Here is a 262,601-nt window from a genome sequence, read left to right on the forward strand (position 1 = left end):
CTAGAAATGCCAACCGGGTGTCCTTCAGCTAACGTTATCACATCTGAAGCATGCACATCTGAGGTGTATATACTATTTAAATCTACCATATATGTCATCATCTAGGCAGATACCACAGTTGTGAAGCAGTCAGTTATTTCTTGACAAAGGCCTGCCCAGCTTTATCTCGACGCTTAGTGATGCTTAATTTAATGTGACTAAAATGTCATCGTCAAGGAGGACAAAGCTGTACTAGTGTGGCTGGGTTGACACTGTTTGTCCATGTTCCCTATTAACCTTGTGTCACGGGCATGCTTCAAAGCTGGGACTATTTGCTGTGGTTACTCCAGTCTCTTGGTCTTGACATCACTCAATTTTAACCTGTTCAGGAACGTGAGTGCAACATTGGTGAGTACTGCATTTTATATAAGGACTGGTAAACACGAAACTTTCTATTAACTTTTTCAACTACATAGAAAAAATACAATTTTTTTTCCTTTTCTAAAAAATAGAATCTTCCAGAGAACACCCCAGAATTCCAGAAAAGGCTGTTTTAGAGATTCATGAGAGCACATTCTCTATTTTCAAAACCTGGGTGACTGAAGTTTGGAGTATTATGCAGCATTTCTTAGTTGCTGGCACATTTTGACTGATCACTCAGATGTTGACAGTGGACCTGGTGATTAAAGCAATTGAACTGGCCTCCAGAGGCTGCAGTCTGTTGACCTGGAAGAATGCTCCATTCCTTTCCTCAAATTATTTAGATTAATTCTTATACAGGTGAATGGAAGGATGTTGTTTTTTTTTTTTTTAATTCAGCTTTTTATTATTCTATGTTATTTTCAACTAAGCTGAAAGAGTAGAGGTTAAAAAGGTTTGGACAAAGGGTAAGGATGGGCCAGCCTTGTATTTGTCTCTGGTTGGATCTCTCGGATGTGGTTGGGCCCAGGAAGGGTTTTTAAGTACTTGCCATGTGCAACATCCAAGATTGGTTCCTTAATGGCCAATTTTTTGGACTTGACAGGAAGAAAATAATTTAAAAGGGTGTTAGTAATCTAAGGCAAATGTACTCATCTTGTTTTATTGAGGAAGAGGTTGGTTACAGCCCAGCAGTGATTGAGCTGGAATAGTGTAACCCAGGTTGCAGGACTAGGTGCAGATTAACTGGAAATGGCCTTAGAGTCCATAGTCCCAGTCCTTTAAGAGATGAGAAGGTGGATTTGCCCGAGGTCACGCTGGGACAAGGACTGCTCCAACAGCTAATCCAGTGGTAGTTCCAGGGAGCAGTATAAGGTTAAGGTCTTAAGGCTTTGAGGTCGCTAGCCAGGGTTTGAATCCTGGCTTCCTTGCTTATAACTCAGTAACTTTGGACCAGCTGCAAAATCTCTGGTGCTTCATTTTTCTCATCTATAGAATGGGTAACAATAGGGAACAACTACCTCCTATTATGTTGAGAATGTAGTGATGTGATGCACATATGGCACTCAACACAGAATGACACTGCCTAGGAAGCGATAGCTAACACTATGACTAGTGTGCAGTAAGCAGTCGAGGAATGGCTTGTAAGCAAAACTGACCCATTTTGGTGCTGGGCAAGCAGGAGTGCCCCCAGTACATACTAGGAATGTTTCCACTGACCCTGATCCTTACCCACTTTTGACTTGTCCACTTTGAGGGGACATTAATTTGAGGGGTCCAAGGTCAAGAGGGACACATTTGTGGTTAAAAAGATATGGGCAGATTTCAAGAAAGGGGCTTCTCCAGTCACAGTGATAGGCAGGTGGGAAAGATAAGATGAAGGATTAAAAGTGTTAGGTGTCTCTTTAAAAATGGGTTTTCCAATTAGGCCAGCCTGTATTCAAATTTCCATCTTTTGGCTGTGTGCCTGGGGCAAGTCACTTTTATCTTAATTTCTTATTTGTAAAGTTGGGGATAACAAAAACATACCTCAGAGGGTATAACTGCTGAATCTGTGGTTTCTTCCCCCACCCTTTGCTGCATGTTGGAATCACCGGGGAGGGGGGGGAGTTTCAAGAACTAACATTTGAGCTCGGCCCTTGGAGGTTCTGATTTAGTTTGTCTGAACTGGGAACTTGGTGTCTGCATGCTTTAAAAGTTCCCCAGGTGATTATGAAGAGCAGTCAGGATTATGTCTGTCTCTTCTCTATCCCAGTTCTCCCAGGCCTCCCTGTATATGGAACAAGGCACATCTGTGCCCTTAGCCTGGGACTCTGCCCACCAGCTGTACCATCTGCCCACTCTTGTTCTTGCCTCTTAAGCTTGCTAAGAGGCAGTCCTGGTTCGGTTCTGTATAGAGGCTGTGGAGCTGGACTGAAAACTCCCAGAATTCCTTGGGTACCTGCCTTGGTGTCACCTAGCAGCTAGATGAGATTGCTTTCACCAGAAAGTGCTGCTTTGCTCCTTCAAGTTCACAGTGCTGGATGTTGGGGGGAAAAGGCAGACAGCTAGACATGAAGGGAGGTAAAATTGAATTACCATGTGCTGAGCACATGTATGGTGCTTCTCATCAACTCGGTGATGTTGGGGTTATCCCCCTTTTACCCGAAAAGCTCACACAGGGAGACTGGTCTTAACCCTCTCAGACTTTGGGCCCCCTTGTAAAAAAAAAATAATAATGTAAATGTAAAATGATTCTTGACTGTTCTAAAGTGAAATGTTTTCTAGTTCACTATTTACCCCCAAAATCAAGATGAAGCCTTAACTATAATATAACAATAAAAGGAAGGCAGTTCATAAAGTAGTATGTATTTATGTTAGGTATGACTGCTAGAAGACAAGAATTCAGATGCTTGAACCCACCTGAAGCCATTCCATACCTGCCCTACAAGAAAATTAAGAGTGAAGGCACATGTAGACACCAGAATAAAAACTAGAGCCAAGAAGTAATGATACACCAGACTTAACTTGAATTTGACAGGAGAGAAGGGCAAATTAGCTTAACTGAAGAAGGGATAACATGCCAAGACAAATAACAGACTGCTGAATTGGAGAAAGGAGGAAGTACAATATTCTCAAATGAGCTGGGCCTTAAAACTATAATGTCAAAAATATTATAATTATAATGTGGGGCAGGGGGAAAGGAGTAAATAAGGTACCTACCCCATGGGGTTGTTACAAGGTTTTAAGTGAATTAATACATGAAATGTGCTCAAAACAGTTCCTGGTACTTAAACACTCTTTAATTACTAAATAGTATATATCCTTTGATAGAAGGGGAAAAGCTGAGGAATCCAAATACACAAGGTAAATTACCCAATTACTTCTAGACAATGTCTTTATTCCACTTAATAATTCGTTTAATGGCTTTATCCAGGCACTTATTTTCACCTGTAGTTGGTTCATTCCCGTGGGCATGGGCAGTTCTTTGTGTGCCAGATACTGAGTATCTCCATTCCCTTCCCCTGAAGTTAGTTAATGTGCTCCTTGGCCAGTGAGACCACCATTTAAAAAAAGAAAAGAAAATTTTTTTTCTCAGGCAGCCACTAGGAGGCAGTACTGCCCTGTTGAGAATACTGTGCCTGAGGTCACACACCTGTTCAGTAGAATTGAGTCTCCACTGACTCAAGTCTTTTTCACTATGATAATAACAATAAAGACAATAGTGGTAGTAATTAGCATTCTTTGAACTAATGTGCCAGTATTTTGCTAAGTGTTTTTACATACACATACCACCAGCTCACTTGAACCTTCACCATTTGAGGGCAGTTTCTCATTTTGCAGATGAAGAAACCAAGGCTTAGGTCTAAGACTCATGTTAAGTGTTTTGTGTAGAAGAGGTTGTACTTGAGCTAAGTTTTGAAGACTGGAATAGAAACTTGGATATATAAAGAAAAAAGCCATATGCCTAAAAGTAAAGGCAGGAAACTTCAACGTTTTATGTGGACTGACAAGTTTAAGACCCCATGAATCTGTTCACGGTTTGGAATTGGAGATCAGTAGAAAGTCAGAGCTAGAGGAGATGGGGATTGGCAATTTTCAAACTTGAAAACTAGCCAAACCTTTTTTTGGAATGAAATCTTATATGATAAGTATAAAGTACATAAAATTTAAATTATTCCTATAAAAAGTATAAGTTCTAGTAGATAATACTGGCTTATAAAGACAGAAAATAATGTTTTGATGAATGCAGTCTTAGATTGACCTCAGAACCCACTTTTTCCTGTGTTTTGGTTATACAGAGAAGTGAATGCAAATGTTAAAAAATTTTAACACCTTATTTTACAATCCCAGAAGTGATAGGCTAGGAAAGACTACTCCAAAACAACTAGAAAGTAAAGATTCACTTCAGCATGTTAATATGCATATGGTCAAATAGATTTTATGGTTTAAAAAATACTTAAAAAAATCATTAGACATACATGTGTATTTTTTAAATACAATCAAATGTCTGTGAGATTCCTGTAGCACCATGTGAGAATTCCTTATGCCACCCGGCCACCCATACCCTTACTCCACAGAGCCTGAGGTGAAGGGACAGGGGAGTGAATTGTTCAGACTCATGAAAGCCCAGGTAGGGCTGTCTTCCAGGCACTTGGCCTACTGAGTCCCAGCTCAGTGTTCCTCAGAGACCAGTCATGACATCTGACGTGGCAGGGTGCCACAGCCTGGCTGTTAAACCCCTCACCTGAGAGGGCCCTGGCTGCTTGCCCATCTCCCTGGCAGATAAAGACTCAGACAGAGGGCAAACAGTACGTGGCTCCAGGACTCAGTGCAGGTCTGATTCACCCAGTGGTTTGTGTCAGTGCCAGCCCCAAGGGCTGTCTCCTGATCCTCTGCTCATTTTCATCACTTCCCTTGCTGTGGACAGATTGTGGAGTTCTTGAGCAACAGGCATACACCTGTGCGTTTGAGGATGGTGCTGGTGCTTTTATGAAAGGTTTTCCAGGCTGCAGAGGGACTTGCCTGCCCTATTCCTCTGGGCAGCTCAGAGCACTGATTGTCCCATTGGCCTCGGTTTCAGTATCAGGGTGGGGCAGTGTTGAGGGGTGGAGTGCTGTATTATTAGGGCACAGCCATGATGACAGATGGTGGTTCTAGAGCATGGGAGAACAGGTGGGCTACCTACTCCCAGGATTTCAAAAATACCATTTATCAGCCTTTTGAAAGAAGCAATCTGCTTACCAACGGCAGGGCATTTAGAAATTTATCCTGTCCTTTTTTTCTTTTTCATAAAAGCATAGTAAATCATTATTAGGAGGTATTTCTTATCACAGTATAATTAGCATTTTTGTTTAGAGAATGCATTCTGTTGTTACTGAAGAGAAGAATACCATGAGCAAGCAATGTTTTTATATACAAATAATTTAAAAATAAGTTCATATGCTGAAACCTTTGGTTGGACACAGGCTGTTATTTAATAATAAATTAACCTGACCTTGACCTAGAGTAGGTCCCACAAAAGCAGGTTCCTACAGTATCGCTCTGCTGGGAAAGGCTTTGCTCTGAGGTTCTGTGGTCACACTGCAAGACAAGGGGAAGTTTCCACTTTCTCCAGAGTTGGAGGGCTGACCCTTGATCATACTGCTGTGTATCTGTATACCCACTCCTGGGACATCACCATGGCCTCTCATGATAGTGAGGCCTTTGACCTCTCTGAGAACTCAGTCTCCACAGCCAAGAAGTGGGAGCCACACTGCTTCCCTTCCAGGCTTATTGGGACACAACCTGAGGTAATGTGTGTAAAGCTTCAGTAACTGCCTGCCACAGAGAGTGCCCCAAAAGTTGCCAAGCTCAGCGTTTTTCACATCAGTTCTACTCCATCCCCTTTAATTACTCATTTTTAATTCAAAGGTAATCCACAGTAGAGAAATTAGAGAACACATAAACAAAAAAGGAAGAAAGAGACTCAGTAGCTTCTGGTTTTCATAAGTTTTTTTTCTATATTCTGTGTGCTTGGAGTGGGAAGTGTCTTCATTTGTGTTTAGGGGGTGTTAGAGAGGTGCTATCATAGCCCCACTTTGTAAATGAGGAAATTGAATTCCAGAAAGAGGGAGTACATTTTCCAAGGTCATGCAGATAGTAGGAAGGTTAAGCCGGCTTTGAAACCCACAGCCTGTGAGTCCAGGCCCAGCTCTCATGTCAGGATAAGGAGGGGCCTCAGAGATGCCCTGCACTGAAGTGCCCTCAGGCACCTGCCCCTGAACCCCTCACTTGCGCAGGGAGCCTCATGATGACTAGTGGCACATAACCATTCCCCGCTGAAGATAAACTCCTATTTTGTAGCCTGCCCACTCCTAGAGTCCTGGGAGTGGGCAGATTGTGAATAAACAACCCACTTATGTAGGGTTTTCAGGCAAGTCAGTTTTGCTTTCCCAAGGGATACTGTGTTGACACTGTCCTTAGGTCTGAAAGCACATAAGTTCTTTCCTTCTGGGCTTTTCCTTCACTTTAAAGGGTGCTTTTTACTCTGCTTTCTTCTGGTCTTTCCTGTTTGCTAGCTGGCTGTCTTGGGGTTCCCAGCAAATATTTCCATTGTTTTCTAAGAGAAACAAACATGCACTGTTTTAATGCCTAAACTAACAAATGTGCACCATTTGTTTCAATGGTTAAAATTATGTTTTGAGGTGGAAGTCAAGTGGATTGAGGGCAAATTGTTTCCTAAAATCTATTAGTATAATTTTAAAGAATTTCAAAAAGATAGAGGCACGAACGCTAATTGTGTGATGACTGTAAGTAATCATGTGTGATACAGGCCCTGCCCTATGGTGGGCCAGGTGGCACACAAACTATCTCCTGTGCCAACACGGCAATCAGATCTAGTAGCCTTGAGGTGAAGGAGGAGATGAAATGTTCACTTACCTGCTTTGCCCATCTGTAGGAGAGGGGGCAGTGGGCTGGAAGTGGCATGTACCTCACATGGTGGCCTATACCTTCTTGCTGTATCCGGAGCATGTGGACCAGTATCCTGCCAGCTGAGCTCTGACTCAGCCTCATCCACTGCTTCAGGCAGAGGCAGCCGTTGATTGGAGACAAGGTTGCTACAGTGGGACCAGATGGCCTGCAGGGTCCTTTCTAGCACTGACATTCTAGGGTTTGGCAAGTTCAAAAAAAGAATAAGGTTTTTTTTTCTTTTTTTTTTTAAGGATATCAGGTCCAGACAGTTGTCTTCCTGGAGGGGAAAGGAAAAATGTTAAATGCACACAGTGGGTGACAATTCATCCAAGGCAGCATCAGGCTATAAAACAGGTTTTTTTCCTACAGAGGCCAGACAATTTGATTAAGTTGGGATAGTCTCTTAAAACTTAATTCTCACACAACTCTGTTAACAGTTATTATCCCCATTGAACAGATGCGGAAACTGAAGCTTAGAGAAAGAAAATATCTTACCCCAGAGTAAGGAAATGCCGCAGCCAGGACTGGAACTCAGGCCCAAGCTCTTCTAGCACATTTTAGCTGTGTGTATATGCTATTAACAGGCCTGGCATTGGGATTCATATTGATTCACAGGCTGCATAAATACCCAGGAAACCCCTAGAAGAATTGGGTTCTTTCTTAGAGAGGGCAGTGGGTATAAAGGTCACGGTATGGGAGAAGGATGCCAAGGAGGAATGAAGAGTGCCAGGGCCAGGAGTTGTCTCTGCAATAGTAACCAGTCACTTTCTGTCACTCAGATTAGCATCAAGATTTTGCACATCATCTCCAGATTGCACATTGGGAATAGAGGTCCTATGGCTGTCCTTGGTGGGAAGAGTATAGCATTCAGAGTCTGGAGACCTAGTTTTGGCTCCTGGCAATACTGTTATACAAGCCTAGGTATATTACTTGGCTTCTTGGGCCTTGGTCTTGTCATCTGTAAAATGGAACTAATTATACTACATCATAGGGCTATTATAGGGTTTAAATGGAAAAAAAATCAATAATCTTTAATGAACACTTGATAGGTACCTGGCACTGTTCACCTGTATTAACTGATTTAATCTTCACAGCAACCCTCAGAGAGTAGGTGCTATTACTGTCTCCATGTTGGGAAACAGAGGCACAGGAAAATTAAGTAACTTGCCCAATATGACATTAGCAGCAAGTGAGGAAGCTGAGATTGAAACCTAGACAGTGTGGTTTCAGAGTAGGTATTCAGTAAGAACCCATTAAATGAATAAATGAATTCTAGGGCTGGTGAATTCCAGACAACAGCATTCTGAGTGTCAAAGACTATTCAAAGTAGATGGGCCCTTAGAGGGGCATTAGTTTAACAGGCTGTTTAATGGATGAGGACTCCAGGGGTCAGAGGGTGAAAGACCTGCGGGAGGTCTTGGTAAGTCTGTAGCAGAACTGTGAGGACCCAGGCCTCTGGGCAGCCTTGCCCAGTTGGGGTGCCCATGGTCCACAATTCTGAGGTTATATTCTAGGAAACACAACTCAGTGGAAAAAGTGCAGTCATTTCCATAATCACTAATGCAGAGTCTCTGAACACTTAAGGCACTTCTACTCTCCGACACAGTGTATCTATTAACCCTTTCCCCAAACACATTAAATAACACTGTTAGGAAGCACTGTTAGGAAAATGGTAAAGGAAGAATAAGGCACTAGGCAATGCTGTATGGCAACTCATGCCTACAAAACCCCTGCATTTTGGAACACATACAAATAAAGGATAAATTAGAATGGCTGCCTATGGGGCAGGGGGGTGGGAGTGACCCACAGGGTAAAGGGAAATACATAATACAAGAGAGGACTAGCCAGGACCAGTGGTGACTGAGCCATCATCTGGGGAGTAGGACTGACTCATTTCACTGCACCAGAGAGCCAAAAATAAAACTGAGTAAAAATAAAAGACAGGATGAAATCACTCTGCCTGAAACACACTGGCTGTGGACTCAAGGAGGAAAGGGGAGCACACATCCTGGACTGCCTCACCAAAGGCAGAGGCCTGGAAGTGTCCCTGAGCGGGGTAAGCGAGATCAAGGACAGAGCCAGTCACATCAATGTGAGCTCAAGCGCCAGGCTAGAGGTCACAGGCAGACCCTCCAAGGCCCTAAGGAAGGAGCAAAGGTTAATATCAGAGGTCACACAGTCACCTGCTGCTGCATCTTCCTCATTTAGGTTTAGCTGAATCCACTATTAGGATGACTCTAAGGATGTCAAGAAGACACACATGTAGGCCAGTAATCCCATAATTGTATGACTGTTGGCTTGGTCCTCATAAGAGTCCTGCCATAAGCTGGTCCAAGTGGCACATCCACCCATCTCTCAGCCAATGGACTATGCCTGTCAGGATCGGGTGAAGGAAAAGGGCATCCTCATTTAGTCAGTTTGCCTATCTGTAGACAGGTAACAGTTGGATGTAGACCTCCCATAACTGCCCACCTGGCTACCCTGGGAAGTGGGTATCCCCTGGGCAGAGAGCCTGCAGTTATGAGCTCAAATCACAAGGTGGCAGCATGGGGAAGAAAGCTGGTTCTCAACTCCATGCAGAGGACATTCAGGTTTGCTTGGGGGCACAGGAAAGGGGGGACCATGGTCCTTAGAGAGCCAGAATGGCTCATTTATTAAACATGATATAAGGCAGAACCCTGTAACTCCAATGGCTGGGGGAAGGGCATTAAGGAGAGGCAGGCATGATTTTCTAGAAAGTGGTCCTCAATCAATAATCCACCACAGAGGTGGGTAACTCTACATGTATGTGAATATATGAGTGCTTATGTGTATCTATATGTGAACGTGTGATTGTGTATGTCCAGTGTGTGTCACTAGTGTGAAGTGTGCCTGTACATTAGTGTGAGAGTGTGACTATGAGTGTGGGGATTGGGGAAGGGGGAAGCAGCAGGCTCAGGTGTCGCCAGGGAGGCTAAGAGGAAACTATAAAGCTGGGCGATGTCCTCTTTATCAGAGAGCACTTCTCCTGGGTCAATAGGGGCAGAGCGCAAATACAGATAGTAGTGACTGGGAGGTGCCAAGCATGGCTGTGGTACTGGAGAGGAAGTGGCACTCTCATGGGAAAGGAAAGGCCCACACTAAATTCCACTTAGTTCTAAACTCAGAAAATGAACTCTGGGCCCACGTTCCAACCAGCCTGGCCATTTGCAAGTGGTGCAAGTGGGACAGATAATCTTCCTGGGCTTCAGTTTCTCCATCTGTAAAATGGCAGAAATAATTGGGCCTGCTTTCCCAGCAGTATGTGAGGATTAAGAGAGAGAGCTATGTATGTAATGCACTTAGAAGAAGGCCTAATGTGTGATAAGTCTGTTGGTTATGGCAAAAACATGAAATCATGCTATTCAAGGAGGCCCATGGACAGCCTGGTCCACACCTGCCACTGCTAAGTTCAATCTCCTGTCCTTCCCCTGTCCCCAGTCTTCTAGAGAGGACCTTGTTGATGGTGCAGTGGGCCTTCTCAGGAAGTGGTGAGTACCCCATCTCTGGGGAAGGGGGAGTTTATAGGGGACAAGCCTGCCTGGAGGGGGCTGTTAGGCCTGTGACCTTCTAGATCCAACTCTAGCTCTGACACCACTCACTCCAGGCAGTTAAGAATATTGACTCACAAAAACTGCTAAAGTTTTGCCCTTGTTTTCTCTTTTCGTTTTATTAAGGACTGGGTGGAGAGCATTTGGTGTCATCAGGGATTACTTTGAAACTACCGCTTCACATTTGGAGCTGGCTTGAGTCAACTGGTCACCATGGAATTTCTTTTTTTAGTGCATAAATAGCCAAGTTACAGGCAGCTGTTGCCTTGTCCAGGGCAGAAAGCAGCCCGTTGATGTAGAGCTGCCTGGCTCGTATTTCTTGGGCAAACAGATGCCATGTCTTTCAACTCACCAATTAGGAAGCCCAGAAACTGTGGTTTGGAGACCACATGTCTAGTTATGTCTAGTTATTCAGGTGGCTTTTACCTGGGAAGCCCTCTCTGAATGTCAGAACCACAAGATAAAGGACATATATAGTAGCTGGGGGCTCTGCTTCTTAGGGCCATCTCAGGATGCGGTGAACATTCAGTGCCAAGTCAGTGAGGAAACTGTTTTGGAGCCAAAGCATTAAAAAACAAACAAACAAACAAAAAAACCCAAACCAGCCACAAACCACTGAGCCTTTACTGAGTGCTTATTTTATGCAGGTTCCGAGCCCAGGGAGGGCCTCTAAGGGGAGGGGAGGCCGAAGCTGGAAATAAGAAGTAGTAGGAGTGATTACACTGGATGGGGTTAAGGCTCTTCAAGAGGTGGGAATGACACGAGCAAAGGCATGGAGGTAGGAATGTATAAAGTATGTTACAGGGAAGAGTTCAGTTAGAACAGAGAGTTCAAACTAATAAATAAATTTAATACACATCCATTCAGTGTCTACTATGTGCTAGACACTAAGTCACCCAGATGAAGTGGAACAACAACAAAGAAATCCTTCTTCTGTGGACACTGTACTGAACAGCAACATAATAATAGCTCACATTTATTATTATTGTAGCAGCAGCAGCAGCAGCAGCAGCAGCAGCAGCAGCAGCAGCAGCAGCAGCAGCAGCAGCAGCAGCAGTAGTAGCGGTAGTATATACCTGGCACTGTTTTAAGTACTTTGTATTTATTTACTCATTTAATCCTCAGTACACCCACATAAAGTAGGTATGGTTATCTCTAGTCTACAGATGAGGAAGCACTGGCACTGAGGCAGAATTCAAACCCAGAACCCATGCTCTGACTGCGACACTCCACAACTCCACTATCCTCAGTGAGAAAGGGCGAGAGGTCAGGTTGACAGGTAATTGGTCTGGACAGTGGCAAATGCTGGGCAGAGGGAGTGGTGATCCAGTGCTTTTGGAAGATTAGTCCATGGGCATGTGACTGGAGGGACTTGGGGGTTCAGGGGGCAATTGCATTCCCTTGTCCTCACTGAGGAGGGGCAGAGGCGTGAAGACAAAGAAGGATCAGTAGTTAGGGCTTAGAACATTCCTCAGGGCATACCTTGCCTAGAATAAATGAATTTAGCAGAACTTGTTCCCTCCCCATCAAAGAGGACTGACTACCAGTTTTCTGTGGATTATTCTTTGTATTATCATTAATTGCAGTTCACTGGGGGTGGGAGGGTCTTTCTGTTGGGTCAAACTCTTATCCCAAAACAAGGGGCTCGAAGAGTCTCCAGACTTGGCTAGAAGACATGATGATTTGCACAATGTCCAGCCTCAAACCTTCTCCCCAAATTCCATCAACCAATCCTCAAACCCAGTGTTCTGGTGAGTCACAAACCCACTCCCAGTCTCCCTCATCCCCTGTCCCTTCCCCATAGCTCTACCCTGCAGGTCCCTTCACATTTCTTCATCAGAAATCCCAATGCCAGCCCCTCTTGAAGGCCAGTCTGCAGGTGCCTGTGCATGACTGGAGCCATGCTTTTGTTTGGGTGGTACCACTGCTTTTGCCTCCCTGCTTGCCAACCACTACCATGCCTGCTCTAGATTTACAGAAGCACAAGCCAGATCCCTGTTCCAGCCTCTTCCAGGTCTCAGTCATGTTTCCTGAACGGATGTAAAATTTCACTCTGACTTAGGTGAGAGCAGCCAACTTTATTTTGGCTGCCACCATCCGGCTGCTGCCAGTGCAGCCTCTTAGAGTGCCCCTCCCTGCACCTGCACTCATGGCCCTCTTGGTTGCACAGCTTTGCCAAGCCTTCTCCTTGCTGGGTTCTGCCTCAGGGAAAGGCCCTGTCCCCTGGAATCCCAGAAGAGCCTGGATCCTCAGGCACCATGCCCCCTCTGTGTGCCTGTTGGCCATCCTCTCCTCCTTCCTCTCTAGCTCTGCTCTGACCCTCAAAACAAAACTAACCTTGTGCAGATACCCACTCTGGGGCAGGGTGGGGTCCAGGGGTCACATACTCCCGTGAGTTGGCAACAACGCTAAGAACGCATTTCAAGATTGCCCTTAAAGAACATCCTCAGCCAGGCATAGCCCTTGAAGGCTGGGGATTCCTGCCCAGGAATTTTTCCAATAATCTACCAGCTGTTTCTTCTCTTTCTGTGGTTTTATATTTCTTTCTGTTCCAACTCCTCCTTTTGCTTTCAGTATGGCAGCTCAGGCCAAATGGTGGTGGAGGGTGGGGAACTAGCATTTGCTAAGGCAGGAGCTGTGGCCATGGTCAGCTGTGCCAAGGGAGGGGATGGGATAAAGGAGGAAACGGGAGTGCAACAGAGGAAGTGAGACCAGCAGCAGCGTGGCCCTCCTGTTTTTCTGGTGATCTTCATGTCATTCAGCTCTGGGCATATAGCCCTGTCTCCTCCTGGCCCCTGTCAAAAGTGTACATTTCCTACTTGGGAGGGTGACACATTAACCCAGTAACGCCAGTTCACTTTTCAGATGTGCTAGCTGTTACCTAACAGAGCAGAGACCAAGGAGAAGGGCACAGTGAACAGGTAAGTTGTGAAGAAGAGTGTAGGAAGGGTTGGGTGCATGGAGCACATATTTGAGGAGGTACCATGGCACCTCTGAGCAGGAAGGAGGTACCAGACACCCCAGAGACTTGGGTAAAAGGATGAACCCCTACCTAGGAGGACCTTTTTCACTGCATAATTAGGCTCCAAGAGGATGGGTAAGGTGAGTAGGGTCTCTTGGTGAGATCATTTCCCTGATGTGATGTTGGGCATCACAGCATTTGCCTGTGTCACTGGGTCTCCACAGTGGATCCCCTGGACAACTTTCTGATGGGACAGCTACTGGCCTCAGCTTCAGAAAAGGATTAAACTCAGCTGTATGTAACAGAAAAGCAAAATAAGGGGCTTAAACCAGAGAAAGCTTTATTCTTCTCTCATGTACAAGAACTGAGGAGACAGACAGTCCTGAGCATTTTAAAAGCAAGACTTAAATGAATAGAGGCATCCAGGTACCATTCACCTTCTTGACTCTACCTTAGGGATTTTTCCAAGTGGGCAGCTCATTCTGTGTAGAGCTTGATAAATGTGCTCTGCGTGGCCTTCCTTCTTGTCTCATGGCCTCACGGCTCCACATGCTTCTTGGGCTCATTTCCCAAATCCTTATCTGGGGGTCTGCCTCTGGAGGACCCCTAACCAAGATACTAATATGGGTGAGCACTTAATACATTCAAGGTATTGTCTCATTTCCTCCTCAGCCTTATCTGGTGAGATGCCATTATTAAGCCCCATTTTAGGGATGAGGCTATAACTTGCTCAAGGTCACCCACTATTGGAGCCAAGACTCAAAAAAGCTGATCATTTTGTGATACTTCCTGGGATTGATCCTAGACCTGAACCCCCAAATCAGATAATGCACATTTTTAGGCTTTTGACCTGTTCTGCCAAGTGGCCCCTGAGTAAAGTCTAGCCGACTGCCCCATCCTACCAGCAGTGTGGGAGACGACTCATTTATCACATCCTCACTGTCAAGGGCTCCTAGCTCTTTCTAGCTAAGCACCTGTGAGCCCATTCCTCCAAATTATGTCTTTTTTTAAGCGCAGAAAGCATTAATATTAACTAGCCTGTCAGCCTTATACTAGCAAACATGCAATATCTATCTGTGAGTTGAACTAAAGAGATGAAACCAAGTGTACAAGTTCCTACCCTGAGCAGAAGAGTCTTCCTGGGAGTGAAGCTTTTGCCCAACTCCCCTCCCTGGAGCCAGGTGGGTGGAGATGGGTGGGTAGGCAGATGGGAAAGGGAGAGGAAGGATCAAGGAGGAAGGGCACCTGATGGTCACTGTGTTGTGAGGCCTGGGGAGGGAATCTCTGCACAAATTTGCCCTCTTCTGCCACATTCCTTTTCTTTGCAGAAATACTGGTGAGGTGGGAGTGGCTGAGCCTACAGCCCCGTATCTCTTCCCCTTAGATGTTTGAATAGCCTACCAGCTACTCCCCACCCAGGTGTGCCATATGCCTGAGGGTGACAGGAAAAACATGCAGGCAGCTAGAGGGACTCACCGGAATTCCTCTCTCACCTGCATGTGAAGCTGCTGTTTCAGGTATCTTTGGTGAGAAGGGAACCCTACCTATGGCCCCAGGATGGGGCTGTGCCTACCTGACTCCTTTCTAATAAAACTCTCCTACTGCCCTTTATAGTATCCAAAATGCTTTCGCATCAGGGAACTCCTTTGATCCTTCTTCAATCTGTAAAGTGGGCTGAGTCAGGGTATCATTATCCCCATTTTACAGATGGGGGAGTTTGAGGCTCTGATTAAAATGATGGTTCAATGTCACATGGTATAACTCAAGAATTCTGTAGCCCTGCCTACTAATTATCATAATTATAGTGATAACAGTGTTCATTGAACATTATTACATGCAGGTCCTGTGTGAGGCTCTTTGTTCAAATTATGTCTTTCAGTCCTCACAAAACCCTCTCAGATGGATAGTCAACTGCATCTGGCAGAGTTGAGATCTGAACCTGGGGTGTCCAACTCCATAGCTGGGGGTTCTCAAAGTGTGGTTCCCAGGCCAGGAGGATCAGCCAAGAACCTAGAAGACATGCACATTCTTGGGAACTGCCCCAGAACTACTGAATTAGAAAATTGGGGTGAGGCTTGGCAGTCTTTGGTTTGACATGCCCTCCAGGTAATTCTGATGCACTCTCAAATTTGAGAGTTGCTGTCCTAATACATTCTTTTAACTCAGTGGATTTTAATCCGAATACACAGTGGAATCACTTGGGAGCTTTAATAAATAACAATGCTGGGCCAGACCAGAATCTCTGCAATGGGGCTCAGGCATCAGTTTTTTCAGAAGCTCCTTATGTGTACTTCACTGCCTTTGACATGCACAGGGAGGTAAGCCCTGGAATGCTCCACAGTTTACCAGAAAGTTCTAGAGTAGAAGAGGAGGGCAGTCTGTTTCAGAGAATCCTAGAGGGAATGAGCAAAGACTTGGAGTCCAGAAAGGAGAGACTCCGGGGGCTTAGCCCCTCCTTCTTGAGATGCCTCCACATGGGCCTAGGAAGCCTGCAGCCCTGGTGGCTGGGGCCCAGAGTGCAGAGTGCCCTGACTGTTTGTCTTGGTGTTTGCCCAAGCAGGCAGTTCTGTGTAGAGCTGCAGCTCTTTTGTTTGTGTGGTTTAACTGTTGGCCCAGTTTTTCCAGGGCTAATTAGATATCCCTGTAAGGAGCACATCCCTCTCTAGTCTATAGTATTCCCAAAAAGGGACTGAAGGCACTGTTTCCCCTTAGAGTTCAGGCAGGGCAAGGGTATGGGGTTCTGGCTCCTGCTTCTAACTGTATCATTCTGGGCCTCAGGTTCGAGGATCTGATGAGTGTATCAGTCAGGGTCCAGTCAGAAGACAGAAACCACAATGGTCATTTCAACAGACAGAATCTACATAAAGAATAATTAAGTACTGAAGAATTGCAAAGACAGAGAGAATGTCGAAGTATCAGTGGGTCACAGCCACAGAAAAACACAGGGTTTCCCTAGAGCTGGAGGTACAAAGGGAAAAGGCTGCAGTTGTTAAAACTTAGAATCACTTTGCTGTACACCTAAAACGAATACAACATTGTAAATCAGCTATACTTCAAGTAAAAAAAAAAAAGGTCAATAAATAGGTTCCTTTTGCTATGAAAACTGTAGTCACAAAGATTTATCATAAACATGGAAATGAGAGAAGGCTGCTTCCTGGAGGAAGTTAAGGTTGGGCTGGGGCAGAAAAGATGAATGGGAGTTAATCATATGAAGAAAACAGAGTTCCAGGTAGGAAGAACAGTATGTGCAAAGACTCTGAGTAGGACATGGGGAGCATGAGAACTGCAAGTCCTGCCCCTGACCTCTGGCCAGCTGACCTTGGCCAGCCCTCCCAGGCATGCAGTCCACCTGCTGGGACCCACCATCACCCCAGTTTGGAGCCCTATGGCTAACTCTTCCTGGATCATGCTGGAGGCTGGCCATCCTCAGCTAGTGTAGATCTCAGCCTCCCTCAGCTCCAAGTGACAGGCTGGCCTCAGAGGCCTCCTGAGGGAGGCCTGAAAAAGTCCCAAAGCTGGAAGCTGGTCTAGGGACTGATAGGGACAGTCCTGTCAGATAGGGAGCTGGGCAAGTCCCTGGTGAATCTTTGAAGAGTTAGTGAATCAGCATACCATATAAATGACCTTTGTAAAAAGAAGCCCCAGGACAGCTGGGGGCACAAATGAGCAATGCTCACCCCCTTCCCCCAACCACCAGAGCCTCAACTGGGAGTCTTGGAGCACTCATCTCACACCAATTAACTCCTACTCCTTGACCCGGTGAACGGGCAATGATTAAGCCTATTTTGCAGGCAGAGAAACGGAAAGGCAAGGCTGGAGAGGAAAGCTGCTGTTTGGGGAGATTCCAGGTCTGATCCTTTTGGGAGGCAGTTGGGCCTTTGGAGAATAAGATTCTGAGGAACCACATGGAGGTTTTGCGAGGACCCAGAGAGCCTCTGGGATGAGCAGGCAAGATTCTAGTTTTCTAATGGGACAGGAAAGGGGGAGAGACAGACTAGAGGAAAGAAAGGGAACCACTCTTCCTAGATTTCCCAGTGCCTCCTCTCTGCCCTGTTTACAGAAAACAAAGTGCCTCTGGCTGACCCTGGACCGGTTCCCTTGGAATAATTAGAGCAATCACTGTTAATGCTCCCAGGAGGGCACAGTCCTTCCCCATCCTGCCACTGACTTGGCAAGGCTGAAGGCCCAGCTGGGGCCCCATGCTGGCATCTGTTGGGATCTGCATACTTGAGGTCCCCAATCCACCTCCCCCAACCTAGACAGCACTGAAAGGTGCCCAAGGCCATCCAAGTTTCCAAGGGCCCAACTAATCAAGCATTGAGAGCTGTGTCATCCTCATCACTGGGAACATTTGATGAGGAGGAACCATCACTGAATGGGCTCCTCCAATCCCCAATGGGAAAATGAGCCTCTCCCTTCCTGACATCCCCCACATCTGCCTGAGGTAGGTCTTTCAGAAGAACCCACCCAACCAGAGGCACTGAACAAAGACTGTTTGAATTCTCTGAAGCTCCCTTGGAGGGCAAGGGTGAAGGTGTATGCACAAATCCCTGTTGGGTTGGGGGGCCCTGCAAGATGCCACCACCCATCTGCCTGAGCACCGGGGCTACTGGAGGACAGGGGAACCACCTGATGGGATGACATGAGCCAGGACATAAGATTTTGGGTAGAGACCTGGGACTGACAGAGGGGCAGCCCCCATTGATTTATGCAGGTCCAGAGACCCTCTGCCTTAACACCCCTTGCATGCCATCTTTCCTAATAGCCTGATGTACCACAGGCAGGGGGTTTCTTTCTCCCTCCTCTACTTTGTTCCCACCCGCCTCACCCCAGGTCTGGGGGTGTGCTGGAGCCAGCTCATACAGGCTTGCAAGAGCCAACTGTTAAATATTCAGGAATGAGCTGGTTGTTAAACACAGCCATCATTAAAAATTAAATTATATGAATCAGTGTTTCTCAAACTTTCATTCATTATTGCCTCCTAAGAAGCCTTTTTATACATTTTTTCCCCTAGTCTCCTACCACCCTCCCCATGAAATCTTAATATCACAGATAAGCTGTATGTCCATTTATGTACTGGTTTATGTATTTGTACTCTATACCTACAAAAGAGTAAGACTTTTTTGCCTCCTGCCAAGAACCAATTTTCAGCCCTGTTGACGATGCATGATATAAACTCATAATTAAATAAATTATATTAAAGACAAAAGTAATATATACTCAAAATTCATCACTTTCTAGTTATTTTACTATCATTTTATTATTATGGACATTTTTGAAGTTATTGATATATCTTTTTCCCCCTGGAGAGCTGGGCATTTACCAGCCCAACACTGGACAAATCTTTTAGTAAAATAACAGACATTTTGAGAAGTGATTAAAGAAACAGAGGTTTGGGGGGAGTGGGGGAGGGCATAGCTCAAGTGGTAGCATGCATGCTTAGCATGGAGAGATCCTGGGTTCAACCCCCAGTACCTCCTCTAAAAATAAATAAATCTAATTATCCCCCCACCAAAATAAAAAAATTAAATAATACAATAATTAATTTTAAAAAATTTTTTTAAAAGAAAGAGGTTTGTCCAGTAAAAATCTCACTTGAAGGTATGTAGGAGAATGTGGAAAATTCTAGGGGACGCAGGAAGAAGAGGGAAGAGGAGCTCAGAGAGAGAAAAGACCTTCTGATGCTGATTCCATATTGGCTGTTGGGTGTCTCTCTTACGAAAAGTTTGAAAAAGGGGGAAAAATGGTGGGGGTATATATGTGTGTGTATATATAATCCACATCCTCGTGCTCTAAGTGTTTGTGATTAGCAATTGCTTGCTTTTTCCTAATGTGTAATGCAGACCTTTATACACCACTGTTAAGGGTCAGGGGCATAAAGCTGAGACCCTCTTCTCTCCACACCCACTGTCCCTTTTCCTCCCAGTGTCTTATGTCTAGAGTCTCCTGTAAATACCTGAATCTCTACTCGAAATGGCATGCTGGGCTCTATGAGGAACACAGAGAAACTGACAACGTGCCTGGCCTTGAAGACAAGGAGAAGACAAGACTTTCACCCACAGACACACAATGTGGAAGCACTGCATCACTTCTTTCTCTCCGGGACCCAGTTACCTCACCATTGAAATGGAAGGGGTGGACTGAGTTTTCAGGAGGACCTTCCAGCTCTCACTATCCTTGCCTGGAAAGCTATCTGCTCTTCCTTCCATCTGGACAAAGCTACAAGGTTCTGCCCAGGCACTGCATCCTCCCTCTCCTCTGGCCTCAATCATCACCCATTTGCCTGTAGAATGGCCTTTTAAAACTCAGCCCAGTGCCATCTGCTTCTTCGACAAAAGTCCCAAAGTCTACAATATGTGAGAGGGTAGAGCATGAATTCAAATGCTGTGCCATTACTTGTCAGCTGGAGGACTGTGAGCATTATCAATCTCTCCCAACACCAGCTTCTTTGTCTTCAAAACAGGAATAAGGCCCACAGTGCCGAGCCTTGTGTGAAGACACAGGAACTAGTGTGTTATGCATGAAGCTCCTTGTTAAGGATTGAATTGTTTCCCTTCCACAAACTCATATGTTGAAGCCCTATTCCCCAGTACCTTAGAATCCAATCTAACTGGTGTCCTTATAAGAAGAGATTAGGACAGACAGACACCAAGGGTGCGTGTCCAGAGGGACAACTGTGTGAAGAGGCAGCAAGAAGGCAGCCATTTGTAAGCCAAGGATGGAGGCCTTCGGAGAAATCAAACCTTCTGGCACCATGATCTTGGACTTTCAACCCCTTGAACTGTGATAAATTTGTTCAAATCACCTAGTCTGTGGTATGGCAGTCCTAGCAGACTAATGCAGTCCTTAAGAGGCATTGATTCTTTCTGCCTTTAATTCATGTCAGTCTTGTTTTATGTGTGGGAAGTCTTGTTCCTCTGCTTATAAATGTCTGAAGAGTGAGATCCAGCCCCGTGTATCTTTTCGTGTGTCCCCAGAGCACACAGTTCAATGTCAGGCATAAAGGGCACAAAGTCAGATTTCTCTCCTTACTATCTGCTTCACCCATCTGTGGACAATGGTGTGGGGACCCAGCTGCCATCCATCTAGATGCTTTTCAAACTGCAGGTCATGGACTTAATTTAGTGAGTACATGAGCACTTTTCAAAAATAATGACACAGAACAGTAGAGAATAAAAAATGCCAGTATGCATCTTGGGCAGTAAGGGGAAGCATTATTTCACGAAACTTGTACTTGGTTTTACATATTTGTAACTAAACATTAAAAAATAATTATAAACTATTCTAAGTGCTATGAATTGTGTTTGTGTGTCTGGTTACTGCATTGTGGTGTTAAATCCATTTCTTATTGTGAGTTATAATCCTCAAAGTCTGAAGAAACACTGCCCCCTACCAGTGTTTTTAAATTTCTCTTTGATTGAGTTTATGATTGAAAAGCCAATCAGCAAGTGGTTCAGGGTTGCCCTTGGGTGGTTTAGGGGCAAGGACCAAAATGGGAGGAGTCACCCTGACCAGGCCCAATAGCCTTGGAGCCCTGGCCTTGGGTGCTTTCCTCTGTGTGTCCTAGAATAAGTGACATGACTTCCCTGGGCCTCAGTTTCCCCATCTGTATAAGGGGACTTACAAAAACTACTAACAGGGGTTCTGTGAGGATTATCAGGAGCCAAGGAACCCGAAGGTACCCACTCGCTGATGTAAGAGGCAGTTTTATTTAATTATTTTGTTATTTAATCATTTCATTCATGTCTGCCTGCTCTAGTAGGTTAATTGTTTCTTTCTTTTTCTACCTCAGGAGAAAGGAATGTACTTGCCCTTCACCCCTCAGGAATCCCTGGCTAGGTGTTGAAGGGGTATCCAGAAAGGTATTTCAGAGGTTAAATCCCAAAGTGAGACTCTCCTAAGGATTTTATGCAGATAAAATCAAGTTCTGGTATATTCTCAAAGTAGCTTCCAAAGAGGAGTCGATGTCCCAAGAGGCCAGGAGGAGTAGCGTCTCACTCTTTGTCCAGGAATCACAGGGATCTAGGCCTGCTGCCACCCCTCTGCACTATGGCTGGGCTCCCAGGAATAGTGCCTGCAAGACCTGAATCACTGCTAGAAGCCATCTTGGGCCCCTGGGAGTGTAGGGTTGGGGCAGCTTTCCCAAGATGGTTCCCTGAACCTGGTGGTCCAACAAACCCCTCCCTTAGCCAGGCTGCTTCTCTCCATGACAGGCCTATCATCTCTGGTCCGAGGCCTCTCCAAAACCCATGTTGGCAAGCCTGCTTCCAAGCAGGGAAGTTAGATATGAGTGGAATATCTGGAATTCCTGGAGGATTTATGACTCAGCAACTGGAACAGGTATAGGTATAAGTAACTGACCCCTACCCCTACTCTGATTCTGACCCTGCCTCCAGCTCCTGTTCTAGGCTCCCCTCTCTGACCCCAGAACCATATCTAGGTCACCATCCTGACCTCAACCCCCTGGTTCAGAGCAGAGAGCACTGGATACAGAGTCAGGAGCTTTGTGAATATTGTACTATGTAAATGTGCTTACCTATTAAAAATTTAAACAAAACAAAGTTAATTATAAAGACTATGAGGCAACAGGGGGAAATGCTAATAAGACAGGTAGGAAAAAAGATAAAACACTATATTCAGTAGGATTATAACTATGTAAAAAAAAATGCACGCTAAAATTTCCATCTGTGGAAGGAACATTTTAGTTCTTTTTTACTTCCTTCTTTTTTTGTAATTTTTCCAGAAATTTCTGTAATAAACATATACTTCTTCTACTAGAAAAAAAAATAGTAACAGAGAATACATAGATACTAACAGAATGAAATATTCTGTATAATCTCAATTGCGAAAAAACAGTATTGAAAAAGACTGGAAGGAAATATGCAAAATGTTCACAGTGGTTGTCCCCTGAGTATGAGATACAAGGTAATGTTTAAAATATTACTGTATTTTGTGTTACTTTCATGATGGATAGACGGAAGGAAGGAAGAAAGGAAGGAAGAAAGGAAGGAAATCCAGTGGAAGGGAATTCTTCAAAATAACAGCTGTATTAGGGTAGTAAGATTATAGGTCATTTCTGTTGCTTTGTTCAGTTTTCTAAATTTTCCATTATGTGGTTTTGGTGTTATTTTAGCAGGAATGAAACCCTTACTGCTGCAGAGTGGGGATCTACTCCCCAAAGTCCTGCTCAACTGTGCTAAAGAGCTAGAGCTCCTAGTTGCTTGTTATTCGTTGCAAGTGACAAGGCCCAAGGGGTTGCTCTGGATAATGGGAGATTGCTATTGGTGACATGTTGCTGGGGAGAAAGAGCAAAACATTAGAGAACCCTTAGGCCCTTAAAATGTCTTAGTCGGCAAACATGGAGCCCTGACTGCTGGGGCTTGGTGTCGGAGAGTATAGGGGAGCAAGACCAATCCTGCCCTCCCTGGGCTCCAGCCTCCTACAGCACTCTAGGCAAGTATGTTTCATGCAGAGATGGACGAGGAGTCCTTAAGGAGGTTTAAGCAGAGACCCAGCAAGATTAGGCCTTGTAGAAAATGACTAACTTTGCCAATGGACAAAATTAGGCCTGTCCAAGGGTTGAATCCTCACTGGTTCTCACTTGCCTTGCCACAGGGAACACATGTCCACTCAGAATCTTCTTGATGGAAGGACACTGTTAGTGATTACAAAGCAAACTGCCCAACAAAGATTTTGGTCATCCAAATTCAGAGACCTGGGTTCTGATTCTGGGTCTACCAGATATGGGACCTTGTACAAGCAATTCCACCCTCATGAGGCTCAATCTCGTAATCTGTAAAATGGGGAGCATCATGGTAATAAAGAATAATACCTGCCTTGACGACCTCCCAGAGTTTCTGTGAGGATCAGATGACACAGTATATATAAAAAGCACTTTAAAGGTATAAAGAACATCAGCTGATGAATGGATAAACAATACGTGGTATATCAATACAATAGAATTCTGTTTAATCTTAAAAAGGAATGAGGTACTGATACATGACAACATCAACCTTGAAAACATTATGCAAAGTAAAAGAAATCAGAGGCCACATATTGTATGATTCCATTTATATGAAACAATGTTTATGTTTATATAAAACATAAATATAAACACATATACATTCTTTTCAGATTCTTTTCCATTATAGATTATTTTAAGATATTGAATATAATTTCCTGTGCTATACAGTAGGCCTTGTTTATCTTCTGCTGCATTTCTATATACTAACGAAGTATCAGAAAGAGAAATTAAGGAAATTTACCACTGTATCAAAGAGAATAAAATACCTAGGAATAAACATGCCTAAGGAGGCAAAACCTGTACTCCAAAAACTAAGACGCTGTTGAAAGAAACTGAAGACAACACAAACAGATGGAAAGATATACCATGTTCTTGGATTGGAAGAATCAATATTGTTAACATAACCATATTACTTGAGGCAATCTACAGATTCAATACAGTGCTTATCAAATTACCAGTGGCATTTTTCACAGAACTAGAGCAAATAATTATAAAAATTTGTAGGGAAACACAAAAGACCCTGAATAGCCAAAACAATCTTGAAAAAGAAGAATGGAGCTGGAGGAATCATGCTCCCTGACTTCAGACTATACTGCAAAGCTACAGTAATCAAAACAATATGGTACTGGCACAAAAACAGACATAGATCAATGGAACAGGACAGAAAGCCCAGAAATAAATCCACGCACTTATGGTCAATCTACGACAAAGGAGACAAATGTATACAATGAGAATAGGCAGTCTCTTCAATAAGCAATGCTGGGAAAAGTGGATAGCTACACGCAAAAGAATGAAATTAGAACATTCTCTACCACCATATAAAAAAATAAACTCAAAATGGATTAAAGACCTAAAGGTAAGACCGGATACTGTAAGACTCCTAGAGGAAAACATAAGCAGAACACTCTTTGACATAAATCACAATAATATTTTTTTGGATCTGTCTCCTAGAGTAATGGAAATAAAAGCAAAAATAATCTAGTTGGACCTAATTAAACTTAAAAGCTTTTGCACAGCAAAGGAAACTATAAACAAAACGAAAAGACAACCTATGGAATGAGAGAAGATATTTGCAAATGATGTGACTAACAAGGGATTAATTTCCAAAATATATAAACAGCTCATATGGGTCAACATAAAAAAAAACAAAACAACAACCCAATCAACTACATCTAACAGACAAATATTCAGTCACCTCATTAAAAAGACAATTTTCCCCATCCCTTCCCCATGTACTTTGGGGAAGGGTCAGTTCTCAGTCTTGCAACCTATTACTCCCCCTGTCCTCTCCTCCTCCTCACAACACAGCAGGGCTTTGTGAGGGGTGAACATACCCTCTCTGCCAGGGTTTCCTTAGCTTCCTAGACAAGAGTAACCAGACACTGGCTTAAAATGTCTTCTACCTTGGAGAATCTGATGGAGCAAATTGGGGTAGGACCAAGGAATCCAAGTTTAATTCTCTCCCAAGGAAGTTAGAGAAATACTGCTCTGTGACATATACTGAGTTCTCTCTAGCCTGGCTTATAGTAACCTTAATGATCAAGTTCTGCAGACTGACTTGTTAAGGAAGTGGAAGCTTAAAATATTTATAAAATCATTTCTTTCTCCCCATAGGCTGTCTTTCAAGATTACTGTCTTGCAAGGAGGCCCCTACTACCACCACAAAAAGGAAGGAGAACAATGACTTTGTTGTACAAATTTCTATCTGCCCCTCTTCTGACGCTCCAAAAACCTGTTGATTCTGGCCTGGGGAGCCCCGGGGGTCAACCTGATTAATGGAGCTATGCTTTCAAAAGTATATTTTAAAATCTCCATTCACTAACAATAACATCTTAACATTAATTGAGAACTTACTATCTACAAGGTGTTGTGTGCATTATCTTCTTCAATCTCCAGAGCAACCTTACACTATAACTACCCCCAGTTTACAGATAAGGAAACTGAGGTGTATAGAGGTTAAACAACTTGCCCAGGGTCACACCACTTACAGTGGAAGAGGCAGGATTTGAACTGATGTCTGGGTAATTCTAAAGTTTCTTTTAATCACTAAGATATCCCTTCCCTACTTGAGCTCGAGGCCTCTTGGAAACTGTCTGGTCTGATCTTTCTATTTTATAGGTGTGGAGATATAGGCAGAGAGAGGGAAAGTGACTTGTCCAAGGACACACATCTAGTCAGCAGCAAGGCTGGGAATGGACCCCAGGCCTGGGACTCAATCCAGTGCTCCTTTCCTCAGCCTTTGTGCCTTGGTGCTGGCATTCAACGTGCAACATACGTCATTCAGTAACTGCCGTGTACAGAGCTGCTGAACTGCCTGAAGACAGTGAGATCTGCCTGATGGTTTCATAATTTCACTAGTTCTTAAAATGAGAAGGGCCTAACCAAGAGCACTACTTCAATGCTGTCGTACTGTAAATTTCTATTCACTGATTTCAAATGTGTACATTTTTGCTTATATCTCCAAACCATCTGCAATCTTTCTGTTACGCAAGTTTTTAGGAATCTGGTGATTTTTTTAGAAAAAGGGTGCGGCTGGTAGCCTCATCAGGGCAGCTCTGGACCCATAAAGGCTTGTTTCATCTTTGCAAGGTGCAAAGTCCTGAGGCAGGGAACTCCTTTGAGGCTGTAATTGGGGTGAGAAGCCTTTTGACCTCCAGCCACAGGATCTTTATCCCAGACTATTTCAGAACCTGGAAGGGGAGCTTCCAAGTAGAGGAAGAAAGGGAGTTCATTTTTGGTGAATGGCTACAATGAGCCAGATCCTGTGTTAAATACTTAATTCCCACCCTCACCCTGTGAAGTTGGTACCATTATCCTCCTTTTACAGATGAAGAAATCAAGGCTCAGAGAGCGTAATTTGCCTTACGTCTCACAGCTTTTAGATTAGTTGACCTGGAGTTTGAACTCAGAGTCTGTTGGACTCTAGAGACTCTATGCAGGACACCATGGTGCCATCAAGGGTGAAATGCCACCTGCAAACTTTACTAAGGCCTGCAGGTCCCACCATCTGCTGCCAGACATGGTTTCTCTTCATCCTCCCTCATTCTTGATCCTCCCCTGAGCTGCCCATTCCTGATTATGTGCTGCTCTCATCTGGTCATGCTTGTGCCCATCTCAGCTTTCATTTTCTGGCTGGAAGGAGATGTTCTAGAGAGGGTGATCGCTGCACGCCCACCCATGCCCTTTCTGGGGGACTCCTTATCTCAAAACTGCAGCTGTTGGCCCTGGGATGGACACCTGACCAAGGTCAGTTCAGGTGTCATTAGCCCAGTTGCTTGTGCTTTGGCCTCACTTAGCAAAGAGGACCTGTTTCAATCAGATGTCTTTTCAAGAAATGGAAACCAGACATTGAATCAGTAGCAGCACTTGAATTATAAAGATTGATACTAGAAAGGAGACTAGGAAATGGGGAAAGGTGTGATGATCTACTTCTGAATTGACGAATAAGTAAGACTATGTAATGAGAAAAAAATATATGTGCAGAGAGTGGTAGAAATGTTACAAATACATATATATTATATATATGTAAAAACAGCTGCAGTTTCTGTGAGGCCATGCTGTGTAGCAGTTCCTGTTCTTGGACTCCCATAATTCTCTGTGTCTTTTCATAAACCTCCTTTTCCTGGAGTAAATTGAATGGATTTCTTCCCTTCCTTGAAACCAGAGCAGCTTTGTTTAGAGCAGGAGGAAACCTGAAATAATTTATAAGGTTTGAACTCCCTTATAATTGGCAAAGGACACCTTTGGGTTAAGAGCTCTCAAAGGGCTCCAACTGACAAATCTCAAGGAACAAATTTCAAGCAGTAAGTAAAAAGTGGTCACATAGTTTTCCAGTTATCTATTGCTGTGAACGATACCACTCCAAACTGAGGGACTTAAACAACCATCATTCTTTTGCTTATAAATCCATAATTTGGGCAGGCTAGGCAGAGACAGCTTGTTTCTTCTCCATGTGGCCTCAGTTGGGGTGGCTGAAAGACTGGGATTGGACTCACCTGAAGGCTGACTCATTCACTCACTCATGCACTCACTCATTCACAAGTTTGGAGGGAGACTGGTGCTAGCTGTTGAATGGGACCTCAGCTGGGGATCTGTCAGACACCTACATGGGGCCTCTCCATGTGGTTTCTCCCCTTTTTTGCAGAACAGTAATTAGGTTCCAAGAACAAGCATTCTCAGAGGTGGAAGTTGTATCTTTTACGACCTTGGAAGTCACATAGCATCATGGACACACTCAGATTCAAGGGGGGAGAACATACATTATGTCAACATTACATTGTAAGAGACCATGTTGGATGGGATATATTGTGGTGCCCATTTTCAGAAAATATAATCTGCCACATAGAACTAATAAGCTATAGACATCAGGGAGATGGAGAAAGCCCCTGACCAATGCATATTAAATCAGCAACAGATTAAAACAAATGTACATTAAATCAGCAACAGATTAAGAGCTTCAATAAAACTGCTGCTGCAGTAAGACAGAATTATAAAAAGCAGAGAGAAGTATGAAACACATCATGTGGGAACATTTAATTCAGGTGCAAACAGCCTAGCAGACCCCAGTAACCCCTGGGATTTTCACTGTCTAAGAGACACTAATGCTGAACCTGAACCATCTGTTAAGAAGGGAGGGATGGGGTGATATAATTTGGAATGATTTACATCAGAAATCATCAAAATAATGTTTTGGGTTTTAAATGAATACCTTCAATAACATGTTAAATTTCGTTTGTGATGACAGATAAATATCACTGCAGTATCCTATAATTAATTTATGTTTTACCTTTCAATAAGAAAGAACAACCTACCTTATAGTTCTCTTGGAGATATTCCATTATCTCCTAGCCTCCACTGCTGTGGAAGATAAGTCTGCTGTTACTCTTAGTTCCTTTGTAGGTACTCTGTCTTACTTCCCTGTTTGCATTTAAGACTTTTTTTTTTTTTTTTTTTTGATTCTGGTGTACTATACTTGTTCTTACATATATGTCTACCTGTAGAATTAGAAAAAAAAATTCTGCTCAGAGTTCAATATAATTCTTCATTCCAATGACACATGTTGTCTAATAAAGAATATGTCTAGTCTGTCCTGAGTTCTGAGGACAGAACTTCTAAACCCTTCCTGATTTTCCTAAGTGATAGGGATGTCTTTGTTAACCATAGTGGGGTCCTCAGAATACACCTGAGTTTATGTTAATGAGTGATTCAGGATGGGGGCTGATCATACCAGAAAGACCAATCATGTGACTAGAGGGTTGGGGATTTGAGCCATGTGATACCAGCTCAACTTCCTCAGGAAGAGGAAGAGGGGCTGAAGATTGAGTTCAATCAGTCATGCATATATAATGAAATCCTAATGAAAACTCTGGACACCTGAAGCCTGGGTGAGCCTCCTGGTTGATGAATCTATCAGTATGCTAGGAAGGTGATGATCAGATTCCATAGGGAGGGGGCGTGGAAGTTTCATGTTTGGGACCCTCCCAGACCTCATACTATATATCTCTTCATTTGGCTGATTCTGATTTGTAACCTTTATAATAAAACTGTAATCATAAAGTATAGCACTTTACTGAGTTCTGTAAATTGCCCTAGCAAATTATGGAAGCTAAAAGGGTCATGGAAACCCCTGAATTTGTAGCCAACTGGTCAGAAGTGAGCATGGCCTGGGGCCTTTCAAACTAGGTGGAGTAGGGCATTCTTACTGGGGACTGTGCCTGTAACCTGTGGAGGCTGCACTAACTCTGGGTTACTGCCAGAACTGCACTGCAGTACTGCAAACATCTTTCTACACTCTGGAAGGATTTCAGTGTTAGACACATGTGCTCAGCAAATACTACACTGGGTTACTGAAAAACCAGTAATGACTTCCCACTGCTTTTTGTTCCAATGGGAGCAATAGTGGTTCCTTTGCCTGACATCAAAGATATGCCATTACCTATAGGAGAAATAATGTCCTACCTTTAATAGTGAAATTAAGCAGTATAAAAGAGGTAGTGTGGGAGATGGCATTAACATTCCTTTAGTATACATGATTTGTGTTCTGTCCAGATTTTCTCAGATCCCTTTTCAGGTTCTATTTCCTCTCTTGATTTCTGTGTGATTTTGTTTCCAAGAACCATGCACCTGTGACTATTTTTAAAGTCCTGGTCCAGGGCTACTGGAACTGCTTCACCTGTATTCAGAAAGCCAAAAGTGCCCAGTTGCTTATGTCCCCTTAGAGCAGTCCTTAACCAATAACTGACAGCTGTGGAAATACGAAAGCCCAGCTTCCTTGCCTTGAGTTGGGAGAAACTCTGAGGTATAATTTATACCCCTAGAACCCCCCTGGATAAGGCTCAGCTCAGGACTTTGCCTGAAATTATACTCTTAGTTTTGTCTCCTTCCCTGTCCTGCTCCCCAACTCCCTTTCTGAATTCTTCTGGGAACACTTCCTTAATGGATCACCTAACCCACAAATTCCTGACTCAGGATCTGGGTCAGGGGAAACTAATCCAAAACAGTTCCCAATTATTCACTCCCAGCAGGTTGCCATATGACTTACAGTGCCTGGGGAGAGGGGGAAATCTTCTCAGCCCTCCTTGAGTCAAGCTTGGCCATGTGATATGCTGTGACCAATGGAATATGATGAAAAGTATGCCACACATTACTTGAATCTTAAGAATCATCACATGGTACAAGAATTGTACAATTGTTCTTTTCTCTGGGGAAAGGCCAATATAGGAGGTGCTCTTTCAGCCTGGGTTCCAGAATAAGATGTGTGAAGCAGAACCACATCTGATACACAGCCAACATGTAATGTGAGCAAGAATAAACCTTTAATACTGTAAGACCCTGGGCTTTAGGGGCTATAACTGCAGCATAACCTAACGTATATAACACAGGCAGTGCAGCATAGTAGTTAAGAGCATGTGTCCTGGAGTTAACGTAGCCTGGGGTCAAAGTCAAACTCTACCACCTACTACATGTATAACCTTGTCCAAGTTACTCAGCCTCTCCAAGCCTCACTTTCCTGATTTGTAAAATGGAGATAGTAATGATATTCAGAACCTCATAAGGTTGTTTTGGGGATCAAATGAGTTAACACATAAAGTACTTCAAACAGGGCCTGGCACATGGTAAATGCTTGATAAATATTAACTAAGGTGAACTATAATAATGAAGTTCAATAGTGCATCCTCAAGTTTGCAATGTTTTCTCCCACAACCACTGAGCTTGTTGGTTGTCTCTCCAGCATCCATTCCATTCTTCCCTCAGTCCTGATTTCTGTTTGGAGATCTATGTGGTTCTGAACTGATTTCACTGTGACTTCACTTGGCTGAAGATGTGCCAAACAACCAACAGTGTGCTGCTAAACTGGATCTCAGGAGGGCAAGGAGAGAAGCCAGTTTCCATGATGCAAATACTCCCTCCATGGCCAATTTCAAGCTACCAATGGTTTAACAACTGGCTTGCAAAATTCTTTTTTTTTTTTTTTTAACTTTTTTTTATTGAGTGATAGTCATTTTACAATGTTGTGTCAAATTCCAGTGTAGAGCACAATTTTTCAGTAATACATGAACATACATATATTCATTGTCACATTTTTTTTCACTGTGAGCTACCACAAGATCTTGTATGTATTCAAAATTCTTGAATATTTAACAATCACCTAGTGAGCCAGTACAAGCCAGCTCCAGCACACCATATGCCACCTCTCTAACCATAATATATAAATGCAAGCTGCTCCAATCAGTGAGAACCTCAGGACTTCTGCAACTCCAATCAAACATAAACAATTCCCCTGAATTTTGCAAAATATAAAGGAGCTTTCCAAAATGTATTAGGTTGAACATATGCAACTGTCAATATTTAACTAGTTTTGATCTACATAAAAGGCAATTTCATATGATTCAGCCTAATAGATCAAATACGCTGGAAAATACGGCATTAGAAAGAAAGAGGAAGGAATGAAGAAAGATGGAAGGGAAAAAGGAAGGAGGAAGAGAAGGAGGAGGTAGATGCTACCAGAAGCAAATCTGGAGAATGACCATGTGGAGTTTAAAAACAGAGTTAATCCTTTACAATGGGAATTAAATATAACTTTGGAGAATTAGCTTCTTCAATATTCAATTACATACCCTCTTGGAAGTATCATATTAAACCATACAAGCTTATCTAGCGACTTCATTCTTCCAAACTTGTTTTTAAGGCACCATGATTCCCCTTCTATCAAGGGCGAGACATTCAGAAAAGTCTGAGAAGAGATTTTTGGTAAGCACCCTCCGACACGTTTTTGGGGAAACTCTGGGTCACGCCATCCAGGGAGTTCCATTTTCCCGGGGCCATTTTTCTCGTCACTCACTGGCAGCAAGTTGGGGAGTTAGGGACTCGAACGGGGTGGGGTTCCTTCACCTCTCGGGGCCTCAGGTAACTCACCTGTGCGGTGGGGATAAGAAGGCCCCTCAGAGGCCGGCCGTGAGGATTAAACAGGGAAATACATGCGCTGGGAACGACGCTCGACAGGACTCAGTAGGACAACTTAAACACCGAGCGGCGTTTACGCACCCCAGCCCCACGCAGGTGAAGAGACTAGCGCCTCCATTCCCAGCGCCGCCGCCTCAGCTGCTTCCCGGCGGCCCCCGCGGTGGGCGTGGCCCTGCTTCCCAGAATGCTCCGCAGGTTGCTGCCGGGATGGGGGGTCGGTCCCTGCCCCACCTTGGAGAAGTCCACCGTGGCCATGCCCTCTTGCCACGTCCTGCCGCGCACCTCACACGAGCAGCATCTGCACGTCGACATCCCACAGCCGGCACGTATACCCTAGCCCACACCTCTGCACATAAGACCCTCTTTTCCACGCGTTTACCCACACGGAATAGAGCCACGGAGCTCGGAGCATGCGCAGAGCACAACACGGTTCATCTGCTGACGAACGGCGGGTCTCAGTCCTCACAGCCAGTACAGTGCCCCCAGCGTACACTCAGCCTTCCCTCTGCTTCCCAAAGACATAGATGCATATATTCCATGGTACATCAAACATAGAACATGTAATATACAGTGCACCACTTATACATGTGCACACTACAAACATGGCATATTTTGCCAGAAAACTACGAGTCATTCACACCCCCAGACGGAGTTAGATTTCACACACACACACACAACAAGGTATTGTCCCCCCTCACCCAAATGACATGCATACATTCCACACTACACCAGACACCAAATATACCCCCATTAAACCCCCATTGAAAAGGACATACATTCATTGCACACAATCGGCCTACATGTTACCCATAACACATCATAATACGACATACTACACAAGTCCTGTGCATAATGAATGCCCCTTACAAACACATGCCCACATCACATCATCACCACTCAGCAACATACACCCAATGCACAAAACCCCAATGTACCAAAATATCCACACTCCACTCCACTGTGCACAAACATGAATAATGACATGTAGCCACACCTCAGCAGGCTGGACATGTATATACACTACATCAGACAAAAAATCACACCCACACTTGATCCACCCAACCCCTAGATACATCTGTATCCATGTGCCAGGGCCTTGTCTGATTTTATCATTGAAAGTCCTAAGTCCTAGAAATACCTCAATCCGGGGAATCCAGGACGATAGTCACCCTACACGTTGCTCAAATGAATCAGTCCTGGACCCTCAATTAATACCAGTGCTAAAATCTGAGCTGCTCTGGGGACAAAGAGAGAGGGATCCACAGGGGCCCTGAGCTAAGGTGACTCAGGCATGGCTCCCATCCACCCCCACCCCTTGTCTATAGAAGGAATGCAGCTAAGGAGGAAATGCCCTAAAAACAAAGTTGCTATCAGCACCTTCCAAAAAATGGAAAGAAGGAGAGAGGCCTAACCACACCTAACTTAGGGGTTTTACCCTTGGCAAAGCACTTTTACTGAACATATTTCCTTTGATCATTACAAAAACCAGTGAGGTATGTAGTGTAGGTGCTATTATGACAATGATGCCAAAAAGCACAGGCACTTGCTTGAGGTCACACAGCACAAGTCAGGCAGAGCAAGTTTGGAAGAAATCCCATCTTCCTGTTCACCCCACCCAGACCTTCCTAGTCCTGCCAGCTGTCTGCACAGCACCACGCCTTCCCCATCCTGGCTGAGACACAGTGGCTAGAATCAGGAACCACCTGTCTTGAGACACCACCTTCAAAAGCCTTTCATTCTGTCCTGTTAGGGCAAGGCGCCCAGGCTGCCCTGCCCTCAGGGCAGATTAGGCCTCTGCCTCCCTGATGGGGTTTAAGGTACATCAAAAGGGATCCTTGCACCAAAATAGCTCTCACATGCCCTGTCTGGTAGCTTGAAATCACACTAGGAGGGTCCCCTTTTAGGTAAAGGCATTGTACCTTGATGGCCTCTGCTCAAAATACATATGTATTCCTGGGAGAGACTCCCACGCTGCAGCCTCCAGCACCTGTCACTCAGTGCATTGCAAGAGATGTTGCCTAATGCCAGTTTGCTGATGGGATTTGATTGTCTCTAGCAAGACCTGTGGGAATGGGACACACGATGGCGAAGTCTGACTGTGTCTGAGGGAGAGTGTGTGAAGGATACAGAGTGACTTGGAGAGGGGAAAACAGGATAACAGAGGTATGAGATGTTGAAAAGGATGGGGACACACCCTTGGCAGGGGTGGAGGAGACCCTGCATCTAAGAAAGAAGGCAAAGGGAATGCCATGGGATGCCAGGAAGTAGAAAAGGGTCTAGTGTCTAGGGTGGGCATATGGGAGGTGGAGATGTTGATGGGAGAGGGCTATTTATGAGGAGCCCCCTAGGGAGGGAGATGTTTGTGGGAGACGTTGGTTCATTGATGGCGGCACCCTGAGCAGGCCACTTGAACATTGACAAATTATTTCTCTGTGGAAATTGCAGAAGAAAATGTAAAGACATGGGAAAATGTTTGTGATGTATTGATAAGTGAGAAAAAAAGGAGGTTACAAAACAGGGCATAGAGTGTGATCCTTATTTTGCAACACTGACTGGAAAGACACCAAAATGTTAGCTGTGGTTATCCCTGCTGTAGGGAGGATGACTTGCATTTCTCCTTGCAGCCTTTCTGTATTTTCCAGATTTTCTACAATGAACTTGAAATATGACTTTTGTACGTATCAGGAGGGGTTATTTTAGAGAAAGATTCATTGGCTGTTTATTGAGTGCTTCTTAAATTCTACAATGTTGGCACCACACGTGATGGAGAGAAATGTAAACTATGGTCACTGTTCTCAGATTATCCTTAAACCCAGTCATGGCACAGGGGCACAGTTCAGTACACAAGAATGTGGTTGCTGGAACCAGACTCCTGGGTTCAAGTCCCTCTTTTGCAGCTTCCAAGCTCTGTGACCCGGGAAAGTGGCTTGACCTTTCTGTGTTTTGGTTGCCTCATCTGTAAAATGGGGATATTAATAGTACCTGTAAGGATTAGTTGAGCTGATACATGTGCACATTTAGAAGAGCAGCTGGCACAGAGTAATCAGGACCTAACTATTAGCTGTTATTGTTATTAGTGGTTAAGAGCTTTACCTCTGGAGCCATCCTGTCTGGGTTCAAATCCTTGTTCTGTCCCTGCCTGGCTTGGGCAAATGATTTAATCTCTGTCTCTACTTCAGTTTCCTAATCTTTAAAATGGGGATGAAAGTAATGGTGTCTCATTCATAGAGTTGTTATGAAAACTCACCAAGTGACTATGGACAAAGTACTTAGTGCCTGGCACATGGGAAGTACACAGTGAGTGTGAGCTGCTGTAATACTAATGCTCACTATTCCTATTATTATCATCATCATTACTGTTATATTGGGAGAGGCATGGATTAGGGCACCATCCATCAGAGCATCCTGTGCAGAGCCAGCAGAGAGGTCCAGGATACATGAGATGGTCTGATCTGGGTATTACAGGATGGCCCCATCCACTCTCTCTTGCCTCTCCTGTGTTGTCCTCCCACCCAAGTTATTCTGGTCCTTGAAAATTTAAAACTATGGCCCCAGGAACCACTCCGCGCATACACCCTGATCCTTGTTTAGCCATACACATGGTGGATTTATGATGAGCTAATGAAGGCAGGCTTCCAGGACTCTTATTTGCATGGGAAGTTCCCTGGCAATATTATATTTATAATTGTATCTTCTTTTTCTTATAGAGGACTTCCATCATTACATAAACTTAATCCCTACCTAGACCCTCCCTTAGTTTTAGAAAGGGTATTCCTAATTCAGACTTCCAAGGCCTCTGCTGAAATCCCACCTGTTTCTTTAACTGGGCCTGGTCATGGAGACCTATCTGGGTAGCATTTTTGCCTATCTAAGCCTGTTTTCCTTTGTTATTGGTGCATAGTATTTCATATCTCCTCTTGCAGCCATAGCCTCAACCTGTCACCATTTGGGCTGGTAATATCATTCATAATGAATGAATGAATGAATGAATGAATGAATGAATGAATGAATATACTCTGGATCTGTTTTGTTCTCAAGGAAAACCAGCAGGAAAATGGCTTAGTCTTTGGGTGGATCAAGCCCTTGGCAGACAGGAGAAGCTGGAAGGCCTTTTGAAACTATATGAAACAAGAAGCCTCTGAAATCCCAGGGTGGGTGGCAGCTTAGAAACATGACTACAAGTCCAACTGGGAAAATGTTTTACAACTGGAGATTTAACCAGAAACTGAAAAGGATGAACGGTCACAGATCAGGGAGAAACGAGCCCTGTTATACCTGTGTTCTTTACTGAGAGCTTGTGTTCTTCTTACATTTAGGCTTTATTAATGCTGCTCTGCTGGTCCACTTTGTTAAGGATTTAAGTTTTTATTAAAAAATGAGTGAAATTGACAAGAGAGGAAGCCTGTTTTTCTCAAAGTTAGGCATCAACTCCCAGTGTCTCCCTGGCTTTCTGGACTATATTTGAGGGGACTTTTCCAGGCTGTTCTCAGAAACTTCCAATTTATCTCATACAAGACACTTCTTCATACTCTTTGTGATGTTTTATGTACCTCAGCTATATCTTTTCTGCAACTTTTGGCTCTGGGAGGGTGAAGACTTTCATATCCCATCCGTGACAAACACTCAAAGCTAAAGAGTTGGGATGTTAAATAGGTGTGATGTTTAATTTTGTGTCAACTTGGTACCCAGTTATTTGGTCAAGCACCAGTCTAGATATTGCTGTGAAGGTATTTTTCAGATGTTATTAACATTTAAGTGAGTAGACTTTGAGTAAAGCTGATTACCCAACATAATGTGGTTGGGCTGCATCCAATCAGCTGAAGGCCTAAGACAAAAGACTGAGGTCCAACTTCTCCCCACCCCAAGAAGAAGGATTCTGCCTCTAGATTGCCTTCAGACTCAAGACTGCAACACCAATTCCTGCTGAAATGCCATTCTGTCAACCTGTCCTATGGATTATGGGCTTGCCTCCATAATCACATGAGCTAATTCCTTATAGTAAATTTGTCTCTCAGTCTCTCTCTCTGTTTCTCTATATCTATCCATCTATGTCTCTCTCTCTCTCTCTCTCTCTATATATATATATATTTATATATACACATATATAATATATATACATGTATATAAATATGTATTTCCTATTGGTTCTGTTTCTCTGGAAGAACTTAATATGATAGGTCTGAATGTAAGTTGTTTCTGGCTTGAAAAAACCATTCTCAATGTGAATGACTTTTCATGATTTAAGTGGTTGGACAGGTGCAAGGCATCCAGGAGACCTCAGCAAGTCTTCTTGTATTTCCCTCAACTTCTGAGTCAGCTTGGACTTAAACCTGCAATCACAAATAAACATTAGGAAGGAAAATATGACTCCTCCTCTGGGACTGCCACCCCCACCCCCATGTAGTTAGCTACATCTAAACTTATGTGTGTTTGTAATAGCAAAAGCCTGGATGGGGACAGCCTAAAGTGGTCCACCTATGTGATGGAGTTAACTGTAGCAGTACAAAGGAACAGGAGGCTTTCTCTATACTGATGTGGGACAGCTCTAAGATAAGTTGAGTGAATAAAAGCAAGGATCCCAATACTGTGTTTTAGATAGGTGAAAAGAATATATGCATATTTACTTACAGATCCAGTCTCTCACCCACAATTCCAAAATCCAAAAAACTCTAAAAACTGAAAGATTTTTCTTTGGTTTGTGACAAATTTATTTGGTAATAAAACCAGAGCTGAAAGGATGTGAAGCCATTTGTAGCTGTTATTTACCCCTGTTAGTGTGAATACCTGAGAGTACCTTATACCTGAGACCTAGAGTGACCCATGGAACTCTTTGCCTGTGACTGAGGGGTTCCTTAGACTTGGAATTGACAACGTTAAAATCCTGGATGGGGGAGGGAAGGTGTTACAAAATGCATGGTATATGTACTTCATTACTTGTCTAAAATCTGTAAAGGTCTGTATTCTGAAACCCATTTGTCCCCAAATGTTCTGGATGAAGGACTGTGGACCTGGGTATTCATAGACCAACTCAATCAGGAGACACAAGCAACCAGCCACAGCCTCTGGGAAGGAAATGGGTGGCTGGAGGGCAGGGATAGGAGGGAGTTTTTGCTGCATATCATTTTGCATCTTTTGACTGTATTATCTCCTCAAAAAATAAATACAGGAAATTATGGAAAAACAAAACTCTCTTGAGATTTACAAATGTTAGCCACTATATATAAAAACAGATTTGAAAAAAGTTTCTTCTGTATTGCTCAGGGTAACATGTTCAATATTTCATAATAACCTTTAATGAAAAAGAATATGAAAAGGAATATATGTATATATATGCATGACTGGGACATTATGCTGTACACCAGAAACTACAAATAGTTGACTAAACTACAAATAGAATTTTTTTAATTTTTGAAAAAATAAATTACTGTGCTGTTGCTACTGATGCTGTCAAAGCCATGTTTGTCTTTCTGATTCTGCTGATTCCTGTCCTCAGAGCTACTTTTCCATCGAGCCCTGATTTGGGAGTCAAGAGACTTGTTTTTCATTTTCTGAGCTGAGTGCTGGGTCAGTCTCTTCCTGGAGCAGCAGGTGGACCCTGGCTCTTGTTTCAGCTGCTTGCTCCACAGCCCCAGGCAATTTTTTTTCCTGGTTGGTAGTTATTATTATTTTGAAAAACCAAGAACAATCATGCAAAGCAAGTAGAAACAGGCTGGGTCAGCTGAAAATGCCTACATGCTCCTGCCTTGGGTCTCCTGGTGATATAATTAGCTGGTTTTATCCAGTGGTGAGTGGGCGGCTTGCTCCCCTGGCACCCGGCAAGGCCAGAGGATGATGCAACAAAAGGCAAGCCCGGGCAAGGCCGAGCCTGAGCTTTGCCGGCCAAAGATGCTGATGCGATACACTGGGGCCGGGAAGGGGAGGGGAGTGGGAGGAGTGGTTCAGAGCTGCAGGGGTGTGAGGGACCCGGCTGCCCAGGAGAGATGACTGCCCAGGAGAGACGCTGGCCTTCTGCTCACTTAGCCTTGAGCTCCCACCCCACCTGCCCCAAATCCCTGCTCCGTCCTCTCTTTCCCCATCTCCTCTTGGTGACAGAATATATTCCTAGCTCTCTCATTCTCACCAGAATAGGAGGGTCTGCTGAGAACATCTAGAGGTGAGAAAGGGGGCCCTGCACATGGGTAGACTTAATCAGGGTTCCTTCCCAAAGCTGTGAGGCTGGAGGAGGGGGAGATTTCAGTCACTGGGGAGATTTTTCAAAACACCTGCATATTTGTGTAGCTAGCTGACCCTCACACAATTTTAATTCAGTCTAGATAGGGCCAGAAATTGTAACATGTTTTTAATTGTGTTAATTATCTTAAATGGATTAACTATTAAAAATACATTCAGGAATAAGCCTACCTTTCATCCCAAGTGCTACATAACACAACTCCAGGGGGTGCTGTCCCCACACACCTGGATGGTGCTAATGGTGGCCGTGAAGGAGGCGACTCTCCCCAGAGGTAACCACTATCATTATTTTTTGTGTCTTCTTCCAGAGAGAGTCCGTGTGCTTGTAGGACCTGAATGTTTTTCAAAATGTTTCTTTCCTCCCACTCCCTATGCTGAGAATCCTTGAGCTGGAAGGAGGAAGGTCTAGTGGAAGAGCTCAGGCATCTGCAAAGGGATAAAGAGGATTGGGCCTTCCCTGAAGTCTCACCCCCACCAGTCCCCTCCCCCAACCAGGTCCAGGTTGGGTCCCACACAGCCCCATCAAGAACCTGTCAGGGTCTCTATAGCTGCATTTCAGACAATAAAAGGACTTTTCTTAGTAATCTCCTAGGCCCCCAGGAGGTTTTCAGATGAGTTTGCTGAGTAGGGAATTTTCCTGCATTTCAGTCCAGGGACTTCTCAGCAGACTTTGATGTTGACTAGTCAAAACAAAACAAAACAAAACAAAACAAAACAAACCTGTGTACCAGAAGGGGGAAATTGGGTCCTGCTGTGTGACTTTAGACAAGTCACACTGTCTCTTTGTGTCCTAGTTTCCTCCTCTGGGAACTGGGGAGCTTCATGTCTACTTTGTTTTTTTTTCAACTTCTCAGGGAGGTTGTAAGATCATGGATATGAAAGTCTTTGTCTTATAGATGAAGATATTGAGGTCCAAGGTCATGCAGTGCAGAGGTGGCCCTGTTCTCGTGGCCAGGTCCAGAAACTCAGCAGGAAAAAAACCTTCTTGTGGGAGCCGGGAAAGGAAGGGGTTCTTAGCTGCCTAGCTCTTCTGCTGTAGCAGAGGTGGCCAGCACATCATCACAAATCTGTGTCCTATCCAGGGATTACACAGACCCTTGCATCTAAGTGGGACCATATGACAAGTTCTCACTAATGGAATATGGGTGGGAAATGATGTGTGTCACTTCTGAACCAGGCATGAAGAAATACATATACCTTCTTCATATTCTTTCTCCTTCCTTCAGCTGAAAGCAGAGATCCTGATGCCCTAGGGGATGTTGGAGCCAGAGGATGGAAAGAGCCTGAGTCCCTGAATCATCACATGGAGGTCAACCATGTTCTTGCCAACAAGAACACCTCAATTGTATTCATATGTGAGAAATAAACTTCTTTTGGGTTGTCATCAGAATTTGAGAGTTTATTTATTACAATGGTTAGTGTCATCCTAACACACACCCCCACTTTTCTTCCTAAATCCAGCACTGAGCTGCTTGCCGGTACCCAAGAGGAGACATCGGCAATCATTCCTCACAGCAGGTGCAGGATTATTAGAAACCACTGAGGGTGGGGGAGAGGGAGGCATCATCTCCCTCAGCTCTGAACTTAGGGCCACCAGTATTTGGGGATTGGGGTTGCAGCTGTTGCATTCCACAGTGGCTCTGGTGGCATTTTGACCATGTGTGACACAGCATCATCCTAGGGAAGCAAAGATGAGGACAAACAGCTGATAGGAGGGGGAGCAGAGAAGGTGAGGCCACAGCCAGAGCCCTGGGTCTGCCCTGATTCTTTGCCTGTGTCATCTCAGCCAAAGCCAGTACCTCCTGGGGCCTCCGTTTCCCCATTTATAATATGGATCTAAAACACCTGTCCTAGATGGAGAGGCAGAATGGGAGGTGGGGATGGTGAGGAGTGAGATAATAGACACGAGATCCTGAAATTACTTTGTAAGACTCCACACTGCTATGTGGTCAGAGCATCCAAACTCGAGACCCTGAGAACTTTGATGTATGCTAGGGCTTTATGTTGGGAGGGGCTTAAAAATAATTTGTTAGGAAGGAAAAAATGAAAGAATGCATAATTTCTACTTTTGGGGATCATTCAGAAGGCTGTTCTGAGCTAAAGGACCTGTGGAGAGGGATGTCTTGGGGATTTTAAGGCCAGCTCAGAGGACTGTGTCTGTGGGCAGTTCCCCTTGCCACCAAATACCTGTTCTTAGGTGTCCAGTGTCTGAAATTCCACCATTAGTGCTTCATTCCTTTGGATCCATTTTAATTCCTCCACAAAAAATGAAAGCAATCATAATCCTAAACATGTGCAGACTTGTTTTAATAATCCAGAAAGATACAGACAGGCCCAAACACCAGGTGCAAGTGCTTCATCAGTCACTTTTCTCCTGACAGGAAGACTGGGGGCAATTCTACTCCAAAGTGTATATTCAAGAGAAACCACTGCACATGTGCCCAAAAGACATGGATAAAAATAATCATAACAGCCCCATGCATAATAACACAGACTGGAAATAACTCAAGTGCCCATTGACAGGAGAAGGGAATCACTGGATGTTAAATAATGCTAATGATTGAGCCCTGTTTTAACTATGCATTGCTGCATAACAAACCATGTTAAAACATAGTGGCAAACACGATCATTTATGTACTCACAATTCTATAGTTTTGGCAGGGGCTCGTTAGGGATGGCTTGTCTCTGCTTCATGTGGCTTTAACTCAGGAGGCTGAAATTAGGATGAAAGATCAGCTTTTAAGATGGTCCCATTCATGTGGCTGGCATGTTGATGCTGACTGTCTGCCAGATCTGCTGGAGCTATTGTTGGGGGGGGCGGGTAGCCTCCATTATCTTGCATGTGGCCTCTCCATATGACTTCTCAATCACGGTTGTCTCAGAGTAATCAAACTTCTTTTTCTTCTTCTTTTTTTTCTCCTTGACTTTTCAGTTTGGTTTATTTATCTTTTCTCAAGAGATTGTTACCCACACCCTTCCTCCCAATTATAATAGTTTTATTAAAATAAAGGCTTACCTTTGTAGCAAATCTTTACTTTATGGATTGGTGCAAATGAACTCAGATAGCAGGGGAGGGTACAGCTCAGTTGTAGAGTGTGTGCTTCGCATGCATGAGGTCCTGGGTTCAATACCCAGTACCTCCATTAAAAATAAATAAATGAGTGAATGAATGAATGAATAAGCTTGATTCCCTCCCCCCCAAAATAAAAAAAAGTAAACAAAAACATTTTTTCAATTAAAAAAAAAAAAGAACTTAAATAAGTTACCCAGTATAGCAACATCCTGGTTTATACTAATTAGTGGAAAATCGACCAAATTTGTTAGGATTCTGGAAGCAGAAGACACACATAGCAGGATCTGGAGGCTTTGCTGTTAGAAAAAATAATGCTCTGGATAGAAAGATAGAGCCCTCAGAACAAAGAGAAAGAAGAAAAACACTTTGTAGCAATAATGATGAAATGAATAAAGACCAAAATGTGCTCCCAAAGCAGAGGGACCAAAGGCATTCTCTGGGTGGCATCTGTGTACAGAATGAGGCTATGCTGGTGGATAAAAGAGCCATGGTGAAGTTGGAAATGACTTTAGTTTAACTGTGCATAGTCCAGGCCACATGATTTTTGCACAAGGCCATTCTTTTATTAGCTCTCCTGCCCACCTGGGCAATGGACTTCACACATACTCTTATCACCTGGGCAAAGTTTAGACGGCCCAGGGTAGAAATGGCAAATAATTAAAATGAAAACACAATCTGTGGGTTCTCTGGAACGGCCCTCCCCCACCCCCTGGCTTTTCTATAGTCCCTCCCAAGTCCCTGCTGCCCCAGCACTGGGCTCTCCCTCCCACTGCCTCCTTCTAGACCCATTGCTTGCCCATCAAACTTCTTACATGGTTTCTCAAGATCCCCAAGAATGCAGAAGCAGAAGTTGTTAGACCTTCTTATGGCTTAAGGCTGGAACAGGCACAGGGTTACTTCTGTACCATTATATTGGCTAAAGGAGTCATAAGCCAGACAGATTCAAGGGGAGGCAACTATAAAAGAGTGTGAATACTCAGAGGTGGATTCATTGGGTGCTGCAGACTTCCACAAACCACAAGCACCCACAGCCATATGGGTAAATCTTAAGTAGGTTATACTGCAGGAATAAATAAGCTTCACATTTCAGTGACTTCACACAACAAAGGATTGTTTCTTTCTCACATACATATCTTATGCAAGTTAGTGGGGTGCTTGGCTCCACAGTCACTCAGGAACCCAGGCTGCTGGAGGCTCTGCCATATTGAGGTGGCACCGTTTGGGACATGAGACCTCACTATTGTCACACTCATGGAGGACAGAAAGGATGGGAAATTTCAATTGACCTCAACTCTAAAGAGACAAGTGTTACTTATGTTCACATTTCAGTGGCTAGAACTAGTCACATGACCCTGTCTAAACTGCAGGGAGAGGCTGAGAAATGTAAAAAAGCACACAGAAAAATGAAAGACTATTATTGTCTTGATCACATGTAATAAAACTATTGAAAACAAAGGAAAGTCCACCATAAAATTCAAGATGGTATTTACTTTGGGGTAGGGGGAGAAGGCACCAGCACAGGAGAGGAACTCACAGGAAGGTATCAGTGATTTGTTATGCCCTAGTTCTTGGTTGAACACTAAGTGTTAATTATATTACTTTTTAATGAATAAATGAGTAAACAGATGAATGAATAAGTAAAAGAGAAGGCTCAGAAGCAGCAGCACTGAAGTCTAATCTCAGAGTGCAGGCCAAAAATGGCCCTTCCATTAATATTTACTGAGCTTTGGCTGAGGCTGCTAGGCCTTGAAGGTACAAAGATGAATAAAATATGGGATTATCCCCTCTAGGTTTCCAGCTCAGGGGATGCAGTAGGAACATACACCAAACAAGCCAGCAAAGTAAAGTTGAGTAGATTGCTTACCAGGATCTCTGGGAGCCAGAGAGGGCCCTGAGAAAGCATTATCCTCAGGGGTCATATAGGTTGGGTTATGGAGGATCAGTAGGAGTTCAACAGGTGGAGACAAGAGTAGAGATGGGGCAGATTGGTCAGGAACACTCAGGAAGAGGGAATAATATGTGCAAAGACACAGAGAGTCCTTCACTCCTCAAGTGGCCTGTGATTACAGCAATTTTTCACCACTTTCTTGTCTCTAAATGATCTGATCAACTCATTCACACTGTGCTGTGTCACCCAGAACCCTCCGCAGAACTCAGGCACTCATTTGCCCCACCTGATTTCTATGTGCCAGGCAGTATGCTAAGCATTTTACCTGTATGATCTTATTTAATGAAGAACAGAACTTAATGCCAAAGGAATGAATTTCTAATGGTGAAATTTTAGGCTTTGGCAAGGTGAAATTTCTAACTTAGGGAGGCTGGAAGTGTTTGTGTGGCACATATAGGTCACAAATTTCTCTAGTTCACTGTATGGTCAGTCCTGAACTTTAAACTGGCTGGGTAAAGCTCCCAGAAGTTTAGGGGGGGTGTGTGCAGGAAGATCCCAATCTCATTCTTCCATTAAAAAAAAAAGGCAAGTGGGACTTCTGGTCAATAATACAATGTCTCTGTTCTGCCTCTTCTCTGGGGTCTCACTTCTTGGGAGCCTGTGTGGAGGTGAATTCTGAAAGCCGACTGAGCCTGTTAGGGACTCCCCAGACCTTTTCTGAGAAATGGTGACATTGTTCCCAGCACTTCCTCTCCCTTCCCAGGCAGCTCCTGTAGCCACCACTGAGAATTCTTCACATCCTCCTTTTTCAAGCTAGTGCTTTCCACCTTTCCTTTCCATCATCACCCTCCTACGTGGGGTCTGGTCTGGAATCCTCTGTCCCCTAGGCTGAGTCTCACTACCTCTCTAAGCCACCTGCTTCCTGGGGAGCATGCCTGGGCAGCCAGCTGTGGTCCTGACTAGTACTCAGACCCTCGGGAACATGTCCCAACATGTTGAGCCCTGGCATAGAAGAAGCTGGTGGCTGTTTTGTCTTTGGGGCTGCCTGTTTTCAGGGAAGAGGGGGTGGGAGGAGCAGAAGGTCCCCAGAAACCCCAAGGAGACCTTGGTCTGAGAATTTGCAGTTTGCAGCAGATCCCTTCAGATTGGCCTGGGATCTATTGTGTGCACGTGTGTGTATGTGTGTGTCAGATCTTGCTAGTGACTTCTAACAATCTGTTTCTTTGCCTCTTCAGGGCAGAAGCCCTCCTTTAAGATCATATCTTCACATTCAAGTGTATGGTTGGAAACTTTTTTTGAAACTTTTTTTTAAGTATTGAACAGTACTAGACACTTAATAAGTGCTTAACTGTATTTGTTGAATTCTGTTGTGATAGTGCTGAGGTAAAAGGCATAACGATACTTACTTCCCAAAAACAACAACAAACAGAATTATTTCATTGTGAAGTTCAGTGCCACAAAACTTTAAATAATTCAATAGAAGCCTTCATTAAAAATTTTTCCCCCAAAGTAAACACTCAGACAATGTCAAGTCTATTTGAAATGCCTGAGAGACAAGGGGTTTCGAATCAGTAGGAGGATATGCCCATTTTGTGCTGGACATTTGACAACTGAGCCTTTGGGTGGTGTGTGTGTGTGTGTGTGTGTGTGTGTGTGTGTGTGTGTGTGTGTGTGTGTTGGAGCTGGGGAGGAGGGGGCTGGTTCTGGGATCTTGGCCTTTTTGAGGCCCTTCTGAAGTCCAGCTACAATCCTGGCCTAACTCCAATATTAGGTAGGCAAGAGGGTCTGGTAATGGGCCCTCCCACCCCTACCCAGGCTCCCATCCCAGCAGGAGAGGAGAAGAAGGCCTGTCCTCCCTGAGGTCAGCTGCGTTAGAGGAAGAAGACTGGGCATGTCTGGGCAGAGATTTCCAGACATTGAACAGCCCTAGATGTCAGTAATTGTAGCTGCTCCAAGCCTGGATTCTACTTTTTAGTGGGATTTCTGTTCAGATTAACACTCTGTTCTCTGCAATTTTTTAAAAGTAGAAACTGCAGCTGTTTTAGGTGAAGGAAGGAAGCAAAGGTGGGGTGCAAGGGGAGCTAGGGGTGTGGAGGTGGGTGGGAGCAGAGGGGCACCTCACTCACTTTTTTGTTTCTATCAGAAGCGCTGGTGGACATTTCCAGAATTACCTTTTGTCAATGTCACCTCAGTATACTGCCTGGAAATGAGGGGTGCTGGGTGCTTCCCTCATTCTAGAGCCACTGAAACAGAGAGGGTAACAAGCTGAGAGCTCTGGGTGAGAGGCAAAAGGCCTGTTTCACCATTGCCACTTATTTGCTGTGTTACCTGAGTCAGACCACTGAACTGAGCCTCAGTTTCCCCAGCAGTATATGTGGGCTGTGTGGGGACTACCCAGTACATGACTCATCCACCAAATCCTTCTCCCCTTCCTAGCCATCAAATCTGCTGCTATCACAGAGCTTTCTCCTGCTGAGGTGAGAGGCAGGTGAGTATAGGGACTGAGGAGGAGGGGGTGGGGAGGTTAGTTCAGTGTCTAATTTCCCCTGGAGACCAGACTGGCCCTTTCTTAGCAGTGTCCCAAATTCCCTCCTTCCCTGGGGCATTTGACGAATAACTTTTCATCCCTTTAGTTCTGTGGGCTTCGGTTTCTTCATCTGTGAAATAAAGGGAATTGAACCCTGTCTGGCCTCCGGGAATGCTTTGTTGGGTGTCAGGGCGCCTCAGGTGATGAGTAGAGGTGGTGTAGGGAGAGATCCGTGGGACCGTGGGAACAGTGGTGGTATCGTGAGGCTTTTCTGGGAATTGCATAGTGAGATGTATCTTTTTTTTATTTAAGGATTTTAATTTATTAATGTCACTTTTCGTGGTCTATTCAGTTGCTTTGGGTAAATCTTTGCCCAGAATCAGTCGGTAGTGGGCAAGAGAGGGGGCTCATCTTAAGATCCTGTCCTCTCTGGGGAAGTGCCAACTCACTCCCCAACTAAAAAAAAAAAAAAAAAAACAACAAAAAAAAAACAAAAACAACTAGATTTGGGGCTCAATTCATGGGGAAATGTATCAAGCGCACAATCCCTGGTACAAGGGGTGTGGGGAGGACGGAAGCGCTCTCCTGCAGCACTGGGAGGTTAGCATTTGAGCTCGGAAGATCTATAGAGCTGCCAGGAGCAGAGGGGACGATGTCCCGCGGGAGGCGGTCCCGGGCGGGCGCGTTGTGGGCGGAGCGGCTGGGCCCGCCTCCTGAAACCGAGTCCTTTTATACCGGCAGCACCGGGCGGCGCCAGCTGAGGTGTGAGCAGCTGCCGAAGTACGTAGTTCAGACACTCCGAGCTGGGCGCGGATTCACGGAGACGCCGAGACCCTCAGAGGAGGTGAGGGAGCCATGGCAGGCAAGAGCGGATCCCAGGCTTTGGCTCTGAGCTGAGCCGAACGTGTCCGTGTGTGTCCGTGCACCTCCTTGGGTGTGTGTCGCGGATGCGTGTCGCCAGTGCGTGTGTGTGCTTTGTTCACAGGTGAATGACTTGCGTGGGTCTCGGTTTTGCGCACACCGGAGTCTGTAAGTGCGCTTGGGACGGGGATCGGGATGTGTTGCAGACTCCCGGCGGGGAGAGGGAGCATGAGTACCAGGGATCCCCGCCACGCTCCCTCTCCTTGAAACTCAGCTGCGAGGGAAGGCGTGGACCCAGCCGCGAGTGCGCCCAGGGCCCCAGGCTCTAACTGCTGCTGGTGTCGTGGGAATGAAACCCTGTACGCGGAGAGCGTGGGAGGGGCGAGGAACGCGGAGCCGAGCAGGTTCATCTGGGATCCAATCCCGGGCTGCTCTCGGATCCAATCGATGCCACCCAGGCCCAGACCCCTAAGGTCTGCGTTACCGACGCCGCCGTGTTCGCCAATAGACTGGGCGCTGAGGTCAGCGCCTGCTGTGTCCCCGGCCCTTGGGAACTTGTCGGGACACGTCCCTTAAGGGCAAGCGAGGTGGTGACTCACGGTGACAAGAAGACCCCAGGGAACGGGCTGGGTGAGGTCAGAACTCCGCCTGGGCTGGGCGACAGTGGCTCCCCCATAAGTTCCCTTCCCTGCCTCTCCTCGGCGTCTGTCTCCCCATCAGCACAGTGACCTATTTGGCTGGGAACAAAGTGTTCCCAGGGAAGCCAGACACCAGAAGATCCAGGAACTGGTGTCCGGTCCCCGCCCCGCGGTGAGCCCTCTGGGGCCTGGAGCCGCGGCCCCCGCGCTGGGTGGGCTTGTGCTAGCCTGTCACTAACGGAAGCTCAGGAGCTGGACCTACCTCTCTCCCACCACCGCCTGGAGAACCCCGGCCTAATTTGTTCTCGGGTCGGTCGGATGGACTCCAGGGTAGCGGAGCCCTGCTCTGCCGAGCGTCGGGGCACGCAGCCCCCGCTGGGGCGGGAGGCAGGGAGAGATCTCGTCTTTGAGGGATGGGGCTTCCAGGCGCGATGCTGCTCAGGGCTTCTGTCATCTGCATTCGGGGGCTCCAGGCGCCCCCAACCTAGTCCAGAATTCCCTGCCCGAGGGCGTCAGGGCTGAAAGGAACAGGAGGGAGAGTCTCCCTTCGGGCGCCACCGCCCAGCGCGGACTACAATGCGTCCTCCTTGTCCGCGGTGTCCCGGCGGCCCTCAGGGGAAACTTGCGAACCTTCTCGTGCTGAAAAGAATCTTGGAATTACATTTGGCACTTTGGGACGCCCAGGCAGTTCTCTGCTTCCTTCCCTTCCTCCACGTCGCGTTTTGGAGAGGACTTTGAGCGGTTTTGTTTTCGTTCCTCCCGTCTATTTTTATTTTCCAGGGATCTGACTCATCCCCTGCTTTAGGGCGTGGAGATAAGGTCGAGAGCCCGGATCCCTGCGCGCCTGTGCGTGCGGGGTGTGTGTATGTGTTTACACGTATGTGTGTCACAAGAGACGGCGCGAGAGAGGGCGGTTTCCCAACAGTGGCGGGGGTTTCGGAAGCCTGGCTCAGCGTGACGTGTTCGCGGTCCCCGGTCCCCCTCCCGCTTCCCCCTCCTCACCCGAGGGTGACGCGCAGCCGGAGTGGAAACGAAGTTTTGGCGGGCCGGGAGCATTTTGCAGGAAACTGACTCATCGCAACTCCCTGCTGCTGTCCCAGGCTCTGCCCACGCACCTCCCACCCGGCGCGTGATTTCCTGGAGACCAGCGCCCCCTTCCGGCCCCAGCGCTAATGGCAAACACGCCTTCCCGCGGAATGAGGCTTCACCAGCCATTGCTTCTCGCCGCTACTCCAGGGCTGACCTGAGGTCGCTCCCCTGCTCCTACAAAGGAGTACCCCATTGGTTCAGCAGTGTTTACTGAGTACTTACTGTTTATTTGGGAATGAAAATTATGGTTGTGGTTGAAGTCTAAGGCACGAAGGCCAGCAGAAGGAGCTAGTCTCAGTTACTTGTTTGTAAAACAAGAGTTTGAGTTTTCTCTGAGGTGGGAGTTACAGTAATGGTCATGAGAGCAGATTTTGATGGCGCGTCTATGAAAGCCATAAGGGGAGGGGTGCTAGAAGTAGAGAGGGTCCCTGCCTGGATTCTGGTTCCGTCTTCAGCTCCTAGAAGCCAGGAAATGTCCAGCTCCCTGGTAAAGCCCTAGGTGGGCTCCTCCTCCTTGTGCCAATGAAGCACTGAGACCCACAGTATCTATTTCAGCCATTCTTTGTGCCCCCTCTTGGCTGGCACCCCAAGCGTGCCCATCTGGAGAACTGACAAAGGCTTGCTTAAATCTCTTTCAGTTTGAATTAAATCGGTCTTTGGAAGGAGAGACTATTAATCCACATATTGAAAAAGCTCCCCAGGTGGTTCCAATGGGTCTCTCTGGTTAAGAAACCTCAAAATTATAGAGGAAGTAGGGTTCAACACTACAGCACAGAACCCAGGGCATTCAGGCCTGGAATCAAATTCTGGCTGTACCACTTGTGAGCTGTGTAACTTTGGAAAAGTTACTTAACTTCTCTGAACCTGGTTACCTCTTTGTAAAAAAGAGCTAATATACCCACTTTTTAGGAAAATTAATATTTGTAAACTTCTTGGAAAAGCCTCTGATACATAAAAATATCTACATAAATCTCAATCCTTGTGCTGAAGAGAGTGAGCAAAGGTTATTCATAGGCTTTGCTCACTGCACTGTGTACCCCCTCTCTATGGGGCAGTGGCCCTTGATCTTTTTAGCTGTGTGGTTTCGGGGCAAGTCTCATAACTCCTGCCCTTTAAACTTGGTCTGAGGTCACCTAGTGCCTCCCTTCCCCTATCAGCTGAGATGTGGAGTTGCAGGCTCCACTCCCTGTGAGAGGTGGCGTGGGGAGGCTTATGTGTGGCGTTGATCCAGGGCTTCTTGCCCCAGGATGTCACTCAGCAGAGCTTTCACCCTCAAAGCCTGCAAAGCAGGACTTGTCCCCAGGAAAACCCAGTCCCTGCCAAAGTTGTGCAGCCGCTCAGCCCTGGAGTCAGGCCAGAGCAGGGCAGGTGGGTGCCAGCATTCCTCACGGGCAAACTCACCCTAGGTTTTCCCTCTCCTGAAGTGGGAGGAGAGGAACCGGGTAGACCGGTACCTTTAATTTTCTTTGCCTGCAAAACGGGTTTCTTGGATGCAGGCAGAATGAGGCAGGGGCTTCGAGGTTGTCTAGACTTCAGATCACCTGATGTGCCTGGCAGGATGTGGCTCAGCCTGGGACAAATCATTGCCCTGCCCTGCCCTGCCCAGCTCCTCCTTACCCCCAGGCTGCCCATCTGATGACATCCTTGGGAAAGGCCCTCAGCCTACAGCACCTGTCAGCTGCTGTCTGAAGGGAGGTGGTGGCCCAGGTGGAGTGATGGGGAGGAGGTTCAGCCAGAACAGAGGCAGAGAGAAATAATAATAATAATGTTTTCCAAGCACTTCTATGTACCAAGTGCTGCTCTAAGCACGTTACCTACATTAACTCAATTTATCTTTACATCTGTTCTCTGAGATGTTCACTATTACTGTCTCCATTTTACAGATGAGGAAAATAGAGCCCAGAGAAGTTAAGCCACTTGTTCAGGGTCACCCAGCAGAGCCTGGATTCCAACCCAGGTGGCCTGGCTCCAGAGCCCTCACTTTTAACCACCAAGATTCAGCCTCTCACCTCTGTTTCATCTGCCTTGCCTGGAGGGACTCCTTGGTCAATTTCTTGAGCATGCTTCTATAGCCCTGCTCTTTAGACTTTTATGCAGTTCCTTTTTACAGATGAGGAAACTAAGGCCCAGAGACATTAAGTGACTTTTTTAAAGATTGGGTAGTAAGCAGCAGAGCTAGGACTAGAACCCAGCTGTTTTAAGTTGCAGAGCAGGGTTACCCAACATGGGCATCTAGGTGGGGGGATTCAGAAGGCTGGAGGAACTGTCCATTCATTTGGGAATTGACCTTCTGGCCAGGACTGGGGCTGGGAAACTGCTGGACTCTGGCAATTCACACATACTTGGGGCATTCACACCCATGAGGGACACCTCAGAGGGGAAAACAAATTGATTTTAGCTGATAATACATGGTGGTAAACAGGACCCTGATCCCTGCTATTGCAATAAACTTGCTTTTGTTGACATAAGCTTACCCTTCAGCTGCCCACTTCGCCAGTGACCTTGGGGTGCCAGGCTGGCTGAGCCCTACCCCTTCCCAGTGTCTGCTGGTGACATTTTGGGAGAGCCCATGGGAGAGAAGTAGGGGAAAGTCAGCTGGAAGGAACCAGAGAGACCCTTTCACCTCACGTTCTAGTGAGAAGACCTCACCTGAGATTACACAGCAAAGCATGGCCTGCTAAGGGAGGATCTGATACCCCAAGTGACCAGAGTCTTACTTGTGTCCCAGCTGCAGCCACCATGTCGGAGCCATCCAGGGATGCCCATCAGATCCCACGCAGCAGCAAGGCGTGCCGTCGCCTCTTCGGCCCAGTGGACAGTGAGCAACTGAGCCGGGACTGTGACGCACTGATGGCCAGCTGTGTGCAGGAGGCCCGGGATCGATGGAACTTCGACTTTGTCACCGAGACACCGCTGGAGGGTGACTTTGCCTGGGAGCGTGTGCGGGGCCTTGGCCTGCCCAAGCTCTACCTGCCTGCAGGGCCCCGGGGGGCCTGGGATGACCTGGGAGGGGGCAAGCGGCCCAGCACCTCGCCTGCCCTGCTGCAGGGGACATCTCAGGAGGACCACGTGGACCTGTCACTGTCTTGCACCCTTGTGCCTCGCTCCCCTGAGCGGCCTGAGGAGTCCCCAGGTGGGCCTGGCACCTCTCAGGGCCGAAAACGGCGGCAGACCAGCATGACAGGTGAGGACAAGTGCAGAGAAGGATACTGCAAGGGATCCAGACTCCCAGAATTCATGGTGCAAGGGCTGACCAGTCTGGCCAAGCTTGCTCATTACTCAGAGGGGGAAATAAGCCCAGAGAGGGGAGGTGACTTGCTTGAGGTCACACAGCAAGCCTGCCACCAAGACCAACTATCTAATCTTTATTGGGAACATTGATTATATGCCAGGCCCTTTGCTAAGTTTCTAGATTTCGTTTAGTCCTTATAGCAATCTTATACCATAAGACATTCTTGCCATCCTTTCATAGGCAAAGAAACAAGCCTCAGAGAGGTCGAGTGATTTGCCTAAGGCTCCACAATGAATTTGCAGTGGAGAGAAAACTAAATTATTTCCCAGCTGCCCTACCCAAACTTAACTCCCCTTCCCCATCATACATACACACTTCCAGCACCCCCTTCCCTGCCTGTTTTTACTCTTTGGCACCTTTTTTTTTTTTTTTTTTAACTATCAACAGCTACCTTCTTATCTTGATATTGTCCATCTTCCCAACTAGGATATTGTCTCATGAGAAAGGAATCTGTGTCTCTCTTGTTCGTCACAGAATCCCCAGCACCTAGGATAGCAGGTGCTAGAGAGAAAATGAATGAGTGATTCTGACATTTGAGCACTAACTATGCCAGGTGCTTGACCAAGACCTTTATAGAGAGCATTTCATTTAATCCTTAGAGCACCCAACCAGTCTTATCTTCATTTTAAGGGTGAGGAAACAGGCTTTGAGAGGTGCCACCAGGAATCCCACAGCAAGTCTGCAGCTGGGTCAGAACTAACAACATAATGATAATAATAATGATAATGATAATGACAGCTAACGTTTATATGGCCCAGGCATTGTGCCCAACACTGTTCATGGATTATCTAATGGAATCCCCAGAGCAGTGCTATCTGATAGAACTCTGCAAAGATGTAACTGTCCAGTGCCACTGGCCACATATAGCTGCTGAGTACTTGACATGAGGATAGTATGACCGAGGAACTGAATTTTTCACTTCATTTAATGTTATTTAATGTAAATAACCACATAGGGCTAGTGTCTACTGTATTAGGCAGCTTGGTTTAAAGCAGGCCCATGGATGTTGGTCCTGTTATCAATCACATCTATGAAGGGTGACAGGGACGCCCCCCCTGGGAGATGCAGTGGAAGTTGCCAGAGTTCTTCCCTGTACTTGGCAATGTGTCCCGCTGGCCCTTCTGCAGGTTACCTTGAATGGATGGCTCTGCTGCACCCTCTTCGCCCTGGCCTGGCTGACTCTGTTCTCTCTCCTCAGATTTCTATCACTCCAAACGCCGGCTGATCTTCTCCAAGAGGAAGCCCTAACCTGGCCACTGGAAGCTTTGTCATCCTGGAAGCGAGAGGCCCACCACAGGCCTCTTCTGCATCTTTTGCTTTAGTTCTTTAGTTTGTTTGTCTTAATTATTATTTGTGTTTTAATTTAAACTCCTCCTCATGTATATACCTACCTGCCACCACCCTCCCCATGCCCCCAGCCTCTGACTTTAGAATTATTTAAAATAATTAGATAGCAGAAAAATAGGCTTATTAGAGTGCTAAGTGTTTTTATTATGCAGACTATTATTTAAGCCCCCGTCATCCTATGCTCTCCATTTCCGTTCTCCCTGAGATAAGGTGAGGCTGGCACGTCCACCCCTGATGGGTGGTACTCTCTGGAGGAGCCTGGCTCCTTCCACTCACCATCTTATGGGTGTTAAAAAATTCTGCCTCTTTCCTGTATTCTCAGATCTGAATTCCTTATAATTTGAGAAGTAAACAGCACTTTGAAGAGGGCTCAGCAGAGTCAGGCCATCATCAAAACTTTGGGATCCCCTGGCCTCCTCTAAGGCTGGGCAGGGTGACCTTGAAGCGGGCACAGCCTGGAACTGGGCTGGGGATTTGATACCCTCCTGACCCTTGATACTCCCTCTGTCCCATGAAGGTGTGGGGAAGGTAGGGTCCTGTAGCAAGCCACCCCACTTCCTCTTACCCCTCTTCCGCCCACAGGGGAGCCAGCCTCAATATTTGGCTTCCCCTGCACTTTTCTAGGAGCCCCAGACCCCTCTTTTCCAGCTGGGCTCTCAGTCCCTCTCTGCTCCTCTCCCCTCCCCCATGTCCTTTCCCTTTAGTACCTTCTCAGCCCTGGGTGGCAGCTCTGGGGTGCTTGTCCCCAAACTCAGTGGACTGGGAAGGGAAGGGGCATGCTAGAAGTAAGGTTTCCCACTTCTACCTCAGGCAGCTCAAGCAATGACCACCCCTCTTCTTAGATCTCGGGGTAAGTGGTCAGACCAGCCTCCTTGAAAGGAGATCTCCCTGTGTTGGGGGTTTGTGGGTGAGAAGCAGATTTTTCTAGGAGGGAGAGTGTGGCACCAGTCCCTGGAACTCATCCAAGGACCTTCCCCATCTGCCCCCCGCTCCCCTGTTTGATTGCACTTTGAATAGCAGCTGAACAAGGAGTCAGGTGTTTTAAGATGGCAGGAGTAAGGCTGTGGATAGGGCATGCTAAGTGGGCTGATATGGACCTGGGAGTTGTGAGTTGTCTCTCCTGGCACTGACCGTTGAGCCCCTGCAGGCACCGAAGTACTTGGTGGCTCTGACCCCAAACACCTTCCAGCTCCTGTAACATCCTGGCCTGGACTGTTTTCTCCTGGCTCCCATATGTCCTGGTTCTTCTGTCTCCACCTAGACTGTAAAGCTCTCAAGGGCAGGGAATAAGTCCTGTACTGCTCTGTGTCCTTCACAGCTCCTCCCACAGTGCTGGGTATACAGCAGGTGCTCAATAAATATTTCTGGTGACTTTACTTGTAATATTACTGTTGTGGTCAATATACGTTGTTGCTTATAAGAACAAGCAGGCAGAGTTTTTTTTTTGGTTGTCTTCATAATTTAAAAAGTTAAGCATTTAAATTTTTAAAATGCAGAAAGTTTAGTAAACTGAAAGACCACAAAGCAAAAAGCAGACACACGACAACAAAACAAAACAATAAATCATCATACCTCTGCAAAAATTGCAACTGTCAATATTCTGGTTTCTTGTGTGGTCTTTTTTAGTAAAGAATACATTGTTACTCATCAGGGAAATGCAAATCATTTCTCACTGGGGAATTGCAAATTAAAGCCACAATAAGATACTACTATACATCTACCAGAACGACTAAGATGAAAAAGACTGACAATGCCAAGTATTGGCAAGGATATGGAGCAACTGGAACTCTTATACCTTGCTGGTGGAAGTGTGAAATATTTCAACTACTTTGGAAAACTCTGGCAACATCTTTGAAATATGCCTCCCCTCATGCCTACCCCATGACCCAGGAATTCTATCCTTAGGTTTCTTCTCAAGAGAAATGAGTATACATTTCCACCAAAAGACATGTTCATAGCAGCATGATTCTTAATGTACCCAAACTGGAAGCAACCTAAATATCCATAACAGAAAAAAAGATATGTACTTTGTGGTATCTGTATAGTGAAATACTACTTGACATTAAAAAGAACAAAGTAGTCTTACAATCATGTTCTGATTATCTATTCATAATTAACCACCCCAAGACTTAGTAGCTTAAAATAACAATAATTTACTTGCTCTGGATTCTGCAATTTGGCCAGAACAACTTCTCAGATGCTGAATACTCTCTTTAGCCAGCGTTGTGTTCCTCATCTCCCCCAGCCCCAGCCCCACACCCTTGAGCTCTCCCATGTGTTTCCCTGTTCCTACCAATACATATCAGCCAGACATGTAGCTTTTTGGTTAGTTATTTCCTCCATGAGCAGGGACCATACTGTCCTTGGTGGGCAATGCTGAGGTCTGACCCAATTACTGGTCTAAGAGAAGCGGCCGGCAAACCCCAGCTCTGTGGACCAGCTGCCTGTTTCTGTATAAATTTTATTTCAACATAGATACACCGATTTGCTTATTGTCTATGGCTGGTTTTGTACTATATTTTAAGTAGTACAAAAGCAGAAATGAGTAGTTGCAACAGAGACCACGTGGCCCGTAAACCTAAAATATTTACTCTCTTGTCCTTAAAACGTTTGCTGACTCTTGTCTAGAGGCAGAGAGGGGAGCAGGGTGAATCTCAAGGAAGATCAAGCATCACCTTGCAAGGCATGCCCCTAGGCGAGTCTTTCATGTGGGCTTCCTGTAATGGGAGAGTGCTCTCCTCTAGCGAGGGAGGGGGTGCTTCTGCAGGCTTGGAGGGCTTAGGGAAAGCTAGGGGTACAAGATTCTCTAGTTCATCCATCCAAACTCTCCATTCCAGGCCTCAGCATCCCACCCTCTCCCTGCCTGCTGGGGCTGTGCAGTCAGTCTCTCTTGCAGCTCTGCCACTTTCATAGCAAATCCTGGGGCTGACTATCAGCACAGCCCGCCCTTGGCCTCAAGAGATGAGGGCCATTGAGAATGCTCTTGTGGGGGTCTCCCAGCTCCCACAACCTGCCCCGAGTTGAGCCTGTCATTCTCTTTCTTCAAGACTTCTGGGGTGGTTAACAAAAGCCAGCCAAACCCCACAGTCCTCATAATTATCATTGCCCCATATCTTTCGAGTGTCAGACCTATTGCATGTCAGTGTTGTCCTGGGAGTCTGCCTGTACCTCACCCCAGTCCACCTCCCACAGGACCCATGCTGGGTCCGGTCAGCATGAGGCTGCAGCCTACGGCGGGGGGTCATAGTTGTCACCACTCCACTCACTGGACATCGGGTCCACACTGCCATCTCACTGGTGAGGGATCTACTTTCAGAAGTCCACCTGCCATTTCTGGTACCAATTCTCTTAGATTTTATTTTTATCTCAAAGGCCACCTGAGATGTGTGTGCAGGTGGTTTACTTGGGAGGTGGTCCCTGGAAGCACAAGTAGGAGAGCGGAGAATGTGGGAAAGGAAAGGAAAAAGCCAGCAGAGGTGCTGGTGAGTGAGTTCTGCTGTGTGCACCTGGGAGGTCTGAGGAGACCATGTGGAACATGCTCTAGAAATGTCTTGGGTTACTTGCCTGGGTGTCTCTGGGGTTCTTAACTACTGATGCCAGTCACTGCTGATTGAGGGCTGCCTCCAGCAAATTCAGGTTGCTCCTCAGGTGGATCTAGTTCCCTTGATGCGAGAGCGAATCAGAGTTGTAAGCATTTGAGGTGAGAAGCTATAGCCCTGCCAGGAACTATCTACCAAAGCTTCCAGTGAACACAGACAGGGGCCGGGGGGTTCTGCTGGGGCCTCGGCAGTGGCTTCTGTAACTACCCTTCAGCCAGCCTGGTGCCCAGGGGAGTAGGTTGGCAAAAATTACTGCAGCTTTACCCGCTCCCACCCAGCCCAAAGAAACATGAGCTCCACGAGGGTAGGTCTTTGCCTCTTTTGTTCCCTGCCATATCCCAGCACCTAGAAAGTTTCCAGCAGGTCATAGGTGTGCAATACATGTTTGTGTGAATCGAATGATTCATTGTGGCTTGAATTTCCTTCCTGACCCAAACATTCGTCTCCCAAACTGCACCCCAGCCCCAGTCTTCAGCCCTACTGCATCCCATCCTCGCTCCCACATCACCACCGCTCATCACTGAACAATCAGTCTGGCAGAGGAATCAGGCTACCTGCATATTGATAGGATGGAGAAGCTGGAGATTCTCTAACTCAGTCTCCTTTTAACAATCACAAAAATAACAACAGCTAACATTGATTCTCATCTGCCCAACATGGTTCCTATATTTTATATAGTTTGTAGCATTGAATCCTTACAGCACACCTCCAAGGTGGGCACTATGATTGCTGCACAGATAAGAAACTGAGGCAACACATCCTTACTTCATTTGCCTGAGGTCACACCTGTCGGAAGGGTGGGGGGCTGGGATATTCACGAGGATGACCCAGGTCATATTGCCTGCTCAGTAACCCAGAAAGGGGAAGTGCCTTGCCAAGGGCCACTGCCACTGTGACAGCTCTTAAGCGGGGGCTTTCGGGCACCTGTCTCCTTCTGTGCCCCTCCTCCATCTTTGTAACTTAGCTTTTCTCAATATTACATAAAGCATGCTACATAAATGCAACTTCAAAACAAGTTTCCTGACCCTGCTTTTCCTCGAGATCAGCAGCCTGCCTGAGCTCCTAGAGACAGTTTGGAGCCCGCAGCTGGAGGCAGGGGGACCCGGGGCTCCCAGTTTGAGCCCCAGCTCTCACCGCTGCACCCCAGAACAGACAGTATCTGGCTTCAGGGTTTACACTAAACTGTGTCGTGAATTCAAGCATCTTTAGGGAATTGAAAAGTAGTGAGCTTGAAACTTTCCCATTCACAAAATGATCTCACTGCCTTGGATCCTTGTTCACTCATTCAGTTTTTGTAAAATTTAGTTTCTGAGCTCAGTATTTTTAAGCCTAGCAACAATATATTTTAAAATTAGCTCCACTGTTTCCAAAAAGGCCTGGATCTAAATTTTTTCCTAGCAGCTGGTTTTATCCTCCTGCCAACTGGCTCCAGGGTGGGTTTCTCCTCTGGGGCTGGTGCAGAGGGTGAGGCCAGGCTGAACTCTCACCATCTACAGACTCCACTCCATGACACTCAGGCTCCATCAGAGAGGGCTGTGACCTCCGCCTGCCTTCTCTGTGCCCATTTATTTCCATGATTGGGAGGTGGGCTGGTGGGGTTTGGGGGAAATGAACTGAGAATGTCTTGAGATTCTAGGGGCTGGGTCTTAAGAATCCAAACTCTGTTTTCAAAGAAGTGGAGAGAGTCTTGATGGAGAGAAAAAATCCTGGGTTTGTTACATTTGTCTAAATTCAGCAGCAAACACTGCTGGCCCTTCTTTCAGAATGTATCCAGAGTCCAGTCACCTCTGGTCACCACCTCCACGACTGCCCTCTTGGTCCAAGCCATCATTTGTCTGGATTATAGTAACTTCACTGGTTTCCTCTTCACTGGTCTCCCTGCTTCTGCCTTTGCCTAACACGGTCTATTCTCCACAGTGAAAGCTGCCACAAGGATCCTTTCAAAATCTGCATTGGATCATGTCATCCTCCAAGTGGCTTCCATCTCACTTATAATAAAAACCATGTCCTTCCATGGCCTACAGTTCATACTGTTACCTTTTGCATCATCTCCCTTTACCCTTGGCTACCTGCTCCAACCACAATGGTCTCTTCATATGTTCCTCATGTATGTAAAGCATGCTCCTGCCTCAGGACGTTTGCACTCACTGTTTCCTCTCCCTGAACACTCTTCTTTCAAAACTTCTTCCTCACATAGGCTATTCCAACATCACCTACTTAGACAAGCTTCTCCAGACCACCATCTCCAACTAAAATATGCCTCCCACTGTTCTATCCCTTCACTCTGCTTTACTTTTCTTCATGGCATTTATTGCTACCAAACATTATATTACATACAGTTTTTCCCTTTTTTTTTAAATTTTTGTATTCTCAGTGCCTAGCATAGTGTCAGGCACATATTAGATGCTAATAAATATTTGCTGAATAAGAAATGAGTATCTTATTTAGTGCAATAAAGCCATAGAAACTCTCTGAGTATCAATTTCTCAGCAGTAAGAAGTGGGTAAAAAGGGTTGATTGTGAGAATATATATTTATTTAGAAATTAAATTTGTTAATTTTGAAAACTTTTTGTTTTGAAATAATTTCAGACATACAACAAACTTGCAAAAATAGTAAAATACTTCCTATCTACCCTTCACCAACAGCCCCTAAATGTTGACAGCTCCTTCATCATTCTCCCTTTGAATATTTTCAAATTATCCTTAAATTTATTTTTGAATGGGTAATATCTCAAGATGGTACAAAATAAACAGTAAAACATAAATCTCCTTCCTTGTCCATCCCACTACTTCTCCTTTCCAGCCCAACTGCTACCAGGCTCTTGTCTATTCTGTCAGAAATATTCTATGCATTTACAAACACATACAGCTGCATATGCATTTATAGAGCATAAATTTCAACCACACACATACGCTTTGTTTCTTCATGCCAAGCATACTATACTCACTGTTCTGCATCTTAGTTTTTTCATTCATATCTTTTGAAGGTCATTCCATATCAGTATACCTGGATCTTTCTCATTTTCTTCACAGATGCATGATAAGCCATCACATGAATGTACCCGGCCTTATTTAACTAGTTTCCTGTTGGTGGAACTTTAGGTTGTTTCCAATCCTTTGCTACTACAGACAATGCTGTAATGGATATCCTTTTAAATCGTCATTTTGTGCATCACCTGTAGGACAAATGACTAGAATTGAAATTACTGACTAGAAAGCTTTTTGCATTTTATATGTTGATAGATATCATCGCATTTCTTTTCATGAAGAATGTACAGAGTATCTTCTTACCAACAAGTGAAAATATTTTCCTACATCCTTTACTACATGGTATGTTGTCCATTTTTGTTTGTTTGTTTTACCAACTGGATAACTTTAAATGAGATATCTCATTGTAATCTTATTTTTTATTTCTTTTATTATGAGTGAAGATAAACATTTTTTCACATGTCTAAAGCCATTGATATTTTTTTCCCATGAATCATATGGCTTCTAATGCTTTGTGATATGCCTGGAAAGGCCTTGAGTGCTCCAAGTTTATTTTTTTAAATTATCCCATAATTTCTTTTGGCATTTGTTCAAACATACACAGAAGTGGAGAGAATAGAAGGAGCCAGCAGTACCCTTATCAGCCTCAATGGTAATCAAAACAGGGCAGGGCCAGTCTTTATTTCATCTATGCCCCACCCATTCCCCCCATCATTATTTTGAAACAAATTGCAAACAACATATAATTGTTTGATTTTTTTTTTAATGCTTAAACTTTTGATCTGGAATTATTTTAGAGATAGAGCTCCAAGTTTGTTTTTTGCTGATACCTTGCCCATTCCTCCTACAGTTTATTGACTAAACCATCTTTTCTCCACTGATTTGAAATGCCACCGTTATCATACACTAAATTCCCATATATGGTGAGTCTGTTCCTTTCTACTCTTTATTTTGTTCCATCGACTCATCAGTTCATATTCAGGCTCCAGTACCATGCAGTTCTGATAGTCAGAGCTCTACAATATATGGTGGTGTTTGTTAGGTGAGACTAGTCTCTAAAAGATGCTCTGGTATTCCAGGGTGTGGTCTGAGAGTGGAGGATCTATGTTCCAGTCACCCAGCTTTAGCCATAACTGTGCCCTTCAACACTCTGGCTAGGATGAGGTGAGGCATCACTCTGGCAAACATAGACTTGGGTCCAAGTTCTGGCTTCATCACTGAGAGCTGGGTGACCTCACCCTTTGGAGCCTCTGCTTAGAGGGGTCTCCACCCAGCACCAGCTTTCTCTAGCTCCAAAACTGTAGGGCAAGCGTGCCTTGGGAGTACCAGGCAAGATTGTGAAAGGATAACCAGTGGTCACTTCAACAGGAAGTCCCAGAGGTTAACACAAGAGATTGGCTCGCCATGAAACGGAAAGAGTGGTTAAGAAAGAGGCAAGACTGTTAACAGTTCCAGAGCTCGTGGGCTCCTAGGGGCAGTAGTTGCCTCATTGCAGGGTCCAGGAGACACGGGACTGCGTGCACGAGAGGAGACGGGAGCCTCTGAGAGGTGGGAGACTCCCTGGAGTTGCAATGCTTCTTTTCTTTGGAGGGGTGAGGATGGGGGAGGGAGCGGCAGTCCCCACCCAGCTCCTCTGGGACAAGGTGCACAGGGCTGAGCCCTCTTTTCTCATGAATTTGGAGCTCTTTGCATAGTCTAGTGAAAGGCACTTGGGCAAGAGACTGGGATAGATCACCTACTCTTAAGTGGCCTTGTGACCCAGGAGAAGTCACCTGGCTTCGCAGAACCTCGGTTTCTCTAGCAAGTTAGTGGGGGGAAGGAGGATAAATAGACTAGAGCATTTCTCAGACTCACCAACTTGGACAGTGGGGGTTCTGTGACTATCACTATTATTTGTAGTTATTGAAGTAGGTGAAGAGCAGACTCAGTTCCTTTGCCCTTTGGAGAGAGGATGTTGGAACTGGGGGAAGCCCTAAGGCACCTGAAGACACTCTATTGTGGTTCTGTCCTGTCCCCAACCCCACCCTTCTTACAAGGCTCTCCGCTTCCCCAGGAAAGCCTGTGGTGCCAGCTTCCTGAACTGCCTCCTGCAGCCGGGAGCCCATTCTGGGGATGCCTGGCTCTCAAGCTTTATATGATTTGTTGGGCGAGGAAGTGGGGAGGGGTAGTAGTGCTGGGGGTTTGCGTACATGTGTTCCTGGACAAGAGGAGGGTTTTCACTGTTAAGGGGGTGAAGTGGCGATGATTGCAAGGGGAACGTTGTAGGGGAGGGGGCTCTGACCAAGGGCTGCTCCTGCTGGCTGACTCTGAGCGCCACAGGGACTTCTGTGCCCACCAGTGGCTATGAGGGGTGTCGTGTTGATGGTGAGAGCTGACTGTGAGGGAGAGGTGGGTGAGGGTGATGGCTGACTGAGTTGGACTGGCTGAGGAGGGAGTGTATGCACGTGTGTGTGTGCACGTGTGTGTGTCCACATATGTGTGGACCAACTGAAGGATGTTTCCACTGTTTCTGAGTGGCCATACCTGTCCATGAAGGAGGCACAAACTGCTTTTAGGATGTGTTGTAAGGCCGTGAAGGGGGTGTCCACTGTCCCTGCCTGTTGGTGACAGGAACTTTGAGGCAGAGCTGGCAGTAGGGCACCTGCTGCCTTTCTGCCCCAGGCCTCCTGACAGGCAAGGAGGGGGCGCTGGGTGCCTTCCAGGGAGGGAAGGATTGATGGACTCAGAGAGCTGGTGCTGAGCCTGAGGCATAGTGGGGACTGGCACGGTGTCCAGGAGGTGCTGCTTTCTTACAAAGTGCCAGGGGACATATGGAAATGGGGTGCAGCTTGACCGGGAACTCCCTGACAGGGATGCCAAGAGTGTCCCATGTGGCCGCAGGGAATCTATTTTAGGATTCTAACTCCCTTCACTTGTGGGAGCCTGACAGACTCAGTGATGTGGCACCCACATCACAACTTCCCCCAGCACTTCAGTTCTAGAAGCTTCCGCACTGGGAATCTTATCTTATTATCTCCACCAGCTGAAGTATGCAAGAAACTTGAGTTTCTAAGTCTCACAGCCAGAGCAAAGCCTGCTCACTCCGCCCTGCGCTGAAGCCCTGTCCCATCATGGCTGCTCTGCTGGGCGTCTGCAACCCGCAGAGAGGCCTTCTGGCCACTGAGAAGGTGCGTCTCCAAGAAGAGGTCTTGGAGCTAGTCTGTCCCATGACAAATGAGGAAAGTGAACCTGGTGCCTATTTGCTTCTAACATCATGGCTTGGGCAGGTCTCTGCCTCTTGGAGCCTCCCTCCCTCAGTTTCCTCATCTGTCAAGTGGGGATAGATCATATCTGTTCGGTACCCAGGGTTTATGGGGCTTAAATAGAATTTCACCCTCATCCATGTTGTTACCACCACCGTCATTGCTACCTTTACCCAGTGGTTGCTATGTGTGGGTATTTTACATGGATTCAACATATAAAATATTCAACAAATGTTTGCTGAGCTCTGACTGTGAGACATAGTCCTAGGCATTTGGGATAGAGCAGTGAACAAAAGAGTAAACTCCCTACTCACTTTAGACTTCTATTTCAGTAAGAGGAGATACAAATTTTAAAAAATAAATCAATTAAAAGACTATTCTGGAAAGGTGACAAGTGCTAAGAGAAAGTAAAGCTGGAAAGGAAGGTGGGCTTCGCTGGGAAAGGGAGGTGGTGTTTCAACTTTAATTATCTCTTCTAATCCTGTGTGGTTGGTATTAGCCCTGTGTTGCAGTGAGGAGACTGAGGCACAGGGATGCTATGTGACTTGCCCAAGGTTGCACAGCTAGTGAGCGGCCGGGCTGGAGAGGCAGAGTCTGTCTGACTCCAAAGCACTGGGACTGAAAGTCACTTCCTCTCTTGACCTCCTTTTCCACATTTATGGGTCAAAAGGGTGGGATCGACCCTCTTCTGGTACTGAGTGAGTGTTTCTTTGATTATAACACACAAGACCCAAGGCCACTGGAGGGCCGGGGGTGAGGAAGGGCGACCAGGGAGGGAGGGGGCTCCCCTTTTAGGGGGATGGCGGGTGTGGATGGATGTGGCCCAAAGAGAGGTGTGTATCTCGTCATTGTTTCCAGGGGCAAATATGGGTGATGCAGGAATAGGAGATCCTGGGGGAAGGACAATTATACTAGTGTAGTAAATTCTCTATTCTAACACCTGGAATCTCGCTCTTGGCTTCCCGACTTCCCCCAACCTGCTTTTTATTAAGAAAACGTTCAAATCTACAAGAGTTGAGCAAACAGTGCAATGAATGCTATTGGCTAACAATCTGCCCCATTTACCTCCCCCCACAACATTTCCTGTTAATTTGCTTGTGTATTTACTCAGAACCATTTGAAAGTGAAATGCAGGTATTACACACCTTAGCACGGATCCCTTAAAGGCAAGGAGACTCTCCCTCACAATCACAACACTCGTATCACACCTAAGAAACTTCATATTACTCAGTGACTCTCATCTAATATAAAGTCCATATTCAAATTTCCCCAGTTGTCCCCCAAATGTCTCTTATTCTTACTATTTTTTTCTGAAAGAGAATCCAGCTAATGATCACATACTATATTTAGGTGTCATTTATCTTTATTTTCTTGGATATAGAACAGTCCCCCTGCCTTATTTTTAATTTTACAACTTCAGCAGTTTTTGAGTTTACTAAGTTGTCTAGCAGAACATCCCACATTCTAAAGGACACTGTGAGTCAGCAGAGGAAGCAGTGAGTAGTTGAGGGTCCAACATGCCCAGAGCAAGGCTGGATACCATGAGAGGATCCTGGGTTAAGTGTGATCTCCCCTGCCCTGGAATTCCTTGCAAAATTATGTCACCTCTCATAGGAAGTCCTCCCTGATAGACACTGGCAAGTGAGTTGCTCCTCTTGCATTGCTCTCACAGCACTTGGAACATAGGTTTGCTGCCCCTTCCACACTGCACTGTAATTAATTTTGTGTCTTTTCCTGAATAAGGCTGTGTGAGTGCCTTCAGAGGAAACCAGCAGTAAGTTCATACCTGTACCTACAGGGCCAGGGCTCCACTTGGGTATGTAGCTTGTGTCCTGCACAAGGATGCCTGGCCAGGGGGGTGAGTGGGGACTAGAATCCAGCCCACAGTCCACTTGCCAAACCATGGACCCTGGCACTGGGCTGTGTCTGCTGGGAGGAAGGGGCACCTTTCCTAATCCGTCTAATGGAACCACATCATGGCAGGCCCGCTTTCCACTGTGCTGCCATTCAGTTCGTGCTCAGTCAACAGTTGTCCTTACCTGCATGCTAGATCTTGGGAAGAGTTTGGGCAGCAGAGATGTGCTGGTAATTGTTCTTTGTGGGGAAAATCCCCCCTAATTTGTAGTATTTGCTAATTCCCATGACGTAGATACTCCCACAGTGGCTGATCCCAAGCCACTGAGTTGGGAAGAGAGGCACACAGTTGGCTCTTGCAAGCCACTGGATGTGGCTCCAGCACAGCACTGTGGTTTTACATTTATAATCTTAAAACTGCATCTGAAGCAGACTTTGAAGGCCCTGGAGAGAGAGATAAAGAGAGACAGCGATGGAGAGAAACAGATGGAGAGGAAAAACAGACAGGAAGGAAGAGAGGCAATGACTAGAGGGGAGACAGAGACTCTACTTCACTCTAAGGCTTGGGGCCTCCCCAAAGGTGAGGAATTGCTTCATCCAAGTCCTATGCAACCTATGTGAAGGAACTTGCCCAAGGAGAGGCTGGGCCAGTGGCTTCAGACCCCTGGAATGAGCCCGTTATCCCTGAAGCAGAGCCCCTGACTCCTCTACTCAGCCTGTCTGTGAACTGTGACCCCAACAGAGAAGCCCAGAGTGAGTGAGGTGTTCCTGTTGCCTCAATTCCTTTGCACATACTGTCCACTGCTTCTAAATCCTACTTGCCTCCTTTAGAGCTTATGTGCACATCAAGCTCCTCCCACCCTATTCAGTTTTATGCGCCCCAGACTTATCTGCCTCTCCAGGGCAAGACCAGACTGCTCCTTCCAGATTCCAGCCTCCCACTCTCCTGCCCTGGGCCCTCACCTGGACAAATTCTTATCCATCAAAGTCTTTATCAATTGACTGACTGACCCAAGACCTTCAGTGACAGATGAAAGTACCCCAATTAATGAATTGGATAACCCTTACTTGAGTACCTACTATGTGCTAGGAAGCTAGGAGCAATGTGGACTGAGGTACAGAGTGACATTCATGTGGGGGAGCCCAGAACATCATGGGGCCATAGATAAAGGGGCACAAACTCTGCTTTCAGTATGGGGGTGGCTGCAGGGAGGCTCTCGGAGGAGGTAGCCCCTAAGGTGAGGGAGGAAGAGGTATCAGCTAGGCAAGGCAGGGAGAGAATCGGGGAGGTTTGGGGCAAAGGGAGCAAGGGTAGGAGAGAATCTGGGATTCCAGGAAAGGAGTGTGGTTCAGAAAGGTTGCCATGGACCATGATGGGGTGCCGCGGTGATGGGGTCAGGGAGGGGCATGTCTTGAAAGGCCATAAGAGCCACAGGGTGGGGGCAGCTACTGATTTGCTGGTGTGTATGTTGAAGGAGTAGAGAAATGTTGAGGAGGGAAAAAAATGCTGGAGGCCCGTTGAGGCTGAGAAAGGGAGAAGGGAAGGGTGGAGAAAGCCCCTTCAGGAAGGTGAGATGTGAGATGAGCTGGAGGAGCAGCAGGAGAGACGGCTCAGTAAGCTGCTTCCGGTCCTTCAGACAGTGAGATCCTGGACCACCCTGGGTAACCACCCCCAAGTCAAAAAATAGGACGTATAATGGCCAGAGAAGACTTACAGCAGAGAACTGAAGGAGATGAGGGTGTGTGGATAGCTCAGGGAAGAGCATTCCAGGCAGAGGGAACTGAAAGGGCAAAAGCCCTGAACGGGATGTGCTGGAGGCCATCAGGTGGGGGTGGGTGGTGAGGTCTGAGAGGTCAGATCAGGCAGGGCTTCATCAGCCATGGTGGATTTTCTCCACGAGTGACGGGGATTCATGGGACAGTTTTGAGCAGGGCTTGACTGTGTTCAGCAGCCCCGTGCTCCCTCATCTCTCCTCTGTCCCCAGGCCAGAACACTATGGAGAGTGATCAGAGGGTGCCCCGAAAGGGCCGGAAGCTAGGCTCCAGCCGCCGGCGGCAGATGCGAGAAACAGCTGATGGCGAGGATGTCCCTGTGGCCCCAGAGCCAGGCTCCTGGTCCTCCCAGGCAGCAGCAGAGCTACAGGGCTTCTTCCAGGACTGTGGTGCCAAGGAGAGGGGCTTTGTCACTCGAGAGGACCTGGCGGTGAGTCCAAGGGCCCATCCCACCCCCTGAATCCCTTTTCTACAGCCTCCTGAGATTCCCCATCCCAACAGAACTTGCCTGCTCTTTCCCCTTTCTCTCATCTTCAAATTTGCTCTCAGAAAAGGCTAGGAATTTGTTTATACTGACTAACACTTATAAGGCTAATTTAGGTGTTACCCTCTTCCAGAAACATTTGCAGTTTAACAAAGGAAAGGTTTTAAGCCATAGAAGTAACTTGCATGTGTTATAATTTTAGGCCCACTGAGCAAGGAAGTTTATCTTGGGGAACATCAGGGCCCTGGAAATCAAACCATGTCAATGACATAAACTTCGATGAAACAGATCAGCCATGGTTGTGCAAGCCAGTAAGGAGTCTTAGGGCGTGGCCTTGACCAAGATTGGCCAATTTTTTTGTCTGTTTGTTTCTCCTGTTTTCTGCCAAGGGTCCTATGTGGGTTGCTGGATTCTCCCTGGACATGCTTTCTCCTGATACTGCTCTATGCTCTGGATTTTGTTCCTCCCCCATCAAAACTGACCCTTCCGATATTCCACCCTCAGGGCCACAAGGGGTACAAACGGCTGATGTTAAAATATATTTTTCGAAATGGTTGAAAAAAAAAAAGACTTGAGTAGACATAAAATCAATACTTAGCAAATATCTAATTTATTATTATTATTATTTATTAATGAGGGAACAATTAAGATGTTATGGCAGGTTCCAGGAGCATTTGAGAAGCTGGGATATTTGTAGGCAACTTGGCAGAAGAGTGTTAGGATAAGTTTCCTGAGTTCAATTTTTAAAATGGCTAATATCCAACAGGTCAGACAGCTTTGAGGTTATCTGTGCTACTAGACAAAAATTATTTTTACCTCTCCTGGGCAAAATCTACAAGTTAAAAAGTAACTTCAGTAGGTCTAGGACTTTTAATGAAAGGTAAACAATGAGATGAATTAAGTGCATTCCTCTCGTCTAGACAATGCCTAGGTAGTCATTACCCCCATGTAATATTGAGACGACGTGCTGTCTACCTTTTTGTCTTATTTCCAAGTTTCAGATAATTTCCCGTGATTATACATAACCTCCAAAGTAAATTCTTGATATAAAAAGGCTGATCTCATTAGGTTTGGCTCGATTATCTCCATAGGTGCAACAAGGGTGTAAATAAAACATGTGGGCTCCCTTGACTGGGCTCTGCAAATGGAGGCTTTTGAAGGATTGAGCCATTTTAGTTTCTGTCCAGAAAGTTTTCATATGGAATCTTAAACTGGACTTTAGAAAACCCTTGTTATTTGCACTTCTGACTAGAGTGACCATCTGTCCCAGTTTGCCTGGACTGGAGGGGCCCCTGGGATGTGGGACTTTCAGTGTTAAAACTTGAAATCTTTTGAGCAAACTAGGGCTAGTCAGCCTCCCTACTTCTACCCTAAAGCTAGGAAACCAAGCACAAGCCATTCTCTACCAGCTTTCACCTGCAGCACTTATAAATGTGAGGAACTTCCTCTCTTCCTGAGGTTCCCAATTTTTCTAAGGTCCCTGTCCTGTCCAGAATTCACCTTCCTCATCATGTGTTTCCAGACCAGGCTCCTGGGAGAGCTTTGCAGGCATCGGTTCCACAAATGTTCCTTACTTGTCACACTTGATTAAATGAGAATCATCCTTTTAATATTACATCTAGCTGCACAATTATTTACCCAACTATATCTCAGTAAAAAGGAGGACAGATTCTTATTGAACCTGTGTAAATAACTATATTGCCATGGAAAGGAAGGAGATTCAGGAAAAGTATTGGTTTAGGAATCAGGAGTGTAAAATTTCAGTTTATAAAAGCATACGCTCCTACTGAAGGTTAGAGACAGCTTAAGAAGACAGAGAAAGGACTTCCTCAAACATCCATAAATATGGAACAATAAAAAATAATGTCAACTGCATTCCCAACAAATAACCACAACTCAGTTCCTTCAACCATTCATTTAGTTCCGGGTAATTAATTCTTGTTCTGCTGGATTTTGGGCGAGCTGGCTGCTTCTGGTGTGAAAAGAGTCCTAGAAACTGTGACCCACTGGCTCACTCTGAAGGTAGGCTAAGTCAGCTTGGAATCCTGGACCCAAGTGAAGCATCAAGAGTTCATAGAACCTGGTACAGTCCTTTTCCACAAGGCTTTGAGTCTGTGCTTTGTGGAAGACACAAATTGGCCTGCAACATGTAATCAAGTTTTCAGGCAAGGGTAGGAAAGTAGAAATGCGTTTAGTAACGAGACTGAAAAGCTGTGGTTATTTATTACAGTAACTAAGAATATCAAAATGAAAGAGAGTAAAATGTTCTACTGGGATACAGTGTGTAAATATTTCATAAGCGTTTGCTCAGTGTTTCCCCTGAAGGTAAGAACATATTATGCATAGCAAAAGCATTGAGAAATCTCCAGGGCTTTCCTATAAAGCATGCAATTTCTGAAATACGTATATTAATAGCGTTTTACCTTTGTAAACTTAGCTAGGAAAGGCTGAATGTCTCTTCTGATCTGCCAGTTCTTCCTATGATGCTTTTATAATAGTGTCGAGGTATTTAATAAATAAAGAGAAAAATATCCTGACATTTAAATTTAATTTACCTAAACTTAGGATCTGATGTTGGGAAGGCAAAACCAAAAGAACTATCAGAGAAGACAGGGCATTAGGTTAAGATAGAATCATGGGATTCTGAGAAATAGTACTTGGTTACCTATTTAATCAAAGTGACAGTAAAACAAAATATTTTGAAATAAATACAGAAGGCAACACTGTTGTAAGGACATTTAGCTCTTTGATGGGGAAGTGGCTTTGCTTTTTGTTTTAAAGAAAATCAGAACACAATAAAGCCAAAACAAAGCAGAGAAAGTTATTCTGCTGAGATTCGGAATCAGTTACCTGCACAACTTACACAGATTATTAATAGTAACCTCTTTTTATCCCTTTCCTTAGAGCTTTAGGGCCAATTTATCATTTTAATAGAGATGGAGCCGAATTCTAGTTTTGCATTAATATAACATGTGGCGGTAAAAGTTCCACAAGATTTATTTTTTGGTATTTACTTTTAAACCCATCAAAGCTGAGCCAAATTTGGCAAAATGTTAATGTATATTTAATAGTCTATTTTATAGACTCAGGTGTTAAAAATCAAGACAACTAAGATTGCATTTCAGCAAACCCTCTACAACTCTTTATATCTATTCAGATTTTGCTTTTAATCCTTTTTCATGTCCTGGAACAACTAGACACTTTAAGACAAAACCACTTTCCTTAAACCTTGAAAAGCAAAAACACATCCCATTTTCCTTGCAGATACAGTTGTTTTTCTTTGTCACTCTTGTTCCTCGTATTGTCTCAAACACCCTCAGTGATTATAACTTTCAACAAAGTAATTAACCTCTGTTTCCCAGAAAGAACTAGGGGGTAAATAACTGAGAACTGACTAGCAAAGCTCACAAACACACATCACATGACTTTCTACAGTCACACATACCCTTGTACAACTTTAAAAAATTATGATAAAATTTACATAATATAAAATATGCCATTATAACCGTTTTTATGTGTAGAGTTCAGTGACATTAAGTTTATCCACATTGTTGTGCAACCATCACCACCATCCAACTCCAGATCTTCTTCATCTTCTCTAAAGGAAACTGTACCTATTAAACACTAACCCCCATTCTCCTAGCTCCTCCTCTCCTAGAAACCAGGATTTTACTTTCTGTCTCCAAGAATGTGACCACTCTAGGTTCCTCATATAAATAGAATCATACAGTACAGGTCATCCATGTTGTAGCACATGTCAGAATTCCCTTCCTTTTTAAGGGTGAATAATATTCCATTGTTTGTGTATACCACATTTCATCTATCCATTCAACCCTTGATAGACATTTGAGTTGCTTCCATCTTTTAGTTATTGTGAATATTGCTGCTATGAATATGATTGTACACATATCTACCTCAATCCCTGCTTTCCCTGGCACAACTATTTAAAGTGGCAAAAATGAATTCATACACTAACATGACCCAAAGATAGTTGCTTTTTAGCATATAAAAATAAGTAAAAGCATATAAATTTAAAATTCTGCTTAACAATCAATGTTCCAGTGTTTTTTCCTAGAAAATTTCCAGGTGACCAAAAGTATTTATCCATTAATTTAATTACTATCAATTCAGGTATTTCAAGTTACCTAAGTCTCTTGGAAATACAAGTACCGTTGATATAAAATTTGTTAGAATAATAAATCAACTGCGTAGAACACAAGTTTATATTTTTATAATCTTAAATATTATGTAAAGATAATGTTGGCTTATTTGAAAGTAAAACAAGATGAGAAGTATAGGAAATTCAGATTAACTAGTTTCTTTACAAAAAGCAAATCCAGATCTTAGAAAAATAGAATGTATACTTGTATTATATTTACTATAGGGCAGAGAAAACACAAATATTATTTATCTTTCATAAACCAATCTAATTTGTCCAAAGATTCTCCTTAATTATATGAACCTGGCTCCTTAAAAGTTTTCTGAGTTAGCAATTTCTTATAAAAATGAATTTTTTTGTAAGCCCAGCACATTTAAAGCATTAGAAGTTCAGTTTCTTTATTTTCTGTGACTTTGGGGGCCATTAGATTTATATACGCCCTTATTTGTCTCTACAAATCAATCCACACAGAACCCCTGTGAGGGACTCTAAGTTATCCATATCCAGATACAGAAAAATATTCACACTCGCAATAAGAGGTAAGGGCCTTTCTGAATTACAGACACATAGAGATACAGACAGATAGAGTGTCTGGCTTCGTTTCTACAACTCCAGCCACAGGTCAAAAGTAAACACAGAAACACAAACACTCCCCAGTCCAGATTCCAAAGAGCTGTTCTTCCCAGTGGACACAAAATTCTTAACTGATCTGAGGTCACACATAGAAAAACAAACACCACCACCAACAACAAAAGATTAGCAAACCATATTTTCCGTTGTCTCTCAACTGACAGACACTACGTCTCCAACACACATCCCGGGGAGATCACGCAACGGTCAGTCCATACAGTGGAATTCCCCATCCCGGCTGCCACCACAACCAGAAACAGAAAATCAGCAAAAACAGAAACAAAAACTAGAGAAACAGAATCAGCAGACTTGAAGTTCTATCACACGTGGGATTCCCTTCAAGAGCCAAGAAATTAAGTGCCTGACCTCCTAGAACCCGTTTGGGGCTCTTTTCCTGCAACACAGTTTACTGGGTTCTGACAGCTGAGTCCAGTGGGGCCTCTCTGGGGAATGCCCAAAACTATTAAAATAGAATTTCCAAAAAGGTAAAATCATGACCTTTAGGCAAAAATAAAATGAATCTATATCAAAGATTTTATTTAACTAATTAATGAGTTACGTTATGAATGGTTGAAAGAGTATTTAAAAAGCTCGAAGTAATTTAACCAAAAAAAGTTAGACGGCTGGGTTAGATTTTAAAAAGCTGGTTAATGTATAGCAGGTCATAAATCTTTGGGATTATCTGTTCCATCAGACAAAAATTATTTACATCTCTCCTGGACAAAAACCTGCAAGTTAACATGTGACTTCATTTAGTCTGGAACCTCTAATCAGTCCCGTGAGATGAATTAAGTACCTTTATACAGAATCTAGAAGATGCTTGCGTGGCTTTTGCCCCTGTAAAATACTGAAAGGATGTGCTGTCAAGTTCCAGATAATTTTTGAATACTGATAAACACATTCTGGGGAGAATTTGCTACTATCCTCTATTAGAGTCCTAAAGGGATGAGACACGGAACAGATAAGGTTTGATGTTGGATGGAGTAAGGGAAAAGAAGTGGAGGAAGTTCAAGGCTCTGCTGAGAGGGTGGCCTTGGATAGGGTCTGGGAGCCTCAAGGGTCAGCCTTGAAGTCAAGTTGTGGATGGGACTCCAAAACTGGGGAGAGGGAAGGAGGGGTGACTGAAGACAAACACCTCTCCTTTTTTTTTCACCTTTCCTTTTTTGACGGTGGCCCAGAGCCTTCCCCAGTGGAAACAGCATCCAACTTACTTCTTCATTGCAGGTGGCCAAGTTCAGCTTCCTGGGCAGTGAGGAGGAACTGGAGATGATCTTTGACTGGGTGGATATGGAACGGAAGGGACGTCTCTCCCTTGAAGAATTCAGCTCTGGGCTCAGTATGTCTGCTTTGAAGGGGCCTCTGGGGAGTGTTCCCAGTACGGGGTGAGGCTGGGCGGACAAGAGAGGCCATAGTGATACCCTACAAACCACAGGACCATCACAACACCCCTGAGAGCAGTTCATTGGCTGGGGGCCCCCTGAGCATTCCTTTCCTCCAGAAAGGCCTCCAGGCTTGCCTTCTGATGCTTCCCTTGTCTTCTTCCCAATAAAAGGCTTCCCTTGAGCAAGAGGTTAAGCACCCCCTGTTCTTGAGATGAGGGGACTTGTTTTTGCCTGAGGAAGTTCACATTCTGGTTTTGGTTAAAGGAATTCGAGGCCCCAAGGGAGTAGCAGAGGGTGATATGTAGTGGGTGGAAGCTTCCTAGGCTCTTAGCCCCCAGTGGACAGGTTGGTCCAACACCCGCTTCTCAAGACAGGCCCAAAAGGATCTAAAGACACCAAGGCCGGAGACACATTATTCCTGCTGAGCTCAATGGGGGAAGAAGCACTTCCAGCCCAGGGAATGGCAGAAGTGGTGTCCTTGCAGAGACCCTGAAAAGCACAGCTCAGCCTTAAATGTCTGCAAAGCCATCTGAAGTTCTCAGGTCTGCTGAGTCTCCAAGAGTTTGGGGGACAATAGAGAGAGAGGCCAGGAGTCTGCATTTACAGGCTGGGGCCACCCCAGGAGGTGGTTGCTTTGGTTCTGGTGATTGAGAGGCTGGGAGTAGGGAGGGGGAATGAGGACCCAGAATTGTGGAGTAGGGGAAGCACAGGAAGCAGTGTTGTCAACGCAGCCCCAAGAAGCCACCTTCCCATCTGTATCCAGTCGTGCCCAGAGACTTCCCAATGTCTATGGAACAAAATTCAAACCCCTTCCCAGGGCCTACAGGCCAGCACCATCCCGATTCTGACAACCTCCTGGGCTTACGCAGCACCTCTCGCCTCCTCCAGCATGCCAATCTGGCTCCTACCTCAGGGCCTTTCCATGTGTTATCCTTTCTGCCTGGAATATGCTTCCCTAGAAATTCACACGGCTTATTCCTTCTTCTTATTCACATTTCAGTTTCAATGTCACTTCCTCAGGACACTCCTGACCACCTCCTCCAAAGTAGACCCTGTCCAGCCTCTCAATGGAAATTACCCTGTTTATTCTTTTAGCTCACCTGACAAATTTTTTATTTTTAATGTGCCCTTTTCAGTGTTCATAAAGTGTCAGATCCACCAGGGAAGGAGTTTGGGCCAATTTTGTCCCCAGCTTATAGTAGATGCTCAATAAATAATCCCTTGACTGAGTTAAAAGAATGTGTTGGCCACCATGGAACTGCTATATGACTTCCAGCAAGTCTTTTGGCCTCTCTGGGCCTCAGATCTTCATCTATAAAATGGGTACAGTGTCTACCTTAAGTAAACTCCCAAGGTTGATGTGAGGAATGTATGACCATGGCTCTGTAAGTGCGACTGACACAGTTATAATGATTTCCCAAGGGCTGGAGCAGGGCAAGGGGGTAGGTCAGGGGACTGAGCCCAACCCCACTCTGCTCCCTTCTGTCCCACTCTGTTCCACAGAGAACATCTTTGGCTCCAGCTTGAGCACCCACAGGCTACATAGACAGAGGCCACTGCCTTCCAAGCGAGAATCTGTAGCCACCAGCTTCCCAGTGCTGGAGGAGGCCGATGCTGCAGAGAAGGAGGCATTCTCTGCTTTCATGGAGCAGCTGGGGGCCAGCCACTTACTTCCTGAGTAAGGCCAGCACAGTGTGTGTTGGGGTGGGGGAAAGGGACAGGGGGAGGCACTGCCATTCAGAGGGGGTGAGGACTCTCCTGGACACAATGTCAAGATGGAAGCCACCAGGCAGAGATGCGTGCAAATCCTGATTCGGCCACTTGTTAGCTGTGTGACTGTGGGCAAGTAGCCCAACCTCTGACCTCTGTTTCCCTGGCTGCTGCGTGAGCATAAGAGCTGTTGTGGGATTAAATGAAGCCATGTGTGGAGAAAACCTTCTCACCAGGGGTCCATCTACCCCAACCTCCCCCTCCCTGCCCTGCCCTACATGATCACTCCTCAGAAGGATCAGCTTCCCAAGGGGACTCACATTCTTAAGAATATGAAACTCCCTGAGGGTGCTTCTCTTACCCCAAAAAGAGGGTCTCCCAGTGGAGTGATTTCAGGCATGTTGATGCTCTATATTGGGCAGGCTTAGAGACGGGGGGCATTTCCACCAAATTGTCTCAGGCTCTGGGCTCTTGCGGTTCACTCAGACTCAGAGAAAGGGGGCCCTGCCTAAAAATGCCACTCTCATATCCCCCAGGTCCCACAGGGAATCACCCTTGTCCATCTGCCCAGGTTCTCCCAGGTTTGCCCGCCCCTCAGGGCTCTGAGAACAAGCTCTCAGAGGGTGGGGCAGGTGTTGTGGGGCAGGCAGGGTGGGACTTGGGGTGCAGGCTGGCGGGGAAGGTGTGGTGGGGAGTGATTTACCCACTTGGCAGCTTAGCCTGGGCTCAGCCCTCAGGCATCTGTCTTCATGACTTAATTAGATTCTTGTGAAAGCAGCATTTATCGAGTGCTGACCATGTGCCAGGCCCCAAGCCGGTGTTTTCACTGGGTGTGTCTCCTTCTCAAGCAGCCATTTTACAAATAGGCTCAGAGAGGGCATGGGACTTGCTAAATATCACACAGCTACAGAGTAGGAGAACAGAGAAAGCGAATGGAAGCCCTGGGCTATCAGACTCCCAAGTCCCCCCACCTGACAATGAATAACCAAACTGTAGAGAGACAAATTGCTGTGGGAATTTCACAAAGGGAAAGGACACAGCTGGGAAAGTTTCCTGGAGGAGGTGGCATTTGATTTACACCTTGTAGGGTATAAATAGATATTTGTGGCCCAGGTGCCCGAGTCTCTTGGGGTGTTGCCATTAAAACTGAGGAGTGGGGCTCCTCCGCCTCCTGGTCCCACCACATGGCTAGTCTCTGGCTGTCTCTCCCTCCCAGGCAGGCGGAAATCTGGCAGCTGTGGAGGAAGCTGCGGCAGGAGGAGCCCCAGCTGGCGGGCAACCTGGAGGGCTTTCTAGCCAAGATGACTGGCCGCCTGCAGGAGGCACGGGCTGACAAGGAGGTTCTGGAACTGACCCTGAGGAAGTGAGTTGGGGCCAGAGGGCCTCCCCCAGCCGCTGTCGGCACACAGTGGGTGCTCTTTACATTTTAGTTGAATCTCTATTGAATTCCCTCAGCTCCAGAAGAACCGAGGCCAGGGGTCCACAGCGGATCCTGGGAACTGGACACGCAGCGTTGAGCTGGAAGAAGGGTTGACTAAGGGGACCTACTGAGGAGGACAGAGTTAGGCCTTCAACAAAAGTGGGAATGGCCAGCGTGTCTTGCTGCAGGGCCACTGTGGCACCCAACTCCAGGGCACCACTCACGTAGCTTTCAATGCACGTGGTAACCCTGGGGTTGGCACAGGCACAGCCCAGCCAGGGAGTCTGAGTTACGGGGGTTGGAGGATGGTGACGGCAGGAAGTGGGAACAGAGTGATGTGGCTATGGGGACCATGAGACGGGGCCACAGGAACCACTATCCTGCTGATGGTTATAGGAGTCAGCGTGCTGGGACCAGGCAATCAATGTCAAGGATATATGTGTCAGGGAGCTGTTACTGGGATGACTGTTCTTAGGGTGACAGGGCTCTGTGACCACTGGCAGAGTGAGGTGAGCAGTAGGATAGACTCCAAGCCCTGGCCCAGACCACCCCTGTCAACAGCAGGGTCCTAGGGTGCTGATGTGGTGCCTGGCCCCACCTCCCACCCCTTCCAGGCGGGACTCTGACCACCATCACGAGGTTCAGCAACTCTACGAGGAAATGGAGCAGCAGATCCAGTGGGAGAAGCAGCAGCTGCAGGCTGAGGTGGGCTTCCACCCTTAGGCAGCTCACCCTCCCCTAGCCCTGGACTCCTCTGCTGGCTAAGCAGTGGGCCAGCAACTGGCCAGTGTGGGGCAGCGGGAGGCTGCTGGGAATGGATCTTCTCACACCTCTGAGCTCCATTCCTCAGAGAAATGGGGTGGCAAGTGCTGAGCCCAGGTGCCCTGCCTGGTCTCATGTGTCCCCCAGAGCCACTCCTTCTGTTCTCTGGGCCTCAGGCTCCTTGTTGCTAGAGTCTAGCCCTGAGTCAAGAAAGTTGTCCTGCAACCCCTCCTGGCTGGGACATCCTGGACCCTGCTCCCCAGGCCTGGGAGGAGGTGAAGTGTGGGAAGGGCCAGCCCAGTCCAGCTGGGTCTTAGATTCTGCAGTTCAGGGCCTGAGACCTCTCTGCTCCCCAGAGTGACTCCCGGGGCCTGGCCCTCAGCTCCCAGATGCAGGAGGTACTGGAGGCCAAAGAACGTGAGGTGCAGCGGCTGACTGAGGGCCAGAAGGAGGTGAGTGACAGGGCTTCCCTGGGAGCCCAGTTTCTGAGGATTCACTGGGCTGGTTGGGCTCCTGTATCAGAGTAGCCCCCTAGGAAAGAGATGTCTTGGTCCTTTTCTGAGATGAGGCCAGGTAGTGCAGTGGAAGCACTGGGACATGAGTCAGAAGGTCCAAGTTCAAATCCCTGCAATTAAAAGCCATGCAAATCTGAGGAAATACCTTTGCTTGTCTTGGCTGTAGTTTCTCTGTCTGTAGAATGGGAATAGCCACATCTACTGCATCTTCCCAGCTTGTTGTGTCAAATGTGGTAATAAATGAGAAAGCACTTTGAAACAGGAAAGCACTGAGGAAACACTCTGAATTCTCAATGCTGGAGAAGCTTGGTGATAGGGTGGTGTTCCACTCTCATTTCCATCATCAGCTGGGTGACCTTGGGCAGGTTTTTAACCTCTCTGAAACTTGATTTCCTTATCAGGGAAATGGAGATCAGAACTTTTGCCTTAGAAGGCTGCTGGGATGATTAAAGATACTATATTTGAGGGCCTAAGATGATGCCTAGCACATAGTAGGTACTTTGTACATCAGGGTTGTTACTGTCTCTGACTATGACCTAGAATCATAGATCATAGTCTGTGGTCTGGTCAGCATACCTGCTGTCCCCACACCCCAGGTCTTGTAGGCTATGCTCTCTTCCACTTGGCATTGTGGCTAAGCCTTTGGGTCTGAGACCCTGCCCCAGTGTCTCTTCCTTCCTCAACTTCCAGACCACTGACCTTAGTAAAATCACCATCTGTTGTAACTGGGAAAACCAACAGCTCTTCAGCACTGGACCAGTTTTCCAGGGCCTTCCCCACCATTGCCTTGGCTGGTCCCGCCACCTGGTCTCACTCTCCTGACACGGGTTGATTTCCCAGGTGCCTCTGCAGAAGCTTCTCCTTGGAAATTGAGGCAGGCCCCTTCTGCCAACGGAGGAGGTTAGATTTTCCATACTGGGGCCATTTTGTCCCGTCCCCTGTGGACATGAAGCCTCTGCCCCCTGGCCACTCAATCCTTTACCCAGCAACTATCTATGGTGCACCCACAATGTGCCAGGCAACTTTCTAGGTTCTGAGGAACATAACAGACACAAATAATTCCTGCTCATGGAGTTATTATGTAGTTACAGAAACAGGTGATAAACCAAATATGCAAGTAAAGTCTATAACATATTAGGTAGTGAAAGTACTTAGGAGAATAAAGGAAAGCAGGGCAGGGGGATAGAAAGGTTCTGATAGGGGAGTCAAGGAAGACCCCACTGAGATGACGACCTTGGAGTAAAGACCTGAAAGAGGTGATGGGTGGGCCATGTGGTATCTGGGGAAAGAGCAGTCCAGGCAGAGGGAATAGTGAGTGCAAAGGCCCCGAGGTGGGCATGATGTCCTGTGAATGTTCAAGGACCAGCAAGGACACCTGTGGGCGAGAGCAGACTGCAGGAGCCGGGGCAGTGGGAGAAGATCAGAGATGTAACAGGGGTGGGGTAGGGGAGACTGCAGGGTCCTGGAGCCTATTTCGAGGCCATTGCCTTCCATCCGGTATGGTCAAGCAGCTCTCCGTCTCCCAGCCATGTGACCTGCTGGTGGATCAGGAGCTCCTTGCCAATCAGACGGGGCTCAGAGATGAGCAGCCACTGCAGAGCTTTGAGTAGAGGAGGGTGTGATCCCATTTACATTTCAGGCCCTTGTGGTTCTGGCAGTTTGTGTTTCTTGCACAGTTCCCTCTCTCTTCCCTATTCCAGCATTTCCAGTATCTCTTCTGGGTGGGAGGTAATGGAGCTAATTAGGCCAGTAAGGAGTAATACTCCCCAAACCTACGTTTTAAGCTGAGTCTCCAGGAGCCTGAGTCAGTGCCCCACAATGGCCTTGGGAGGCTGTTTGTTCCCCTGGAGGGCAACTGGGCCTCTCTTCTCCTCATCCTCCACCTCCTGCAGCTGGAGGCCCAGCTCCACCGCCTCAGCAGCACACACCAGGAGGCCAGCTCGGAGAACCAGCAGCTTCGGGAGGCCGAGCGTGACCTGGCTGGGCGGCTGGAGGAGGTGCGGGGAAAGCTGCAGGTGACCAGGGGGCACCTGAATGCTGCCAGGGGCCGTGTGTCCTGGCAGATGGAGGAGGAACCGAGGCAAGTAGCTGCCATCCCTGGGCTGGGGTGGAGACCAGGTGCTTCCTGGAAGAGGGGAGGGAGGCTCTGAGTTCACCCAGAACATACAGACTCCCTCCTTAAACCTCACAACAACCTTGCTAGGCTGGGATTATCATGCCCATTTCTCAGACAAGGAAACAGAGAGAGGAAAGTCATCTGCCCAGGATCAAGTAACTGGGGTTCAAACATACACACACACACAGACACGTACACACATGGGCTAGCACAGTGCTAGATCCCTGGCAGGCATTCAATCTACTTGTCACAGGTCAGAGGAGTGGGATGGGCCAGAATGGTCAAGGAAGGCTTCCTGGAGGAGGTGAGGCTGAATATAGGCCTTGATGGATGAGCAGGATTGGATGAGGGGGAGGAGTGGGTAGTGCACGCCAGGGGAGAAGAACTGCCAAAGAGAAGGCCAGAAGGGAGGGCTAGCCATGAGGTGTATACCCAATGGTGAGGGATGGAGGCAGGATTGGTGTGGCATCTACCTGCCTCTCCCCTGACCTTAGCTTCCCACACTTGTTCTAGTATCCCCAGAGCAGGTGAGGAGAAGGCTCCAGACCCTCAGGCAGTCTCCTCTGAGGAGGCTCCCCTGCCGGGACTGTTTGGGGACAACGATGACTGGGACCAGCTCCTGAGCAGCATCAGCAGCACCCCCCACAGAGCCCTGCAGATCTCCTGGAGCCCACCCCCAACCCCGAGAGCCCCCTCAGGCCCCCAGACACCCCGAGTGGTCAGGCAGATCTCTATATCGGAGCCACGTGCTTTTCTGTTTGGTCAGGAGCCACCTTCAGATCCAGATGGGGCTCCAAGGAGCCCCCCTGGAGTGACTTCCCAGACCAAGGAAGAGAAAGCAGTGGATCCAGATGGGCAGGACATCAGCCCAGGGCAGTCCAATGAACTCCCCAGCCTGGAACCCAAGGAGGAGTCAGGGCCTGGGCCTCGGGTCCACTTCCATTGGGGTCTCCCAGGAGCCCCAACTGGGGAGTCAGGGAGTCTGGTGGCAACTGAGCTTAAAGTGCTTATTCCTTTGGAGGATAGGCCCCCTCATCCTGTGACCTCTCCCCCTCCCCAGGCCCCAGCTGGGCCCAGAGAACAGTTCCAGGCCTTATACCCAGGCGATGAGGGTCCTGAGCTTGGGCCTGTCCCAGCCAAGCTGCCCAGGCAAAGAGAGGCCCTACATCAGGACCCACATGCCACTGGCTCTGAGCCAGGACATGGGTCCCCAGAAGCTGGAGCCCTCATAGCAGGGCTGGCTGAGCCCTCCCAGGGTCTGGAGCCTGTAGGTCAGATTCCCACAGAGAGATTGGAGCAGAGCAAGCCAGGCCCAGATGTGCAGGAGAGCCATCCTGGGGGGCTACAAGGAGCTCATGGCCAGATCCTTGGGCCAGAAGGGCTGCCTGCCCTCGCCCACCAGGGTCTGGAAGAGGAGTCCAGGGTGGAGGAAAGTAAAGGAGTGGACCGAGGAGGGCAGGATCTCAGTTCAGAGCTATCCATTGAGGCTCTTGGCTTGAAAACTGGGCATTCAGAACTCCCCCAGCAAGATTTCCTGCCTGCTTCCCTCCCACATGACCCAGCACAGGCTCAGGCCGAAGCAGAAACCCCTGCTCCTGGAAAACCATCACCTCCAAGGGACTCTCCCCGCACTGGGGCTCAGCCTGGGGATGGAGCAGGGCCCTGGGAGCCCACACAAACCCTCCCAACCAGGGCTGAACTGGAAGCCCAACCCAGGCCCCCACCCACAACTGCTCACGCAGAAGAACAAGGTCCCCCTCAATCCAGAGACCCGAGGGCAGAGAACTGGCCTAAAGACCCAGGAATGGACTCCAGGGGTGCTGGGTCAACCCCATTTCCAGGGGAGCACATGGCCAGTGAGCCTCCTTCAGCCAACCCTGATTACGCCTTCCATGTCATCTTCCTGGGAGACTCGAACGTGGGCAAAACATCTTTCCTGCACCTGCTGCATCAGAACTCATTTGCTACTCAGCTGACAGCCACCGTAGGTAAGGACCCACCTGGGGAGGGAGGTGGGGGAGGGAGGGGGGACCCAGGGGACCAGGCTGACAGGCTGGAGCAGGCCCAGAGTCAGCCACAAGCCAACCCTGTGGAAACTGTAGTTTCTGCCCTGGCCACAGGCCCTGCATTACACATTATTTTGCACATAATCTGGCTATTTTACTAATCATCTCTAATTACAGGTAATTTGCTTTTTCTGCATTGATCTGATTAGCTTATAATGTGCCACATCAACAAAGCACCCTGCAATTTAGGTGCCGGCACTGGCTGAAGGTGAAAACAAGTAGGTCTCCACCCACCTGGCCCCTGGGCGGGCCACTGCAGGGTCCGTGCCGCTTGACTTTGCTCAGGACCAGCCCCAGGCCAGTCAGCCAGCTTCTGGCAGGAGGTCATGTTGGGCAAGTTGAACATTTTACACAGAATGTATTTGTAGAGTGGGGTAAGTCAGGAACACAGGTGCCTGAGTTCAAACCCCAGCTTGGCCACTTACTAGTGGTATTATTTAAGCCCTCTGAGCATGATGGGGGCACCAATAGTGCTGACTTCCTGGAGTGCTTGTAAGGATTAGCTCTGTTAGTACATATCAAGGTCTTAGAATAGTATCTGGCATGTATTAAGTGCTCAATTAATATTAGCTATTTTCATGGTTGTTATTAATATAAGTAAATATTTGATAATGTCTAATTCAGTGGCTCTTGCAAATAATATGTCCCAAAGTACAAAGCTCCCTCTCCCTAAAAATATTGGGATATGTGGCCACTTGAACACTGCAGAGTCACAGAAAAGAGCTCGTGGGTATATCCCACTTAGGGGCAAAGATGGAGTGATCCGCATCTTTGTGTCTGTCAGGGTGGATGTTGACTGGGGAACAGTGCCAGACCAGTGGATAAAGTTCTTAAACTTTACATAAGATAGGCGCCCCCAGGACAAGTTCTCAAAATTTTCTCTGCCTGAGAATCCTCACCTGGGGAGCCAGGTAAAAATGCAGTGTCCTGGGGGATGGGGGACCCATAGGAGTTCTGGCCTGAGGTTGAGCAGGATCACAGGGTCTGCAAGGCCACCATCATTAATCACCTAAGCTACCGGTTACAGACCACCTACAAGGCACCAGGCATACATGTCTTATTCTTTACAACAGCCCTCCCTGTAATTGAGCCTCTCCCACTATTACGTGGTAAGAAGACTCCCCAAAAGTCAACTGAGAAAAAGACAGCTTGCATAATTGTAAAAAAGACAGGGCAAGGCTGCTGCACTACTAGCTGGCTGGAGGACCTGAGATCCAGGTGTGTGATCCAAATCTGTCCCAGGCTCACCTGCAGTTTACTGCCCCTGGTGGCTGTCATCCATCTTGCTCAACCATAGGGATGATTCTGGCTTCCACAGTCATGAACATTTCCCTGCTCATCATCACCCTCCTCCATTCCCACTCCCTTCTCTTACCTGCCTGCATTTGAGAACAAGGCCAGGTGGAGGACCAGATCCAGAGCCAAAGGAGTTATATCTGAATGTGCATTTTTGCGAGGATTTTTCTATCTATCCCCATTTTACAGATTAGGAAAACAGAGAATTGAAGACCTGGTTAAGTTTCTTACCCTACTTGGGTCCCAAAGTTCATACCCAGGGCCACCTGCCTTCAAAGCACATGACCCCACACCAGAAGTTTTATTCTTTCCTGGGTTCAGTGTTGCCCTCTCCCTGGGTTTGTGCATGTATAAAATAGCAGATTCTTTGGGAAGCAGAAAACATTACGTTCCTAATAGTTTATGTGGTTAAGCTGTAACATGTCTGGGGGAGGATGTGAGGGGCACATGGATGGGTTTCGGAGGGCGATAGGCAGGGAGGTGGAAAGTGGGATTAATAGGGGAGTTATTAAAAGCAAAGAATAATCCTTAGATCATATGGTGGGTATTTAAGCAGAGGCTGGATATCATCACAAGCAGTGGGACTAGATAACGTCAGAAGTTCCTGCAGACCCTGGGCTTCCTAAGACCTTCAGGGAAGAGGGCAGTAAAGAGAAATGGATGCTACAGACTTCTGCTTCACCATTTACCGAGGCCAGACCTCCTGGAGCTGCTTCTCCCAGCTTCCAGTGGACAGCATGGGCAGGGGGTGTCTATGGCTTCTGTCACCACCAGGGGCGGCAGCAGATGCTTAGAGGGGTCACCATGAGAGACCTTGAGAAAGGTCTCTAGTAGCTCAGGGCTATTATGAAGAGCCACCTCTTTCCTGAGCTGGTCCGGGCCGTACACTGCGCTCTGCAGCCTCAAGGCTCCATTAGCACAGGGGATGGGCGTGGGGACAAAGCAGCCCCCTCCAGCACCTCACCCCCCACCTGGGTTCCTTGGGAAATGAGGGTTAGCACGAAGGTATACTCCAAAGATTCCAAATCTTCCTGGGATTTCATATTACCTCCATATTTCCAGGGACAGAAAGGATCTGAAATAATGACACAGGGAGGGATGGGGACTGTGAAATGTAAAGAACTTGTGTCCAGGGAGATGAGAATTCATAGTGATAATAAAAATTACCACCTCTCACTCCCCAGACACTCGGCTGACTCCTGACATAAGTCATTTAACCCTCCCAACCACCCAGTGATGTGAGTCATTTTAAATTGCCACCTTGAAGATAAGGAAGGAAGGCTCAGAGAGGTGAAGTGACTTGCCTGAGGTCACACAGAGAGTACAGCAGCAGAGGCTGGATAACTCACAGCCCAGCTGGTCATCCCTGAAGCCAGTGCTTCTTCCACTCTCTCAGGCTACCTGTCTGCCCTGCTGTCTGGGTAAAGGGGGAAGATGCATGCAACAATTAGGAATGAAACAAGGAGTATTACAAAAATAAATAAAACTGATTTTCTTGAGTAGCCTGAGGAACAAACACTGCCGTGCAATTGAGAAGACAGATATTTTCATAGAAGTAAAGACAATGCAAGGTGCCTCGCATTGGCTGTCAGGGCAGGAGTGCAGTGGGGGCTGGGTGGTCAGGGAAGGCTTCTTGGAGGATGTGGGCCCATGAGTATGGATGGGATGTGGAGAGCAGAGGGGAAGGCCAGCAGCTGAAGGTTCCCATCCCACCCTGGCTGGTACTGGGGACACGTATATATTTGGGCCGGCCTCAGCTAAAAGACCTGGGCAGTAACTTGAAAGTACGCCTGACCCCCTTCTATGTGTCCTAGGAGTGGATTTTCGGGTCAAAAACCTGATGGTGGACAACAAGTGCTTTGCGCTGCAGCTCTGGGACACGGCTGGCCAGGAGAGGTAATGGGTACAGTTGCCATTAGTGGCGTCAGAGACCCAGGCTTGAGCCTGGATTGCAGAGGGTGCAGCGGGCAGCCCCAACCTTGAGGAGTCTAACACGGGCTAAGAGGCAACCAAGTGCAAATGCAAGTGCAGCTTCTATCCCTGAGGATTCAGGAGGTCAGAGACAGAAAGATGAGTCCAGTCCCAGTGGGGGGAGAAGGACACCAGACCTAGAGGTCCCCTCAGTCTGGCAGGGCACCTGTGAGGGCTGTCCCAACATGGCCCTCAGGGGACAGCTACCCAATCGCTGTCCTGAAAATACTGGCCTTCCACTTTCTAGTTAAGCAGTAGTGATCCAAACTGAAAAGACACATCTTCTATGGTCCAGCAGTTCTACTTCTAGAAACTCATTCTACCCATAAACTCGTACATGGCTATATTGTCAAAGGGACCAAGACTGTTCATAGCAACATCATTTATATTATGAAACACTGAAACAATCTAAACATTATCAATGTTATGAAGCCACAAAAAAGACCGAGGACTCTCTTTATGTACAAATAAGGAAATAGCTCCAAGACATTGTATTAACTGGATAAAATAAAGTAAAGGCTACAGAGTATTAATGAGTACAGTGTTTTACACTGTATTTGTTCAAACAGTGTATGGGTATATATAAACGTGTGTGTGTGTAAGCATATATACGTATATGTATGTACATAAAACACCTCTGGGAAAATATTTCAGAAACGGGTAACTCTGCCTCTGGGAGGCAGACTGGATGGCTGCAGGGTGAGGGTAGGGTCGACAGGGAGAGACTTCTCACTGGGTGCCCTTTGGAACCTTTTGAAATTTGAGCAATGAGAACTGTTACCTATTCAACAATAAACACACTCTGAGAAGGAAAGTATGTGCACACTCTCTTTGGGAAGCAATTAGAAGCAGGTGGAGTGGCTGAGGCCTAGAGAGGCCAGGCCTGGGGCCAGGCCGCCTGCCGTGGCCTTACGCAGACTCTCCGGGCAGGTACCACAGCATGACGCGGCAGCTGCTCCGCAAAGCTGATGGAGTGGTGCTCATGTACGATGTCACCTCCCAGGAGAGCTTTGCCCATGTGCGCTACTGGCTGGACTGTCTCCAGGTGAGTTAATGGCTGCTAGGGTTACAGTTTTTGAGGTCAAGAGGGAACTTGTATCCTGTTCCCTCCCTTTTTTCTCCCAGGATTACAAATGACACTACAGACATGTGGGTGACATAATCTAGTGAGGGCAGTTGGCTGGATGGGCTGGAAGCATAGTGGTACAAAGAAACCACAACCACATAGTATACCCTCCAAAACAAACTCTTTCCTTTATCCTATAACCATTTCTTTCCTATATACAGAAGCTCTGTGATGTCTTCTTAACTCCTGGGGATAATGCAATTCTAGTGCCACTCTAGGTGATAATTTCTCTGTCCACACATCTCTAGTTCTTTCCCCTATGTATTTAATTGATATGTATATGCTGAAGTTCTGCAGTATGTCCCAGCACAGCAGAGGGGTATAAAATAACATGTTGTTTTCCCTCTAGAAGTTTCTAGTCTATTTGAAGAGATGCAAAAGCAGCAGGATAAGGTAATATACGAAAGCAGCTGGGCTCTGGGTTCTAACAAGACCTAGGTTTGAATCCTAGTTACCCCATCCCAATTCTGTGACTTAGGACAAGTGACTTAACCCCTCTGAACTTCAATTTCCTGACTTCCTTCACAGAGGAATTGTGAGGATTAACTGATATAATTGCTTTCACCACAGCACCTGGTGTATAGTAAACACTCAGTAAACAGAAGCTATTATTATTCATGAAACACAAAATAAGCCAAGGCAGCATGTGTGATCAAGTGCTGGGCTGTTCAGCACAAGCAGGATGAGAAAGGCATGGACAGGAGCAATCCAGGAAGGTGTCCTGGGGGAGGTGCTTTGCAGGTTGGCCTTGGAAACTGGGTGACATATTTGCAGGCAAAGAGGAGGGGCAGGTTCACTGCAGATGGAAGAGAAAGTGTCAAAGGTGGGAAGAGTGTGGAGTGGGTGTGATAACAAAGGTGGGCATGTGTGGAGGGAGGCTGCACACTGTCAGCTTCCTAGAGGGCGGAGCCAAATCCACCCAGGGCCTGGCACACAGCAGGTGCTCAACATGTGTGGCTGAGGGAATGTGTTCTGTGTGCAGGATACAGTGTCCGATGGGGTGGTCATCCTTCTCCTGGGAAACAAGATGGACTGTAAGGAGGAGCGGCAAGTGTCCACTGAGGCCGGGCAGCAACTGGCCCAGGTGAGGACCTGGGCATTGGCTCCTTTCCAAGCCTGAACCGGGCAGACCCCTCCCTGGAGAGTAGTGAGTAGGTTACCCTGGCCCGGGCCACCAAGAAGGACCCATCGCCCATTTCTGACCCTGCCCAATCAAAGGCCAGATTGGAGTAGACAACAGCCTCCCACCCACCTGGGCTTTAGACCCAAACATCAGGCTGTAATGGTGGGCATGACATTGAATCTCACTGTTGAATTAGCAAATCCCCACAGTGTCCCAACCTACATTAAAAAAAAAATCTTCAGAGTAAAAAAGGTTTTCAAAGCTTCACTTAAAATTCCCTGTCAAATCTTAATTTATCTCTGGTCTCTAATTAACATAACATTCCTTCTAATTTATTCTATCTTAAGACACAAATTCTTCCCTGGAAAGATTGCATCAAAAACCCTACCACCAGATAGTGGATGCTACTTATTCATGAATAGAATTCAGCCACATTCCAGAAAATCTGGAGAATAATAAAGATGGAAAAAAGAATCACTCCCTGACCCACCTCTGACACCACCCCTCTTGGCATTTCCATATCATATTTCCTTCCCGTTCTTCCTCTCATTTCTCCTACTCATGAAGTCATCATTGTGGTTCCTGGTTGGCAGGAATTTTTTCCTCTTAAAAGTAGTAGCTCATCTCTTTGACATAGTAATTCCTCCTCTAGCAACTTATCCTAAAGAAAGAATCAGAAATAATCCCTAAGAGAATAACATAATGGGCACCTGTGTATAATGTATAATCAAATGTATTTATATGAGGATGTTCTTTACTTTGTCATTTATAAGAACAAACATTTGGCAACAGTTGATGGTTAATTTGTGGAGCTTCATGTGAGAGGCTAGCATTTGCCATTAAGAATACTGTCCTGGAAGAATGCTTAAGGGTGTGGAGGAAATGTGTACAATGTAATGTGAAGTCAGAAAAGCAGCTGCAATTCTGGATATAGATTAGGCCGAACCATATGAGATTGCAGATATTTGACTGTTTGGCACCTATCAAAACAGCAATTTCGTATTGTTTCACCTAATAGTATAATGCCATTTAGTCCAGCCCCCATTAAAAGGGCTATATAAAACAGAATGGAAATACATACTCAAACGTTAGTGAGAGTAGTTTATATTTTGTACTTATACCTTTTTATGTTTCTTTTTCCAATATTTCCCCCAACTAAATATTTTTGAAATCAAAAAAACATAACTAATGTCTAACAATGTCCTCAAGGACATTTCTCCAAGTTAGGACACAGGCTTCCCACCGTCACGCTGAAGCTGTAGAGTGTTTCCGGGTAGCATCTTTGACATCTTGGCTAGCTAGGGTGGAGGGCCAGTGGGCAGAGGGGTGAGGCTGGGGATCATGGGCCACAAGGAGAGGGGCTTCTCACCTGTTGAGGTTGGCCTGGGGACATACTGGGATTCTGTCTGATGGCCCAGTCTTTGGTGATAGAGGCTGCTGCCTGGACTCTCAGTGGTCTCCCCCACAGCACCCATACCCCTGTCTGTCTGGCTGCAGGAGCTGGGGGTCTCCTTTGGAGAGTGCAGTGCTGCCCTGGGTCACAACATCCTGGAGCCCGTGGTGAATCTGGCCCGGTGAGTGCCACCCTACCACTCCCCACCCAGAATCCAGAAGGGAAAGCCCCATTCTGAGGAAGCACCTATGAAATCACAGGGCTCAGAAGTCAGTGGAATGAGAGACAGTAATGCATGGAAAGCCTCCTGACTTCAGTTCTACCAGTCCCATAAGCTGCATCACCTCCAGGAAGTCTCATATCCCCTCTCTCAGCCTCAGGGCAGTGGGAGAGCGAGAGTTACTCTCCTGCTCCCAACCTTCTGGTGACTTCCACTGTATTTAGAATAAAGTACAAAAGCCTGGCAGAGGCATATATTAGCTCCAGTGCCATCTCCCCTGCCCCTCCCATAAACTTCAGCCAATCGGAGGGGCCTTCCCTGACCACACCCCCTTCCATCACTGTTCTGGATCACATCCTCTTTTTGTGTGCTTCAAAGCCCTTCTCCACAAATTGTAATTACACATGCATTTGTCTGTTTTCTAGTTGCTGCCTACCTCCCCTACCAGGCTGTAGCTCCAGGGGGACAGGGCCATGTCCCTTTTGTTCAGCCCTCTGCCTGGGGCCTGGCATATACTAGGTGCTCAATAAATGAATGAGATGAGTGAGGGGGAAAGGGTATTAGACCAGATAATCTCTAAACCCCTTCTCTGACAAAGCAGCTAGCGTGAGCTTGCTAAACTGCAAAGCTGATCACACCTGACACCTCTGACAGGCAACTGCTCAATGGCTTCCCTTTGCTTTAGGATAAAAGCCCAAGTTCCTGAATGTGGCTTCCTGGCCCATGAGCTCCAAATCCCTGCTGCCTCGAAGTCTTCTTTCTGGCCATTCAGTCCTTAGGCTCCGTGATTTAGGACAGTGTCAAGTACAGAGTAGATATATTGTGAACGAATGAATGAATGAATGAATGGGCTTCTTTTTCTTCCCTAACCCCCAAGCTCTTTCTCGACACTGAGCCTTTGCTGGCTTCCCAGAACGCACTCTCCTTTTCTGCTAGCGAACCCTTGTCCACTGCTCGGTCTCAGCTCCGACACTATCTCCTTCCTCCCCAAATCCCTCTGGGACCTGGTGTGAAGTCCCTCTGTTTGCCTCCCCATTCCTGGTCCTGATTGCCCCCTTCCCCTCTCTGTCTCCCTCACCACTCAAGGCGAGGACATGCTGGCTTCATTGCCATAATCAAAGTCCCTTGCCTGGCACACAGTAGGCTGGAGAGAATGCCAGATAAGAGACAGAAGGCTGAAGTCTCCATGGCCCCATTTTTTTTGTGCCATGTGGAATGCAGGGCAGGGGCAGAGCAGCAGGGAGAGAGGAAACTCAGGGGATGCAGCCTCCTAGCTGCACCCTTGGACCTCTCCTTGCTGCCCCTGGGAGGTGAGAGAGAGGACTGATGCCTGGGCATCTTCATGCAGGTCACTCAAGATGCAAGAAGACCGACTAAAGGGCTCACTGGTGGAGGTGGCCCCTGAGAAGCCACCAAAGAGAGCTGGTTGCTGCTCATGACCCCCTGGCCTGTCTGAGGTAGAATGGCCACTTCCCTGGGTTTCCTGTTCCCACCTGCCTGGACACAGCAGTGACAGAGATGGCCAGCTTGGAAGTTCAGGAAAATCCTCCTCAGGTCAGGACTTGGCTCCCAGGCAGGGGCTGTACTAACACTGACCTTTGTACTTCAAAGAAGGACTTTTCTGAGTAATAACGCTGGGGAGTGGAGGTGGGGGCAGTTAAAACTCTTTAAAGAAAGGGAAAGTCTAGAAAAATGACTTAAGGAAAACACACCACAACACTGGCAAAACATCTCTGGGTGGTAACATTATAGGGTAAATGTATGGGGGTGGTATTTTCCTTTTTTTACGTATTTGTATTTTCAAATCTTCTACACTGACTGAGTGTTCCCCATACAGTCAGAAATAAGAATAAATGTTGAGGGGAGGGAAAGAAACTTAAAAGAGCTTGCTTTGGTGCTGATTACCAGTTGATATAGCCTGTTTATTAAAGCCATCCTATTGTTCCATGCCTGGCAAAGCTGGTGAATCTTGTCTCATTCACTGTATCTGTTTGCAAGCATGGGGTTTCTTTTGAGCAGAATCTGATTCCTGGGGAAGAGCAATGTTCTGATGGCCCCTGCTATGCCCCATTTCCCCCATCTCCCTGAGCCCCGACCACACTCTCCCCAAAAATCTGCCTGTAAGGGGTCATATCTGGGGATCTCATCCCCTGCCTCCACGCCACGGTGCCCCTATGGGAACCTCTGTCTTGAGGTGTCAATCTCTGGATGCAGTCGAGGTGCAGCTGGGGTGTGGCTGGTGGGGCCTGGGGAGCAGCAGGGGAAACTGATTCAGGTTATTCATGGGTTCCTCTTTGGAGCTCGTGTGAGAGTTCCCAGAATTGCATATTTGCCTCCTGACAGGTAGCTGCACATTATAACCTGGGGCTGGGATTTTCAGTGCCCTTGGGGAGCTTGTTTTGAGAATCTAAGACGGCCTCTCAGTGTTAGCCTATCTCCTGTCATCTGTGTTTGCTGTCTCATCTTACCGTTAACCACATAAGGCTCACCAGGCACTGCGGTCCAGCGTGGGCAGAGTGCTGAGTGTGGTACTTAGCAATCATTCGGGTGCTGGTGACTTCCTCAGTTGAATCGAAGGAAACCTCAGTTTCATAGAGAGACAAGCAAATACAGTTCAAGAGACAGAGGTTCAGAGAAAGAGAATGAAGGAAAAACAGGAGAGCATGAGACAGAGGAAAGAGACCTCTTATCAGTTTAATCAGTCTCCACTCTTGGCCCCTATCCCTCTGCTCAGTTCTATAAGGGATCAATAGCACTGAGTTTTCTGTCACTAGAGGCTTATAAGTAGAAGCCAGGTAACACTTGGCAAGAGGTGCAGTGGAGAAGATTCAGGTATCAGAAGCCACCAGAGTTTAGATCAGATGCCCTTAATAGACCTCATTTAATCTCTAAGCTAGTAAATGCGAATGACTCCCATGATCCAGCCAATCCTCTTACTTGTCCTCCTCCCTGATTCTTTCTTAGCCCCAGTGTCTTCTCCCTTCCTGGATCTTGTCAACCCACAAGCCTCCCCCTGTTCTGAGCGGGTTCTAGGCTGTACTATGCTCAGAGAAAGACAGAGAGACAGGGAGAGGTGAGCTGGCGTAAGTGATGCCTGGCCTTGGCTGAGAGTGTGTGGCAGGTCCTTCTGTTGCTAATGGCTCTCTCTGGGGTCGAGGACCTGGCCAGCACTGGTATCTCTGTCCTACGAGCCAGTGAGTTAATGAGGCAGGTAGGTAGGGTGTGACTCCTGGGGGAGCCAGTTAAGTGGATAGAGCCCTTGTCCTTTGGGGAATCCAGTACAGAAGTGCACCCCTTCCCCCAGTCTGCCCCTCCCACCTCAGCTCTGCCCAGCCCCAGGCAGCTAGCTCAGGTGCCCTGGGGGTGGGGTGTTAGAGGGGACTGCACACCTGCCCAGAGCCCTCTCTTGGCTTTCTCTGGCTGGATCCAGCTTCCGTGCAGAGCACAGCTGTGAAGGAGCTGCCAGCTTTTCCTGGTGTCAAGGGTCTCTAAGTCACCAGGCAGGACCCAGGAACTGCAGAGCAGCACGAGGCAAGTGAGGAAACCAGCAGGAGGGACTCAAGGTAGACTTCAGAGTGAACTTCCAGGCAAGTGGTGAGTTCTTGGGGCATGCAGCCAAGGGGGCTCTAATCACACCTTAGCTTGAGGCTGATTAAGAAAAGGAGTGTGAGACTGGGCTGATGGGGCTCAGGGTGTAGAGTGAGAAGGGGAGGGCAGGGGGATAAAATGGAGCCTGGGCAACGGTGTCAGAGAAGAGAGATTTTTGGAACTGAGGGTGGCGGGATCAGAACGATAAGCATCGTTTATCAAGCCACGCACTACTATGTTTCGAGCGCTTGACTTGTATTACTTCATTTAATCCTCACATCAGCCCTATGAGATGGGGCCTGTTATTTATCCCCATTTGACAGATAAGGAAAGCGAGGCATAGAAGACTGGATTTTCCATAGTCACATAGCTAGAAAGTGGTTGAGTGGGGTTTGAGATGCAGGCTCCAGTGTCCATAAGCTTAACTGTGAAATTATAGAGCTTCTTATAGGAAGGAATGGACGCTTAGGTGGAGCAGGGCCCAGGTCCTTTGACTTTCCCTTTCCCCATTCCTTCTCCTTTCCCTCCCCACCTCTCCAGTCACATTCCATGTCTTTGGCAGGCAGGCCTGGGCCAGGTGGAAGAAACAAAAAAGCAATAAAAAATGACTAGAGAGTGGCTCAGTTATAGCATTCATCCAGGGCAGGTAAGGTATTAGGGGTGGTCCCTCAGTTCCTCCTCCCTCGCAGTTCCTGGAACCAGAGTCTGAGATGTGGGGTATTGGCGGCAGAATTTGGAGAGACCACCCCCCTCGTCTCTTTTCAGCTGCTCTCAGGCAAGTGGCTCCCATGGGGCCTCAGAGATCAACAAGTCCCCCAGGCAGGGCTCTGCAGGAGGGGCTCAGGAGACCCCCTCCCCAGCCCTGGCTCTGAGCCAGCTACAGAAGGGTTTTTCCAGCCCCCATCCCCTGTGTGGGAGAAGAGGGGATGGAAACTAGAATCGGGACCCTACTGGGCTGTCTTGTTTGCTGCTTGTTTGCTCAGCACCTGGCTCAGGGTAAACACTCAGGAAATATTCATTTATTGAGTTAGTGGACACACCTCTTCTCACTAAAGCTGGGGGCTCCTGGCCTGGTTTATGGGATGGGAGATGGCAACATCAGCCCCCAAGCCAACTCTGGGATGTCTTGACTCCATCTCTCAGCCCGAGTTCTCTCATCTGGGGGCTCCGCATATCCTCAGCATGTGGGATGGAGTGGGGATGAGGAGGAAGACCTGACAGCTGGGGTGCAGGGCTTCCCCCCACCCTGCCAGGTAACCTGCCCAGCATGATCACAGAAGGCAGTGGTCCCCAAGCTGGTCTTTCAAGGCTGCCAAATCAAATCAAAAAGCCTAAGCCAACCAAATCAGGTCTTTGAGGGTATGACCCATGTATTAGTATTTTTGAAACTCCTCAGCTGATCCCAATGTGCAGACATGCTTGGGAACGGCTGGTTGGGGCTTTATACCTTCTCAAAGCCCTTGCATATTCATTTTCCTACTTAAACTTCAAATTAAAACTTGCTCATTTCACAGGCAGAGCAAAGTTTTGTTTAATATATATATAATATTTATCAGATTCAATTTGTATTCCCTGCAGAAATTTTACAAATACAGAAATTCAAAGGAAGAAAATGAAAACTACCTGAATCTCATCCTTTAGTGACAGTTACTGTTGACACCTGTTTTATTTCCTTTATTTCCTCACTTCCATACAGTTGAGGAAGCTGAGGTAGAGAGACATGAGGAAACTTTCCCAAGGTCATGGGGCTTCCAGGAGCAGAGTTGAGAGTTGAACTCAGGGCACTGACAGAGCCTGTCCCATCAGGTTGCTGTGAGGTCTAAAGGGGCTGGTGCACTCCAAGGGCATCCACGGTGCACAGGGGTCAGTAAAAGGATGGGGCTCAACAGGGAAAGAGGGAGGTGGCCCTCAGGTTGGTTTTTATGCTGACCTTGTGTGTCCAGAGCAGAAGAATGGAGGCCAATGCCACGTCCACCGCCGGGCTCACAGCCATACCCGAGGGACTGCTCCGACTAGTCTTTGCTGGGGTCTGTGGCCTCATCCTGCTGGTGGGGCTGCTGGCCAGTGGACTGATGCTGCTGGTGGTGGGTCGGGGCCCGTGCGCCCCCCTGCCCACTCCTCGCCCTGACCAACAGCCTCATGGTGAACATCACACTGTCTGACTTGCTCTTCCTGGTCTACGTGGTGCCCGTGCTCCTGCTGAGCTTCTTGCGGCGTGACTGGTGGCTGGGTCCCACCATCTGCACCACCAGCCAGGCTGCCAACAACACCACCATGTTCTGTACCTTCTACAGCATGGTAGCCACGGCTCTTCTGCTCCATGTGGCAGTGGCCCAGCCTGACGTGGCCCTTCCATCCAGCCCAGGCACCCGCCTGCTGCTCTGTGGGACCATGTGGGTCTTGGGCCTCACTGCGTCGCTGCCCAACTGGTTGTTTCAGCAAGTGGTAGTGGAGGAGGAGGCCCAGGCCTGCCTCTTGCTCCTGAACCCTGCTCAGACCTCCTGCTGCTTCACCCTACTGGGAGCCCTGGCCTTCCTGCCTTGTGTGCTGGGGCTGGGCTGCTCTTTCAGCCACGTGGGTTGGCTCCTATGGACACAACCCCGTGGCCCCATGGGAGAGAGCATCCGGGAGCACCAGGAAAACACAGGGCTCATCCTTGTAGTGTTGGTGGTCTTTGTGCTGATGTGGGGGCCCTGCTCAGTGCTGGGCTATGTGGCAGCTGTGGGTGACCTGCCTGCCACACCAATGGCTTTTGTGGCATCCAGCTTCTGCACCATCCTGGCCTACTCCAACTGTGCTGTCAGCCCCATCCTTTGCTTCTCCCTCTCCCGCCCCTTCCATGCAGGACTCAGGGACCTCTTCTGCAAGCAGGTGGCAGCCAGGCACCCCAGAGGTGTGGAAGGGGCTGATATGGTGATGGAGAGTGTCCAGCCTGGACATGGCAGGGCCCAAGGAGGCCTATGGGATCTAGCAGGTGTCTGAAAAGATAGGCTGATAAGAGGGCTGAGATTCAAGAAAGAAAGGAAGATCCCTAATGATATTAGATCCCATCCCCTCCATTTCACCAGCGGGGAGACAGATCCAGAGAGCAGGTGGCTCAGCAAAAGCGATACAGTAACTAAGTCAATGGGATTCAGATAGGTATTTATAGGCTCCACTACTTCCTAGCTGTATGACTTGAACAAGTCCCTTAACTTTTCTACACCTCAGTTTTCTCATCTGGAAAATAGGACCATGATAGTACCTTCTTCACAGGGTTGTTATGAAGATAAACCTTCTCAACACATATAAAGTGCTTAGAAGAATGTCTGGTGCTTGTAAGTGCATATGAGTATTGGTCATTATTATTATTACTATCTTATTTTTATTAATTCAGGGGTGCTTGAAGTGAGTGGACAAGAGGGTGGTCAAGGGACTTCCAAAGGCAGAGAGTAGTAGAGGAATGATCTGGGGGCCTGCCAGCCTGGGGTCCCTAATCCTGAAAGCTTGGCAACTGAATTGGGGGGAGGGGAAGAACCAGCTACAGCCTGGGGGGGGGGGGCTCATAGCCCCGGAGGGCATTTCAGTCACCTTTCCCTTCTCTGCCTGCCCTCCCCCAGCTCTGTCACACACAACTCTCAGTCCAATAAAGGAACACCATGAACTAAAGTCATGGAGCCGTGAGTCTGGGTCTATGTATTTCTCAACGGCCTCCTTTCTCCCCTGTGGTTTCTCTTCCTGATGTATCTGGGGCAGAGTCCCCTTTTGAGGCCCTTTCCTTCTCTCCAGAACCAACTGGAGGTCTTCACCTCTCCTACTCCATCCCTTCTGACAAGCTCCCAAACTCCATGCCCTCCTTCTGGCCTCCTGGGAACAGACTTCAGATTTCTGTGTTGGCTTGGGAACCAGGGAGATTGTTTTAATTGAAATTCCCAAGATCATACATTCTGCTTGGTAATGGTGTTACAGTTAAACACACACTGACCCTATGGTTAAAAAGCTTAGGAAACACTGGGTTGAACCAAGTCAAACTAATCTCTTTGCTATAGGACTAATCAGAGCCTCAAACATCCTGAAGGCCATTGGAACTCTCTGAGAGGGTCTCAGAGCAGGCAGTTTCTCAAAACCCATGCCAGTGTCCCGTGGAACACACCTTGGGAAAGAACCCAGGAGAGAAGCTACAGTGCTGAGCACAGTAAAGATGCTCTTGGTACCCTGGGGTAGTGACTCTGAGCCTCAGTTCCCCTGCCAGGCACGCATCTCCTCCCAACACTTTCCCATTGGCACCCAACGTGAGGTAAAAATGGGCTGATGGTTATGGGAACTTCCCTCTTCTCAAGCTGTGACCCCACCCGGTTTGCACTCAAAGAGGATCATAATGCAAGGCAGAGGGGCATCTAATTAAAAGGACAGCAGTGAATCAGTTCTAATTTACTATAAAATCACAAGAAGTAAGCAAGTCCCAAACTTTAGTATAATTAGTACCAACTTCTTGTGATGTGCAGGTTGGCAATGGCTGCCCAGAGGGCTAATCTGAGAGCGAACTTGCCCAGAGAATGGAGAAGTCCCCTTTCCCTGTGTTCCTGGTCCCTGATGGCCACAGGGATTTATATGTAAAGAGAGACAAGGAGGAAAGTGGTGTTTATTGTGCACTTAGTGCAGCAGGTCCTGTGCATGTCACACACTTCCTGCATACATATCTACATGTCACTCTGGCCACACAACAATCCTGCAAGGGAGGACTGACAGTCCCATTGCACAGTAACTCATCCTGGGCACATGTCCTGTGAGTCCAGCAGGCTGCCTCAGGAGCCCCCCTTTGGTGCCCACAGACCCTGACCCCTCCCCTACTTAATGCAGCTTCAACCATACTAGCCTCCATGCTATCCTTCAAACACACCTCAGGGCCTTTGCACTTGGTGTTCCCTCTCCTTGGAGCCCTCATACCTCAGGTTTCAGCATGTCTCCCTCTCTCATCTCAACCATCATCTCCTCAAAGAGGTCCTTCCTGACCACCTCATCTAAAATATCACCCTGTCACTCTCTATCCTCTTATTCTCTTATTTTTCTTCATGACTCTTATCATCTGAAATTATGTTATTTACCTATTTGTTTATGTGCTTATTGTGTTTCCCCTGTCCCTTATATGTCTCTGTTGTAGCTCTATGTAGAGACACGGCCTGTATTTTGTTCGCTGCTGCATCCCCAGTGCCTAGCACAGGTCTGGCACATAGTGGTTGCTCAGTAACTCCTTGTTGAACAAAAGAATGGAAGAAAAAGAGAGAGGAGAACCTGGACTCTGTCATGAAACAACATCTGCTATTTTTCACAGGAGAAAGGAAAACAACTTTAGTAAAAGAACAAAATTTACTTCAGTTTAAGGCAAATGCCACACAGAGACTGTCTCAGAGACGGGCACAGGACCAGACAGTGTAGAAACACCACCATCATGCATGACGGGAAGGGAAGCAGTGTCTGGCAGCAGACAGGGTGGGGCCTGGTCTCCACCCAGGCACGGGAGGTTCAGTGGGCTGAGGAGCCCCATGCGGCAGGAGAGACTGGCATGCATGACCTGCTCCGCATGTGGGAAAAGGCCGGGCAGCTGGGTGGACCCAGGGGTGAGATCATCTTTCTTGCCTTTCCCACAGCAGAGGCAGGGGCTTGGGTGCAGACGCCAGAGCCCAAGGCTGAAGGACCAGGGTGGGTTTAGTGTGATGTGATGGAACAGCGTGACCCTAGAGCCAAGACGGCCTTAAGGGGTTGCACTGGCAAGGAGGGGGGTGGGGGAAGCCGGGTGTGGGAAAATGGACTGTCAGGGCATCAGAGTTGAAGATTAACCCAGGCTCGTCTGATCAATCCTCTTGCCTTACAGATGTGGAAACTGAGACCGTAAAGGTAGACGGGCCTCGCTTGGGTTCCCACAGCAGGCAGGGGCTAGAGGCAGGACTCGCATCCTCTGTCCCCATGGGGTAGAGAGGCAGTGTGGGAGTGCTGGGGCTGGGCTGCTTTTTGCCCAGGCCTCTAGGTGGGCGGCAGAGGAGTGGGCACCAGGGACCCTGGGATGCCTCTGGGAGAAAAGGGGATGCCTGAAGCCAGGAGCCGACTGCCTGTGAGCCCAGATCAGGGAGAGGCCTGTGGATACTGGGCTTGAGAGGCACCAGAAAGAACCCCGTGCCTGAAAAACCTCCATCCCTTGTCCACTGTGTGACCTACATCCACCATTACAGCCTCCCCTTCATGGGTCTGCAGGACTCCCACTGCATGCAAGGGTTCCAGTGAGGGTTCACATGTTCGGGTACCTGTAAACTCAGCAGCCTCATGGGGTTCATTGGAAATAGGAACAGGATAGATACTGGGGTGGGGGTCAGGGGCCAGGTTTAAGAGTAGACACCACAGGAGGAAGGCAGGGAGAAGAGGCCTGGAGGTGGGAGGCCCAGCCCAGGCTTCTGGGTGATATACCAGATGGGATTACCCAGGTGGGCTGAGGGGGACCCCCATCGTCCTGATTAATATCTTCCTGGCTGGTCCAGAACCAGGTGTCAGGGAAAGAAGAGAAGAGAAGGGGCCCAGATCCCCACCTCTACCACCTGTACCTCCAGACTGGGTGTTTGGGCCATACAGGGAGAAGTCTTCAGAAGCCCCGCCCCTGGCCAGCTTCCCAGGCACAGGTGTTCCAAAGGCTGGGCTGGGTGGACTGTAGGGGGTCTGGGCACCCTGCCTTCCTTTCTACTGGACTAAACCCCAGCCATCTGAGCAGACCAGGCTTCAGATGTGCGTATGCAGAGGGGAAGCAGGGGGCGTGCGGGCCGGGGACTCGGGGGCCGAGTGCGCTGGGGCCAAGGGTGGGGAGCGAGGGCGGATGCCCTGTGCCTTCATGTAAGACACCAGCTGGTCCGGGATCTCGGCCAGCACGTCCCGGGCAAGGCGCGCCATGCTCAGCACGTGGTTGCCTGTGCGGTCCACGTAGTCCCTGAAGGGCACGAACTGTCCAGCGGAGAAGGCAGGGTCAGGTGAGGTCTCCCTCTGGACACCAGCCCCCCAAATCTCCAGGCCTGGGATCCTGTCCCACTCCTCCCCAGCCTCTGCTCACTTCACTCAAGCCCTCCCCCTCATGGTGAATTCCCTGAGGGGCTACTGTATCATAGTCATTGTTCTTTCATTCATTCAACAAGTAACTTATTGAACACCTAGTCCACGCCAGGACACACCATTGAACAAGATTCCTTAATCTCTGAAATCCTGGCACCAACCACATGCACTTAGCAGGCACTGAGGAAAAACTGAATGAATCCCATGTCTCCTGGAAAATGGGACCTCCAGGTCTCCTCTGACCTCTCCAGCAGAGCCCTCTCTCTGGCTCTTTGGCCCTGCTTCTCTTTCCTCTCTGGGCCAACTCCTACAGTCAGGCCCCTCTGGCATCCTCCCAGGGGTGGTCCTTCCAGGGGCGGTGGGGGGTCCACTTCTCCCAGCCCCCTGTGCCTCAGGCTCACTCCTGCTTCCAGGTCTTTGTATACACAGGTCCCACTTTCCAGGCGGTCCTTGCTCTGGTTTCTAGCCCCCTATCTTTAGTCTCTGCACCTGGAATGACCCTCCCTACCCTAATTTTTTTTTAATCCAGGGGGTATGGGGAATGTCAGTTCTTTTTTATTCCGAATCTCCTAAGCACTAGGAACTCAGTCTGCAAGAGATTCACAGAGGGATGTGCTTACTGAAGTGCGTTCTGGGGCTTGATTGGACAGGGATTCCCAGAGGACAAAGACCTGTCTGCTCCTTACATTCGCCATCCAACATGGAGATGCTAAGACACTGATTCAATCAACCGAGAAACGCCCATTCTTGGAAGGGGCTGCAGCAACAGTAAAGACACTTCCTCCACCTTCATGGGGTTGGCCATCTCACTTAGGAAGGCAGCCCAGCAGAAAACAACAGTAGGTGCGAGTAATTAGGTGTCTGTGTTCTGCAGGAGACCCTGGAGGCCTGAGGGCTCAGGGAGGGCTTGCAGAGCATTCCTGTCAGGACAGCACAATGCTAAGGGTGAGTCTCAGACATGGTAGAGAGGGGTCCAGCCCGAAGACTGACTCCTGTTTCCTTCTAGGCCAGTACCTAGTGCCTCCCTCCAGGGCCCCTTTCCAGGGAGGTCAGCTCTGGCATTTTCTGTGGGGCAGGCAGGGTCTGGGCTTCACCTGGACAATGTCCCGCTCGGCCAGCTTTCCCCGGGAGGAGATCCGCACGTCATCACCATCCAGCTCCACCATGGCTGTGAGGGGAGGGAGGTAGAGGCACAGGGGTGGGTGAACTAATGGTGGGCACCTGGGCCTGGCAGGACAGAGACTGTCGGCCCAGAAGCCCACGTTAGAGATGAAAAAACTGAGGCCAGGAGACGGGAAGAACCCAACCAAGCAAGTCTCTGACTTCCAGCCCAGTGCTCCAGCTCCCCTACACTCTGCAGGCTCCCAGGTTGGAGGAGGGAAGAGGAAGGCGTGGCTCGGGGCCTCCTCCCCACAGCCTTAGGGTGTGGGCATGGGGTGCACACCCTGACACACCCCTCTCTGTGCAAACAAACGCACCCTCAACCCTGCCTGCTCACCCAGACAGTCGCACACACCTGGGCGTGAGCTCTCACTCTTTGGGAGGGATCATTTTCAAGGGCCTGAAGCCTCTGGGGAAACACGTAGGGGGATGGGGACTCACCGTCGAACTCCGCCTGGCCCACGCCGATGATGATGATGGACATGGGGAGTTTGGCAGCCTGGGAGACAGCATGAGCGGTGTGGGGTGGACCCAGCCAAGAAGGAGGTTATGGGACAGGAAGACGTGGGTCAAAAGAAGAAAGGCAGGAGGACAGGGAAGAAATGGAGGAGAAAAGGATAGAGACACACAGAAACACAGAAAAAGGAGGAAGAGAGAAGGGGAGGAGAGAAGGAGCCAGGAATACAGACCAAAGGAAACGGAGGTGGGGGCACCAGAGAGGAAGAGGGAATCGAAAGGGAGGGAGGCAGAGGGGGAAACGGGTCATAGGTCTGCTTCTGCAAAACACTCCCATTCCTTCTTCTGCCTCTGGGCCCCTATCGTGTGGGACATCTTTTATGTGGGCCTGGAGGGCGGACCAGCTGTGGCTGGGGCCCCTGTACAGGGAGACCACCCAGTAAGGGGAGCCATGTTCCAGGCCTCCCCCACTCTGGACTTTCTCTACGAGGCCAGGCCGGGTTGGGTGGGATCTGGCTGGGGCAGCAGTCCTAGAGATGGTTAATGAGGGAGCGATGGGCGTCTGGAGGGAGTGGACCACCCAGTGTGATGAAGAGGTGGGTCCAGAGCTCACCAGCCAAATTCTTCATCAGCGGGCAACCCCTCCACATACCAAACCCTACTGCTGGCCCTCTAGACTCTACAGCAAGAAGCCAAGAGTGGTCCCAAAGAGGGCAGGGAGAACAGAAGCCATGCCCTAAGGGTTTCCCTAAAGGAAGGAGGGAAGCACACCTTTGGGCTCCCCATCTCTCCACCCCAACCCCTGCTCACGTTGACGATAGCCTCCTTGGTCTGCGCCATGTCCGAGATGACCCCATCCGTGATGATGAGCAGCACCGAGTACTGGGAGCCGTCCTGCACTGTGGCCGCATTCCTGGGGCGGGGCAGGGGCAGGGGCAGAGATCTGTCTGGCAGGGCTGTGGGCACCCTGCCAGACAGATCCCCACCCCCCATACAAGGACACTTAACACTTTGGTGGGGACAGCTCTTTGGCAGGGACAGCTCTTTGGCAGGAGGGGGTTTCTTTAGTGTCAGATCTCCCTGAAAAGTGGGGAAAGACGCTCCCTCCTGCCTTCCTGAGAGGACAGGGGTGGGAGGAAGCACCTTCTGAACTCTTGGGATGAGTGTCCAGTGACCTCCGCACTCACCTGGCCACATGGGTGACCACGGGGGCGAAGTTGGTGGGGCCGTAGAGCTGCACAGTGCGCAGGCTGTGGTGGTAGGCCTCCAGGATGCCATCAATGCCGCAGCACGAGGGGTTCTCCTGGTTGCCGTTCTGGGGGCACAGAGGGTGGGAGGCTAAGCCCAGGAAGGAAGGATTGCAGCTGGGTGGTCTGTGGGGGCAGAGTCAGGACGGGGGAGCCCAGCAGGCCTGGGGTCTCCTAGACTCTTCTCTGGTAGGGGCAGGGGGTGGGGGGTCAGGGAAGGGATCCTCCAGGGCCCATCCTGAAGGGCAGCGCATGCTCAGGGTAAGCAGAGTCCAGACCTGCTCCTTGCCCTACTCCCGGTCCCTGCTCAGACAGCTCCTTCGTCCCCCAACCCAGAGCCCTGACTGCTTCCCTTAGGGAACCTCTGGCAAACCCATCCCAAAATGACTGCATGGTCTGAGCTGCTCTGGAAGGGCCAGGGGCTGATCCATCCTCCTGTGTCCTGTGCCCAGCACAGTGGCTGGCACTCCACAGGCACTGAGGGACGCTGGCTGTGAGTGAGCCAGCAATGTACTCAATGTCCCCAGCTCATGGGAGGGAGGGAGAGGAGGTGGACTTAGAAGCCATCTCCACAAAGCCCTCATCTCAGCACCAACTCAGGGACTTCCTGGAATCACCTGCTATTGTCCATACCCAACCCACACCCCTTTCTCCTCATTTCTGGGGCCTCGGGGGATAGTTCAGTCTCACCTCCACCCCACCTCCACCTGGGTCTTGTTAGGAAAAGGAAGCCAGAGCTCACTGTGGGTGACTTCAGACACGGAGGGGAAGTGCTTGTGACCAAGGTGGGGAGTAGGTTCCTGGAACCTCTGATATAAGCCCTCCTCCCCACAGCAGGCAGCCTACCCTTACAAAGGCTGCACCTTAAGTCCCCAGGCAGGGACGATGGGGAACGTCCCCCACCCCAGGCTTGTCACCACACCCCAGCCTGGTCAGCCCTCAGCCCTCTCTCCAAGGACCTCTTACCAGCGGGAACTCGTGGGACACCCTGCCATCAGGGGGCAGTTTGGCCCCAAAGCCGAGGGCAGGGAACATCTTGTCACTGTCATAGTGCTGAATGATCTCCCCGACGGCAGTCAGCGCCAGTGCATAGGCGTTCAGCTGGTAGGGGCTCATGTAGTGCAGGGACGTGGACTGCGAGGGGTTCCCTGTGACACAGGATGAGGGGACGGTGGCCAGCCTGGACACTCCAAGCCAAAGGGCTCAGAATATAGTTTATTTATTTACCCTCGACTCCTTTCTTTCTCTCTTACTGCACATTCAATCCTTTAGCAAACTGTGCCTGCTAGACCTTCGAAAGGTATCCAGAATCCCACCTGCTTATCCCCTCCTTCAAGATACCGCCACCGTCTGGCCTGTAGGATTATAGCAACCTCCTAACTGATCTCCCTGCTTCCACCCTTGTGCCTGCTGTCCCTCCATACTCGGCACACTAGCCTCAGAGACCCTGCAAACCTCAGGCAGCGAATCACACCTCTTCTCTTGCTCAAAATGCCCCAATGCTCCCATTGCACCCAGAACAAAATCCAAAGTCCTTATAAGGGCCCACAAGGCCCCACCTGATCTGGCCTCCAGTTACCTTTCTCCTCATCTCCTACCATCCTCTCTGTCACTCACTCAGTCCCAGTCTCTTGCCACTCCCACCTCAGGGCCTTGGCAATAGCAATTCCCTCTGCTCTGGGATACTTTTCCACAGATGTGCACATGGCTTGCTCTCTCACCTCTTCAGGTCTGTACTCCAGGGTACCATTCTCAACATGGCCTTCCCTGAGCGGCCTATTGAAAGTTACAGCCTCCCCCGGTACTCCCTACCCCACTTCCTGGCTTGATTTTTCACTACTATTGTCCATGTTTTAGTTACCTGTTTATTAATGAGAAGCAGTACAGCACAGACTGCCAACGTATTAATCCTCTCTTTACCTCCCCCTAGCTGTGTGATCTTGGATAGATGTTGGTTAAGAAACCACTCATCTGTTGAACTGAGGTAATAATAGTCCCTAACTCATAGGATTGTTGTGAGGATTAAACAGATGCTATTATCATAGCTCTCCTTATTGTTATCATTACTAAGGCCCCTCCCAGCTCTGACATCCCACCACTCTGTGACAGTAGGGCCTGCAGCCCTGAGAGGACACACCTGCAGAGGGTAAGACCTGGGCATTTTCTGACTGGCATAAAAATGAGCATTAAGCATGAATAACTAGGGTCCAGAACCCAAGGAAGGCTGTGATGTGTCCAATAGTGTAAAGTTTGGCATTGATTGCTCCTGGCCACTTGGTCACAGCCCAACACTGGAGAAGGTCAGAAGACGGGAGGAAGTGGGGACAGCCTGAGCAAGGGGGACGACTGGAGCTGCTGAGCTGCATTCCTGCCCTCACTGAGGACCACAGAGCTCTGTCCTGACTCTGGTTCTCCCTTCCAGTCTTTGGGTTGGACTGCACAGGGGATGTGCAATTTGATGCTGTGAGGAAACACCTCTACTCCAGGGCTCTCCATAGGGCCAGAACAGCTGTCCCATTCCCCCAGGGAGACTGGGTATCCTTGAGGACAAGGCTGGCTCAGGGTATATGGGCCCAAAGCCCAGATATGTTAGTGACCATGATCCAATCTGGGGATACTTTCGCCACCTTGATTGTATCTTTGGTTCTCCAGGCTTAAGTTCCCTCTCTTCGGTGAGCATGAGTCCAGAGAGTATGGGAGACCTGCCTCCTAGCTAGAGTCAACCACCACAGCCCTGAAAAGCCCTCCCCTTTCCAGGCCCCCGGCCCTCATTCAGCTCCTCTGCCCATCCCCTCACTCACCATTGGAGGCCGTGAAATCAATGGCCACTGTGAAGTTGATTTGGGTCCTAGAAGAGGGAGAACAGCAGGCGAGTTACCTGGACAGAGGGAGGGCTGTGGGGAGGGTGAACCACACTGGACAGGGAGTGAGAAACCTGGCTCCCACCCCAGCCCCACTGCTTGCCAGGTGTGTAGCCTTGGTGAAGTTACTCATCTCCTTCTAGTTCTGGAAAACTGGAGTAGTAACACCAGCCACACCCTCCCCCAAAGGAGTGCTGTTAGCATCGAAAGAGTTAGGCAGTGTGAAAGCCCTCTGAAGATGATTATTTCTGTTGAGCACATGGCTGTGGCTACTTTTTCCCTTTCCAAACCCTGCCCTTTGGCCCACCTGAGGCCAGGGAAGTAGGGTCTCACTGTACTCCTGGCTCAAATTTGGAGTCAGATTCAGCGTTAAATCTTATTTGGCAAAAAAAGAAAGACAAATAGGCATTGTGCATCTCCTGAGGGAAGAACAAAACACCCCCCATTTAGTTGTCTTGCCAAAAAAATTGAACCTGAATCCAACGGAGCTTCCAGAACTATCTACCAGCTTACAGGCAACACAGAGGACAGAGGAATATGTTAAATGACACCATGGGGGATGCAGCCACTAGAAGCCAGTCTGGGGGAAATTCTGTAGGGACGCCCGTGGATCAGCACCATCAGGATCACTTGGGGGTTTGTGAGGAGTCTCAGGCCCCCTGGAGACCTACTGCATCAGAATACCTTGGTGGGGTGCAGGAATCTTAGCAAAACTTTCAGGTGCTCGGGGGAACCACTAGATGACAAGATAATTATGAGACAAATCAATCAATTGCAATATATGGGTCTTGCCTTGATTTCTGATTCAAATAAGCCAGTTAAGAAACATTATAAGACAATGGGGGAAATTTGAACTGACTATAGTTGGTATTAAGGAACTATTCAATTTTTAGGTGTGATTATCGTACTTTGGTTACATTTTACAAAGAGAGAGTCCTTATATTTAAGAGATACATCCTGAAGTAATTGAGGGATGAGATATGATATCTGGGATTTGCCTCAAAATAATCAGAGGAAAGAGAGAGTGTGTGGAACAAGATCGGCCATGAGTTGGTATTTGTTGAATCTGACTGGAGGGTACTTGGGGCTCATTATATTTTTCTCTTCACTTACATGTGCATTTGGAATTTTTCCACAATAAAAAGTTAGGCTTTGAAGGTTCAGATTCAGGGTTAAAACTTTCTGAGGGTTTGGTTGTTCTAGATTCTGTGAAAGATGCTGATAGAACAAAGCTGACAAGGCACGAACCCCTGATAAAGTCTAGCTGTGGTTCTCACATGCAGTGAGAGTCAACAGGGGAGCTTCTTTAAAAAGATCCCACGGCCCCACTCCTGGGGATGCCAATTTAGTCGGTCTGTGATGGGGCCCCAGAATCTGTTTCTTCAATAAACATCCCTTGCCCTCATGCAGGGGTTCTAAGGAGGGGTTCTGGGATCACACTTGGGGAAACTGTTCTGGTGGCTCTGAGTTTTGGCTAGGGATGATGTAAGATGAGGCAGGGCTCACCTGACCTGCATTTAGCAGATGGTCCCTCTCAGAAACCACAGCCCTCTCTCCACTTGATCACAGCTGAGCTGCTGCTCATGGACCCTTCAATCCCCAGGAAGAGTGAGGGACATGGTTAGCAGGAGACCTAAGCCAGCATCTGCTGCCAGGTAGTCCTCCCCACCCTCTTTCCCCCTCATCTGCTGCCTGTGGGCAGAGCATCCAGTAGACTGAAATCTCTGAGGGAGGAACCATAGGATGGCAAGAGCCTGGGTCCTTGCATAACTGTGTGGAGGACCTCCCCATCCATGCCTGCCACCCCACAAATGAAAAATAAGACTTTATTTGTATGAAGTCTTGAGGTCGGAGGAATTATTTGTTACAGCAGTTGACCTATCCTATTCATCTGCTGTTTGTTGTCAACTCTATGTGCAGAATACAGAGATTGTGTCTTTGTTAGAGGAAGGAAGACATCTGGAGGGTAAGAGCCCTGCTCCTGGGGCCACCCTTGGGAGGGTGGTTCTGGCTGGCAGGACTACAGCTGAGGGACATCACTGGCCTGGCTCTTCCAAATAAAGGGTGAGGAGGGAGGCAGGCTTGACTCCTTAAGTAGTCTTCCCCTGCTCTGGGATCTGAAATGGCTCAGGGAAGGAAGGGGCTGGAAAACAGGTATTTTTGTGGGAAAGTTACTCCCTTCAGGCTTGCCTTTCCTGCCTAAGGGCCAAACGCAGGCTGCTGAGCAACCAGCTTCATCTCTGATTCTGATGTGGGAGCAGAGGTGCCCATACCCTTCCTCCTGGGCCAGGTGGGCGAGGAAGGGAGGCCAGGGAGGAGATCTCTAGATATATGCCTGCCTGGACATGCACACCAGCCTCTTGCTTCCTGAAGCCAGCTTTCTCACTCAGGTTCTCCAGAATGTGAGGAGAGGGGCGGGGGAGGGCCAGGGCTTGCAGCAGCCTGGCCTCCGTGAGCTCCTTCTGGATGAGACGATGAGACGAAGAGACGTCACAGCACCCAGCCCTTCAACTCCTTAGTCTCCATTACACCCCACCTAGTAGCTTCAAGGTGGGCAGAGCCAGGATTATTCATCACTATGGAAAAAATACAGCATTCGGTGACAGAAGAAACCCTGCCACTGGTTAGGCGTGCGGCCTCGGGCATGTTATGCAAAATAGACATAAACATCTTTACCCAGCCTGCTGGGTTCTTAAACTGGGGGCACTATGCAAATGAGAAGGATAAACAGGATGAAAATTGTTTGAAAATTATCATTGCTGAATAGGATAGGGAATGGAGCAGTTTTGATGGGGGAAGGGAGCAAGGGCAGAGACTGGATAGGCTGGGAGGAAGCGCAGGGAGGCCCCTGCATGACTGCAGGAAGGGTATGAGATTGGCGGGTAGAAAGAGAGCTTGAAACCTGGAAACTGTAGGCTCAAGGCAGCAGGGAGCATGTCATGGGAGAGTGAGTGTGGCTTCCCAGGGCCTGACTTTTCCCTCTGCCCTGGAGAACCAGGTAGCCAAGTGCCCGCTTGGCTGGGATGATCCTTTGGCAGCTGCCCTGCCTGTCTCCTTCCCAGACAGGTGTAATCACTCACCTGCCTGCACCTGTGAGTTCTAGGCTACCCACACCCTGCCCTGGCATCTGTCCTGGCAGGGAGCATGCTGGGCAGCACCTCACCTCAGAATCAGGCTCTTTTTTCTTGAGCTATTGGCTGGAGCCACCAGGCTGCTCTGCCCACCTCATCCTGGATGTTGACCCTTCTGGTTCTTCCTGCTCCTTAAACTTGTTTTTGACCATCCCCTGGCTCATCCCCCAAATCCTCCTGCCCCTTGTATAAGTCTCTGATGATACTGGGCAGGCTAATTACTGACTCCACAGGTATCAGAAGCTCAGAGCAGGAAGGAACCTTAGAACTCACTATTTCCAACCACTTTGTGTGCCGAGGAGGAGAAACTGATGTCCAGGGAGGGAAAGTGACTTGTCCAAAGCAATCCAGCAAATTCACAACAAAGAGAGGCCTAGAGCCTGGGCCCCATGACTCTTAGTCCACGGCTCTTTCCGTCTCCCTAAGTCCTTGGGAGCTCTCTCTGTCACGGAGTCCCTACCACCTGAAGTCCCATCTCTGCACAGGAGCCTCACATGACCCAGGCTGGCCTCTGTGGCTCAGGAGCGCCCTCTGCAGCCCTTTAGATTCCAGGAAAATGCAGGGCTCTAGGCAAGTTTGAGCCCAGACATGGGGGTCTGCTCAGAGCCCAGGATCACAGGCTTCCCGCCAGGGCCTCAAAAAGGCCAGGTGGGACCAGAGCTGCTCATGTCAATGTGTGGGGCCCCTTCCCTCTCCCTGAGGCCAAAGAAACCAGGCAGTATCTCTCCTCACCCTCCTTTGATATAGTCAAGAAATGTGCACTCTGACTCCACAGCAAAGGAAAGCAGCGTGACCTTGAAAACAAAAAGGAGCTTGGTTAGTGGAAGAGCTTTGCTGACAGTTACAGGGCACTCAGCATGTGCCAGGTTTGCATACATCATTGCAAACAGTGAAAACAACAATTCTATGAGGTACTAATATTATCCCCATTTTACAGCCAAGGGAACTGAAGCTCAAAGAAGTGATGCACTGTGTCCAAAGATACAGCCAAGACATGGCCAGCTGAGAGAGGAACCCAGAGCCTGCACTCTTGACTTTGATGCCAAACTGCATCCTAGAAGAGCCCTGTCTCTGTCACTGGAGTACAGGCGCTCAAGCCAAGGAACTGAGTTTCTCCTAAGTGGACACCAGTGTGGAGGGGCGGGGGGGGGGGGCCGGGGATGCCTTCCTGACAAGGCCTAAGATCTGCCGATGCTGACGAGCTCCATGCTTCCATGTTCTGCTATTAATCCTGAAACGTGCCTCTTTGGCCTGCACTTGTTCCACCTCATCCCTCTAGAATCTCTTGATCTCTATCCTCTAAGGCGCAAGACTATCATAAGCAGCCTGTCCTGTCCCTGGAGGTAACTGAGTACCTGGGGCCTCCTCTCTCAAGCAGAGGCCTCTTGACCTATGCCCCTGGCAGTTCTGGCATCAGCTTTGCCCAGACAGGCAGCTACCTGGCAGCTCATTACGATAACGGTTTAGTATTGTGGAAACAAGTGAAAGCCTGGCAGCTGAAGTCAATTGAATGAGGCCGGATTGGGGCAGGGGGAGTTTTACCTATGTCAGGGAACTCCACTCTAGGATTTGGGGCACTCCCCAATTGGTGTAGATTCAGTCATCTTTATCAGCTCACTGGGTAAGCCAGGCAGGGCTTCTGCTTGACAAAACAGATGAGCCACTAGCCTGAATTAATGGGAGCGTCTGTGAGTACTGAGCTGGGTCTTGGAGATCCCTACCCACTGTGGTTATGGTCTTAGGCACCTGGATGGACTATGGCAGTGGCCTCTACACTGACTGATGATCATTAGACTTCCTGGGGAGTTTTTAAAACATCTTACAGCCAGAGGACCCCAAACCAATTACTTCACTGGGGGAGGGCTCTGGCCCTGGATCTTTTTTTCAGTGCCTCACATGAGTCTAACCTACAGCCAGGGTTAAATCATACCCTCCAGGCCCTGGGATGAAGCAATTGCCTAACTTGCCTGGCCATATGGATTTACCCAGAGACTTGCTACTCAAAGTGTGATCCTCGAACCAGCAGCATCAAAACCACCTTGATGCTGGGTAGAAATGCAGATTCTTGGCATTTTAACAAGATCCCCAGGAGATGCTGGACATCTCCAGTAAGATATGAGAAGCACTAAATACAGATTCCTGGGCCCCAGCCTGGGTTTCCTAAAAGGGAACCCCAGAGAACTAGCCTAAGCACCTGCATTTTAGTAAGCCCTGAACCCTGAGTGATTTTTTATGGTAAAAATAGGGAAATGCTGGAGCAAGGGGAAAGTCGGGAGACCTCAGCTGGGTCCTGCTCTGTCCCTAACATACTATGTTCACCTGAGACAAATCACATTCTTCTCTGGGCCTCAGTTTCTTTATCTCTAAAGTAAGAAAGCTGGATGAGAGCAGTGGTTTTCAAACTTTTTTTTTTTAGATTGTACATCTAATATTTCTCAGCTGGGGAAGGTGCTGCCTCCCATAGGGGCATTTAGGAATGTGTGGGAGAGCTTTGGGGGGGTCTCATGATGACTGGGGCTCTACTGCTAGCTATGGGCTGAGGCCAGGGGTGCTAAGCATCCCACCAGGTATGGGGAAGTCCTGTGAGAATTATTCTGCCCCAAATGCTGACAGCATCCTCACTGAAAAACACTGCAGCTCTGGACAAAGGAAATACTACTCGAGCCTGTGTGTGAAACAGTTACAATCAGAGAAGTGGTGGTCAGCCCGCTGTGAATGAACAGAGTACTTTACAGTATACAATCATATCTTCCATATGTCTTTCACAGCTACCCTGTGCATTTAGCAGGGTAGGGATGATGTATTAGCCCCATTTTACCGATGGAGAAAATAAGGTTCCTCGTAGGAACCCCAGAGCTCCCTGACTGTGGCCTCTTCTAGTCTGAAGTTGCAGTGGGCCTGACTCAAATGACTACATTTGGCTGATGCGGCCATGGTCTTCTAGAGTGGAAGGGGCATGAAGGGTACAGACTCAGGTACGTTTGCACTGCAAAGACATAGGCTTGTTCTGTAAATGCACTGGTGGGCTCCACCTCAGGGCCTTTGCATAAACTGATCCCTACAACTAGAATTCTTTTTCCTCAATATCCTCAATACTTGCTTCCTCACCTTTAAATCTCTGCTCAAATGTCACCCCAGTGAAGCTTTCCTTGACTACTTTATATAAAATAATAGTTTTGTCTCTGGCATTCCCTGTTCATTTGCCGTATTATACTTTTCCCCCAAAGCACTCACAATCGTCTGACACACATAGGTATATGTGTGCATATATTTTTGTTTTTTTCTTCCCCAGGAGGGAGGAGAAACAGGAGGGCATGGATTTGGGTCTGTCTTGTTTCCAGCTGTATCCATTGTGCTTTGAACAGTGCCTGGCACATGGTAGTAATCATTTGTTGAAGAAATGCATGAATGTCCTGAAAATCAGCCCCAGAAGCCACTGGGCCAGTGTGATCCCAGGGTGGTCATGGTTAAGCACAGGCAGTGCCCACGGCAGCTGCCAGCTCTGAACTTAACCATTGTGCTCCCTGCCGTCTCCACGACTTTCTAGCTCTGTGACCTTGGTTGAGTCACTTCCCTATCTGTGGCCTTGGTTTCCTCTTGCACAACAAGGGGATGATAGTGTCTGCCTCTTAAGGAAACAACCTGTGAAAAGCACCTAAATGGGGAATTTCCCAGAGTAAGGGCCCAATAAATGCGACTTCTTTCCCTCTTCCTGCAGGAAGTCCCAGTGGGAGTTTCTCTCTGGGTTTTCTCATTCTGTCTCACAGAGCCTGTTGTGTCTCCTGCACCATCTACCCCCTGGGCTGTTGCTCCATCGGCCCCACCCCTCCCCACCCCCCACCCTCCAGGCCTGGTTCCCACACTCTGCAGGAGCACACACAGAGACATGCATGACTCCTGCCACCAGACCTAGCTCAGGGCTCAGGATGTCTACACCCGCTGCAGAGAGGGTGTGGATACTCACCGTGCCAGAATTCACGTATTTCTTTTTCTTCATTTTCTTTTTTGGGTTTACTACCTGCAGAAAAAAAACAGTTGCCAGGTAAGAAGGAGCGTTTCTAAGCATTCAGGACTAACCCTTGGGTGTGGCCCCAGCCCCAGCAAGCAGAGTGTGAGAGGTGAAAACCAGGGGTCTGGGGGGAGGGGGGTTCAGGGAGGTTTTGTGAGAGACCGGTACATAGATTTATGCAACTGAGCTCACGATTAGACGGTTAGATGGATATCCCACGACCAAACACACCAGGAATAATATTTACTTAGCCTTCTCTCCCACTGCTCCCCTAAGCACACCCTCCACCCTATGCAGCCGAAGGAGGCTCGATATTGTAAAGGGGACCCCGTCCGTGCCTGCCTCCGAGTGTTGGCTCAGACTGCTCTGAAATGCCCTCCCTTCCTTCCTCCACCAAATCCAATCCTCCCTACTTCTCCTTTGAGATCCAGCCCTAGGGCTGCCCTGGGGCCTTTAAGGCTCCCCCCCACCACCACTACCACCACCACAACCACCCTTAAACTGCAGTTAGAACCACCTTAACTGTTCTTCATGTACAAGCTTTAATTCCAGAGCTATCATCAGAGAATACATCACAGGGCTAGGCAGAGAGTAAGTGCTTAAAAAACGCTTCTTGGTGGGCTACTCACTGGTCTCAACTGGGGGTGATTTTTGCCTCCCAGGGGACATTTGGCAATGTCTGAAGATATTTTTGGTTGTCACAACTGGGGGAATAGGCAGAGGCAAAGGCTGTTACTAAAAATCCTACAACACACAGGACAGTCCCCCACAACAAAGAATCCTCCAGTCCAAAATGTCAGGAGGGCCGAGGCTGAGAACCCCTGGACTACGTCGGGAGGAACACCTTCCCCTCTGAGTCCTCCATGGGTCTTCCGCACGTACTGCATTTGTTCTCTAATTTGATCCTCACCAGCTGTTTTGTTTTTTATGTGGGACAGCCAACCTTTTCCTAATCTCCCCTCCAAGTAAGGTGGTTTTCATACCTGCTCTGTCATCTGTAGGTTTCTGGTGAACTCACTTTCCCTCTCTCTCATCTCCTGTTTTTGCTGCAGGGGCAGCCATCTTAGGATCCACTTCTGGAGATAAGGAAACTAAGGCACAGAGACACCACCTAAGTGGTGGTGTTTGCCTAAGGTCACACAGCTGGCCTGGGTAGGGACAGAATTAGAAACCAAGTTTCTGCCCTCAGGCCAGTACTGCCACCTTGATAACAAATACAACCACATTCCTTCACAAATATCTATGGGGTGGGGTACCAGTTCTTCTCCCACTCCAGCTGGAAAAAGAAGATATGTCCTTGGGTGATAGGTGACAAGGGCCACCAAAAAGGGGGTGTCAGAAATGTGAAGGGAGTTGGAGGAAGGACAGAGCATTCCAGGTGGGAGCATCACTGAAGGCTCCATGGAACAGGCGATATTGAAGGCAGATGTTGAGGGACAGGAAGGATTTGGGCATGAAGAGATGGAGGGAAGGCATTCCAATCAGAGGAGATGGGGGGCTGTCAGGGAGCACAGAACTGGGGTCCAGTTTGATTGCAGAACCGCAGGGGTGGAATAGTAATTGGACTGGCCTTTAAGATAGCCTAGAATGCCAACCTAAATGTCTGAACATTACCCAGCAGCCAGGAGGGAACTCTCATAACCTGTAAGCTATTAGGGAACATGATCACAGAAGGCTCTAGGATGTTGGGACCTGATGGAGCTGAGTACAAGGGGAGAGGAAGGAGGGACATCCAGGGCTTCTGCCTGGTTCTGCTACCTAGTAATTGCGTGACCTTCCCCTGTGCTTCAGTTTCCTTATCTGTAAAATGGAGGGAAAAAGTACCTACTTCATAGAAAGGTATGAGGATCAATACAAGTAAAGTGCTTTGGACAGGGTCTGGAATGCAGTAAATACTATGTAAGTGTTAGCTGCTATAATTTTTTATTGCTACTACTACTATTACCACCACCACCAGTCCAGGTGAGAGGTAGAGGGTCTAGAGGGTGTTGGAACAGGTCCTGAGCTATGGCAAAACAGCACCGTCATGAAGTGACCACAGATCTGGGACTCTAGGTGTGGCCCTGGAGGCAGGAAAGAGGAAGGGGTCAGGGGTTACCAGGCAGACACAGAAGGAAGGAAGAGCTGGATTTCAGGTACAGGAGGGAAGTTCAGGTGGTAGGGCTGGCAAGCTGTACAGGTGGAAATTAAGGGCCAGGGAAGAGAAGCCCAGAACCACCTCAGAGCCTCCATGGGCATGAAGCCACCCAGATGACGCAGTGCTAACTGACACATTCGTGGGATAGCAGCTCCCTAGCAGGCTATTGAGATGAGAGTACATTGCAGCCCCAATGCCACACTGTGCCTCCATTTCCCAATCTGTCCTATGAGGGTGTGGAACTATGAGAATTGACTGCATCTCAAACTCCAAAGTAGCCCTCCCAGCTGAGGATAATGAACATGGACTCTTGGTGGGGGTCTAGGCGTCGCCCAAAGACCTGGCCACAAGCACATTTCTTTGAAGTCTTCTCTGTTATCTTTAAATTAGCCTGTACTCCACATTTCCACTCTCTAATTATAACTGTTTTAATATTAAAGCAATGATTTGTTCTCAGATCTTCATGTGAAGTGGGCACTGAGAAAGCATCCTGTTTGTTCTGGGGTTTCATGCACCACCCAGCACACCCCTTCCCCCATGTACCAGCCTCTCCAGTCCTAAGCGGCTGCACCCGAAGCTCCATGCAGGGGACCAGCGCACCCTAGAGGCCAGCCCTGCAACATCCCAACTCCTGGGCTGGAGTTCTAAGCCTTCTCTTTTCCCTCTTCTCACCAACCCAGGGTCCCCAGGGCCTGCAGGGCAGGTCTGGAGTCTGCCCTCCTATGCAAAGGGCCACTGAGTGGCTCCCAGGCTCCAGGAGCTGTGCTGGCTCTGGACACAACGGTGAGGGAGACATCACCCCCATCCCTGAGGACATCATGGTCTTTGAGGAAGAGGGTGGTGAGGGGCACAGGAGCACCAAGGACAGGCATCTATTTCAGACTTTAGGGTGGGGTAGGCGTGCAGGTGGAGACTTCCTGGAGGAAGAACATCAAAGGGAGTCTCCAAGGCCTGAGCAGGCCCAACCAGGTAAAGGAGAGCAAAGCCCCAGGGGAGGCATCAGCATGAATGAACCACAGAGACTGAGCCAGCATAGATCAGGCTTCACAGAGCCTCAGGTGGTGTTATGGGGCTGAAAGTAGGGGTGGGCAGAGGGAAGGAGACAGAGCTGGACCCTAGGGGCTCCTAGAGGTGTGACTTGTGCTGCTACTGATACACCACCCCCCACCCAGGTTGCACCTAGACTGCAGTCACTGGTGTATGGCACACATGTGAAGGAGCTTGAGACTTATCTCATAGGTAACGGACCCCGCAGGACCTCAGCTAGGGTGGAGGCTGTGCAAACCAGGCCAAGGAGCTGGGTGGGATGTCCAGCTAGGTGTTAAGCAGGGCAGCAATGTGGTCAATTACCATGTCGGAGGAGTATTTGGGTTACCAAGTAGAGGATGGAAGGAGGCGGGAAGGCCATTAGGGGACTGTTGCAAAGCCCCCACACAGGGGAGATGGTGACAGTGGGGGTGGAGGGGAATGAAGAGGACAAATGTCAGAATATACAGGTGGTAAGAGGAGTGGGGTTCCATCGTGGACTGGGTGTGGGGCGAGGGGCAGGATATGTCAAGGATGCCTCCTCGGATGCCATGGCCCCCATGATGACAGTACAGAAGGAACTGGCTGGCCAGGGGAGAGAGGAGGGTTGTGGGGGACTTTAGCCAGTGCACTCACTTTGGGAAGGCTAAGTCTGAGGAGTGGCCAGCAGGCAGCTGGGCATACGAGTTGGATACCCAGGCTGATGCCAGGGCCTGAGATAAGGATGTGGCAGAACACTGTTCTCTCTTCAGGAAGTTCTGACTCTAAAAAGACCTTCCTGAGTCCAAACTGACCTCCCAGTGTTGCCCTCCATGGTGCAAGGCCTGCCTTGGGGCTGCCAGAGTTTAATTCCTTTTCCACCTGATGGCGTTTCCAATGTGTGAAGACAGCACTTCTGCTTACCAGCACTGTAGCTTCTCTTGTTGATTGCAAGGGAGCAGGGATCAACCACTGAGAAATGAGTAATCTGACCTCCTTTGCTTTAAGCCTGAGAGATCATGGCCTCGTCTGAGCCTGTCAAGAATCCTTAGAAGTCAAGCTCCAAGAGATTTGACCCCTTCCCTTCACTTCCCTAAAAATCTCCTTAAAAGAGTCCAGGGAAAGATGGAGCCTGCTTCTCTCTGCCTGGGTAGGGGACAGGGACAGCTCTGTCTTTTATCCTTGCAGAAAACAAAGCAATTATCTGTGAGGATCAGAGCTCTTTCAAAGAAATTTATCCACGGTCCATCCTCACAAATAGCCTTGTTCTATTGAATTCAGTGTGGATGTATAATAAGCACCCACTGTGTGCACAACAGGATGCAGGCCAATGTGAATAGAGCAACAGAAAGGGCTACCACTTTGTCTGCCCTTGGGGAACTTCAGTCCAGCTGGAACACAAGACCATCCCACTTAGAACAGATACAGGCTGAGGGAGTGGACATATGGAGGGATTTGGACTCAGTGATGGGAGTCAAAGCCAGCTCTGCAACCTCACTAGCTGAGTGGCTACTGATGTGAGGATAGAGCCAGTTTGTCAGATGGTTGTGAAATGTAAATCTCCTGGCACCCAGGCACTCAACAGATGATACTGGGAGACAGCACTGACATAATGCTCACTGGGGGCTCGGCATTGTTCTAGTAACTTACTTAATTCTCAGTGTGCATGGCATAGAGGGGGGCAGGAACTCAGCCAGGGGCACGTGGCTAGTACGTGGTAGTCAGATATGAAACCCAGGCCATAAGTTAGGGTTATAAGTTTCTGCAGTTTAGTGGGTCTGGCGTGAACTGTGCTGTCCATGAAGTTCAGAAGGAGAGAGCACAGAAGGCTGGCCCAGCTGGGAAGGCCCCAGAGGAGTAGGGCCTGAGCTAGCTTTGGAAGGTGGGATGGTCTCCTGGGAGGGAGAACACACACAGACGAAGGCTCAGCCATAGAAACTGTTCTTTGAGGGCAAACACTATTATCTCCAGAGAGACTGGGTACCTTGTCCAAGGTTCTCCAGGACTAGACGGAGGTATCCTGACTCCTATTCCTGTCTTTCCTTCCAGAAGAGATAAGATATTCTGCAGGTCCTGAAACTGTTCTGATTGAACGCAGAAGCTATTCTGAATTCAGGATCTCAAGTCTCAGGCTCAGAAGCTTCTGATACTGTCTCTCACCTTCTGCCCCACCCACAGTTCTATCCCCCAACCTTGTTGGAAGAGCTCTCTTAAGGGGGCCCTATAACTCAGTGATCTGGAGTCAAACAAGCTTAGGTTGTCTGCCTCTTGATTCTGCCAGTTACTGGACCACATGTCTTCAGTCAACTCCCCTAATTTCTCTGAGATTCAGTCTCTTTGACAGTAGAATGGAACAATAACACCCACCTCACAAGAGAACATGCAAAAACCCCACCTCAGTGTGTGGAGAAAAGGGAACGCTCCTACACTATTGGTGAGAATGTAATCTGGTGCAGCCACTATGGAAAACAGTATGGTGATTCCTTAAAAAACTGAAAATAGAGTTACCATATGATCCAGCAATCCCATTCCTGGGCATATCTCTGGAGAAAACTCTAATTTGAAAAGATACATGCACTCCAATGTTCATAGCAGCACTATTTACAACAGCCAAGACACGGCAGCAACCTAAATGTCCATAGACAGATGATTGGATAAAGAAGTTGTGGTGTGATCTATATATAGATAAATACACACACGCGCGCGCGCAATGAAATACTACTCAGCCATAAAAAGAATGAAATAATGCCATTTGCAGCAACATGGATGGACCTGAAGATTGTTATACTAAGTGAAGTAAGTCAGACAGAGAAAGACAAATATCATATGATATCACTTATATGTGGAATCTAAAAAATGATACAACTGAATTTATACAAAACAGAAACAGACTCACAGACATAGAAAACAAATTTTTGGTTACCAAAGAGGAAAGGAGGGGAGGGATAAATTAGGAGTTTGGGATTAGCAGATACAAACTACTATATATCAAATAGATAAACAATAAGGTCCCAATGTATTGCACAGGGAACAATATTCAATATCTTGTAATAACTTATAATTAAAAAGAATATGAGGGGGAGGGTATAGCTCAGTGGTAGCACTCATGCTTAGCATGCACAAGGGCCTGGATTCAATCCCCAGTGCCTCCAATTTAAAAAAGTTAAGGGAAAAAAAAGAATATGAAAAATAATATATATATATATGTATATCTGAATTACTATGCTGCACATCAGAAACTAACACAACATTGTAAATCAACTACACTTCAATAAAAAACAAACAAAAAACCCCAGCCCAGCACATGGCTCACTGTAGTCCTTAGTGACTGGAAGATATGTATTATAACAGCAAACCCCAGCCTTCAGGCATCTGCCTCACCTCATAGATGTTGAATTGGCTCTGCCCGCGGGCCAGCTCCCGGTAGCTGGTGGTAAACTCCCCAATGAAGTCATGGCTGCAAGGGAAGGCTGCTGCTGAGACCACGAGGCCCAGACTCTGCTCTGCCCATCCCTCCACCTTTCACATCCCTTCCCCTGGCTCCCAATTCTGCCCAGGGCCTCTGCTCCAGGGGTCCACACCAGCAGAGAGGCTGGGTCCCCGGGAAGAGTCCAGTGTCACCCGTCACCCATGGAACAAGAAACCTAACAGTCACCCAGCAAAGAGCAGGCTCCTGGAGAATGGGACCCACTTCTACTTATTTGAACAAACTAGCAATAGAAGCTATTTTGGGGACAACTGGGGAGATCTGAATATGAAATGAATATTAGACAGTATTCAAGAATTATTGTTCAATGTGTCAGGTGTGATAATGATATTTGTACTTATGTAGGAAAATACCCTTGTTTTTTAGACATTCTCAATGAGATACATAGAGGTAAAAATGCCACGATGACTGTAACTTAAACTGCATCAGCAAAGCACAGATAAAGCAACTATGGCAACATGTACCACTTGTTAGATTCAGGTGATAGGCTTAAAGTGTTCATTCAACTCTTCTCTCTACTTTTCTGTGTGCATGACATTTTTTCAAGAACATTTTTTGAAAAGACAATTAGTCCTATGTCCAGGCAGCTTGAGGTGTTTTCTGCAGTGTTTACACCTTCTGGATCTCTGCCCCACAAGTGTGTGTTGAGGTTAAGTACAGCCAAACCTTGTACAAAGCAGAACTCCCATCTTCCCCGTGATTGGCTGCCTTTCACCGTCACTGTGCCTGGTAGAGGGTAGCGGTTAATAGCCTGGCCTGGAGCTGCTGATAGAGAGTGATGCCAAGCAGGTGTCCCTGGGGCCTTGCCCCACCTTGAGCCCACACTGCGTTTTGTCTACATATTTACAGCTCTCAGCATTCGGACTGTGAGCTCCTTGATAGTGGGACCCAAGGGCATCTGTTGGCTGGCCCCAGCTTTCCCGGTAAAGGAGAAGTAGGGGGAACTCCAGGGTGAGATGACGAGGTGAGTCATGGGTGGAAACCTGAGGCTGACTTGCCTGTGATGTGGTTAAAGCAGAGAGGAGGGGACAGAGTGAGTTGGCACCAGAGTTTCTCTGCAGGAAGGTCTCAGGAAGGTGAGCTCTTTGGAAGGGGCTTGAGCCTAATTTAGACCTGGGCTTGCACAGCCCTTTCCAGCATCCCTGTCCACGTCACAGCCTTGAGAGGCACCAGTGGAGATTACAGGGCTTAAAGCCCTTCCATGACACTCCCTACTGCAGAATGGAGGGCTCACAAGTCAAGATAACATACTTGGATTTGGCTCAACAGACAAGCAGGAGCCAGTGAGGGTTCTACTAAAACTGTGAGAGGCCTGTTCTTGTCCTTGTTTATGAATTCTCAGTGACACTGGCTCCTTCGGGGCACTTAGACCCACAGAAGGGGAAGGCACTGGCTTCCCCAAGGCCAGGCTCAGCCCTACTCAGGCTTTGCCTCACAGCTCCTGGGTCCATTCGTCTGCGTTAGAGCTTACCTCTCCCATATTCCACTCCCTCAGGCCCTGATCCCTGCAAACAGCTCCTCTGATGAGCTGAGGGCCTACCCGCTAGATTTCAGTGAGTCTCTGAGGGCTGAGCTGCATCTTCTTCACCCCATAATGCTTAGCCTGACACAGAGAACATGGCCATGAATGCTCAGGTCACCAGTATCTGTCTACACCTCAGAACATACACATTTCAGAAAACTCTAGGGGGATGAGTGGTAGCGCGTATGCTTAGGATGCATGAGGTCCTGGGTTCAATCCCCAGTACCTCCATTAAAAAAATAAAGAAAATCAGCGAAAGATGTACCTTAAAAATTATTTAAAAAAAAAAAAGACAATTCTAAATTCTCCCAAAATGTGGGGAGATTTTAGGCACTGGCTGGCTGCTAGGCAACTACTTGAGGAAAAGAGGCTTCTAATGCCTCTCACACCATATCCTGCAGGACACAGGTCCTCTGATGCCTCAGTGGAGCTGGGCAGGGATGAGCCAAGAGGGCAGTGGACCCTCCCCAGGAGAACCCAGGCCCCCTTACCCTCAGAGCTGCCATGGGTGGGGGCCTGGGCACAGCTCTCCCCATGAAAGGGCCCTTCCCCCAAGTTGCTGACCCCATCCCTGCTCACCTTCTGTCCTTCTGCCAGCTTACCTGCCATCTCGATCCCAGTCGTATACCTCCACCTTGATGGTCCTGTAAGGCAAAGGACCCGTGGTGGGATGGACTAGACCCAGCACCTACATGGCCTGAGGATGGGGCCCTTCTTATGCTCCTGGACCAAAAGGGGATGCAGGAACACCCACCAGGCTCCCAGGGCCCTCAGTGGAGAGGAAGCAGCCCAAGAGACAAAGGAACTATCTTGAGACCTTTAAAGGTTTTAGAGATGGGGCAGTCTCAGAGCTACGTAGGGACTTCCCTGAATTTCAGGGAAGATGTGGAAAAGCAGCCTCAGATTTCAGTTCACCCCACCTTCTGCTTGGCCACTGCAGACAGGGCACAGGTCCCAGCATGAAGCCATACTGTCAGTTTATCAGGGGTGGGGCTGTTGCAGTGGGAGTGTGCTGCTCCCCGGCTGTCACTTCTAAGCAGGGAGGGCTCTCCTGGGGAGGAGTGACAAGACTATGTGGTGGGACCCCAGGGTCCAAGAGGTCTGAGTGTTGGGCAGCCAGCCCTGCATGTCAGGGCTGGGCCCAAGGGCCCTGACTTGGAGATGGCCTGTTGAGCTTTTCCACACCAGACTGGCTCCTGAGTGAGGGTGTAATTATCTTCACATTTTAGCCTGGCTGCTTTAATTAGTTTGTTTTGACTCCTGAGCATGGGGCTGGGCTTCAGGAGCCCATTTTATTTTTAGCCTGTTTCCATGGCAACAGGCTAGCAGACCAGAAGTGGAGGAGGGAGGTGGAGGGTTGTGGGTTAACCCTTGGTGCCAGCCATCCTCCAGGGATGCCCAGGGACAGGGCAGCTGCCAGGGTCTCACTGCAGGGTCAGGGTCTGGGCGGGTGGGAGAGGCGTGGGGGAGCTGGGGTCTCCAGCCTTCAGGTCTAAATGGGGCTCACAGAGGTGGCTGCCTGGGCTTGTGTTCTATGAACATATCATCTTGCCCATGGTCACAGCCCATCTCCTCAGGTCTGTGGGAAGTCAGCCTTGGGGTTCCGGAACCCCCAGAAGGAGGCGCTGTCTCCCTTCAGATGAGCCTCCACGGGGCATGGGGGTGGGGTGCGGCTTTTGCAGCAGTGCAGGAACTGTTTTGGAAATGAAGGAATGCCCCGTAGGTTGTGCACCAACTGGATTTTTGTTATCAAAATGTAAAATGGGGCAGGCATAAAAGCCTACCATGTAAAGAAATCCTTTAAATTCTTGTGAAAAACAAAAAACAATGTCTCTCTGAGGTGAATTATTATGGAAAGAAAAAAAAATCAAAAAATCTAGACCCCTGAAGATGGACTGATTGATGATCTGGAAAGAGTAGAAAGTGGCTGGGTATGGATTTGGATGCTGGGCCCTTAGCAGTGGGATCTGGGGATGTCACTTGATCTCTCTGAGCCACAAACCATCATTTTAAAGTAGAGAAAATAACGGCACTGCAGAATAGCTGGGAAGGTAAGTTGGTCAAACTACCTGGCATGCAGTGGATCTCTATAAAATTGCCTCCTTCTCTCCACTTTAGTATTCAGGCCACATTTGGGATAGTTTCTCACATGCAATTTACTTAAATCACTTGAGCCTGGGTACCTGGGCTCTGCAACTTCTGATTCCTAGAATGACAAGGCTGAAGTGACCTTGGTGGCACCCTAGCCTGGCCGCCTGGCACACTGCTAGGGAACTTTTGAGACACACAGACCCCCAGGCCCTGTTCCTGGCAGCTCTGGGCAAGGCCCAGGAATCTAGTTCAAAGATTTCTAAAGTGGTTCTGCTGTACATGTTCTGGAGGGATAACCTCCAGCCCTTCATTTTCAGGTGGGGAAACTGAACCCTAAGGGTACCCAGTGACTTGCCCAAGGTCACACAGCTGGTAAGGGTCTGAGCCAAGACGCTGCCCCACAATGCTGAAGTCTCCCAGTCCTTCCCCAGAGCACCCCTAGCTCTGCGGGGGTCCTTCAGGGACTCCAGCAAGGAGTACCTCTCCTAGGACCACCACCACCAGTCCTCAGGTGACTAAATCAGTGACAACCACATGCTCAGAGACTGTAGGAGGACCCCAGTCATAGCCACAGCCCTGGATACCCAAAAAATCACTGGGAGATTCTTTTTAAATCCCATGGCCAGAGGGCCTGATTAAGTTGGTCTGGATAGAACTTAGGCACGAATAGTTTTTAAAAGTCCCCTGGCTGATTCTAATGTGATGCCACAGCCTCTGACCTCTCCAGATGAGATTACTGGTTTTTAAGCTTGGTTACACATTGGATCCCCTGGGGAGCTTTAGCAAGCCTGATGCTGATGCCTCACCCCAGAGATACAGAATCAATTGTTGTGGGGTGTAGCCTACGCATGGGAATTGTTAAAAACCCCTTAGGGGATTTGAACTTGCTGCTGAAGTTGAGATCACTGAATGTGAGATTCCTGTGCAAACTCAGCCCAGCAGCAATCACAGTCAAGGCTCCAGGAATGGCTGGCAGCCTAGAGGTCAGATTAGCTTGAAAGCTACAACCTCTGGCCTTGAGGAAGAAGGAGGTGAGAGAAACGGTGCCCAGAGACAGGGAGGGGCAGTGGCAGAAGCCAGGCACAGCTTTGATTACTTAGTGACATTTCTGTCACTATCCAGCCCTGACCTAGCAGCCCCAGGTCACCACACATGCCACTGTGAGCTGCAGGCCTTGGCTCCCAACCCTTTAGCACAGGACCAGCAAAGGCTCATGTCAGACCAACTGAGACTTCTGGGGACAGCAACCAAGAGAAGGGGCTCCTGGGTGTGTGACAATGAACTGGGCCTCACAAAATGAACATCTTGTTTGACACAGAAAGACAGAACAGAGCCCCTAATCTGGGAGGCAGGGAGGTGGACAGGGCGGACTGCAGGCTCTGGGGCAGGTGGCCTTGGATGACAATCCCAGCTCTTCCAGGTACTAGCTGTGTGGCCCTCTGCAACTGGCTTAGCCCCTGAAGACCGTTTACTCCTCTGTAAAATGGGGTAATCAGACCCATTTTGGAGTTGCTGTGAGAAGGCAACTACATCATTCACACGGTCAGCATTGTTAAGCCTGAAATACTCAAGCCTTTCTTCCAAGCTCCTGTCTCCCAAATAATTTCCATTCACCACAAAAATGTCAGCTCCACAAGGTCAGGGATTTTTGTTTGTTTTGTTCATTGTTGTATCTTCAGCTTCTAGAACAGTACCTAACATATACTAGGTAATATAAATATTATTATTAAATATCTGTTGGCTAAGATCCCTTAAAACTTCATGAAGTGGGCCACATGGTAAAAATACTCTCCTTCCACAAAATCTCAAAGGGAGGCCCAGAGTGTATGGCTTTCCCCAAGTCACACAGCTGGTCAGTGGCAATGCCAGGCCTTGGGGCCAGGAGCTAGTGTTCTGTGGGTCTCTGAATGTGCGGGGCAGGAGTGAGAGCCCGGTGTGTGTGAGCCTCAGGAGGCCAGCAAGGATGGAGGATACCGGCAGAGTCGCCAGGCTTCGCCCCCGGCACACCAAGCATCTCTATAGTCTCCTCCGAGCCAAGCTGCAGGTCGGCTCCTAATGAGCCTCTCCTCTCCCAGGCAGAAGGTACATCTCCCTGATGCTTACAAGTCCTGAGGGCTGACAGGCCTTCAAGGGTTTGCCCTGAACTAACTGAGTCAGCCCATTACTCTGAGAGGCTTCGGGGAGGAAGAGATGTATGGGGCCTCACTAGGCCAGACAGCCAGCCTGGATGGTGGGGGCACTAGGCAACCCTGGCTATACTACAGTGACTTTGCTTCCTCTGTCTGAGTTCAGCTTCTGCATATGCGAACCAGGGATAAGACGAGCCTAACTGAGGCCATAGTACTGGCCTGGCCGCCCCCACCCCTGCCACTGTGCTCAGCTTGTGGTGGGCTTCAAAAGAGAAGCAACTGGTTCACCCAGGGGGCCGAAGTTTCAGTGATGTGAGAGACCCCAACTCCCGGGAATCCTCTCCCCTCTCCAGGTGAGGACCCAGCACACTCAGTACCCATTCACCATGAAGGTGTGAGTGAGTGATAGCAGTCCAACTCAGAGGAATCTGGTTTAACAGGGACAAATCCTCAAGTCACAGAATATTCAAAAACAGAGCAGGGGGACTTCAGGGAAGGCAGAAGGGCTTCTTATGATCACCCCACTTCAGCCTACTGGAGGCCTAGACTGGCTCTGACCTGCCCAAGCCCCTGAGCAAGGTCCTCCCGTCCCACCCCACTCACTCAACATTTTGGCCATTATGTCAGCAGAACACTGGCGTTAAGAATACAGATTCTAGAGCCAACCCACCTCGGTCCAAATCCTGGTTCTACCACTGACTGGTAGTAAGAACCTGGGTGAGTTCCATAACCTCTCTGGGCCTCAGTTTCCTTACCTATAAGATGTGGATAGTATTTGTAGCTTTTCCAGAGGAAGTACTAATTGTTGGGAGGATTAAATTAGTTCACATGTAAAAATTACCTCAGAAGTGCTACAGGAGCACTTCTCTCTGTCTCCCACCCTGGCCTGGGAGCAACCTCAGGAGGAGGCTTGGGTCTGATAGCTCAGTATGTCCACAGCACCCAGCACAGTATCCTGGGCCTGTCTGGCTTAGAAGACAGAGCTGCTAGATTAAATCCAGTGTGTTCTATGAGGCTTCAAGAGGTGCCTCAGATGGAGAGGAAAGTGGCCTTGTTTTCCTGCACAAGGTCCACCCTCTCCTGCCCTGAGGGGGCCTCCCAAACGCTTGTACCTCCCGAATGGTTGTTGGGTACATGAGTGACCCTAGGGCTCAGCGGAGGGTAGGCCCACTTGATTACCAGGCCAGTGTGACACACCTGACCCCTCCATTAAGACCTCTGTCAGTCATGTCACAGTCAATCTGTTCCTGGCTACAGAGGAGGGCCCAAGCTGCCCAGCCATCCTGGAGGGAAGCCAGTCTAGGGCTCAGCCTCAGAGGGGGAAAGGGGAGCCTGCCTGGGCTCTCCCCACGACCTGCACCTTCCCACTGCACCCTCACTGCTTCTCATGGCTGAACAGTGAGCCTAGGCCTCTGAACTGGGCTGCCCTCCTCACCATCCTGACAAGGCTGTATTCTGAGCCCCTGAGAGCCCCTCCTAGGTATTCAGGGTTGTAGGGGGCCAGTTGAACCCCCAAAACCTCTAGGCAATGCAGTCAGAAATCCCAATTCCTTCCATCCCCATGAGAATGAACTGCCATGCTCTCCATCCCCTAACCTTGAATTTCTGCCCCCCGCTCCTTCCTCTCTATTCCAACATTTTTTCCCACATCATTTGTCCCACTCACCAACCTTCCAGCCTCCCAGAGCCTACTTTAGACCCTGCTGTTCCAGCCAGACTGTCCTCCCATCCCCCACCACTCCAGGACCTGGACAGATATGCAGCAGGGGTTCTTTTGGCTGGAATGCCTATTTTTGTCTCCAATCTCATTCTGCATAACTATTTAGCTATTTAACAAACATATGTGCACACCTGAGCTCCCTGTGGTCAGGTTATAAGCCTCCTGAAGATGGAAGTGTGGCTACATTCCTTTGAATGCCACACAGCTGGAGGCACAGTGCCAAGCACATAGTAGGTGCTCAATGACCATCTGTGGAACAGATTGTGGCTTTTCTGTCCCATCCAAGAGTCAGGAAAATAAGCCGTCTCAACTCCTGGATCAGCAGCCTAATAAAGAGGGAGACAGGGGTGCTTAAGGCTGTCCATCCACTCATTCCTGTCCCCCATCCCACTGCACACACCCTGTCAAGTAGCCACTGTGAACAGAGTCCCAGGGTGCCCGTGCCAATGCCACCAGCCAGGATACCCTGAGGTGTCTGCTCTGACAACCCAGTGTTCCTGTCAGAGTGGCCAGCAGAGGCCCAGCTTCCTCAAGTCTGCCTGGGCAGATCTGCCTGAGAAGCCCCTGCCAGCTGGGCTACCAGCTATAGCAATCACCAGGAAACCAGGCTGGGTTCTTGTGACAATGTAGACCAGTACCGTGTTGCAGCTCCCATCCTACGTGCCCCCTCTCCCCTGGCACTTACCACAATTTGTAATTATATGTTTCTCTGCCTGATTATTGGATTAATGTCTTCCTCCCCCACTAGCATGTAAACTGCAAGAGGCTGGGTGAAGGGTGGAGACTGTGCATTTTGTTCCCTGCTGACTTCCCAGCATCTAGCACAGTGCCTGTCACATGGTAGGGAGTCAATAAACATTTGTGGACAAAATGCTGAATGGTACTTTATGCATACCAGAGCCTTCTAGTGTAGGTTGTGTCATGTAAGCTTCAAAGCAGCCCTATAAGGTAGGTAGATGTTTAAACACCCATTTTACAGATAAGAAAACTGAGGCTCAGACAGGTCAAAGTTTGCCCAGGTTGACAGTATTTTTCAGTCAGAGTCAGAATTAGAAACCAGGTATCTGTTATCTACACTCCACAATCTACACTCAAACAATGATGAGATGTAGTATGAGTAGCATCAAAAAACTCCACAAGCTCTTTGCACTGCACTCCTCATCCCCATTAATGGCAATCTGGCTGGCAGAGCATATCCTGGGATCTTGACTTCCCAGAGTCCTTCAGCCAGAAGTTGGAGCTGCTGGGGACCAGGGCACCTCTGCCTGCATCCAGAGCCACGATCTGGCACACAGCTGCCCCTCCACTAGGAACAATGAAAAGACCAGCTGCTGAGATCCAGGCTAGGGAACCCCAACACTCACCAGGGCTTCCCTGGAATCCTGGGCACCTCCCATCCCCCCAACCTGGGGGGCTTCCACCATTGGGAACATCAGACTGGGAAGAAAGAGGAAGGGGCTGGGAAGGGTGTGGAGAGGGAAAGGAGGGAAAGGAGATAAAAGGCAGACACTGCCCAGGAAGGCAGAGGGAGTCCACAGTCCCACCCTGTGCAGGGCCACCTGCACACAGCTCCAGGAGGCTCTGCTGGTGCTGATGGGACGGACTGCGTCAAAATGAACCACCTCCCGCACCTGTGCTTGGCAGGGGGGCATTTCCTTATCTCACCGATCATAGTCCCCGTTGCACAGGGCTCTCACGGGAATGGAGAACGTTTGCCAGACTGGGTTTAGGGTATTCTTCATGACCTCGGTCTTGTGGCAGATCGTGAACCTGGCAAAGAAGAGAGGGAAGGCTGTCAGTCCTGACCCCAAGGGAGGCAGAATCCAGGTCAACAGAGGGGCTGGCTGGTTAATTTCTACAGTTGCCAGACAGTGGAAATGATGGCTTCGTCAAGTGATGAGCTGCCCTTCACCAGCAGCACCCAGTGAGAAACAAGACAGCCATTTCTTGATGACACTGCAGAGAAGATTCCTGTACCAGGTGAGGAGTGTCAGGAGATGTGGTTCTCACCCTGCTCTCTCACCTGTAAGCCCAGGGAGTTGGCCACTATCTGACCTTCTTCATCTGAGATTCACGAAGGGATCAGAGGATGGGCGTTTGGGATGTATGAACCCTTGAAACCATCAGTGGAACTGGGTGCCTAAGTTTCACGAGCTTGCTGCCCCCCTGCCTGGAGCACTCTCTCCCCAGATTTCCATGTTCATAGCTCACCTCCTCACTTCCTTCAGGTCTTTGCTCAAATGTCACCTCTTTGACATGATCACCTGCCCTGAGCACCATTATTTAAAATGTAAAAACCTCCTGGTCCCCTGACTCGGACATCACCTAGTCCTCTTCCGAACTGCTTTTTCCATTGCATCTGTCATCATTTGACATTTTACATGGTCTGTCTTTCTCTTTATTTCTTTCACAGTCTGTCACTAAAATGCAAGCTCCATAAGGGCAAGGGTTTGTCTTCTTTAATCAGTGGTATATCTCTAGTGCCCAGAATAGTGCCTGGCACTACTTAGTAAGTATTCACGTAATATTTTTTTTTGGAATGAATTAATGAATAAATGTATTTCTCAGAGGAGAGTTTCCATAGCTTTCACTGGCATTTTGAGCCAGTGAAATTTAAGCCCCTGGCTTAGATAATCTCTAAGACCCTTTCAGCTCGCTCTTCTAGTCTGAATCAATGAGCTTACTTTGCAAACTAGAAGGGCAGAATTGGCTTAACCCCAGCTGGGCCCCAATCCAGCGCCCCTGCCCACTCCCCACACCATACCTGGCTGGCCCCATCCTGGAAGCCTGCCCTGCCACATGGAGGGGCAGCCAGGAGCCAGAGTGGAGCAGGGCAGCGGGTGGGGGCAGGGGCTGTCCCCCTGAGATTTCCCAGCATCTACCCCAGCTACCTCCCGACTTGGAAAGGTCACCCAGGAAAGTGCCTGGGCCCCGCCCGTGCCCACACAGCCTGTGCCATTTCTTCTCAGGCAATTTTCAAGTCAAAATGTCATTCCTGTCACTGTGGCTCAGCATTTCACTTCTGTGCTCCTTCTCGCCCACCCACTGGAGTGTGAGGTACACGTGGGAGACCTCCCCACACACAACAGAGCTGGTGACGAGGACAGGAATGGGGACAAGGGAAGGAGGGGCTGCAGGTGCCCATGGCTGGGGCAGGCAGGTAGGGCTGGAAGGGGAGCCTGGGTTGCGGGGTAGGGCGGGTGGCAGGGAGGAGGGAAAATCAGATCAGCAACTGATGGTGAAGGGAGGGAGGTCTGCACGGGACAGAAGCCCTAACCTCCCACCTGAAGCAGTCACACAGACCTGCCGTGGACCCTCTCAGCCTCTCCACGTCTCTGGAACCACTGCCTTCTCTATCTCCTCTCTCTTGCCAGCCAAACATCCTGACCGAGTCTTCTAAGCTTCTAAGCTATTAGCCTCATTTCCTCCTTGCTTCTTTTCTTCCTGAGCCCTGCATAGTCTGCTTTCTGCTTTAGACTCTTGCCCCAAACTGCTTTCTTTAAGCTCCCCCAAGCCCCTCAACAGCAAATCCACAGGCCCTTCAACTCTCTGCCACACTTGCCATGGGGGACCAGGTGCTAGTGTGGAAATGGTCCCTGCAGTCATCTTCTGCCTCAACTGAATTCATTTCAACAAACACTCAGGGCGTGGTGTTGGGGGAGCATTAACCAACAGGGTCAGGCAGATGTGGGGTCTGGTCCCAGGACCACCACTGCCAGCTGTGCAGCCCTGGGCAAGTGACTGAGCTTCCCTCTCACCATAAAAGGGGGTAAGAACTGTAACTAACGCTGCCAGGCTCTGTTCTAATAACCTATATTAACTCATTTAATCCTCATGACAACTCTGTGAGGAAGGTGTTATGATTATCCCATAATACAAACCAAGAGACTGAACCGCAGAGGGTAGCACTGCGTTGTCCAGAAAGGTAGCCACCAGCTACACGTGGCTATTTACACTTTTGTGAACTAAAATGAAATGAAATAAAATTCAGTTCCTCGGTCACACTAGCCCCATTTCAAGAGCTCAGCATCTACAATGGCGACCATACATGACAGGAAGATACAGAACATTTCCACCATCCCAGAAAGTTCCATTGGGGTAGAGACTTGTCTGAAGTTACATAGGTAATACTTGGCAGTGCCAGGCCGAGCCTGGCTCCATCACCACGTTCGTACTCCCAGACAGTGATTCTGATTGAAGAAGACAAGGCAGGGGCAGTGCCAGAAGCACAAGAGGGTGCTTCCTTCCCTTTCCCTCTTGGCGTGGCAGGTGTGACATTTCACTACCTCCCTGGGTCCCTCCAGATCGGTTTCTCCAGCTGCCCTTGGTGTCTCCCTCACCCCAGCAAGATCCAGCCCATGATTGAAGTGAAACTCTCCCCTCCAAATAAACTCCCATCACCGCCCCCATCTGACCAGCTCCTTTGCTATTTTCAACAGTCTAGGTTCCCTGCAGCTCCACTACCAAGGAAGGGGCTGTGACTACAGTCCCCACCCAAGTTCTGTGGAGCGAGGTCTCACACTGTCCCCTTGCCCTGTCCTCCGCTCCCGCTTCCTCCCCTGCATTTCCACAGCACAGCTCGCTTGGCGCAGCACCTCCCACCTGTTCACCGCGTCAGTCACGAGTCTTTCCCTCTCCCCCGCCCCATCCCCATCCATCCCACACTTAGCTCTGCTAGAATAATCATTGGCAAACACTGCAACACACCCCTCTCCTGCTCCACAACCCAAATCCCTCCCTCCTGCTGGCCGGCCAGCCCTCACCTCTAAGACAAGCCTGGTGGGCCCCTGCCCTCCCGTCTGGAGGATACCTGCATAGACATTTCCATGGATGCCCAGAACATCACTCAGATCTCTTCCTCCCTCCCTTAAGTCAAATTAAAGTCAACAAGAATTATTTAAAGAAATCCTGCTAGGAGTCCTTCTGTGAGACAAAGAATCCTTTTGTTATGCAAATGATCGTACCTAATTTTCCTTGTTTTGTACGCTCAGGTTTAAAAATCAGTTTTCCCTTGAACTGAAACGCACCTCCTCCCTGCCGCTGCCCTGCCCCCAACACACACACACACACTCACACACTCACACACTCACATCCACCCAGAATTTCAGATTTAAGGAGACAGCGAAGCTCTCTGCCCCTCTGCTTAGGGCACGCTTGCTTTGTACATGCTGTTTCTCTAGCTTGCTTTTCTTCCCTGCTCCTCATCCCCACCCCCCACCCCCCCGTGGACCCATTTTCTTCCTCTCCTTCGAAACCTACTTCCTAGTTCCTCTTCTCCAGCAATTTCTCTAATTAACCTCCCTGGCCTCATCTCTTCCTCATTCTGCAGAATCCCTGCTGTAAGTGGCCACAGCCTCCCAGAGCTGTGTTGCTTAAAGAGACCATGGAGACCACGTAGTCCAACTGGATCATTTTACTGATGAGAAAACAGGCCCAGAGAGGGTGCATACTTGCCTGGGGCCACACAGTTGGTTGCAGAGAGGGCCTAGGGGGACTAGAATCTGTCCCTCTGTGTACATCACTGACCTACATTGGCCAACGAGTTGTGTGTCTTTCCATCATATTGTGGGTGGCTTCCAGATTAGGGAGAGGAGAAGGAAATGGGGGCTTCAGAGATGTGAGGGATTTTGAATGAAGCCCGTGGCAGAATGTGGAGCCAGGTGGGGAAAAGGGTCTGGATTTGCCATGCTGAGTATGAAGTCGTTGGGGGGACATGTAGTAATGGGGTGTCAGAAGGGCTGTGTGTGGACAAGGCTTAGGCTTAGAGATGTGGACTGATTTGTGTGGAAGAAGGAATGGGCTATCAGAGGGGCTCCTCAATCCTGTCCTAGGCCTGTTTTGGCCTACTCCCTCCATCTCTGATATGCCCAGTACTCACCATTGCTAAGATCCTCAGAATAGCACTGTGGGCTTGGAGGCTGCTTCCAAAACCCCACCAGCCCCATCCATGCCACCAGGCACTATCCTGGAGCTCCTGACTTCCACCCAGAGCCCCTTTCCTCTCCAGAGCAGGAACCCCAGAGCAGCACCAGTAGGAGAGAGTCCAAGCCACTCTGCACAGCAAGTTACCACAGCCCACCCTCCCATTGATCCCAGAAGGTGGGGTGAGGCCAGAGAACTCACGTTCCATCCTCGTTGCTTCTGTAGAACACCAAGAAGGGGTCAGACTTCCCAAAGAAATCCTTCTTGTCCAGCTTGTTGGCACAGAACTGCATTGTGGCGACGTCCTGGTGGGAAGGAAGGAAACAGGGTGTGAGGCAGCAGAAGGCTAGAGGGTGCCCCAGGGCCCTGGGGAATCCAGGCACCAAGCTGGTTAGAAAGGATAATATCTCACATTTGCCCCACAGAGTGCCAGGCCCTGAGCTAACACTTCGGAGGGTCTCCTTTCATCTTCCAACCCCACCTGGCAGAGCAGCCAGCCAGTGAAGCAAGTGGATTCTGCAGCCGGCTGCCCCAATTTGAATCCTGGCTCTACTGCTTTGCAACTGTGTGACCGGGAAAAGGAGGTAACCTCTCAGAGCCTCAGCTTTCTCCCTGTATATGGGGCTGATTGCAGCACACATCTCAAATGGTTGTGGTGAGAGCTGAATGAGATCAGTTTGGAGCAAAGTGCAGGCACATCACACCCTTGAGGTCAATGTTCATGCACACAGTTCATCACTATTTTACTGAGCGGCTCAGAGGGGTGAAATGATGAACCCAAGCCACCCCGGGCTCAGTCACCTAACCCCAGAGCCCTCACTGTCCACATGGTCTCATTCCCTCACAAGTTTGTGTGGTTCCTAGAGGACACTCATCACTTTCACATGTGCTGACTCACAAGCGGTCCCCTAACTCTGAGGTAGATATAGCTGGACCTGACTTCCCACTTTACAGCTGAGGAGAGAAGAGTACAAAGGAGCCACAGCCACCTGGTTGGAACCACAACTCTGCCACCTACCAGCTGAGCAGCCTGGGGCAAGCAATGTAACCTTAACATCAAGTTCTCCTTTGAAAAATGGAGTAATAATGCCCCCTGTGAGCCTCTTGGAAAGACTAAGGGAGCTGGCATATGTTAAGTACCAGTCCACAGTGTCTAGCACAGAGCAGTTAAAAGAATCGGAGCCAACACTTGCAGTGTGCCATCTGCTTCTGGGCTAACCCCGATGAAACTGCCAATGTTCAACTAGTGTTTACAATAAATACTATTGTTATTCCCATTTTAAAGCTGAGGAGACTGAGGCACAGAGAGGTTGACACCCTTGCCTAAAGCCACAAAGCTAGTAAGAGGATTGAAACAAGACAGTCTGTCTCCAAAGATTAATAACTGAGATTCCAAATGATGACCCTGAATCATCAAGATAAGTTTAATTATGTTCTGTAGCCTCAGTTTGAGAAGTCAGAGAAGTGTGAAATCCATTTTAGAAAGGCCTCCCCTGTGCAAACTAGTTAAAATTAAACAAACAAAAAAAGACTGGCTCTGAAATTCATCTAACTGGAAAAATCCACCAGTGAGCCACACCTCATCCCCCCGACTCCCCCACCCCCACACAGCGAATATATGTGAGGCATTGCTGGGGGCTTATTTTTTGTTCAACCTGATCTGCCCTCCCTAACACCGCCTAGACCCGAGAACATTTGCCAAAAGCCCATTATGATAAACTGTATTGTGCCATTATCAAATCCAAGGGCATAAAACAGAACTTCAGAGAGCTTTCTAGGCTGTAACCAAGGCAGGCTTCTTCCCCAGTGGGTGTGCATCCCATGGGGAGTCCTTGAGGCAAGGAACATGTAACTGTACGGGGGCTTGCTTTTGAAGGTGACGCTGAGTTATGCCAATAGTCATATGAACTATGCTTTGACTGTTCCTCTTAAATAAGGGTTAATCATACACATGTGACCCCAGGAAGAGGCTGGGTAAGTGTCAATAAAACGGACTGGGCCAGCAAGATTTGGGAGCAGCAAATTCTGGCTGAAGGTCAGAGGTCCTGCTGTTTGACATCCTTAGCCTGAGAGTGGGGCTCTCTGAGCACATGAAATGCCTTTCTCAAAGTAGAAGCATCTCTGGAATCAACTGCAGAGAAAATAAAGCAGCTCCTGCAATGTGTAATTTTTTGCAATTTCTGCCTTTTCACCCTATCTTTTAAAAAACATATTAAATTCTTCTAAAAGCAGGATTTCCTCAATTTGCATCTTCCCACATGTTAGTCAGGCTGCTTGGGATACCACAGCAAACAACCTTTCTCTCTAGGGTGGCGGTCTGGCCCACTCTAGCATGTTAGCCTTCCCTGACCCAGGAGAGGGCCATGTAGGGCAGAAGTCAGGCCCAGAAGCCAGCAGGTGGGCTGAAGGCTGGGAGAAAGTAGCAACACCCAGGAGGGGAGAATGGAAGGTTTGGATCTTGCTGGCAGCCCCCAGGGTCAGAGCAAGGATAAGGTAAGTGCAAAATTTAAGGGACTCCAAAAATCTCAATAATCAAAATAAAGATTTGAATGCGATAGTTTAAAAAAATCAAAATGAATGCAAAAATCCATGATACATATAATATCAAATATCTAAATAAAGTCATTTTACAAATGAAGAAACTGAGGCACAGAAAGGTCAAGTAACTTGCCCAGGGTCACTCAGCCAGTAAGCAATGGCATTTGGCCTGGATCCAGAGCCCAAGTTCTTAACCACTTTCCCCTACTGCTCACACACTGTACCCTAAGAAGCACTTTTAAAGAGATAGAGGAACCATGGCGACATTTATTGTCTTCTCTAATATTTGCTGCATTTTCCAAATTTCCTGGAACTAGTATATTCTTTTTTAGTCAGAAAAAAGAAGACATTAATTAAAAAGAAAAAGAATCATTAGCCACAACTATAAAATTTAGTACTTCAGCAGGAAGGAACACAACTCAGGGCTGAGGGCGACCACTGACCTCTGGAAGGCTTCTGCATTCACAGAGAGGCCCAGAGCCACAGCTTGCCATGACAAGACAGCTGAAGTAGGAGACCTGAGGTACAGGCATTCAGCGATGGCAGCGAAGATCCCCTAGGCTGGAGTTTATTCTAACACAGATGGTGGATATTGAAGTTGGCCTAAGAGACTAGGCCTGTCTGTACACATTGACTGTAATAACCATGTTGAGGTCAAGCTGGTTTTTCTCTGCTGTCTTAATCACTGACTTCTCAAGCAATCCAGTCAGTTGTGTATCTGTTGATTTGGTCATTCAGAGGCTGAAAACCCCACATGGGACCATTTTTCCTCCCGCTCATTGAGTCTGTGTTTCTGGGATACTAACCAAAATCAATCAACTAAGGTTCATAGAAAAATGGAACCATTCAGCTATGAGGATGTTCACTGCAGTATTAATTATATTGTTTCCTATAAAAGAACAGATTTCATATATTATGACCCATCCATACAATAGAGGAGTGATATGCAGCTTTAAATTTGTCTTCCAAGAATATCTGGTGACATAGGAAAATAAATCTGGATATCATTTTCTACTAATTATAAGAAAAAACTATATACTTGTACACCCAGAAAAAAAAGCCTTGGAGGAAATGCATCAAAATGTCAACAATGATTATCTCTTACTGATGTTTCTACTCTTTGTATTTTCCAACTGTCCGTTTTGAAAATGTTATCTTTTTAGTATCTGGAAAAATGTTTTTGTTTTGTTTTCTTTTGTTCTGTTTTTTTTTTAAACCAGAATGATGATTTCTAAGTCCAAAACATTACAAACTAACTTTTTAAAAGGGTGATGTCTAAATGCTGGTTATTCATCATGCAGGACGCTTATAGCCGTGCTAGATGCACACAACTTCCCCCAACATCAACCTGCATATTTTGAGTCTCAGGAAACCTTCACCACTTCCTCCCACTTCACCTTAGCTCTTTCTTCTTATCTTTCTCCCTCCCTCCCAGGACCCTTCCTGAGTCTCCCATATGGAGACACTGGGCTCTCTCTGAAGTATTTCTTTAGAACAACGAGAGTTCTGACTTTATCAGGATTCCAGGCTGCTAAGCTCCCCACCCACAAGGTCCCACACAATCTGGCCTCCACACTCACCTACACCCTTGCCTCTCTGATGTCACTCATCACTCTTCCCCTGACTTCTGAAGCAATCCAATCAGTTGCGTATCTGTTTTGGGCCTTTGCAAGAGCTATTCTCTTTGCCTGGACCCATCTTCTTCCAAGTAGCCGCAAAGGCTCATTGCTTCATCTGTATGTATTTTGGCATACTACATAGTATTATCCATGAATTTTCCTTCAGGATAGTAAAGAGTGCTATAAAATATTTGTTATAAAAATGAGGCAGTGGGTCTGACAGGGTTGAGGCCCACTGCTGCACTGTGATTGCTGTTGGCAATTTCTGTCTCTCATACTAAATTGGAAACCTTGGGAGGGCATGGACTGAGCCAAAGCATATTTGATGAAACGAAATGAATGAATACATGAGCAGGCTGGTGATACCTAAAAGGGTGGGAGGAGGGGCAGCTGCAGCATGAAGCTTTGACTCCCTTGGCTGGTGAGAGGTGAGCCACACTCTCACCAGTGTGTGCAGGGACCTGACTGGGAGGCACTGAAACTGTGCATCCAGCCAGGAACTCCTGGCTCCAGAGCAAGGCAGGTCTGGGTGCCTGGCAAGCCTAGGGATAGCTAAAGGTCTGGGGAGGGAAAGGCAAGGAGCTATCTGCTCCCTGCATCCACAGCACCCCACTGCCTCTCTCCAGAAGCCCAGCCACTCACCATGCCTGCTAAAGGCTATTAGCCAGACATGTACCATGAAGGCTCATGACTCCACTGGGTGAGGGAAAGGCTCCCTGAACCAAGGCCTGGGCTAGAATCCTGCAGTCTTAGGCAGGCACTTCAGCCCCTCTGCATCTGTACACTGGGTCACTCACACCCACCCAGTCCCGAAACAAGTGGTGACAATCAAATAAACATGAGAGTCTTGGTCAACTCTGAGGACAATGTAAATACTGGTATTATATGGGATAATAATTGTTTTACTGCTGAACATAACGAATTCTTTAGTGATTCAGAGGCTCTTCAGGAGATTAAAGTCATCACTGTCAACATGAAGTATCACTGAATAATATTTTGGATCAAATTCTGATTGTTGGAACTTTCTTGGTATTTAAATTCTAGATGAGCAGGGCTTTTCTATAACCCATCAAAGTATGCTAGTGACCTGGTGGAGTCCACTCTAATTCTTTGCTGGTCCCTGCCCGTCCACACCATCCCCATGGATGAAGGGAGGGTTTGTCTACTTCGGCAGAATGTATTCATTTGAGCAGGAAGCCCTGCTCTGGTGAAAAACCATCTCTCAGACTCCACCCTCTTCCTTTGATCCTCCCACTGAATGCTAGAATGACAGAAGCAAAGCCTTTCAGATGTAATTATTTTAATTCAGCCAGATGCTGGGAATTAGTCTCTTTTCCTTGCAAATATTCTAGGGAAAGACAGAACTCAGCCAAAGATGCCCCAAAAGAAAAGAAGCTGACAATCTCAAGAGGAAGGGAGGGAGCCCCCACCTCCACAAGCTGTGAAACAGCTTAAATCAAAGAAACTGCTGCCATCCCTGGATGAAGGAGAAGAAGGGAGGAGTGGGGAAGCAGGAGGAGGAGGGAGAGCCTAAAGGGTATTAAACACAGACTGTTTACCAATACCAGAAGACTAGACCCAAAACAGCACCTAGCATCGTCTAGAGCTTTAGAGATTCCAAAGCACTTTCACTTACATTACTTCATTTAATTATAAGCTAGGAAGGAAGTCACCAGCTGAGCTAGAAGTGTGGGGGCAAACTGAATTTAGGCTTTAGGGAATTCAGATTCAGTCCTTCCCAGACATCCAATAGAAGCTGAGCCCCTGTTAGGCACAGTTGCCTTCATGATCTCCTTTAATCCTCACAGCGCCCCTATCAGCCCCAGCAAAGAGGTGGAGAAACTGAGGCTCAGGAAGTTTGAAAAGAAGCTCTAGTCAACATGTCAGCTGGGTTCTCCCCCTTATCTGAACTCCAGTAGCGTCCAGATTGCCAGCACTAATAGGTGTAGGAGTTTTCATCATCACCTGCTGTTACACATTTGGTCTGTGCTTCCTACTCATTTAAGCACAGATTTATGAAAGATCCTCTGTGATCTACTGCACACCACACCCTCTGCTGGGAGAACATGTGGGGAAGGTTTAGTCCTGCTGTTAAGTTCCTCCAGACCCACCAAGGTAAACAGACAAGTAGAGAAATCAGACTGAGCAGTTGTGTTTGAGTTGATTTGGTCATTGCTATATGGCCCTGGCCAATCAATTCTGTGTCTTATTCCCCAACTAGAAGCCCCTGAAAGCAGAGTTTGGGACACTATAACCTAGTAGTTAAGGACCCCGGCTCTAGAATCAGACTACTTGGGTTCAAATCTCTTCTACCCAGTGGCTGTGTGACCTTGGGCAGGTCCCTTAACCTCTTTGTGAAATGAGGAGCATAATACATCAGATATGATATCATACTATGTAGTACATTACATATTATAATACATCAAATAAGCCGATACTAACTTAGCACATTGTGTGGTTCAGAAAAAATTGCTCAATTAATGTTGGCTAACAATTTATACCTCCATACATAACAGCAGTTCTCAAAGTATGGACCAAGAACCCACATGGGAGTCCATGAGGCCAAAGCTATTTTCATAATAATGCTGATAAGATGTGGAATTTTCTAGAAGTTATCCAACAGTGATATCATAACAGATTGACTGCAGAAGCAGATATGAAACTCCAACTCTTCTGTTAAGTCAGACATTAAAGAGATTTTTTAAAATATAAAACAAAGCACTCTTCTCACTAAATGACTTGTTTTGGAAAATACAGTTATTTTTCAAAAAAGATGTTACTTCTGCTAACCTGTAATGGGTTAAACTATTGTTATTTTTAAATGAATTAATACATAATTTTAAATGTTTCTCAATTTTAATTTCTCATATGGTAAATATTGATAGCTAATGGATACAAAAGCTACACTGAAACTTCCCAGGAAGGTCAGAAAATGCTATTTCTCCTCATCCCTCCCAGTCCCACTAACCTGAGCTGGACCAGCCCCATGGGAAGCTGGATTCCCAGGTTACCCCAGAATTGGCCTTGTGCTCACACTTTGCTGCCCCCTCCTTTTCTCATGATTCACTATGTTCCCACCTGCGGCTCCTAATTAACCTAAGGGGCATGCAAGCCTGGGTGGTTTAGGGAAATGAGTCTGGGTTTTAGAATCAGAGTGACATGGATTAGAACCCTAGCTCTACCACTTACTGTCCTTGAATAGGTGACTTTGCCTCTCTGAGCCTCACTGTCCTCATCCATAAAATGGGAGTGACAACGGTTATCCTACCTCTTAGGATTGTTGTCAGAAGTAGTGATAACATAAAATGCCCACCACTTGACAGATAGTAACTGTCATCACTACTATATTTTATCATCATTATCAGCCATTGGGTCCCCTGAGCCCCTTCTTGGGTGCTCAGCTACCCCTCAGCTGTCCCCATCTCCTGCTTCTCCATGGTCCCACAGAAGAAGCAAAATCAAGGGCTGCTGGATGTTGCAGACTCAGGCTTCCCAACACACACACACTCCAACCACACACTCTTACTCCCTCAGCCCCATCCAGCCTCAATCCTACTCCAGAGCTAAAAGTGAAAAATGAGAACTAAATGCCAAGCACCCGGGCTCTAAGACTGAAGAGGCCTCTCTGCTTCCAGTGTTGGTGCCAAGGCATTCTTGGCTCAAGGAAGAGTGAGTGGTAGCCATGATGGGGAGTGGAAGGGACCCTGACATGGCAGTCAAGGGACTAGGGCCCCCAGCCCAGCTCTGCTGCTGACTGTGGGTGAGCCCCTTCCCCTTTCTAGCCCTCAGTCAGCTCAGCTGTAAAAAGAGAAGATACCTTGTGGACTTCTATGACAGTTGTGGATTTCTATGAGTCAGGTCAGACTGAGGAACCCTATCTTGCCCCGATCCCTCCAAGGACACACGTGGTCCTGTAGTCACAGGGAAGTCAGCCTGCCCTCTGTCACTGCCCCATACCCACACCCACCAGGTCCCGTCTTGGAGTCCCTCTGCCACTCACCCTGCAGTTGCTGAGCTCCTCAGCAGACAGGATGATGGTGCCACATTTCTTCCCTGGGACACCACTGGGAGAGGAGAAGATGAAAGAATGGCAAGTCAAACAAAGACAGAGACACAAGCCTGAACTCTCCTTGAATCAGCCCTCTGCATCCTCCCCCCACCCTCCACCATCCAGCAGATCTGTCCCAAAGCCCCTGAGAAGACAGAGTCTCCTGTGGACTAGGGCACTGCTTCTTGGGCCAGGCCCCCAGGCCTGGAGCTGCCCCACCCCCTGCTCCCCAAGAGCCCACCAGGAAGGGTACTGTCTGCAGTGAAAGTCCTAGAATTGGAAAAGCATCCAGACTCACCCGGAGGCTTCCAGACCAGTGGTTCTCAAACTTTCCATCCAAAGACCACTTCTGTGGGCAAAAGACCTCGTGGGCTAGCCACCCCACCCTGCACCCAGCTGACCCCCAGAGTCCCGGAACATTCCAGCTCTGAGCCACTCTGATTCATCGTGGGAGGGAGAACAATAAGAGGGAGTAAAGCAGAGGGTATACTCTTGGTGACAGCTTGCCAAGCCCTGTACCATGGCTACCTCCCCTTGAACTTTCTCCCAAGAAAGATCCCGGCCAACCATGTGGCTCCTCCATGATGTGGGCAGCCAGGACATGAAGTCAGCCCACCAAGAGAATCCCCTCTAGGAGGGCAAGTTCCCAGAGTGGAGCTCTACACTACCTCTTCCCTGGGGCAGGAGGAACTCCTCCCGCAGCACCAGCCTACCCTACTCCAGTGTTTGGGACTAACACCTAGGGGTGTCCCAGGGTAGCCAGGGAGAGAGAAGAAAATGGCATGTTGTCCAGGAGCTGTGTGACTTTGGGCTCATTACTGTACCTCTCTGAGCCTAGTTTCCTCACCTGTAAATTAGGTGTGATTATAGCATCCATTTTACTAGCTAAGATGCACACACACACAGTGCCTGGCACAGAGAAGGCCCTCAGGACCATAATTTCTCCCCCTACCCACTTTCCTTTACGACAGTGCAAAGCTGATAAAATCTAGCCCCACTCTTAGGCCAGCCTCGAGGAATATACTTTGAGAACCACTGATGGAGCTCTCCCCAGCACCAGCTCTTGGAGGGAGAGACTCTCAAACAGAGGAGGCAAGGGAGGCATGGGAGCCAGCCCCAGGGGCTGATGAGACAACCCAGCTCTCTTCAAATCAGATGAGCAGAGCAGGGGCCACATCTGAAGGTTCCCCTGCCACAGGCAGGTGGCAGTGCCTGCCAGCTTGTCCCCCTAGACTTGGGCAGCTGAGCTGAGCACCCCAAAGCTCCTCCTCCCACCCCAATCTGGCCATTCCTCGTAGTAAAGATTGATTTGTTTGACCAGGGAGAATCCTCACACCAGCCTCCTCTGTCCAATGTTTTTCCATCTGTTCCTCTCTTTGCCTCCTAGCCTGTCTTCTATTTCTGATCTTTCCTTCCCTCCTCTCCAGCCACAATCTGCTCCCACCTGCTCGACCTTTCTCTCTCTTCCTCCCTCCCTCTGGTCTTTCTCACCCTCCCTCTCTGTTTCTCTCTCTGATTCCTGCTCCCTCTCCAATTTCTGTTTCTTCACTCTCCTTGTAAATTATCATCTACACCCTTCCTGGACTGTGAGCATCCCTGAGTCCCACATCCAGCTGGTCTGGTGGTCAATCCAGCTGCTAGGACCCCAACTTCTGGGAGTCCTTAGCAAAGGCCAGTAGAGCCTCGCTTACTCATCCAAAATGCTCATCTCTAGAGGCACCTCCAGGCTGGTTCCTCCAAGCAGATGCTCCCTACCCTGCCCCCCAACCAGGTGAGGACACTCCCTCCAACCAGGAGAGAGGAGAGGGAAGGAGTTGGGAGGGTCTTCACTGCCATACTTGCATGAGGCCAGCCAAAAGCAGATGGTCAGGGTGGGGGCTGGGGGAGCAAGGCTAGCTCATCACAGCTGGTAAGCAAATGCAGAAAGTAAAGATTTAGCTGAATTTACTCTGTGAGGAGGTTGACATCCAGCAGTGGAAGCAATGGAGGGGAAGAGGGTGAGGTGGGAGAAGGGAGGGGAAGAGTGAAAGGTGGGAGGCGGGACAAACCAGGCCAAGGAGAGAGGAAAGGAAGGGAGAGTGCCCAGCCCCTGCTGCTTCTCAGAAATAGCCCCTACCTCTAAGCCCCACCCTGCTCCTCAAAGTCCCATGAGCCATTGGGGCTGGGGATGCTGGAGCTCTGCCCTGGATAGGGGGAGGGCCAGCTGCAGAGTGGCCAAAGTGCCTGGGTCCTTGAGGAGAGACCTAGGGCCCTCACTGTGCCCCTGGCCAGGGCTGAATGCACAGTGGTAGGAGCAGGGACTGAGCTAGGAGTCTCAAGCCCCCTCTGCAGAGCTGGCTGGATGTCTGAGGACCAAGGGCAGAGATGTCTGGTGACCTACCCATTGGACACAGCTGGCATAGGTTTGCCCGTCCTGGAATTCAGGCTGAATGCTCCTATCCTGTGAAGAGTGAGAGAGGAAGAGAGGGATCATGCCATGAGCTGAGCACCCCCATCCTAAGCACGCTTGGCATCTGGATTCTTGGAGACAGGTTTCTGTTTTGCATCAAACATCAAAACAGGATCAAAAGCCACAAGCCAGGAGAAAGAGAGGTCTTCTTCCCAACCTACCTCAGGAGTCCTCAAAGTGTGGTCCCCGGACCAGCAGCATCACAACCCCTGGGAACGTGTTACAATGTGTGATGCCTGCTACACTGAACCACTGTTCTACCTCTTTGAGCCTCAGTTTGTGGGCTGTGAAATGGGGATATTGCTGAGAGAACCACATGAGATCACAAAGGTAAAATACTGTCTGGGCCAGAAGAGATGCCCAGTGAAAGGAAGCCACTCACAGGCCTAGCCAGGGAGACAACTAGACTTAGACACATGAAAACTTCAGTGGGGCGAATAGGTCCCCCTCCTTCACCAACATCCAGAATCTTAACACTTTAGATCCTGCTTGCCCTTTAAGGGCTCCATCCCCTATCCAAGTCTTCCTTTATCCCTAGAAACTGTCCTTCCACTGAAGATGGGCCAGAGGACAGCACAGGAAACAGACCCAAAGACTCATGGGCTTTTTACTCAGGTATTTAGAAGCTGAGAGAGGTAGAAATATACTAACTTCTGGGATCTCAAATTCTATAAGCTTCAGAGCCCCCTAGACCTGGGTTTGTTCCCTGTTCTCAATAAATGATAGCTGTTTATCACAATTTTCTGTGAACCCAGAGGAGAAGACTTTTGGAGGGCAAGGAGGCCTTTCTGGGGGCTCTGAAGTTATCACACAGTTACTAGGGATCAGAAACAAGGACCTGGGAGAGAGACCACCGCCACCCACACACACAATACATTTTACAGTTATTGATCATGGTAAAGGGACAGCATCTAGTGTGAACTTGGCAGAAGCAAGTGGAGGGATTTTCTCCCCACCTTGCCCTATGACCTGAACCCTTGTCCCAGTCTGCCAGCCTCTCTTGCCTGGGCCCTGCTCCTGGGGCTTCCTGAGAAACAAGGACAAAAGAAGTCACCTCCACCACTTGGCCAGATCTGGCTGGTCCCTGAAGCCACCCTCAGGCACCACTGTGGGAAGCCTCAGGATAGCTCATCCCAGAGCCTGCTCAGTGTAATAGCTTTCCTCTAAAAGCACTTAAAACTCTATAATGCAGAATGTCAGGGTCAGGGTGGGAGGGGGAGGATCTCACTATGCCCAGCTCTGGCCTACAACAAGGTATGAACAATCTGAGGAATACTCTATGTGAGAAGACCCCTGGGTTTAAATCCCAGCTCTTCTACTTCCTAGCTGTGTGGCCTTGGGCATGTCACTTCCACTCTCTGGGCTTCAGTTTTTTCCCCTATACAATGATGGGGTAAGGGGCGAGTGTGGACTACATAGTATCTCGGGCCATTCTAAGGAATATGGGGCTCTAGTTACTGAGCTGGAGTTCCTCCAAGATAACTCAGCTAAAAGCCCTGCAAGGGCAAGGCCCATGGGGGTCTCCTTATTTCTAATCGTCCATTATGACTGGCTGACGGCTTTGCCCCTACTCTAAGCCAGCCCTCAGCAAGGGTGGGCAGGAAGTTGGCCCATCACTGAGGAAGCAACCCAGATAGGCCCCACTCCCTGTATACTTACGTGAGGGACTTCTCCAGGCGGCTCCCGGGGGACCCCACGATCTCTCCAAGTGTGCAGAAGGCCTGGCCCAGAAAATCCTGTACATTCAGGGTACAAAAAAAGACCACTGTCACCTACTCTGCTCACAACCATCCCACCTCTCCCATCACCCCACCCCTGAAGAATGAGGGCTCTGAAATGACAGGATGCAGCATCAGACACACAGTTTGTGTAACAGTGAAGCCCAGGGCCAACTCAGAGTTTGGCACTTTCAGAAGTGCTGGGCAGTCACTGGCAGAACTCACGTGTTTGGATAAATCAGGGCTCTTGGAGTCAACGTCATATCTGCATGGAACACAGAGAGACGGTGAAGGCAGCTGGGGCATCCTGCCCAAAACTGCCTGGCTGTTTGAGCTGATCCAGGACCCCTGTTCTCCCCAAAATGGGCACTAACAGAGTGGGTGTTTCTGGGAGTAATAGCAGGGAACTGCAAGTGGGAGCTTTCTAGGGTGTTCGACCTGTTTCGTCTCTTGATCTGGGTGGTAAATGGATGGCAAAACGCACTATGAGGGAGGGCTCTTAAGATTTGGGCACTTCACTCTATATATGTTATACCTCATTAAAAACTGAAAAAATGAAATAACCCTGCTCTGCCACCCTGGCTGGTTCACAGGTGCCTGAGCCACCTTGCTCTTCACTGCCTGTTCTCCCACCTTCCCAGCTAAGGCTCGGCAGCACTTTGAGCTCAGTACCTTGCCTTTGACCTTCCCTGATTGTTTCCCTTTGCCCAGGCCTGCGCAGCCTGCCCTCAGGCCTGATCACTCAAGATGGAGGTGTACCTCTGCCAGCCACAGGCAGGCTGATCCTGTGCTGGGCACCTCCCTTCACCTGGGGCTGGCTCACCTGCTGTCTCCCCTGCAGCCCTTCCTCCATCATCCCCCTCCCTCCCCTCCTGGACTTCTGCTAATTGTTACTTTTATCCCAGGCCAATCCTGGGCTTCCTCTAAGATCACAGCTCCCCTTCCCTTCCCCAGAAAGGAAACTCCAGCCCCAACCACAGGTCCTTGTAGCCCCACCTCCCAGCAGTGTTTCCTCCTCCAGCTCCATCTTCAGCACCACCTTCCACTTACAAGTCAAAACGGAGGTTCTGCTTCTCCTCAAAGAAGTAATCCACGATGAATTTGCGCACAAAGTCAGGATTGAGTGTGTTGTCGATTACTTCGGTGCGTCCGAACTACAAGAGGAGATGGGATGTAGACCTCATGGCGAGGCTGGTGGGGCAGGGAAGCAGTGGGCTCGGAGCCCCTCAGTACTGACCCCAGTAGTGATGGACCCATGCCTCTCCCACCTCCTGACCCCCACCTCCCACCCGCAGTCAAGGGGAGAGCTCCCTGATCTAATAGTGGAAGCCTTGCTCTTATGGCTCCAATCTGCATCATCACTTTATTTTCCCTTTCTCTATCTAGTCTCCACCCAAGTGAGATGATTTTGATACCTGGGTACCTGAGCAAGCCCTTCACTTTCCCACTTCACTGCCTTTGCCTATGCTGTGTCCTCCACCTGGCCTACCCTTCTCAGCCAATGGCATGCCCTCCATTTCTTCAAGATCCGTTGTTAATGTTGCCTCCTTCAGGAAACCTTCCTGATTCCTCCAACCAGAGAATTACTTCTCTCTGAACCATCATTGAACTTGTGCCACCAAAAACCACTGAGTGATCTTAGAAGTGAGTCCTGCCCCAGTCAAACCTTGAGATGACCAAGGCCCTGGCCCACACCTTGACCACAGCCTTGTGAGAGACCCTGAAGGCAGAGGATCCCACAAAGCTGCACCCAGATTCATGATTCCGTTGTTTAAATGGCTAAACTCTGGGCTAATCTGTTACTCAGCAATAGATAACTAATAAAGAGACTTAATTTTCTTGGTATCCTCTGCAACATATACTCTAGAATTTTGCACATATTTGACACTCAATAATTAAATCCCATTAAACTCCCCAAATGACTTAAGGCAAGTCACTCCCTATTTTGGGTCATCAGAATCACTTGTGTTTGTTAAAACACAGATCAGATTGTATGCTCTGATTCAGTGGGTTTAAGATGAGGCCCGAGAATCTGCACTTCTAAAAACATAGGTGATACTCATGCTGGGACCTCCCTTGGAGAACCACTGGGCTAGACTGTGAGAACCCAAGGCCGTGTGGGGTTATCTGGGAAGCCCTAGATTTGGCACCCCCCCCCCTTTCCAACCAACCCCTTGTTCCTGTCAATTCCATCAGCTTTAGCTTTAGATTTATCTCTCCTCTCCTGCCTCCTCCACGGTGGCCTTGGTCAGGTTTCTTCACTTTCTCACCTCAATCCCTGCAGCAGCCTCCTCCTCCTAGCAGGTCCTGCATGGGGTCCAATTGCTAATGTTTAAAGACTCAGCTCCCCAGAAGTCCTGCTCCCCAACTCCCACCCCCAACCCTGTGCTCCCATAATCCTCTTCACATCCCCACAGCTGCACTCATCACATCCCCTGGTCATGGTCTAATGAGGCTCTTTCCACCCCACTCAACTGAGCTTCTCAAGCAATGGGAGGATCCAAGTTTTCCTCATGTTTGCAGCCCAGGACCTGATACATGTTTAACAGAGTCACAGCCTCACTCACAGATGATTATAGCACCAGAAACTGCGGTAAACACTTTGCACCATATTTACCTTATTTAATCTTTTTATGGTAGGCTTCCCCATATTATGGATAAGACAATGAAAGCACAGAGTAGCCAGGTAATTTGTCCAGGGTCACATGGCTAATAATTGCTGACTTCAAGGTATAATCCAAGCATTCTGGCTCATGCTCTCTAAGCCATGTTGCCCTACATGTAAGGTCCCCAGGGCAAGGACGGCAGAAGCCCACTGCTCCCAGTGACTGCTACATAGTAGGTACTTAGGAATTGTTGAATGAAGTAAGGTGGAATGAAGAAATGGATGAGTGGACTTGAGTCCCAACTTCATCACAAGCTAATTATATGACATCATCAGAGCCTTTCAAAGCCTCCGTTTCCTCATCAGAAGACGGAGAATAATACTACTTGTCCTGCTTGCTTAAGCACTTTTTGTAGGTGGGTGCTGGGCTACAAAAGTAAAGAGAACATGAATCTTGTACTTAAGGACTTCTCCATCCCAGGTGGGACAGTTCATACACAAATAATTACAATACAGTATGGTAACAGTGCTAAAAGAACTATATCAAAGGTCTAAGACAGGGTGTTCCCCCTTGGCTGGGGAAGTGTAAAAGCTATTAAAATGTAGAAAAAAGCAGATCACTGGGTGTCCTGTTTCACATATTAGTCTAAGTATCTGACTTCATAAAGTTCTGCATCTTTCATTATCTCTGAGCTACTTTAAAACTGTGTCAATTATAGAAAGCATAGAGTAATTCAAGTGATTCTTATCCACAGAAGTGCAAATAAATTTTGCTCAGTGGAATGCAATTGCTTATTTGATTACTACCCTGGGGATACTGACCAATTTTGCATCTATTTTAAAATTCATTTCAGCATACCTGATTGCCAGTACGTGTGTGGTGTTGGAATTATTTAAACCAGTTGTAACATCTTATGGGTTCCCTCATTAATTAATAAGTTGAATAAATCTTGACCATGTGCTCATTTTGTATTTCTATGAGAATCATGATTCTATCTTTTAAGAAAGGTATCCTTTAACAGAAGATTTTCAAAAATACCCATGCTCAAGCCCTACCACAGGCCAATTAAATCTGAATCTCAGTGGGTGGGGCCTGAACAACTATTTTTTTTTAAAGTTCCTTAGGAGATTCTAAGATGCAGATGGAGTTGAGAACCTCTGATATACGAGAATATAGCATGAGGAAGGAAAAAAACTAACATTTACTGAGTCCCTATTGAATACTCAGTAGATCAAGCAGATGATTAAGTTATCTCATTTGATTCTCACAAAAACCTTGAGTTATTACCCATTTTACAAGTGAGAAAACTGAAAATCAGAGAGGTTAAGTAACTTACCCAAGGTCACACAACTAGGCAGAGCTGGGATCTAGACCCAGATATGTCTAACTCCAAAGCCAATTTGTATTTCATTTAACTGCCAAGAGTCCTCAAGTATTATGAAAGTCAAATAAAGATGAGGTTTACTTCACAAGCATTTATAGAAGCCTCGCTGTGCGCAAGGCCATGGAGAGGACATGGGGAGTTGAATAAGACAGGGTTCCTGTCCCATTCCCTAAATTCAATAACAATTTTTTTTAATGTATGACCCTGGTTCCAAAATAGTTCCTATATTTTCCTCTCCTGCCCTTTCTAATTCTTAATACCTCCTATCTTCAGATGAAAAGAAAATTTCTCCTCATAGCTTTCTAGAATGCAGACACTCCAGGTAAACACCCAGGTTCGAGAGAATCCTCTCTTAAGGAAGGGACTTACCTCCTCCTCAGTACATACCCTTTCTCTCACTAAAAATCCCTCCAGCAGGATTTTATATAAACCCCAGCCCAGAAGGAGCAAGTATTCCTTTGCGCAGCCCCCCTCTTCCCTCCACTCCTGGCAGAGACGCCAAGGAAAACACCCATTAGGGAAGATGACAGAGCTGCTTTTAAAATGGCACTCGAAGCTTCAATAGAGGGGAATTCCCTAGAGATTGGTCTCTGCCAGAGAGGAAAATGGAGCTCCCCTGGAAACAGGACAGGGAGGGGGACTCCAAGGGCATCCAGTATCTCCTAGAGAGGGAAAGGGGGCAAGTGAGCCAGGCTGGGCAGTGATAAATTACCAGGACCAGGGGTAATTAACATATGCACATCACAAACAACTGCAAAATCTTCAACCCAAGGCGTTACTAAAGATGTTTTATAGCCTTCATTACTTGGGCTAATAACAAAGAAAAAGAAATATGAAAACTTGGATTTAAAAAACCCAAGAAGCCACCGGGTCCCTGTCAGGCCCAATTTACACCCCTATTAATGATGGTCAGAACACAATTGACCTGATGTTTAAAAAAGAAAATCAATTTGGCTGTATTTCGTTCTACACAGAATTAGAGAGTTTTCAAGCCAGAAGGGACTAGGAGAGATGAGGTATTAGCAGTGGGAAGCACATGAAGGCACTGCATGAGATCTGACTGCTGTGCAGGGAAGAAGGGGAGGGTGGGTTAACCCCTCACCACCCGTAATCCGGAGCCAAGCCAGCCCTGAACACTTTTCTAGCTCCCTAGAAGGGCCTGTCCCTTCCTCTGGTCCATTCTGAAGCCTTTTGTCCATACTTGGTCTCCGAGGATGGGAAGGGGCCTCACACTGCTCACAGTCTGGAGCACAGACCACCAAACACCAGTGGGCACAGGAATCCCCTGATTAACAAAGCTGCAGAGAAGCCCAAAATCTGAAATCTGCTTTGTTTTACCAAGTGATTCTGATGCAGAGAACCCTGGAGAATTGTTGGGTAGGTGGTAAGTGTGAACTGGGGAGGCTGTGATGTAGAGAGGGCTGAGCAATTAGAGAGGTGAGGGGGCTTTGACCCCAGGGCTGGGGCAGCCTCCAGGGGAAGAATAAGAAAGTACAAATGAGAAATAAGACTGGAAATTAGGGTATTCACCCTCTGAAAAGCTTACTTTTTGTCCCTGGCAACAAAACCCAGTGGGAAAAGCTCCTGACATATTACAAAAGATGCTCCCAAGAGCTCCTAAAACCCCTAAGACTAAGCCCCAAGAATATCAATTAAGCAGCATTAATTACATATTATCAGTTCCAGTGAGACCCTCAAAGGGGAGGCAGACTTGAAACGTCTTTAAGGGCTAAATTAAGTGGCTCCCAGGGGCTGCGCCATACACTTATAGAAGTTGAGGTTTATAGGGACAGGTGGACAGCTGTCCAGCCAAACTTCCCTGGGACAAAGACCACTGCAAGTCTGGGACTGAGAACGCAGGTCAGGCAAGTAAGGTATTCTGTCCTACATCCAATTACAAGGCTAGGAGGCGGTGAGCCTATGTCAAGACATGGGCCTCCTGACCAGCAGTAGGCCTAGACTGATTTGGAAGTTTGTTCTCTGTGCTGGAGAATCTCCTGCTGCTGCCCGCCACCCCCCACCACTCAGCTCCTCTGTCCTGATCTACACTCCTAGAGGTTGTTTTCCATCAAACTCCACCACCTGGTTCCCTTGCCCTATGGGTTCCAGTAGGGTTTGGCCAGCAGGAGGCACTGGCACACGGCAGATGGGACATGAGAGGCGAGAGGTTGGGGTATTTCTTCCCACTCTGGCCCAGTCTGAGCATCGTGGTTCTGGGAGGGGCTGCCTCCCCCAGGACCACGCTCACATCTCACTCACACACAATAGCACTCTCTTCTCCCTCTGCCCCTACAAGCCTGGGTGGGAACAGCTCCCTGTCATTGCCAGACCTTGGACACTAACTGTCCCTTGTGAGTATCCTCAAACTTACCCATACCTTTGAAAGAAATCCTTTCAATCTCTTCAGTGAAACCAACTGAGTAGAATTTTCTTTTCTGCTGGGACCCTAATATATTTTCTCTCACACAAACACATTCACACTCATACAATTTCCAACTCAACTGAACATAAAGCAAGCCAACAGTCCCCACCTCCATCCCATTCTTCTCAGACACTGTGTAACATTCATGTCACTAGTAAAGTGTGTGACTCCTGCCCATGCAGCCTAGATACCCAAGGTCTGTAACAACCCTCTGGGATGCAGGGTCCCAGCACAGCTGTCCCACTTGAGGGCCTCAGTGGGGACTCTCAGGAACCAGGGCTCCCACCACAGCCTCCACTTGGTAGAAAGTGGCCATCTTGGCCCCACCCACACCAGTGCCAGAGTGAGAGCCCAGCAGGGAAGGGCAACTGCTAGATTAAAACCAGCTCTGAGCTGGCTGTGACACCCCAAAATTGAATGCAAATGTCTGTACACATCCTCATTTTCTGGAGAGAGAAGCCATGATTTTCATTAATTTCTCAGAGGGAAGCATGTCTTCAGAAAGCTTTAAGAACCACTGACTCTAGCTTTGAAGGCAGATCTTTGGTTTTCCCACATAAAGTAGGAAAGTGAAGTAGTTAATAGAGCAATCTGGGGCCATGCTTCCTGTATTCAATGCTTGGCTCTGCTATTCACTGGTTGGGTGACCTTGGCCAAATCCTTTACCTCTCTGTGCCTCAATTTCCTCTTTGGTAAAATGGGAATGACCATTTATTCACACATTATAGGATTTGGGGGGCATATATGATTTAGTATACGTAACATACTTAGAAGAGAGCCTGAGATATAAAACATGTTCTGTAAATTTAAGATTCCACACTTAGTTATTTATAAATCCCAAACCCTGGCTCAGCCATCCAAGAAGTGTATATCTCCCAAGTCCCTGAACTCAGCCCTGTCTCTGAGATGCTCCTGGCCCTAACCACTAACATTCCCTACTCATCTTCCATGCCTGAGGAGGCTTCTGTCCTCCATCTAAAGGGGTCCTTTGTACTTGAGTACCCTAGAGTTCCCAGTTCTGTGCGGTCTATCTCCAGACATTTTCCACATACAGGGAAAGGCCCAGGGGAAAATGCAGGACTAGCCCTTTGTTCTTACAAACCAGCTGCTCCATTAACATCCAGGCTCTGCCCTCCCCAGGGGCTCCCCACAACACCCAGCAATGCCCCAGGCCTTAGTTAGAAAAAAGGCAGGAGAATGTATAAAGTTTACTTAGAGACCTGGGCCTAGAGAAGAAAATTCACCCTAGCCACTGGCAGGGAAAGGGAAAGCAGGAGGAGCCCTTGGGCAAGGGAGCTGCTACTGAGAGTGGAGAGGAGGGGGGCCCTTGGCCAGCTCATCCTCAACTCAGACACACTGACCCTCTGGCTTGGAGATGCAGAACAAGGCAGCCTGGGAAGAGGCTCTCTGTTGCTTCCAGATTTCTAAAACCTGGGCCCCTCTTTTTCCTCACAGCCCACTTGCTGGGGGCAGTGAAAGCAAGCAGCTTAGGGGTTTCTCCCAACATTCCAGTCAACTCCTCCCAGATGCCCATGGCTGGGAGCCACTAGGGGCTGGAGCCAGGGAGGTGTACATGGGTAGCCAGGCCAGTGGCCCAGGACCCACTCTGACCAGGGTTCTGTTACTTATTATCTATGTGAGACAACCTGGATAACCCCTCAGTGGGTGCATTTCCTCATCACTGAAACACAGCAAGTCCTTCCTTCTCCTGGGTAAGGATAGAAGGGAATGTGCATGAAGGGCTGCATGGAGCATCTGCTGCAGAGCTGGTCTTCAATACGAGTAACAACCCTCATGTAGCTCTACTGCATGCCATGCACTGCTTTTCCCACCTACTAACTCAATGTTCATAATAATCTTATGAGGCAGTACTATTATTATTTCATTTATAGATAAGTAAACTGAGACAAGGCTCAGAGAGATTAAGTGCCTTGCCCAAAGTCTTACAGCTAATGAGTCATAGGATCAGAGTTCAAACCCAGGCAGTCTGGCTCCAAATCAGGAGTTGATCTAGTCAATAACCAATAAGAGGTTAAAACTGTGAATGAGGCTAGCACTATGTCCCATCCAGTCTTTACCCCAGTCCAACCTCTGAACTTCTTCAGTGTTTACTGTCCTTTCTACCTTGTTAACTCTTCCTGTGGGGCTGGGTGGTTCTACAGGTCAGGTGGCACAGGTGAGTGCCCCCGACCTATACCTCTGCTCAACCCCCACCCCACCTCCAACCCCTAAACACACACAAATACACACACACACACACACACACACACACAGTCCTGGCCCTTCCTGTGATTTCCATAAATATTCGTTGATTAACAAGTTGACTTAGAACTGAAGATTTTAGGGCCAAAAGAAACCCAATCCTCTCAACCAATGAGAAAAGAGAGACAGGGAAGCGGATGGAGTGCTCTGACAGAGGTCACATAACTGATTAGGAAAAGGGTTGTGACAAGATCCCAGGTTAGGTGGGGCTCAGGCTCTGAGCAGTGCACTCTTCTCCCAGAAACCTGTCAACAGCCCCCTCTCTCAGTTTTCTCCCTTCCATCAAATCCTCCTCCTTCTTCTGCTTTATATCGTGACTTCTCATTTTCAAAACCTTTCCACACATCTATCATCTCATTTAACCCCCAATTGACCCCACGGAGATGATTTTATTATCATCCCCATCTTACAGATGAAGAACGGAGCTCCAGGAGGCTGGAAGGGAGGGCCAGGGCTCCCAGGAGTGACGGAGGCACTGTGTCCTGTGGTGCTCACCACAGTCCCCTGCCTCAGTAATGAGTGGGTGGCTCTGCAAGCCTGAACAATCACAATCTTAATGGCCCCTGATTTAAGCAGCTCTTGTCTTTTTGCAAATTACAGCTGGATGAAGTTTCGGAGCCCTCCCCCCAGCTGCAAAGCCCCCAGTAGCTGTGTTGGCCAGGACAGAAGGAGGCTGGAGCTGACAGACTGCTCTCTACCTCAAAGCTGCCCACCTTTCCCCAACCAGAGCTCCCCTATAATTTTCATATATTATTGATGGCTTCTTAATTGGGGATTCTAAAAGTCTTGCTGCAGAGCCCAGCCCCTGGCCCCTCATGAATCATATTCACTGGGATTAAAATTAGAGGCCAGAAAGCTATCTGACTTAAATAGAAATAAGAAAAGGGAACATGCTTGGCTCTGGGAATAGGGGCCTGGGTGGGTGCCCAAGGCTGGGGAGAAAGGGCAGATGTCTGGGCATCAGGAAAGAGGGTCTGGGTTGTAGGAAGGGGCACAGAGGACCTGGCCCTATGCCAGGTCCACCACCATCTTGGGGCTAGAAATTTCTCTCCAGTTCTCTCACAGGAGGGGTCCAGGATTCTGTGGCCATCCACTCCTTGTAGAGTGAGAAAAACCAGGCCCAGAGAAAGCAAGGGGCTTACATAGAGTCACACAGAGTAAACCACGACATCTGTGGACTAGTGGCCTCAAAGACCACTTTCTGTTTTGTTAAGGCCTCTAGGTGAGGAAGGGCAGAGGTGGAGATGGGGGACATGAGGCTCTGACGGCCTTTCCAGTGCTCAGGCCTGGACAGAGAAGGCTCCTGCCCTGGCCCCAGACACCAGCAGTGGCCTGTGAAATTTTACCAAGCTTATAATAAAAACTTCCTGCCAAAAAGCTTAGTTCCTAATTAGCCATTGTTCCAGATAATCTGTTAAATTATCCCAGCTCCTGGGGGAACAGCCCTTTTACCAATAAGCCTGGCTGCCAAGCTGCTGGTAAAACGTTCTCCACTGGCTCGTGCCCCTGGTGCTGCCTAGGTGGCTGAGCCTCGGGTCCAGCTGCAGCACTTCAGGAAGGGGAAAGCCTGAGAAAGCCTGTATTTATCCCCCAGCACACCCCACAGGGTCCGGGGTCCTTGTCAAATGGCATTAGGATGTCTAAAATCATACATCAGTGGTTCCTTCCTCCAGGTAAGGCAATGGTTTCTCACTTAGGGCTTCTTACAAGAAGAGCCATTATTGAGCATTTTCTATGTGCCAGTCACGTTCCATGAATTAGCTCCTTTAATCCTCACAGCAGGCTTGTGAGCCTAAGCACTTGCCCAAGAGCCCCAGCTGGGAAGGTGGTGGCCTGGATTTGGACCCAGCTGCATCGACTTTGGAGCTCATGCTCTCAACAGCTCAGCTGCACTGTAAAGTGTGACTGTACCAAAGAGTAAATAGATTTATCAGCTACCAATGGACCCAGCCCAGAACCTCAGGGTTTACTAGAAAAGCAGGCTCTTTTCTTCAAATGAAATCTTAGGCTCCTGTCTAATGTATCACACAGAATAAGCACTTTTGGTTGAATGGGGGAAGGGGTGGCAGGAGACACACACAAATTCACATATCAAACCCTGGTGCTAGAAAAGCCCATTTTGAAAGTCAGAGGTCTGGGAAGATGAGAGGAGCAGGGACTCAGACTCAGAAGACTACATCACATTTCAGCTCTGCCATTTCTAGCAGCTGCTGGGTGAAGCAAGGGTTGTCTTCCTGCTTCTGACCTTTCCCCTGCCTTCCATGCTGCACATCAGGGCCAGAGCTGTCCTTCTGAAACATAAACCAGCCTACATCAGTCCCCTGCTCAAAACCCTCAAATAGCCTCCCACCACACTCAAAGCAGTGTCTGAACTCCTATATGACCTATAAAGCCCAACAGGATCTGTCCCTGCAACCTTTGTGACCAACCATATGGCCCACTGTCTTTATTATCCACACCACTCAAATTATACTGGCCTTCTTTTTGTCCTTTGAGTGCAGTGAGCTTGTTCCTACCTCAGGGCCTCTGCATCTGCTGTTCCTCTGCCTGGAACCCACCCACCCTGAGACTTACCCATGGCACTACTCAGAGTTCAACTCCAGTGTCATCAGCCCCTCAGCTGGGCCTCCCTCAATGCCTTCCCTAACTAAAGCAGCTCCCTTCTCCCCGGTCACTTGCTATCTCATTGCACTGTTCTTTTTCACAGCACTTATTGATCAGTATGTGAAATTATCCAATTTCTTTGCTGATTACACTAAGCCTCTCCAGAGCAGGGACTCTGCTGTCTTGTTCTCCACTATGTGCCTGATCAGTGTATGGTATACAGTAGGTGCTCCATAAACGCCTGCTCCCTGACTGCTGACTCTGGAAACCATGATTCAATCTAAGACCATGTACTCCCAACAGGGCTCCGAATGAGGCGGCACCTCCCCTCCTGAGCTGATCTCTCCTCTCTCTCCAGCAAACCCTGGGTCGCAGTCAGAGTGAGTCACAAACACTCATGGGCATGCAGGCCAGTCCCACCCCCAGGCTTTTCTCATGTCAGGCCCCATTCCTAGAATGCCTTTCCTTCCTCCCAGCATCCTTCAGTTCCCAGTATGGTGCCACCTTCCCCTGGAAGCCTCCCCAGCCCTCCTGGATTTTTCCCTGCTGTAAAGTGCTGAGAATTAGTGTCTAAACTACTTGAGAGGCTCTCAGACTAGCTATAGTCTGGAACTTGGGACCTCAGAGAGGATCTATTCCAACAAGAAGATGAAGCAAATGAGGCTTTTAAATCCTTTTATGCATGTGTCTGGTCTCCCCAGCTCCCTGTAAGGTCTCTGAGGGAAGAGACCTCCGTGCTAAAGCTTGCACCCTACAGGATATCACAGTGTCTTTCTCAAGTTACTTCCTTCTCTTGGCCTCCACACTGCTATCTATAGAATAGGCTGCTTGAGGGAAAGTATACAAACTGCCTGGTACATTGCCTAGAGTCCATCTATGATCTATTAACAAGAGCTACATTTTAGCAAATGCCTACCTGGCTCCTCCCACTTATCCTATGGTATCTTGAATCCTTAGACAAGTCAGCAGGTAAGTATTGCTAGTTGCCTATTTTACACTTGAGGAATCTTAGGTTCAGAGAGGATAAGTGTCTAGTACAAGGCTATACAGCTCTAAGTACCAGAGTCCTGACACAAATTCAGGTCTGTCTAACTCCTAAACCTGCCCATGATCCCACCCCTCCTCTGTGGTTCAATAGGGAGAGATCCCTGGTTTCCTAGCTGTGTCACCTGGGGTAAGTTCCATCACCTTTCTGAGGTCTGGGGATAATCTGTACCTGCCTGCAAAGTTGTTATAAGGATTAGGGACGGTGAGTATGAAATGCTGGGCACACAGCAGGCACGTGGTAAAGGATGCCTACTGTTACACAGCAGATTTTCTGTATATCTTGGTTGATTCTTTACGAGTAGCTCAGACAGAGTTATCGGGGAGCAATCTTGGCTGCTGGGATACGGGTGTCTGGAGGACTCAGAAAGAGCTGAAGGTGGATCAGAGTTGGATAAAGGCATGGGTACAGTGGATTTTCTCTGAAGCAACAGAGGGAGGGTGGGCACACCAGATGGGGGCTCTGAGTGTTTGGATGCAGAGAGAGGGACAGAGCTAAGAAGAACTTCTTCCCTAAGAAGGCAGGTAACAAGCCCTGAGGTAGGGTGGGAAAATTGGAGTCAAACAGCTTGGGTTTTGTTCTTTTGTCTATAAATACATTATTTTAAATTATTTTTTAATGAGTGTCATCCATCCTAGGAGTGGGAATTACATTCGAAAGACCCTAATTAGGAGGACTCACCTCAAATACATTATTTCCTGGGCACTGGAGAGCTTTATTAACAGAAGAATGTTAGCAATGATTTTTCACAGACAACAGGAAGGTGCAGAGAGACACCTGGATGGTTAGAAGTGCTCTACAAGCACTCAGACTCTTGCACAAGCAGGGCAGGAGAATCTGTAGAGACCAGTGACCTCACGCCTTGGGAGCGGACCTGGGCTTCTGATACCCCCAGGTTCTCCCACAAGTGGAGGATGGTGTGGCTGAATTCTCCCCAGTTCCAGAACATCATCCCTTGGCCTGCCTCCAGAAGGCTTTCAGGCAAGAGGCAGGTTCTGGGACCTCAATGAGTTTGTAAGGACAGGTATGTGACTGGGGGCCACTTGCTAATATTAGGTTAGAGTCTAACTTTAACTTTCAGGCCATATGAAATTGCCAACATTTTCAAATTGCTAATCCATATGGTTCAACCTAACACATGGGTGCATGTGGTAGAAATCAGCCTGAGTGCTGCTTTCAAGGTTGTACAGGCCCTGGTCTCGAGGTTGAGTGGAAGAGATGTGCTTGCACCCACCCCTGATTGTGGGAGGATGCAGGAATCTGCCCCCAAAGGCCCGACAACTGTGGACAGCCTACTGGGGTTAGGTGGCTTCATAACAGGTTTGAATCCCAGCTCCACTGCATGGTTGTGTACAAACCGCTTCAACTCTCCCCACCTCAGCTCCTATCTAGATCTGGGCTGATAATATCCCCTCGCAGTGGCTGCAGCACTAGGGATGAGCCAGCAGAGCACACAGCAGGGGCTGAATCCATAGTAGTTCATTTCTTATGGCCATTTCTAGGGTACCCTGTTTGGGAGAGGCTCTAACACCAGGCAAATAAGTTGATGTTTTGTCTCAGGGCCTTGAGAAATGGGTAAATTCTTGAGCTGTGATTTTGAAAGCCACTGGAACCCAGAAAAAGCCCTTTTCTTTTCAGGAGGAGCTAAAAAGGATACTCTGGGGGTGAGTGTAGGGGTGATCTTCTGGGCCAGAACCAGGAAAGATGACTGGGGTCTGGAAGGGGGCAGAAGCTACCACAAGAAAGGCATGGCTTCATGAGCAGACAGAGAGGAGATGGCCCGGACAAACACCAGCAGGGGACAAAGGCACCAGAGGCCGGGAGTGGGGCCCCTGCATCATCTGTAGCCACCATCCTGGTGGCCGTTTGCCATGCTGCAGTGCTCTGCTTGGGCACCACACAATGATGGCATCCTTGTGTCCAGCCTTTCCTGAAAGAGCCCTTCCTGATGAGGGACCCCTCACACACAGGGTTGAGATGATTCTCTTCAAGTCCCTTTCCCCCAAGAAGCCCTCACTCCTTGGAACCAATCAGGTCCTGCAGCCCCAGGCTGAGGAAAGCACTTGGGTTTCACAGGAAGCTGGAGTATTCAAGAATGTTGGCTGTCTCTCCTGGGCTCCTGGTGTGGGCAGGGTCGGTTTAGTTCCTGGGGTCTCCAGGTGTGGCCGTTCCCACAGTGAAGGAGCCACCTGGGTGCCCAAACTGGGAAATGGCACATTACAGTTTTTATTTCCAGGCATTTCACAAGTGTTATCCTTCCAAGAAGGTCTCATAACCCCGTTTTACAGATGAGTAAGCTGAGACTTGGAGAGAAGATAAAATACCTCACTCAGGCCACATAGTAAATCTCAGAGCTGGGATGGAAATCCAGGGTTATGGACATTAAGTTCAGGCAGTTGAGTATTATTCATGACTTCCTTAGGGACCAGATCCAGAAATACGAGATGGGTTATAACAAAGTTATGTAGATCCTAGGCAGCTAAACAGCATTCCCCAAAGGTCAACTAGAGAACTGAGGTCAACATAGGAAAAGGTCTCTAGTGGAGGATCACAGCACTCCATCCTATTCTATCCCTTTTCACTCGTATGGACAACAACTGCAGCTGACCCAAGACTAGGAGGCAAAACCAAGATGCTAAGTGCGCACCCATCACACAACACGATCGTCACAGACCATAACAATAGATTGAATCTACCAAATGACATATAACAGATAAATGTAAAATCTCACATCTAGATTCAAAAACTCAATTGCCAAATCTGAGCTGGAGGAATACTTTTTGGATAGCAGATCATTTGAGAAAGACACAGGAGTCCCTGAACTCAATACGAAGCAAGTAGAAGACACATGCCAAAAAGGCCAGTGGAATTCTAGGTAACATCGACAGATGTATAAACCTCAGAAAAAGACACACAGAATGCAAAGACCAAGGGAGGAATGCGATCATATAGTTCAAGCCTGGGTGAGGAGGGAGCCAGCCCAGGATGCTCTGGACAGAAGGGGACGGCACAGGACACACACTTTGGGAAGAACATCGACAAACAGACATTTGTTCTAGGGAGTGTGCCAGATTGGAAGGGACAAGAGACAGTGATATTAAGAGGGAGGGACTCCTGATAGAAATGATCACATCTAGGTTTGCCCCAGAGGGGACTAACAGGGCACCATGAGCTGTCCTCACTGATAGAAAGAGTGTGTGGAAGAAAAAGTCAACTTACTTTGCATACCTAAGGAGGGCAGAATTAGGAACAAGCGGAATTTTGCCCTTTATATATAATTATATTATACTTCTGACATCATATTTTAGAAACTATTTTCACATTACCTCTCTGTGCTTCAATTTCCTCCTTTGTTAAATGGGGCCAATAATAGTAATAATAACAATAACAATGCTGCTGTTCCCTCCTTCAAAGCATAGTGAGGATCAAATGAGTTGCTACATGTAAATGCTTAGAACAGCGTCTGGTACAACCCTATTGCATAAGTGTTTGCTGTTAGCATTCCTATTGCTGTTATTGTTATTATTGTTACCTCCCTGAATTGAAAGTGAGCTCTGGCTCTAGACAGTGTCTGGTCCCTCTTTGTGTTCCCAGCATTCATCCCCTAGCACACAGTAGGTGCCCAACACATGCTCATTAAGTCAAAGTTATATGGAGGCTCATATCAAGGTGCTCCAAGGAAGATCACTGCAGATATTTAGAGATGAACTGTCATTCCCAGCTGGTGGTAAAATGTTCAACAGGCTGAGGTTGCTCAAAAATAGACTGAGTGCTCAGGCAGGGACGTGTGGTAATGTGGGTCAATCAGCAGGACACCGAAGATTCCATGATACCCATCTCCTCCATTCCAAGGGGCCCTTGGCCAGGATAGCCGCTTGGCAAGGGAGGGGGAGAGTTCACCCTGCTATACTTTTCAAATGGGAACCAAGCAAGGCTCCCTTTTCTCAGTGACAGCATTCCTGGGACCCTTCCTTCTTAGCCACCCTGCCTTTTCCAGGACATGCAGGATGCCCTGGCAAGACTTAATGCAAATAGTGCTCAATTTCCTGGGCTAAAATTACATTTTCTTGAGTCAATTTTCATAAAATGCTGTGACAGATTTAGGTGCTGGGAAGATGGAGCTTTCTCAGAAGGCATTAAAATGGCCCATACAGTTAAAATCAGCTGAAACCCAGCAGCCAGGGGCTGAGAAAGCAGCTTTCATCCTTCAGTGGCCTTGTGCAAACCAGGGGTCAGGACCCTGCCTGGAGAAACTGCTGTGCCTGTGCCTGACTCCCTCTGGTCATGGGATGACTATCTCTCAGCCAAGATTCCACTAACAGAGAGATGTTTTGCAATGCACTAGCAGGTGGAGCCATGAGAATGTTCATGTTCCCTAGGAAAAGCAGTCTTCCATCCCAGGGGCAGTTTCATAGAAATGGACCTGGATTAATCTTTAAACTCTCCATTCCTGATACTTTCCTCTACGAGTCACACAAAAAAATCAGGCAAAGAAGTAGGGCCTTGATGTGTTTGAGGGCATCTTCCCTTCTGCAGAAATAGCTTGAAACCTGTGTCCCAGGGGTAGTCCATGAGACAGTGCTTTGCCACCATCACCCCTGAAGACTGGGCATGGTGCTGATGGCCCCTTGTAAACAGGGTCAGTCTCCTGTCTGAGATGCTGAGTCTATGACCCCAGCAGTCCTCAGCCTGACAGTTGTGGGCTCCGTTGAGTTGCCTCTTCCTGTACCTTCCTAGCCTCACCCACTGAACCCCAGCCTCGCTCATCTGCTCGCTGTCTGTTCTGAATGGTCACTGTTTGACTCTCTGGATCCACTCCTGGCCCTTCCTCACCTTACTCTGCCCGGGAGGCCAACAGTGTGGACTGGATCAACAGTCCTTTGCCCCGGTTCCTCCAGTAGGCTTCCACCAATGGGATGTGAAGGCGGAGAGCAGAGAATGAGAAGAGAGTGAAGTTGCCTGGGCTGACCACGTCCCTTCACTAAGGGCCCCTGCTCCTGCAGGGAAGCCCCTGTGGGGTTCCAGAAACCATGCCCTCCCCTTACCTCCTCAGGCCTGTAGTCTCACCGTCACCGGTCCCCGTGATCCACCACCCATCATTGGCTTACCCTGCACCCTGCCTACTCCTTTATAAATAACCCTATATTATGTCCCTCAACTACCTAGGACCTGGACTGGCTTGCTCATTCCTGCCCACCTCCATGCCTTTGCTTTCACCACCATCTTTGCTGCTAGGCCCTGTGCCACGTCCCCCAGCTTTACTGAAACCCAACTCGAATCAGCTCCTCCAGGTGTATGCTCCCATGGCACTGGGGTCTAGTGCCCTGATTCCAATACCTGAAGCCAGTCCTGCCCCTCCCTATACAACAGGGAGGTTGAACCAGCTGATCCCTGAAGTTTCTTCCAACCCACATTCTCCTTTGCTCCCCATCATGTGCCCCTTAGCCAAATGGCTTGTGTTTAGGTTCAAATTCCATTTAAAAATCCAATGAGCTACCAAGTGCTTCAGCCAAAATGACATCCTGGTTGTAACTTTCTCTCCTCTGAACTCCCATTCTACCCTCATCAACACCTCTCACCACATCCTCTGTTAGCATTATTCATGCAAGAGAATCTCCCCTTTCAGGCTGCAAACTCCCTAGTTCCATCTTGTATTTTTGGTGAAACTCTTTTCTTTTGGCAAAGCTCCCTTCCCCACCCCCCTGCCCTGGCACCTCATAAATGCTTTTACTGTTGCAAATATTGACTGAAACGGAGGAGTGACCCGTAAGACTCGAACACCCTGGAAGACACTGTACAATGATATTTACCAAATAATGACTCTGCAGCAGGCACATTACATCCATCATCTTGCTCTGCCCTCACCACAGACCTACAAGGTAGGTGTTACCCCTGTATTACATGTGTGGAAACACAGAGGTGAGGAAACTGGCTCCAGAAAGGGCTGGAGCCAGGAGTGAAAGCTCAAGAGTATTTGCCTCCAAGGCCTCTCACCTTTCCTGTGCTCCACCCCACAGTGTGTGTGACAACAGATGCAACAACTAGGGACCCTGACCCAAATGCAGACATGTCTCATTACAGAATGTAATTAAGGGTTTGCAGAGCAGCGCCTTCCTGAAGAGACCCTTTAGATTTTCCTGAATGAATCATGAAGACATTAGCACGTTCTTGCTCTCTGTGAAGCTCGGCCAAAAGGCCTCAGAAGTAATTAGCTCACTTAGGCTAACCATTTCCCCAGCAATCTGGTTTACGCTTCAATTGGCTTACAGCCTTAGAGAGGGCAAAAAGGTCAACTTTAGCCCAGCCCCTGTGGAAATATTTCCTATACCTTTTATGGATGAAATTCATCCCCTGCAGCAACTTGCTTCTGCCAAACCTGGGGGAGGGAGGAGCAGGGAGCAGGGCAGGTGATACTCTGGCCAGTCCAATGAGGAAGAGGAGGTTGGTTACTAAAGTCTCAATTACTGAAGCTATTCTGGCCATTCTCGTTCTCATCATGTCACCTGGGACCCCTGCCCCCCGGGGACTCCTGGCTTTGGTCACCTCATGCACCATTCCCCCTCCTTCCCTTTCTACAAGCCTTGGGGTCTAGACCTGTGTCCCTCTGCTCTTTGGAGCTGCCTCTGCCCCAGTTAGCCATTGCAGCTTCCCTCTCTCAATGGAGACCCCAAGCTGAGTCTCTATCCAGGGGCCCTGGGGCCTCTCTCCTAGCTCCAGGTGGACAAGGTCAAACCCCTACTTATCCCATTCTTGGGCCTCTTCTGGTCACCAGAAGAAGTGAGCTCAATTTGCACAGCTACAAAGGCCACGGGAAACCAGCTTTGGCTCTGAGTCCAGTAAATTCAGCCCCACCACTTCAACCATGGAAGAAAACATTCTTCACTTCCCATCTTTAACCTCATCCTTGCTTGGTCAGATCCTCTTCTCTGAGAGTAAGGAGGCCTGCTCCTTCTGCTGTTCAGACAGGTGCCAGGGGCCACAAGGACCCTCCCCCTTGACCTAGTTCCCCCCTTTTATTCTCTGCACCTGAAAACCAGCTGGCATGGAAGGTCTGAGGGAGGGAGGAAGCAGAGACAAGAACAAGATAAAAGCTGCCACATCCTTGCCAGCTTCTGTGGCCTGGCTCCTTTTCCTAATCCATTAATTCTTTCAACAGCCATTTATGAACACCTACTGTGTGCTGGACACATTCCAGGTGCTCTAGATATAAGAGTTAATGAAATAGATGAATATGGAGCTGACACATGGGAAACAAGATAAATAAGTAAACCAGAGTTTATGCTGAAAAGTGATAAGGAGGCAAAATTCAGCAGAAAGGGCATATGTGTTGGAAAGGTGGAAATGTCAGATTGGGTAGCCAGGGGAGGCCTTGATAGGCTGATGTCTGAGTCAAGATCTGAGGGAATCGTGGAGGAGCCATGTGAATATCTGGGAAAAGAGCACTCCAGGAAAAAGGAACAGAAAGTGCAAAGGCCCTGAGGCAGGAGGAGGCAGCTATGAATGGAGTGCAGTGATGGAGGGGATGAGCAGTAGGAGATAAGGTCAGCCAGGTAAAGGAAGTCAGATTATGTAGGGCTACCAGGCCACCATTGTGTTTTGCAAGATGGGAGCTGCTGGAGAGCTCAGAGCAGAGGAGGAACAGAATTTGACTTGGGTTTTAATAAGATCCCTCTGGCTTCTGGGTGAGGAACAGACTGATGGTATTTAGGAGACCCACACCTACCCACTAAAAGTCCCTGTGATTCTTGAGAGTGAGCCCTTCAAGTCTGCCCTCTCCTTATACATCCTGTCACAAGGGGCAAAAGGCACATGGACTCAGGTACGAACAATGGAATTGAGATAAGGATGGAAACGTGGGTCGTCCCAGATTATGGCAGAGCTTGGAAGTCAGACTAAGAAGCTGAAACTTGATTCAAGCAGAGGGGAGTCACTAAAGGTTTCTGAGCAGGAGAATCACCTAACTAAAGCTGTTAGTTAGTCACATTAGTCAAAATCCACAGGAAGGCTGCTGTGGTGGAGACGCGGTGCTAAACACTGTACACATGTCTCAGGCCATGATCTTGCTGGGCCTGGACTCCCTGTCTCCCCAAACAGACTGGGGCTCCCTGAGGACAGAAAATTCCCTCTATCTTCAGTCTCTTCCTGCATTAGCAGGGACAAGACTCTCCCCTCTGCACACCCTACTATTCTTCACGGGGCTTAGGTCCTGCATTTGGAAACACATCAAGTGGGACGACTCCAGAGTTAGATGACAAGACAGACACCAGAGACAGGCTAGTGTTTCCAGGGTGGGAAAGGGGCTGTACTTACCTCCCGCCACTGCTTGTTCTCCATCCCTTGAGTATACATGACGCATACTGTGAGGAGAGGAGAAAAAAAGGGTTAGCATCCCTAGCGAAGAGGAAGGTGTGGGCCCCAGAGAGGAAGGTCCTGGGTTAGCAGTGTTGGATCGGGGGAGGTGGAGGGGTTGGCGTAGAGAAGGGGACCTAGAACATGGGTATGTCTGGGAGGGGCACCCTTTGGGAGGAGGGTCAGGGGCTATTTACATCTAGGACAAAGTAAGTGTGAAGTGTGAGGCAGGAAGACAGGTGGGCATGACAATGGACTGGGTGGCAGAGGTGTGGCAGGAGAGAGAATGTGAAACCTGCCTTGTCCCTTTAGAGCCCAAGGCAGCCTCATGAGGCCTATTATTACCATCAGCCCCACTTCACTGATGGGAAAACTGAGGCTCAGAGGAGGCAAATGACCTGTCTGTGGTCATACACTTGAGTGGCATTGCCTAGGGCTAGAATCTTGGGTTCCAAAATCAGTGTTTGTCCCCCCAGACCACAGCCAACTGGGGTTCTTAAATATATGGGTTTCCCTAGGACTAAGACCTTCTGGTCCCAGACACCCTGACGCCTCCCCGCCTGCTTGGTTGTGTTGAAACTTCAAAAGTACGGGGCCTGGGAAGGATCAAACATACATACACTTCCCCAGCCCCGCCCCAGTTCTGTTTCTCCAGACAGTATCCGTGAAATGTCGGACAACCTGGATGCAGTGGGAATGGTGCCTAGCACATAGTGAGCACTCAGGACAGGCTCCAGTGTTGGCTGCTGCAGTAGTCATAACGCTGTTGTTACTATTATTACTGTCAGAGCAGGACTTACGTGGGTCAGACTTGGAGAACATGTCTTTGTCCAAAAGGTTCCTGAAAGAGGGGGAGAGAGCAGGAATTAGCGCAGCCCAAGGATCTCAGAGGATTCAGGCTGTTACTGAGACCAGGAGGATGCCTCGGGCCTGTCCTCCAGCAAAACAGGAAGCAGGAGGCTCTTTCAGCACAGTTTATTAGGGATCATTAAAGCTGGGCAGGCCCCAGAGGTTCCTCCCTAGGATGTGAGGTGATCCCTACCTCCCTCCTCCACCATCACCATGCTCTCCTGCGCACCCCAGTGCCCTGGATCCTGCTGCCCCTTGTTCTCTGGCCAAAGCCAAATCTGCCCAAAAGTTCTAGAAATTCTGTTCTAGAAATTCTCCTCCTACCATTTCTCTGTCTCTGAAAAAATACAATAAAATCAAGCCATCAAAACTTATCCATTCAATGTCCCATTCTCTCAGGGCTCCACATACAGCCAGTTTATTCAATCATCTCATCTGTGCCGATGGATTAATGAATAACAACTCTCAGGGGATGCAGACTCATTTGAACAGGGTCTTTCTGTGGTCAAGACCAGAGCTAACACATGGCCCTAACAATCAGACTGGAGGTCAGGCAGCAAGATGATGGACACAACGTTTTGGGGCAGAGAGGTCTCTGAACAGGTGCTGAGCCCCTCCCGCCCTGCCTCTGTGCAATCACCACTCCCACTCACTGAACCCCAGGCACTGTGCTAAGTGTTCTGCAAATATTAGCTCTCAATTCTCACCCCGCCCTGCAAGGTCAGTACTGGGTAGGCATCATCCCATCTAACAGATGTGGAAGTGGAGGCACAGGGAGATCATATAAGAGCATGTCCTGCACATCTGGTCTCCCTCACTCTACAATGACCTACTGCTGTCAGGAAGCAACACATCCCAGTGAAAACTTAGTCTCTGGCTGGGAAGTGACTCAACCTTTCTGAGCCTGTTTCCTCATCTGTACAATAGAGACAATAGTGCCATCTTTAAGACTGTTGCTGCTCTACCCTATCTCCCCAGCCCTCCTAGTTCCTGTACATACCCATGGTTTCCTCCTGCTTCTCTCCCAAAGGATTTCTCTGGCAGGCAGGGCTGCAAATACCAGGAAGTTTATGTTACCCAGGGCAGCTCTCAACCAATGATGGGTGAGAACTGGGGGATAAATACACAGCTTTCTCACTCCCCCACCAAGGACAGCTCTGAGGTGTGCTTCACACAGCCTCCCCGAGGTGCCCACCAGGAGACTGCTCATTAAAGACCCTTGTTGACTCGGGCAAGGGCTTCATTGCTGAAGGGCTTCCTGTGAGTCCTCCCACCTGTTGGAGTTACTGACTCCTTCCTACACTGCCCTAAAGTCAGCCTCTGCCCTTGCCAGCCATCTCAGCCATGTCTGATCTCCTTCCCAGATGTTCCCAGAGGTTTTCTCAACTACCCCCTCCACTCCCATGCTCCCCCTTAAGCCCCTATGCCCCTTGCACCCTTTCCCCAGAGAAGAGAAACAATCAATACCAGGTTGTGTGGCTTCCTGCCAGCCAACTCCAAGTGTCAGAGCTGGATGGGACCCTCAGGATCATCTGTTCTACCTTCTCCTTGAGAGGGGCGGAGACTGAGGCCCAGGGAGGGGCAGGGAGTGGTCATGCCCCACAGCAAGCAGTGGCGGAGCCAGAAAGGTCTAGAAGGAGACCTTCCCTGAGTCATCATCATCAAAGCCATCAGCAGTGATAGCCTGTCTGGACAACTTGACCCGCAGTCAACGCCACCACCCATGCCCTCACTCTGAGGTAAGAGCCAAAGACCAACCAATAGATAGACAGACAGATGCAGCAGCAGACTGGTGCAAGCATATAGCATCCTCTGCTGCCTGGGGAGGCCCCACATCGTGTTCATAAATCATCCCAGCTCCAGTCACCAAGCAGATTCCCAGACATGTCCCCAAGAGAGGGATCCCCAAGTCCCCATCCTCTGCTCCAGTCTCTCCATTCAGGGGCCTTTCTCCAAAGGCAGCTATCACTCCATGACCCCAAAACACAGAACCCCTCTGCTGGCCCCCATCACTCTTCTACCAGACCTACTCCCAGTGGCTGTCACTTTGGAAACCATCTGATAAACCTCCCAGCCCACTGAGTGAGCATCAGATGAAATGATACCCAAGCAGCTCTGAAAAGTAGGCAACAGGAGCTACAGGTAAGATACCACTTTTATATATGCTCATCCACACTGAGGTGGCCTGACCTATACATGGGTTGACCTCCTCCTCCTGCCATGTGCTAGGATTCAGGGCAGGAGCATCTCCCTTGACTTAAACAAAGGAGAAAAATGCTTAAGTTCCAAAGATGACTCTACAGTGGGGGTACATAAGGCATGGTTGGGGATGGGAGTGGGGAGTGGGTGTGGTAGGGGGACTCTTGTACTAAAGCAAGTGCTGAGGTTGACTTTTGAATTCTATAACGAAAGTCTATAATTATATAAAGTCCTAGAATGTTCAAGCTGGAAGGGTCTTCAGAGGTCACCTTTTCTAATTCCTTTATAAATTAGGAATGTGAGACTTGGAGAGAAGTCAATTGACTGCTCCAAGGTCTGGGTCTCCTCAGGTTTAGATCAGGAGCTCAGGTTTAGTCATGTCTAGGCTAGCAAGAAAGTGAAACCCTGGATTTCAGCTAGATGTCTGTATGTGTGCGTGTGTGTGTGCATATGTCTGTGTGTGTGTGTGTGCATGAAAGAGAGAGAAAGTGATTGAAAGAGAGAGCAGGAGACAAGATATGAGGTCTTACCTTCAAAGAGAAGCAGATCGGGCCAACCTGGGCAAGAGGCACACAGCTGGACTATGAAATAGAACCTAACTAGCTTCGGTGGCTCCCTGCCCAGTGACGTTGAGACTCTCACTGAGCCCTCTGCTGAGATTATCCTTACAGAACCATTCCTATTAGTTCTCCTCAATTTTGCCTTCCCTGGACAGACACTGACTAACAACCATTTCCCCCTGCCTCCCCTGAGCTCTCTCTGGCCCATACCGTGCAATCCTCTGACTTGTAGGACCCATTACCATACTCAGCACAGCAAGGACTGCAAAAATTAGGGTTGCCTCTATCTCTCACATGGGGCAGGGGCCCCAACTCTGCTCCAAGCCAGCCCAGCACCTGACTCAGAGCAGGGCCCTGGAAAACTGGATGGATGAAGGGAAACCAAAAGGAACGGCCAGATGGGTGAACGAGGCTCTGGTTTCCCGACCTGGTCATGCTCAGGGCCAGACCCTATACTTCCTCTTAGCTGTAGAGCCTAATGTTTAAACGTCTGGGATGCAGTCAGACAAGCTGGGTTCACATCCCAGTTCTGGACAAGTTATGTACCTTCCTTGTGCCTCAGTTTCCCCATCTGTAAAATGGGGGTAAAAATAGTTCTTCCCTTAGGGCTGCTGTGGAGCACTTAGACATAGTGAGGCTCATCAGACAGGTCAGTCATCAACATGGTGCTGAGCAGAACAGTCACTCTCTTGGAGAATACTCAGACTCACTTGGTGATAAAGGAGATACAGGATGGGTAACACAAGCCACCTCTACACTTACAGATCCAAGGAAGCCCACCCCATCACATACATTCCCAGTGCCCCATTGTAAAGTGTACATTGAATTCTCCACTGACTGAGGACAGCCTCCCTCACCCCCATCTCAGGCTCCTCCTTGGCTTCCCTTCCTTGAGGATCCTCTGCTCCTTTGCCTGGGTCCTTGCACCTTATACCCACCTCTGATCCCTCATTCATCCACACTTACCCCTATCCATGCCCCGCCCTAACTGCTTGTCCTGACAGAAGCCTTAGGGTTGCTGAACGTGCTCTCTTGGCCTAGAGATGGTGGCTTCACCTCATAAGCAATGGGTCTCTCACTTTCTGGGCCTTGCTCCTGCCCCTACTTATAAAAAGGCAGACTTGGGCCCCATTCCCAGAGTCTGGTTTTGTAAATCTGGTCAGGGCCCTGGAAGCCATGTTTTGAAAAACTTAACCACCCAAGCTCCCCCATACACACTGGTTTTATTTGTTTGTTTGTTTTAAATGGAGGTACTGGGTATTGAACCCAGGACCTCATGCATGCTAAGCATGTGCTCTACCACTGAGCTGTACCCACCCTCCCAACACTGTGTTTTTGATGGCAACAGTCCAAACACCACATGTTGGAACATTGGGTCTTAGGGCCTCAGTTTCCTGCACTGCTAAGATACATGTATGTACAGCACTTGAAAGCTCTTATATGACCCTTACTCTGATCCAGTGAGAACTCCAAAGCTCAGAGATGGAAATGACTTGCCCACAGGCGCACAGCCAGTAAGAAGCCGAAGGGTAGAAAACCAAGTCTTCCACATCAAAGGAGGGCCCAAATTGCAAGGACACAGAGAGACCAGACCATAGGTGCTTTTCTCCACTTTTGAGTCTTTGGAGAACTCAGAGAGAAATTTTTCCCAACAGGCAAAATGTATTTTTTCCCTAAAAGAGCATAAAATCCTTCAGCATTCCATGCAGCAGCCTGGAGCTTGGCTTCTTTTGTTCCCTAAATCAAGGCCAGGGAAGCAGAGCCAAATACTTCTTTCCTCCCCACACTCCCTAAGGAATCATTTCCAAATCAGTGGCAGCAATAATGATCATGCAATGGGCAGTGAGGTCAAAAGGCCCAGCAAGGCAGAAAGCACTGGAAAGGCCAAAATGAGAAATGCCTGGTGCTAAAGAAGTGGGCCTAGGGTAATACCTTCCCACTGAGAGGCTTAAAAGAGTCAAGGTAGAAGCTGGGGGCATCCAGTCAGAGAGAGGAAACAAAGCCATGATCTCAGGGCGTCCCATTCTGAGAGGGAGACACAAGTCTGCCCTCAGGGAGCTATGGTCTGAAAAGGAGACCCAGCCCCACCCCTACCCCAGCCGACCCCAGATAGCGTGAATCTGATATAAAGACAGTGCTGCCTTACAGGGCCCCAGTCTGAGGGGAGACACAGCCACTGTCTGGGAGCCTGAATCTGAGAGAGAAAACACTGAGAGGTGAGGCACAGACCTACCTTCAGGGAGCCTATACTTGATGGAGAAAAGTGTCCTGTCCTCAAGGAGCACCAATCTGAGGGGGAGTCCTAGCCCTGCCCTCAGGGAGCCCCAGTCTGAGGAAAGGCTCAGCCCGGCCCTCAGGAACCCTGAGGGGACACACAGACCAGCATTCAGGGACCCCAGTCTGAGGGGAGATACAGCCCCATCCTCAGGAAGCCCCAGTCTGAGGGGAGACACAGCCCTACCCTCAGGCATCCCCAGTCTCAGGGAAGACACAGCCTGCCTTCAGGGACCCCAGTCTGAGGAGAGACACAGCCCTGCCCTCAGGGAGCCTTACTCTGAGGAGGAGCCCCAGCCTTGTCTCAGGGAACCAAGACTGAGGGAGAGACACAGCCCTGTCTTCAAGAAGCCCCAGTTTGAGGGGAGACACAGCCCTGCCCTCAGGGACCCCAGTCTGAGGAGAGACACACCCATGCCATCAGGGAATCTCAGTCTGAGGGAACGCAGCCCTGCCCTCAGGGACCCTGAATCTGAGGGGAGACACAGCCCTGCCTTCAGGGAGTCATAACCTGAGATAGAGACACAGACCTGCACTCAGGGAGTGCCAGTCTGTGGGGGGACACAGCCACATCCTCAGGGACCTCAGTCTGAGGGATTGCCCCAGCCCTGCCCTCAGGGATCCTCAGTCTGAGGGGAGAAACAGCCTTGCTCTAAGGAAACCAGACAGAAGGAGAGACACAGCCCTGCCCTCAGGGAGCCCTAGTCTGAGGGGGAGCCCCAGCCTTGCTCTCGTGGACCAAAACTGAGGGGAGACACAGCCCTGCCCTCAGGGAGTCCCAGTATGAGGGGAGACACACCCCTGACCTCAGGGAGCCCCCGTCTAAGGGAAGACACAATCCGGCCCACAGGGACCCTGAATCTGAAGGGAGACACAGCACTGCCCTGAGAGAGCCCTAATCTGAGGGGAGACTAGCCCCATCCTCAGGGAGCCCAGAATGAGGGGTAGCTCCAGCCCGAACTCAAGGAGCCCCAGTCTGAGGGGAGACACAGCCTTGCACTCAGGGACCCTCAGTCTGAGGGGGAGACAGCCCCATCCTCAGGGTGCCCTAGTCTGAGGAGACACAAAGCCCTGCTCAGGGAGCCCCAGTCTGAGGGGAGACACATTCCTTTCCTCAGGGACCCTGAATCTGACGGGAGACACAGATATGCCTTCAGAGAACTCTGGTCTGAGGGGAGACACAGCCCCATCCTCAGGGAGCCCCAGACTGAGGGAGAGACACAGCCCCATCTTGAAGGAGCCCAGGTCTGAGGGAAGACTCAGCCCTGCCCTCAGGGAGCCCCAGTCTGAGGGAAGACACAGCAGCCCTGCCCTCAGGGACTCTGAATTTAAGGGGAAACACAGCCCTGCCTTCAGGGACCCCACTCTGAGGAGTGACACATCCCTGCCCTCAGGGAGCCCTGGTCTGAGGGGAGACACAGCCCCATCCTCAGAGAACCCCAGTCTGAGAGGAGACACAGCCCTTCCCTCAGAGAGCCCCAGTCTGAGAGAGACACAGCCCTGCCCTCAGAGAGCCCCAGTCTGAGTGGAGACACAGCCCTTCCCTCAGGCACCCTGAATCTGAGGGGAGACACAGCCATGCATTAAGGGACCCTAGTCTGAGGAGAGCCACAGCCCTGCCTCAGGGGAGACACAGCCTTGCCCTCAGACTGAGGGAAGACACTGCCTTGTACTCAGGGAGACTTGGTCTGAGGGGGAGACACAGCCCCATACTTAGGGTACCCCAATCTGAGGAGAGACAAAGCCCTGCCCTTAGGGAGCCTCAGTCTGAGAGGAGACTAGCCTCATCCTCAGGGAGCCCCAGACTGAGGGGTAGCCCCAGCCCGAATTCAAGAAGCCCCAGTCTGAGGGGAGACACAGACTTGCACTCAGGGAGCCTCAGTGAGGGGGAGACACAGCCCCGTCCTAAGGGTGCCCCAGTCTGAGGAGAGATAAAGTCCCGCTCAGGGAGCCCCATTCTGAGGGAAGACACAGCCCTGCCCTCAGGGACCCCAGTCTGAGAGGAGACACAGCCCTGCCCTCAAGGAGCCCCAGTCTGAAGGGAGACACATCCCTACCCTCAGGGACCCTGAATCTGAGGGGAGTCACAGCCCTGCCTTCAGGGATCCCAGTCTGAGGAGAGATACAGCCTTGCCCTCAGGGAGCCCCAGTCTGGCGGGGAGCCTCAGCCCTGTCTCAGGGAATCCAGACTGAGGGAGAGACCTAACCCTGTCTTCAAGGAGCCCCAGTCTGAGGGGAGACTCAGCCCTGCCCTCATGCAGTCCCAGACTGAGAGGGAGCCCCAGCCCCAAACTCAGAGAGCCCCAGTATGAGGGGAGACACAGCCCTACCCTCAGGGACCCTGAATCTGAGGGGAGTCACAGCCTTGCCTTCAGGGATCCCAGTCTAAGGGGAGACAGAGCCCTGCTCTCAGGGAGCCCCAGTCTGTGGGGAGACACGGCCCTGTATTCAGGGACCTCAGTCTGAGGGAAGACACAGCCTTGCCCTCAGTTAGCCCCAGTCTGAGGGGAGACACAGCTCTGCTTCAGGGAGCCCCAGTCTGTGAGAAGACACAGCCCTGATATCAGGAAGCCTCAGTCTGAGGCGGAGACACAGTCCCGTTCTCAGGGAGCCCCAGTCTGAGGGGGGAGACATAGCGCCGTCCTCAGGGATCCCCAGTCTGAGTGGGAGACAGAGCCATGTCCTCAGGTTGCCCCAGTCTCAGGGGAGACACAGCCCTGCTCTCAGGGAGCCCCGATCTGAAGGAAGACATGGCCCCAGCCTCAGGGAGCCCCAATCTTAGGAGAGACACAGCCCTGCCCTCAGGGGCCTCAGTCTGAGGAGAGACACAGCCCTGCCCTCAGGAAGCCCCAGTGTGAGGAAAGACACAGCCTTGCCCTCATGGAGCCCCAGTGAAAGGTGATGACACAGAACTGCCTTCAAGGAGACTGAATTTGAAGGAGAAAGCTGTCCTGTCCTCAGTGAGCAGTAGTCTGAGAGGAGACACAGCCCTGCATTCAGCAAGTCCCAATCTGAGGGGAGACACATTTACACATGAACTAAATTGCTAGGTTAACTGATAATCACACATCTTGATTGTCTCTAAACAAAGCCCATAAATGCTGTATGGTTGCACCAGCAATGACTGGCTATGGAATAGAAGGAAACAACCTAGAGCACTCGTCTCAGCCTTTTCTGGACTAGAGGTTCCTAACAGAGGTCCATGTACCCCCTGAAACTAAAAGCAAAATGTGGGACACTTGTCCAAGGAAGCATTGTTTTTTTGGAGAGCTTTCATCGTATTTCTCAAAGCGGTCCATGAGGCTCAAAAGGCTGAGAAAAGATGGTTTAACTTCTTTCCAACAAGCTTCCCTAAGGATCCCTCCAACCTGTGGTAAAAGGTTGAGAGCACAGACTTGGAGCTTCAATGCTGGGTCTAAAACCCAGCTCTGCCCCTTATCTGTATGACCTCACTTAGCCTCTCTGTGCCTTAGTATCCCCATCTGTAAACTGGGGATAATAATAGGTTTATATAGGTTTTCTGAGAATTAAAAGTTCATATATGCAAAACAGAACAGTGTCCAAAAATACAGTAAATTGCAATTCAATGCCTAGCATACAATAAGTGCTCACAAAAGGCCTGTGGAGAACGAGATGGCTTCTACGGTTGTCCCATGTTCTCCCCTCCATGCTCCCTAATGCTGGGCTGGAGGAGGACCTTGAGTGCCCGCATGTCCTCACCCACCATTGCCTAACAGCTGTTGTACAGCCTTCACTGAGGAGATCAGACTGGGGACAGGTGAGCCACCATCAGGGAGAAACAGGAACCCTGAGGAGGCTGGAGAGACCCTGGGGCCTGAGGGGCCTGCCAGCAGCACCCCATATCTCTATGGAGCAGTTCACCAAATATCTGGCCAACCCCAGACAGTCAGGGAGGGTGGGAGAGGGCCACATTAACCATTGATATAGCCTGCACCAAATCCTTTGTTGGGTACTTAACCTATGACACCCTACTCACCCTATGTATCAATTACATAGGGTACAAGGTACACATTCTATAGGCAAGGCTAGGCAGCTGGGGCTGAGGTGTGCCAGTGTTACTCAGCTTGCCAGGAACACTGAGATTGAACTCTGAATCCTGAGCCCATTTGGAGGTGCCATGGGGAGCACCTGCATTACTAAAACCCAGGGTCTCCCCAAGCCCCACCCAGGCTAGCAGTGCCCCTCACATCCTCACTCTCCCATTTCCCATCTCCAGTTTCATCAAGGCTGCTCCCAAAGGAACTGCTGAAGAGAACTGGAAGGCTCCCCATCACATCGCCATCTCCCCCTGCCCTGCTCCCCATCCTAACAGGCAGGAAGACAAGGAGAGAGCTGAGGAGGAGAGGGACATTGGCACCCAGCCCCTGGCACTCACCCATCTCCCCTTTCAGATCCCATTTCTTACCCGTGTGCACTGTCTCTCTGCCAAGCAATCCGGCCAAGGTCTAAAAAGCAATTTTCACATGGCTTAAAGAACTTTCCTTCCTGGAGCTATTTGCATTTTTATTATTATTAATTATTATAATAATTGTTCCTCCTATGCTGAGTGACCAAGGGAAAAGAGCATAAGCTCTGGCCTCAGAATTGAAGCTGGAATCTCCACACAGCAACATGGTAATTCTGTGACCCTGGACAAGCTACTTAACCTCAGTTTCCTTATCTGTGTACTCAGTCACATATCTGCCTTGTGCAGTTGTTAAGCCAATAGCTTAAAATAGAAATGTAGGAAGCATGCTCAATTCTTCTCTCCCTTATGCCCCTTCTTGTCCCATTCATCAAGTCTTAAAATTTTTCTACTTCAAAAACACATCCCAAATTTGTCTACTCTTCCCCATGCCACCATCACTATTATCTCTCACTTGGACACTGCAGTGGCCTCCTGCCTGGCAAAGTGTTTCAGTTCCTATCTCTACCCACCAGTCCATTCTCTTCACAGTAACCAGAAAAAATTTTTTAGAAGGCCAGTCAGATCATGTTACTCCCAATTTAATCCCAGTCCTCAACTACTGTTACAATAATAAACCAAACTCCTTAGCAGGGGCACAGGGCCATGATCTATACCTCTCGTTTCTTCTCTTACCTCATCCTCCTCTACTCCCCCAGCTCTCACACTGATCCAGACACACTTCCCACCCTCCTGCAGTTTGGGAAGCATAGCAAGGTCTTTTCTGCCACAGGGCCTTTGAACCTGCTGTTCTCCCAGTCTGAATCACCCTCCCTGCAAATCTTCCCCCAGCTGGCTTTCTCTTCCTTTGGATCTCAGCTCAATATCACCCGCCCATTTTGTCGAAAGTATCCCCAATAACTATAAACTTATTTGTAGAACACTTATCTTGAGCAGACACATTGGGCTTGACTTATAAGTGTATTTTTGTTTATATCCCCCCTACCCTACACCAATGTGAGTTCTATGAGAGGAGAAAGTTTGTCTGTCTTGTTCACCACTATAGCCTCAGCCCTTCTCATTATGCTTGGCACAGAGAAGACTCTCAATAGCAAATGAGGATCAGTATCAATTATCGAGTGACTGAATGTATTAGCAGACTTCAGTTACTGGTATCAGTTATCATTATTAAGTTTATTTAGCACATTCCAGTCTATACAGACCTTACAAACATAATCTCTTTGGTCTTCGTAAGAAGCCCTAATAGGATGTGAGCAGGACCAGTATTCCCCCACCCCTTCAATCCCTGCCCATTTTACAGACAGAGAGACTGAGGCTGGAGAACTTAACTGATCTGGCCAAGGTTTTAGAGTAGGTAAGGCAGGAATTTCACTGACTTTCAGTGTTTGCCCAGGATTCTTCAAGGCCCAAAGGCATAAAGCTCTCCTATTGGGATCTTCAGGCACTATGCTAGGCCAGCAGAGGCAAGTGATGTTAGGGGACAGAGGCACCTTGCAATGTCATGGATTCAGGCTAAGTTTTTTTTTTTTTTCTTGCCCAGAAAACTCACAGGAAAAGAGGTAGTCAGGGGTCCGGCCAAGCTGTGCTTGGAACATCGGTCCCCAGTCACTTAACACTAGCTGTCCACTGACAGTAGGAAAATCTGAGGAGCCAGTCCTCATAAATACCAAATTCTAGACTCCTTGTAGCCCCAGGAAGCCCAGGTAGCCTACGGGTCACTTGGAAAGCTTCCTTTTGGCAGAGGCCATGGCTGTCCACCCAGTAAGCATTCCTCACTCCCTTCCTGCCAACAGAATCTATACTGGTTCAGGTGTCTTATGGAGATGCCCTGACGTTAGAGAAGGTAGGCTCTTGTTTCTTGTTACTATCAACTGATTGTGTAACCCCCCTAATTAATACATTGAAACACTAACCCCAATGTAATAATATTTGGAGATGAGGTCTTTGGGAGGTAATTAGGGATATTTGAGGTCATCAGGGTGGAGCCTTCACAATGGGAATTAGTACCCTTATAAGAAGAGATACCAAAGAGCTTGCTCTGTTCTCTCTTTCTCCACCATGTAAGAGAACACTGAGAAGGTGGCCATCTGAAGCCAGGAAGAGAGTCCTCACCGGAACCTGACCATGCTGGCACCCTGATCTTGGACTTCCATCTTCGATAACTGTGAGAAACAAACTTCTGTTGTTTAAGCCACCCAGTCTATGGTATTTTGTTATGGCAGCCCAAACTGACTAATATACTGGTCTAAGGTAGACATGAGACCAGGCTTTGGCCGTTGAAATAGAAGGGTAAGTCTGCTAAGAGATTTGGAGAGGGATTATGCTTTCCAAATAAAAAGAACTTTCTAAAGAGAGGCTTTTGGCCCAACGCATTGCTTCCTGTCTTCGGATGTAGTTGTGATGCCTAGAACAGAGGCAGTCATTTTGTAACAATGAGGCCCACCATTTGGATGATGGCAGAATAGACAGCTGGGTCCTTGATGGTAAAGTGAGCTGGTAAACCAGAACTGAGCTAAATGCCTACAGACTCACTGTGGTCTGAGAAAAATAAATGAATTTTGGGTTTGAGCCACTATCAGATTTTCTGTTATCTATAGCCAAAGCATTCCTAACTGAACCTGAACCTGACTCTTCTGTGCCTCAAAGCTTATTCCAGCCTTATTCCCCTTACCTCTCTCTTCCCAATAGCAGGTCATATTCAGTAAAGGCCTTAGGTCTGAGCAGGAAGAACTGTGGGCTGGGAGAGGAGGGATAGTAAGCTACTACCACATGGTCTGGATGTCATGGAAGGCTGGCTGCCATCCCATGACTCTTCTCGGTCTCTGCTCCCTGGGGATTCCAACAGCTCTGGGTTTGCCTCCTAGAACCAGAGGTATTCCTGAGCATGGAAGGCTTCTCTCATCCCTGGAGACAGAGTACCTACTTCCCGATTACGTCTACCATGGTTGGTACCCAGGCCCTACCATGATCTTCATCGTTGGAGACCCCAATCCTCAACTTCAAGAAGCCCTCAAGGCTTTGAAGTCTGAGGAAGCTAGATTTGGATTCCCCTCTCTAAAACGTATTAACCGTACAGCCTTAGGTGGTTCCTTTAACCTGAGCCCTGATTTCCTAATCAGCAAAAAGGGAAAATACTATTATCTACCCTACAGGATTGTTATAAGGTTAAAAAAGATACAGTGATTGTGGTAGGCAGAAATCTAAGATGGTCCCCAAGATTCTTGCCTCCTGGTGTACAAGTCTGCATAATCCCCTCCCCTTGAGTATGAGTGGGAACTGAATATGATGGAATACTCACTTCTGTTACTTTATTTAAGTAGCAGACTGGGGAGAGAATCTCTCGCTGGCTTTAAAGAAGGAAGCTGCCTTGTTGTGAGAGGCCCACATGGCTAGGACCTGAGGGTGGCCTGTAGGAGCTAAGACGCTGGATCCAACAACTAGCAAGAACACAGGACTTTAATCTTATAGCTGCAAGGAATTGAATTCTGCCTACAACCTAAATGAGCTTGGCTTGGACCCCAAGCCTCAGATGAGATCACAGCCCCTGCAGACACCTTGATTTCAGCCTGGGAGACCCAGAACAGAAAACCCAGCTATGTGGTGCCTGGGCTTCTGACCTAAAGAAACTGTGAGATAATAAATGGCTATTGTTTTAAGCCCCTACATTTGTGGTAATTTCTTTTCTTTTCTTTTTTTGGGGGGAGGGGGTAATTAGGTTTATTTATTTATTTATTTATTTTAATGGAGGTACTGGGGATTGAACCTAGGACCTTGCGCATGTTAAGCACGTGCTCTACCACTGAGCTATATCCTCCGCTCTGCGGTGATTTCTTATGCAGCAATTGAAAACTAATACAATAATCTCAGTTTGGACCAAACTGCTATTTGAGTAGGTTAAAAACAGCTGAGTATAGGCAATTGCATATGGTTCAGCCTAACACAGATGTAAAGCACCTAGCACGCAGTAAGCACTCAATAAATCCCACTGTTATTATTCCCCTGGCTCCACTAAAGACTGCCGTGGAGCATTTAATGGCTGAATGGACCTCCTTTTTTTTTTTAGCACTGCCTCTAACAGCTGCCACGCTGCCCCCAGGCCCTTCTTTCCCCAAAGCCACCATCCCCCTGCCTGTCAGAAGAATTCGTTCTGAGACCATTCACACCCCTTCTGAGAGGCTGAGGGTCCAGTTCTTGAGCTAGGCTGCGCCTCTCATGCCCCAGGGCAGCAAAATGCCAATCTGAAGAGACAGTAGAAAACAACATCTCTGGGGCAGCAGCAACAGCTGCCCACCAGCCCCACGCCAGCTGGAGGGGAGGGGACAGCTGCTTGAGAGATCCCAGCAGGGCTAAGCCACCGCCTCCCCTCCCTGCCTTCCCTATGGGTCTCCAGAGCCCCACCATGTAGAACTGTGCATTGCTTCTGCCAGCAAGACCCCATGGAAGTGCAAAGATTTCCTGTTACATAAAAAATGCAAATCACTCTTTCTAGCCAACACACTGGTCTGGATCTCTGCATCAGATGAAGCATAGAGACGTGAAAAATAGTGGGGGCCTTAGGGAATGGGACACTGGACAGACGAGTTTTGACTGGGTCTTCAGGGAGGCTGATAAAGTCAGGAGAGGTCTGGAACATATCATCAGGGGAAGGAGAAGCTTGTTCACTTTCTACAATGTCTGCTGGAATTTGATTTCACAAACCATCTACCCTACTCACTCCAAAAACAACGCCTCAGAATCTCGAAATATATACAGTGTGTCAAATATATGTCAAAAAAGCTGGGGGAAAAATAAGACTTTCTAGATAGATCAAAACTCCAGGACCCACAGAAACCCTGGGACCCAGCTACAGAGACAGATTTTTAATTTACTTTCAGGTGTCAAACAATAGGCAACATACATTACTATTCGTGGATTAATCCATTTAATCCTTCTAACTGTGATAAGGATTATCAAGGATTATCATGCTTCCTTTACAGATGAGGAAACTAAGGTCCAGGTTAAGTACTTTACCCAAGGTCACAGGGATTTGAACTCAGGTAGGCAGACCTCATAGACTCATGTTCTTCAGCACTGAGCCAAACAACCAGAGGCTTTAAAATATTTAGCCTTGAGTTTACCAAAATCAGTAAAAACAATTGTTTAAGAATGGACTATAGGTTAGCCAAAGAGACACCAAACATTAAGCAGGGGGCCCAGACATGTCCATCCTACAGTGTCATCTGTAGTGGTCCTATTCTGGGACTCAAACTTGCCCCTGTCCCAGGCAGCTTTGTTTAGCTAGAAGTGTCCTAGAATAGTCATGGTAGGGGATCAGGTCCTCCCCTGGGCAACAGTGGGGACTTCCTAGGGCTGCAGGGGTGGCAGGGACCTTCCTAAGGAGCAGAGAGGGAAGGGAACTAGCTCCCAGGAATGCTAGTTTCCAGTTCCCTTGAAACATTGGTCCCCTCATCCCCAGCTGCCCATTCTGAAGCCCCCCAGAGTTCTCAGCCCACCAACCCCTCTGCCTGCCCTACTATTGCCTGCCCATCAACAAGTGTCACTTAGATGCTCAGGGCAGGGACACCCTATAGCCTCCTCCCCTGGGGCCCAGTCAGTGCTGACCACGGAATGCAGGGGAGGAGGCTTTAACTGTCATAATTGCTGGCCATGGAGTATAGAATACGCTGGAGAAAGCTATTCCTTGCAGTTCTCTCTCCTCCCCCATCCTCCTCCTCTCTTCCTCCTTTTCCTTTTCTCTCCCCTACTCTCTCTCTCTCTCTCTCTTTCTCTCTCTCTCTCTCTTTCTCGATCTGTTCTAGAACCTGGGTAGTTGGACCTGGTTGAGGCAAAGAAATGGATTTACAATTTCAAGCCCACCCACATTATGTTCTTGCCTCCCCTCCATTCCTCCCTCCTCACCCCTTCCTACCAAAAAACCTACTTCCCTACCCTCAGGCTTTTGGGAGGGCAGGAGCAGGGCCTGGATCATGCCCTCCTTGGGCTGATGTCCTACGAAAGTGAATGGACACCAAGGTTGATACCAGAACCACATCCCCTGGGAACTCATATGTATTCTTAGGTACCTCTTAGGCAAAAGATTTGAGTCCTATGGACACCTCCACTTCCAGAGAGCAAATAGGAGAGGACAAATGCTGCTGCCTTACAGTAATCATTGTAGCTATTTGTTGAGCACCTACTGTGTGCAAAGCAAATGCAAAGTAGCGTGTTGGATGCTTTGCAATCCTCTCCTCCTGTAAATTAATCCCTCCAACTTGTTGGAGGAATTTTTTTTGAGTAGCTGCAATGTCCCAGTAACAATTTCAAGCATGTGGGCTACTTCAGTGAACAAGTTTTCTCAATAAATACAGATTTGTTATTTATACTCAACAAATGGGAGAAACTGAGTCTAAAAGTTTGCCCAAGTGGTGGAGCAGAATCCATTTTAAGGTTCCAAAGTCACAATGCTATGTGCCATCTGCCTCCTCTCCTCTCCACTGGAGCAGAGGGTTCATGGGTCTGAGTCAGAGTGGGGAATCCCTGCCCTCAAATGCTTATATAGTTACTTTGGGGGAAGAGGGACAAAGTCTACACACCTGAGATGTCTTCAGAGGTTTTGCGCTCAGTATGTGAGAGACCCTGTGGCCCAGGCTGAATACTCAGGACCCAGAGGACACAGAAGACAGTGATTCGGGCTGGGTTCTCATAGGTGAGAAGGATGGCTGGAAGTGGGGTGCATGAGGCCAGGCTTTTCAGGATGGGGGGATATGAACTAACAGATGTGAAGGAGGGGTGAAATCTGGATGAGGAATGAGCTTTCAGAGGCTCTGAGGTGAGAAGGATCCTGAGACAGCTCTGACACAGGCCCGACTGAAGGCTGGGAAGGAGTGGCAGGCGCAGGGATGTGTGGTTGGCAGAAGGGAGGCAGGCTGTGGCAGTGTTGATGGCTGAGGAGGTGAGACTGGAGCTAATGGGCCATTAGGAATCTCCCAGCAGAGTAATGGCAAGATGCAAATGGCCTTGGGAGATAATTCTGACAAAACTGTCTATGGGACTATAGGGGAGACATGTGGAAGTTATTGCAGGAGCCCCCAGCAGGGCCTGACATACTTAAAGGCCCCACCCCCAAATCCTTCCCTTTCTCACGCCCTAACCCAGCTCCTCTGGCTCTATGTACACCTCCCCAAAGCCACAACTTGGGAATACAGGGTTGGGGGCTCATGAGGGTGGGTGAAAGGTCTGACCAATGAGGGGCCTGGAAGATGATAGGGTGGGTGATTTTGAACAAGGGCACACCTAGGACCTTGGAAATGCTGTTGGTCATTTGGGACAGGGGAATGGTTTCTTCAGCAGAACCTAAATGGTGGGTAATGCATAGGCCACAGTACCCCTCAAAGTCCCAGCAAGGCACAGGGTGACTGCACTAGGGAAAAATCCCCCCTCCCCTACATGTACCCCTTACTGCCTGGGGCAGAGGTCCCCTCAGATAGAACCTGGCAGAGACCCAGCTTGGGGGACGAAGTTAGCCCCAAAGCCTGTGTGACATGACTGAGGATTTGGGGATGGTACCCTACAAAAACACTCCTCCCCCTCCCCTGCTGGACTCTCAAATTCCACACTCAGTGTTCTAGTCCTTTGGCTTAAGATTTTGTACCCAAGTTATGGGTTTTTTTTTTTTTAATGGTGCCACTTGAAGTTGTTATCAGTTATCTACACCGCAATATAAATGAGTCAATCTGATCCCTTTCTTTCCAAGAGTCAGTTTGTTGTTGGAGATGAATTTAGAAGCCTGGGATCTAGAACGGTGGACAGGTGAGGGAGGAGAGGATGAGGGTGTTGGGGCAAAGGAAGGGGGAGAAAAGAGGAAAGGAGGGCACAAAGGCAGAGGCTGGGGACGCCTGGGAGGGATGAGGCAAATCACACTCCTCTGGATTTGGTGAGGGGATGCTCAGAAATAGACTGCGTGAAGATCCTAGTTATCCTTTCACGACTTCCCTCTCCCTACTCAGGCGCCTAGACCCCCATTCCTGTGTCTTCTCATCTCCTCCCAACAACAACCGGAGTGCAAACTTTCCGGGATACGACCCTAAGCCTGGCTTCCCATTTCGCCGTCGCCACCCGTGGCTGGGCCGGACAGGCGGAGGGACGCCCTGGAGAAGAGGACACTCTTGAAGGGGGCGCGCGGAGGTAGGGGTTGGAGCCGAAGGCCCCGAGGGGCTCTGGGTCCAGGGGAGGGGCAGGGGGACCCGGCCAGTGGGAGGCTCACCTGCAGGACACGGTGATCTCCACCTTGGTGGCTGGGATGCTGCCCGCCAAGGAGTCGAACTCGCTCAGCGACGCCATGTCCTCGGGCTGTTCCATAGCCCACCGCGCCCCCCACCCCAAATTAGTCAATCCCCGCGCAATTCACGCCTCCTCCGGATCAACCGAAACCCTGGGCTCTCCCCCAACTCCGGAGCCGAGGCTGGGCAGCAAAGGGAGAAGAGAGCAGAGCGAAGAGGGGGCGTGGGAAGTGAGAAAGGGAAGGGGGGGCGGAGGGAGCGGGGGCCGCGGATAGAGGAAGGGGTGCAGGTGACGCGACGAGGAGGCTGGGGGCCCAGCGGAGACGGGGAAGGAGCCCAGGGAGCTGGGGAGCAGCGAGGAGGGGTGGAGAGACGCGGGGAGTCGTGGAGAGGGACAGCGGGAGAGGGGCGAGGAGCTTGGGGCGGGGGGCAGAGGGGCGCAGAAGAGGGAGAGGGGCGTGGGGTGCCGGATGGGGCGCGGGATGCGGGGGTGGCGGGACTCCGGCAGCCTGGAGCAAGCTCCGAGCAAAGGGGCTGCGCCGCCTCTCGCTGGATCTCCTAGCCGGCGGCGGCGGGGCTGGGGACGCGGCTGCGAGCACCACCTCCTCGGCTCGAGCTCCGGCTCCGGGGCGCCCGGGCTGCGGGAAAATCAAATCTGCCCGAAGCCGCCGCCTCCGGCCACACGGCGCTGGCTGTGTGCGGGTCCTCTAGCGCCGGAGGGGGCGCCCGCAGGGGCCGCGGGCGGGGTCTACGCGCGGGTGTGAGTGTGTCTGTGTGAGCTTGCGAGTCTGTGTGCGTGTTGAGGGCGTGGGTACGCGGCTCCAGATGCTGGGAGCGTGTGTGTGTGTGTGTGTGTGTAGTGGGGGTGACAGCTAGAGTGTGTGTGTGTGTGTGTGTGTGTGTGTGTGTGTGTGTGTGTGTGTGTGTGTAGTGGGGGTGACAGCTAGAGCTAGTCCCGGCGGTGCGCGTCTCCATCAGCGCCCGCCCTCCACTCCCCACCTCCCTGAGGGGTCCTCATACCTAGGGAGGGAGAGGGGTGTGTGAACCAAGGGGCATCTGTTTGAGAAGGGTCTATGCGGAGCCAGGGTGGGGAGAAACGTGTGCAAAAGAGACAGCACCACCTCCAGACGTTTGGAGGGTCTCTGCTGAGGGTGCGCCCCAACGGGGAGTGGATCTCAGTCCAGAAACAAGACTCTACATCTTTTGGGGAAGCATATGGGGGCGACCCCAGTGCGCGGAGTGGCCGCCTCGGTTTCCCAGTAAGGGTGGTTAGCTCTAGGCAGGGTGGGTGCACAGGCCCTCCCCCATCCACTTTTGGCTCCGGCCGGGCCTCGCCAAAAGGAGTCATTCACCTAAGCCACGCGCCAGCGCCCTCCCCATCCTCGGCCTGTCGTGACCACTAGGCTGTGCCAGCCCCCGTGTCTAGAAGCTTCCTCAACCAGAGAGAGCGGCCCAAGCTCCCCAGACTTCTATGCCACCAGCACCGAGTAGGCGCTTACCGTGTGCTGGGCTTTGATCCTAGCCGTGCGAAAGAGGAGAGAGTTGAGGCGCCTCTCAGGCAGCCTTCATCCCAGCCAAGCGCCTCACGGCCCTACCCTGCCCCTTCTGGGCCTGGGTTCGCAGCGCTATGGCGTCTCTCTAGGGCTTCACACAGAGACTCTCCAGGAAATCCCCCGCAGCCCCTCCTCGGTCTTAGTCTGCACTTTGCTGAGCAGAAGCTTCCTCTACCGCGCCCACCGCCTGGCATTAGGACAGGACTCGCCTCTGCGCGGGTGGGGGAAGAGGTCCGGGGAGGCCTACAGCCTGAGGCTGGCCCCAGAAAAGCCACGCCCTCCAGGCCTTGCTTTGGCAGCTGGGCCTTAACCGATGCATCAAGATTCTGTTTGAAGTCAATTCCCAGAACGTCAGATACAGCCAGAGTCAAAGATAAATACAAGAACACATTCCTTGGTCTGGGTTAAGTGTTTTATGTTTACCCATGGTTCAGGATCCACTGGACCTGGGACCAACCTCAAGGACAAAAGCACTTGGATTCCCAGGGCAGAGGGGGGCTGCTGGGTGGGAAGGCCCCACTCTCTGGTTTGGGTATGAGGCCCTCTCTCCATGGATGGGCCTCCTTTCCTGAGGGATGCAAAACTGGGCTTGGAATCTCTGTGCCCTCCAATCCCCCAACCCCACATACCTGTCTTAGACAATGCTCCAAACATACTTGTGGAATATGCTATTCATTCTTTCTACCAGCATTTACTGATTACCTGCTGTGTACCTGGACAGGTGCTAGAGTCCCTTGGAAAACTTCCTTGGTAACAATGATAACCACCATTCTATTTTCAAAGAGTCTATCCTGGACAAGACACCATGCTTAATTTTTTTAAATGTATTATTCACATTATAAAATCTACCATTTTAAAGTATGCAGTTCAATAGTTTTTAGTATATTCACAAGGACTATGCATGATTTTAAATTCTCAAAATAAGTGTTAAGTATGTATTATTATCCCAGGGAGGCTAAGTAACTAACCCATGATCACCCAGCTGGGAACTGGCAGAGTAAGAATTTGAATCCAGGCTATTGAGACCAAAGTCTCTGAACAAAAGTCTTGACTGCCTCTTAAGATGGGGCCAGATGATGGATGGTCTTAAAAGCCATCTATGAAATGAGGCCTAGTTGAGGAGGACAAGTGGGAGCCATTGCAGGTTACTAAGCAGGTGAGTGGCGAGACTGAAGTTCTACCATGTAACATTGTAACATCTGGCAAAGCAGCCCCTGGGTCTCTTTCTATAAAGATTCTGGAATCTTTCTGTTTCTCTCCATTCCCTCTTAGTCATTGCATTTCCATTGCTGGCTCTTTGCCCCATCCCACCCCCAAAAATTGTATCACGCACCTACTCTGTGCCAGGTGCTTGCTCTCTTAAGCTCAGAGAATAAAGAGGTGAAAAGGACATAGTATCTGTCCTCAAAGAGTTCCCAGGCTAGTGGGGGCCCCAGGACAGGCAGAAAATACATCACAGTGCAGCATGAACGTGTTGTTGAGGTAGGTATAAAGGGCCCTGGGAATAGAGAAGAGTGACCAACAGTTCTACCTCAGGAGTGGGCACAAGGGAGGGTCCGGAGAAACTGAAAAGCAGAGATGGTACTGAGATGGACATTGAACATGTCTGTTTGGTTCTCTCAGAAGCAGTTTCTGAGAAAAAGATCTGAATGTGAGTAGTTTATTTGAGGGATTAGGAAGCAGTATGTGGGGAGTGTGGATGTGAGGCAGGGAAGGCAGCCAATAAGAGTGGTTTATCAAACTAGTTATCACTGTGGGCAGTTAGGGCTCATTCCCACTGAGGAGCTCTGGGAGACCATGTAGAACACACCCTACACTTAGCCCACCACAGGGGTGAGGGAGCAGTGGTGTGTATACACCAACTTTCATCAGTCACTGGCTCAGTGGCTGAGGGCCACTTCCAGGCTGAGGGCGTTAATTCCTGGTACTTCTGGCCTGACCAGCACAGAATGGCAATGCAGGTCCCAGAAGCCATAGAAAGCTTCAGGCAAAGAAGTGCAGGTTCTGGCAGTTGGATATGGGGCTGGAGTGCACCGCAGTGGTAAAGGTGAGGGTATAGACAGGACAGTGGCTGCTTCAGATGATGAACTTCTGCCTGGAGGACAATGTTGAGCAGATGCTCCTGGCAAGGGAGCAGCATGATTAAGGTCCAGAGAGCTGTGTTTGTGGACCCAAGTGTGGCTAGAGCACAGGATGAATATGAGGCCAGGAGGTGAGGGGCCATGATATAAGGCCAGAGGCTTTGGCTCCTCTGGGCACAGAGGCTTTTCAGAAGGAGACACTGAAGACCAGATTGGGGTGGTCTGGTCTGAAAGACACCCCTCAGGTACATGGCTAACCAGTGAGCCCCAGAACACAAAACTTGCTGATCAGGCCTAGGGCAAAATACTCATAGTCCTTGCTCAAATGACTTGCTGATGGTTCAAAAGAAGCCTATGGGCATTGCTACTGGAGAGGTCATTTCCTCTCTGAGGGATATGATAGTGCCAAGTAACTGAGGTCACCTGTGATGTTAAACCAGGCCAGCCGGCAGGCCAGCAAGTGCTGCATACGTGCTGTCTGGGCCTGACAGCCTGGATTAGAACCAACCATGGCCCTGGCCCACCCCGCCACGTAACCAATGCTTGTCCCTCTGATTACACACTGTGAGCACGGAATAGGCCATGCCCAGAAGATCTGGAATAATCAGCATCAGCATTTTGCCTTTGCCATCCAAGACTGCAAACATGCTCTCCTCTGACCTAATCTGCAGTGTTAATGATGGCAGAGCAATTTGGAGAGGCAACTCACAGCATTGATAAGGAGAGGAAAAGCACCACAGGGCTGAGGAGGCAGAGCTCACAGATGAGGCAGCTGCTGCCCTCTCCCCTCCCCTAAGCATGTAAATGCTGCCCTCAGATCTGCTCTGTTTGAAGATGGGGATGATAAGAGCAAAAGAACACAGAGGAGTGGAAGAAGGAGTGTGCATGGGACAGGGAAGTGGGGGCTGTCCCTATTGCACCTTAGAACAAGCTAGAAAAAGGTGTTCTTTATTTTGGATAAATGCAACCCTGAGCCAGCCAGGGCATATGGCTTGTGGAGCATAGTGTGTGTTGGATTTGAGCCTCTACTTACCCCCTTGGCTGGATGCCCTTGTGAAGTGAACACCCTGCAGCACTATATATGGGAGCCCTGGGGAGAGAGGGAGAAGGCATGACAGGAACCTGAAACCACCATGGCAGTAAAGAGGTGGGGGAGATGCAGTGTCTGATTCCATCCATTAATAGAAATGCAAAAAAAGGCTTGGTTGGAGACCATCTAGGTTAAACCCTTTCTTTCACTAAAAAGCTTCGAAAGGGGAGTGATGGAGTCAAGGTCACCTGACTCTTCTCTCAACAAGAAACTCCACTAATCACAGCCTGGTCAGGCACCCAAGTGCAGTGAGGACCTGCCTAAGAAGGTCTAGGGAGAAGCCGTGTTCTGTTGGGCTAGAGGAAGAGGCAGAAGCGGGCCGCTGGGCTCTCCACACCTCCAGCCCCCATTCCTCCTGGAGGGTGGCAGTCTCCCTGCCAGATGCCCCACCACCCTGACCAGAACCCCACCCTGCCCCTCCTTCCTGCCTCTTACCACATCACAGCACCACTAGCTCTGTCCATGTTTCACCCGGGCAAAGGGAAGCCCCAGGACCTTTCCGCTGCTGGCCCAGCAGCCTTTCCCACCCCTAGGATCCCACCCTGCCCTGCTCTGGATGGCTTCTGTCTGCTGCCCAGTGGGAACTGGCTTCCTCTCTCACTTCTCTTCTTCCTTCCAGCCTCACCTGCTTTTCCAGGTGAGGGAAGCCTCCTTGCCTTTACAGTCTAGCTACTGGAATCTTCACACTGGCCAAGGGATCCACTTGAAACCAGAGTCAGATTGTGTCACTCCTCTGCTTGAGACACTTCCCCGGCCCCCTTCTCTCTCTGTAGTAAATGGATTCCCTGGGCTATGGGCTCTGTAAGCACCCCTCCCCATGACCTCTCTGACTTCATCTTGTCTTTCTCTCCCCCTAACGGACCCCATTCCAGCCACACTGGCCTCCTTATTGGCCCTGCAGGCTCCTGTTTCAAGGTCTTTGTACCTGCTGTTCCCTCAGTCCCTGTGTCCCTTAGGTCCCCCAGATCTCTGATCAAATGCTCCCTCTGCAGGGGGCTCTCCTGGCCACACTACCTAACACAGTACCTTGATACTCTCAGCCCCCGACCCTCCTTTATTTTTCCTCATAGCAGTATTCTTGTCTGTTTTCCCCACTAGAATACACATTTTATGCAAGCAAGAATTTTGTTCATGGTTGCATTCCCAGCTCCTAAGATAGTGCCTAGCACATAGCAGGTGCTTAGTTTGTCATATGACTACATGAAAAGTCTACCCCTCCCCTCTGAAACATCGACTCCTTCATGAGGACCCTTGGCTTCCACCTACCAGTCCCAAACAGGGCCTGAATTCTTTGCCATCACATACATTTCATCTAGCCTTCCATCCAGAAAACATTTATTGAGCATCTATTATGAATTCAGTTGTTGAGCTGTTGACAACTAGGCCTCTTGGCCAGTACCACAGAGGAGGGAAGGGAATTCTTACTTATTTATTTTGTTTACTAAGAACATACCATGTAATAAGCACAGCTGTGAGAATTCAACATCCATCACATTTAATCTTCACAATAACTCCATGATGCTACTGTCCCATTTGACACATGGGCTAGTTCATTACCAGGGATATAGAACTGAGGGAGACCCAGTCTCCCCAGCTCTGTCCAATGGAGTTAGAGCACTCATTTTGAATTTATGTTCCAAAAATCTACAGAATAATGGGCATTATCTGTTCCATTTTACAGATAAGGAAACTAAGGTCTAAAGTAGTTCAGTACCTTAACTTATCCAGGATCACACAGATAAGTGGCAGAGACAAGATGCAAACCCAGGACCGTGTGGGACCAAAGTCCCTGTCTTTGCCCAACACCAGGCTGCTTCCTTCCAGTCTTCACTCAGGGCCTGTCCAGGAGCCTGTGTCTGCTGACATGGCCACCAGTCCCGGGCCCCTCACACATCCGCCAGGCCTAGTCTAGCACCATGTGATCAGTGCTCAGAGCCCTGTCTCTTCTACTTTCAGCCTGTCCAGCATAGATATCACAGCTTGTCACTACCTCCCCACCCCCACTGAATCTAATATTTAGCTTACTATTGTTAGTTGTGGTGTTGGAAACTTCAGTGCTGCAAAGGACTTTAAAGATATTACAATTCACCTCTATTTTACAGATCTGGAAACTGAATCCTAGAAACTCAGAAAGAAATTGGTCCAAAGTTGCTTTGCCAATAAGCAGCAACTAGAGGTAAAAACTAACAGGAGCTCAGGTTAGAATCAGTCTCCTAGATCCTTTCTTCTCTCACCTCAGCTCCTTCAAGAAGGGATGGGTCCCCTTGACTTTCTGTTGATTGATACACACAATTGTGCCATCTCTGGGCCTTCTGAGGTAAAGGTCAAGGTGAATCTTCATCTTCCCACCCTCACCATCAGCCTTTTACACACAACCAGAACCAGCTGCATGGTCACGTCACCCCTGGCCTTTCTTCTTGCCATTTCCTCTCCACTAGGCCCACATTCAGGTACCATCTCTTCCAGGAAGCTAGCCTGGATTCTCACCAACTTTCTTCTTCCACCGAACCTCCAAAACACATCTCTTAGGTAGATTTTTTGTGTTCCTCCTCTCCCACCTAGCAGGGGTTGTGCCCTGAAAGCCTTGGTCCTTGGATCTTGGTCCTCCACAGCCTGGGCTTCCCTAGGTCTTAGCCTCCCTCTCTTCCTTTTTACTAGATTTAATTACATTTGAATACATTACCCACCCGTCAGCCAGTCTGCCCTCCTGAACTCTCTCTCCACTTGATATAAGCCCATTTCCTCTTATTTGTGCATCTTGTGGAAATGGAGAATGAATCCTCACATTTCTTCAGAAGCTTAAAAGCAAAATATGTCCCTCCCTGAAGTCCCATCCTCCCACCAACACATTCAATGTCTTCCTGATTGGTATGCTCAGGCCTGGTGAGGGATGAAGCAGTTGGATTTCTACATGAAAGGTCTTTCTCGATTCTCTTCTCAGAAACTCCACTCATTTCTCCTCAGCCACAGTTGCTGAGTGTCTGCCTAGGCCTTGGGCCTCTCTGCTCCTTCCCACCTCAGGCTGATGGGTAGGGGTGGGGCTGTCATTTCACCCCAGCCCTCAGATTTTCCTACACCGCTGCCCCTTAGCATGTCCCCTGGCTGTACCTGCACTGGGACAGTCTAAAAAGCCACCATGGGTGAAATGCTTTTTTTTTAAGCTCTAAATTCATTTTCAGGCCAAGCTGCCTGTATCTGCTTGCCTTGCTGAAGAAAACTGAAACGTGCACAAATGCTACAACCCTGGCTTTGTGTGGAAGCTGAAGACTCAGTGGCCCTGCCCCCTGAGCTCGCCTGCTTGCATCTCCAGCTGCCTGCAGTGATTTCCCTGAATTTTATTAACTCTGTCCCCTGCACTGAGAGAGGAGCTCATCAGACACACTTCACATCTTGCCTCCTCCACCCTGGCTAAGAAAAGTTGCCCTGATTACAAGAAGTATGTGTTCCCCAGTTCTCTGATAATTCTATCAGGACCCAGGGTGAGGCTCAGGTGTCAGGCTTTGGGAGCTGCTGCTGACAGCCTCTCAGAGGCCTCCTGCCCGCCTGCCTGGGGGCAAGAGGCAGAGTGCTGGGTTGTCTCCATTCATGCTGTGACCTTGAGCCCCTCACTGTATCTCTGCTTCTTAGGTACACTCCAGCTTAAAAAATGGGAGTAATAATACCCATACCCCCACCCCCTCCAAGTTGGTATGAGATTCCAATTAGACGAGGATGTACTGGGAGCTACCTGGGGAAAAAAAATGCCATCATAAAAATGCCCAAATTTAGACCAGAGAGGGGTTAGAAACCAATTCTGGGCTTCTCATTCTACAGATGGAAAAACTAAGGCTTGGGGAAGTTGCCAAGGTCTCAACGACATGGCTTGAAAACCAGCTTCCAGATTTTTTGAGTTGGAGGGAGGGAGCAAAGAATGGTAAAGAAACCATTCCTGTGGGAGTTTAGGGTATGATGGAAGGAGAGAGCAGACCCTAAGCTTGAAGCTCAGTCCTGCTAAGGCCCAGACAACTGCTGTGGAGTCTTCATCCATGAAATGGATTCATCTATGAAACAGACATTATGTCTTATTCACAGGCTTTCAGAGAGGACTGAATGGAGTAATGTGTAAAGAACCTGGCACGTGGTATGTTTCCCAAACATGAGTTCCTTCCCTTCTCTTATTTTGTCTTAAACAATATCACAAATGCTTTCAAAAAGGGAAGGCCAAAGGGAACATTTTCTCTTAGAGCTGAATGCTGCCAAAAAGAGCTGTGAAACTTGGATTCCCTTTCCTTTGGGGGCTTCCCATATACAGTGAATGTGAAATGGCCATTTTCCCCATCAGCGTAATGAGAAAGTAAAAATACTGCTTCTCCCTCCTTCTCTGCCACCTCAGCTGTACAAGAGCTTTCTCATATGTATGCAGGTCAGCAGTTTTTAATGGAGCTGTGGCCAGATCCTCACAGAAAGGAAAGTGATTTCTATGAGATTAGCTGAGTGGTGGGGCTAACAGTTATGATCCAATAAACACACTGATTAGGGTCATTTGTGCTCCAACCCTCCCTCCTCTCCTTCCTGCTGTGCCTTGATGGGCCTGGTGCAGGCTCTGCTTGGAAGGAACTTGGAGACAGCTAAGGCTGGGGCCTGGGGATGCTCTAGGGTGGAGCGGTCAGATTGGACAGCCCAGCCTGCAAGGTAGGAGATTCAGGTCCTAGCCCCTGTCCTGCAACCAGATCATTCTTTTTCTGCACCTCATCCTCCTTCTCTGTATGTCAAAGGTGGAGATAAAAGGGCTGACCTTGGGATCAGAAGTTCCTAAGTTCATGCCCTAGCCCTGCCTTTTACTAACCATGCAACCCTGGGCCCTTTACTCCATCCATTCATTCCCCCTGTACACAGTTTTGTACTACGTGCCTTTGGTCCTCAGTCTTCTTGTGTGCAAGTGGGGATCATAATGCCAATCTCAGAGGATGGTTTTGGGGATTAAGAGAAAAATACATAAAAGAAGTTTCCACAAACCACAGAATAGAGAAAGGGCAACAATAGCTTTTTGTTTTCTTCTAAGGTTCCTTCTGGTTGACTCTGATTCTACAAAAACATTTGCTACTGCTGGGCCCAAAAGAGGGGCTCCAAAATTACTTGCTGAATGAATAAATTCAACTGTAAAGTGGAATATTAAGTGGCTAAGAGGGAATTGGGCCCCAGGCATAGGGCCTCACCCAACCCTGCCATACAGAGGGCTTCTCCATCTAGTCAAGGAAGCAAGAAAGAGGGCTGGCAGGCCTGTGCCAAAAGAGTGCCTTCCTAGACCTGTTCAGTGCCAGGCTGATCTCTCAACTCTGGTCCCATGCAGTCTCCACAGTTGCTGGCCTTCCACATCCAAGGGATGGCAGGCCTGGCTTAGAATCATGAAAGGCATTGGTAGGCTTCTGCCTTTTGAAGAAGCTGCAAGACTAAACTGTATTCACAGTGGCCTCTAGTGGCAAATTTCCAAAACAGCATGCTAAATGGAAACTTGGCAGCTAAAGGAATCTTCTCAGAATGACCTAGATTCAGAAATTGAGGGCTAATAGAGACCTAGTTCTGATCTTCGCTTGATGAGGAAGCTGAATTCCAGAGGTAAAGGGAGTCATCCAAGGTCACACAAAAGCTGACATCTCACTGTCCACAAACCTTTGCCCCATACTGGTCATCTGTGGTTTCACATGCAATTAGGGATCATGAATTACCTATCTGGAAGAACAAGGACTCAATATCAAAATCAGATCAAGCTGGCCTTAGAATGAGACACTAACATGTTTTCTTCCCCTACACTTTGCTTCTCTTTCATCTGTTAAAAAAAAAAATGTTACTGGAAGATCCCTTATCCTCATATTTACCTTAAGAATAGTAATCTGCTCTGTAGGCAACAGGGCTCCAAGGCCATGAAGTACTTTGTAGGCAGTAAACTCCGTCACTTAAACAAATGTGCTTTTCAACGTTTCCTCCTCCACACGTCGCAAGAATGTAGTGCCAGAAGGGGCCACAGTCACGGCTCAGATTGGTAGGAATCATTTCACTTGTGCAGGGAAAGCTATTTTGACATATTCTGGAAACACAATCCAAAAATAAATCAAGCTGAGGACTTCCAGAGGGCTTAGTGGAAAGGCTTTGCTGCCATACCAGCTAAAGCCAGGGCTTGGAGACTTGGGGTAAAGCTATCCCTACAAATGGATCTCAATCTTTTCCTGACAGAGAACATTTTTAAAATTTGATTCATTCAGCAATAACCTCAAAGAACTGCATAAGGTGCTGAGGGGACTCCCAGAGGGGAATAAGACAAGGGCTTTTGCTCTCAGAGGCGAGCCCAGTGGGAGGAATAAGTGTGCAAGGACAGGCCACTGAAACACTGGGATGAAGAGGCAGGAGAGGTAAGTGGTGGCTTCAAGGGCCACAGGTAATAACAACAGCTGTTTCCTAAATGCTAGTCCCTGATCTAAATACCTGCTCTAGCTCATTTAATCTTCACAATAGCCTTATGAGGTTAGGACCGTTATCCTCATTTTATAGTTGAGGAAACTAAGGAACTGAGATTAAAAAACTAACTCATCACACTGCTGCTAAGCAGTGAAGCTGGGTTCTGAATTCTGACAGTTTGGTTACAGAGCCCTTTTCCTTCAATATCATAATTGCTGATGCCTCCCCTGCATTTCTGTGATGTCTACTAAACCATATCATCTTACGCACCCTGGTGCCCACATAGGATCTGTGTCACACATGGTCTGATGTCCATGGTGTATTAAAGTGGGAATGGAAGGCAGAAGGGCACTGTTTCTTAAAGCTTCATCTTAGCAGTCAAAGTCAAAAGCTGATAAAGTTCATCCTATGCTTTAAATCCCTTCACTCTTCCAAGACTGGTCTAGGAGGCAGAAGAAAAGGTTATGGTCCTGACTCCTCTGTGCTCTTAGGAACCACCTCCACCAATTTCCTGTTGGACAAACTTGAACTCTAGGATCTCACTAACTCAGTGTTACTGACCAACAGTCTGGACCAGCAGTCACCTTCTTCTGGGAGCTGGTTAGAAACAGAATCTCTGGCTGGATGCTGAATCTGGCTCTGCTTTCTAGCAGGCTCCCCAGTGATTCTTGTGTAGGCAAAGTGTGAGAAGCCCTGGGCTAGGGTACTTGGGGGCCATGCACTTTACAGTCTGGGAACCAAACTTCTTACCCAACCCATGGGCACTCATTTGAAAGCTTCTTTCATTGGCTTATCTACTTTCAAGTTCAAGCCTTCTCCAAAAAGTCCAGACTCTCCTACCCTTCCCACCAAAACTGTATCTTTCCTACTCCTTGATTAGCTCTGATGGTCCCACAACCTACCTTCATTAATCTCCATCTAAGTTACAAACTCATTGTATAAGCCACTGATCTATTTGAGCTGTGACTGCAATAAGCTATCTGTGCCCAAGCACATCCCACTTTTATGAGACTTGTCCTAATCGTACTTACCCTGAGAGAGTATGGGCACTCATATAACAAAAGGATCCACCAGGATTCCTTTTACGCAAGCTCCCTTTATAAAGAATCGAGAATTTTTACATCTCTGGCTAACTGGCAGAATCACTAGAAATTGCGAAACAATTCAAGTTTTACTCTTTGAGGTGACATCCTTTATGAAAACTGGCATATGCTTGCATGTATGATCACTTTGGCATACATTTGGTGTACTTATCTAGAAACAAGGAACTGTGCCTGTGTGGCTCACAACCTTCTTTGCTTCTCAAAGTAGCAATAATACATTTATACCACTCCCATTACCTGGGTGAAAGGGATTTTCAGGATTATAATTCTGAGAGGTGAGTCAAGGGGTGTCTTACTCCTTGCTCCTAGAGGGGGATCCAACTATGTCCACCCAGTCCAGGCTGAAGGAAATGTATTTCTACTTTCTCAGACCAGGACTTTGCACCTCAAAACTATCTCTGGGAAGTTACAAATCATTTACATAGTTTGTTATTAGGTTTTGCTTTTTTGTTGTTAGGGAAAAAGAGAGAAGAATGGAGAAAGAGGCTGAATATGAGGAAGGCTTGGAGAACAGAATCTTGTTTGGCCATTCCATAAAGTAAATCACCATTTCCAAAATGTGTAGAGTGGTAAGAAGGAACATTAATCTACAATCTCCTTTTCAATCAAGGAGATAACTCATTTAAGAAAGCAAACACCACAACATATATTGCCTCTGGGCCCATAATGACATGCAGGCATATCTCTTGCAAGTTCAGGGAATGGTTCCAGTCTCTCAGCACATCCATCTGGTTAATCTATAGTGGCTTTCCCCTCACTGAGAAATGTTAATCAATTGTCACTTAACTTCTTTCTTTGGTACTGCCTTTTATTTATTTATTTATTTTTTGATACTGCCTTTTAAAAGTCAAACCTGCTCTTGAATGGAAGAAGCCCACTGGAGACCCACAAACCTAAAATGGTGTGAAAATTTGAAAATGAGCCCTGCAACACTACTTGAGACGGTTCAGAGGTTAAAATGGCTATCAGAACCTCCTACAATATTTAAAAACAGGGGGAGGCTACAGCTCAAGTGGTAGAGTGCATGCTTGGCATGCACTAGGTCCTGGGTTCAATCCCCAATACCTTCTCTAAAAATAAATAATAAAACTAATTACCCCTAAAATATTTAAAATCAGACCACAGCAGTGATTTCAGCCATCAATGGCATTTTATTTTGGAATTTTCTACATATTACATAGGTATTAACTTCCTTTCTCTAACCACCCCCTCCCTAAAAAATCAGAAAAATTAAAAAAAAACCCATATAAAATCTCTTATCTAGTTTCTTTAAAGTCCTAGATTTAAAAAATTCAAGTGGTGCTTCTCCTTTATGAGAATACTGCTTTTTAAGGAGAATTCATAGTCTGCCCTTATGCTCACTACAGATTTCTACTCCTTCCTAGGGAAAAAAATGGTCAATGCTTCTGCTTCTTTTTAATAAATTCATTTCTCGATTATTACACATTATCATTCCCCACTTGACACCTTCTTAGAAACTTGATTGTTGGATGCATTTTTCATTTGGCAAAAATTCAATGTGGCTTTGCGTGGGATGTCTAAGTGCCAGAAACAGCAGTGTTGATGTTCTGGTTTTGAGAGGGAAAATATATAGAGATGCATACAACCCCTGGAAGAATAAATGCAAGAGACTGAAACGGGGGGCGCACACAGTTAAGACAGCTGATAGACACTACTTGTTTTGAATTCTGTGGCTGTCAGCCACCAAACTGCAGTGTAGACCAGAATATAAATTTCCACAAGAAGAGGTTGATTAGGCACTATGGAATGACAGAGTTGGCTTCACTTAGTTTCAAGTACACAGAGCAGATACCACAAGAAGGAGCAGTATGAGTCATTTGCAGTGAGCAGTAACCCGTGAAGGATCATAAATGGACATCTCTGCAAATGCTCTGTTAACGCAGGCACTGGGGACCACAAAAGAAGTATCCTATTAAAATACACTTCCATCTCTAACTCACCCAAGACCCCAGGCCTCCTCAGCGCCACAATCTGCAAGGCCAAAATGAAGTTTAGAGTTACGTGTCATTCTAGGTCATCTGGAATTTGGTTCGCTGGGGTCATCTCAGAAGACCTGGGTGTGCCCAAGAGAGCAGCAAGTCTACCCAGAAGGGTATGCCTTAATGATCTTCACATCGTCCACGGGGCGGTCTTGGGAGTTTGTTTCCACCATTCCTACTCGATTCACCATTCCTATACCCTGGCACACACGGCCAAAAATGGTATGTTTCCCGTCAAGCCACTGGGTGGGAGCTAGGGTCACAAAGAACTGGCTACCGTTGGTATCTGGCCCTGCATTGGCCATTGCAAGAATTCCAGCCCCTGGAGGGAAAAAGAAAGAGAGAAAAGAGTATAAATAACCCTCAGAGCCCCAGGCTGGAGCTCTACACCAGCCTAGAAATAAAAGGAAGCCAGATTTTGTTCTGGCCTCTATCACCAACCACTGACCTGATAACCTTCCCCTCAGGGCAGTCTCTCTGCCGAAGCACAAAGGTTAACTACCCCACTACCCTGATGGCCTCATCTTCCTTGTTTTCAGCTACTCCTTAGCTTCTATCCATGATGATACCCACTAACCACTGGACCATGTTCCTAATTCCCCTCAAAAATCCAGGAAGGTCTCCTCTGTTTCTTTGAGAAAGCTTTTGCTTTCTTATGGTTTATAGCAGCAGCATTCAACAGGTAGTTAGAGTCGAGATCACTCAGATCAGCACTCTGACTCTCTCGGGATTCTGAGAGGCGCTGCTTTCTCTCATCTGCCACGGCTCTTTGTGGCGCCTCAGCTGGGTAGCTACAGGGCACCATGCCACGGTGTCAGGCATTCACCTTGAATCACAGCCAAAAGAATGAGCTTTTAAAACCCATTCCCTTTTCCTACCCAGTCTACCCAGAATATATACGTACCTGTGAATTTCAAGTCTGGATGAAGTTCATCTTCAAATTGCTTGCCATAGATAGATGCACCACCTCGACCTGCCAGTTAGAAGATGAGAAACCAATCAGCCAGTCCTACATTCAACCTCACACTAAGAGCCATGGCCCAGGGTCAAAGTATTTTTTTTGGAGTTCAGGAAAGGAAAAGGCAGTAAGACCTCTGCTAATAAGTACATTTTAACTACACAGCCCAGCAGCAGAATCAAGCACTGACAGAGCACTTTCAAATCACTGGTTTCATTTAGTTAAGATGTTTCTTTTCAAAATAATGCTGAGTGATTTTTTCCTGCTTATTAAAGTAATACACGTTCACTGTCAAAAATGTAGAAAACATAGAACATTATCAAAGGAACATTAAAGTCCCCTGTAATCTAACCATCTACAAATAACCACTATTCATTGCTGGAGATGTGTTAAGCAGTCTCTTAATTTTTCACATGTTTATGAGTGCTTTAGATAGGAGTGCCCGAAGCCCTAACCCTGCACACACCACAGACATCGCTAATCAATCAGCATTCTTCCCTGCTGAGCTTACATTGGCCTCAGAATTCTTACCAACCCAGAACTCCAGGCAACTAGTTTTAATGGATCAGAGATGGCATAAGAATCAAAACCTATTTGATGTTTGCTATTTATTTTGCTTCATCTTAACCCAAATGAAGGAAAATAAAATTCATTTAAGTCATAGATATCTAGCTTAAGGAGAAACAGGGATAGTGGTAAGTGGCAATGTGGCAGGAAGAATAATATAACGGTAGGCAGAATTCATTGAGAGGAGGGGCAGTGTACTGTAAGACGAATAAAAAGAAACACGGCATTGGGAATGTTTTGTTTGCAACATCCCCACCACATGTTATTTATATTATGTCCACAAGAATCCACACTCCTGCTGTGCCAAAAACCCAGGTTTTGTTGGTAGAGAAAAATACGCTAAATATGATTTTCCCACAGGAAAAATATGTCCTAACAGGAGATAACTCTCCTAATCTATTATTTAGTCAACCATATGCCTTGTTGAACTAGTTTGGTTTCTCTAAATTGACCAGCCAAGACAAAACAGCCTGGAACAAAGTGAACACTGGATTTATTAGCACTGTGCTTGCCTGGCAGCCAGGGAACAGCCTAGAGCTCACCTCCTTTTACAGCCTGCTGTGAAAGTAGCATGTTAAAGCACCATGTCCACCCCCAGAGGCCCCTGGGCCTGGGTAAGGTGTTTCCATGGTAAAAAATCCTTTGCTTTATCTTTTAGGATGCTCCACCACAGGGAGCCTGTCACTGCCCCCGGTTCAGGAAGAAAACACTGTTTTCATGCAAAGAGGAATGGGGATGAATCCTAACAGACTTGGGGAAACCTCCCACCTGGCCCCGGCTACCTATCCTTCTGGAAAATTACTGAGCACCAAACTATGTAAAAAATCCATTCCAAAAATTCCAACTTGCCAGTGTACCTCCAAATAGCAATTATATAACCAATATGTTCCCTCTGACTATAGTCAAGGTTCCTGCCTGAGCCTGGGTAGGGGGTGGTTAGTGGAAGTGCTAGGGCTGAAGATGAGACAGGACAGAGAGGGCTGTGGGGGCAAACCAAGGTCAAGCCCTACACCCAGGCCTTTAGAGAGTGAGCACGCTGAGGATGAAATTCAGAAGTGTGCTGTCAGTCCACAGGCTTAGTCTTGGAAGTACGATTCTTGCAAGCCAAGGTCTGCCAGAACCTCAAGACCCCTGCCCTCTAGGAACTGAAACCCATCACATAAATGGCACCATAAACAGAAAGAGGATTACAGGATAGGCCAGTCAAGAGTCACTCGACTGGGGTTTTAGAAGTCTGGGGTTTTAAATAATCAGGAGATGAAAGGAAAGGGCATGGAGGCCCTTTTTTACTCACTAGGCATAGTCTGACCAACTGCAAGTAGTTTGGGCCTCTAAGGCACCATTTACTCATAATATGTTATCATTTCATAACCTAATTCAACTCAGTAGGGTTTGCAGCAAAATGTCAGAAAGACAAATAATTCCAATCAAAACATTCCTTTGGGCATGTGGAATAGGGGAAAAATGGTAGGGGGACAGGGAGTGATTAAAGAGTTCTCTGGTGCAAAGCAGGTGACACAGATGCCAATGATCACTTATAAAGCCAACAACTGGGAAACTGCAGTAAAAAATATGCTGTGTGCCTCTGCTAGTATAGATACAATGGAGACAGGCACAGGCCTGTTTTCTAAACTCTATCCTCAAACTTCTTTTACTTTTTCATCCTCTCCTGATATGCTGAATATTTCAGACATTAAAAGATACAAAGAGTAATATGACAAACAACTGTGCACCCTCCCCTCAAGAAATAAATTGTGGCCAATCCAGCTGAAGACCCCAGACACACACACCTCTACATCCCTTCCTGACTCCGCCACTCTCCCAAGAGCTAACAATTGCTTCGAAGGATCATATTTTCCTCTCAGGTAACCACCATTCTGATCAGGAGTTTGTCGTTTCTGTGCACTTTCTTTTCTATTACATATGTATGCATCCCTAAAAAAAGTATTAATTGTTTTGCATGTTTTGGGGTTTATATAAATGGTATTATTATACACAATGTATTCTTCTGCAACTAGCTTTTTTTTGTTCACCATTATAAGGGATATTCATCCATTTTGTCCCATGCAGCTCTCTGTAGTATTTATTCTGCTGTATGATTACAATACAATCTTATCTTTTCTCCTTGTGATGGATATTTTGGCTATCATAAACCATGCTTACACTGCCTCCCAAACTCAAGTGCAGGAGCTCTAAGAAACTATATCTCATGGGGGATATGCAGGCTCACAGTTTATGAACATTTCACCATTAACTAGATTTCCCAGAATATTTTGCCAGAAGTGGTACCAATGCGCACCCCCACCCACAATGCCCTCACTTTCACTCTTACAGATCTAGGTCCTTTTGCCAGGCTTTCTAACATCTGTCAGTCTGAAAGGTGTCAGATCTCTTGTGGTGTTCCGTTTCCCTGAAGTTGTGCATGATTGCATGTTCACTGGCTATTTTGCTTTCCTCCCGTCAACAACCACTTCTCTACTGAGTGGTCTGATGTTTTAAAATTCATACATATTATATATTTGGGTTATTCTGGATACTAATCCTTTGTGAAGTTAATGCTTTTGCAAATAGTTTCTTTTTCTGATAAGAAGGCACAAACAGACTCCTTTGTCTTTCACCCATAGCTCTTTCCTCATCTTCCTTCTTTGAAAGCAGAGGTGATGTCAGGAGTAGCAGCCATCCTACAATCATAAGAGAAGTTTGAGATCAAAGGCCAACACAGTGAGAACAATGGAGTGGAAAGACATAGCAAGCCTGGGTCCCTAACAACTTTGCTGGGCAGCTGAATTAATGCCTGCAACTGCTTACCTCCAGACATTTTGTTCTGTGAGAAAAACAAAAGCTCTCTTTGTTTAAGCCTCTGTGGTTGAGTTTTCTGCTACTTGTAGCCAAAAGCATCCCAAATTGATACAATCACTTTGTTAGTAACAGTAGGAAAGGGGAACTGACTAGTGGAGCTGCTACTGAATTACCAGGGCAAATGGTACCAAATCTAACACAGGAAACAGACTATGGTTCTCCAGGAAGCTCTGTAGTTCTTAAGACAGGAGTTCCCTCTTTCTCACTTGCCTTTGGGGTCAGAGAGATCTAAATTTCAGTCCCACTCCACCACTTAAGCAAGATACTTACCCTCTCTAAGCACCAGTTCCTTGACTGTAAAGTAGGAATAGCAGTAGTACCCATGTCTCATAGGACTATTATGAGAATCAAATGAGACAATGTATGGAAACCATGTAGTGTATAACATGAAGCAAACACAGTAGTATCAGTGATGATGAGCCCCCTTTAACAGAAATAACATGAGTATTTTCCACGAAAGGCTACTGTAGGTCATGACCAATAGTCCACCTGGGGAGCCAGGCTGCCTGCGTTTATCCCAGTCCCTCTGTCTTCAAACCTCTACCACTCCCTCGCTGCTCCTTGCTCTCTGGGGATAGCTTTGCTTCTTATGTCACTGAGAAAAAGGAAGAGAACTCTCACATCTTCTCACCACCAAATCCACTTTCCTCCCTACATTTCTACCCACTTACCTTCCTTCTTCCCTTATTAATATGCTGTATAAGTAACTTGTTCAAATGGCTATCCCATCACCACATACTAATCAATCCCACTCACCTTTAAGGAACTTTACAACTACAATTTTCCCCTCTCCTGCATCAATTTTTCTTTCTGCTGGATCATTCTTATCAGCATAAAAATATGGTATTACTCTTTCCCATTTTGGAAAAAAAAAAAAAAAACAACCCACTTTGTCTCCAAGTATCCTGCTATTTCTCTGCATCCATTCCCAGGAAAACTTCATTCCACTTCTTCTCCTGCCTCTTGAATGCTCTCCATTCAGATGTTTGCCCTCACCACTCCACTGAAACTGCTCTTGTCAAAGTCATCTGTATCACCACGTTGTTAAATCCAATGCTCAATCCTCAGGTATCACCTTGCCTGATCCACGAGCAGCTCCTGACAGCTAAGGTCACCCTTCTTGTAGTCCCACCTTACTGGCAGCTCTTCATCTTCCCCCACTGGCTCCTTCTCCTCTTCTCTTTCACAGGGGTTAGACCTGCACTGATGTGCGGATACTTCCCCTTCCAACCTTTGCTCCCTCACCACTTTATCTTTCACAGGTGTTACCCCAGTAAATCTCTTGAATATCTAACTCTGTCTTGGCACATGCTTCCCGGAGGATCAGAACCAATAGAACCACTGTCACTGTAGTCCAAACTACAACAAACTCTAGCTTTAACAACGAAAGCTTCTAGTTGGTGTTCCCTGTTTCCAGCTTTGCCTCCCACTTTCCGTACCAGTCTCTTCACCACGTGGAAGCCACAGAGATCCTTTTAAAACAAGTCTCATCATGGCAGTCCTCCGCTCAAAATCCTCCAGTGACACTTCATCTCACTTAGGACAAAATCCAAAGTCTTCACCACAACTTACAAGAGTTTCCATGATCTGGTGCTCTCATACCTCCTGCCACTCTCCCCTTCACTCACCTGCTCTGGCCATACTGGCAGAGCACATTCTCGTCTAGGACCTCTGATTGCTGTTCCCTCTGTATTGTCCTTGCCCCTGACAGTCTCATGACTCACAATTTCAGTTTATTCAGAGATCTGCTCAAATGCCTCCTTATCAGAGAGGTCTCCCCTAATCACACTATCCAAAAAGCACTTCCTTCACTCTCCATCCCAGTGATTCTCAACTAGGGGTGACTCTGTCCCCCTGGGGACACTGAACAATAAGTGAAGACATTTTTGGTTGTCAAAAGAGAGTTCTTGAGTTCTTCTGAGAGTTTCAACTGGCAGCTAGGAGGTAGAGGTCAGAGCTGCAGCTAAACATCTTACAATGCACAGGACAGCCCCCACAACAAAGAATCACCCAGCCCAAAATATCAATACTGCCAAAGCTGAGAATCCCTGCTCTATCCCCTTATGTATTATTTTTTCCATATCATTTGTCATGCATGACCGGACAGTATATTATGTATCTATTTCTTCACTGTCTCTCTCACATTACAATAAGAGTGCCACAGGGCTTTCTTATTCATTATTATATCTCCAGCTCTTAGAACAATGCCTGGACTATGGCATGAGTCTAACAGACATTTGCTAAATTGATTAACAACCAAAATAAATAATAAACAACCACATTTTTTTGAGCTCCTATTTTGTGTCAAGCCTGTGCTGACCATTTTACAAACACTTACTCGTTTACTACTCACAACAAACCCATGAGGCGCTTATAACCACATTCCCCATTTATAGATAAGAAGGTTCAGGAAGGTTATACAACTTATCTACATCTAATAAATATTCATGTGAAGCCAAGAACCAACCTCAAGCCCAGTGAGCTTCAAAACTCTCTGTTCACCTCGATGCTACATTACATTGGCATATACCATGGCTGGATTAAATGTCCTCATATTTTTCTTAGCCCAGACTCAAGAGTCCCAAATAGTCTCTGAATGACGTTAGATCAAACCTGAACTCCTATCTGGGAGCCTCTATGAACTGGCCCCATGCTGTCTCCTACTACTCTGCACACACTGCCTCAAACTGCTCCTCCTTTACCATCCCCTAAACACGCAGTTTGGTGGCCTTAGCAATCACATTTTATGCATTTGTTCTGGGCAGGAAAAGCTGGTTGGGTTATGTCACAGAGTCAGTCCAGAGTGAGACACGACACCTGGTGTGGTGGGCATTCCTTTACACCCTACATGCCTCTGTCATTTGTGTCTCTGCTCTGTACTCATTTTTCTTTCTAAATCTAAAATGCCCTTCCCTGTCCTCTCAAGAGTTAAAATTCTACATTTCCTTCAAGGCCCACCTCAAAATATGCCACCATCCCATTCTGTAATCCCACTCCATTGTACTTTTCCTCTTATTATAAATTATTCCAATCTATGTTATATACATAATTCATAGAGTACCTCCATGTATTTGCATATTTATTATATTATTACTAACGAGTCGTTTCTTATAATGAATACCTTGTCTTCCTGGTAGGGCAGGGAGCTCTGCAAGGAAAAGAAAAATGCCTTGGTTTCTAACGCTTAAATACTCCTGACAGGCCTTAGAATAGCACTGGATACCCAGGAGATTCTTAGCAAATATTCATCAAATGCATAAAATTAACAATGCGCTTGCTGTTCAACACATTAAATTTCAGGTGTTCCTGGGGCTTCTAAGAGGAGAGATGAAATCAGAGTGAGGATGATGCACAGCATAATCAGCATGTAATTAATCACCACAATCACGGCAGCTAAGTGCAAAGCAAGAAGTGAAAGGAAGAGCTTGATAGGATGCCATGTCTCATAGGAAGGGGAGAAAGAGAAGAAGTTAGTAGAAACAGATAAAAGATATCCAGAGGGCTGAGGAAAGAGCCAGCATAGTTATTACAATAAAGGAAACTTAAAAGAAGAAAAATGGATTAAAATGAAGCAGGAAGTCAAAGATATTTGAATTGAGAAAATATCTGGCAAAGGTGTATCAGAAAGACCATGGAAAGAATAGTTCCAGAGTAGTAAGACTGAGGGACAGCTGGGGATGGATATGATGCATCAACCTGCTGAAGAGCCCAGGATACCACATGCTGTTTATCTGAGATATTCAGCAAAAACTGTGTTACCTAATCAGCTAGAAGTCCATACTAGTGATCCAGAAGGGCCTAACTCCTGTTTGCCTTCCACCACAGGCCTGCCAGTAGGCTTGGCTCAATCACTCATTACACTTGAGGCTGAATGCAATTATTTGGAAATCTTTTGAGTAATTCAATTTCATTAAAATTACATCATGGAAATGTGACATTATGAAAGGCTGCAAACTAACTACAAAAATACAGGGAAGCTCTGACATGAGTTCTCATATCTGAGTCACTTCCAATTCTCATACACTAATCAAGGACTCTCTCAGGTCACTGGTGTTATGAATTAAAATTTTATCTCATACCAACAATGAGAGAGGAAGAAGACAGGAAAGAAGTACATCAAAGTGTTGACAGGACATTTTCAGAAAAATAAAATGGAATGAAGCAGAACTAGACTCTGCCTCCCCTAATACTTGATGAAGCAAACACAAAAAATTCAATTTCTTTCAAAGCCAAAAATTTATCAGAAACAACCAAACAACAAAAGGGAGACAAACTTATTCCAAAGATTCTGAAAAGTCAGTCAAGGGAAGAAATAAGGGATTTCTTCTGCCTGCACTCCCTAAAAGTAGTAATCAGGAAAGGAGTGTCACCCAGAGAATTCTCACAAATACCCTCCAATTCTGAGAAGCCAACAAGGAGAGTGGGTGAACAGCCCTGAAAAAGTTAAGGAGAAGCCCTTGAAGGCAGAAGCCCACACACCACAGGTGCTCAGGAGTGGCAGGTCAGGCTAACAGCACTGGCCAACTTAGTGGGGTGGAGGAGCACTGGGCCATAATGGGACCAGGATGTGCTGCTCTAAAACAGGGAACTGTGGCATGTGAGTATTTCAAGTTGAAGGAATCTGAGAAACGGCAGGTGCAGGAAGGATTTTCTGACCTTCTCCTGAAGTGATCATAAGACCCTCATGTGGTAGGTGCCCTCCATATACCCAGAGGAAAGGAACATCCCCACCTTCAAGACAGAGGGACACCAGGAGGAATATGAATGAACAAGCCTTGCTAAGTCTCCCTAGTTTTACTACACTGAGCTCATACTCATATCCCTTTTGTTCTATCATATTTTCCCACGACTTCCCACTCTTCATCAAACCTGGCATAAAAATGCTCAGGGTAACCCCTTCTTCAGGTCCTCATTTCCTTTTAAAGGCTCTGATGTCATGTAGACCTTATATTAAGTAAACCTGTATGCTTTTCTCTCATTAATATGTCTTCTTTTATAGAAATCCAGGTGAAAATGAAAAAAAGGTATGAGGATATTTTTCCTCTGCTACCGCTAAACTCAAGAGCTACCCAGGGCTTGAGGTTGGGGTAGAGGGACACCACCAGCAGGGGAAGGGGCCCTGGGACATGGCTTTAATGGAGTCTGGGAAAACAGAACAGAAGCTAGCCCTCCCACAGGAGCTCACTCAGCATGAGCTGAGCTGGTGTTTTCTCCCACACCCTTGTCAGGATAGAATAAAATGGAGAGAAAGCAACCCAGCATTTGGGATGGGGAAGATAACTGGCCCCCACACAGGCAGGGAGAGTGACAAAGACAATTCACTTGCACTGTACCCGAGCAAATAAAAGGTAAAGCCAACACTAAGAGTGGATAAGATGACAAGAAATGGCACGGAGACTATGCAAACATACACAACAAATGGAAAGAAAGAAAGAGAGAAAATATATCCAAGAAGGGCTTTTCTGTGGCTGTTTCAAGCTACAGATGCTTCAACAGAAATAAGAATCCAAGAAAACAAGAGCTCAAAGACAGGATAATAAATCAGTGGAATAAGGTGAAAAGATTGCAGAGTTAAGGAAACAGATTGAGAGTCAAATGACACCAAGACAGCACTAATAAATAAATTAGAGCAGCAAAGAACAGAATAGACATGACTCAAAATTGAATAAGGCACAGAGTAAAGGTCTGAGATTATTTCAACGGATGCAGGAAAAAATAGAAAACCATCACCTCACTTACTCAAAAGAAATGTGACAGATATATGGAAGACAAAGGTGATGAAACAAAGAATAACTATTTCCTGAAATAGAAAATCCGTTAAGTATAACAGAGAAATATTCAGAAATACAAATAAAAAAATTTTCCCTGAATTGAAGGAAGAAGTAAATCTGGCTTCAATATTCTCCAAAGCCATGTTCAAAATCAGAAGGCAATGGAGCAGAAATGTCTAAAAAGATCTGAGGGAATTAGTCTGGCCCAAGAACAGTATACCCAGTTGGTCTTTTTCAACTATAAGGGTAACAGGCAGAAATTCTCAAACATGGTTGAGTTTGAAAATTAACATCCTCCAGCCCTTGCAATAAAAACCACTCAACAAGAAATTCTGCCCTCTAGAACTGATGAACAGAAAAGCCTAGTGGTGAGCACCAAACCCTCTGAACCATAGAACTCACACTGTAGCTGAGGGGCTCATGGGTGTAGAATGGAAAATGCTATAAACTCTGATAAGGAAAAATAAAGTAACAACAAAAAATTGGGAGCAAGGGAGAGAGGACAGGTGCAAGATAATAGGGAAAAAAATGATTTTATATATATATATAAACTGCCCCTGGTTCCTAACACAGAGCCTCTAAAATGCTTATAATTTCCTAAGTGATAAGAACACTAGGAGTATCTTTTGTTCTAATATTTTGTCTTTGACCCTATCCCTCACACAGGGCTCCTGAAAACCTTATCAATTCCTAAGTGATAGAGCACTAGGAGCATCTTTTATTCTAATGAGGTGACTCTGAGTGGACTCCTGGATGGGGGCTGGTCATCAGGAAGATCAAGGCATGATCAGAAGCTTGGAATCTTGAGTGCCTGCCTCATGCCCTTCTCCAAAGAGGGAAGGAGGGGAGAAGGGCCAGAAATGGAGCTAAAATGGATCATGCCTACACAAGGAAGCCTCCATAAAATCCCAACAGTATAGGGCTGTAGAGTTTCAAAGCGGACAAACACATCCACACAGGGAGGGTGATACACCCCAACTCCATGGCAACAGAAGTTCTATTCTTGGCACCCTCCCAGACCTAACCTGAAGCATCTCCGTTCATTTGTACACTTTACCATATCCTTTAATAAACTTGGTAAACGAAAGTAAGTATTTAGGTTTTCCTGAGTTCTGTGACCTGCTCTAGCAAATTAATCAAACCCAGCTGATGTCTCAGGGAATTGTTTGTGGGTAAAAACACTTCTATACATTTGGTGACCAGAAGTGTCAGAAGTGAAATGTACTGTGTGAGCATGTAAAGGAGAAACTCAAGAGGGAAGAACTGGTTTTTCCCTAACACAGTAGGCAGGCAAAACCAAACTTTTCCTAAACAAAAGGAATGGGTAGAAATTTAAGTACTAATTTCTTTATCTTTCATAGCAGGAAGTCAATTTACCCATTAAATATACAAAATTAAATACAACACTTTTTGTTTTAAAAACAATAACATGAATGACATAGCATGACATTATTTCCATCTAGCTGGTTATCCATCCTTTTAATAGGTATCTGAAAAAAAAGATGTCTAGAATAATGGCCACCATTATTCTAGAGGTAGGATATTGGCAGAATAGTTGATGATACTTAGGAATCTTTAGGAGGTATACTTATGAGTGATTTTTTTTTTTTTTTTTTTGGTCTTTCTTGAACTTTCTTCTATATTCTGTATTTTAAAACGTGTCCATATATATTGAAAAAAACTGAATGCCTCTTGGTCATAAAGGATAAAGGACAACTGGGAACAACAAAGAAGAAAAAGACTGAAAACAGACTGTCACAGAAAGAACCAAGTTTATTTAAAGGCAAAAGAGCAGGAGTAGGAATTAGCAGAGAAAATGCAGACTGAGAAGCAAGGGGCCGTGAAACTTAGAAATGTTGTCATGTACCAATTTCACTAATAAATCCCACCCAAATTCATACCTCCATCCCAGACCTTTCCATGACCTACACACTCACATCTCATAATTTACTCAAAATATCTAATGGAAGATCTGACAAGTATTTCAAATGTAATGTGTCCAAAACCAAATTCTTGATGTTCCCCTTCCAAATATGCTCTTCTCTCAGCCTTCCCCATTTCACTAAATTCAAGTCAAAAACCTTGAAGTCATCCTTGACCATCTCTCTCTCTCTCACACGCTTACCCCTACCCCAACCTAACCTCAACAAATCCCATTGACTCCATTTCTATCAAAACATAACCTGAATCCAGTCACTTCTCAACACTATCTCTACTATCAATCTATCCAACCACATATGTCTAGACTGGACAACAGCAGCCGCCTCCTAACTGCTTCCCAGCTCTCATTTTTGCCCCTACATCTATTTTCCAAACAGCAGCCAGAGTGATCTTTTTAAAGCCTAAGTCAGATCATGTCCCTCGTTTGCTCAAAACCTTCCAACAGCTCCCATCTTATTCAGAATAAAATTCAAAGTCTCTGCCATGCCCTACAAGGTCCTACATGATCACCTACATAGGCTCCTGCCTCATGGCCTCTGGGTGTACTCTTCCCTCCACCAGGAATGTTCTTCCCCAAGTCAAAAGGTTCATTCCTTCAATTCCTTCAGATCCCTGCTCCAATCACACCTTCTCAGAGAGGTTCCCTGACGTTTCTACTAAAATCACATCCCCACATCCTTTTCCTGCTTTATTGAGAGTAGGAAGTTTTTTTGTTTTTTTTTTTTTCACTCACAGCCATATCCCTAGAGCTCAGAAAAATATCTGACACAAGGCTGGTTCTCAATATTTGTTGAGCAATTTGAATCAATTTGTGGGTTCAATAAATAGTGGGTTCTTTGACTGATTAATTCAAATCAAGAATCTACTATTTTCTTTTCCTCAAAACATTACAAATGTCCTTCTTTACTTCTGATTATCCAGACTACTCTAATGCATTACTATAATTCAGGCAAATATTATTTGCTTTTAGTAAGAAATACATGGAAGTTACAAGAAACTGTGTAAAGCCCAGAAGTCAAAATTGGTTTCTGGTCAATTCCACAAGTGTGTGTCTGGGGAAGAGTGTGTGTTAGCAAGGGCAGGAGTAGTCACCAGAATCAACTAACCTACTCCCTGGTACGCAGAAGAGGGCCCTGGCTGCCTTATACCCGGTTATGATAGAATGAGACTACAGAAACTAATGCTGACTTAACTGTACCTGTCCCTGTTGGGTCACCTCCCTGGATCATAAAGTCTTTGATGATTCTGTGGAATTTGGTGCCATTGTAGTAACCTCGACGAGCCAGTTCAGCAAAGTTCTTACAGGTCTTCGGAGCATGCTTCCAGTACAGCTCCAGCACAATGATTCCCATGCTGTAGGGGGAGAGGACAGTAGACTCCAGTCAAGAACAAGTCCACAACAGACAGGAGCATTATGGGCCAGCTCTAGGACTCTGCATTTTCAAGCTTGTAAGTTATGAGATTGTGATAACCATCAGATTTCATGCTCAGCAAAGGAAAACAACACAATGCCAATAACATAAACCTCTTTTAAGTAAAACATGCAGGGGCTTCTGATACTTCTTTAAGGCAAAACAACCGTGGACAACCAAAAATTCTAATACCTTGTATACATGAAATCACTGATCATTGGAAACCAATATAACCCCAACTCCTAAATTAGGGGGAAAAAAATCTTACACTTAATTTGTAATTTTTTTAAGTTGGACATTAAAATATTGGGAATTCATATTTATTTATGCAAACATGTTTCTGGGTGGGGGGTAGAAACTGGGTAAATGAGAGACAGAAAGGTTTTCTGTGAATATCTTTTTTAAATGTTTATATTTTTGAGTCATGTAAACTACTATCTATTCATAAAAAAAATTCAATGGGAAAAAAAGGTATAGTTTGTGTGTATTTAGGAAGGGTGCAACAAAGGCAAAACCTGATTACTTCTAACCCTTATAGCTGCCCAGTGTGCTAAGCGCTTTTCCCCTTGAAGTACTGCTAAGAAAAAGGAAGTAAGACTTAGGACAGGTGCCTTCCCCTCCATTTCATCACTCACCTAGATTTTAAGCTCCAAGAATGTGAGAATTGAGTCAATTCTGGATAGCCTGAATACCCAGGGCCAAGCGGTGTAAGCATTCTATAAATATGTGGTATGCGCTAGAACAGAGCTTTTTAGAAGCCTTTCTACTGGCAATTCATCCTTCACACTCCTAACATTCAACATGGATTAACAATTACTCTGCACAAGACACGATTCTAAGTGCTTTTCCTCTCATGAAGCTACATTCTGGTGGATATTTTTAAAATACAGGGGATAACTTTTTGGAATGGTGATCAGAAAATATCTACACAATTTTGAAATGTGCGTACTTTTTGGCAGCAATTTCAACTTCAAAGTTTCTATTCTATGGGAAAACTTAGTGCTTAAGGATACAATACATGTGAGGCTGTTCATTCCAGTATTCATCCTAACAAAAACGAGAAGCAATTTAAATGTCCTTCAAAGAGGGGATGACAAAAATATGAAATATCCATACTATGGAAGGCTGCATGTACTAGTTAGAGAAAGAAAATTACAGAAAAAAAAAATACAGTATGATTATATGATCGTATTATTGCTTAAAAATAGAACATAAAAGAGAGATGTCTATTATCTACATAGAAAAAGATCTGGAAGGTCATCTAACAACTATTAATGATGTTTTTACAGAGAAGGGTGGCTTTCACTTCTTATTCTATACATTTCTACAGCTGCTTGGATTTAAGTTCCTATTTATTTTGTAATTTTAAAAAATTAAAAGGTGATTCCAGAAATTACAGACTTTCAAGTTGAGGCCTGAAGAAGTAGAATTTTCCCATGTAAGAAAGTGGGCAAAAGCAGCACCTGAGAGAACTGTGCTCTGGTGGAAAGCACCACAGGGAAGAAAATAACGTTAGAGAGATGATGGCTGAACTTTGGCTTACTGAGATGAGAATGGCAGATGTAGCCAGAGAGGTAGGCAAAGGCTAGATTAAAAAAATCATCCTGAAGGTCAGACTACAAAATTTCAATTTTATACTATTGTTACAGTAAGAAGTTATTTAAGGTTATTTGTCCTACTTTGGAAAGATCAATTAAATTTTTTTTCCCAAAGAGGCAATGGAATGAATGGGGCTAAAGAACATAATCAAGAACATATCTGAAGCAGTCAGACCAGGCTCCAAATGAGGTTCCCCTTTCAAGCTACGTGGGTTAAATCAAGCCATTTAATCTGTCAATTTTGCATTTCTCCTGCTAAAACTGGAGAGAAAGTGAAATAGTACCTACACGATTTGAGTTGCTAAGGGGATTAAATTAAATGTGATGCTACACTCAGGGGCATGACATTAGCTGTTTGGTGCTCAATATTATCACCCTTTGATAGGGGGAAATAAATGTGCTTCTTCCTGTGTCCTCCTAATAATCTGGTTATACAACTGTGCTACTTACAACGTTAATGTTTACACATCTGTCTCCTTCACTACTGAAAGCTTCTTAAGGCAAGGCTGTATGTGTTTTATCCACCTCTGTACCCTCAGACCCTATGTCCCCACCTGTAGACTCAATACACGCTTGTTGAATGAATGAATGAAAGAACGGAGGGGTGAGAGGAGGGCAAGCGGGCCGCTGTAGCTACGGTCTCAGCGCGCGTCAGGGCGGAGCTCGACTCGGCGGAGCTCCCCACTCAGGCCTCCGGCGGTCCTCACGGTCGCGGCTCCACGAGGAGGTCGGCCTCCCGAGGAACAGCGCCAGGAACCCAGCCCCGCGGCTAACCCTGGGCTCCGCGTCGCCTACGCCAGCCGAGCCCCAGCGGCCGGACCCTCACCTGGTCTCCAGGTATACGTTGGGCGGCTGCCAGGAGTCCGGAGGGATCGCCGCCATATCAAAGCTGGCGGAATCCTCCTGTGGCAGCTGCTACTTCCGGCGTCGATTCTCCGGAGACCAGCCGCTGATGCACACTTCCGGTTCCCGCCGTTCAACTCGAGCGACGCCAAAATTTGAGGGGTTGAGACAAGGAAGGAGGAGGATCCCACCTCCAAGGCCGGGAATTTGGGGTGCGAGGAAACTAAGGTTTGCAAGGACGGAGAAAAGTGCAAGCTCTGTTAGGTGTGGTCTCCAAGTGGAGAGAGACCGCGCCACTCTCCGGACGCTCTGAGTGGTTCGTTTAGGCGTGGAAGGCGGGAACAACCAGCAAATCTTTACTCCGATTGGAGTTAAGTCCTAACCTTCAATGCGAAGAATTTCCTAGTCCCGCAACAAAGCAGGGACCGAAGGGGAGGAAGAATGGGAGTGAATACAGATGAGAGATGCCGGTAACTAATGCTTGTAAGGCGCTGTACATTTACATAGCACTTGAACATTTATTATTTTATCTACTCCGAAAACAATCCTATAAACTAGATGTTGTTATTCCCATTTTTCAGATGTAAAAGCTTAGACTCAACAGTTAAATGACTTGTTTATCTGTCCATAGCCATACAGTTAATCAGAGCTTCTAGACTCCAGAGGCAAAGAGTCTGGGGAGAGAGGAGGGGGAAGGGCAGGGATGAAAATGAGAGATAAGAAAAGGGAGAGACAAGAGAATGAAAATCAAATAGATCAGGGCTAGAGCAAGGCTTAGAGTGACTGTGGTTGGGACAGATGCTGCCCCAAGGTTATTAGGAGGGTTTGCTCAGGATCAAAGAGAAGCAAAGTAGAGGCAATATGAGGAGGTTTGGAGGTAGGACAAGAAATAAATGGGGTAAATAAACACATTGTAAATGCTTTGCACACCACTTAATAACGATGGCTAAATGAATGCTTACTTTGTGCCAGGCATCTAGCTAAGCACTACTGTGTACTTTGACATTGTTAAAAATCAAACACAAATGGAGCCCAGACTTGAAAGTTCCCTGAGCAAACCAGTTTACTCATATGAGTAAAACTTAATTTAGCTTATTCTGTAAAACAAGCAAAACTTAACTTAGGCCACTTCTTGTTAATGCTTCTGAAAATCATAAATGAAACTTAAACTGTTCCCCAAAATTAATGTGAAGCAACCACTTTTAATCCATACCCTATCAGTAGGAAAACTAGTATTATAACTAATCACTGTGAATAATAAACAGCCACTGCCTCCTCACAATATAAGCTACTTTGTAAAAATATACCTCTGAGCCTCATTCCATGTTCTAAGTGCTCCCAGTTTGCAAAAATTGTGTGTGTGTGCACAATAAACTTTTACTAATTTACCAATGTTTTACTTCTACTATTTCTGAACTTTTAAAAAATTGAGGTATAGTTAATTTACAATATTATATAAGTTTCATGTGTACAACCTAGTGATTCACAACTTTTGTTATTCTCCATTTATAGTTACTATAAAATATTGGCTGTATTCCCTGTGCTGTGCAATATATCCTTATAGCTTATTTCTGAACTTTTGACAATGCTTAATCTTTAGTCCACGCAAAGTAGATATTGCTGTTCCCTTTCTACTTTGAGGAAACTAAGGCTTATACAGATTACATAACTTGCTCAAAGTACCACAGTTCAATCCTAGTTTCCTTAATTGCCAAGTGGGAATAAGGGTATACAAAGTTGTAAAGGTCAAACTAGACAGTGAGCTCCTTGAGAGAGTAACTGGGCCTCCTTCCCCTCTGTGCCCTTCTTGCAGAGGACTTAACATAGGATGCTTAGGTTTCATTGAATGAATAAAGAAAATTACATTTCAGAGTAATGAGTGCTGTGCTAATGTAAGGTCTAATTAATTTAACACTTGTGTTCATACCCTCATTATGACCCTTCAGCTGGATGGAAGAGTTTTCATTATTGGCCCATTCTGTCTGTTATCTGAGTTGCCTTTCTCTGGACCTTATGTAGTTCCTTACTATATGTCTTGGGAGGCTTGGGGCAAATTGGGGTTTAACATATGAATAAGACAGTGTCTTGCTGGCTCATTCCAAAATCCTTCCTCAAGAGGCTCAGTATTTGTTGTCCTTTTTGTCCCCAAGAGAACATTAGGTGTCAGTGACTTCAGGAAGAAGTTGACAAAAAGACCTGGATTCCTTTTCTGAATTCACTATTAGATTAATAGTTCCATTGAATCTGTCAATAGCTTGTCCTTTAACTTCATTTATTCTGTATCTAAGCTTAATGTGTCTTCTGAGTAAGTTTCCTTTATTAAAAACAAAATTGTAAATGTTTATAGAAACATTTTTCTAGCTGGGAACTTTAAGATCATCCTCTTTCTCTCTGCTCCGTATAAGTGACACATCATCAAGACATGTCGATTGTTTTTTCCAAAGATCCCCAGATTGTATCCCTTCCTTCCCATTCCCACTGCTATTTCAGACCTTTAACACCAGGATTTTTTTCAGAAGTCCCTTTGCTGAATTCCCTGCCTTTTGGCTTTCCCCCATTAATCCATCTTACACACACAGCAGCAGCAGCCAAAGCCTTCCTCCTGAAATACTACAAGCTATTGCCACGAAGTGTTAAATGGTTTCCCTTTGCCTATTAAAGTCCTGAAATCACTTGGCCTAGACTTGAAGGTCCTTCACTATTGATGCCTCACTGACTTCTCCAGCCTGATTTCCTACTATTTTCTTATTAATTCCTTAAATGTGGCATCAGCATTCCCATTTTAGATCTCTGCCCCAGCTGTTCTTTTTCCTTGCAGTGCCTTCCTAAACCCCGCCCATGCCCTTCTTTCAGCTTCTTCAGAAAACCTCTCTACTCTTCCTGTCTATAGTAGACGCTCTCCCCTTCTCTCTTCTTGGTCTTTAATTCGGCGACACCTTCCATTGTTGTCTAGCTGCTTGTGTCAGATTTTCTTCTCACCAAGTTGATTGTTAACAACCCATGTTAGGGACCATGTCCTGGTCGTGTTCAGTTCAACATTCACACAAGACCTATACCAGACCAGAACCTGAACAAGAGAGAGCTCCCAGGGAGAAATTTAACCTTTCCGTAAACCTCAGCTTGGTATGAGCGCAAATGAGGGTTGTTGACGTTGTTTCACGAATGTAAAGTCCTTTGTAATGTCCGGCGCAGAGTAAACTCTCAATAAACTTTACTAAGTGGGCCGTGTGTAAATCTGAGTGACTTGTTTGCTTGCCTTTCTCTCTTTTAGATCCCAAAGATAAGGGCCTGCCCACCATTTACGTATCCCTCCCACCCTCACCCCTTTACGGTACGCAGCCTGTACGTAGTAGGAGACTCAACACTCACTCCCTGAATGAATCAATTCAGCTACGAAGTCTGTGTTAGCGCAGGTAAAGGAAAGACCCCGGCAAGGACTGAAGAGGACCGAGAAGAACTAACAGGACGCCAGGGGGCGCAAGAACTCGGGCTCTCCAGAACTCGCGATAGTTCCCGCCTGCTCCCAGACATCCCGCTTTCTGCTTCTGGCGGAAGCGCGGGACGGGAAGAAGGAGCGCTGCCTCCCCTGTGGCTTGAAAGTTGCTTCCAGGTTACGCTCCCGGAAGCAGGAAGTTGTCGGCATATCCTCCCCGCCCCGCGGCTTGCTGTCCCCGAGGCGGGAGGAGCCCGAGGGGCGCGGGCCCCGCATGTGAGTGACTGGGGCCCGAGGCCGGGAGGGGGGAGGCAGCTCTGTGACAGCCTCGCCACCGCACCTGTCAATGATATCCTCGCGCAGCCCACCGTTCGCTGCCTCTGCCACACACGCCCCTGCGTTAGCCTTTTCTGAGCCTCTGGCGTTTTGCAGACTGACAGCATCCCCCAGCAACTCCCCTGGTGTCGCCTTCACTAAGACGTTTCCCTTTTTTAAATTGGCTCTGCCCAGGAGAGCAAAGCAAATTCGACCCTGATTGAACTTGTTTCGCAGGCGTCACAGCAATGTCCAAAACAGCGGTGCTAGCGGAGTGTAGATTTTACTGTCCCTTTTGACATATTTCTAATTTCTTTTGTATACTGAGAGTAGATTCCCCGCCCCCCTCCGAAACATCTTTTTCTGATCATTGTTAAGGAGGGATTTCTTTCTTTCTTTCTTTCTTTCTTTCTTTCTTTCTTTCTTTCTTTCTTTCTTTCTTTCTTTCTTTCTTTCTTTCTTGTGATCTTGGTATATGATAAGCCTGACATGTCGGATTTCAGAAAGGAATATGACTTGGTTTATTGATCCGAGTAAATTAGCTGTTTGCAACTGCCTTCTAGAACAAGGAAATTCACCTGCCTCATGTTGCGTGGTATTTTAAGACCATTAACTCTGCAAGCTACACTTTGGTGTGAGAGACGACATAGCCGTGGTATTCGCCAATATATTTCTTTTAAAGTACTTGGCCATCTCCTTATAATAGGGACTACTCTCAGATACTTACTATTCTGACTTTCTCCGTTTGCTCATTTGGTTGTTCCATGGTGAACCTTCTATGGACATCTTTCCCTTAATAAATTTGGTTGCATTATCACAGTTTCCCTCTAAGGAACAACATGCCTTAACCTAAATTCAGTTTTGCTACACTGAAGTTTTGACTGAAGTTCACAACCCACAACTTGAATACTACAGGCTCTGTTTGACCTTTCTGATTTGGACCAGAATAATTTTCAAGATCTAGTTTGGATCCCTGTTCTTCCACGGCTGCTCTAAAACTACACACACACAAATGTCCAAGTGTGAAATTCCTAACCTGCTCACCTAAAGTCTCAGGCTAATGTATTTTTAAAAAATGGTAAGAAGGAAAAGCAAAATAAATAAGCCATTAGTTACATTAAATTAGTTTGGGAACAGAATGATCACTTTAGTTCCTTTCTATAAATTTGTTCAACAGACATTGATTAAATTTCCGTGTCTCTGAAGTGAATTTCCATGTCTGTTATTAGTTTATGTTATTTTCTCCACTTATTTCTGCTCTCAAGAAACAATATAGTGTGAGAGGGAGAAAAGGAAATAGATGTAATACAAGATGATAGAATTGTGTTAAAGGTTCAAAGGGCAGAAATCAAGGTTGGAATAGAGTTTACTCATTGGCCAAAGTACTAGGGGCTAGGTTTTGTAGGCAGAGGAAATGATGTGTACAAAAGCAAAAAGATGTGAAATAGTAGGGCAATGAAGAACATGAGGGAAGAATGGGGAATGAGACTAAACAAGTAGGCAGTAACCAGACCATAAAGGACCATGCTAAGTAATTTGGACTTCATCTTATAACAATAAAGTATTTAATTTGGGAATTGAGACAAATGTTTTAGATACGTAATCTTGTAATCCTTTAAAAACATTGTTGGAAAGACACAATCATCCTCATTTATAAATGAAAACTCTGAGGCTTAGAGAGGTTGAACAGTGTCTCATGGCCACAAAGTAGATGGAGAGTCTAGTATTTGCATCTAACTTTTTCTAACTCCAGTGCCTGTGTTCTTAACCACCATGCTGTATTCCCTAGCAGGGCATGGGGAGTCAAGGAAGGTACTTTGAATAGATGAGCAATGTGAACCAGTTTGTGTTTTAAAGAAGTAATTTGTAGAGAAGGTAGAGGATGGATCAAAAAGGAGAAGGAAGATGGAAAGTGTAGAGATTAAATGTATCTTTGTGATGGTCTGTGGGAGAGATGTTGATCACCTTGACTGCCATTAATGTAGAGCTAAAGAGGAGGTGATGAATGTGAACTATGCAGGATGTAGAATTGAGGATTTGGTCATTGGTTCATTGGTGGAGATGAGGAAGCAGGAGGAGAGATATTGCACTTTAGAGTTGCCTAGCTGGCATAGCTGTTTATTTGGGATAACTGAGAACCTCTGGGGTGATGTCATATCGGTGTTTAGGACATACTTATATTATTAAAGAAATTCTGTATCAAATAGGACAAAGGAGAGATTTACATTTAGTCTGACCTCTTAACCTGTTTTCTGCTTTAAACATTTTTATTGATACATTCTGTCAGAGTCACTCTATCAGCTATGCTTCTGTCCTGTGTTTTCCTAGACTGAGACCCGGAAGGAATTGTGGAGAACATCTCATCATAGCTGTCAGTTGCTTCCTTTTATTCCTGAAGTAATCCCTCAGAAGTGAACAGCTCCCTGGCTTACCTCTCCCAGGCCTCTCCTGAAAGCAGGATTTCTTAACCTCAGCATTCTTAACGTTTTGAGCAGGACAGTTTGTTGTGGGGAGCTGTCCTGTGCATTGTAGGATGTTAACTCTTAACCCACTAGATGCCTGTAGTACCCCTGCAGTTTTTGTTTGTGTGTGTCTGTGTTTATGTATAACTTTATTTGGAGCAAAATACATCATCTACAACCTATTGCCAAGTGCATTAACATGTGTCCCCCTTGCACTGAAGATGGTAGCTTTCAGTTATATAAGAGATTCTTTTGTTTAAGATCAGAAGTAAATATAGGTCTAGGAGACTTGCTGCAAGATGTTAGTTGTGGCCATGTTGGAGAAATTAGATATCTCAGGTTTTCCTATCTGTTCCCTTTGGTTTTTCTCTTCTTGAGACTTTGAAATTGGCATGGAGAAGGAAAAAAAGTCATTGGAAAATACTGAGTACCCCTCCAGTTTTGACAGTCAAAAATGTCTCCAGGCATTGCCCAATGTCCCCTGGGAGGCAGAATTGCAACGTACTGTTCTACAGCAGTGTCTCCTAGTTGGGGGTGTGAGATTTGGAATCAGCAGGGAAGAGATTTGAAAACTTCTGCACCTGAGTCACACTCCCAAGGTTTCTGACAATTCAGTATATCTCGGGTGGTGCGTGATTCCTTGATTTCTGTAACTCTGCTAGTGATTCTGCCTGTGCCCCTGCAGGTATAAGCCACTGTTAAGAGTCAAGCTTGCTGTTCGGAACTTCTCTCTGTGGCAAAGCTCATTTCTGCCAGAGTTGGACCTTCTTTCTGGAGGTAAAGGGATTACTATCAAGCTTCAGCTGATTTCACTCAGTCCTCTCATACTCAATGCTTAGCCATGACTTTGTGTTTGATTATTTTTTTTAAGGGACAATTTGATTTTTTAAAAATACAAACCTTGTGTTGAGGGTTGACTTTCAGTTGATCGCAGCAAAGGAGCTGCTCTGCTAGTATAACTTAAAGGGACAAGAATTTTTTTGTTGTTTTTTTAATTAACATGACATCCACTAGATGCCAGTAGTACTCCCCATTCCTCCCCACCCCCTCCTGTAGGCAACCTGTTTTCTGTCTCTAGATTTGCCTATTCTTGACTTTTGATATAAATGCAGTCATGTAATATGAGTGTTTTATGACTGTCGTCTTTCACTGAGCATAATGTGTTCAAGTTTCATCTATATTGTAGCATGTGTCAACACTTTATTCCTTTTTATTTTCCAGTAATACTCCCTTGTATGGGTATTATTATCCATTTTGTTTATCCATTCAGCAGTTCATGGATATTCGGGTTGCTTCCATTTTTTTTTTTAATGTTGTAGAATTATCAGTTCTTTTGTTTCTTTTGGGGAGGGGATGGGGGAAGGTAATTAGGTTTGTTTATTTATTTATTTTTTAATGGTAGTACTGGGGATTGAACCCAGGACCTTGTGCATGCTAAGCATGCGCTTTACCACTAAGCCATACCCTCCCCACTGCTTCCTTTTTGAGCTATTATGAATAATGCTGCTTTGAACAAATGAACTTGTTCATGTACAAGTTTTCATATGGATATCTGTTTTAAATTATCTTGAGTGCATACTTAACACGTGGAATTACTGAGTCCTATGGTAACTCTATGTTTGAATTTTTGAGGAACTTCCAAACTGTTTTCCAAAGAAACTACACCACTTTACATTCCCACCAGCAGTGTATGAATTCCATTGCTCAACATCCTTGCCAACACTGTTATTATCTGACTTTTTAATTATAGTCATTCCAGTGAGTGAGAAGTGCTTATCTCATTGTGGTTTTGATTTAAATTTTCCTTATAGCTAACGGTATTAAATATCTTTTCATGAGTTGATTGGCCATTTCTATATCTTCTTTGGAGAAATGTCTATTCAAATACTTTGCCCATTTTTTAATTGGGTTGTCTTTTTACAGTTGAGTTGTAAGAATTCTTTATGAACTCTGAATACCAGCTCCTTATCAGATATATAATTTGCAAATATTTACCCCCATTCTGTGGGTGGTTGTTTCTTTCTTAATGGTATTATTTGTAACACCAAAATTTTGTTAATTTTGATGTAGTCTAATTTATTTTGCTTTTGATACTCATGCTTTTGGTGTCATATCTAAGAAACCATTGCCTAATCCAGTGTTAGAAAGCCCCCCTACAACCCTAACTCTAACCCTGATACCATAAACAAAAATTACCTCAAAATGATCAAAAAACCTAAACTTAAGAGTTAAAACTATAAAACTCTTAGAAGAAGACATAGAAGGAAAACTGTGGTTTCAGGAAGCATCCAAGTTCATTCTTTGGCATGTGGATATTCAGTTGTCCAGCACCATTCGTTGAAAATACTCAGTGCTTTTTGAGGTTAGAAGCACTTTGGGGATGAAATATGTGAAATAAGAGAACCCTCTGCAGCAAGAAACAACAGCAACAACAACAGAAGAGAAAATAGATGTCAAGCACTGCTTTCCTCATGTAAATGGAGAAAAACGTTGTTCTGTAGCACAAGCACTTTAAGAAAAAACTGTTTAATTTCATTTTACAAATGTTACAGAGAGAAGTCTATTTTGCCTTTGGTTTTTGCCTTTTATTCTCTCGCCACTGTGAAACAATCTGGCTTTAAAATAAATATGAGAACACAAATTGAATTTTGAAATGAGTTCTAGATCTTAGGTCTTTTAAAGTATATAAAATACAAACAGAATGCCCTTTATTGTCTAAAATTGTATTTACAGAAAAACATGAGGACTCAAACCTGCTAGGTCTGAAGAGCTCCCAGGCCATGGTTTTGTGTTGTCTAAAATCCTTGCTCTGCCAGGAACAAAACATAACCATGTTCCTCAGTAAATCTTGTCTTCAGTTATCAGTTCCTTTTCTTGTATTGCTAAAAAGTTCGTATGATGTAAAAGGAAAGAAATAATTGATCAAAAACACTTTCCATACTCCATTTCTTTTTATTTTAGTAAATTACCAGTAGCAGATCTCCTGTGATTGGTTTCAGAAGTCATTTGGATGGCACTAGTGTTTCTGAGTCCCTTTAGGAATTTATTGCACTCTGGACTGGTGCTCGTCAAAGTGTTTGGGAACCAGTGCTGGTCTGTAAACTCGTTGTTACTAGCCTACAATTAAGAAACACTTAAAAATTTGTATCAGAGAATTGGGAAGAACTGGTCCTTCCCCAAAGGTGGTCAAGAAACACTGTTCTAAGGGAAGTAACCTTGAGGAGAAAGTACTCTAAAGAAACTAACTTTTTACATTTATTTTTCTCTCTCTCTCAGGGATTTTGTATTAGAAGACATGGATCTTGCTGCTAATGAGCTCAGCATTTATGACAAACTTTCAGAGACTGTTGATTTGGTGAGACAGACAGGCCATCAGTGCGGCATGTCAGAGAAGGCAATTGAAAAATTTATCAGACAGCTACTGGAAAAGAATGAACCACAGAGGGGGCCACCCCAGTATCCCTTCCTTCTAGCAGTGTACAAGGTAACAAGGTGTTCTGATTTGGAAATAGCTTAGACAGAGCACAAACTGCAGCATTCACCCTAAATATTCATGTTGACTGATTCCACCATTGAACCTTGGTTTTTCTATGAATAAATTGGCCTTTACTCTTCATTACCATGTTTTATTAGGAAATTTAACTCTTTTGTTAAATGTCCTAGGTGAAAGCTGTGTATTTATAATTAAGTGTATTTGTGCATATTTTTAAATGGTGGATATAGCCTTGGTCCATATGATTGAAGCTTGGTGAGCCTTGCAGTTCCCACAGTCCTCAGACTTTAAATGCTTTCAGAAGTGAATGTAAATGTCTTGTTTATGAAAATGGATTAGTTCTTAAAGCACTTTGGAAGTAATAGAAGATGCCTGTTTTTTATGGGGGGGAGGTTTGCTGGGACAATTATTAATCCATTTCCTGTCTTTCCTTGTAGGTCCTCATAACCCTGGGATTAATCTTGCTCACTGCCTACTTTGTGATTCAACCTTTCAGCCCATTACCACCTGAACCAGTGCTTTCTGGAGCTCACACCTGGCGCTCACTCATCCATCACATCCGGCTGATGTCCTTACCTATTACCAAGAAGTATATGCCAGAAAATAAGGGAGTGCCTCTGCATGGGGGTGATGCAGACAGACCCTTTCCAGGTAGAATGCTGCATGTACTACTTATTAGGTAACGGCTTTCTTGGCAGTGTATCATGTGAAAGGAAGTAACATTTATTGATATCTAATGAGAGACACTCTCCCTATGTTGTCTCATTTAATTCAATCCTCAGTAAAACCTCATGGGATGGGTTTTATTACCCCATTTTGCAGATTGAGAAACTGAGTGGTTTTGCTCATAGAAGGGATCTGAGTATATCTTATTCTACTGTTTTTTCTCCTATGATCCCTATCTATGGTAGATATTTTAATAAATAGCTATTGATTTTTTGAGAGCTTCTGAATCCAGATCCTCTAATAGTCCTTAGCCTATTGGGCTAGGTTTTTGTCTAGGTATATCCCTCTTTTTCAGTTTAGTCTTTTCTCTCTGTCTCACAGTTCGCTTATGTAGTGCTCCTAAGTATACAATTTTGCCAATAAGTTGAATTCAAGAAACACTTAAATTTAGTAACAACATATCAATAGTAGCACAGGAATTCCTAGTCCGGTAGTCTGTTTTAGGAGTTGCCTTTTGAGAATAGTATAACAAGATAAGACTCGAAGTTTACTTTATGAGAACAAATAGATACTATTTGGGGACATTATTTTATGTATATTTTTATTAGTTGTTTATCTTACTTGCCCATATGAAAGAATGCATAAATTAATATCACAAATGAATTATGGAGCTTTTTGTGTAACCATGTTCTGAAACCATTAGGCTCCAGCATAACTATTTAGGAAGTATGTTTTCTCTTCAATGTTGTTTTCAGGAAAAATTTAGTAGTTAAAGCTAAACCTTATAATCATAATACCATTCTTTAAGCCAAGACCTAGCCAGTCATAAAAATCATCATTTGGCTTTGAAAGCTGTTTTTGTACCCTTGAGGAAATTATGGAAAGATTTCCAGAATTATATCAAAATCAGAGGAAGGGAACATTGTAAAACAAAAACCCAGCCTATAAGTTTTTTTTAAAAAATTAGTTCATATATTTAGACTTTTTAACTCCAGATATATTTTCCTTGTACTTATTGGGAATGTTGTTTTTGAAATGTCGTCAGCAAAGCTCATACAAATGAAGTTTCCACCTCCTATCAGGAGCATCCAGAGCATGTAGGGGAAAGAGACAGAGAAACTTGTCAGTGAGGGCAGCCTGTGCTGCTTCTTCACATGCATCAGTTTCTTTTCCTGTCTTCCCCTCACAGCCTCCCTAGAGTCAGCTTCTGCTCTTTGGCACGTGAGGTGAAGTCAACAGTTTTTAGGACCAGATTGATGGCATTTCTACTTTCTTTCTCCCCATCCTGTGAAGTACAACTCCACAGACTGTTGAGTTAAGAAATAATAGTCAATGGACAATGATTGTTCATTCTCTGTATTGGAGCTTAAAAATTTAAGAAACATTTAGTATCTTGTCGACAAGCCAGATTGTTTGGCCACTCCAAATGAATATTTTGCCTTGCAGGTGGAAATAAAACAAGTCCTTAGAGCTCACTTGTAAAGAGAGAGCATTGGAAGGGTGTGGCTTTACGTCTTTAATGTTGTTGATTCTATTAAAGTGCTGCTTTTACTTGTAAATGTGAATATCGCACCCTGTTTTCCTGTGTGGGATAATTCTGGGAAGCTATAGACATGTAAAACTAACAGCGCTTTGCAGAGCATTTGGAAGGAAACTTAAGAATGCATAATGCTATAAGGAGAGAACAGAAACATATTGGGGAGAATTAGGTGCAAGAAGTGTGAACTGCCGGGCCTGTAAGAGGGCCAGAAAAGTAAAAAATATATAAATTATTGTTCCTGTTGTCATAATGCCAGAAAGCAACTGCCTTTCAGTTAGGACTACTTAGCAACACTTTTAAAGTAAATGTGGAGGCAGAATGGTGTGGCAGACTCAGCTCCCTGTAGGAAAGCCCTTCAGCATATTGTCTCCTTAATAGCTGACTGGTTATCTGACACTCCCTGCAGCAGTGCCTTGGGAATGATGGAAGGCGACGGGAGCGGCAGTGCTGTACCAGTGGTGGTAGGTTTCCTCCTGACCACTGGTGGTTCTTCCTCTTGACTCTACCCAGGGAACAAAAGGCAACAGAAGTGGGGTTCTTTTTCTAGATTTCAGCTTCGGGTAGGAAACCTTGCCCCTAAGTCCTCTTCATAGGGAGAATGAAGTGACTCTGTAGTGACTCATGTATACGTCCCACTTTGCGGCAGAAAATAAATAAACTGACTTGTTTAGTCTTAACAGATATCAGGCCCTGTTCAAAGGGCTTTCGATATATCAACTCACTTGATCTTTATAATGTTCCTGTGCACTAGATTCTGGGTTTATGTCTGTTTTAAAGATGAAGACACTGAGGTACAGTGAGATTAGCTCACTTGCCCAAGACCCCAAGGTTAGTAAGTCATGGAACCATGATTTGAACCGAGGCAACCTGTCTTCAGAGTCTGAGCACTTAACCTCTGATGTGAGGCATTTGTAGCCACATGGTATACCTGAAGAGTCTAGCTCTAAGTTTGATTTTAGAGTTCTACACTCCTTCTCTCAGGTCACCAGATGCTTTCTCTCTCAGCTCCCTAGTCCCTGAAGAAACAAAGTTTTTTCTGGCTGGTACTGCATGTCCAATGATAAATGATCCCCCTTTAGAATTTTCCTGAACTAATCTTTTCCTAGACATTCAGCCCAGCTCATGCTCCCAATCTGCACCCTTATAGGTAATGTTTGACTTATTGTTTGACTTAATCCTTTCTCTTATTAACCCATAGGTTTCCCTTCACATTCACATTCTTATTTCACTGCCCTAGCCCCAGCTTCATATCTTTATAGCCACTTTGACCCTCCAGCCATCCTCTTGGCTTTCACCCAATGGAATCATTGAGTCTTAGAGCTCAAAAGGAACTTTAGAGTTGATTTAGTACATACTTTAAACATACCCCTGTTTTATAAAGAGGAAATTGAAGCCAGGAGATGTGAAGAGCTTGCTTACCCAGCTAAAAGTGGCAGACTAGCACTTGACCCTTAGTTTCTTAATTCTAGTCTAGCACTCTTTCTGTCACGTCACATTTACTGCTCTGCCCTCAGCTAAGCCAGGTTCCAGCATGTTCGGCCCAATGATTTTGTTTACTTGGGGCATTTATAATTTTTTTGCATTTTATTTTTTATTGAAGCATAGTTGATTTACAATGTTAGTTTCAGGTATACAGCAAAGCAATTCAGTTATACATAAACCCACATATGTTTACACATGTATTTTCAGATTCTTTTCCATTATAGCTTACTACAGGTAATTGAATATAGTTCCCTGTGCTATACAGTAGGTCTGAGCATTTATAATTTTTGATTTACTACCCATATATACTGAGGAGGCCCGGGACAGTTCTCATATACAATGAGAAGGTGTATCTCTGTATCTGTACTGCATAATTGGAACTTTATGTATCCATGAACTTTCAAGAGAAGGTTGAAGTGAATCTACAAATATCAAGGAGATTTGGGAATAGCAGATCATTCATTGACTTAGAACTAAGATTAGGGCCTAATCAGACTTAGAGCCCAGGCCAGTGCCCAAAGATGAAAAGCTGAGACCTATTTATTTGTAAATAAAAGAATAAAGTGATAATAGCTCTGTTAAGCACTTACAGTATAACAGGCACTGTGCCACGTACTGAGCTGTGTATTTCTTGGTCTTCACAGCAGTCATATAAGGTAGTTAACATGTTTATGTCCATTTCAAAGATGAGGAAACTGATGTGCATGGAGATTGACTATCTTACCTGAAGTTTCACATTTAGAGATAAATTTTTATACAAGGAGAATTCATAAAAATAGATGGACTCTGTGGTTTGGAATGGTTCAAACGCTTTGCTTCCTAAAGGCAAACCTGTGGGCAAAATGATTTCATGGATTCCTTCCATCCCTATAGTGTATGAAAGTGGCTCCAGGCCTGCTGCCACCCATGCAGGGGACCTGGCCATGGGCGCCTCCACCATGAAGACTTCACCCCTGCCTTATGCCTAGCATGCTAGAAGTGCTAAGCAAAACAAACTGCTGGAGAGTAGCCTGATTAAATACTGAGCACACACCAAAGTCACAGAAACTCTGTCGTGGACTTTGCGGGCTTTTCTTGGGTACGTTTCTAATATGAGAAATCTAATATAAGAAATCATGAGGTTATATTTATTTAATCTTTATTTTGAGGTTTCTCCAAATTCAGATTACTTGTTTGAATTTTCTCCCCATGGACCTAATCCTATTGGTAAAGCTTCCAAAAAGTCAAGATTTCATTCATTCATTCAGTGAATGTGTATTGAGACCCTGTTGTACACCAGGCACTGTTCTCAACACAGCAGCGAACAAAGCAGACAGTCCCTCTGCTTTTGTGGAGCTAGTCTTGGCTTTGTACCTTTCTTCTTCCCTATCCTTTTCAACCAGTGGGAGGGTTTTTTTGGTCCTGGAAATAAATCTTTTTTTTTTTTCCTCTTGCTAGGTTAATCTGTGTAAAAAGACTCTCTCCACTCAGAATTTCAGGGTATGTTATTGTTGTCCACAGAGAGCCAGCCTGAGTGCATTTTCTTTGTAAACAACTCTCAGGCACCAGGAAGCTTCCTGACAGGCCTTGGCTCACCGCTTCTCTGCAGAGTGCCCAAACTTCAGAGAAGGCTGGGAAGTTACAGTTTCTGCCTTTCTTAACTTCAAGGCTGTGTTTTTTCTAAGAGACTGTTTTTGATATCTCAAACAGCAAAATGATTCTATAATCAGTGAGAATTTGGAATACAGTTCATGGGTTTTATTGAATTCTTACCTGTGGAGTTTCACTTCTCTGTCACACCTTTTTTTTCTTTTTTTAGGGTAAAATAGCTAGTATAAGGAGGCTATCCGGAGTAAAGAAGCCTTAGAAATCAAAAGAAAGTTAGGAAGTTGCTCTCCGGCTTCCACTGGCCTTTCTGTCTGGTGCTGCAGAAAGGGTGGATAGAAACAGTGGAGGACTAGAAAGAAGTGAGATGCAGCATTTTAGATAATTGAAAAAAGCTGTGGACTGGGATGGCATGGGATGGTCTGCTGTGTGCTGTTGGCTGTTTTCTAGGATGGGATTTTGCTCACTCTGTGGTATGTTGTCTGCAGCCAGTTGTATAGAGAACAAATCAGATTAAAGTTTCTCAGATAGATGGAGGCCAAGTTGAAGTCTAGGCATTTCTCCCTTTGTTTTGGAAATTCTATGAGAAGTGGAGAAAGAACCCCAACTGTGCACTGCCCCCGCTCCCAGACACTTCACTATCTGGTTTTTCCTCAGCCCCGTCCCACCAAGTAGGTACATTCTTTACCTACCTTGATGATGAAGGCTGCAGAGAAATCAAAAGTAGCTCTTCCTCCTGAAGTGAGGGCTCCCCTAATTCAGATGGATGGTATAAACTACCCCATTCCAGTGATCCTTTTTTGTCATCCCCTCCCCCTTTGCTGGCCACCAGCCTGGCCACAGGGCCTGTCTTCCAAGATGACTGAACTCTACACTAAATGTTAATATTCTCAACTTGAGTTTTCATGGTCTCCAAAGACTTTTTTTTCTGGAAAATACGTAAAACACATACGAAGACAGTAGAGAGGTGTAAGATGTTGATTTTTAAAAATACACTTCTGAAGTATATAAATTTTCTCACCTTTATCCATCTAACTCTTCCACCCAAGCAACCACTGGTAATAATTTGATATACATCCTTCTGAATTTGTCCATGGCTGTACAGATTGATATACTTAATATCTGTAAATATAAAATACTTTTGGTTTACACACACAAGACAGGGCTTATGAACATATTTTTGGCTAGACATATTATATTAGTTTCTAAGGCTGCCATAACAAAGCACCACAGACCAGGTAGATTAAAACAACAGAAATTCATTCTCTCACAGTTTTACAGGCGAGAAGTCCAAAATCAAGGTGTTAATAGGGTTGTACTCCCTCTCAAAGGCTCTAGGGAAGAATCCTTCTTTGCCTCTCCAGCTTCTGGTGGTTGCCATCAATTCTTGACAGTTCTTAGCTGCAGTAGCCTAACTCTGGTTTCCATCTCTACATGGCCACCTTTCCTCTGTGGGTCATTGTGTGTCCTCTCCTCTTATAAGGACACCGTTTAGATTGGATTTAGGGTCCACCCTACTTCAGTGTGACCTCACCTTAATTAATTATATCTGTAAAGACCCTGTTTCCAAATATAGTCACATTCTGGGGTTCCAGAGGGACTTGAATTTTAGGGAGGACACTATTCAACCCAGTATACACATTTTTCAGGATTTCATATTATTCCATTCTGTGAGTATTCCATTATTTAACAGTTTCTAGATTTTTTGCTATTATTTAAAAAAAGGACTTGGGACATTCATATAAACATATTTTTATATACATATACGATTATTTCTATAAGATAGATTCTTGAAAGTAGAGTAACAGGGTCAAAGGGCATGCACATTTTATATTTCAATAAATACTAACAAATTATCTTCATAAACTTACACCAATGTGTAACTTTCATTAAAGCATATGCTGATCATCAGCACTGGATATTATCATTGTTTTGCCAGTCAGAAAACTGAAAAATGGTATCTCCCTTTAAGTTGCATTTCTGTGGTTATTAGTGGAGTTGGTTGGATGTCTTCTCATGTTTTTTTCAGGCAATTTATGTTTATTTTTCTGTGAATTACTTGTTCGTATTTCTTTGCCCTTTTAAAATTTTTGATCAAATAGGGTTTATTATATATTAGAGATATTAATTCTTTGCCTCTTAATATGCAAACATTAGCTGAATCTGTCCATTTTTTTCCTTTATGACATCTTGGTTTATGTCTTGCTTAGGAAACCTTTCTTGCTCCCAGACTTATAAAAATCATCTCATATTTTTCTCTAATATTTTTTAAATTTGTTTTATCCATTTAGCTAGAATGTTTTTCAGTGTATACTGAAGGATAGGGAGCATACTTTGTTTTCTTCCAAATAGATGGCCACTTGTCCCAATATCATTTACTGGATCCATCCTGTATTGAATCAAAATTGACCTTTATCACAAAGTAAGTATTCTCATATGTATATATACTAGATCTGTTGCCACGTTCTTTATTGTGTTTTATTAAGCTTTTTATCTGTTCCTTGTAAGAACATACAGTTGATTCTCATTATTTGCTGTAGTTTTGTTCTATAAAGTTCCTGTAAACACTGAATTAGTGAATACTGACCCATTGTCCCCAGGGGAAATACAGAGTTTGGTTCCTGAAAGCCTCTGGCTACATTTTCATCAACTGATCAATACATGACCCTGTTTTATGTATGTGTCTGTTTAAAGACACCTTATTTAAAAGATATTTTGATTCATTAACATTGAACTCACAGTCAGCACTATAACTCATGTCTGAAAAAAGTTTATTTAACACATGTATTTTCTCTGTAAGGTACATCACAGCCTTCTTTCACTCAGGAACACTAGGTAGTACTTCAGCACTATACTTGGGGGTCATTTTTTAAAATTCATAAACTATTTTTAGAGCAGTTTTACATTCACAGAAAAATTGAGAGGAAAGTACAGAGAGTTCCCATATACCCTCTGACCCCCTAAGCACACAGCCTCCCTTAGGGGCCACTTTTAACAGCAAAGTCACCAAGAAAAACACACACACACACAAAAAGTGGCACTAAATAGGCAGCAAAAAGGACACTTATTTACAGTATGAGAGGTGAAACAAAAAGAACAGTCGCCTTGTTCCACTTCAGCTGGGATTTGTCACTTGGTATTGTGAAAGCACCGGCAGTATTGATTTGCAGGTTACAAATAAATTGTAGGGAGTTGGCAAATTCATAGATAGGAATCTGTGAATAATGAGGATTGGCTGTACTATTTTAATTATAATAGCTTTATAGAATGCTACTAATTTTTTTTATCTGGTTAAAGCAAATCTCATTATTTTTCTTTTTCAAGAATTTATTATCTACAACTCCTACAATTCAATAATAGAAAGACAAATAACCCAATTAAAAATGGGCAAAAGATTTGAATGGACATTTTTCCAAAAAAGATATACAGACAGCTGATATGCACATGAAAAGATGCTCAGCATCGTTAGCCATCAAGGAAATGCAAATCAGAACTGCAGTGAGAAGCCACCTGATACCTACCTACCTAAGTATGGCTGTAATAAAAAAAGACAATAAGAAGTGTTGGTGAGGATGTGGAGAAATTGGAACCCTCATCCATTACTGACTGGAATGTGAAATAGTGCAGCTGCTTTGGAAAACAGTTTGGCATTTCCTCAAAAAGCTAAACATAGAGTTACCAAATGACCTAGTAATTCTACTCCTAGGAATGCACACAAGAGAACTGAAAACCTAAGCCCACACAAAAACTTGTACGCAAGTGTTCATAGGAACATTATTCATAATAGCCCTAAAGTAGAAACAACCCAAGTGTCCAGCATCTTATGAACGAATAAACAAAATGTAGTGTATCCTTATTATGGAATAGCACTCAGCAATAGAAAGGAATGAAGAACTGACAGGTGCTACAACATGGATGAACCTTGAAAACTAAATTAAAGAAGCCAGACACAAAAGACCATGTATTACATTATTCCACTTATATGAAATACCAGAAGGGGAAATCCATAGAGAGTGAAATCCATAGAAAGTGGCTTAGGGCTGGTGGGAAAGGGGTTAGAATGGGAAGTGACTGCTAATAGGTACAGGGTTTCTTTTTAGGGTGATGAAAATGTTTTAAAATCAGATAATGGTGTTGGCTACACAACTCTGAATATACTGAAAGCTGCTGCATTGTACACCTTAAATGAATGAATTTTATGATATATGAATTAAATCTCAATAAAGCTGTTTTTAAGAAAATGTATTAAATACACAGAGCAAAACAATGCCCTTTCCCTCCAGTCCTGCCCTCCTCATGCCCAGCACAAAGAAAGGCACGAGCCCTCCAGTGGCCCAGGAGTGGTCAGAGATGAGGGTCTGCAGGTCCCCCATGTGCCCAGTGTCCACCATATAAGGCTCTTAATATATTAACTCTTTCTGTATTCCTGAAGGGAGTATCCTCCATTGATTTTAAGCAATGACCCTACTTCATAATTCATTTGTATTACCAGGATGCCTTCTGGCACTTAAATATTTCCCATAGTTAATTTGGCAGGGAGTGGATTGCTACCTGTTGCTTTTCTCACATATTTTCTCTTCTAGATGAACTTTAGAATGCAGTTGTCACAGCCCCACCCTATCCCCACTGTCACCAGTAAGAAACTCTGATGGGATTCTATCCAAATCCAAATATATGTGTGTTATATATGTGTGTGTGTGTGTTTCTGCATAGACTTGACATTGTTAACATATTTAGCCTTCTCATCCAGGATCATGGTATGATATGTTTATTTATTCAGGTCTTATGTTCTTCAGTAAAATTTTATAGTTTTATCTTCCATGCTAAATTTATTGCCAGCTATTATGAATTAAGTTGTTTTTCCATTTCAGTTTTTAAATGATCATGGCCAGTAGTATAAGAACACTTGATATTTACATGTCTAGAGATCTCTATCTTGTGTTCTGCCACATTATTAAATTCTCTTTTCTTGTTTTCTTTTCCTTTCTTGATTTTTCTTCCCTGGGCTTTCTTCACTTCACTTGCTTTTCAAAACATCTCTACCTGGAAATCCCAAAACTATCTAAAGCTCAGAATAAAACTAAAATAAGTTACAGTTAAAATGATCTCTTGGTCCTCTTAGGTTCAGAACTGCCTGCTCCTAGCCCATGAAGCACCTTTGTGTAAATTAGAAGACTTTCTCCTGACACTTTACTCTTGTCTCCTGGGGAAATCATCATAATTAATTTGTTCATTTAGAACATGACACATTTTCTATGGAAAAATGTGGTAATATTACATGCAGACCTCCAGTGTCTCCTGTGCTGGTGCTGCCTTAGATGAGGAGCTCTGGTTCCATCTCAGCCTGCACAGAGGTTCTCTGCAGTGCTGTTTAGAGCTATAGATTGTGTCATCACTGCTTCTGGAATCACCCTTTCTTCCCAAGCCCACTGCCTCAGTTTAGACTCTAATTATATTTCACCTCTCATCATAGTACAACTCCTCCCTCCCCAAAAAAGGGACAAAAACAAAATACAACCAGCTTCCTCTTCCAAGCCTCTCTCTTCCAGGGCACCTGAATCACAACCCAGAATAACATTCCTAGAAAGAAGCCACAGAAGCCTTCATCACAGTCTTCCTTGGCAACCTCTGTCCTTTTATCCCTCACCCCACCGCATCCTCCGTGCTCTTCCCACCACACTCTGGCGCCTTGGTAATTCCTGTGGCCTCTCTCAGTTTTCTCATCTGTAAAATTAGAATAGCAATGCCTCATCAATAATTACATGGTAAAAAATAAATGATATATAACCTGCGAAAATGACTAGCATTAGGCTTGGCACTTAGCATGTTAGTTTTCTTTCCCCTCCCTCACAAGTACCTTGGAAACTGAAATGCTATGTAATTGTAACATGTCGTTATGATTACTTATGCCTCATGGTATGTCTGTTACCCAGAATTCTTGTATTTTGGCAAGAATTCATCATAGTTGACCTCTAATAAGGAACATTTGAAAATATTCCAGAAGGAAAAGAAAAAAGCATAACTTTGCAGCCTCAGTGTGCCACTGAAACAGATGCCACTAAAGGGCTGCCCCTGGAGGTTCTTTGTGAGCACTATGTGTACTACGCTGTGTGTAGTCCTCTAGTTGATAATCTGCCTGTGGGCAGAGGCGGGTAAGAAGGATGGGTGGCAGCTACCTCAAGGAAACAGGTTCTGTCTGCAAGAGATGGAGGGTGCCTGGAGGGTGCTCAGGAGATGTGCTGGGAGCAAACACACCCCTTCCCCGATGAGGACTTCTTACACTCCACTATTGCTGCCTACTGCTGACTACAGGAAATGTTTTGTGGTTAAGAGTTAATTTCCACATGTGTTTATTGGTTTACAGAACTGACTTCATTTTGGCCACGTTTAGTTGTCTGTTGTCTTTTGTTCTAGGCTCTCTCCTGATTTGGTTTCCATTGGGTTTTAATCAGATTCCATCTGGTGATATTTTGGATTCAAATTAGAGTTTATCACAAACACATATCTCAGAAAACACAGATGAAACCCAGAGTGGAACAGAAAGAAAACAAGAAATAATTCAATAATATTATGAACAGAATAGTCTCAGAGGGAAGGAACACAGAGAAACTGAGAAGGACTGTGTAGAACAGAGCCAACCCCTCAGAGAAGAACCAGCCAGGGAAAGGTGTGGCAGAGCCAGCGAGCACAGTCCTTGTGGGTAGAAGCCATGGTTTGTAGCCCCTTCCGTCTATGAGCTGGGACAGTGCTATCCGGCAGGTGCCGTTCACTTTACTCCAAAGATGGGCCCCTGAAAAGTCCTGTCTCCTCTCCACCCCTTCTCTCTGTACCCTTTTCTCACTCTTCCTTCCCAGAGCCATCCTGGACTCCATTTGTACTTGTGAACCCAGGGTCTAGGGTGCAGATGGGCTCATCACTGACAGTGGACCACCTTTCTTCCTGCCCCTCCGGTTCAGACTGTGGGTCACAGGATAGAAAACAGTAGAACAACTGCGTCTCCGACCCCATGTCGTTGAACGTATCTTCTCCAGCTCTTCAACTTAATTGTTGGTTTGACTTATGAGATACATGTACATGTTAAAAAATATATTTTCCATAAATTCCAAGAGAGTGTACAGAGAAAAGTACCTCTCTTTCTGCCTCTGCCCCGTGGGCCCTCTGTTCCCTTCTCTGAGGCTAACTTATTTCATATGTATCTTTTCAGAAGTCACCAGTGCTTATCATTGTTAGCTTTTAAAAATTATTATATCTTTCTGCTTCCATTGCTGGGGCTACTGAATTTACCCACTGTATCTGCTTACTCCATTTCCCTTCCTCTCTCAGATTTTGACCCCTGGTGGACAAATGACTGTGAGCAGAATGAGTCGGACCCCATCCCTGCCAACTGTACTGGCTGTGCCCAGAAGTTACCCCTCAAGGTAATGCTCCTGGAAGATACCCCCAGAAAATTTGAGAGGCTCCATCCTCTGGTGATCAAGGTGAGCAAGAAGGCTGATTCCCCCACTGATTGACTGCCCATTTAATGGCTAGAAAACATCGAGTTCTGTGACGTTCCTGATAAGTAGTTCCGTGTTGTTTTGTTTCACTTTGTTTTCCGCCTTGCCAAGACGGGACAGCCCTTGTCGTCTGAGGAGCTTCAGCGTTTTTCGTGCCAGTACCCTGAGGTGACAGAAGGCTTCACCGAAGGGTTTTTCATCAAGTGGTGGCGCTGCTTTCCAGAAAGATGGTTCCCATTTCCTTATCCCTGGTGAGTGTGGAAAGGGGCGCTCAGCCTGCCTGTGTGTAGAAAGGGGACAGACCAAATGTCAAAACAGTACTCACCAATGAGACTCCGCTCTGCCTGGCACTGTGTGGGCACTTTACAGTACACCCTTCAAGTCAGATGATACTGAGGAGCGCACTGTTGAAAAACCAATGATGAGAGATAAAGGGGATGAGCCGAAGAGGTGTGTCCAGAGGGGCACCAAGATTGCCTAATATGATCATAATTTACTTCTGAGTATGTGTTTAGCATTTGCGTTTATGCTGAATGAGTCCTGCGCATTGAGGACGGCAGAGAGAGCATGAAGAATAGAAGGGAAACATTTCTTGGCACTTGTTTGTGCCAGGCAGGTGTTTTGTGTCTGTTACTCATTGATGATACTCATAATAGTTCTGGGAAGTAGGAATTATCATTGTCATTTTTCATATCAGAAAAGTTGGAATCAGAGAGGTTAATTACCTTGCTTAAGGTCACCCAGCCAGGATTGAAACCCAGGTCTTTCTCCCTGTTCCTTCCTGTGTCCCATAGAAAACATGGTCCATTTCTTGGGGTGAAAGTTGCTCTCTAGAAAGAAAAGAAAGGTCAGTTTCCTTCTAGAACCATTCCAAAGAGAATTAAAATTGCTTTTTCAGGCCTTGTGTTAATTTCTCAGTGCTTCTGCCTTTCTTTAAATTTACCAGTTACCTGCATGATCAAATACTGGGTTTAACAAGCTAATCGGGTTTCCCACTGTGTGCTGCTCCACCTCAGAAGGTTCACGATTTTTACCCTTTCTTCCCTTCTCCTCTCTCGCCTTGCCTGCTGTTACTTCAGCCTCTTTTCCAAGATGGAATGAATGGAGTATTTCTTTTCTTCCTCTATATGTTATTTTAGCTGGATTTTATAAACACTCCCACCCACATGGACAAATCGTGGCTGTAGAGTTTGTGTGTGTGTACATGTTACAGTTAATTGATTTGGCATGACTCTTCTTCGTGGACCTAGTACTTCAGATATTGTCCTGAGATTTTTCCCTCTTCTTCCACCGCCCACATTTTTCCCACCCTTGCCGAGCTCTTTGCTAGTCATGGAGTTAGGCTGGCTTGCCCAGTTTAATTACTTTTTTCTCTTTCACACATTTTACAGGAGAAGACCTCTGAACAGATCACACATTTTACGTGAGCTTTTTCCTGTTTTCACCTACCTGCCATTTCCAAAAGAAGCCTCCTTGAAAAAGTGCTTCCTTCTTCAACCAGAGCCTATTGTGGGGAGTAAGGTAGGAAATTTTGACTTCCCTACCTCAAAGAAGTAAGCAGGCAGACTACATATGAATGGTCCCTCTTATTCATTTTATAGCTAAGGAAACTGAGTCCCAGAGAGATTAAATGATTTGCCCAAGGACTCAGCAAGTTAATAGGAGGGCTCTCCCCACTGTCCACTGCCAGGTTGGCTTTCCCTAGAGATAAACGAATGAGAAACCTCAGAGAACTGGAAAAGCAAAAAACTTGGGAGCACGAAGAGGTTTGGGGACAGAAGGGCTGGCAGGCACGTGCCCAAGGCAAACAGCCCAGTTTGGGTGGCAGTGCTACTCACATAGTTCGTGGCCGGGTACCCAGAGACCACATTTATGTCTCTGGGGCCAGCAGACTGGGCAAAGCTGCTTTGTGTTTGTGTCTGTTTACTTTTCTCTCAATTGCTCTTTTTTGAGTCTCATTCCTGAGGGAGGTTTTTGAGCCTGGATGGTTTGGAATAATTAAAAGGATGAATTTTGCTTTCTAAAAAATTTAAACTTGCTGAACTGTGACCCCTACCAACTCTGGGTTATGTCTTCAACCTCCTGACTATTGTTTGGCTCCAAATTTGCTGAATTGTGTTAAAAGAATTTCAAAGCCTTTAAAAACAATCATTTTGTCTAGAAGTAAGAACTTCTGTCTGCCAGCTGTAGGGTGGAGGTGCTGGGCTCCTGCCTCGGATTTTAAAGGCGTTTATCCTGCTGTCTTCCGCTAGAACTCGAGGCCCTAATGTGATTTCATCTTCGTAATTATCATATAATTCTGGGCAAGGGCCTTTATCTTGGGTTTTCCCACTTGAATCTTAAATTAATTTCACCAGTCTGCTTAACAGGGACACCAAGGAGCCCAGCCAAAGGGGTAAATACAAAGTTCCTCAGACGTCTATCAGAGTCATCTTGTTGTGGTTCTCAAGGATGTTTTGGGAAGGGGAGTGGCCCAAATAGGCAAAAATCCTGGGAGTCTGGTTTCTTAGAGCATCTGTTCCCCACCCTGGCCCAAGCTCTCCTTTCTCCACAGCCTTGTTACTCCACCCTTTATCCACATCCCTGGGTCCTGGACCCTGGCAGAGTCACATGTCTGTGGGCCCAGGACCCAAGAGGCAGCCTTGGAATAGAAGATAAGCAGTGGGGATTGTTGAGGGATCCTGGGGGAAGAGGTGAAGGGCTCTGAGGCCCGCTTTACCCACTCCACAGTGTTGCCCAGGGCTGTCCCATTCCATCCTGTTGTCTGTTTGTTCTCATCCTGGGTGTGGAGGAACATGGTCCCACCCTCTCTCAGGCCTATATGAAACAGATACATCTGCTTGTTTTTGATTTTGGGGTTTTTTTCAAGACTGCAGTTGTCAGGACTTCTGCCAGTATTAGTTCTGTCAGTCACAGCCAGCTCAGGACATTAGTCCTCCTGTCACTACAACAGCAATTGAAATGACTCTAGTGTTTTCGTGGACACAGAGTCATGGCTGCGGCCTGTGGGAGCAGCAGAGAGACCAAGGTTGGGGGCAAGAGAAGGCTCTGGAGGCCCCAAGTGGTGAAGAGAAAACTAGGATGGGGTCTAGGGGCTCCTGACCCCTGATTTATAAGGGCATCTAAAGGATTTCCCTGAAGGGCAGGGGCTGGGAGGAGGGGGGAAGAGGGGAGGGAAGGGGAGGCCCTAGGGGTTATCTCTCACCATCTAGGATAGGAAGAGAAGCCTGAGCAAGACCAACCTTTCCCTTTATATCTACTCCCTGCCCCACCCCAACCCCAGAGTTCACAGCTCTGCCTGGCACACAGCAGGTTGCACTTAATGCCTGGTGGTGGCATTAGCCATGCCCTCAGAAGTGCCATCATTACCTGTGCAGGTGTATATCCTGGTTGTCTCCTTGGTTTTCAAAATCAGAGGCTGATCTCACTGTCATTAGTTTTTAATCAGTGTCATGATGTACCTGCTCACCTGAATCTTGCCCAAAAGTGTAAAATTAAACTTGCTGCAGTTTAATTTTCATCAGAAGCCTGGCAGTAAGAAATAGTTTTCCATGAACATTGCCCAAAGGATATGCAGACCATCTATCTGGATCAAAACAGACATTCAGAAGATTGCATACTTAGACTATCACGTGTTGGCCTCCACTAGACTTTTGTTAAAATACAATTAGATATTTTGCCTTTGGCCTGCTTTGAAACTATGGCTAGAAATCATTGTGAATTATGAAGCTTGTGCCATTTCTGCCACAGGGCTGGTACTGAGGATGTTGCCTATGAAACTACACAATGTCTCTTTAGGAGAAATTGCAGGAGAAATTTTACCCTTGTCTCAGTACCAGGAGACGCCATGCTTAGGAGAAACTAGTTTGTTTTTGTCTTTTGGACATAATTGTGCTTGTGTTATTGGTTCTGCTTCCTCTTTGCTTAGGCTGCTAGGAAACTCGGAGCCTTATGTATAAGGATTTTTGTGTATTAATCTCCCACATCCCTGGGTTTTATCTTGTTTTCTTTTCCTGCCTTTTCTTCCCCCCTGTTTTTACCTCCAGTTGCATAGGATGCATGACCTGTTTACCATTGGCAGCGGCGAGGCCATGTTGCAGCTCATCCCTCCCTTCCAGTGCCGAAGACACTGCCAGTCCGTGGCGATGCCACTAGAGCCAGGGGATATCGGTAGGTGGGGCCTCCGGAGGGCAGGATCTTTTTAATTTATCACTCAAAAAACATTCTAAAAATTAAATATTGCCTTCACAGAGATTCATTGAGTAGAGTCAAAAAAAAAACCTTCTTTTATTAACAGGATCAACACTTAATGCTTAAATGGGACAAGTAATAAGAAAATGTGGCAAAGAGAAATGTATGCACATTTACAATGCATGTGTCCATTGGTCTTAGAGATTTCACGTTAGCAGGAATTATGGAAAATATTTAGAGTAATTTTTTATTTTCCAGATAAGGAGATTGAGACCCAGAGAGGAGAGGTGACCACCCCAAGGTCCCACCATCCGTTAGGCAAAACATCAGTCATAAGTGTCTCCTTTAACAGAGTCGAACCAGGGGAGGCAAAATTCAGATTCCAGGAATCCCTTTCTGTTCCCATTTGGTAATAAAACGATGCAAGCAGTATGTAAAGGCAACAGCCACACAAAGAAATACTACCTTTCATGTGGATCCCACAGCCAAGTCACAGCTTCACAGTCATGACTCACCCTTGGCTCCACGGTTTCCCAACTATGACTTGTTCTGTGCCTCATATTCTAAAAATCCTTTCCAAAGAAATAGGTTTGAATCAATTGCTGTCAGTAGAAATCAATTTGACAGTAGAATTTTCTTGGCAGAAGTAAATAAATCAGCAAGCATCACCATTGCCCTCGTTTTTCTTGCCTCACAAAACCTAGGGGAGCCTTGAAGTCCCTGGCAGAACCCAGACTGGTTTTCCAGTTGATTTCTTTTAATTTTATCCATTCAGAATACCCCAGTCCCTGGAAACCTCTCACCTCATTTGGAGGTAGGGTGCAGACTGCAAACTGCCAAAATTTCGTCCAAGTTACATAACTTCTATTTCCATTTAGAAATGAAGAAAATAAAAATAATGCACAAATTAAGCATTAACCAGTAATGGAACACAGCTGGCCTGGCCCTTGAGAATTACTGCACAAAAGAGGATTCTTGTGTGGAAGTTATTCTGAACCTGTCTTCCTGTAGTGGAGTGACACTTCCAGGAGACATGACTATTGCACAAGTCTGTATGGCACTGTTGGTTTGGAGTGTGTAGTTGTGCTTGAAAACGTATCTGTCATATGTTGTACAAATGCCTGACAGTTCAGACAACTACAGAAACACTTTAGTTTTCCAAATTCCAGGTTTTCAGCTTCCACAACATCCAGGTTGCTAATTATAGAATTAGAGGAAAAGGAAAAAAAAAAAAAAATGGGTGCCTGGCAATGATCAAAGAAGCTTTGCGCATCAAAGGCTGGTGTGGCTGGTCCAGAATAGCCTAAAATCCAGAGCAGGATATGCATGGTGCTGTGACTGGCCACTTTGCTGACCAGAAGGAAAGGAGCCCAGTGGTTGGCAGTGTCCTTAAAGGCCAGCACTTGACAGGAGTGTCAAGAAGGTGTGGAGACTGAATAGAACATGAGGAAAAGGGCAAGTTGGGAGAAAATAGGACTAGGAGGTGCCAGGGAGAACAATGGGCACTTGAAGCAGGGGTAGAAGTAGAACCAACGGCCACAGTTAAAAATGAGGACAGGAAAGCAGAGCCTGAGATTGGAGGGAGGATAATAATTTAGTGGTTGTGGGACAGATGGCAGCTCCTGCACCTGAGAGACCCTTAAGAATAACACTGTAACCAGCAGGTTCTGTGTTTTTTGACAAAATAATTATTGTCCTGTGAAGGTTGAGGGGAAGGGGACAGAGTTAGACATCACCAGAAAACCTGTGAAGGGAGGTGTTTTCAAGAATGGCATGGGTGTCAGACACCAGAGGCTGACGCTGGTGAGCCACACATCTGCCATGATTGTAGAGTCATCGGTCATAGTGACCTTCCTGGAGTCACCAAGCAGAAGTTAAATTCTGTTCAGTGCTCTCTCAGTTTAAAGATGGGTAGTGTATATCATTCCCTAGAAAATTTTCCATCAGGACATTATTGAAGTGTTAAAGTTTTTAACTTTACCTTCCTAGCCTATTCCTGTCACTCAGGTAATACAGGTCACAGTGTTTCCCAGTTCATTCTTCAGATCACATATGACACTGGGGAGCAAACAGGAGCCCCTTAGAAAGACCCTTAGCAAATAGGGCTCTTGAGTTACTGACTTTGGAAAATGCCTGTCTTGTCAAAACACAGTGCACATTAGTGTACAAAAGGCTCTGAAAGGCCTTGGAGGAACCCAGTGTTTCTCAAACTTGCCTGACCAGGGAATCCATTTTTATTGGACTGTCTTATGGGGCACTGCTGTTTGCAGAATACAATTTAGGAAATAGTGGTTTGGCTTAGCCTGAATGTTCTCTAATGAGACCATATTATAGATAACCACCTCAGGAGAGTTGTATAGGGTGTCCTAGTGCCTCCCCAGAACCTGTCCTATCTTCTTGCTGAAAAAAATGAGGTCAATCTGAGAAGTGATGCTCAATACCAGCCTCATCTAGAGTATCCTGTCTTTGTAAACCTGCTGAATCATGATTCACAGTTACCCAGGTGAGGAGTGGTGATGAAGCACTTTGGTTCATAGTGACTCCAATTGGATGTCAGGTTACAGAGAAGACTGATAATAACTGAAGATACTTAGGCCAGGAAGAGCTAAAAGACCCCCCGAGCAAGAATTGCCTCTGAGTCTGTGGGTAAATCCGAGGGCAGCTCTGGCAGACCTGCCTTGCTCATGCCCTCAGGTGTGCCCAGTCCCTGAAATTCACATGCTTTCTTGTTTCCCTTCAAGGATATGCTGGTGCCACCCACTGGAAGGTCTACATTATAGCCAGAGGCGTCCAGCCTTTGGTCATTTGCGATGGAACCACCCTTTCAGAACTATAGGAAACAGAAGTTTATAGAGGAAGAGCTTTGAGAGCTGAAGACCAGATTGAAATGGGAGAAATAAAAACAAAAAAACCGTGAAACCACTTTCCAGGGGTTGGTTACTTAGTTACCTGCCCTGTGCATGTGTGTGTGAGAAAGCTGTGTGCTGGAGGCAAAGGCCAGAGCACAGCCCTCCCAACTCTTCCAGCCCAGCTGCTTGGCCAGGACTTTGCCAATTCCCGTCTGTGAGAGACTGACCTCTTCCAGGCCTTTTGGCACCAAAGCCTTGAGGCTGCCCTTCAGGAAGGGAGCAGGGTCGGTACATTCCCTCACTTGCATGGCATGATCCCCTCTGCTGGCTCCCTGGTGTGAGAGGACAGTCAACAAAGCCATCCTCAACCAAGTGGACCTGCCTGTCCTGTCTTTCTGGTCACACCACCCTGTACTTTTTTTGGAAAGCCATGGATGATTAAAGAAGTCAGAGATTTCCCACACAGAATGGAATCTAGAACCAGTGAAAAAAGATCAAATAACTTCAAATTGCACTCAAGAAGTGCACTTCTTTCCCAGTGTCCGTGGCTCTTGGAGTCTCAGAGATGCCAGGTCGGAGTAGGATTATAATTGAAATGGTAATTCCTAAGGTAATATTTTTCTCCATTCTATCAAGTTCTTATGCACACACCCCTCCTTTGCCTTCTCCCTCGCCTATCTGGATGGGTTCTCAGAAGTTGGGCTCCTGGCCCCGCTCCCTTGGCTGGGCCAGAGCCCTTTACAGCTGAGGCAGCACTGCTCTTGTCAACTGTGTTGCTTTTACCAAATGTCTTCAGAGGGGGATGAGTTAGAGTGCTGGCCTGGGGACAGGGTGCCTCCCCGAGTTTGATCTTTAGGGTCCGACTTTCTGCAGGGAAGATGTTTTACAGATGCGTCAAGCCGATGTTGTAATGTGGTTGGGGAAGGAGCTCCAGACCCAAAGTCTTGGCCAGCTGGGTGTGCGACTGTGTGATCCTCTGTCTCAAAATGATCTCTCTCTCTGTACTGGGAAACAAGGTGAGGTGGTTTTATTTCTTGTGAAAATATGAAACTGTGTTCTTTTGATTGGATGGTTCACTATGCTCATTGTTTTCCCCAAGTGCTTTTTGCATGTCTGAAGTGTGTAAATAAGGACACTTCTCTTGTTTCCTTTTTTCCTTTATTATTCCTTTATTGACTCTGTTAGATATCTGGCTTCTGGTCATGCCATCACCAAGTTGAAGAAGAAACAAAGCACACTACAGCTCCTGGTTCAGCACTGCAAAAATCAAATAGATACAGGACGTGTCTGTGTCAAGTTACAGGCCAGAGGCAGACAGTGGTGAGGGAAGAGGTGGTGACTCTTTGCAGAGTCCTCTTCATCCTTGGAGGTGGCCCTGCAGCTTGTCCCCCAGGCCCTGTTCCTCTGCACATCTCATGAGCAACAGCGGGGATTATCAGGTGCTTGAATGGGCAAGGAGGGTTCACAGAGCTCAGGGTGGAAGTGCTCAGAGCCTCCTCCGCTGGCTTGTATGAAACTAGGATGGACTGTATCTGAGGGAATTTTTCCTTAAAAGAATCAGCGCCTTATGTGAATTAATACAGGAAAAACAAAATTTTTTGTACACATAAAAGTCATGCTGCTAAGCAGTTATGATTTAAGAGGTTTTAAATCAGAGGGATCATTTAGAGGCCAGCTTTGTGCAAGCTTTTAGAGCCTTTGCGGTGTCCTTAACGCCTGCTGCACAAGGGGCAGGATTATAAGTAAAACAAGTTCTTTAGAGGCCTCTCAGAGTTTTCTTAAATTAGGCCCTTTGGGTTAACAGAAGAGAGGGTTCCTTAGGAGCAAAGCAACTGTTTTGACGGTTGAATTTCTGTTTTGTTTTTATGAGTTACCCTGTGTTCCTTACCCATTTCACTCTGGCTGATCACACCTTAAATTTTCATAAAATACCCTCTTCTGCTTAAAACTGAAAAACCCTTGTACGTGTGGTGTTCTGAGGCATCTTCTGGGAGGTCCCCTGACTGTCTACAGTTCAATAAAGAATGGTGTGGCAGCAGAGAAGTAGAGACTTTTGTTCATATATTACTCGTTTTACTTAAAAGCTGTCCAGTTCAGAATTGAATGTAGATTTATATTAGGGGAGAAATTCTCCACAGAGAGTTTTCTTCTCTTAATTACTGGATACAGAGAAGTAATTCACCTTCATCTCAAGGCAGTTCTGAAAAGCAGAATCTACACTGACCAGTCCTACAGAAATAGCTTGGGGTTGCCAGCCAGTTCCTTTCTGGTTATCCAAGGCTTTGTGTGAGGGTGTCTTGGGGTTTCCCCTGCTCACCTAGCTCTCACCTCCTTCATGGAAGCAGCAAAAGTCCTTTTGCATGACCCCAGTATGGGAAAGAGGATCATCAAGATGAGGAAGCAGGGTCGGGGGGCTGGTGGGACCATCTGAGCAACTCCCCACCTCTACCACCACAGTGAGAACAAAACCACAGGGCTTACTTTAAACAGAGGGACTTGCTTACAAGTTTGTTGCATGTTTACTAAGAGATAACAAGGCGGTGACCTCTGCACATGGGTTAGGTTCCCTTTCTTTTAGATTCCCAGAGCAGAGACTCATGTCCCCAAAGACTTATGTCCCCAGCCCTCTAGGGAGAAGGGCTGCTTTCGCACCAGTTTGAAGCATTATGTCCTGATGTCCTGAGGTCCCCAGGAGTGAGGGATTGGACAGACACAACACCTGTCCTGGCTTATAAAAAGAAGTAGGGAAGGGAGAGAGTGAAGTAATAATGGTTTATGAAAACAGAATCTGCCTATTTGGTGAAATACGAAACAGTCTATGAAGTAGACATATTCGGGCTCATTTTCTGAGAGAAATAGCAGCATTTGTCTAGTTCATTCCAACTTAGAGTGTCTTGAATAAACATGATCTTCTTTAATCTTTTCTCAGTCCTGTAAAACAGTTATATCTTCATTTTACAAATAAAGAAACCAGGGCTTAGAACAGCTAACTGTTGGCCGGTAGATAGCTGGTTCCCCAGCACATTATTTTCCTGCTCCGGGACAGTGTGGTGCCCAGGAATGAAGATATGGCTTTAATTGAGCCAGGCATGCTTCAGCTGGGGTAGGAGAATCTGGGGACAAGGGTCACCAAGCCAGGAACTCTTCAGGGTGTGTTTTCAAAACTGTTTTGGACAGAAATGGAGAGAATCTAACAGATGACTTTTATATAAAGCCTTTCACTTTTTCCCTCCCCATCTGAGAACTCTTTTTAAGAGTGAATGTGGCTGGAACACAACTATGTTCAGCCATTTTCCCGTCACCACATGTTTCCAGATGTGTGACCAGAAGAAGGACTCTGCCTAATTCCAGTTGTGGGTCCCCTTGGAGTTTACATCACTTGTTTTTTTAGTTATGGATTTTCTATTCCCTTCTTCCAAAACCCAGCATAGGCCTCAGTGTAGGAACAATTACTTTAAAACAAAACCGTTCCTTAGCTGCAGGTGATGGCCTCAGTCATTTTAATATAATCTAGATGAAAGTTTTCTCAGAATTCAAACCCCAAAGCAGATGTTTGCTTCTCATCTAATTCTTGCGCAGTAGATGGCCAAGTTGTAGGGGAAAGGGAAGTCTGGTTGCACGGAGAAAGGCGATCTCGTCTACCTTTTGAGAATCAGTTATCAAACAGGAATTATTTAGGCTTCTGAGTTCTCCTATTATTGGAGGAAAAACCCTCCGGAGTTACAAGTTCCACACTCACTAACTTTCACTTTTTAACTTTTTCACCCACTAAAATTGGTTGAAGGAAGGGAGTGCCAGATCTGCTTTAAAATAGCATTTTGATTTGAGATTCTCTCCATGTTTGGACCTGCAGATACTGTGTACAGAGCTGACAGGTGTCAGGGTCAGGAGTGCTTATGAAGAGCCCTGTCACAAATGAAAAACGGGAGGCTCTGGGAACATGCTATGTCGCCATCAGCATGTATATCCCTGGCCTCCTCACTCCGACTCTCCCCATATCTAGCAGCTTCTTCCACAAAAGCATCTCAGACAAGATGGGCAGGTGCTCTCCCTTCATGCACCACATCCAAGTCCCCCCACCCTGGGCACGGTGTGGCTTTAAGTGCTGGCCTTGGTGAAAAACCCTCCAGCCAGCTTGTCTGTTGTCCAGGTCCTTTAGTGTCTGGTTTCCCTGCCCTGCATAATTTAAGCATTAGAGCTAAATACATCTGTCATTTTCCCCTCTCTGGAGACCATGAAATGTCCAGACCTTTTCAAAATAGTGGAGAGAAGAAATGTTATGTAACTCCAAACAGAGGCCTGGAACTGTCCAGACATGCTGGGGCTTCCCACAGGCCATTCCTCCTGCCTTAGTGTGTCTGTCAGTCAGCCGGCGTCAATCCAAGAGTGAGCCACAGCTGCAAGCACCCGTGCGGAGAAGGGAAACCAGTTTAGTTTTGAGTTTCAAGCAGAAATTGCGGTGTTGGGACATCAGCTTTGTGCCAGGCTTAATTTACCTCTGTTCCTCATAACAGCTCTGTGGGGTAGGTGAGGTCAACCTGTGAAGCCACCTTTACTCACAGCTCAGCAGTGTCCCAGCCTTCAAACTTCAACCCCTCTTTTCAGGAACAAACTCTCACTTATCTGTGAGAATTAATGACAGGAATTGATAGACACGTGGCATTCCCAGAGAACCCTTAGCCTCGTCATAGGCGACTTTTCCTCCAAACTTCTTTCCATAGTTGCACCCTCAGAAAAATGCTGCCTGTGGTCTCTTCCTCTTCCCTCCTGCGGAAGGGTTAGTAACAGACACCTAGGCTTGGGGAGAAGACTGGAGAGGCAGAGGTAAGCAGGAACTCGGTGCTCAGCCTCTTCCCTGCCATCAGCAGGGACGGGAGCTGGGATGGCTGCAGTGGGAACCAGGGTTGTGATCCTGGGTGGTCCCAGTAAGCAGAGGGAGGGGACATCAGTCCATCCACATGTGCTCCAAATGGTCTAAGCTGTTACTTTGTGTTCAGTGTAGAATATTGACCATAACTTAATGGTCTGCAAACTTGTAAAGAATGTATGTAAATCAAAGTTTTATGTAACAGAATTTTTACTTTTTGCAATTAAAAGTGTGTATGTTGGTTGATAAGAACTTTCCTGTGCTTGATGTCGTGGTTTGGTTTTCAGTTTTCTCTTCCGTAACTGAGGGCTCTCCTGTGGGCCTCCCAGTCACCTGTCCGTGCTGGCCTTGGTCCTGTCTGACATCCCACCCAGCTTTGTGCTGGCTTGTGTTAACAGACTTCTTTTATCCCCATTCCAGCCCTTTGCCCACTTTGGCTTCTGATCTACTGTTTCCATACATTCTCAAATTTCAGTCCTCCTATTAATACCACCCACCCCTGCCCCGTCCCTGCACTTTGCCCTAAATTCAAATGAGACCCTCGATGCCTTTTTCCTTCTCCCATCCGGCTACACGTGGCCCAGGTGCCCTCCAGTGTCACCTTACCTGTTGATGTCCTTGGTCCTTGCAGGAGGACAGCCAGGCCCCCTTGCTGGCTCACCCCCACTCCACCAGATCAGGGCCACTCTCAGCACTCAAGTCACTAAATACAGATTTGATTTGAGTTAAGGCATTTTTGTGTGTTCATATTTTGGGGGGTAATTTCTATATATGCACAGTTTTATATAAATGCATAAATATGGATGTTTATATAGTTTTTAGTGTCCTGTTTTATTTTCTCCTTTACTTCCTGCACCCTTTTCCCTCTCCCCCACCTTACCCTTCCCCCTTCCCTGGTCAGGTAAATGTAACGTATACGAAGTCATGCCCGGCCGTGTGTCTTTCCACGGTTTCCTCCATGCTCCCTAATCATAATCAGAAATCATAAGATTTTTGTCGTTGCTTTGCCAAAAATGGGATCATATTGCAGGCACTTGATGTTTCTTATTTTTCTTACTCAATACCCTATACAGTTCTCTTGAAGTCAGCTAGCATAGCTCTCTGATCCCTTCTTTTTAATGGCTTATATTCCATGGTATGAATATACCATCATTTATTCAACTGTTCTCTCTTATTGATCCTGTTAAAAGGTTATTCGGAATGTAAGTCAAGAAATCTACTGTTAATTTTTAAACTATTTGTTTGTATAGAATGTAAAATATACATTCTTGTTTGCTCCAACTCTAATGTATATTCTTCAAAAATTCAAAAATCATCCCATTCCACAGTACTTATTCATTCACCTGCTTAAAAACTGGACTTCAACCAAAAAAAAAAAAAAAAAAAAAAAAAAAAGTAAGGGCTGGATTCCATGTAAAAAGGTAGCAGAGACACCTGTGTTCAGTCCCCTCCTTTCTCAGCTCCTTTCTAGCACTTGACACTGACCTGTGAAAAAGATCTCCCTCCCTTGGCGTCTGTGAGACTCACTACTTCCCTCCTGAACCTCCTCCTGCCACTTGTCTCCTTTGTAGGATCTTCTGCCATCTCTGAAGCGTTGGCCCCCCCGCCAGTCTGCCCTTGGGTCTCCTCTCTTCTTATTCCCCTGGAGAGACCTCAACTCTGTGCTTTACCTTTCACCGTGGGCGAGTCACCTCCAGCCTCCATGGCTGGCCCACTTCTCACCTGAATTCTCGTCGTATAAATCCAAGTGTCAGGAGCTCATCTCCATCAGTTCTCTCCCAACGCACCTCTAGTTCACCGTGTCCACAACAACCGTGCAGCCTCAGAGGGCTCCTGTCTTTCCTCGCAGCCTCTACTTCTGATCAGGACCAAGCTCTGGAGAGCTCTGCCTCCTTGTCACACAGGTCCGGCTCCATTGCTGCTGCTTCCCAGTTCAGAAACGTGATGTTTCACGCCTGGAATCTGCCAGTAATTGTAATTCGTTTCTTATGCATGTCTGCCATCCCAGTTCCCCATACACATAGCTGCCACAACGATCTTTCCAAAACACAGGTCACCTCATTTCCTCGCTCAGCGCTCCTCAGTGGCTCTCCACTACCCACAGGATAAGAAGTCCTGGCTGCCCCTCTAGCTTCATTCTACTTCTTCCCTTTGCTTCCCTTCCTCATCTACTGTGCCCCACCTCTACTGGGCCATCTATAATTCCTGGAAATATCCAGGCTGGTTTTTTTTTAAGAGCAGTTTTAGGTTCATAGCAAAATTGAACAAAATACAGAGAATGCCTATATAATTCGGTTTATTTATTTATTTTTAGAGGAGTTACTGGGGATTGAACCCAGGACCTCTGCATGCTAAGAATAGGCTCTACTATTGAGCTAGACCCTCCCCACCTCACCTATATTATCTTCAAAGAGTTTTACAAGTTTGCATTTTACATTTAGGTCTATGATCCATTTTGAGTTAATTTTTATGAACGGTGTAAAGTCTGGGTCTAGATTCATTTATTTGCACATGGATGTCCAGTTGTTTCAGCACCATTTGTTGAAAACACTATCTTTGCCTCATTGTATTGCCTTTGCTCTTTGTCAAAGGTCAGTTGGCCATATTTATGTGGATCTATTTCTGGGCTCTCTACTCTGCTGTACTGGTCTTTTGTCTATTCTTTTTGCTAATACCACATTGTTTTGATTACCGTAGCTTTATAGTAAGTCTTGAAGTCAGGTGGTGTCAGTTCTCTATTCTCCAATATTGAGTCGGCAATTCTGGGTCCTTTGCCTTTCCATATAAACCTTACAATCAGTTTGTCCATATCCACAAAATAACTTGCTGGAATTTTGATCGAGATTGCATTGAATCTACAGATCAAGTTGCATCCAGGTTGTTTTTAATTAGAAGTTATAATTCCTATCCCATGATAAAATATTTTTTATTGTAGCATAGTCACTTTACAATGTTGTATCAATTTCTAGTGTACAGCATAATGTTTCAATCATACATATACATACATATATTCATTTTCATATTCTTTTTCAGTGTAGGTTACTACCAGGTATTGAATATAGTTTCCTGTGCTATACAGAAGAAACTTGTTGTTTATCTATTTTATATATAGTAGTTAGTATCTGCAAATCTCGAACTCCCAGTTTATCCCTTCCCATCTCTTTCCCTCAGATAACCATAAGTTTGTTTTCTATGTCTGTGAGTCTGTTTCTGCCATGATAATATTTTTAAACTTTTCTTTTGTCCTATGTCCTTTTTTGCTTGGTTTGAATTCCATTTTATTAGTGCGCATTCCTTCAACATGACACGTCCTTTAGGCTTTCTTAATAAATCAAACTGACAAGCCCATAGACACCATGTTGAAGACAGATATTTCACCAATCTCATTTTTTCAGAATAATGACTTTATTATTTCTGTAAAAATGATTCATTTTCTTATAAAGAACTGAAGACAATTTGAGTGGTCTTACGAAAACCTCCACCCAGTGATAACTACTAACATCAGGTGAACAGCATTCTAGGCGTCTCGAGGGTATTTCTAGCTAGAAGGCTACATAGAAATGCTTTTATTAAAATGGGCTCAGTCATGCTACTTAAAGTACAAAAACACTAAATCAATTTTATGTGAATATAGCAGAAAAAAAAAACTGAAGTAGACATTTCTTCCCCACAAAAGTATATTAATTCCTAAAAGATTTCTCTGGAGTTAAGATTATGAGAAACATTGAGAAACTAGAATTGTTCTTAAAAAGATTTTCTTTTTTTGGCATGGTCCAAGGCTCTGAAGGTGAGGAAATAGCTTGCTTTTTCTCCAACATTATCTCTTCCTCTGCTTCCCAGTTTGTATAAATTATACCTACATTGATGATATCAAGAGTCTATTGCGTTTCCTTCTGCTCTGAAGCCATAATTCTCTGAGTTATTTAACCTTCATTTTATATTTAAACTGATTTGTGACTTATCGCCAGTACTTCTACCATCACTTCTTCATTCCTGAGTTGTTTTCACACTCTTGGTTGGCCGAATTTCTACATTAAGTTTTTCAAGGATGGCTCATGAATGCTGTATTTTCTGTGTTTGAGAATGTTTCTGTGGTCTTGATGCTTGAATACAACAACTTGGCTGAGTAAAATATTCTTGCATCACTCTCTCGCTCAGAACTTTGGAGACATTTCTTCATTGTCATTTGGCAACATTGACTGTTGGCAGGGACAAGACAGGCCAGCCTAAGATTCCCCTTTATAATGAAGGTGACTGTTTTTCTTTCTTCTTCTTCCCCCTTCCCCTCCTCCCCTTCCTCCTCTTCTTCTCCCCTCCTCTTCCTCTCCCCTCCTCTTCCTCCTCCTTCTTCATCTATGTGCCTGAAGAATTCCTTCTTTTCCTTATTGGTTTTTCCTGGAACAAGGTGTGCTCTTTTGAGTTGCAATTCTATTCTTAATTCTGGGAAAGTTGTCTTGTATTTTCTTTAAAACGAATACTTTTTCTTTTCCATTTGTTAGGTTCTCTGTTTCAGATTCTGTATTTATTCCTTTGTTTTATTGTCTTGATCTGTTATGACTATTGTCTTCTCTCTTTTTAATACTTGTCTTTTTTCTCATTGACCACAATTATCTCAAGTCTTCCCTCCATATCAGTTTATTTTTCAGCCACATCTATTCAGTTTCTTGTTATTTCTGATGTGTTAATTTTATAAAAATACTGTTTATTCCTTTTTATCTCATTCTGAGTTTACTCCCTTTTTATCTCATTCTGTGCATTCATATTTGCTTACTTGCTTGAATTCATGTTGTTAAATTTTTCTGTAGCTCAAAATGCTATAGGAAAAAATTTTGTTCCTTGGGGAGCATTTTTTTCTAGACCTGGTTTTCATCAGTCACATGTATGTTCCTTCATATACTTGTATAGCCACTCTGCCATTTCTTTTCAATGTCTTGTGCTTAATGTGGAAGCCCTGGCCAGATGTTTTGTTTGCTTCTGTATAATCTGCGTACATTCTCAATTCTAACAATGTCTGTATCCAACACTAAGATTTTACAAATGCTAACATTTTACTGTGTTAACAAAGTAATTGATATATGCAGTGTATTTAGTGCTTGTCACAAAAGCCTCATCTTTGCTCTTTCTTACTTGAGGACCCTCCTCACCAGGTAGACGGCTGAGACTTTCTCTCCCTCCTTCAGGTCGACTTTCTCCTTCTTCATTCTGTCCTCATCAGGACTTCATATTTTCTCAGCTGCCTACCGTACTCCATCTTCCCTTGTTTTTTAAAAAAATTCCTTATCTTCCATCCCCACCAAGTGAAAGTACTGAACACTAAGTTAATGAAAACTTAGTAAATGTAAGAAAATTCATCATTAATCTAAAAACTAACTCAATAGGCCCTTCCTTTCCAACCACTCAGGCACACACACCCACACAGGGTCTCCCTGCCTCTCAGGAGCCTCCTTGTGAAGTAGAAGGGTGGGGAACTCGGGAGCCAGAGGCCTCAGTAGGAATCCCACTTCTGACTTGTTAGGAGAGTGACCTTGGAGAGTTCCACTGACCCTTTCCAGTTTTGGTTTCCTCATCCCTAAATCAGTGTGGCTAATCCTGTCTTCAGAGTGTTGGTATAAAGATACCTGAGACCAGGTGTGTGAAGGGAGCAGCTCTGTCCCTGCACAGGGCGGGTGCTCCGTGTGTTCTCCCATTTTCCTCTCATGCTCAGCCTGTGTCCTCTCTCTCAGTTAGGTTGTGCCCTCTGCTGTGGACAGTCCTTCTCCAGCCTCGAGAGCCATCCTTGAAATCACCACAGGCAGAGCTAGACTAGATCCCAAAGATCCTCTAACTACCCCTCCTCTTTTATGATGAGGTGAAGCTGAGGCCCTTAGTAGAAGTAGGAGTAGAAGAACCCACCCAGTGCTCCTAGCCACCAGTCCTCTTAGGTTTATGGACATGCTTGTCTATTTCTGCTCCCTGCCCCCTTCAGAGTCCTCTCCTTGGCTCCCCTTAGCCAGTTCCATCCTAAACCCTCTGTAAACATCACCTGAAGATATCACCTCACAGCTCGCCACTGAACTCAGCCTTCATCCTCTTTGCTGACTCCCAGCATTTAATGCTTTCCTCCACCCTGTCTGGCCTGGGTTTGCAGGACAAGGCCAAAGCTCATTCTTTTCAGCTGAACCGATCCCCAGCTCCTGCTAGAGGCTGGGCCTTTCAATGTTCTGTCACAGGCCCTGTGTGTCTCTCCTGCCGTCTGGTTCCCTCAGGCAGCACATGTGGACAGAGGCAGCCACAGTCTCCTTCTACCCACACAAATCCCTCCCTGGCTGAGAACAAAACTCTACACAGATGTGCAGCCCTACTGCTTACTCAGGAAGCCTTGGAGAGAACTGTCTTTGTCTAGAAGATACTTCTTGGCCCCCAGGTTCCCCGACTCCTGCCCAGCCCCCAGTGCCTGGCAGATCTGTCCTCTGCCAATCTCCAGGCATCTCAAGTCTGGAGCTGCACAGAGCACCAAGGGCTGGTGGTGTTAGGCTTTTGTACAGATGTCCAGCTCTGGGGGCTCACGGCTACAGGAAAGAATATGGTTCCTAGCCCCTTGAGGTTTAATAATCTTGTTGAGGAGACATGGGGAGCAAGTGTAAGGTGCACTTTAAGAACTAAACACTGGGAATTAAACAGTATCAATAAAAGATGAATCAGATAAAATCAGGCCAAGATGGCAGAGTAGAGAGACTCACAGTTCGCCCTCTCCCACAAATACACAAAGAATTACATCTACAAACCCACTGAATTGCACAGAACACCTACTGAACTCTGGCAGAGTGTCTCTCATTTTGAAATACAGGAAGATTCTCACAAAATCCAATTAACAAGTTTATACTGTGTAGCACAGGGAACCATGTTCAATATCTTGTAATAACTTATGGTGAAAAAGAATATGAAGACAAATACATGTATGTTCCTATGTGACTGAAGTATTGTGCTGTACACCAGAAATTGACACAACATTGTAAACTGACTGTACTTCAGTAAAAAATATATTTTAAAAAAAAGATGAATCAGAACAGATATGCAAAGCCACCTAAAGAAATGGTTCCCAGACTTGACTGAAATCAGAATGGAGATATAACCCAGAAAAACATTAATGTAAAGATTGTGCCCATCAGAAGATGGAGAGAGTGGCCATCAATGGGAACCCAGAAAAGAGACAGCCTTGGAGGCAGAGGCTGGTGGTGCCCATCTGACTGGGGAGAAAGTGCCCCTAGGAGGTTGGCAAAACCAGGCTTACCCACACCTCTCTGGATTCCAAAGCTTCATCCATGCTAAACTGCCAGGGTAATACAGAGAGCTGGGAACAGGGAATTGGGGGTGGTGTCGGGAGAGGAGACTGGAGTTGCTGGTGGAAACCAAGCTGTGAGCTCCTGTGAGGGCAGGCTCTGTGTGAGCATTTCCTGAATGAATGCTGCATGATGAAAACTATCCCAGAGAAAGTGAGGTCTGAGTGGGGCCCTCAGAGATGTTAATGGATGTAAGAATGTGGAGGAGAGGCAGGAAGATAGACATTGCAGAATGAGGAAATGGTTGCTTTACATGGAAAATGAAGGCACAGAGGTAGGAACAACATGACGTGTGCAGAGGACCAGAAAGGAGTTGGCAAACACGGTGAGTCCTAGGGTAGAGTCAGGTTGTGAGATCACATGCAATGCAGTGGGAAGGCACTGAGTTCCTCAGAAGGAAAGACGGTGAAAGCGGTGTTTGAGAATCATCCTGGCTGGGCAGGCTGATGGGTGCCAGGAGGGGAATGAGGGTCTGGGGGGAAGAGGGGCTATGGAATAACCCAGCTTAGGGTCATGGGACTGTGCCTCAGCAGGTGCTGGAAATGAAGAAGCTGGGAAAGACAGGCAGAGATAGGTACAAAAAGGATTACTACAGCACCATTTGTATTAGCAGGAAAAAAAAAAGGAAACAGCCCAAATGTTCATCAGTAGGAAAATGGATAGGTAGATGGCTGGGTATTCATGCAACAGAATACCATACGGCAGGGAAAATGAGCAGGTAGCTCTACGTGCCTCAATGTCAACAAGTCTTAGAAAGGGAGGAAAGAAAGAAGGAAGGGAGGAGGGAAAGAAGGGAAAAACAAATTTTAGAAGTATCTAACCCATGCTCTCCAATGCAGTAGCCACTACCTGCGTGTGGCTATTCAAGCTTAAATTAATTAAAATTAAAAATGCAATTCCTTAGTCCCACTAACCACATTTCAAGTGCTTGAAAACGACATGCTGTTTGTGGCTACCATACTGGACAATGCAGATAAAAAACATTTCCCACATCACAGAGAGTTCCTTTGGACAGCGCTGATGTTTTAAAACATATTATACTATATACTGTGCATGGATACAGAATGTATAGTAAAAATACAATGGAGATCATGCAACTGTCAAACAACAAATTGAGACAACAATACGTCTGGGAAGGCAAGTGTTCGGGATCAGAGGAATACTGGCTTCCATGTTTTATCTCCGAAGCCAGGTGGTGGCTAAATGAGTGCTTGTTATACTATCATCTATATTTTACATGCCTTAAGTATTTCATAGTAAAAACAATTTTGAAGAAAATAGGTTGGACATGAAGGACACTGTGATGGAGACTGTGAAGGAAACCAAAATGGCTTAAATTTCTTGCCTGGGAGAAGGCGGGGGGAGAAGAGGCACTGGCTGCGGGGACATCTGACCTTCCTCAGCCCGTTATTCACAGTCCCATATGTACGGTTCAGCCACTCCGTTGCCGCCATCGTGGTCCTTCACCCTCATGGACACTCCTCTGTTCTTCATTGCCATGGTTACTTGGCCTCGAGTCAGGCAAAAACACCTGTAGAGGCTGGCCCCCTGCTGGTCACACACACCTCTCAGGTGTCCCTCCTGCTCGCCTAGACTCAGCTCCCACTATTATGGCCACATGCCCCTTCTCATAAGCTCCCCTACCCCAGCTCCAAAACCAAGCCCAGCCCACATTCCTAAAAAGGGCCACTTACGTCCCATTAGAGTCCCAGTAAGGCCTGGGACAGCTGTGCTCTGTCAGGAATTTGTCTGCACCAGGAAGCCAGTAACCCAGGGGAGGCCTGGGCCAGGTGCCCAGCCCTGCTGAGGCCAAGGGGCTCCTGGATGCAGAATTTGGGCATTGGCCAAGCTTGGCATTTCAGGGGAGAGAGGAAGCCTCTGTCCCCACTGGGCTGGGCGCTGGTTCCTAATTACGATTCAGGGCTGGCTGGGGCAGCCAGGCTCTCCTCTTTGGAGCAATTTGTTGTGGCCCCCACTGTGGGGTGATGCCCTTTCCTCAGAGCCCCTCAGTCCTTAATCCCAGAGCCAAGAAACCCTAGACAGGAGAATAATTAGCAGATCCCATTCTGCCCCTGTTGAGGCACCTGGGCACCTCCTGCCTCTTTCCACTGATTCAAAACAACTACCATTTATCAAGTGCTAAGTATTTGACATTAATTTTACTGAATCACCCCAGCAAGTCTCTGAGGTGGGTAGTATTATTCCATTTTACGTATGAACAAAGTGAGGTTTGAGGAGGTTAATGATTTTCCCAGCTAGTAAATGACAGTCATGCTTAGAGCCTGGGTGGGTTTGACCTGCTTCCACCTGCTTTTTTTTCTTAACTTGCTTTTTCTCTCCCTTCCTCTGGCGCTCATCCTGCCTCCCTCTCCTTCAGTCTGTCTCTTCCTCCCCAGCCTTTCTCTGTGCCTCCATCCTTGTGACTCTTTCCTCTGCTCCTCTCTCCTTGCCCCATCTCCCATCTCCCCTGCTTCCTCTCCTTCCCTGGCCCAGAAATGCAAGGATAATTCACCATACAGAGAAGGTGGACTTGAGGTGCATATGTGGGTTCCATCTGAGTGAGGCTCATGCCCTCAGGAACCAGGTGCCTCCCTTCCCCGGGGACACTCCCCAGTCTACCATCTCTGGGAGAAGACTGTCAATGGCGGGCCCTGAAACAGCTCCAGGGAGAAAGAATTCAGAGGGGCCAACGGGGTTTCCATAATCAGTGTCACTTTTAATTTGAGGCAGGAGTGACAGGAAGGAGGTGTTGGGGGGTGGGTGACAGGGGTAAGCAGAGGCAAAGGCAGAGAACAACTCATCAAACCAGGAAAGTGCCAGGCACGGTGCAGGGAACTGAGAGATGTTTCTAGTCTCCTAAGGCTCCACATACACCAGCCCTATAATGACAGCAGTGACTAGCCACTGGGTGGGGCCATTCGCAAATCATTACCCTCATGGTACTTCCCAACAACACTGGGCAGAAGGGTCTCAGAGAGGTTCAGATTTCCCCGCCCAGGTTGTCTAGGACAAACTGAAGAGTGGGGAGCAAGATGAGAGAAACCAGATGAGGGATAATACTTGGGGTTCAGGAGGAGAATGGGGGAAAGGAAAGGAGACAGGGCAGTAGGAGCTGTCTGAAACGTGGGTCTGAAAAACCAGTGGGTAGCCAGGAGTGCCGGGTGGCCACACAGAAAAACCAGCGTGGCCAGAATGGTGGGAGCTGAGTCTAGGCCAGCAGGAGGGACACCTGAGGGTGTGAGGAAAGGAGCGCCAGAATTTTCTTCTCTATGACCCCCTGATTCAGAACCATCTATTTTCAGCATTCTAAACTGACCCGTGCTCTGATGTTATCTGAGGCACCTGTCTGTCCTTTAATATGATCGCTGCCTTTTTCTCATTGACTGCAACCCTGGTTTGGAGTTCACTGTGATGGAACTAAAGTAGAATTTCATGGTGACTGCACTATTGTTGTACTGTCAAGTGGCTGGGGCTGCAACAGCCAAGGCTTCCAGGGTGGTTTAGATTCAGTGCCGGTGACCTTTTGTTTCCATGAGAACACAGAATGAGGCACCCAGCAATCTGGCCTGAGCCTGATGTGTAGATTCTAACAAAAGAGCAAGCTGAGGTACAACGGTGAGAATGGGAACTAAGAAGATAATATCCACAACAAGAAAAAACCTTGTGCCCAAAGGCGAGTGATTCAGGATTGTCTGTAAGACCCTAAAATAGTTAATAATCTAATATCTAACTTTGAGAACTAGCTAAGTTACACCACAGCTACTCCATGGAGTATTTTGCAAACATTGAAAGTAGTAGTTATAAAGATATGAGTAAGTTGGAGAAATTACTTACAATTATCTAGGGAAAAAAAGGCAGAGGGGGAGGGTATAGCTCAATGGTCGGGTGCCTGCTTAGCATGCATGAGGTCCTGCATTCAATCCCCAATACCTCCACTAAAAAATAAATAAACCTAATTACCTCTCCCTGGCAAAAAAAAAAAAAATGTCAGGACCCAACATTGTACATGTGCTATTGTTTTATTAACATGTGCTCACAGATTAGAAGCAAACACTAGAGGTGGAATTGTTTTCCCTCTTTGGCTTAATTTTTTGTTGTGGAGTTATATTGCCATTCAAAATCAAAAGATTTAAAATACTTATAGAAAATAACTTAAAAATATACATTCCCTCCAAGTCCTGGTTAAAGAGAAAAACAGCTGATGTAAGCCACAGCCAATCCTGCATGTACCTGTCTGTCATTGCCTCTCCTCCTCCTCCAACTTTTCCCCCTGTCCTCCATTTCCCTCCCCACCAATGGCCTGCCCTCAACCTCCCTCTCTCTCCAGTGGCAGGGCCCCGGCTCCGATGTGCCCCTCCCCCACCCCAACACTGAGGAAATCATTTTACCTCTCTGAGCATCAGTTTCCTCATGTGTGATGATTAGGAGTCCCACCTCAGAGCTGTCACATGAGATCACCTACATGGCATGGGCTCTGAGTGCCATGTGGGAAAGTGCACATGTAGAGTGGTCCCCAAACACTCAGGCTGGCTCTGGTCAGCCTCCCAGTCTTGTTCCCATCTCACCCTCCCCTCTCACGTGAGCCAGGCTCCCCCATCTCTGCCTCAGTCTGCATCCCCTCCACCCACCAGCATCTCTACCCTCCAAGTGTGCACATCCTCCCCTTTCAGCTTTGAGCTCCCTTAGGCCAAGGGGGAGGCCCTTGAGGCCCTGAAATTTCTCCCACACATATTAATAATAATAATAATGAATACATTCAGATCGACTAACTCAATGAACACTTAATATGTGCCAGGCACTATCCCAAGCCCTATCCATGTACTAACCCATTTAATGCTCAGGACCATCCTATGAGATAGGTTCTATTCTAAGCCCAACTTACAGATGAGGGAACTGAGGCCAGAAAGCTGGGAAATAGCTTGTCCAAGGCCCCCCAGCTGGTAAGCTCCGCCCTCTTATCCACAGTGCTATTCGTGTTTCCTGGTGGTTCTCCTGCTTCATGATGGGGGCGGGGAGGGGGCAGATCTGTCTTATTCACCCAGCCCAGTGCCTGGCACAGTGGAGAAGCTCTGTAAATCTTTGTTGAATAAATGAATGGATGGATGAACAAATGCTGCCCATTGTGCTATCTTAACCATTTTTATGTGTATAGTTCAGAGGCATTAAGTAAAGTCACATTGTTGTGCAACCACTACCACCATCCATTTCCAGAACTACCGAGAACCCCATTCACTGAGAGTGCAGGCTTCAAGGATCTCAGCTGAATTCAAGAGTATTGGTCCCAGCTTCCTGCGTCATGAAGGCCAAGACCCTGGTCCCAGCACCTGCATGGTCATTACAATGCAAGTACCTGGTCACTGAGCCTATTTCCCTTCCAATACCCTCCCCTCAGAGCTCCTGATGCATCAGCTCACTCACCCCTCTGCTTTTCTGCTCTCTGTTGATTTCAAAAACAGACACTTTCTACTTTCTACATTTTTCAGAGCAGGAAGGTGTCCCAGCACCTCACTTCCAAACGAGCACCTCAAGCACATGCATTCACAGGAGGCACATAAAGCCACAATTTTATCCATAGTGAAAAGCCCTATTCCAAGGCTGGTTGGTTATTATCTACTGTTATTGAGGGCCTACTATGTGCCAGATACTATACTGGGTGCTTTTTATATATTTGATCTGATTTAATCCTCCTTCCAGCCCCACGAGGTAGGTACATTTCCTGTCACTGATTTAGTTGAGAAAACCGCCAAAACATAGCTAGCAAAAGAAAAGAACCAGGATTCAGGCTTAGGTTGGCCCAACCTTTACCAAATACATCTTGTCTTCCTCCATCCTTCCATAAGCCGCCTGTAGCTTCCTCATCTCGCCCAGCCCTCCGAGGGTAGGGTCCATGTGATTTCCTTCCTGTTATCTGTCCTCAGCACCCAGTGG

General features: G+C 46.9%; 6 protein-coding genes and 2 long non-coding RNA genes across 18 annotated transcripts; 5 read left to right on the forward strand and 3 right to left on the reverse strand.

The window, feature by feature from the left end:
• Nucleotides 1-6,338: 6,338 nt before the first annotated feature.
• On the reverse strand, nucleotides 6,339-32,068 carry LOC116658261. Its single transcript, XR_004313548.1, has 4 exons — nucleotides 31,802-32,068; nucleotides 28,198-28,380; nucleotides 6,799-7,108; nucleotides 6,339-6,478 (listed from the first exon to the last, which is right to left on the reverse strand). It is a non-coding gene; the product is annotated as an uncharacterized LOC116658261 (long non-coding RNA).
• Nucleotides 32,069-38,782: 6,714 nt separating this feature from the next.
• On the forward strand, nucleotides 38,783-40,460 carry LOC106731152. The gene is made up of 3 exons (XR_001367566.2): nucleotides 38,783-39,002; nucleotides 39,239-39,351; nucleotides 40,306-40,460. It is a non-coding gene; the product is annotated as an uncharacterized LOC106731152 (long non-coding RNA).
• Nucleotides 40,461-47,302: 6,842 nt separating this feature from the next.
• Nucleotides 47,303-55,177, forward strand: CDKN1A (cyclin dependent kinase inhibitor 1A). Of its 2 annotated transcripts, none has more exons than XM_014568246.2 (3): nucleotides 47,303-47,411; nucleotides 51,884-52,339; nucleotides 53,646-55,177. In XM_014568246.2, exons 2-3 carry the CDS (start codon nucleotides 51,895-51,897, stop codon nucleotides 53,693-53,695), a joined length of 495 nt encoding a protein of 164 aa, XP_014423732.2. In that variant the 5' UTR covers nucleotides 47,303-47,411; nucleotides 51,884-51,894; the 3' UTR covers nucleotides 53,696-55,177. The 2 variants fall into 2 exon arrangements, with proteins under 2 accessions (XP_014423732.2, XP_032318848.1); XM_032462957.1 differs by having other exon boundaries at nucleotides 47,405-47,429.
• Nucleotides 55,178-67,377: 12,200 nt separating this feature from the next.
• RAB44 (RAB44, member RAS oncogene family) lies at nucleotides 67,378-92,578 on the forward strand. Its single transcript, XM_032462958.1, has 13 exons — nucleotides 67,378-67,681; nucleotides 73,749-73,860; nucleotides 75,410-75,584; nucleotides 76,833-76,979; nucleotides 77,651-77,741; nucleotides 78,155-78,250; nucleotides 80,206-80,393; nucleotides 80,943-82,417; nucleotides 85,606-85,687; nucleotides 86,693-86,807; nucleotides 87,871-87,972; nucleotides 89,509-89,585; nucleotides 90,973-92,578. Exons 1-13 carry the CDS (start codon nucleotides 67,475-67,477, stop codon nucleotides 91,061-91,063), a joined length of 2,958 nt encoding a protein of 985 aa, XP_032318849.1. The 5' UTR covers nucleotides 67,378-67,474; the 3' UTR covers nucleotides 91,064-92,578.
• Nucleotides 92,579-94,793: 2,215 nt separating this feature from the next.
• Nucleotides 94,794-96,255, forward strand: LOC102511803 (neuropeptides B/W receptor type 1). Its single transcript, XM_006195307.3, is given in 2 exon segments — nucleotides 94,794-95,311; nucleotides 95,313-96,255. Coding segments are annotated over 2 exon segments (1,059 nt in total). The 5' UTR covers nucleotides 94,794-95,134; the 3' UTR covers nucleotides 96,195-96,255.
• Nucleotides 96,256-98,539: 2,284 nt separating this feature from the next.
• On the reverse strand, nucleotides 98,540-198,020 carry CPNE5 (copine 5). Of its 9 annotated transcripts, none has more exons than XM_032462960.1 (23): nucleotides 195,348-198,020; nucleotides 189,436-189,492; nucleotides 167,003-167,043; nucleotides 166,164-166,210; nucleotides 146,581-146,684; nucleotides 145,756-145,795; nucleotides 145,472-145,548; nucleotides 143,744-143,803; nucleotides 141,662-141,712; nucleotides 141,316-141,379; nucleotides 133,360-133,463; nucleotides 128,902-129,006; nucleotides 121,899-121,940; nucleotides 119,669-119,744; nucleotides 113,101-113,154; nucleotides 109,869-109,930; nucleotides 105,946-105,992; nucleotides 104,111-104,292; nucleotides 103,085-103,212; nucleotides 102,708-102,810; nucleotides 101,883-101,940; nucleotides 101,375-101,448; nucleotides 98,540-100,175 (listed from the first exon to the last, which is right to left on the reverse strand). In XM_032462960.1, exons 1-23 carry the CDS (start codon nucleotides 195,392-195,394, stop codon nucleotides 99,957-99,959), a joined length of 1,842 nt encoding a protein of 613 aa, XP_032318851.1. In that variant the 5' UTR covers nucleotides 195,395-198,020; the 3' UTR covers nucleotides 98,540-99,956. The 9 variants fall into 9 exon arrangements, with proteins under 9 accessions (XP_032318851.1, XP_032318852.1, XP_032318853.1 ...); XM_032462961.1 differs by lacking the exons at nucleotides 189,436-189,492; nucleotides 195,348-198,020 and adding exons at nucleotides 184,753-185,406; nucleotides 186,268-186,557; XM_032462964.1 differs by lacking the exon at nucleotides 98,540-100,175 and adding an exon at nucleotides 100,188-101,200.
• A 138-nt stretch (nucleotides 198,021-198,158) lies between these two features.
• Nucleotides 198,159-215,269, reverse strand: PPIL1 (peptidylprolyl isomerase like 1). Its single transcript, XM_006195295.3, has 4 exons — nucleotides 214,960-215,269; nucleotides 212,322-212,476; nucleotides 199,932-200,000; nucleotides 198,159-199,349 (listed from the first exon to the last, which is right to left on the reverse strand). Exons 1-4 carry the CDS (start codon nucleotides 215,013-215,015, stop codon nucleotides 199,129-199,131), a joined length of 501 nt encoding a protein of 166 aa, XP_006195357.1. The 5' UTR covers nucleotides 215,016-215,269; the 3' UTR covers nucleotides 198,159-199,128.
• Nucleotides 215,270-218,529: 3,260 nt separating this feature from the next.
• C20H6orf89 (chromosome 20 C6orf89 homolog) lies at nucleotides 218,530-249,603 on the forward strand. 2 transcript variants are annotated; one of them, XM_006195294.3, is made up of 9 exons: nucleotides 218,534-218,685; nucleotides 221,872-221,963; nucleotides 224,463-224,670; nucleotides 225,117-225,330; nucleotides 237,275-237,429; nucleotides 237,559-237,698; nucleotides 238,839-238,968; nucleotides 241,494-241,617; nucleotides 244,380-249,603. In XM_006195294.3, the coding sequence occupies exons 3-9, from the start codon at nucleotides 224,482-224,484 to the stop codon at nucleotides 244,472-244,474; spliced, it is 1,047 nt and encodes a 348-aa protein (XP_006195356.1). In that variant the 5' UTR covers nucleotides 218,534-218,685; nucleotides 221,872-221,963; nucleotides 224,463-224,481; the 3' UTR covers nucleotides 244,475-249,603. The 2 variants fall into 2 exon arrangements, with proteins under 2 accessions (XP_014423731.2, XP_006195356.1); XM_014568245.2 differs by lacking the exon at nucleotides 221,872-221,963 and having other exon boundaries at nucleotides 218,530-218,685.
• The last annotated feature ends 12,998 nt before the right edge of the window (nucleotides 249,604-262,601 follow it).

Source organism: Camelus ferus, chromosome 20, assembly GCF_009834535.1.
Source record: "Camelus ferus isolate YT-003-E chromosome 20, BCGSAC_Cfer_1.0, whole genome shotgun sequence".
Lineage (NCBI taxonomy): Eukaryota > Metazoa > Chordata > Mammalia > Artiodactyla > Camelidae > Camelus > Camelus ferus.

What these genes read in the sequence shown, in the direction of transcription:
- CDKN1A (XM_032462957.1), top strand. An exon ending in GCGGCAGACCAGCATGACAG is followed by an intron (nt 52,340 to 53,645) that starts GTGAGGACAAGT and finishes CTCTCTCCTCAG; the next exon opens with ATTTCTATCACTCCAAACGC.
- RAB44 (XM_032462958.1), top strand. Translation starts at nt 67,475, where the DNA reads ATGGAGAGTGATCAGAGGGTGCCCCGAAAGGGCCGGAAGCTAGGCTCC. An exon ending in CTGGAACTGACCCTGAGGAA is followed by an intron (nt 76,980 to 77,650) that starts GTGAGTTGGGGC and finishes CACCCCTTCCAG; the next exon opens with GCGGGACTCTGACCACCATC. An exon ending in CCCGTGGTGAATCTGGCCCG is followed by an intron (nt 89,586 to 90,972) that starts GTGAGTGCCACC and finishes ATCTTCATGCAG; the next exon opens with GTCACTCAAGATGCAAGAAG.
- CPNE5 (XM_032462960.1), bottom strand. Translation starts at nt 195,394, where the DNA reads ATGGCCTTGGAGCCCTGTTGCCTACAGAGCAGATTACTATTCTTAAG. An exon ending in ATGCCAGCTGTGTCCAATGG is followed by an intron (nt 141,713 to 143,743) that starts GTAGGTCACCAG and finishes TTTTGCCCACAG; the next exon opens with AAGTGGTCTTTGGATGGAAA. An exon ending in GTGGTCACCCATGTGGCCAG is followed by an intron (nt 102,811 to 103,084) that starts GTGAGTGCGGAG and finishes GCCCCGCCCCAG; the next exon opens with GAATGCGGCCACAGTGCAGG.
- PPIL1 (XM_006195295.3), bottom strand. Translation starts at nt 215,015, where the DNA reads ATGGCGGCGATCCCTCCGGACTCCTGGCAGCCGCCCAACGTATACCTG. An exon ending in AGGTGACCCAACAGGGACAG is followed by an intron (nt 200,001 to 212,321) that starts GTACAGTTAAGT and finishes TCTAACTGGCAG; the next exon opens with GTCGAGGTGGTGCATCTATC. An exon ending in TCCAGACTTGAAATTCACAG is followed by an intron (nt 199,350 to 199,931) that starts GTACGTATATAT and finishes TTTTCCCTCCAG; the next exon opens with GGGCTGGAATTCTTGCAATG.
- C20H6orf89 (XM_014568245.2), top strand. An exon ending in TCCTTCTAGCAGTGTACAAG is followed by an intron (nt 224,671 to 225,116) that starts GTAACAAGGTGT and finishes CTTTCCTTGTAG; the next exon opens with GTCCTCATAACCCTGGGATT. An exon ending in TTCCCATTTCCTTATCCCTG is followed by an intron (nt 237,699 to 238,838) that starts GTGAGTGTGGAA and finishes CACATTTTACAG; the next exon opens with GAGAAGACCTCTGAACAGAT.